This window comes from Pituophis catenifer, unplaced genomic scaffold (assembly GCF_029215685.1).
Source record: "Pituophis catenifer annectens isolate HBS135680 unplaced genomic scaffold, rPitCat1.0.hap2 SCAF_5, whole genome shotgun sequence".
Lineage (NCBI taxonomy): Eukaryota > Metazoa > Chordata > Lepidosauria > Squamata > Colubridae > Pituophis > Pituophis catenifer.
This window is the reverse complement of record NW_027256885.1, coordinates 90,966,262-91,253,091: the sequence shown is the minus strand read 5'-3', so window position 1 is coordinate 91,253,091 and position 286,830 is coordinate 90,966,262. Positions and strand designations below refer to the sequence as shown.

The window sequence follows — 286,830 nt, the reverse complement described above, 5'->3', positions numbered from 1 at the left end:
GGCACTGTTTTACGGTGGCTCTCCTCCTACCTCTCAGAACATTCGCAGGTGGTGTTGGCTGGGGGACAGAGGTCGGCCCTGAGGCCCCTCACTTGTGGGGTGCCCCAGGGGTCGGTCCTCTCTCCTCTCTTGTTCAACATCTATATGAAGCCGCTGGGTGAGATCATCCAGGGTTTTGGGGTGAGGTATCATCAATATGCTGATGATACCCAGCTTTTTATATCCACCCCAAACCAACCCAGCAATGCCCTCGACGTGATGTCCCGGTGCCTGGAAGCGGTGCAGATCTGGATGGGGAGGAACAGGCTTCGGCTCAACCCTGCTAAGACCGAGTGGCTGTGGGTACCGGCGTCTCGGTCTGCTCAAGAGATTCCATCTTTGGTCATAGGGGATGAGGTGTTGCCCCCTGTAGACAGGGTGCACAACTTGGGTGTCCTCCTGGACTCGCGGCTAAACTTGGAAGATCATGTAACGGCTGTAACCAGGGGGGCATTCGCCCAGGTTCGCTTGGTGCACCAGTTGCGCCCCTATTTGGACCTAGATGCCCTACACACGGTTACTCATCCGCTTGTCACCTCCCGTATTGACTACTGCAATGCCCTCTACATGGGGCTGCCCTTGAAGACCAATCGGAGGCTTCAGCTGGTGCAGAATGCGGCCGCGTGGGTTGTGATGGGAGTATCTCGATACTCCCATGTTACACCTCTCCTACACAACTTGCATTGGTTGCTGGTTGCCCTCCGAGTGAGATTCAAGGTGCTGGTGATTACCTATAAGGCCCTATATTATTTATTTATTTATTTATTAAATTTTTATACCGCCCCCTCTCCCGAAGGACTCGGGGCGGTGAACAGCCAAAATTAAAAACACACAATACAAATATTAAAATACATTAAAACAAAATTAAATTATCTTAGGCTTCTCCAATTTAAAACCCCGTTACCCATAAAATTCACCCAATTAAAAAATTTTTTTAACCCAGCCCGGCTTGCTGAAATAAAAAAGTCTTCAGGGCCCGGCGGAAGGTCCGGAGGTCCGGGATTAGTCGTATCCCTGGGGGCAGCTCATTCCAGAGGGCGGGTGCCCCCACAGAGAAGGCTCTTCCCTGGGGGGTCGCCAGCCGACATTGCCTGACAGACGGCACCCTGAGGAGACCCTCTCTGTGGGAGCGTGTTGGCCGGTGGGAGGTTATCGGAGGCAGAAGGTGGTCTCGTAAATAACTGGGTCCTAAGCCATGGAGCGCTTTGAAGATGAGAACCAACACCTTGAAGTGCACTCGGAAGACCACTGGAAGCCAATGCAGCTCGCGCAGGAGAGGTGTCACGTGGGAGCGCCATGCCGCCCCCATAAGTACCCGCGCGGCCGCATTCTGCACCAGTTGGAGCCTCCGAGTGCTCCTCAAGGGGAGCCCCATGTAGAGAGCATTGCAGAAGTCAAGGCGGGAAGTAACGAGGGCATGAGTGACCGTGCATAGGGAGTCCCGATCCAGAAAGGGGCGCAACTGGCGTATCAGGCGAACCTGATAGAAAGCCCCCCTGGCCACGGCCGTCAAATGCTCTTCTAAGGACAGCCATGCGTCCAGGAGGACACCCAAGTTACGCGCCCTCTCCGTGGGGGCCAATGTCTCGCCCCCAATAGTCAGCGATGGCACCAGCTGACTATATCGGGACGCCGGCAGCCACAGCCACTCAGTCTTGGAGGGATTGAGTCGGAGCCTGTTCCTCCCCATCCAGACCCGCACCGCCTCCAGGCACTGGGACATCACTTCAAGGGCATCGTTGGGGTGGTCTGGGGTGGAGATGTACAGCTGGGTGTCATCAGCGTACAGATGGCACTGCACCCCAAAACCACGGATGATCTCGCCCAGCGGCTTCACATAAATGTTGAACAGGAGAGGCGAGAGGACCGACCCTTGTGGCACCCCACAAACCAAGTGCCTTGAGGTCGACCTCTGCCCTCCAGCCAACACCGACTGCGACCTGTCGGAGAGATAGGAGGAGAACCACCGTAAAACAGTGCCTCCCACTCCCAACCCCTCCAACCGGCGCAGCATGATACCATGGTCGATGGTATCAAAAGCCGCTGAGAGGTCTAATAGGACCAGAACAGAGGAGCAACCTCTGTCCCGAGCCCTCCAGAGATCATCAACCAACGCGACCAATGCCGTTTCCGTGCTGTACCCGGGCCTGAAGCCGGACTGGAACGGATCTAGATAGACGGTTTCCTCCAGGTACTGCGGGAGCTGTCGCGCAACCACACTCTCAACAACCTTCGCCAGGAAGCGAAGGTTGGAAACTGGACGATAGTTTGCTAAAACAGCTGGGTCCAGAGAGGGCTTCTTGAGGAGGGGCCTCACCACCGCCTCTTTCAAGGCGGGAGGCAAGAACCCCTCACTCAAGGAAGCATTTATAATCCTCTGGAGCCAGCCTCGTGTAACCTCCCGGGTAGCCAGCACCAACCAGGAGGGACACGGGTCCAATAAACATGTGGTTGCGTTCAACCTCCCCAGCATCCTGTCCACGTCCTCGGGAGTCACAGGGTCAAACTCATCCCAGATAACCGTCTCAAGACAGACCTCGGACAACCCGCCTGTACCTACCCAGTCGGAGTCCAAGCCTTCCCGAATTTGAGCGACTTTATCGTGCAGATAATGCGCAAAATCCTCAGCACGACCTTGCAAGGGGTCTTCCCGCACTCCCAGATGGAGAAGGGAGCGAGTCACCCTAAACAAGGCAGCTGGGCGATTTTCTGCCGACGCGATAAGAGCGGAAAAGTAATTACACTTCGCCGCCTTTATCGCCACTAAGTAGGTCTTGATATAAGACCTCACTAGTGTACGGTCAGATTCGGAGCGACTGGCCCTCCAACTACTCTCTAGGCGTCTTTTCCGGCGTTTCATCCCCCTCAGCTCCTCGGAGAACCAAGGAGCTGGGCAGATTCGGCGCCGGGTCAGAGGCCGCAAAGGCACGACCCGATCTAAAGCACCAGCGGCCGCCCTATCCCAGGCGGCCACCAGGTCCTCAGTCGAGTCGCATGCCAGAGTCTCAGGAAATGGCCCAAGCTCCATTCGGAACCTATCAGGATCCATCAGGCGCCTGGGGCGGAACCACCTAATTGGTTCCGCCTCCCTGCGGTGGGGCATAGCGGTCAGGAAGTCAAGTCTAAGGAGAGAATGGTCTGACCATGACAAGGGTTCAATAACTATATCCCCTGTATCTAAGCCATTCAACCACTGACCAGAGACGAAAACCAAGTCCAGCGTGTTTCCTCCTATGTGAGTGGGGCCCTGAATTAACTGGGTCAGGTCCATGGCCGTCATGGAAGCCATGAACTCCCGAGCCACCTCAGATGCTTCACCGATGGACGGCAGGTTGAAATCCCCCATGACTAAAAGCCTGGGGGTATCAACCACCACCCCGGCTATAACATTGAGGAGCTCGGGCAGGGTCGCTGCCACGCAGCAAGGAGCCAGGTACGTAACCAGCAGGCCCATCTGCCTCCCATGGCCCCACTTCACAAGGAGAGACTCACAACCGGCTATCTGAGGTACAGTGGCCTCCCTAGGATCAAGACCTTCCTTTACAATAACCGCCACCCCCCCCACCCCTACCCTGGGCCCTTGGCTGATGGAATGCGCGGAAACCCGGTGGGCACATTTCTACGAGGGGGACCCCCCCCTCCAGGCCCAACCAGGTCTCAGTAATACCCGCCAGGTCCGCTCCCCCCTCCTGAACCAGCTCACAGATGAGGGGGGCTTTATTAGCCACGGACCTGGCATTGCACAGCATCAGCCTAAGACCCAGGCTCTGAGACTCCGGACAACCCAGGGAACGAGAAGAGCACTGGGGGCCGGAGCATGTCACCGCTTGGAGACAGCGGATACGTGCCCCCACAACATGATATGGCCCCCTGCTCCCACCATACCTGCCCCTCCCACCTACGGTCCTAATGACATCGCCCTCCTCCCTACCAGCACCAACCCCCTCCGATCCCCGCTCCGCACCTCCCCTAGCGCGACCCTGTGCCGGGCCTGGTCCCCTCCCCAACAAATCACCCTCCCTATCCTTTGCCAAACAACCCTCCCCCCTCCCAAAACCCCTTAAAAGATTGGCAAACGACAATTTTAAAAAACCCCTCAACCCCCTCTTCGCCGCATGCTATATGGCTTAGGCCCAGGATATTTGGGGGGCCATCTGCAGCCAGCAACAGCTGCCCATCGCCCGGTGCGTTCCCATAGAGAGGGCCTTCTCAGGGTGCCGTCGGCCAGACAGTGTCGGCTGGCGACCCCCAGGGGGAGAGCTTTCTCTGTGGGCGCACCTACCCTTTGGAATCAACTGCCCCTGGAGCTCCGGCTGGCCCCCGACCTCTGCTCTTTCCATCGTGACCTGAAAACGTGGCTGTTTCGTTTGGCTGGCCTGGACTGATGGGGTTTTAATTTTTAACTTGTTAGTCTTAATTGCACTTTTAACTGTTAAATTATGAGATTTGGATTTAATTTCTTTTTAACTTTTTCATTAGATTTTTTTACTGTTGTGAGCCGCCCTGAGTCCGGCTGGAGATAGGGCGGCATATAAAACTCATTAATAAATAAATAAATAAAAAATAAATATCCTAGTACCTGAAGAGCCTTGGTAGTACAAGGGTTTAAAGCACCCTGTTATTAAGCTGCTTAAGACCAGCTGCCTGCAATTACTGCAGGGTTCGAATCTCGCCAAGGCTCAAGGTTGACTCAGCCTTCCATCCTTTCTAAGGTAGGTGAAATGAGGACCCAGTTTGTGGGGGCAATAAGCTGACTTTGTATAAATATACAAAAAGGATGAAGGCTATTGCTGAGCACATTGTAAGCCGCCCTGAGTCTTCGGAGAAGGGCGGCATATAAATCAAATTAAAAAAAAAAAAAAAAAAAGATTGGAAAACTACCATCCGCATGTTGCTTACTCCAGCGCAATATGTAGTTTGGGATAGTGAATTTAAACACCAATGTGCCATGCGTGCCCTCCACTCGGGGGGGGGGGTATTCATTCCTGATGAATTGTACGGGTCTGGCCCCTTTGCCCCAGTTGATGCCCAGATTGTTCTACCGGCTGCCACTTTACAAGTTCCTTCTGAATGCGCTTATCGAGCCTTAGGAAAAGTGCCCGTTTCTGGCAAGCCTCATCAAGCCTTCTCTAACATCAGGCAAAAGGCTAATGAACCGTATCCTGATTTTATTAACAGATTACAGGATGCTTTTAGGTGACAGACAGATAATCCCAAAGCTCAAAATGAATTGTTGATGAGGCTGGCAAAAGACAACGCCACTTCTGAATGCCGAAGGGCAATTGTTGGTCTGGGAAAAGATCCTGATTTGGCAGATATGATTAAAGTGTGTCAAGATATAGGAACATCTTCTTATCAAACTAATTTGTTAGCAGTAGCTTTATCACAAGGCGGCAAGCCTCAAGGAAAGTGTTATAATTGTGGAAAAACTGGTCATTTTAAAAGGGAATGTCAAAATCCAGGGGGGGGTATGTCTGCAACATCTCGCCCCCCTTTTCATCAGGGATCAAAAACAAAATGCCCAAAGTGTCAGAAGGGTTATCATTGGGCAAGTGAGTGTCAGTCAGGAAATGGTCGACCGGGCCGGTCTCTGGACCCAGTCCAAACAGAGACAACAAACCAACAATAGAAAATACTCCTGCAGCTACAAAAGGTAGTGCCGGTATTGATTTGATACTGCAGGAGGAAGTGAATTTTAAATTTCCTGGGGAGGTTCAAGTAATTCCATCCCAATTATCAGGCCCCCTACCAAAAAATTATGTAGGGCTTGTCCTTCCACGGTCAAGCATGGGTAAAAAAGGTATTTTTGTCATTCCCGGACTGATAGATTATTTACATTCAATTGTGGACTAATTTGCCCCAAATTTTGCCCATTTATACTAGCCCTGCTCAACCCCTGCATTTGCCTTATTTTGTCCCGGCAGGGGGAGAGCAAAAGGAGAGAGGGGAAGGAGGCTTCAGTTCTACTAACCCGGCCACTTCCATCATAGCTGCCATCACTACCCTGATCACATTCCAACAGCCCTGTCAGATCATTGTGTTGCAGGGTAAGCCCTTTGAGGGGATTTTGAACACTGGAGCGGATGTTTCAGTGATCTCTGCCAAGCAGTGGCCTGCTGCCTGGCCAACTGAGCCCTGCCCAAGTGTGTGGGGGGTCGTCAAAGTGCACGTCAAATTGCGCAATTTCTTTCAGCTCACTTGCCTAATTCAGATTTGATCATTCAGGTCCGCCCCTTTATATTAGATATTCATGTCAACCTTTGGGGGTGCGACCTGTTCGGTAAATTGGGGGCCACCCTCACTTTGGAGGACTGAGACTACTGCCCTCCTGTTGACTTGGATGGTTAAAGAGCCGGTGTGGATTGATCAATGGCCCATGTCACACGACAAATTGATGGCTCTCCACCAGTTGGTAAAAGATCAGCTGCTTGCTGGTCATGTTGTGCCGTCCACTAGTACATGGAATTTCATTATTTCATTGGTTAATTTGCAACAATTGCTGGGCACCATCAATTGGGTCCGCCCATATTTTTCCCTGCCTACACATTTACTTAGTCCATTATTTGACTTATTGACTAAAGGAAAACAGCCTGGAGACCTCATTATAGTTCCGCCTGCAGCACTTGCTACAGTCGAGTAACTTAATGACATCTTGAGTACTCTGTGTGGATAGTATTCCTCATAAAGATTTTCAGTTAGCTCTTTTGATATTCCCTACTAGTAAGCTGCCTACGGGAGTATTGGCTGTTTTAGAAGCGCAAAAAGTATATTGTATTGAATGGCTTTATTTACCCCATACACCATCCCAAAATGTTTTACCATTTATCCAAGCCATTGCTGAAATTATAACCTTGGGGCGCACTCGAGCTTGTCGTAGAAATGGGACCGATTTAATGAATATTGTTCTTCCTATCTCGAAATCTGATTTTCACTTTTATTTTCAGAATAACTTATCTCTTCAGTGTGCTTTAAATGACTATGTGGGTAGTATTGCATATCATTCGTCTGGACTATTGTAACGCTCTCTACATGGGGCTCCCCTTGAGGTGCACTCGGAGGCTCCAACTGGCGCAGAGTGCGGCCGCGTGGGTGGTTATGGGAGCGGCGTGGAGCTCCCATGTAACACCTCTCCTGCGCGAGCTGCACTGGCTCCCGGTGGTCTTCCGGGTGCGCTTCAAGGTTCTGGTTACCACCTTTAAAGCGCTCCATGGCTTAGGACCTGGTTACTTACGGGACCGCCTACTACCATCAATAGCCTCCCACCGACCAGTACGCTCCCACAGAGAGGGGCTCCTCCAGGTGCCGTCGGCCAAACAATGTCAGCTGTCGGCCCCTAGGGGGAGAGCTTTCTCTGTGGGGGCACCGACGATCTGGAACGAGCTCCCCCCAGAGATACGGAGGATTCCGGATCTGCGCACCTTCCGCCGCGAGCTGAAGACTCTTTTATTTCATCAAGCTGGCCTCGCCTAAATCTTCTCCCTTTTAAGTGCAAATTTTAAATTTTAATGTGTTTTAAAATATGGGTATTTTAAATTATGGGTATTAATTCAGCCAAATTTATTTAATTCATTTTATTCGATTTTAAATTTTTATATGTATGTGTTTTATTTCGTGGCTGTTCACCGCCCTGAGTCCTTCGGGAGTAGGGCGGTATAGAAATTTAATAAAATAAATAAATAAATAAATTTGCCTAAAGATCCTCAGCTTACTTGTTTAATGACTTCCTCCTTTCCTGTCCACCCACTGCTTTCTCCCTTTCCTGTTGCACGTGGAAAATACCTAACTATATGTATATACTTAAAGCCATGTAAGGGTTAATCATTAATACATCAATTATCCCACCCACTGACTCCTCCTTACCTTTGACTCCTCCTACGGTGTATATATACTGATGTCCTGGACTGCTTCCTTGCCTTGCCTGATGTTCTCCTGCAATAGAAACAAAGGAATAAATACTGTTTATATTCTCATGACTTGCATCCTGATTATTGGGCCTATATGAAAGAAATAATAGCAACAAGTTGGTAGCAGAGGATGGTTTAAAGGCCCAACCAACCTAAAGATGCAAGAAACTCCAAAGCTGGATGAAGGTAAAAGAAGACCTATTACCAGATCAATCAAAAAAAGAATGGCAGCTCAACTAACTCCTACAGAAACCACACTGAAAGAAAAAGCAGAGAAAGAAGAGAAAATTTCCAATAATGAGATACTGCCAGATATCAAAGAACAACAAACCAAAAATGAAGATACCCTCTCAGTCATCAAAAAGGAGGATGACATGAAAAAGAAAATAATTAAACTGATAGAAGAAATCCCGAACAATCCAAATCTGTTAGCGAAACTCCGCAATCTCATAGAAAATTACGGAGCAGCGACAGATGAGGAGGAAGATGAATCCAGCCAAGATGAAGAAAGCGAGGTAGGAAAACCAAATACTAACTATATAACTGATGATGAAGCCGGCGACGATTTCGCGCCTTTTTCATGGTGGCCATCTTGCATGACTAACTCATTAAAGATGGCCGACCAGCAGCCAATGGGATTTCAAAATTCGAATCCCAAGGCGGGAAGTGGAGCCTACGAAAAAAACACCTACCAAACAACAGAAACAAATGATAAACTATTAAAAGATGATTTACCTAGCCAGCCTTCCACACTAGAAATAAATAATGCCATGTGAGTATTAACATTTGGAGCATTTGGAAAGAAACTAAAATTACCGGACCCACAGCCAGACAAACAGAAAAAATCCACAAAACCTAACTATAACAAACAACAAACTGAATTAAACTACATAAAAGAAGAAGCCGCCACACGCAAAAAGATTTTCAAGCCGCCACCCACCGAAACCAGTTGCCAGGCACACTCGCGAACCTCGCAAGAACCCAGAAATAAAAGATCATACTCACCGATCAGAAGACATCACGCTGAGCAGTCAATGTATTCCGATAGCGATGATCCAGACCAGGCCCAGTTCTGCAGCCGCGCAGAGGAACAGAGCTGCCGGACCCTCCGCGATGACTTCGCTGACCAGCAGAGCAGCAGGAATGCTCCGGCGACTCGAACGACTTCCCAGGCGACCATCGACTACTTGATGCCTCCCAGAGTCGAGGCAGAAGAACATCCTGAAGAATGGAGCCTTCTCCCGAGAGCCACGAGCACAAGATCCTTCATCGGCGACTGCTGGAGAAAAATGAGATCCGAGCATGCGCAGAACGTCTCTGTAAGAAAAAATGTAGAAAACATAGACTCAAGTCAGTACAGATATACCTCTAGCATTCCAACACCATATTGTGAGTTCACTAAAGACCTAAACCATGGACAGCGACAGACTGTAAGTAATTCTTCACACAACCCAGGGGCTTTATAAACAGACTTTATAAAATTAAAGCTAGATGGATCAAACTTATTGGAATGGAGTCAACAGCTCCAAGTTATATATTTAAGAGAAAACATGTTATTTTTTATTAATGATCCACCCAGCAAACCCTGGACTTTTGAACTGGACTGTTTACATCATAAAGCTTATTATATTCTCATTGCCACTATATCACCTAGCATTTACCCTAGCATTGAACACAACTTAACTGTTTCTGAAATATTTCAAAAATTGTTTAACTTGTTTCACAGTAGGAGTGTTGCCACAACAACTAGTATTTCTAGGGAGTTTCACTCTGCCAGACTAAAAAGTGGAACACCTGTGGGAATGCGGTAGCCATAGTATATGTGTAGACCAGTCTAGGTGGTTGGACACGTGTATGGAGCTTGGCACCGAAATAATTTGAGTAGGAAAAAGGAGGGTTCAGATGGATGATAACTGAAGGGCCCTATTTGTTCTCTCTTTGTTCATAACATAGGCTGTGTTTGCAAGGCAGAGACATCTCCTTGTAGAACATTCCTGAGGACTGAGGTAACCTCTGATAACGGGGAGATGGGCCTCTAGGCTGGCAGAGGAAAACGAAGCCAAATATGATAACATAGCCAGAGTTAAATTTTGTTTTTACCTTAAGTATCGCTTTCCTAGAATTCACGTGATTTACTGTAATATTGTAGAATGTGAAACCTATATGGAAAATATATGGATGCTTTTCTTTTTCATGCATGTAATATGAGATGTGTAGCCATAATAACGCCTTCTGATGACACTGTATTTTGATTACTAATAAAAGAGATGGCAGGGTTTTGTTCTTTGCTCTCTCATCCCGAGAAACACCTGTCCTTGTGTATTCTCTAATCTGGACTACTCATGAGGAGCCCGCCAGGATGAATGCAACAAACACCCATGAGTGAACATATTCTAAATTTAATTGCCACCAGAGCTGAGCTCATTCAAAGAGGGGAAAATATTTCAGAAGGAAGTTTAAAGAGTATTATAATCAACTCATTAGATTCTAGCTGGGATAACTATATAACCCTGTTAGACAGTCTCAGTTTAGAGAACCTATCATTGGAAACACTTACTAACAAACTCATATCAGAGGATAATCTGAGAAGGGAACGTTCCATGAGCCACAGGGAAAGTAGAACTACAAAGAAGGTAGAGTTCCAAAGCAGAGGTAGATATACACCAGAATGTCACACATGCAGTTCAAGGAATCATTATATGAGGGACTGTCCAAAACATACAAGAAATAGGGACCAAGCATATCACAGAGAGAGGTCAGATAGAAGAGTTAACTTCACAGACAGACATTCACCTGATTACAGATACAAACATAGAGATTCATCCATCACTAAAGATAGAAAAAGTTACAGAGACAATTATAAGGAGGATAGACATGGATCATTATATGGACTAGGAGATAACAAACCCACACCAACAGAATCAAGTAACACATGGCTTATTGACTCTGGAGCCACTAACCATACCACCAATAATAAGGAACTCCTCAATGATTTCATAGAAAAGAGTTACCATGTTAAAGTGGCTAATCAAGACAAAGTCCTAGTGAAAGGAATAGGCAATACACACATCAAAGGCATAGGAAAAATAGAGGGGGTATTATTTATTCCCGAAATCCCACATAACATATTAGCTACTCTTAAATTAAGTGAAGAAAAGGAGATAGAAATTACATTCAAAAATGGAAAAGTGTATATGACTAAAAACAAAAGGGACATAGGAAATATTGTTACCAAAGAAGGATTGACATACTTTCACCCAAAAAATGATGAAGGAGCACACACAAACATACTGTCAGGAAACAAAAAATGTAAGGCAGGTAATCATGGAGGTATTGAATTTGACATGAAAAATGACCACATTAATGATGATGTTTCTATTGAGAAAATATCCAATGGTAAGCCAATGCATGATGAGTGCGCACATTTACTCCATAGAAAGTTGGGATATGCCAGTTTCCCTGTTATTCAAAAAATGTTAGAATGTTCTGATGATGTAAAAGTAAAAAATTGTAAAAATTATTTAGAATGTTCTGTGTGCAAATCATCAAAACTCAAAAACAAACCTAGGCCAAGAAAAGCCACACACACCACACATTCAATCTTCCAACTGGTACATATGGACCTAGTTGGTCCCATGAAACCATCAATTAAGTATAGAAAAAGATACTTCCTGACCATAGTTGATGATTTCAGTAGATATGGCTTAGTATACACACTCAACCACAAAAACGAAGTGTTTAAAAAATTTAAAGAATTCCACAAAAGAGTAGAGACCCAACATAATATAAAAATCAAGCAAATAATGACAGATAGGGGATCAGAATTTTTGTCAAAAGAATTCTCCAATTGGCTAAGAATGCAGGGAATACTTCATTTCAAAACTTCACCTTTTTCCGCATTCCAGAATGGGGTCGTAGAACGCAAAAATGGTTTATTACAAACCATGGTTAGATGTGTGTTAGATGATGCTGGACTAGGAAAAAAATTTTGGGCCGAAGCACTTACGTATTCAAATTATGCCATAAATAGACTATGGTCTAGCCTAATTGGCAAAACACCTTACGAAGTTATGTATGGCAGAAAACCTAAAATTGGCCATCTACATATATTTGGTGTCACTGCTGATGTCTATGTTCCAAAACAATTAAGACACAAAGGAGAAAAGGTATCAAAAAGATTAAAATTCATGGGATATGAATCAGGGACCAAAGGGTATCAATTTATAGACAAAAACAATAAATTCATAATATCTAGAACAGCTGTATTCCACGAGCACGCAAATTGGTCCAAGATACATCTAAATGAATTATACCCTGAAGTTGAAAACACAATAGACACTCACAGAAAACACATACCATATGCAACCGAATCCAAAACACGACAAATTAGCATACCCAGACACCAGGAGATATCAAATAGAGAATGGAATAAGAATCATCCCAACATACAAGTAGATACACTAACTAAAAAAGAAGCAAGGTATATGCATGATGCTGAGGCACCTCCAAATAGACCCATCAGATCCAACAGAAACACAGTACCAAAAAGATTAGAAGATTACATACTATCTATCAATGCACACAATAAAACACCCAGTACATATGAAGAAATACTAAAATTGCCACAAGAGGAGAAGATCAAGTGGGAACAAGCAATGGAAAGGGAAATGGATATCTTAAAGGAGTTAAATGTATATACACATGCAAAACCACCTGCAGGTAAAACCCCCATAGGGACAAAATGGATATTCAAAATTAAGGAACTAGAAAATAATGAACTCTTATACAAAGCTAGACTTGTGGCTCAAGGGTTCGCGCAACGGTTCCCAGATGATTATGTAGATACGTACTCTCCGACAGTGAGGTCAGAGAGTGTCAAAAGCGCACTAACAATAGCATCCATTCTAAATTTAGATGTGTACCAGTTTGACGTACAAACTGCTTATTTACATGCTGACCTTGACTAAGAAATATATGTGAAGGCGCCCCCTGGAAATAATATACAAAAAGGAGAAACTTGGTTATTAAACAAAAGCTTGTACGGATTAAAGCAATTTGGAAAAAGATGGTATGAGTGTTTGGCAAAGATACTTAGAGAAATGGGTTTTTCAGCCACATCCGCTGACTTATGTTTTTTTATCAAAAAAGGGGAAAATTCCATAGAGTATGTACTCATATATGTTGATGACATTCTATACTTTGGGCAACAAAAACATGAATGTGATGAATTCGCTGAAAAATTGGGCAAACATTTTACATTGAAAACCTTGGGAAAAGTAAATAAATATTTAGGTGTTCAAATTGACAAGACCAAAGGGGGATTCAAATTATCTCAAAAAGAAAAAATATTAGAGCTTTTACAAAAATGCAATATGATTGATTCGAAACCATGTGAATCTCTCATGCAAACTGATTTTATAAAGAACATGAATAACGAAGGTGATTCATTTAAAGACAATACTTTATACAGATCAGTCATTGGTTCGTTACTATATATTTCTAATTGGACTAGGCCTGATATCACTCTTGCTGTTAACCTTCTGTCCAGACACGTAAGCAATCCTAATACATATCATTGGGAAGGGGTAAAAAGAGTCCTTAGATAGCTAAAATTCACCACTGATGTTTGTTTATACTTAGAACCTGTACATTCAGAAAAACCTATTCTGTCATGCTATGCTGATGCGGATTGGGCTGGAGATTCAAAGAGTAGAAAAAGCACATCTGGTTATGTCTTCCTTATAAACAATTGTCCCGTATATTGGTACACTGGTAAACAAAATTTAATCGCAACCTCCACAGCTGAAGCTGAATATATTTGTCTATCAAAAGCGGCCAATAATTTAACGTGGTTTGATGATCTGCTATCTAACATCTGGTCTGAACCCAATTATCCCATAACCATCCATGAAGACAATAAAGCAGCCATAGAAATTTCAACTTCTGAAGCAATAGGTCAAAGGTCGCGCCATATAGATATAAAATATAAACATGTCAGACAGCTATCTAATATAGGATTTATTAAAGCTATTCATTGTGATACGAGTGAACAAGTTGCAGACATTTTAACAAAACCTTTACCAGTTAAACAACATGCTTATCTAACTTCGAAATTGAATATATGTATATAAATTGTAATATTGATAACCGTTAGGTATTTTAGAGGGGGATTTGTTGCACATGGAAAATACCTAACTATATGTATATACTTAAAGCCATGTAAGGGTTAATCATTAATACATCAATTATCCCACCCACTGACTCCTCCTTACCTTTGACTCCTCCTACGGTGTATATATACTGATGTCCTGGACTGCTTCCTTGCCTTGCCTGATGTTCTCCTGCAATAGAAACAAAGAAATAAATACTGTTTATATTCTCATGACTTGCATCCTGATTATTGGGCCTATATGAACGAAATAATAGCAACATTTCCATTGTCACAAGCTCTTACTGTTTTTTCTGATGGAGGGCGAACGAGAGGAGCGATTGCTTACAAGGATCCTCATGATGATATTTGGAAAGTTGTTCTGTCCCCAACCACACGCACACACACCAACAGACGTTCAAGAGTTAAAGACCAAACCAGCCAGCAAAATCCTTTTCCTTATGATAATGGAACTTGGCAACAACCTAGTGGCTGCCTGCCAAGAGTTTATTATTTACAAAGAGGAGAGATAACTTCTCCCCACTCCTGGTACATCAAAAGAAACAGCTCAATAATTACGGAGTCAATCAAGTCCAGAGATAATCCAGCAAAAGTCCGGCAATGCAGAATGGCGTGGAAGCTTTCAGCTTTGTTCGTCACAAGGTTTGACTGGCCACCACGCTCCCTTTTATATCCTGTGGGGTGTGGTCCAGTGACTCAGCCTAATCTCGGGCACACCTTTTCTTCTGTTGCATGCGCTTATCTCTGTGACACTGGTGTGGATCCAGCCAAGACTCATTACCCTCATCACTGTCCATCTGTGGCTGCGTGGACGTGCTTGGCCCCGGCCCTATCTCTTGCCCTTCGGCGGACACCCAAGGCATTGCCAGAGAGGAGGGTCCTGGAGAGGGAGGCCTTGCCAACTCCTCTCCTTCACTCTCGGAGTCCTCTCCTGCCGATGACACAGGCTCAGGTAACGGAGCCACAACAAAAGTGTCCTACACTGCAGTGCAATCCTCACCGCAACGCTCAGAATTGTCTGCTCCTATTTTAGCTTTCCACACTTTTCCACACTTTTTCCCAACAGCCTTTTAATTTGATCTCTGACTCTCAGTATGTGTGTCAACTTACTTTTAATCTTCCAGGTGCTTATATCACGCCCAGGATTGACCCCAATCTTATGGCCCTATTTCTCACTTTGCAGCAACTGCTACAAGACCGGAAACATTTGTACTTTGTCTCTCACATACGCAGTCACTCGTCCCTTCCTGGCCCTCTTTCTGAAGGCAATAGTCACGCTGATGCTGCTGTTCATGTTTTACCCTCTTTGTTCACAGATCCTTTTTTTAGTCATTCTTTTTTCCATCAAAATGCCAGGGGGCTGGCACAACCTTGCCATATTCCACTAGATCAAGCCAAGCAAATTGTTTCATCCTGTCCCCAATGTTCTGGGGCATCCCCCTCGGGGGACACGGGAGTTAATCCCCGTGGTTTCACCTCTAATCAACTATGGCAAATGGATGTTACCCATGTTCCCTCTTTGGCTCCCTGGAAATATATTAATTTATCTATTGATACCTATTCCGGAGCGATTTGGGCTACGCCTCAATGAGGGGAAACAGCTAATCATGTTATTTCTCATCTTTTTTTGGCCATTACAGCTTTGGGCAAGCCCTCTACTTTAAAAACAGATAATGGGCCTGCCTATTCTTTGCAGGCTTTTTTGCAATTTTGTACAACCTGGAATATTGTTCTTACTCATGGTCTCCCCTATAACTCAATGGGTCAAGCCATTGTGGAGCATGCTAATTGGTCCTTTAAGGACTGCCTTCACAAACAAATAAAAAAGGAGGGCTCTCGGGTACCCAATTTGTCATGGGTAACACAACAGGTTACAAAAGTATTATTTACCTTAAACCAATTGAATGTTTCAATTCACAATTCGACTGTTTATCAGAGACACTTTCAACAGAAAACAAGCTTGCCTCCCCCTCTAGTATATTATCGGGCATTACCAGACAAAACATGGTTGGGGCCGGTCCCTCTGATTACTTGGGGACGAGGCTATGCTGCTGTGCTTGCTCCTACAGGACCTTTGTGGATTCCAGCACGTTGTGTTCGCCCAGCCAAGGATGTCGTGGCACCAGCCCCCGAATCCGGTCCCAGAGATGGCAGGGGTGACTCTACAGATGGTGCAGTGACCAATCCAATCCCGTCATGCCAGTCATCCAGTGACATGGGGAGATATGAAGAATTTGACCACCAAAGCTCAGGCAATACTGCAGCAGCAACAAGTAGAACAAACACCCGAGAATTTGTGCACTGCCATTTTTGCGGTTTTAACTGTAAATTCCTTAGCCATAATTTGTTTGTGCTTGATTGTTAATAGCTGTACTTTGACAACAGCAGCTGTCATCCCATCCAAACAAAGGCGGAAGGGGTGTGGCCAAAGCAGTGGCACGACGGACTCTTTAGGAGCTCCTAAAGAGTAGTCAATATCCCTGATGTCCGAGGATCCTTTGTGATCTAAATTGTCCTGTAGAGACAACCAACAAGAGAAGCACATACTGGTCGATCCAGGGGGGCTGCAACCCCCCTAGGAAGACTAGAAGAAGTTCCTCAAATTGAACACGGTGGGAAAGCGACCAGGAAGTCACTAAAAAGCTGTGGAGGCCATACCAGAAGAGAAAGTAAAGAAACAGCCTGTGACATCGAGGTGAGACTGACTTGATTTTATCACTTGAAAGTTTCTCTTAAACTAACTGGATGATCAAAGAGTGGAGAAGAGAGGCTGAGAACAAGGAGTGGGTGCGGGTGTGTGCTCGCAACCACATCTGGAAACTGGGGCGGCAAGGAAATCGTGACTGAGAGCCCATTAATTTTTTCTAGTAAACTTTTACTGAAAAGAAAAAAAAACATTGGAGACTTTAAAAACAATTGGATACTTGGACATTTGGATATTAAAGCTTTGAGTGACTGAACGGATTACCTATTATTTTTTCTTTTTTGAATGGACTGTTACAATGTTGATTGCTTAAAGCGAAAGTGTCGGGAGCGTTGTTTAAGATGGAAAGTTAACTTGCAGTGCCATCTATTGGCAGAAGAAAATAATTAAAAAGACACATATATTTTAAAGAAAGTTTAACAGATACTTGACCTTGACATTTTAACTAAGAAGATAATAGAACAGCTGTGGAAAGCTGTGAGATTAGATTTTAAACGTGTTTTGGAACTTCTTTTTTTTACATTGGCTTTGTGGAATTCTTTATTTTATTTTATTTCACCTTTTTTTTGGGGGGGGGGGGGTTAGTTCTGCTTTGAGAACCAAAAAAAAAGTCTTTAAGTTTGTCTTTTTATCCTTTACTTTTGTCTCTTTTTTTGGTTGGAGATTTTTTTTATGGAATTTAATATAATTGGTTTCCTCTTTTTAAATATTTCCTCTTTGTGGATTGAGAATTGAAGAGTCAGAAGAAACTTTTGTCTTTTTTAATTTTTACTTTTCTTTTTCCTTTTTTTCCTGTACGGACACTTGTTTTTGACTTTGATTTTAAAATTTTACTTTTTTATTCCTTTTCCTTTTAAAACAGTTGGATTAAAAACTTTTGTTATTTTTTTTTCCTCCTTCTCTTTCGGCTTGTTTTCTTTTTTTTTTTTTTCCTTATTTTTTCCTTATATTTTTTGAAGGGAAGGGATGATTTGAGAATTTTTACTTTTTTCTATTCTTCTATTTTCCATTTTTCTTTTTTTAAAAAAAATTTTGGCTAGTAATTCAAATATTGAATTAGACATTTGGATTATAATTAAACCATATGTGGATTATCAATTATTTACATTAAACCTTTGGAGAAGTGGAAATGAAGAAATATACACAGCTAGCACCAAGTCCCTCAGCAGCAGAAATGCAGAAAACTTCCGAGATGATGGAGTTGCGCAAATTCATGCAATCACTCCACGATGATATTAAACAGGAACTGCAAGAAATGAAAGAAATAATGGGGAAGAACGAGGAGAGAATTAAGAAAGTAGAAGAAAAGGTGGAAATGACAGAGAAAAAAGTTGAAAATCTGGCTTCAGTAGACAAAATCCATGAAAGGACAATTATTTTGTTTGAGATAGAATGCTCTGAATTTTACTTAAGATTCCAAAATATAGAAGAAGAAAAAGGAGAAAATCTACCAGAAATAATTGCAGAGATTTTGGCTGAAGCCTTGGAACAACCCAAAGAAAAGATTTTGAATGAGATTGATTAAGCCTTTAGAATCTATACTAGATATGCAGTAAGGAATAAACTACCAAGGGAAGTACATGTAACATTTACAAAGAGAGCGATGAAATCAGAAATACTTCAAGCAGTAAGGACCACAGCATTGAAACACAAGGATAAAGAACTTGTAGTTCTACGACAAATACCTAGAAGAGTTAGAGATTTGAGGAGAGAATACCAATTCTTAACAAGATTTTTAATATCCAAAGGAGTGAGTTTTAGATGGTTAATACCTGAAGGGATTATGGTGACATGGAGAGAACAAAGATACAGACTTGATTCAATTGAGAAAGTGAAGGTATTTTATCAACAACTTTGTCAAGTAATGGAAGAAGACTTGGGAGCTGTAGGCATTGCAAAAGAGAAAGATGAAGAAAAGGATAAGGAGGAAAAAGCGAAGGAAGAGAGGGCCCGGAGAGAGTGGGCAAGAGCCAAAGACCTAATCGAACAAAGAGAGACGAGGGCAATGAAATTAAAACCTAGTAACAAGTAAACATGGAAGAAGAAATAAAAGCAATATCCTTAAATGTAAATGGATTAAATGCAGCGATAAAAAGAAACAGACTATTGACTAAATTAAATACTCTGAAGATGGACATTATATGTTTACAAGAAGTTCATATTAGAAAACAACACATAAAATTACTACAATATCCCAAATTAGGAATTTTGTTTACAGCACTGATACAACAAAGTAAAAGGGGTGTGGCATTATACATAAAAGAAAAATCAGAACCTAAATTAATCTTTGAAGATGAGGAAGGTAGGATTTTGATGGTGGAAATTAAAATGAACTTTAAACAAATACTTTTGATAGCATTTTATGCACCAAATGAAAAGCAGGAAGAATTTTACCGTCGATTGCACAGAAAAATTATAGCATTGAACTATGAAAATATATGTATAATGGGTGGTTTTAATGCAGTTATAGACCCAGACTTGGATTATAAAACTTTGAAGACAAATAAAAAACTAGAAGAACAGTACCAAAATCTTTTTTTACAATGGCAGAAAAATTAAGTATCCAAGATATCTGGAGACAAAAACATTTGAAGTCAATATACTTTTTATTCAAATAGACATTTATCATGGTCAAGGATAGATATGGTATGGATGTCAACTGGATTTATAGAAGAGGTGCAAGAAGTGAATATCGGTTCAAATATTTGGGCTGACCATAGTCCAATGACAATAGTATGGAAAGGGAAAAAGAAAAAGATAAGATTTTTTCCCTGCGCATGCGCAAGATGGCGGACCTCCGAGGGGCTCGCTGTTGAGGTTGATGGGGAAAGGAGAACCTTGGAAACGTTGGAGGCCGTTTTAGTGATCTTGGGCCCCACGTTCAGCTTGCCGATGGTCTGACGGTTCGGATGTGCCATCCCTTATTGGGATTGGCCCGGGGATGGCAGAGCTACAGCGAGGAGATGCAATTGGAGCGCTGCAAGGAGGGCGGCGGTGGCGATGGCGGCCTCCACAATGACTCCACAGCCGCGGAGCCCCGGAGATCGGGCATTTCATCCTACGGACCGACTGCAGGAGGTGAAGGAGTTAAGGTGGTCCGGGGAGTCTAACTGAGCCGGACGGAGAACTGAGGGAGCTGAGGGAATCATCTATAGCGACCCAAGCCTCCCTTTCGATCTGACGGCGGCCGGAAAAAGCTGGGCTGCCGGGGGGGGTGCGGGAAGTGGAGGGCGATGGACCTGGCACCCGGAGGCTCGGAGGCCAGTAGGCCGCTTCAAACAATTATTTAGCCCAGATTTGAGGCTTGGGGTGTATGGTCCAGCAGCTAGCTGCGCCTGAAAACCCCCCATATGGACCGAGACCTGGGAAGATTGTGGCAGAATTTGCTCGGAGAAGACGGGCAGGACTATTGGGGGTGATTTGGCCCGGAACATCGAAGGGAGTTGGGGAGTGATAGAGGGGGATTGCCAATTACCATCTGGTTTCCCCCCTTGGATTCGCTCCCCCCCCCCATGAAAATGGCCTCCCCCCGTTGCTGCCTGGACTCTCTATTAGGTCGGCCCATTTTTCCATCATTACTGACTCTGGGACTTTAATATCACCCTCCTGGATTTTTATGTTTGATCTCTATCTCCTTCTGCTGCTGGCTAGTTTATTCCTGCCGCCCGATTACCACCTTTAGGCCTTGGCTTGGGGGAGAAGAGATTGCAGGCTGGAGGGAGAAGCTGAGAGTCCAGGTCAAGGACTGCTGTTCCATCTGCAGGGAGAGAGTGACTATTGTTGGCCTTGACATCCAGCCGCGGTGAGAGAACGGCTGTGGCCATCCACCTGCACTGCAACCATCTGATCTGGTCGCCCCATCACTGTGAGAGAGTGAGGGGGCCCCAGCTTCATCCTGGCCAGCCTCTTTTGCCATCTCTCACCTCAATGACTATCTTTAAATTTCGCTGACATCCAAGGTTCCCCTTTTCCATCTTATTATACTTGTATGGCTTATACCTCGGCAGATTTGCTCGCGCTGCGAGATGCCCCCCTCTCGTGGCGATGGCCTTCCACTCTATCGAAGGCCTACCTTAAGGACGGGCTTTGGAGCCCCGAGAGGTGGCATGTTTTAAAGCGGGGATTGAGGGGTTTTTTAATTAGGGTTTTTAATAATCTTTTAAGGGGAACTGGGAGGGCGACCAAAGGGGATGGGGGGGGTAATCCACCTAGGTCAGGGCCTAGCCCGGCACAGGGTAACGGCTTGGAGGGCGCAGGACGAGGGATTGGGAATATCATCAGCACGGTGGAGGGGAGGGGTAGATATGGCGGGAGCAGAGGACCTTATCTTGTGCCGGGGGTGCGCACTCGCTACTTGAGAGCGATTGCGCACCCCGGTCCTCAAGGCTCCCCTCGGATACTAGGTGGCTCAGATACTCAGGACCTGGGCCTCTGGCTGATGCTGTGCAATCTTATCCAAAAGGGGGGAGCGGACCTGGTGGGTATCACGGAGACCTGGTTGGGCCCGGAGGGAGGGGTCCCTCTGGTTGAGATGTGCCCACCAGGCTTCAGAGCATTCCATCAGCCGAGGGCCCAGGGGAGGGGCGGGGGGGGTGGCGGTTATTATTAACGAAGGTCTTGGTCCGAGGGAGACCACTGTGCCACAGATTGCCGGATGTGAGTCCCTCTTTGTGAGATGGGGTCATGGGGTTCAGATGGGCTTGCTGCTTACGTACCTGGCTCCCTGCCGCGTGGCAACGGCCCTGCCCGAGCTACTCGATGTGATAGCCACGGTGGCAGTTGATACACCCAGGCTTATGGTCATGGGTGATTTCAACCTGCCGTCCGTTGGTGAAACGTCGGAGATGGCTCGGGAGTTCATGGCTTCCATGACGGCCATGGACCTGACCCAGTTAGTTCATGGCCCCACTCACAGAGGGGGGACACACGCTGGACCTGATTTTTGTCTCTGGCCAGTGGTTGAGTGGTCTTATTATAGGGGATATAGACATGAAACCCTTGTCATGGTCAGATCACTCACTCCTTCGTCTGGACCTTCGAACCGCTACACCCCGCCGCAGGGAGGCGGACCCAATTAGATGGGTCCGCCCCAGGCGCCTGATGGATCCTGATAGGTTCCAGACGGAGCTTGGGCCAATTCCTGAAGATCTGGCACATGACTCAGCCGAGGACTTGGTAGCTGCCTGGGATCGGGCGGCTGGTGGGGCCTTGGATCGAGTCGTGCCTTTGCGGCCTCTGACCCGGTGTCGATCCCTCGCGGCTCCTTGGTTCACCGAGGAGCTGAGGGAGATGAAACGCCGGAAAAGACGCCTTGAGAGCGGTTGGAGGGCCAGTCTCGCTGAATCTGACCGAACACTGGTAAGGTCGCATATTAAGACCTACCTAGTGGCGATAAAGACGGCAAAGTTTAATTACTTTTCCGCCTCTATTGCGTCATCAGGAAATCGTCCGGCCACCCTATTCAGGGTAACCCGCTCCCTGCTCCATCCGGGAGCGCAGGAGGATCCCTTGGAAGGCAGGGCGGAGGATTTCGGACAATACCTGTATGACAAAATCGCTCAGATCCGGGGGGATTTGGACTCTGACTGGGTAGATCAGGGCAGGGTGACGAGGAATAGTCTTGAGAATGTTACCTGGGAGGAGTTTGATGCTGTGACTCCGGATGATGTGGACAGGATTTTGGGGAGACTTAGTGCGGCCACATGTTTACTGGACCCGTGTCCCTCCTGGTTGGTACTGGCCTCCCGGGAGGTTACACGAGGCTGGCTCCAGGGTGTTATCAACGCTTCGTTGAGTGAGGGTCACTTCCCCGCCGCCTTGAAAGAGGCGGTGGTGAGGCCTCTCCTCAAGAAGCCGTCCCTGGATCCGGCAATATTGGCCAACTATCGTCCTGTCTCCAACCTTCGCTTCCTGGTGAAGGTTGTTGAGAGTGTGGTCGCGCGACAGTTTCCGCAATTCCTGGAGGAAACATCCTATCTAGATCCGTTCCAGTCGGGTTTCAGGCCTGGGCACAGCACGGAAACGGCATTGGTCGCGTTGGTTGATGATCTCTGGAGGGCTCGGGACAGGGGTTGCTCCTCTGTTCTGGTCCTGTTAGACCTCTCAGCGGCTTTTGATACCATCGACCATGGTATCATGCTGCACCGGTTGGAAGAGTTGGGGATGGGGGGCACCGTATTACGGTGGTTCTCCTCCTTTCTCTCCGACCGGTCGCAGTTCGTGTTGGCAGGGGGCCAGAGGTCGACCTCAAGGCCTCTTATATGTGGAGTGCCTCAGGGGTCGGTCCTCTCGCCCCTCCTGTTCAACATTTATGTGAAGCCGCTGGGCGAGATCATCCGTGGCTTTGGGGTGAGATACCACCAGTACGCTGATGACACCCAGCTGTACATCTCCACCCCAGGCCACCCCAACAATGCCCTTGAAGTGATGTCCCAGTGCCTGGAGGCTGTGCGGATCTGGATGGGGAGGAACAAGCTCAGGCTCAACCCTTCCAAGACTGAGTGGCTGTGGCTCCCAGCATCCCGATATAGTCAGTTGACTCCATCACTGACTATTGGGGGCGAGTCGTTGGCCCCCACGGAGAGGGCTCGCAATCTGGGAGTCCTCCTGGATACGCAGCTGTCCTTGGAGGAACATCTGACGGCTGTAACCAGGGGGACCTTTTGTCAGGTTCGCCTGATTCGCCAGTTGCGGCCCTTTCTTGATCGGGATTCCCTGTGCACAGTCACTCATGCCCTCGTCACCTCTCGCCTTGACTACTGCAACGCTCTCTACATGGGGCTCCCCTTGAAGAGCACCCGGAGGCTCCAACTGGTCCAGAACGCAGCAGCGCGGGTAGTGACGGGAGCAGCATGGCGCTCCCATGTAACACCGCTCCTGCGCGAGCTGCACTGGCTCCCAGTGGTCTTCCGGGTGCGCTTCAAGGTGTTGGTTATCACCTTTAAAGCGCTCCATGGCATAGGGCCTAGCTATCTTCGAGACCGCCTGCTGCCACCGACGACCTCCCATCGACCCGTGCGCTCCCACAGAGAGGGCCTCCTCAGGGTGCCATCAGCCAAACAGTGTAGGCTGGTGACCCCCAGGGGGAGGGCCTTCTCTGTGGGGGCACCTACCCTCTGGAATCAACTGCCTCCAGAGATTAGGAGAATCCAAGACCTCAGTGCCTTCCGCCGTGCCCTTAAAACCTTCCTTTTCCAGCAAGCCGGGCTGGCCTAATTTTTTAAGTGTTTTTAAGTGTTTTGTTTATTGTTTTTAATTAACAGGGCCAAATTTATATATGTATATTTTAACTGTATTTTAATATTTGTATTTGATGTTTTTACTTGGCTGTTCACCGCCCTGAGTCCTCAGGGAGAAGGGCGGTATACAAATTCAAAATAAAATAAAAATAAATAAATAAATAAAAGATGGACTTTGAATACAACAATATTAAATGAAAAAGTATTCCAGGAATTTGTGGGAAAGGAACTGGACATTTAAAAAAAATTAAATAAAAGGGAAGATACATCACTCCAAAATGTATGAGACACAATAAAAGCATATGTTAGAGGTCTGGCAATAACATATTTGGGGGGAAAAAACAAAAAGAAACGGCAGAAACAAGTAAGATTGGGAGAAGAATATAAAAGCCTGGAAAAAAAGTTTCAGAAAGATGTTCAAAATAAAAAAAATTAAGGAATTGATGGAACTGAAGAAGCATGAAATAATCTTAAATGAACAAGAATTATTAGCAAATCAATTGAGAACGTCGAAACAGATTTTTTTTGAAAACGCAAACAAACCAGGAACTCATCTCTTTCAATTAGCCGGTCTCTCTTGATTTTATGATTTTATGGTTGATTTTAAATTTTGATATGAATTTTAAATTGATAAATTTTAAACTATGGGCCAAATTTAATTATTTTAAATCTATTTTTAATCGTACTTTATGTATAAATGTTTTATTTTGGCTGTTCACCGCCCTGAGTCCGAAAGGAAAAGGGCGGTATAGAAATTTGAATAATAAATAAATAAATAAATAAGATGGCTAGCGTATAAACTAAGAAAAGAGAAAGAGAAAAAAGTTATAAAATATCTACAAGATGAAGAAGGGAAATTACAATATAGAACTGAAGAAAAAAAAGAAAGTAATCCAAGAATACTATGAAAAACTCTATTCACAAGAAAAGATCCCCGAGGAGGAGATACAAAACTATCTGGAAAAATCAGATTTAATTAAAATATCAGAACAATTTAAAGGAATGCTAGATGAAAGAATAACAATGATGGAATTAACAGAAGCAATAAAAAGACAAAAGAATGGAAAAGCGCCTGGACCAGATGGCTTACCAGCCGAGTTGTATAAAACATTAGAAGAAGTGATTAGTAATATAATGTTGGACTTACTTAATGAACTGTTATTAGAGGCTAAAATGCCAGATTCATGGAAAGAGGTATACGTGACACTCATACCTAAAGAAGATACAGATTTACAATTGATTAAAAATTATAGACCGATTTCACTATTAAATGTAGATTACAAGATTTTTGCTTCAATAATGGCAAATAGGTTGAAAAAAATGCTAAATGAATATATTCACAGTGATCAAAATGGATTCTTACAAAAAAGGCAAATTAAAGATAATATGAGGATGATTTTGAATACCTTGGAATATTATGAGACTCACCCAGAAAAACAAATGGCATTGATGTTTCTAGATGCACAAAAAGCTTTTGACAATGTGAACTGGCAGTTTATGATAAAGCAATTACAGAGAATGGATTTTGGGGAGAGATTTATAAATACTATAAAAACAATATATGACAGGCAATTTGCCAAGATAATGATGAATGGAAAAGTGACGGGAAAGATTAATATAATGAAGGGCACCAGGCAAGGATGCCCTTTATCACCATTATTGTTTATTTTGACTCTAGAAGTTTTTTTTTTAAATTTATAAACTTTATTAAAACAGATAAAGAAAAAACACATTAGACACAAATGACAAAAACAAAACAAAAAACAAAAATATACATTATACAATAAACAGTTATAAATAGTCAATCATTTGAAGCATCTGTTTTGTAATGGTCTTTCCAGTAATACAGTTTTCTTATTCCCTTAAATCCTAACATAATATTTTCTTATTACTTCTTACTAGAAGTTTTAAACAGAAACATTAGACGGAGTGATGAGATAAAAGGAATGAACGTCAAAAAAGAGGAATATAAATTACAAGCGTTTGCCGATGACTTAGTTTTTATTATAGAGGAACCGCAAATAACAGGTCCTAAATTACTAGAACAGATAGAAGGTTATGGAAAAGTATCTGGTTTGAAAATAAACAAAGATAAAACAAAAATTTTGGTGAAGAATACAACAGAAAAACAAAATGGAGAGATAAAAGAAAATCTAGACATACAAGTGGTGAAAAAAGTGAAATACTTGGGAGTATACTTAACTTCAAAATGTGCAACAATAAAAGAAGAAAACTACTACAAGTTAAAGCAACAAATTGAAAAAGACTTGGAAAAATGGAAGAATCTTCAACTATCACTTATGGGTCGGATCGCATTGATAAAGATGAATATATTACCAAGACTATTATTATTATTCCAAACTGTGCCAATAAAAATTGAAAAGACTTACTTTCAATATCTTAATAAGATTATGAGGAAATTTATATGGCAAAGGAAAAAAGTAAGAATAAGTTTAAGAATGTTGCAAACCACGAGATTACGAGGGGGATTTGGTTTACCAAATTGGGAATTATATTATCAAGCAGCAACATTGACATGGTTGAAAGAATGGATTGAATTAAGAAATACAAGGTTGTTAACACTGGAAGGTCATGATTTACAACTGGGATGGCATGCCTTTTTATGGCATGGTAGAAGTAAGATACACACATACTTTCATAGACATTATATAAGAAATGCATTGTTATTGGTCTGGGAGAAGGTTAGAGATAAATTTTATGTGAAAATACCAACATGGTTATCAATAACGGAAGCTTTGATACATCGAAATGTCTTTAATTCTGGAAATATTGTCAGATATATTGAGTTATTAACAGATAAGGGGGAACTGAAAGAGAAACGAGAATTGGAACAACAGGGAATTGAGATAGATTGGTACATGTATATGCAAATAAGAGCAAGATATGAAAAAGATGCTAAACTATATGGTTTTTATATGGAGAAGACTGAACTGGACAAGATACTAATGGGAACAGAGGAAAACTTAATAATTTTTTTAAAATAATTTTTTGTTGTATATTGAATTGGAGGAGGAGCAAGTAAAAGAAACGATGATAGCCCGGGGTAGAAATTTTGGTTATCCAATTGAAATTGGAAAATTTGCTTTCTACATGTTTAATCCCTGTCTGTACCCCTGCTGCAGTAATTCAAAACTTTACTGGCTTGAGCGGGTTTTTATTACAAGGGAACTTTAACTATAGGACTATAGCTAGTTGGGGGGTGGCTGCATATTATCCACCCCCTAATGCAATTGCTTTGCATACCCCAGTGGTAGCGATCCCTGAAAATATAACATGTGTAAAAGTAGTTATTTGTACTTCTTCAAGCAAAAAAACCTCACTGTCTTCGCATTAGTTCACCTGTCTTAAACTGTACAGCTTTTGAAGAGACCTCCTTTAATTATGCCCATGTTTGGCTACCGCAAGGGTGGTTTTTTACATGTGGCCAAGAAACCTTTAATTATATTCCTGCTAACACCAGCGAAGCGCAGTGTTGTCTTAGCCGGCTGATTCCTGTTTTGCTTTCCAAACAACAACTTCGCTCGAGCCGTCTTCGGTGTGGGGTCACGCTAGATAGCACTTGTGATTCTGAAGCAGCCTTACTTAATAAAGCAGAATATGTAGCACTGGCTGTGTCTATAGTGGATGTGCCGGGACTTGCTGCTCGCGCTCACCTTAACATTAATGCTGTTGCATGTAATTTAGCAAAAACAATTAATGCTAATGTCAGCCTCCGACTTTCTGCTTTGGCTGCCATAAGAAACGGGGGAGGGAAAAGAGGAGGGGGAGGGAAGCAAGCTGGTGGATTGAAGAAACGAAACCTAAGCACCGAAGTGGCTATCGGGTCAACCGTCATTGCGTTCCTGATTGATGACGATGCCAGACGTGTGTCCACCTGACCTCTGGGAGACCTTTGGATTGGGTGATTGATGATGAACAGTGGGAGGGGATGCTTTCTATATGCAACTTTTGCTCCTTTTGCTTCAGTTTCAGCTTTCTTAGATTGCATTCATTTCATTTTCCAGTAAAAGTACATTACTCTATAAAATATGGAGTTTGGCTCATTCTTTCCTGGACTTTGAAGGAAGCAAGCCTGACAGCTACTTCTTCAGCTATCTCAGCAATCAATCATGAGCTACAAGCCTTGAGAAAGGCTATTCTCCAAAATTGCGCTGCTGTTGATTATTTGCTTCTGCGCCAGCATCTGGGTTGTGAAAGTTTTGAAGGAATGTGTTGTTTCAACATTTCGGATGAGTCATGGACCATTCAGCATCAGCTTAATATTTTACACAATTTGGCCTCTGATTTAAAAATTGACACTTTAGGATATTGGTGGGAAAGCCTTTGGTCTTGGCTACCTACAGGCTTATTGGGAAATATCCTACGTTATTCAGTCATCATTTGTGCCATTTTGATTGGTGGATGCTGTTTTGCTCAGTGTCTTCCCTCTTTTTGTAACATATGTATCACTGCATTTCGCCCCAAACCCCCGCCCACACTGCCTCAGGGTCAGGTTTATGCCTTGTATAAGCAACTGCAGGGATATTCGTTTCCTGATTATCACCCTTTTACTAACCCCTCGTATGATGATGCCTTGACAAACAAAACAAAACAGTGAGATGTAAAGATGAGAGGTCATGGAGAGGTCGTGTGCAGCACACTGCCATGCTTCAAATGCCTGCGTGCCTCACATGCCTGCATTATCTCACTCTGGCCTGCATTATCTCACCTTGTCTTCACCACCAGGATGTTGCAGAACACTGCCCCTGGCTGGTATGTTCTTAGGGAGGGCGAGGAGAATCTACCAATAAAAATGCTGTTGCTGTTTTGCCTTTTGCTGCTTGGAAAAACTGTATAAAAGCAATAAACACTGTGCAGGCAGGGAGACATCTTTTCACCCTACAAATGACTGGACATTGATTCCTTCATTCAAAGTTACAACACCACCCCCACAAGTACTTATGACAGTCTCAAAGTTATGAATGTTGCAGCACCACGGCAGTCGTTCACCCTTATGACCAACCAGAGACACTGCAACATTCCCCCAGCCTATTTCACCACCCCCACCCCCACACAGGGACCTAACAGGCACTGGCCTTGCTATGCTAGCCCACCGGCTCCACCCCACTCTGTTACCAATCACTAACTTACCTTTCAAAGATCCAGAGTTCCAGAACAGGCTGACCACTCCTTCTGTCTCAAGTGAGCTGTCTTGTCTCCAGCCTCTCTGCTGCAGGGTTTGTGCAGCCAGCATGGTTTCTTTGCCAGCTTCCGATGCGCCAAAAATGGAATGGTGAGAGCAGAGGCAGAACAGGACAAACGCAGGACACCTGATCCACTTTTGGAGCACTGGGCAATCTCGGTGAGTCTGAAGGAGCACGAGATTGTGCCTCTGAAGGCCTCCATCCCTTTGTAAAAGCTTTTGATGCAGAGGACAGAGGCCTGAAGGAGCACAAATCGAACCCCCAAAGGCTTCTGTTCTCTGTGCCAAAAGCTTATGAAAAGGGCCGGAAGGCTTCGGGGGGCACGATCTCGTGCTCCTTCAGGCCTCCGTCTCTTTGCAAAAGCTTTTGGCGCAGAGAACAGAAGCCTTTGGGGGCATGATCTCGCACTCAAATCAGGCCTCTGTGCTCCGTGCCAAAAACTTTTGCAAAAGGATAGAGGCCTTTAGACGCACAATCTCGTGCTCCTTCAGACTCACCGAGGCTGCCTGGTGCTCCAAAAGCATATCGGGTGTCCTGCGCAGGCAGCCTCAGCGAGTCAGACAAGCTGAGCAGAGCACGCTCGTCCCACTCTGCCTCTGCTCTCACTGCTCTGCTTTTGGAGCGCTGGGAGCAGGCAAAGAAACCATGGCAGAGAGGCTGGAGTGGAGACAGCCCACTTGATCATCAAGATCTTTTTTTATTATTATTAAAAAAACAAACTTTATTAAACATCAAAAGATAAAATACCATATTGAGTATATACAGAATACATTTATATTAATCCGAACGTCATTACTTACTCACAACAAAAATAGAAAAAGAAAACCAAACAAAACAAAAGAGAGAGAGAAAAAAAAAGTAGAAAGTGATTTTGTCACTTTATCACATCCTTTATCTTGTTGAGGGTGCCTGTTTGATATTTTTATTGTCTTACAGAATTTTACCTTTACTCTCCTTTCTTTTGAATTATCCAGTCGTACCATCTATTCCACGCCGTGTAGTATTTTGAGTCTACCTTATCGTTTAACTCAAATGTTAATTTATCCATTTCCACACAATTGTAAATTTTTTGGATTATTAGTTGATCTGTTGGCAATTGATCCTTTTTCCAATATTGAGCTAGTGCCAATCTGGCTGCCGTAATTATATGTAATATTAAATATTTTGTTTCTTTCCTATGGTTTTCTTTGATCATGCCTAATAGAAAAATTTCTGGTTTAAACTCTATTTCCTCTGCTGTTATTTCTGTTAGCCAGGTTTTTATTTTTTCCCAGTATTTCCTAATTTTTGGGCAAAGCCACCAGACATGAAAGAAAGTGCCCTGTGCCTGTTTGCATTTCCAGCAAGTTGGGTTTAAAGTTGGATACATCTTCGCTAATCTTGAAGGGGCCAGATACCATCTATACCACATTTTATACTGATTCTCTTTATAAACTGCTGATTTTTTCATGCTATAATTAGCTTCCCACACTCTTTCCCAGTCCTCTAATTGTATGTTATGTCCAATATTTCTTGCCCATGCTATCATTTGTCCTTTTACTAATTCTTCTGCTAAGTCGAATTCCAATAAGTATTTATAAATTTTTGAAATTAATTTTTCTTCCTTGGCTTCTAAAAGTTTATCTAATCGGTTCGGTTTTAGTTCAATTCCTCCTTCCTCTTGATCCTTTTTGTATCTTGTTTTTATCTGTAAGTAGGGCCACCAGTTTATCTGTATTCATTGTTCTCTAAGTTGTTCCTGTGTTTTTAGTATTCCCTGGGAGTCCAATACTGGACTCCCAGTATTGGACTCAATCCTGAGAGTGTGGTCGCACGACAGTTTCCACAATACCTGGAGGAAACGTCTTATCTGGATCCATTCCAGTCGGGTTTCAGGCCCGGGTACAGCATGGAAACGGCATTGGTCGCATTGGTAGATGATCTCTGGAGGGCTCGGGACAGGGGTTGCTCCTCTGTTCTGGTCCTGTTAGACCTCTCAGCGGCTTTTGATACCATCGACCATGGTATCATGCTGCGCCGGTTGGAAGAGTTGGGGATGGGGGGCACTGTGTTACGGTACCACCAGTATGACACCCAGCTGTACATCTCCACCCCGGGCCACCCCAATGATGCCCTTGAAGTGATGTCCCGGTGCCTGGAGGCCGTGCGGATCTGGATGGGGAGGAACAGGCTCAGGCTCAACCCATCCAAGACTGAGTGGCTGTGGTTTCCGGCATCCCGATATAGTCAGTTGACACCATCCCTGACTATTGGGGCGAGTCTTTGGCCCCCACGGAGAGGGCTCGCAATTTGGGCGTCCTCCTGGATACGCAGCTGTCCTTGGAGGAACATCTGACGGCTGTGGCCAGGGGGACTTTTTATCAGGTTCGCCTGATCCGCCAGTTGTGGCCCTTCCTAGATCGGGATTCCTTGTGCACAATCACTCATGCCCTCGTCACCTCTCGCCTGGACTACGGCAATGCTCTCTACATGGGGCTCCCCTTGAAGAGCACCCGGAGGCTCCAACTGGTCCAGAATGCGGCCGCGCGGGTAGTTATGGGAGCTGCATGGTGCTCCCACATAACACCTCTCCTGCGTGAGCTGCACTGGCTCCCAGTGGTCTTCTGGGTGCGCTTCAAGGTGTTGGTTATCACCTTTAAAGCGCTCCATGGCATAGGACCTGGATATCTTCGAGACCGCCTGCTGCTACCAATGGCCTCCCACCGACCTGTGCGCTCCCACGGAGAGGGCCTCCTCAGGGTGCCATCAGCCAAGCAATGTAGACTGGTGGCCCCCAGGGGGAGGGCCTTTTCTGTGGGGGCACCTGCCCTCTGGAATCAGCTGCCCCCAGAGCTACGAAGAATCCAAGACCTCGGTGCCTTCCGCCGTGCCCTTAAGACCTTTCTTTTTCAGCAAGCCGGGCTGGCTTAACACTTTTTAAAATGTTTTTAATAGGTTTGTTATTGTTTTTTAACTATGGGGCCAAACGCATATATATCTTTTTAACTGTATTTTAATGTTTGTATTTATGTTTTTACTTAGGCTGTGCACCGCCCTGAGTCCTTCGGGAGAAGGGCGGTATATAAATCTGATAATAAATAAATAAATAAATAAATAAATAAATAAATAAATAAATAAATAAATATCTTATCATTTTTTGTATTGCTAGTGTGTTGGGCTGTATTGTCGCCTCCATTGTGGATAACCATCCAGGAACTTTCATGTAATGTTTGTTTTTGATTTCTCGACATGTACAAATTAATGAGTTTCTTAGTATATGATTACTAAAATATTTATATGTTTGGTTCCCGGTATTCCATAAGAAGGCGTGCCACCCCATCAGCAAATCATGTCCTTCTAATTTTAATAGTCTTTGATTTTTCAAGCTCACCCATTCTCTAATCCATGTCAGACTTGTTGCTTTGTAGTATGTTTCCCATGCTGGCAATCCAAATCCACCTCTGGTTCTATCGTCTTGCAAAATACTTAATTTGATTCTTGGTTTTTTCTCTTCCCACACAAATTTTGTAGTTATTTTATTCAAATTATTGAAAAAAAAATTATCCAATTTTACCGGGATTGTTTGAAATAAATAAAGGAGTCTCAGCAGTACATTCATCTTTATTGCTGCTATCCTCCCTAATAGTGATAATTTCAATTTCCCCCATTTTTCTAAATCTTCTTTTATTTGTTGGACTAAGGTTCCATAATTGTTCTCCTTTATGGTTGCACATTTAGCTGTCAAATTTATACCTAAGAATTTCACCTTTTTCACTACCTGTAATCCTAATTCGTTAACTAATTCTTCTATTTGTTTTGCTGTTATATTTTTCGTTAACATTTTAGTCTTATCTTTATTAATTTTTAAACCTGCTACTTTTCCTTTTTTTTTTTTTCTTCTTAAACCTGCTACTTTTCCAAATTCCTCTATCTCTTTTATTGACATTGGTCCTGTTTTTAATGGTTCTTCTAAGAAGAATACAAGGTCATCCGCGAATGCTTGGACCTTGTATTCTTCTCGTTTTACATTTAGTCCTTTTATTTTTTTATTTGATCTAATTCTTATAAGTAAATTTTCCAATGTTAAAATAAAAAGTAAAGGTGAAAGTGGACATCCCTGCCGTACTCCTTTATTTATTTCAAAGAATTTAGTAGAGTCTCCATTTACTAGTATACTTGCTTTTTGTTTCGTATATATAGAGGCTATCATTTTTTCAAATCTCTCCCTGAATTTCTTGTTTTTTATTTGCTGAATCATAAATTGCCAATTGACCTGATTGAAAGCTTTTTGTGCATCCCATAACCTACTACTAGATAAAGTAGAAAAATGTGGGTTAGACAGCATCACCACCAGATGGATTCGTAACATGCTGACCAACCGCACTCAACGTGTAGTCCTCTACATGGAGGGAAGTATGCAGTGGAGTACCCCAGGGCTCTGTTTTAGGCCCAGGGCTCTTCAACGTCTTCATCAATGACTTGGATGATGGGCTAGATGGGGAACTCATCAAATTTGCAGATGACACCAAGCTGGCAGGAATAGCCAACACTCCAGAAGATAGGCTCAAGATACAGAAGGATCTTGACAGACTTGAACATTGGGTGCTATCTAACAAAATGAAATTCAACAGTGAAAAAAGCAAGGTTCTACATTTAGGGAAGAAAAACAAAATGCACAGGTACCGTATCAGTGGTGGGTTCCTCCCGGTTCCGCCCGGTTCCGCCGAGCCGGTAGCGGTGATGATATGACAACACCAAACCGGTTCTGCCCCCCCCGTGTTATTCTTACCTTTTATTTGGCCCCGCCCCCAATCTATTGCTGCCTCCTGAGTCCCAGCTGATTGGCTAGAAGGAAAAAAAACTGTTTAAACTCTTGCTACGGGGCTTCAAAGGGCCACCCTACAGCTGATCAGTGTTAAAAGGCAGTGTGGTGGTAGACTGGTGCCTCCAAAAACAAATGAGTAGACCGGTGCCTGCAAAAATAAATGGGTAGACCAGTGCCTCCAAAAACAAATGGGTAGACTGGTACAGCTCTGCAAGCAGTTAAAAGCCTGGTAGACCAGTACCTCTGCTAAATCTTAAAGAATTGTCACATGACCATCAAGCCACACCCACAAAATAAGCCACGCCCACAGAACCAGTAGTAAAAAAATTTAGAACCCACCCCTGTACCGTATATGTGGTACCTTGCTCAATAGTACCAACTGTGAGTGGGATCTTGGAGTCCTAGTGAACAACCATTTAGACATGAGCCAGCAGTGTGCAGCAGCTGCCAAAAAAGCCAACACAGTTCTGGGCTGCATAAACAGAGGGATAGAATCAAGATCATGTGAAGTGTTAATACCACTTTATAATGCCTTGGTAAAGCCACACTTGGAATATTGCATTCAGTTTTGGTCGCCACGATGTAAAAAAGATGTGAAGACTCTAGAAAGAGTGCAGAGAAGAACAACAAAGATGATTAGGGGACTGGAGGCTAAAACGTATAAAGAACAGTTGGTGGAACTGGGTATGTCTAGTTTAATGAAAAGAAGGACTGGGGAGACATGATAGCAGTGTTCCAATTTCTCAGGGGCTGCCACAAAGAAGAGGGAGTCAAACTATTCTCCAAAGCACCTGAGGGTAGAACAAGAAGCAATGGGTGGAAACTAATCAAGGAGAGAAGCAATTTAGAACTAAGGAGAAATTTCCTGACAGTTAGAACAATTAATAAGTCGAACAACTTGCCTGCAGAAGTTGTGAATGCTCCAACACTGGAAGTTTTTAAGAAGATGCTGGATAACCATTTGTCTGCAGTGGTGTAGGGTTTCCTGCCTAAGCAGGGGGTTGGACTAGAAGACCTCCAAGGTCCCTTCCAACTCTGTTATTGTATTGTATTGTATTGTATTGTATTGTATTGTATTGTATTGTATTGTATTGTATTGTATTGTATTGTATTGTATTGTATTGTATTGTATTCTATTCTATTCTATTCTATTCTATTCTATTCTATTCTATTCTATTTCTGCACATTCTAAAATTTTCTTTATGATTTCTCCTTCCAACGGGATTTTATCTGCTTTCCAATTTTCTGCAAATACAATTCTAGCCGCTGTTATTATATGAATAATCAAATATGTATCTTCTTTACTATAAAACTCTGGTAAAATTCCAAACAAGAATATCTCTGGTTTTAACTCTATATTTTGCTGCAACATTCCCTCTAACCATGCCTGTATTTTCACCCAGTAATGTTTTGCTTCTTTACACAACCACCATATGATAATATGATCCCGGCAATTGGTGACATTTCCAACATTTGGCTGATTTATCTTTAAACATTTTAGCTAATTTTTCTGGTGGCATATGCCATCTCTAAAACATCTTATACAAATTTTCTTTGTAAGCTGTTGCAATTGTTAATTTATAGTTTCTTTCCCAAAGTTGTTGCCATTTCTCCAATTCTATAGTATATCCAAAATTCTTTGCCCATGCTATCATTGTTTCTTTTACTTCTTCATCTTCTAGTCTAATCCGCAATAGATAATTATATAATTTCTTAATCATTTTTTCATCTGTTCCTGTCAATATTTCATCCAGTTCTGATTTCCCCAAGTTAAAACCATATTGTCTACGATCTGCTTCATATCTTGATTGTATTTGCAATCTTGTATACCAATCTACCTCAATCCCTTGACTCTCTAGTTCTTCTTTTTGTTTCAGTTCTCCCCGATCTGTCAAGATGTCCTTATACCTTACAATATTCCCCATATTTACAATGTTTGGATATGTCACCACTTCTATTGTAGAAAGCCACTGTCAGCCTCCGCTTTCACTGCTTTGGCTGCCATAAGAACCGGGAGAGGGGAGAGCTAGGGGGCCTATGGTGGGGAAGCGTGCTGGAGGAAGGACAAACTTTGGAAGAAACGAAACTGAATCTTTGAAGTTGCTATCGGGTCAACCGTCGTGGCATTCCTGATTGATGACGCTGCCAGACGTGCTTCCACCTGACCCTGGGAGACCTTTGGATTGGATGATTTACGATGGACAGTGGGAGGGGATGCTTTCTATATGCACTTTTCGCACCTATTGCTTTAATTTCAGCTTTCCTTCCGTTGCGTTCACTTCATCTTCTAGTAAAAGTACCTTTCTCTATAAATCATAGAGTTTGGGTCATTCTTTCCTGGACTTTGAAGGAAGCACACCTGACAGCCACATTGGTATGTTCAGATAATGTTTTTCTTTTACTCTCTCCCACACTGATAACAAGCCATTTCTTACATAGCGTCTCTGGAAATATCCATGTATCCAGGGGTGGGTTCTACTTACGTTTACCACCGGTTCGCAACGGGAACACGCGATGTCAGCACCTCAGCGCTGACATAGGAAGGGAGATAAGCCCTGAACTTTTGCCTGCTAAATCCCTTTGAAGCCCAGTCTCCGTGGAAATGAAGAGGGGGGGAACATTCCTGTGAAATGACGAGACAAGAAGTCAGGAGAGTGACTTGGAAGATAGCCAATGAGAAGCAGATAATTGGGGATCGGAAAGGGAGGGATTGGGGGGCAAAAGGTCAGTCTTGTCCGCATCAAGTCATGATCCGGTTGCTGTGCTCGAATAAAGAGAAGATTTCCTTAAAGATTGGCAGTTTGGAAATTCATTTATTTTGAGATAGCATCGAAGTCTGACAGATGGACAAGACTCACAACTTTCCAAGCCAAACTGGCAAACCTCCAGCCCTCCAGCTCCCTGCCAAATGTTTGGACGGAGTGGAGGCAAGGTTCTGAAGCCATGGCAGAAAGCCAGCTCTCTACTGAAAGTCTACTCCAAAAGGCTGTGAACCAGCCACCCCTCCCTACTCCAGCCAGCTTGGATGCAACGGGGCCACCCCCTCCCCCAGCAAAGCTGCAACCCCCCCTTCCCCCCCCCCCACTGCCACAGAATTACCAAGGACAGACGATCGTGCTCCAGCCCAAGAGAAGAAAAAGTGATGAACCTTGGTGGACTTTGCCAAAATCTGCAGAAGCTGAATTCCCCTTTCCAGACGCTAAAGGTAAGGGGAAGCCCCTGAGTGAATTGGGAAGGGCGGACTGGTTATGGGATTGGCAGCAGGCCAGACAGCAGAAAATTTCAACCCTGCCACTCGAAAGCCCCATGGAGGAGTTAAAGCAAGATTTTGAACGTGCCATCAGCCTGGAAGACGCTCCATCCTGCAGGCCCAAAGATAGAAGGAGGCCAGCTGACCCTGTTGAACTAAGTCACCATAGACGGGGGCCCAGCCCTTCCCCCTCCCACACCAGAAGGAAAGAAAGTCCCAGTTTGCATCCATGGGTTCCTCCTCTGCCCAGCAAGCATACCAGCCTACGCAAGGCATCACCCCCCCGCCCCCGAATGAGAGATGAGGAAGAAACCCAACGACACCCTAGACAGGCACACAGAGCCCCACTATGGGAGGAGGGGCCACCGAGGGCAGAGCCACCCCGGTTCAGAGGGAAGTTTGATGGGGATCCAGACCACGTAGCGCAGTTCCTCGATGCAGCTGAGGTCTATATCGAGCGCTATGGGCACCTTTACCCATTCCCCAGAGCCCTAGTCAATGCCATTTCAGAAGGGCTGGAGGGAGAAGCAAAGACTTGGTCATCAGCCCTCTACAAGAATAGAGCCCCCCAACTGCAAGACGCAGATGATTTCTTGCAACTACTGCGGGCGAGGTTCGAGGAAGCAGGGGAGGACCCATATGTGGAAGACAAACTCAGAAGCCTAATGCAGAGAGGGAAGCCCATCAAGGAGCACATTTGTGAGTTCCGAAGAGTCGTGGGCACCTTGCCTCCCCTACCAGAGCGACTGCTAGTGTATTTCTTCAGAACGAGCCTAGATAAGCGGATCGCTCAAGTGACCGCTTATCGGGACATCCCAAACCGACTCTCCGAATGGTTCCACGTGGCGATGCAAGTTGAAAGGGGACTGCGCGCCAATGACATGCTAAAGCAACCAGAGGCCAGAGAGAGATACCAATCGGACCCGAGGCCACATACCAGACGAGGAACCATGGCACTACGGCCTACCCAAAGGCCTTTCGTCCCGCGGAGCCCAATGAGATGCTACAGATGTGGAGGAATGGGCCATCTAGCAGCAGCATGTGGAACCCCGGGCCCGAGGCCAAACCCTCAGCCAAAGGCACGACGAGAACGGGGCCCCAAGCGAGCCACCGATGCGCCACGAAGTCTCCCCCCAGGCACAGAGGTCTTCGCCCACCTGACCGAGACAAGGGGAGTCCCGGATGATGGAGCCCAATCCCCCGACTCGTATGACAGCGAGGACGAGGGTGAAGATGACCCAATGGTGAGTGGACCCATCCACCCTTTCCTTTTCCCCATACGCCTAACAGCCCCAAAAACAGGTACCCAAGAGACTTTCCAAGCCCTGATAGATTCAGGCTGCACTAGGTGCCTGATTAATCTACCCACAGTCCTAAAATTGGGGATCCAAGCTAAGAAGCTCAAACACCCAATTCGATTTGAGCAAGTTGATGGGACCCTAGTAGGCGGAGCTTACGCCACACACCTGACCGAGCCAGTGAAGCTAGAACTAGGGGATCACTGGGAGACGATACGGTTCATAATAGCCCCCAAGATGGCCGATCCAGTCATACTGGGACTTTCCTGGCTAGACAAGTGGGGTCCAATCATCTGGTGGCAAGAGGGGACCTGCAGACTGAGGATAGCCAAAGGGCCCCAACCTCTGCCGTTCCAACCAGAACAAACACCCCCCACAATCGAGCCCCAACGTCTCCCGCCTGAACAAAAGAAGATGGCACCGACACAAGGGCCCCTCCCGAAGGGCACCGCGAAGCAGCTGGGGCCCACATCCAACAGCACCCATGAAACAGAGCAGATCCCAAAAGACTACCAAGACCTAGCAGAGGTATTTAGCGAGACCGAGTGTGACGTCCTACTTCCCCACCGCGATGCCGACTGCACCATCGAAATCATCCCTGGGGCGAAACTACCTAAACCTAAATTGTATGCCATGACGCCCCGTGAAATGCAAGAAATGCAAAACTACATAGACAAGAACGTACGAAGGGGTTTCATTGAGCCAGTCAAACTGCGGGTCGCGGCACTGGTCCTTTTCAAAGAGAAGAAAGACGGCTCTATGCATCTGGTAGTTGACTTTCGGGGATCAATGCGGTCTGCGTACACAACTTATACACCCTCCCCCTCATGAAAGACATGCTAGCCCACCTGGCCAAGGGGAAGATCTTCACCAAACTAGACCTCCACGAAGCCTACTACCGAGTACGCATCAGAGAAGGAGACGAGTGGAAGACAGCATTCAACTGCCCCCTGGGAAGTTACCAATTCAAGGTGATGCCATTTGGGCTACAGGGAGCCCCAGCTGTGTTCATGCAATTGATAAACGAAGTTCTACATGACCACCTGTACGAAGGGGTCCTCGTCTACCTAGATGACATTCTCATTTACACGGAGACCATAGACGAACACATACCCCTCGTACGCAAAGTGCTGGAAAAACTGCTGAAAGCGAACCTCTATGTCAAACTGTCAAAATGCGAGTTCCACCAATTGCGTCTAGACTATTTAGGTTACCGAGTGTCAAACGAGTGGATAGAGATGGACCCGGCTAAAGTACAATCAGTCCTAGACTGGCAACCCCCTCGCACCCGCAGGCAACTACAAAGCTTCCTGGGGTTCGCGAATTTCTACAGGCAATTCATCCCTTCCTTTGCAAGAATTGCCAAACCTCTGACGGACCTCTTAAAGACAGGGAGTCCGACAACGAAGCCCCGCCCGGGACAACCTCTACAGTGGGACCCGGCCTGCCAACAGGCATTTGAGACACTAAAACAAATGTTTGCAAAAGAACCGGTCTTGAAGCATCCTGACCCCGAACAACCCTTTGTCATCCAAGCAGATGCCAGCGATGTGGCAGTAGGGGCAGTTCTACTCCAAAAGAACAGCCAGGGGGACCTGCAACCTTGTGCCTACACATCCCACAAACTCACCAACAGAGAGACGATGGGCAGCGTGGGAAAAAGAAGCGTTTGCGGTGAGATGGGCGCTGTTAACCTGGCGACATGTGCTAGAAGGAGGCCAGACCCCGTTCGAGGTTTGCACTGACCACAAAAACCTGGAGGCCCTCAAGACCCCATGGAATTTATCGCCCAGACAAGTCCGGTGGGCCCAATACTTAAATCGTTTCAACTTCGAGCTGAAGCACATCCCAGGGGGGAAGAACTTTCTGGCCGACGCCCTCTCCCGAATGCCTCAATACAACAGTGAACGTGAGCAGATAGTGAATCCCATCATCCCTTCTGCCCAAGGAGTGGGCCAAGTAACCACCAGACGGCAGCATCGAGACCAGCAGGGGCAACCTGCGAGTGACCTAACGACAAGGCTCAGGGCAGAAACGTTGGCGGACCCCTGGTTCCAAGACAATCAACATCTCTTGACAAAGAGAGATGGCCTAGCATGGAGAGGGACAAAACTTTATGTCCCAGAGGCCTTACGCACCTTGGTCCTCAAGAGAAGTCATGATGTCAAACCAGTGGGACATTTTGGCTTCCTAAAGACTCTGCACTTAGCATGGAGACAGTTTTGGTGGCCCCACATGAGAAAAGACGTAGACAGCTATGTAAAAAGCTGTACCATCTGTGCCACGATGAAAACCCAACCAGGAAGGCCCCCGGGGCTGCTGCAGCCAGTAGCTGAACCGTCAAGGCCATGGGAGGAGATTGCTATGGACTTCATAGTCGAACTGCCGAGGAGCAGCGGAAGCACAGTGATCTGGACTGTAATAGACTTATTCTCCATACAGGCACATTTCATACCCTGCAGCGGACTACCCTCAGCCCGCCAATTGGCCAAACTGTTCGTAAAACACATCTACCACCTGCACGGAGTACCCAGAAGAATCATCTCTGATCGAGGTGTCCAGTTTACAGCGAAGTTCTGGGGGGAATTCCTTCGATCCATAGGATCAACCCAAAGCCTCAGCTCAGCGTTTCACCCGAGCACCAGTGGGGGGGCGGAGAGGTTGAATGCCATGATAGAGCAGTACCTGAGGTGCTACGTTGACTACCAACAATCGAACTGGGCAGACCTCTTATCGTTTGCGGAGGTCGCATATAACAATGCTGTCCACAGTAGTACAGGACTAACCCCATTTAAGATAGTGAGCGGCATCGATTTCGTCCCCATGCCAGAATACCCAAGGGAGCCTCCTTCCTCAGTTACCTTGACCGAATGGATGGCAATGCTGAGAGAAACCTGGGAGAATGTCAAGAGGGCATTAGACAAGGCAGCACGGTCTTATAAGAAACAAGCAGATAAGCACCAAGCCCCCCAGAGGCTGTTCCAAGTAGGGGAGAAGGTCTACCTCTCCACCAAGTATTTAAGACTCAGACTCCCGACCAGAAAACTGGGGCCGAAATTCATAGGACCATTTCCAATAGTAAAAATAATCAACCCGGTCACAGTACAATTGCAGTTGCCCCGGTTACTAGGGAGGATACACCCCGTTTTTCACAGTAGCCTCCTGAAGCCTGTAGTTGGGTCAACTTTAAGGCCGGTGCCACGTGATCCCCCAGGGCCCTTGATTGTTGGAGGCCAGACCCACTATGAAGTACAGTGAGTTCTCGATTCGAGGTGGCACAGAGGGCGCCTCCAGTACTTAATTAAGTGGAAGGGTTACCCCTTGTCAGAAGCTTCCTGGGTGAAGAGCACAAACATCCAAGCTGACCGCCTCATAGCTAAATTCCATGCAGATCACCCGGACAAGCCGGGAGGGGGTGGGGTACACCCTCGGACAGGGTAAGGTACTAAACTTGTTGTTTATCTCACGCAGGCCTCACTGGGAGAGTGAAGGGAGAGGGGCCGGATGTCAGCGCCTCAGCGCTGGCATAGAGAGGAGAGATAAGCTCTGAACTTTTGCCTGCTAAATCCCTTTGAAGCTCGGTCGTCGTGGAAATGAGGAGGGGGGAGACATTCCTGTGAAATGACGAGACAAGAAGTCAGCAGAGGGACTTGGAAGATAGCCAATGAGAAGCAGAGAATTGGGGATCGGAAAGGGAGGGATTGGGGGGCAAAAGGTCAGTCTTGTCCGCATCGAGTCATGATCCAGTTGCTGTGCTCGAATAAAGAAAAGATTTCCTTAAAGATTGGCAGTTTGGAAATTCATTTATTTTGAGATAGCATCGAAGTCTGACACTACCTCTCTTTTACTTTGACTAGCAAGTGTTGTATATAATGTTCCCAGTTTCGTTTGCTCCAATAGATATTTATGCTTTTTCTTAATATGAACTTCTTGTAAACATATAATGAATATAAATGGACTAAATTCAGTAATAAAAAGAAGAATATTTAATAAATTAGAAAAATTAAACCAAGGAAAACTTATATAAGATGTTTTACAGATGGCGCTTAGCACCCAAAAGACTGGCAAAAATGTTTAAAGATAAATCAACTAAATGCTGGAAATGCCAACAGACACCAGGGTCATATTATCGTATGTGGTGGACATGTGGGGAAGCAAAAAGATACTGGGCAAAAATTTGTATGTGGCTGGGGAAGACGACGCAACAACATATTGATTTAAAACCAAAATTGTTCCTGTTATTATTATTATTATTATTATTTGTTAGATTTTTATACCGCCCCCTCTCCCGAAGGACTCGGGGCGGTGAACAGCCAAAATTAAAAAACATACAATATAAACATTAAAATACGTTTAAAACAGAATTAAATCCAAAATGGCTCCCCAATTTAAAACGCCTTACCCATGCCCCTATAAATAAGATGAATTTAAAATTTAAAATTTCCACATTTAAAAAGGGGGAAGATTTAGGCCAGGCCAGCTTGATAAAATAGAAAAGTCTTAAGCGCGCGGCGGAAGGTGCGCAGATCCGGGATCCTACATATCTCCGGGGTGAGCTCGTTCCAAATCGTAGGTGCCCCCACAGAGAAGGCTCTCCCCCTAGGGGCCGACAGCCGACATTGTTTGGCCGACGGCACCCGGAGGAGCCCCTCTCTATGGGAGCGTACTGGCCGGTGGGAGGCTATTGGTGGTAGCAGGCGGTCCCGTAAATAACCAGGTCCTAAGCCATGGAGCGCTTTAAAGGTGATAACCAGAACCTTGAAGCGCACTCGGAAGACCACCGGGAGCCAGTGCAGCTCGCGCAGGAGAGGTGTTACATGGGAACTCCATGTCGCTCCCATCACCACCCGCGCGGCCGCACTCTGTGCCAGTTGGAGCCTCCGAGTGCACCTCAAGGGGAGCCCGATGTAGAGAGCGTTGCAGTAGTCCAGACGAGAAGTAACGAGGGCATGAGTGACTGTGTGTAGGGAGTCCCGATCTAGATAGGGACGCAACTGGCGGATCAGGCGAACCTGATGAAAAATCCTCCCGGACACGGCCGTCACATGCTCTTCTAATGACAGCTGTGAATCCAGGAGGACACCCAGATTGCGAGCCCTATCCGTGGGGGCCAATGATTCGCCCCCAATAGTCAGCGATGGCACTAGCTGACTATATCGGGACGTCGGAAACCACAGCCACTCGGTCTTGGATGGGTTGAGCCTTAGCCTGTTCCTCCCCATCCAGATCCGTACGGCCTCCAGGCACTGGGACATCACTTCAAGGGCATCGTTGGGGTGGTCCGGGGTGGAGATGTACAGCTGGGTGTCATCCGCGTACTGATGGTACTTCACCCCAAAACCACGGATGATCTCGCCCAGCGGCTTTACATAAATGTTGAACAAAAGGGGCGAGAGGACCGATCCCTGCGGCACCCCACATATGAGGGGCCTCGGGGTCGACCTCTGCCCCCCTGTCAACACAGACTGCGACCGGTCAGAGAGAAAGGAGGAGAACCACCTTAGTACGGTGCCTCCCACCCCCAACTCTTCCAACCGGTGCAGCATGATACCATGGTCGATGGTATCAAAAGCCGCTGAGAGATCTAACAGGACCAGGACAGAGGAGCAGCCCCTGTCCCGAGCCCTCCAGAGATCATCAACCAACGCGACCAATGCCGTTTCCGTGCTGTACCCAGGCCTGAAACCCAACTGGAACGGATCCAGATACGACGCTTCATCCAGGTACTGGGGAAGCTGTCCCGCAACCACACTCTCAACAACCTTCGCCACAAAATGAAGGTTGGAGACTGGACGATAATTAGCCAATATTGCCGGGTCCAGGGAAGGCTTCTTGAGGAGGGGCCTCACCACCGCCTCCTTAAGGGCGGCGGGGAAGACACCCTCACCCAATGAAGCATTTATAATCCCCTGGAGCCAGCCTCGCGTCACCTCCCGGGAAGCCAGCACTAACCAGGAGGGACACGGGTCCAACAAACATGTGGTCGCGTTCAATCTACCCAGAATCCTGTCCACGTCATCTGGGGTCACAGGATCAAACTCATCCCAGATAACAGTCTCAAGACCTGCCTCCGTCACTCTCGCTGGATCTACCCAGTCAGAGTCCAGACCTTCCCGAATCTGAGTGATTTTGTCATACAGATACTGAACAAAGTCCTCGGCTCTTCCCTCCAAGGGGTCCTCCCGCGCTTCCTGGTGGAGCAGGGAGCGGGTCACCCTAAACAGGGCGGCCGGGCGATTATCTGATGACGCAATAAGAGCAGCAAAATGCGTACATTTTGCTGCTTTTATCGCCACTAGGTAAGTCCTAATACGGGATCTTACCAGTGTCCGGTCCGATTCAGAAAGACTAGCTCTCCAACTACTCTCTAGGCGTCTTTTCTGGCGTTTCATCTCCCTCAGCTCCTCGGTAAACCAAGGAGCCAGGCGAGATCCGCACCGGGTCAGAGGCCGCAAAGGCACGACTCGATCCAGGGCCCCAGCGGCCGCCCTATCCCAGGCGGCCACTAGGTCTCCAGTCGAGGCGTGAGCCAGAACCTCAGGAATTGGCCCAAGCTCCATCTGGAACCTATCGGGTTCCATCAGGCGCCTGGGGCGGTACCATCTTATCGGTTCCGCCTCCCTGCAGCGGGGTGCCGCGGTACGAAGGTCAAGGCGAAGGAGAGAGTGATCCGACCATGACAAGGGCTCAATGACTACATCCCCTATCTCAAGATCACTCAACCACTGTCCAGAGGCAAAAACCAAGTCCAGTGTGTTTCCCCCCATGTGCGTAGGGTCATGAATTAGCTGGGTCAGGTCCATGGCCGTCATGGAAGCCATGAACTCCCGAGCCACCTCAGATGTCTCACCCACGGACAGCAGGTTGAAATCCCCCATGACCATAAGTCTGGGGGTATCAACCGCCACCGCGGCGATAACGTTGAGTAGCTCAGGCAGGGTTGCTGCCACGTGGCAGGGAGCCAGGTACGTGATCAGCAAGCCCATCTCAACCCCATGGCCCCACTTCACAAGGAGGGACTCACAACCAGCTGTCTGAGGTACAGTGGTCTCCCTAGGCCTAAGGCCTTCTCTAATAATAACCGCTACTCCCCCCGCCCCTTCCCTGTGACCTCGGCTGATGGAATGCGTGGAAGCCTGGTGGGCACATTTCTACCAGAGGGACCCCTCCCTCCGGGCCCAACCAGGTCTCCGTAATACCCGCCAGGTCCGCTCCCCCCTCCTGAACAAGATCACAGATGAGGGGGGCTTTATTTACTATGGACCTGGCGTTGCACAACATCAGACGGAGGCCCGGGCCGTGAGGATCTGTGCAACCTGGCGAACGGGTGGAGCCTTGGGGGCCGGAGCACCCTACCGCTTGGAGACAGCGGGTGCATGCTCCCTTAACATGATATGGCCCCCTGCTCCCGCCATATCTACCCCTCCCACTCACAGTACTGATGGTAAAAACACAGTCCGAACAAGCTCGACCCCTTCCATTGCCCCCGGGTCCCCCACCCACCCCGCCGCGCGTCGTGGCCGGGCCCGACCCTCCCCTTGGTGGGTTATCCCCCAAACCCACGACCCTGATTCCAATACCACCCCCCTCCCCCCTCCCCAAACCCCTTAAAAGATTAGACATAGACAATTTTAAAAAAAACCCGCAACCCCCTCTTTACGACATGCCACCTCTCGGGGTTCCAAAGCCCATCATCGAGGTAGGCCCTCGATAGAGTGGAGGGCCAAGCCTGCGAGAGGGGGGAGTCTCGCAGACCAAGAAGCTCCGCTGCTTATGTTGTGTAAATGTCTAATTTGTGTTTTAATAAAATTTATAAATGTTTAATAATAATAAAAAAGAAATGAATACCGTGAAACAAGAACCAATTCTCTCAACGTTGTTTTCCAGCAAAGAGGCCAAGAGCCGTTGCTGGTCTTTTAAGCCTTATGGGAGGGGCCAGTCATCTCTCGGCCCTACTCCCGAGTCGTCCTCTCTGCTTTATCTGCTCCTGCCTTCTGGCAGCTCTTCTCATACGTGCACTAGGAACAGGCTCTTCCTGTTCCTCTGCCTCTCTACTGTCAGCCTCTGGAGGCTTCGAAGTCCGTGCATCACTCCCCGATGGCCCTGGCCTCATCTCTGCCTCCGACACAGACCCCTCATCTGGGCCTTCCCCAGCCTCTAGGACTGGCCCATGTTCTTCCTCAGCCTCATCGCTGTCCTACTCTGCTGCCAGGTCCGCAGGCTGCTGGCGGACCACAACAAAGGGTTCCAAGTAGAGGACAGTGTTTTCCTATCTACAAAATACTTACAGACCACCCAGAAATCAAAGAAACTGGGACCCAAGTATGTAGGCCCTTTCCCTATTGTTAGGATAGTTGTTAGATCGGCGCAGGGAAAGGAAGACGCGACCAGCGTTGGTCCATTCAGTACCTTTATTTCAGCTCTGAAGGAAGGCGGATGGCTGTGCTGCCGGAGCTCTTTTATACGCTTCGGCAGACTCAGCTGTCCAATGACAGTTGTTTGAATTTCCCGCCAGTGGATTAGCCAATCCCCGGCGGATGTCCTTATAAGGACATAACACCCCTCCTCTCCTAGTTCGAAATCTGTCTATCAACACTAATGAATGTCATGTAGTCATGCAGGTAGGCGGGATGCTTGATGGTCCTGGCTGACCTGCGCAGTTCCATTTGAGTTTCGCCGCCAGCCGGAGCAGGGGAAGCTCCTGTCCCCTCCGGCTCCCAACCTGGGATGGTCCGGAGTTCGGCCGTCGAGCGTGCGGGCCCTGTCCCAGCACCTCCAGCCGCATCATCTGGATTTACCCGCTGGTGGCACTGGTCCTTTCCCTGACCGGGATCCCTGGAACCTTGCGGCTGGGCATCGCTGTCGACCCGGGGGTGACGACTGATGTCCAGTAAGTCCACTTTAGTTTCCCTTGACTTTTGCGGCTTCTGCTGGTGTCTCTGTTGTTGCGGTTGTTGTTGTTGTTGTTGTTGCTGTTTCCCTTGCGTGTTGGCTTGTCGTGGCAGGTGGCCGACCCCACCGGGGGGTCGCCCGTCTACCGTGTCGGGCTGGTGCAGGTCAACCTCGCTGGGGTGGTGCTGGTCGACCTTGTCGGCGTGGTGGTGGTGGTCTCCCTCACCGGGGTGTCGCTGGCTGGCTCTGCTGGGGCGTTGTGGGCCTCCCTCCCTGGGTTGTCCCCGGTCTACTACCTTGCATCGTTGGAGGTCTCTCTCGCTGGGGTGTGGTAGGTCGCCCTCGCCGGGGGGTTGCGGGCCTCCCTCCGTGTGTTGTCCCCGATCTACTTCATCGTGGAGGTGGAGGTCTCTCATGCTGGGGTGGTGAATGGCCCCCTCGCTGGCGCGGTGCTGGCTCCCCTTGGGCTGCGGGTACCAGTCTACTCCCCTGGATCGGCGATGGCTCGACTCGCTGTGGCGGTGTGGGTCTACCTCGCCGGGATGGGGCAGGTCTACCTCACCGGGGTGTTGCAGGCCTACCTCATCGGGGTGTTGTAGGCCTACCTCGTCGGGGTGTTGCAGGCCTACCTCATCAGGGTGTTGTAGGCCTACCTCGACGAGGTGTTGTAGGCCTACCGCGTCGGGGTATTGTAGGCCTACCTCGTCAGGTTGGTTTATTCCCACTTCCCTCCACCTTTTCCGGAGCTGGTCGATGTGACGTCTACAGACCTGTCCATCTTCCAGCTCCACTCTATAAGACTTCGGGCCGGTTGTGCTCTCAATTCTTCCTTTAAGCCATTTCAGAAACCCGTGGAAATTGAGCGCGAAGACCGGGTCTCCTATGGCAAAGGCGCGGGGCAGGCGTCTGGCGTCTGATGGCACCTCCGGGTTGTACAGGGGGTGCAGCCGGTCCAGATGTGACCTCAGTCTTCTGCCCATCAGCAGTTCGGCCGGGCTCTTGTGCGTCGTTGAGTGCGGCGTGATGTGTTGGGTGAGGAGGAACTGGTCGATCCTCTCTTGCCAGTCGCCGGTGCCCATCTTGGTGAGAGCTTCCTTCGTGAGCCTCACCATCCTTTCAACTTGCCCATTTCCGGCCGGTCTGTAGGGGGCAATCAGGGCATGGCGGATGCCCAGTCCTGCCAGGAACATTTCCATGGGCTTGGATGTGAGCTGTGGCCCATTGTCGGAAACGAGGACATCCGGTAGCCCGTGCGTGGTGAATAGTCTCCGGAGCGCCTTGGTGGTGGCCTCTGTTGTTGTGGATGCCATGGGCACGACCTCCAGCCACTTCGAGAAGGCATCCACTACGATGAGGAGGTATCTTCCGCTCATAGGACCCGCGAAGTCTATGTGGATTCTCGACCATGGGCTGCTGGGGGCATCCCACTCCATAGACTGGGCGTGGGGCGGCGCTGGGCAGACTTCCTGGCACGGGTCACATCTGGCGACCCAGGTTTCTATATCCTTGTCCAGGATTGGCCACCACACGTAGCTTTGTGCCAACCCCTTCATTCGAACGATGCCTGGATGCCCCCTATGAAGAGTCTCTAGTGTCTTCTGTTGGAATGATCTGGGAATCACGACCCTGTCGCCCCACAGGAGGCAGCCTTTCATGGTGGCTAGCTCTTGCTGCTTCCTGACAAATGGGGTGAATTCTTCTGCCATCTTCCCCGTGGGCCACCCTCGCAGAACCCAAGACAGTACCTGTTTGAGTGTTTGGTCCTTCTGGGTCTGCGATGCCACATCTGCGGAGGTGACTGGGTAAGCGAGGTCGTTGTCAATGTGGAATAGTCCGAGTGTGGGGGCTGGGTCTTCCACCAGCTCCTGGGATGGACATCTGCTCAGGGCATCAGCGTTTCCGATGGTCTTACCGGGTCTGTGGGTTAGGGTATATGAGTACCCAGCAAGGAAGATTGCCCAGCGTGTCATCCTGGGTGACATGTAGCTTGGTGTGGGTTTGTCGCCCGCGAACAGTCCCAACAGTGGCTTATGGTCCATGATAACTGTAAAGTTCCTGCCATACAGGTACTCATGGAAGCGCTTGATGCCCGCAACGATGGCCAAGGCTTCCTTATCCAGCTGACTGTAGTTCCTTTCAGTGCTGGACATCATTTTGGAGAAATATGCGATGGGCGCCTCTGTGCCATTTGGGAGTTGGTGACTGAGGACTGCTCCAATCCCGTATGGTGACACGTCGCAGGTCAGCAGTAGGGGTAGCGTCTCGTGGTATTGCATGAGGACGCTGTCTGAAGAGAGCAGTCCCTTGATGTTTTTGAAGGCTGTTTCCTCCTCTGTCCCCCATTTCCATGGTACCACTTTCCCCAAAAGGCGATGGAGTGGTTCAGCAGCTGTGGCTTTCTGTTTTAAAAAGACACTGTAAAAATTCAGTAGTCCCAAGAAAGCCTGAAGCTCCGCTTTGTTTTTGGGGGCTGGAGCTTCGTGAATAGCCTTAACTTTAGATTTGGTGGGGTGGATGCCAGTTCCATCAATGAGATAGCCCAGGAACTCGACCTCCTGGACTCCAATGATGCACTTATCTCTCCTGACTCTCAAACCCTTCTCCTTAAAGTGCTGCAGAACTAACTTCAGTCGCTCAAGTAATTGGGTTTTAGAGTGGCCGGAGATTAAGACATCATCGAAGTACGGCACCACCCCTGGAATGCCTTGAAGAAGGCGTTCCATCATAGATTGAAAAATTCCTGGGGCTGCTCTGACTCCGAATTGGAGGTGGTTACATTTAAATGTGCCCCTGTGGGTGACAATTGTTTGCACCTCCACTGTTTTTTCGTCTACTGGCAGTTGCTGGTAAGCCTGGGCCAGGTCCAGTTTGGCAAATATTGACCCACTCCCGAGTGAATACAGCAGATGTTGCACCACTGGAACTGGGTATGCGCTCTGTTGCAAAGCCTTGTTGATTGAACAGGGGAGGGGTGGGGGAGTGGTGGTGATTATTAGGGAAAGTCTTTGTCCGAGGGAGACCACTGTTCCTCAGATAGACGGATGTGAGTCCCTTTTTGTGAAGTGGGGCCGTGGGGTACAGATGGGTTTGCTGACTACGTACCTGGCTCCCTGCCACGTGGCAGCGACCCTGCCCGAGCTACTTGACATCATTGCCGGGGTGGCGGTTGATACCCCCAGACTTATTGTCATGGGGGATTTCAACCTTCCATCCGCGGGTGAGGCATCAGAGGTGGCTCGGGAGTTCATGGCTTCCATGACGGCCATGGACCTGACCCAGTTAGTTCAAGGCCCAACTCACATAGGGGGACACACTCTGGACTTGATTTTTGTCTCTGGTCAGTGGTTGAATGATCTTGGTAGAGGGGACCTAGATATTAAACCCTTGTCATGGACAGATCATTCGCTCCTTCACTTGGACTTTCCTACTGCTTTCCCCCGCCGCAGGGAGACGGAACCGACCAGATGGTTCCGTCCCAGGCGCCTGATGGATCCCGAAAGGTTCCTGACGGAGCTTGGGCCATTTCCTGAGACTCTGACACACGACTTGACTGAAGAGCTGGTGGCCGCCTGGGAGAGTGCGGCCGCCGGAGTTTTGGATCGTGTCGTGCCTTTGCGGCCTCTGACCCGATGCCGATTTCAATTGGCTCCTTGGTTCTCTGAGGAGCTGAGAGAGATGAAGCATCAGAAAAGACGCCTAGAGAGCATTTGGAGGACTAGTCAATCCAATTCCGACCGGACACAGGTGAGGTCTTATATCGAGACCTACCTAGTGGCGATAAAAGCGGCAAAATCTAACCATTTTTCCGCTCTTATCGCATCTGCAGAGAACCGCCCAGCCGCCCTGTTTAGGGTGACCCACTCCCTTCTTCGGGGGGGAGTGCGGGAAGATCCCTTGCAGGGTCGTGCTGAGGATTTTGTGCAATTCCTGCATGATAAAGTGGCTCGGATTCAGGATGGCTTGGACTTCGATTGGATGAGTCCAGGGGAGGAGACGAGGGTAGGTCTTGAGAATATTATCTGGGAGGAGTTTGATCCTGTGGCTCCCGAGGATGTGGACAGGGTTCTGGGTAAGATTAGTGCCGCCACGTGCTTATTGGACCCGTGTCCCTCCTGGTTGGTACTGGCCTCCCGGGAGGTTACATGAGGCTGGCTCCAGGGGATTATAACTGCTTCTCTGAGTGAGGGTGCCTTTCCTGCCTCCTTGAAAGAGGCGGTAGTGAGGCCCCTCCACAAGAAGCCTTCCCTGGACCCGGCTGAATTAGCCAACTACCGTCCGGTCTCCAACCTTCGTTTTGTGGCGAAGGTTGTTGAGAGCGTGGTGGCACGACAGCTTCCCTGACACCTGGATGAAGCTATCTATCTGGACCCATGCCAGTCGGGCTTCAGGCAGGGGTACAGCACAGAAATGGCATTGGTCGCGTTGGTGGATGATCTCTGGAGGGCTCGGGACAGGGGTTGCTCCTCTGTCCTAGTCCTATTAGATCTCTCAGTGGCTTTTGAGACCATCGACCATGGTATCATGCTGCAGCGGTTGAGGGGGTTAGGAATAGGGGGCACCGTTTTGCGGTGGTTCTCCTCCTTCCTCTCTGACCGCTCGCAGTTTGTGTTGGCAGGGGGGCAGAGGTCGACCTCGAGGCACCTCGCATGGGGAGTGCCGCAAGGGTCGGTCCTCTCGCCCCTTCTGTTCAACATTTATGTGAAGCCGCTGGGTGAGATCATCCGTGGTTTTGGGGTGAAGTGTCATCTGTACGCTGATGATACTCAGCTGTACATCTCCACCCCAGACCACCCCAACGATGCCCTTGATGTGATGTCTTGCTGCCTGGAGGCCGTGCAGGTCTGGATGGGGAGGAACAGGCTCAGACTCAAGCCCTAAAAGACTGAGTGGCTGTGGCTTCTTGCGTCCTGATATAGTCAGCAGGTGCCATCGCTGACTATTGGGGGTGAATCTTTGCCCCCCACGGAGAGGGCTCGCAATCTGGGTGTCCTCCTGGATGCACGGCTGTCTTTAGAAGAGCATATGACGGCCGTGGCCAGGGGGGCCTTTTATCAGGTTCACCTGATTCGCCAGTTGCAGCCCTTTCTGGATCGGGACGCCTTGCGCACGGTCACTCACGCCCTTGTCACCTCCCGGCTGGACTATTGTAATGCTCTCTACATGGGTCTCCCCTTGAAGAGCACTCGGAGGCTCCAACTGGTCCAGAATGCGGCCGCGCAGGTGGTTATGGGCGCAACTCGTTGTGCCCATGTGACACCCCTCCTGCGCGAGCTGCACTGGCTTCCCAATGGTCTTACCACCTTTAAAGCGCTCCATGGCATAGGACCCGGGTACCTTCGAGACCGACTTCTGCCACCAATAGCCTCCCACCGGCCAGTTCGCTCCCACAGAGAGGGTCTCCTCAGGGTGCCATTGGCCAAGTTATGTCGGCTGGCGACACCCAGGGGGAGGGCCTTCTCTGTGGGAGCCCCAGCCCTGTGGAATGAACTGCCCCCAGAAATACGTAAGATCCCCGACCTCCGGGTATTTCGCTGTGCACTGAAGACCCTGTTGTTCTGCCAGGCCGGGCTATCGACATGATAATTTTAAATTGGGGTATTTTAAATTTCTGGAGTTTAAATGGAGCCAAATTTATTTAATAATTTTAAATTTTAAATTGATGTTTGTCTTGTGTTTTTAAATAGGCTGTACACCACCCTGAGTCCTTCAGGAGAAGGGCGGTATAGAAATAAAATTATTATTATTATTATTATTATTATTATTATTATTATTATTATTATTATTATTATTATTATTATTATTATTATTATAGTCGGCACAGATGCGCACAGATCCATCATGCTTCATGGGGGTCACAATGGGGGTCTCCCATGCCGCATGATCGATTGGCTCCAAGACGCCTTGGGCAATCAGCTTATTTAGCTGAGCATCTACCTTGGGCCTCAAGGCAAACGGAACCCTGCGGGGCTTAAGCCTAATTGGTGTAATTGACTTATCTAAATTGAAGGAAATGGGCTTTCCCACAAATTTCCCCAGATTACCATTGAAGACTTCCTTGAACTCTTCGAGGAGGGTGTCGAGTTCATCCTGCCGGATTTGGTGAACCCCTCTGATCTCGAGCCCTAGTGGCTTGAACCATTCCATGCCTAATAGGTTCGGGCGGCTGTTCTGAACAATGGTGATGGGGAGGTCGCCCTGGAAGTTGTGGTAGGAAATCAGGAGTGACGTTCTTCCCAGGACTCCGATCGGGTTTCCTCCAAAGTCAACCAGTCTTGACCGTAAGGGCTTCAAGTCTCTCTTGCAGACTCCAGGCTTGAGACGCTTCAGCTGCTGCCAGTCCATGATGGAGTAGATCGATCCCGAGTCTACTTCCATGGAACATGGTGTCCCTTCCACGTGCACCGTCACGTGACACTTGGTGGTGCTGTCGTCGTCTGAGTGGTCTATGGTCGTCTGATGGACTGCTTTCCTCTGGGCGCTGTCACTTTCTCCCCGTCTGGGCTGGTAGGAGGACCGTCTGGATGATCTCGCATAGTCGTCGCGATTTTCGCGCAGCCGGTGGCTGGACGGTTCTGGGGCTGGATCCTCGGCTTTGCAGGCTTCAGCGATGTGACCCCTCTTGTTGCAGCGTCTGCAGGTCGCATCTCTCCACCTGCACTTGGCCCTGGCATGGTCTCCTCTGCAGCTGGCACAACGCTCCCCCCGGTCACCATTTTGAGTGGTTTCCCGCCTTGGGGGTCTGGAGACCTTGTGAACGGCCGTTTCCTCCTCCGAGTCTGATCCGGCAGCTGACTCTTCCATAGATGATTGGGGTGCTCTATGGATCTTGTGGATCCCCTTGGCTCTTAGCATTTCGGCAGCTGTGGCTTCTTCCACGACATCTTTGAGCACCAACTTCTTTCTGCTCAAGAATTTTTTCTGGAGGGCCCTGTCCCTCATGCCAAACACAATGCGGTCGCTGATGGCATTTTCCACATTGTCAAACTCGCAGTTGGCAGTGATTTGGCGCAGGGCGGCCACAAATTCTTTGATTGATTCCCCTTCCTGTTGGTCTCTCTGGTGAAAGGTGAATCAGTTGGCAACCGGAATTCCCGTTGGTGCGTAGTGGTCTTGTAGCACTTGCTGCAGGTCAGTCCACGACATCTCCTCGATGTTCCTCGGTGCCACGAGGTCAACGGCCATCTCTAGGACTTCGGTGCCTCAGTGGGCCAGGAACAGGGCTCTTCTGCGGTCGTCGTCCAGGTCTCGAATATTGTTGCCCCTCAGGAACTGGCGAAACCGAATCATGTAAGACTGGCATTTCTCCTTCCCTGGTTGGAAAGGGGCTAGCATCAGCAATGCGGTTTCTGGTGCTGCCATGCTTCAGGTGGCTTCTAATCAGTGACTTCAGCTTAGTGACTGCTCTTTTGAGTTGTTGGCAGAGTGCCACGAGGTTCGTTGCTGTGGTCCTAGGTACCTTCGTCACCAGTGTTAGATCGGCGCAGGGAAAGGAAGACGCGACCAGCGTTGATCCATTCAGTACCTTTATTTCAGCTCTGAAGGAAGGCGGATGGCTGTGCTGCCGGAGCTCTTTTATACGCTTCGGCAGACTCAGCCGTCCAATGACAGTTGTTTGAATTTCCTGCCGGTGGATTAGACAATCCCCGGCGGATGTCCTTATAAGGACATAACAATAGTAAATCGGGTCACGGTACAATTAGAGCTACCCAAAACCCTTTGACGGATCCACCCTGTATTTCATGTTAGCTTGTTGAAACCTGAGCATGTATCTCCTCTTCGACCAGGCCAACCTGCCCCTCCAATTCCCCTCCTCATCGAAGGTGAACAACACTTCGAGGTCAAAGAGATCCTGGATTCCAGGAAGCATAGGGGGAAAGTACAGTATTTTGTGGCTTGGAAACATTTCCCTCCCTCACAGTCTGAATAGGTGAATGCTCGGGATGTCGGGGCCCCTAAATTCCTACAACTGTTTCACACTAAATACCCTGAGAAGCTTTAATGTTATTTTACTCCCCTGTATAGTAGATTGTCTATTTTGTCTTATGTTTTTTCTTTAGGGCTAATGCCTCTACTGCAGGAGGGCCGAATGTCAGCCAGATCTCCAGCATGGGTTTTACCTTTGATGCTTGCTTGCTATTGGCTGCCATAGTAACGGGGAGGGTGGGCATGGCATTGGGGTTGGGGAAGTGAGCTGGTTTGAAGATGGCCCATGTGAATAAAAAGGGAGGTTTGCTCTCACGAGTTACTGCGCAGCTGAATGGAATTGTTTATATCTAGTCAAGGCCAACCGTCTTGGAACTCCAGATGGACTAAAACACCTGACGATGTGCCCCACATAACACTATGTGGGACGGGGATTGGACATTCAGCCTGGGTCCTTGGGGGGAGGGATTTGGAGAAACTTTCAATATGTAACTTTCGCGCCTTTTGGTTCAGATCTTGCTTTTCTTTCGCTGTTATCATTTCAAACTCAGTAAAAGTACCTCTTCTCTACTTCAATGGAGTCGGGGGTTTTCTTTCTTGGGATTTGAACGGAGGCAGACCTGACATGAACTGAGCACCACATATACCTTGTGTGCCTCAGTAAACGTCATTCCTCTTTCCTCTAACTCCAGGAATGTCTTTCTCATAGCCTGCAGATGTGTGGACATGCTCTCCCCCAGCTTCAGTTGTGCATTATACAGTCTCCTTGTCAGCAACACTTTATTGCCCACAGTCTCTCTAACATACACACTGCGCAACACCTCCCAGCACTCTTTTGCAGACTAGAGACCACTCACATGTATTAGCTGACTGTCCTCTAAATGCAGGATTATGCTGGCTAATGCCTTCTCATTTCTTCTCCGGTCCCCATCATCCAGGACTGCTGGTGGATTAGTAACTATTGTCCAGAACTCCTCCCTTCGCAGGCACATTTCCGTCTTTACACATTAGGAGAGGTAGTTTGTCTCATTCAGCCCAGACACCGCAAAACCTTCTCCCATTACGCTGACAGAAGCCATGTTGCTTTTTTCCATTACAAGCACTAACCACTAACAAACCACGATGCACAACCCCTCTGACTTTGGTGCAAGCTCTCACTGGGTTTCTCTTCTCTCTGGTTTCTCTAGTCATTCTAGCCTTCTCTTTGGACTGGGCCCATAACCTGTCAGAGTGCACACAGTGTGACTATGTGAGACAACCCAGGAGCAAATACAGTAAACAGGAGTTTGTATTTAAATAGTGGTTTTATCTACAAAGAATACATATATACACGTATTTTAGTCAGACCTCAAACAAACAGCAATCAGCAATTACAGCATGGAAGAACACACGGAGAGAGAGATATGCCTCAACAGGGCCTCTTCTTATTAAAGGCTCTTAAAGTGATATCAGCCAGTGGTGGGTTGCTCCTGGTTCGCACCAGTTCTCAAGAACCGGTAGTAAAAAAAATTAGTAGTTTGGAGAACCGGTAATAAGATTGGCTGGCCACGCCCTCAAACCAGTTCCCGGCCCGGTCGCCACTCACTTACCCCACCCACCGTCATTGCCCACATGCAGCCCCGGGACTCCGCCCTTTGCCAGCCAGGAGCGCTGCCGCCAGTCACTCCCGTGCACCCGGCTGCCTGCCTGCCTCGTCACCGCCACCATGAGAAAAGGCCCTGAAGTTGCGCTGCCTGGGATCCACGTGGGCTGCTGCAGGGAGAAGCCAGGTTGTCAGCGTCACAGCGCTGACATAGAAAAGGGAGGATGAAGTTTGAACTTTTGCCTGCTAAATCCCTTTGAAGTTTCGATCTCCTTGGAGATGAAGAGGGGAGGGGGAACATTCCTGTGAACTGACAGGAAAAGAAATCAGGAGAGTGACTTGGAAGATAGCCAATGAGAAGCAGAGAATTGGGGATCAGAAAGGGAGGGATTGGGGGGCAAAGGTCAGTACTGACCGCGCAGAGTCATGATCCGGTTGCCGTACTCGAATAAAGAGAAAATTTCCTTAAAGATTGGCAGTTTGGAAGGTCATTTATTCTCAGATAGCATCGAAGCTTGACAGACGGTCAGTACTCACAACTTTCCAAGCCAAACTGGCAAACCTCCAGCCCTCCAGCTCCCTGCCAAATGTTTGGACGGAGTGGCGCCAAGGTTCCGAAGCCGTGGCAGAAAGCCAGCTCTCTACTGAAAGTTTACTTCAAGTAGCTGTGAACCAGCCCCCACTCCCTACTCCAGCCAGCTTGGATGCAAGGGGGCCACCCCCTCCCCCAGCAAAGCTGTAACTCCTCCTTCCCCCCCACTGCCACAGAATTACCAAGGACAGACGATCGTGCTCCAGCCCAAGAGAAGAAAAAATGATGAACCTTGGTGGATTTTGCCAAAATCTGCAGAAGCTGTGTTCCCCTTTCCAGACGCTAAAGGTAAGGGGAAGCCTCTGAGTGAATTGGGAAGGGTGGATTGGTTATGGGAGTGGCAGCAAGCCAGACAGCAGAAAACTTCAAAGCTGCCACTCGAAAGCCCCATGGAGGAATTAAAGCAAGATTTTGAACGTGCCGTCAGACTGGAAGAGGGTCCATCCTGCAGGCCCAAAGATAGAGGGAGGCCAGCTGACCCTGTTGAACTAAGTCACCATAGACGGGAGCGCAGCCCCCCCTCCCACACCAGAAGGAAAGAAAATCCCAGCGTACATCCATGGGTTCCTCCTCTGCCCAGCAAGCATACCAGCCTAAGCAGGGCTTCGCCCCCCCGCCCCCGAATGAGAGATGAGGAAGAAGCCCAATGACACCCTAGACAGGCACACAGAGCCCCACTATGGGAAGAGAGGCCACCGAGGGCAGAGCCACCCCGGTTCAGAGGGAAGTTCGATGGGGATCCAGACCAGGTAGTGCAGTTCCTTGACGTGGCTGAGATCTATATCGAGCGCTATGGGCACCTTTATCCATTCCCCAGAGCCCTAGTCAATGCCATTTCAGAAGGGCTGGAGGGAGAAGCAAAGACTTGGTCATCAGCCCTCTACAAGAATAGCCCGGGTTTATAACTATAAAAGGTTATATTGGCACAGACTTGATGTCAAATCTGTCACCGCTTATTTGGGCTCAGACGAAGCCAGACACCTAGCAAGGGAAATCTCCCAATCTAAGCCCGGAGACAACACCCCAATGCCAGCTTATATAGAGCTAACTTCTACTCTTAGGAACTTAATGATCCAGAATGAAAGAAAAGTAGATGGGATCTCTAGAAAGTGGTTTGATGATGATTGCCATAACTTGAGGTCAAATCTAAGAGCCGCAGTTAAGAAAGTTAACCGATCCAGACAGGATGGTGATTATTCAAATATGGTTCAACTCAGGAGAGCATACAAATCCCTACTGAAAAACAAGAAAAGTAGCTATAACACCAGGATGTGGAAAGAGGTAGAAATGGCAGCGAAATCCCAATTCCCTATGATCTTTTGGCATAAGATAGCCGGTATATTAAAACAACGTTCCCCATTTATGGACACTGATATATCAGCAGTAAAATGGGAGAAGCACTATCTTGCTTTATTTGATGGTAACAATACAACAAATGTCTTGCAATTGGATATCCTCCAGCAAGAATTAAGGAAATGTCCGGAATGGACACCAGTTACCCCTACCAAAGTTAAGCATATAATTCAATCCTTAAAGGCCGGGAAGGCCCCTGGAGAGGACTTGTTGCCTCCTGAACTCTTTAGGTCCAACATTGACTTTTGGGTACCGGTGCTGGTAGCACTGTTTACTTATATCGATAAAGTAGGGATAATCCCTGAAGGGTGGAGGTTAGCTATAGTTTTTCCAATTTTTAAGAAAGGTGACAGAGCTGCCCCATCCAACTACCGACCCATCAGTCTCCTTAATATAATTTCAAAAATGTATATGAAACATCTCCTAAATAAAATAGAGGACTGGTGCTTGGATAAGGAAATTCTGGCAAATGAGCAGGCAGGTTTTAGATCAGGTAGGTCTACCATAGACAATTGTTTTGTCCTTTCCCACTTAATTAATAAATACAAGACCCAGGGGAAAAAGTTGTATACCGCCTTTATTGACCTTACTGCTGCTTTTGATTCTATAGATAGGAACCACTTGTGGAGGAAACTACAAGTTATGGGGCTGGACCCCAGACTTATTTTGTTGATCAGGATTCTCTATACTAATACGGCAATTAGAGTCAGATATGCAGCAAATGGGGCCTCAACAAACAGCATACCGACAACTAGAGGAGTGAGGCAGGGCTGCCTGCTGGGCCCTACTCTTTTTAACCTTTATATAAATGATATCCCAGCACAGCTGGATGATCTTCTGACGCACAGCCCCCAAATAGGCTTTAGATTTATTAACGTATTAATGTATGCCGATGACTTAGTGTTGTTTTCTAGAACCCAAATAGGAATGAGGAGACTTCTTGACAAGCTCACACGTTACTGTACTGCAAACCACTTGACTATAAATGTAGCTAAATCAAAAGTTTTAGTCTTTGGCAATAAGAATAAAAAGCACAATTGGCAGATTAATGACACAAAAATTGAGCAAGTTACCCAATATACTTATCTTGGAATTGTTTTTTCCAGTGCAGGAGGTTGGACTCCGCACCATCAATACCTTTCTCAAAAGGTCAGAGCAGGAGCAAGCCTTGTATCCAAATTAAGTAAACGAATCCAACCAACCTCCATTTTACCTCTTTGTAAAGTCTTTCAGGCTAAACTTGTTCCGATCATGCTCTATGGTGCTGAAATTTGGGGTCTTACAGAGGCCCCCATATTAGAGAGAACTCAAAATAATTTGTTAAGGAGGATGCTTGGGGTAAACAATTCCACTTCAGCTGCAGCCGTCAGAGCTGAATTGGGACATTTCTCACTGTACACCTATACAATCACTAGGGCGGTAGCCTACTGGCTAAAAATGACCCAGATGGATGCCAGCAGACTCCCTAAAATATGTCTAGAGGAACAGCAGATTTCAAATCCTCAAAGGTATTCCTGGCTAACCCGGCTGTCAGAAATATTGAACCGATATGGCGTAGGGTTCCCATTGTGTGACACACTGAACCAAGTTAAACAACGGATTAAAGATATACATGGGCAAATGGACATGGCAACCCTTTCAACTAATCATTCCCTTAAACTGTTGACAGCAGTTAAAACAACTTTCACTCTGGAAAAGTATTTACATTTAGAAATGCCATCAGTGGAGAGACAGTTATTTGTTAAGTTTAGATTCGAACTTCTAGATACCAACGTTAGATTCGGCCGTTATCGGAAAATCCCGTATGACAAAAGAATATGCATATGTGGGGTAAACGTCATGGAGGACACGGCGCATATAATATTCGAATGTAGTCTCTATCAAGAAGTAAGAAAACGACTTCCGGTTTGCTTTTCGTAGCCGCCAGACGGTCCCTTGGGACCGCCAGCCCCTTCGCCTGTAAAGAGCCGCCTTTACAATGGAAAGGCGGCTCGAAAAACTCCATTTCCAGGAGGAAATGTGAGATAGAGCAGGTGAGTGTAGGTAGAGCTCTCCGCGTAGTCCCCAGTTTTTTTTTTACTCTTGGGGGCGAGCAGATGCGGCTCCCTATAGCACTCGCCGTTTGCTCCGGGCGTTGGGAGACCTCTGCTTTTTTGCAGAGCAAGGCTACGAAAATGAGCCTTTCAAGATAACTAACAGATTAACTAAAGAGGATGAGATCTGGATCTGGACCTGTGACCCTAAATTGCAAGTATTTATACTTCTTTTGCAAAGGAAAGTAAAAAAGAGCTTTTAAAATGGCGACTGCCGAAATTTGAGCAGGGAAGCTGAAAAGGGAAAGTCCTTCGGTTTCTTATTAAGCCACAAAGGAGCGGAATAAATGCTCTTGGCTACAATTGAAGAAAAAGCTCCACTTTTGTGTTTTCTCTTTTCTGGAGATTTGATTTGATATTGATCTCGTTGGAAAGAAGCTTTGCTTTTTAAAAAGTTTGCCTGTGTGGAAATATGGCGTTTAGGCTTCCAAAGCTGGATAAACAAGCAGGGGGGGGGATTCCCCCATCCACAAACTAAAGAAAAGATTATAAAAATGGCTAATGGTTTCTCAGAATTTTTGATCAGGTTGGATACAAATATTAATCTATTAGAGTCTAAAATGGAGGAAATTGAGGACAATTTGGAAAATAAAATAGAAAAAATTGAAAATGATTTGATAAACATCCAAGACAATAGTTTAGAAGAAAAACCTAAAATGGAAGCTGATTGTAATGTAGAAAATATACAACAACGTATTGAAAAGGAAGTTTTAATGATGCAATATAATTTTACTGAATATGCGATCAGACTGAGAGGATTACAGGAAAATAACAGAGATGACTTAAGGAAAATATCTTCTGAAGTTCTGGCTGGGATTTTAAAGGTTCATCCTGAGGAGGTATTTTGTAGGATCGATAGAGTTTATAGAATAAACTCCTGGATTGCAAAGCAGAGGCAATTGCCTAGAGATGTGGTGATTTATTTTACAGATAAAGAAATAAGAAATAATATTGTGCAGAAATCTTTTAAGTCTACTTTGCAATTGTTTGGAAGAAAGATTTGGATTTATAAAGAACTCCCACCTAAGATGTTATTGGAAAGAAAGAAATTTGGTTTTCTGGTGGCTGAGCTTAAAAAAAGAAAGATTTTATTCAGATGGAATGCTCCAGTTGGTATAATATTGAGATATCAAGGAGAAAGATATCAATTAGATACTGTTGAAAAAGCGGAAGAATTTTATCAAAAATTTTTAAAAATGAACTTAACATCTTTATGCACAACACAAGACAAGCAGAAGGAGTTAGAAATAAAGGAAAAATATCGAGTTACAGAGGCCTTGGTAGATGAATTGCCTTTGGATTCTTCAGACACCTCAGCTGGATTATTTATAAATAAGAGAGAAGTGGTATCGGATTCTAACGTGACGACTCACCAAGCTACAGACAACCATGGAAATCAATTAATTGATACACAACTTACAGAAAAGAAATATGAGTCACAAAAGCAAATCCAACAAGATCAAGTTATAAAGCAGAATGAAAACCAATCAGTTGACACACAACTTGCAGAAAGTAAATTAGGATGGAGATCAAACCCACAAAAAGAAAGGAAAAAAAGAAATAGGTCTCACAAAAATAAAAATTTCTAAATTAAGCAACAGCGAAGCCAGTTATTTTTTTAAAAAAAAATATATGACTGAATATATGAAAAGATGGTTGAGGCGAAGTATTGGTTAATATCATCCTGAGGAGAGTGACAGACCTCTGCAATGCCGTAATTTTGGGATGTGAAAAGGGCCTTAAATTGTTGGATTGGAATTATCTATTTTTGGGTTTTCTTTTTTTTTCATTGGTCAACGTATTATACTTATGCTGAGCTATAAGGCAAGAGAGTTACGCTGGGGCATGCAGAAGATCTGGCTGTTACCCCATTATGAGAATGGGAATTAATAATCCTGAAGAAAGCCACTATTACAGATATTTCATGGATTACAATTATAAAGTCACTCGGGTGGTTGTTTTGTTTTTTCTTATATATATACGAAGATATTCATTATTGATGGGGGCAGATGATAATTGAGGATTTTGAATATTTTGTTGCAACTGGGATGTTATGTTACCCTAATTCGGATGATGGAGTCAGCAATCCAGTGGAAAGATATTAAAGAAGATATTGTATGGATTATAAGTTTAAAGTCATTGATTTTGTTTATATAAGGGAATATTTTTTAGTAGGATGGGCAGAAGAACAAAGATATTAAGAATTGTTGTGTATGGTAATTTTGTAGGAAAGTGGGTGGAGATAGGTTAGTGATTTGATTATACAGATTAAGAAAAGGGATTCTTAAGAGATATATTTATGGGAGTGGAGGAAATGGATAGTGTAGAACAAATGTAAAACCAGAATATATGGGGAAGGCTGCGTTGAAATGTCATATTAATATACACAAAAGATTAAATGTTAAAGTAGGATTTATTATATAGTTTTAAAGTGGAAGGTTATTTTGAAATGTTATATTAATATACAGACATAAGTATGGGGGAGGAGAAAAAAAAAGGGCAGATTATCGATAAATTGGGAGTTATAATAATATTACTGTGTTAAATTAGAAGTTATTACATAGTGTTATAATGGAATGTTATTTTGAAGTGTATGGTAAGAGGGGGAAGTAATAATATTAATAATATCACTAGGAGTAAGGGTCAGTATTTGGAGGAGGGAGTAAGGGGATGGTAAAATATTATATAATCTGTTATGTATTAGGTTTTTATTTTGAAGAAGTCATAGGGGGGAGGGGGGATGGGGTGGTGAGGTGGGGTTAGGGAGGAGGGGGGGAAAAAGGGGGGAAAAATTTGTAATTGAAAACTTTTTCAAAAAAAAAAAGGAAGTAAGAAAACAATATCTGTCCCCAATTATAAATAAATTTCCCCACTGGAATATAAGCCAAAAATTAGCATTTCTGTTGAGGGCTGACTCTCCTCCCCTGGTAAGAACGATCACTCGATACCTTAAAAGAATGACGGCAATACGAGCCAGTTATATCAAAAAAAAATTTTATCGATTGTAAGGAAGATGAGCTCAGTTAGAGAGGAGCTATCCTATTTGGGTTATCTAGTCTTGGCAACTTAGCTATTGAAATTTGATATTGTAAAATTTTAATATCATCTATCATATATTTTTAGATTGCTATTTTTGTAACTGTTTTATCTTTTTCCCGTTTTCTTTTCTGTTTTGTTTGAAAAGGCCTTCGGGCTATTCAATAAACTATACTATACTACAAGAATAGAACCCCCCAACTGCAAGACGCAGATGGTTTCTTGCAACTACTACGGGCGAGGTTCGAGGAAGTAGGGGAGGACTCTTATGTGGAAGACGAACTCAGAAACCTAATGCAGAGAGGGAAGCCCATCAAGGAGCACATTCGTGAGTTCCGAAGAGTCGTAGGCACCTTGCCTCCCCTACCAGAGCGACTACTAGTGTATTTCTTCAGAACAAGCCTAGATAAGCAGATCGCCCAAGTGACCGCTTATCGGGACATCCCAAACCGACTCTCCGAATGGTTCCACATGGCGATGCAAGTTGAAAGGGGGCTGCGTGCCAACGACATGCTAAAGCAACCAGAGACCAGGGAAAGATACCAATCGGACCCGAGACCACATACCAGACGAGGAACCACGGCACTACGACCTACCCAAAGGCCTTTCGTCCCGCGGAGCCCAATGAGATGCTACAGATGTGGGGGAATGGGCCATCTAGCAGCAGCGTGTGGAACCCCGGGCCCGAGGCCAAACCCTCAGCCAAAGGCATGACGGGAACGGGGCCCCAAGCGAGCCACCGATGCGCCACGAAATCTCCCCCCAGGCACAGAGGTCTTCGCCCACCTGACCGAAACAAGGGGAGTCCCGGATGATGGAGACCAATCCCCCGACTCATATGACAGCGAGGACGATGGTGAAGACGACCCAATGGTGAGTGGTCCCATCCACCCTTTCCTTTTTCCCATACGCCTAACAGCCCCAAAAACAGGAACCCAAGAGACTTTCCAAGCCCTGATAGATTCGGGCTGCACTAGGTGCCTGATTAATCTACCCACAGTCCTAAAATTGGGGATCCGAGCTAAGAAACTCAAACACCCAATTCGATTTGAGCAAGTTGATGGGACCCTAGTAGGGGGAGCTTACGCCACACATCTGACCGAGCCAGTGAAACTAGAACTAGGGGATCACTGGGAGACGATACAGTTCATAATAGCCCCCAAGATGGCCGATCCAGTCATACTGGGACTTTCCTGGCTAGACAAGTGGGGTCCAATCATCTGGTGGCAAGAGGGGACCCGCAGACTGAGGATAGCAAAAGGGCCCCAACCTCTGCCGCTCCAACCAGGCCAGACACCCCCCACACTTGAGCCCCAACTTCTCCCGCCTGAACAAAAGAAGATGGCACCGACACAAGGGCCCCTCCCGAAGGGCACTGCGAAGCAGCTGGGGCCCACATCCAACAGCACCCATGAAGCAGAGCAGATCCCAAAAGACTACCAAGACCTAGCAGAGGTATTTAGCGAGGCCGAGTGTGACGTCCTACCTCCCCACCGTGATGCCGACTGCGCCATCGAAATCATCCCTGGGGCGAAACTACCTAAACCTAAATTGTATGCCATGACGCCCCGTGAAATGCAAGAAATGCAAAACTACATAGACAAGAACCTACGAAGGGGCTTCATTGAGCCAGTCAAACCGCGGGTCGCGGCACCGGTCCTCTTCAAAGAGAAGAAAGACGGCTCTATGCGTCTGGTAGTTGACTTTTGGGGATCAATACGGTCTGCGTACACAACTTATACCCCCTCCCCCTCATGAAAGTCATGCTAGCCCACCTGGCCAAGGGGAAGATCTTCACCAAACTAGACCTCCACGAAGCCTACTACCGAGTACGCATCAGAGAAGGAGACGAGTGGAAGACAGCATTCAACTGCCCCCTGGGAAGTTACCAATTTAAGGTGATGCCATTTGGGCTACAGGGAGCCCCAGCCGTGTTCATGCAATTGATAAACGAAGTTCTACATGACCACCTGTACGAAGGGGTCCTCGTCTACCTAGATGACATTCTCATTTACACGGAGACCATAGACAAACACATACCCCTCGTACGCAAAGTGCTGGAAAAACTGCTGAAAGCGAACCTCTATGTCAAACTGTCAAAATGCGAGTTCCACCAATTGAGGCTAGACTATTTAGGGTACCAAGTGTCAAACGAGGGGATAGAGATGGACCCAGCTAAAGTACAATCAGTCCTAGACTGGCAACCCCCTCGCACCCGCAAACAACTACAAAGCTTCCTGGGGTTCGCAAATTTCTACAGGCAATTCATCCCCTCCTTTGCAAGAATTGCCAAACCTCTGACGGACCTCTTAAAGACAGGGAGTCCGACAACGAAGCCCCGCCCGGGACAACCTCTACAGTGGGACCCGGCCTGCCAACAGGCATTCGAGACACTAAAGCAAATGTTTGCAAAAGAACCGGTCTTGAAGCATCCTGACCCCGAACAACCCTTCATCATCCAAGCAGATGCCAGCGATGTGGCAGTAGGGCAGTTCTACTCCAAAAGAACAGCCAGGGGGACCTGCAACCTTGTACCTACACATCCCGCAAACTCACCGACGCAGAGAGACGATGGGCAGCGTGGGAAAAAGAAGCGTTTGCGGTGAGGTGGGTGCTGTTAACCTGGTGACACCTGCTAGAAGGAGGCCAGACACCGTTCGAGGTTTGGACTGACCATAAAAACCTGGAGGCCCTCAAGACCCCACAGAAGTTATCGGCCAGACAAGACCGGTGGGCCCAATACTTCAATCATTTCAACTTCGAGCTGAAGCACATCCCAGGGGGGAAGAACTTTCTGGCCGATGCCCTCTCCCGAATGCCTCAATACAACAGTGAACGTGAGCAGATAGTGAATGCCATCATCCCCTCTGCCCAAGGAGTGGGCCAAGTAACCACCAGATGGCAGCATCGAGAGCAGCAGGGGCAACCAGCAAATGACCTAACGACAAGGCTCAAGGCAGAAACGTTGGCGGACCCCTGGTTCTGAGACAATCAACATCTCCTGACCAAGAGAGATGACCTAGCATGGAGAGGGACGAAACTTTATGTCCCAGAGACCTTACGCACCTTGGTCCTCAAGAGGAGTCACGACGTCAAACCAGCGGGACATTTTGGTTTCCTAAAGACTCTGCATTTAGCACGGAGACAGTTTTGGTGGCCCCACATGAGAAAAGACGTAGACAGCTATGTAAAAAGTTGTACCATCTGTGCCACGATGAAAACCCGACCAGGAAGGCCCCCGGGGCTGCTACAGCCAGTAGCTGAACCGTCAAGGCCATGGGAGGAGATTGCTATGGACTTCATAGTCGAACTGCCGAGGAGCAGTGGAAACACACTGATCTGGACTGTAATAGACTTATTCTCTATACAGGCACATTTCATACCCTGCAGCGGACTACCCTCAGCCCGCCAGTTGGCCAAACTGTTCGTAAAACACATCTACCGCCTGCACGGAGTACCCAGAACAATCATCTCCGATCGAGGTGTCCAGTTTACAGCGAAGTTCTGGAGGGAATTCCTTTGATCCATAGGATCATCCCAAGGCCTCAGCTCGGCATTTCACCTGAGCACCAATGGGGGGGCGGAGAGGTTGAATGCCATGATAGAGCAATACCTGAGGTGCTATGTGGACTACCAACAATCGAACTGGGCGGACCTCTTATCGTTTGCGGAGTTCGCATATAACAATGCTGTCCACAGTAGTACAGGACTAACCCCATTTAAGATAGTGAGCGGCATGGATTTCGTCCCCATGCCAGAGTACCCAAGGGAGCCTCCTTCCTCAGTTAGCTTGACCGAATGGATGGCAATGCTGAAAGAAACCTGGGAGAATGTCAAGAAGGCATTAGACAAGGCGGCACGGTCTTATAAGAAACAAGCAGATAAGCACCGAGCCCCCCAGAGGCCATTCCAAGTAGGGGAGAAGGTCTACCTCTCCACCAAGTATTTAAGACTCAGACTCCCGACCAGAAAACTGGGGCCGAAATTCATAGGACCATTTCCAATAGTAAAAATAATCAACCCGGTCACAGTACAATTGCAGTTGCCCCGGTTACTAGGGAGGATACACCCCGTTTTTCACAGTAGCCTCCTGAAGCCTGTGGTAGGGTCAACTTTAAGGCCGGTGCCACGTGATCCCCCAGGGCCCTTGATTGTTGGAGGCCAGACCCACTATGAAGTACAGCGAGTTCTCGATTCGAGGTGGCACAGAGGGCGCCTCCAGTACTTAATTAAGTGGAAGGGTTACCCCTTGTCAGAAGCTTCCTGGGTGAAGAGCACAAACATCCAAGCTGACCGCCTCATAGCTAAATTCCATGCAGATCACCCGGACAAGCCGGGAGGGGGTGGGGTACACCCTCGGACAGGGTAAGGTACTAAACTTGTTGTTTATTTCACGCAGGCCTCACTGGGAGAGTGAAGGGAGAGGGGCCGGATGTCAGCGCCTCAGCGCTGGCATAGAGAGGAGAGATAAGCTCTGAACTTTTGCCTGCTAAATCCCTTTGAAGCTCGGTCGTCGTGGAAATGAGGAGGGGGGAGACATTCCTGTGAAATGACGAGACAAGGAGTCAGCAGAGGGACTTGGAAGATAGCCAATGAGAAGCAGAGAATTGGGGATCGGAAAGGGAGGGATTGGGGGGCAAAGGTCAGTACTGACCGCGCAGAGTCATGATCCGGTTGCCGTACTCGAATAAAGAGAAAATTTCCTTAAAGATTGGCAGTTTGGAAGGTCATTTATTCTCAGATAGCATCGAAGCTTGACACAGGTATGGCTGGCTGGACGCTGCCCGGAGCTGGCAGGAGGAGGAACATTGCCTCTTAGCCGGCTCGAACTGTCTGCTGCCGAAGCCTGCCACCATCCCCTCTCCCCTACCAGCTGCTCCTGCCACTGCCAGGGAAGCGGCTGTGTGAGAACCACTGCCGCCAAGGGCGAGGGGGCGGTGATGGCAAGGATGGGCTGTCCGGGGCTTGTCTCCCCACCTGAGCAGACTTCTGGCATAGCCCCAGGCCTCTGGAGGGAGGGAGGGAATCCCTGGCCTGCTGCTCCTGCCGCCACCACCCCCTTGCCCTCAGCAAGAGCGGTTCTCGTGCTGCCGCTTCTCCGGCAGCACCAGGAGCAACTGCCGGGGCAGAGAGGGCGGGGCAGGCTGTGGTGGCAGGCCGTTCTCGCCGGGTAACAGACAGGCTGCTCCTGGAGCAGGCAGGAGAAGGAGAAGCCACCAGCGGGGAGGGGAACTGCCCCAGGAGGACTGGAGGAGAGCGCAGCTCCTCACTCATGGAGATCCACCAGCGCAAAAGTGGTTGCGGAAAGCGGTAAGAAATGCGCAAGCCAGGAAGCGGTCATGCTCCCTGGCCAGAGAGGGTTGCATGTTCACTCCAGCAAAGGTTTGTGCAACCCTCTCCGGCCAGGGAGCATGACCGCTTCCTGGCCAGCACACCTCTTACCGCGCCCACCTCCCCACTGGTAGATCTCCATGAGTGAGAAGCTGCGCTCTCCTCCGGTCCTTCTGAGGCGGCTCGCCTCCCCGCTGGCAGCTTCTCCTTCTCCTGGCTGCTCCAGGAGCAGCCTGTCTGTTACCCGGTGAGAACGGTCTTCCACCACACTCTGCCAACAGAAGGCAGAGAGGAAAAGGCAGTTGCTTTGCTGAGCGTTTCTCCGCGTTTCCAGTGAGGGCGGCTGACTTGGGATGGAAATGCAGAGAAATGCTCAGCAAAGCAACTGCCTTTTCCTCTCTGACTTCTGTTGGCAGAGAGAAGGAAGAGGCAGAGGTGGCAGAGGCAGCGGAAGGCAAGGGGCCGATCGCATGGCTCACTTCAAACACAAACACAAACACAAACACACCTTCGAAGCCTTCGAGAGGCTTCAGAGGCCAAGGCTTTTTTTTCTTTTCCCCCTCCTGCAGCCACCTCAAGGGCTTTGTGGCGTGGAGGACGCCGCCTCCCAAGGTTTGGGGAGGGAAGCGGGATGCGTTAAAGAAAGGTAAAAGGGAAGCGGGGTGGGGTGGGATTTTGTCCCCCCTCACGATCCTCTTCCAAGTGCAGATGGTTCCTCCTTTAATACCTGGTCCTGTACTTGACCTGGCCGGATAGCGCCCCCCCAGCGCCCTCCCACCTGTCCTTCCTTCTCCTGACAGGCTGCGGAGACCGAAGGTCCGGGGGGGGGAGCTTTGTTGCTCAGGCCGAGAGAGAGAGACAGCTTTGCTGGCTGAGGAACTCTGGGAGTTGAAGTCCACAAGACTAAAACTTGCCAAGGTTGGTGACCCCTGCCCTAGACCACTTTAGGAGCAAAGTGGTGAGTTTTGCTGGCATTTCAGGAGGAAGGGGAGGGAGGGAGGGAGGGAGGGAGGGAGGGAGAGAGAGAGAGAGAGAGAGAGAGAGAGAGAGAGAGAGAGAGAGAGAAGTAGAAAAAGAGGCAAAGAAAGAAAGAGTAAGAAGGAAAGAGGGAGAGAGTGTTAAAGGTGTTCAAGGATCGAGCCCAATAACTCCATTACACAGGTACTCTTTGAATCAATGGTCTTTATTCACAAGTATCTCATTCTTGCAGGTACATCTCTGGAACTGGCTCTGGACCGCATGGCTGGACCTTAAGTGTTAGATCGGCGCAGGGAAAGCAAGACGCGACCAGCTCTGGTCCAATTCAGTACTTTATTCAAGCACAGGAAAAAGACGAGCGGCTGGGCTGCCGGAGCTCTTTTATACGCTCCGGCAGGCTCAGCCGCCCAATGACAGCTCTTTGAATTTCCCGCCGGAGGATTAGCCAATCCCCGGCGGGTGCCCATATAAGGACATAACACTCCTCCCCCCTTAGTCTGAAAAATGTCCATCACAGTTAATGTACGTGACGAAGTCACGCAAGTAGGCGGGGCGCCTGCTTGCCCGAGATGACCTGCGCAGTTCAGTCTGAGCTTCGCCGCCGGCCTGTGCAGGCGAAGCTCCTGTCCCTCCCGGCTCCCCGGTGGGGGTGGCCGGGGCTCCGGCCGTCGAGTGTGCGGGATCCGTCCCAGCACCTCCGGCCGCAACATCTGGAAGTTCGTACTGGAGTCGCTGGTCCTTCCCTCGCCCGGAATGTCTGGAACCTCGCGGCTGGACGTCGCTGCTGTCCGGAGGGTGCCATCTGAAACCCGGTAAGTCCATTGGTGTTTTGTTGGGCTTCCGTGGCTCCCATCGCTGTCGCTGTCCGGTGTGGTCCACCTCGCCGGGGTGGTGTTCATCTCCGCGGCTGGGTTGGTGCTGGTTGGCTTCGCAGGGTTGGTGCTGGCCGACCTGGTCTGGGTGGTGTGCGCCTCCCTTGCTGGAGTGGTGTTGGTCGACCCTACAGGGTTGGTGTTGGTCGACCCGGTCTGGATGCTGGTTGGGGTCTCCCTCGCCGGTCGGTTGCTGGCCAGCTCGGGTTGCGTGTTGTGCGCCTCCCCCGTGTGGTTGTCCCCGGTTTACTTGCCTGGAGCGTCGGTCTCCCTGGCAGGGCTGTTGTTGGTACTCGTCGCTGGAGGGGTGCGATTCTCCCTCCCTGGGTGGGTCCCGGTCTACCCCTTGACTGTTGTGGCGGTCCCTCTCCATGGAGTGGCGGATGCCCACCTCGCCGGGTTGGTGATGCCATCCCTCTTGCGGCAGGTCCCGGTCTACTGCTCTGGATCGCCGATGGGTGAGTGCATGGTAATGTGCTTGGCCGGCCTCGTCGGGGTGTCGGTGGTCTGCCTCGCCTGGGTGTTGTAGGCCTGCCTCGTCGGGGTGTTGCAGGCCTACCTCGCCGGGGTGTTGTAGGCCTGCCTTGCCGGGGTGTTGCAGGCCTACCTCGTCGGGGTGTTGTAGGCCTGCCTTGCCGGGGTGTTGCAGGCCTACCTCGTCGGGGTGTTGTAGGCCTGCCTCGTCGGGGTGTGGTAGGCCTACCTCGTCAGGCTGGTTTCCTTCCGATCCCCTCCACCTTTTCCGGAGCTGGTCGATGTGACATCTACAGACCTGTCCATCTTCCAGCTTGACTCGGTAGGACTTCGGGCCGGTTGTGCTCTCTATTCTCCCCTTTAGCCATTTCGGAGAGCCGTTGAAGTTAAGCGCAAACACCGGGTCTCCTATGGCGAAGGCGCGGAGCGGCCGGCTGGCCGTTGCTGTCACTTCGGGGTTGTACTGGGGGTGCAGCCGGTCCAGGGGTGACCTCAGGCGTCTGCCCATCAGTAGCTCAGCTGGGCTCTTCTTGGTGGTGGCATGCGGGGTGATGTGCTGTGTAAGGAGGAAGTTGTCGATCCTCTCTTGCCAGTCGCCGGACCCATCTTGGTGAGCGTCTCCTTGGTGAGTCTCACCATGCGTTCCGCTTGACCGTTTCCGGCTGGCCTGTAAAATGCGGTGAGGGCGTGGCGGATGCCCTGTCCCGCCAGGAACTCTTCCATGGCCTTGGACGTTAACTGTGGGCCATTGTCTGAGACTAGGACATCTGGCAGCCCGTGTGTTGCGAATAGGCGCCTGAGTGCCCTGATGGTGGCTTCGGAAGTGGTAGATGACATGGGGATGACCTCTAGCCACTTGGAGAAAGCGTCCACAACAATTAAGAGGTAGTGCCCCTGCATTGGACCCGCGAAGTCAATATGGATCTGTGCCCATGGGCTGCTGGGCGTCTCCCACTCTGACACTGGGGCTTGGGTGGGGGCGGGATGTACCTCTTGGCACGGGTCACATCTGGCGACCCACTCTTCAATGTCCTTGTCCAGGGATGGCCACCAGACATAACTCCGTGCCAGTCCTTTCATCCTTACGATGCCAGGGTGTCCGTTGTGGAGCGTCTCGAGCGTCTTCTTCTGTAAAGCGCTGGGAATCAGCACCCGGTCTCCCCATAGGATACAGCCTTTCATGGTGGACAGCTCCTGTTGCTTCCGTGCGAAAGGGCTCAACTTTTCTGCCGGTTTCTCTGCTGGCCAGCCTCGCAGGACCCAGGATCTCACTTGCCTGAGTATGGGGTCCCTCTGGGTATGGGTGGCCACATCTGCTGACGTCACTGGGCAGTCTCTGTCGGCGTCGATGTGGAGGAGGCTTATGGTGGGTGCGGGGTCTTCTACTGGCTCTTTGGATGGGCACCTACTCAGGGCATCTGCGTTCCCGATGGTTTTGCCGGGCTTGTGAATGAGTCTGTATGAATACCCGGCAAGGAATATGGCCCAGCGTGTCATCCTGGGCGACATGTAGCCGGGTGTGGGTTTGTCACCCGCTAATAGTCCCAAAAGTGGCTTGTGGTCAGTGATGACCGTGAAGTTCCGGCCATATAGGTACTCATGGAAGCGCTTGACTCCAGCCACAATGGCCAAGGCTTCCTTGTCCAGCTGGCTGTAATTCCTCTCAGTGCTGGACATCGTTTTAGAGAAGTAGGCGATGGGTGCCTCTGATCCGTTGGGGAGCTGGTGGCTGAGGACTGCGCCAATCCCATATGGTGAAGCGTCGCAGGTCAGCAGCAGAGGAAGTGTCTCGTGGTACTGGATCAGCACGCTGTCGGAGGATAGGAGCCCCTTGATGGTCTTGAAGGCGTTTTCTTCCTCTGTCCCCCATCTCCACGGAACCGCTTTCCCCAGCAATCGATGGAGTGGCTCAGCGGCTGTTGCCTTCTGTTTAAGGAACACCACATAAAAATTTAGCAATCCCAAAAATGCTTGAAGCTCGGCTTTGTTTTTGGGGGCTGGAGCTTCATGGATTGCCCTGACTTTAGCTTTGGTGGGGTGGATGCCGGTGCCATCTATGAGATAGCCCAGGAACTCGACCTCCTGGACCCCAATGATGCATTTGTCCCTCCTCACTCTCAAACCCTTCTCCTTGAAGCGCTGCAAAACTTGTTTAAGTCGCTCAAGCAGCTGGGTTTTAGAGTGCCCGGAGATCAACACATCATCAAAGTACGGCACCACCCCTGGAATGCCTTGGAGAAGGCGTTCCATCATTGATTGAAAAATGCCTGGGGCTGCGCTGACTCCAAATTGGAGGCGGTTGCACTTAAATGCGCCCCTATGGGTGACAATCGTTTGCGCCTCCGCAGTTTTTTCATCCACTGGCAATTGCTGGTAAGCCTGGGCCAGGTCCAGTTTTGCAAATATTGTCCCACTCCCAAGTGAATGCAGCAGATGTTGCACCACTGGAACTGGGTATGCGCTCTGCGAAAGGGCCTTATTAATCGAACATTTATAGTCGGCGCAGATGCGCACAGATCCATCATGCTTCATGGGGGTCACAATGGGTGTCTCCCATGCTGCATGATCGATCGGTTCCAACACGCCCTGGGCTATCAGCTTATCTAGCTGGGCATCTACTTTGGGCCTCAGGGCAAACGGAACTCTGCGGGGCTTAAGCCTAATGGGGGTAATTGTCTTATCAAGATTAAAGGAAATGGGCTTCCCCACAAATTTCCCCAGTTTACCGTCGAAGACTTCCTTGAACTCTTCGAGGAGGGTGTCGAGTTCGTCCTGACGAATTTGGTTAACCCCTACTATCCCGAGCCCTAGTGGCTTGAACCACTCCATGCCTAGCAGGGTTGGGCGGTCGTGCTCGATGATGGTGATGGGGAGGTTGCCTTGGAATTCTTGGTAAGACACGTGGAGCGAGGCTCTTCCCAGGACTCCGATGTGGTTTCCTCCGAAGTCCACCAGCCTGGAGCGCAGGGGTCTCAGGTCCCTCTTGCGGACGTCTGGCTTGATGCGTTTTAAGTTTTTCCAATCCATGATTGAGTAGATGGAGCCAGAGTCTACTTCCATGGAGCATGGGGTCCCTTCGAGCAGCACGGTCGCGTGGCACTTGGTGGCGGTGTCGTCGTCGTCGGAGAGGTGTATTGTGGTTTGGTGTACCGCTCTCCTCCGGTTCCCATCGCTCTCGCCCCGTCTGGATTGGTAGGAGGACCGTTTGGATGCCCTCGCGTTGTCCTCCCGGTTTTCGCGAGGGCGGTGGCTGGAGGGCTCTGGGGCTGGTTCCTCAGCTCTGCATGCCTCTGCAATGTGCCCTCTCCTGTTGCAACGCCGGCAGGTTGCGTCTCTCCATTTGCAGCTGGCTCTGGCGTGGTCCCCTCTGCAGCTGGCACAGCGCTCCCCCTTGTAACTTTTTTGGGCGGTTTCCCGCCTTGGGGGTCTGGATACCTTGTGTACGGTAGATTCCTCCTCCAACTCTGATCCAGCTGTGGAATCCTCAGTTGATGATTGCGTTGTGGAGAGAATCTTGTGGATTCCCTTTGCTCTGCTTACTGCGGCAGCCGCTTTCTCCGAGATTTCGGATGCGGTGGCTTCCTCCACCACATCCTTGAGCACGAGTTTCTTCCTGCTCAGGAATTTCTTTTGCAGGCCTCTGTCCCTCATGCCAAAAACCACGCGGTCAGCGATGGCGTTGTCCACGTGGTCGAACTCACAGCTGGCTGCGATTTGGCGCAGGGCGGCCACGAATTCTTTGATGGTCTCACCTTCCTTTTGATCCCTCTGATGGAAGGTGAAACGGTTCGCCACTGGTGTTCCAGTTGGGGCATAGTGCTCTTCCAGGATCTGCAGCAGGTCTGTCCATGGCACTTCTTCGATGTCTCGTGGTGCTACGAGATCGATTGCCATATCGAGGACTTCGGAGCCGCAGTTGGCCAAGAAGATGCCCTTTTTTCGGTCATCATCGGCATCCCTGATGTTGTTTCCTCTCAGGTATTACTGAAATTTGACCACGTAGGATTTCCACTTGTCCTTCCCTGGGCGGAATGGAGCAAGGGCTGGCAAAGTGACTTCAGCTGATGCCATGCCTCTGGAAATCCCTACGAAGTGACTCGTTGCTCAGTGACTTAGCTCTCTGAGGTTGGCTTCGCGCCACGAGGTTCGTCGCTTGGTTCTAGTCCTTCGTCGCCAGTGTTAGATCGGCGCAGGGAAAGCAAGACGCGACCAGCTCTGGTCCAATTCAGTACTTTATTCAAGCACAGGAAAAAGACGAGCGGCTGGGCTGCCGGAGCTCTTTTATACGCTCCGGCAGGCTCAGCCGCCCAATGACAGCTCTTTGAATTTCCCGCCGGAGGATTAGCCAATCCCCGGCGGGTGCCCATATAAGGACATAACATTAAGTATCCCCTGGGCGTGGTCAAGGTAAGGAGGGGTCAATGGGTTAGGGTGGACCCTGGGAGTCGGCCTGCCCAGCCCCCCTGCATCCAGCCCTGGATCTGAGGTCAGGCATTTATCTGTGACAGAGAGAAAGAAAAGAGAGAGACAAAGGGACAAAGAGAGAGAAAGAGAAAGAAAGTGTTAGGTGTTTTGTGCCAGCCATGGCAGTCTCTTCAAAGGCCACCAGATGGGGGCAAAGAGACACCTTTGATCCCACTGGTGGGTCAAGGGGCTCCGGCCCCTGCAGCCCCATTGGGGAAAGTTAATGGCCCTCCGGCCCCCTCACACACCTTGTAAGGGAGGGGCCAGGGGCCCCTATAAGAACCCCTGCACAGGGGCTGCTCCCCCCCTTTTTTTGCCCCTTTTTACCCTTTCCCTTTTGCCTGCTCTTGTTCTAGTCTCCTATGGGACTGACCCATGGGCTCAATCCAGGCATGGATGCCTCCATGCCTGGGACCTTATTTTACTCCACTTTTACTTCTAAATAAAGACTTAATTTGATTGCATCCTTGCGTGCTGACCTTTTCTTGGAAGCGCCCTCAATGAACCATCATTCTTCGTGAGATCCCTCACAGAAAGGAAGAAAGGAAGGAAGGAAGGAAGGGAGAGAGAGAGAGAAAAGAGAGAGAAAGAAAAAGACAAAGAAAGAGGAAGGGAGAGAGAGAAAAGAAAGAAAGAAAGAAGAAAGAGGAAGGAAGGTGGGGAGAGAGAGAGAGAGAGAGAGAAGAGGAAGGAAGGACCACAAACCCTGTCACTAGACGTGGCTTCAGAAGACACATTGAAACAGGACAGCAATCAAGGGCTGGAAGGGACTTTAGAGACCATCTAATCCAACCCCTGCCCCAGCAGGAAACCTTACATCGACTGGATTATTTTGGTGCCTCTAACAGAGAGGAAAATTTCCAGAAAGGAGAAGGAGTTTACTAGAACAAGGCTGCCATGCAGAGGAAGACAGAGATAGTCCTGGATTTATGACCAGAATTGAGTCCAAAATTTTGGTTGCTAAGCAAGAGCGTTGTTAAGTGAGTTTCACCACATTTTACTCAATCCATGATCTCTCCTGGCTCTAACAGTCATGTGCAGGCTAGGAAAGTAAATCTGAAGGCGTGTGTAATGTTCTAATGTACAGAAGTTATAGTTAAATGTGTGACAGAAAGTGGACTCTGGGTGTGTTTTTCCAAATGCAGTAAGTGAGGTTGAATGTGTATAGTTTTAGAAGAGGTGTGTGTGTGTACATACACATACAGTATATATAGTAGATAATGTATCTTTTTGTGTGCCTATACACACTATACTATGTAATGTATATGTACACATATTTTGGATGTTCAGTAGTAGTAAAAATTGTACAACTGGGAAATTGTATTTTGTTGAGACCTTTGAGGCGAGGAGAGGCCAGGCACCCGAACCCTAACCTTTGACGTGAGTGACATCAAGTTGGCCACACCCACCCAGTCACATGACCACCAAGCCACGCCCACCAAACAAGCCACACCTACAGAACCGGTAGTAAAAAAAATTAGAACCCACCCCTGATATCAGCCCAAAAACCTTGCTGAGTCATTCCTAGCATTACATCATCATAGCAGCTGGTCAGCTTTTAAATCATTACCCTGACAGAAGAAAATAATTATTTGCAGATTGTATAAGTAATATTACATTGTAAATTGGCTGCTTGCTTCTGTGGTGCTTTTAGATGGAGACTGGGCAAATGAGGGTAACTGGTGAGCATGAAAGGCCTTCCTAGGGGCTTCTTTTAAAATATAGCAAAAAAAAAAAAAAAAAGTTAACATGGCAGCATGGTGGTGTGTCCGAAACTCCCATCTATTTTTTTAATGTGCCTTGTACACTTTGACCACATCCCATAGACACCCCTGGCTGCTACGCCAAGATCTTTGAACAGAGGTGGGCATCACATACTTTAACAACCGGTTCGCCAGAACTGAAAATGTGAGTGTACGTGGGGCATTGAAAAACCGGGAATTATATAGGACAGTGATGGTGAAAACGTCACGATGCGTGGAATGATCCACGATGATGCGTTTCCACGATGATGTGTGGAAACGTCACACGCGTGCTTGTCAGGGGCGCACTCTGGAAAAGCCGAACTTCCAGGTTCTAGCACGCATGCACGCCCGATGATAAGCTGGCTGGTGCACATGCGCACACCAGTTTTTGGCACTGCTGCGCATGCGAAGGACAGCTGATTGTCACGTGCGCATGCATGCCAGAAACCTGGAAGACAAACAGGCAAGGTCGTGCGTTCTGGGCGACATGGCTTTGCGTGCCACTTTGGGCACACGTGCCATAGGTTCGCCATCACAGATATAGGACTGATAGCACCAGGGCAGGTGGGTGGGCCCAGCTGCTGGTTGGAACTACTGATTCGCTTGAACCGTCCGAACCGGCAGCAGCCCACCACTGTCTTTGAGCCACTGCCACAGAAGAGCAAAAGCTGGCTTTACTCCGTGCTGTTTACCTTTTGGAAATCTTGCAGCTTGGACCCCGATTCGAGGATTAATTGGAGAGCTGTGATTTTCTGCTGTCCAGGAGGGGAAGGCTGCTGCTAAATCCTCCCCTTTATCCTGAAGTGACAGGCAGAGCACAACCATGCACACTCAAGGTCAGCACGCCATGCCTGACATTCAGATTCCCAAGACTTACAGGCACCAATTGGACCTGTTGTTCTGCAATATTATGATGTAAGATACAGCAGTTTCAAACATTGGTATTTTTCTCAAGGGCCCAACGGAACAGAAAGTCAGGACTTTGGCCATGTCCAGATGCTTGGCTGTAAAGGGAGGAGTGAGAATCTGCCTTTGGGAAATGTGTGAAGTCACCTATCTTGGATGTAGACAGAAGCCCTCTTGCCCAAAAAGAAACTATCACCCCTTTCCTGCTTAGGTGCCACAGTGTGGGAGGTGGAATGAAACCAAGCTGTGTCTCCTGTTGCTTGCCAAACTGCCGGGATGCTGTTACCGTGGGAATCCTTCCAGAATCCAGTTGCTAGGTGACGGAATTGTTGTGGCCCACTGGCAGCCAGCAGAGCTGGCAGTAGAGTCAGACAGTGAGGAGGTTGGCAAGGAACATGGGCCAGTCCTGGGGGTTGGGGAAAGCTTGGACGAGGGCTCTGTGTCAGAGGCAGAGAGGGAGATAGCAGTGAAGCAGAGGAACAGTTGGAGCCTGTTCCCAGTGTGTACATGTGCAGAGCTGCCAGTAGACAAGGAACAACTCAGAAAGCAGGGTCGATTTGGGAGTAAAGCCACACCTTGGAGATGATTGGCCCCTCCCATAGGAAACAAAAGAGCGAACGGGGAGGGGGCTTTTGCAGGAAACAATTCGTTTGTTCGGTAGTTTCAAGAGTGAAAAGTTCTGTTCGTGATTCTAAGAGACACTGTGCCAAGTTTTGCCTTGCACTGCATTTGGAAACAAGTTACATGGCAGCTTGCCAAGCGAGATAAGGTGTGTGGAGAAATATTCCTTTGAAAAACTGTTTGGACAAACTTTGCTGACTGTGAATGAAAGTAATTTACAGTCGTGTAAATAAAAGAGGTTTTGCCGGGACCAATTCCTGCTTTCTGCTTTTTAAGGGAGCCTAGGTCAGAACAGGAATTCCTTATAAAGCAAGAGGACCGAACTTTTGCAAACTGCCACACAGGACAGATCTGCAGAGATGCAGCAGTTCCAGGATGCTGTGAGTCAGAAAACGTACTTTAGAAAGGAAACAAGCTCATGCTTTCAAGCTAGGACAGAAACCTTTTAGGGCTGAGAGCTGTACAAGGAAGGGCAGTTGAAATGTGCTGCTGTTAGATTTCTGAGTACCAATAGTAGAGTATATTTGTAGTTCAGGGTTGAACTGTGGGTTCCTTGGAGCTCTCCAAGTTTGGGTCTTTTCTTGCAGACGTTTCATCACCTAACTAGGTAACATTATCAGTGCTAGAAGGGTTTGAGAGCAAACCCCACTCCCTTCTAGCATTCATGATGTTATCTAGTTGGGTGATTGTTGGGTCTGCAAGAAAACAGCCAAGCTCAGAGAGCACCAAGCAACCCACAGATATCTGAGTTTTAGCATCTTGTGATGAAGAAACTTGCTTTAACCCTGGAGTTCTTCACCCCTCCCCAAGAAAAAAGACAAGACACTCTTATTTTAAATATTCAACATTTTTATTAAAAGATTTATCACCCTGCCCAAAGCCTCTCCCATTGGTAGCCTTCTAGAGAGCAACCAATTCCACCTTTGTGTTCTCCTTCCACGTTTGCTCTCCTGTGTAAGATTCAAGCTTCCCCACCCCTCCCCGTTCTTTTTTTTTTAAAAAAGTGTTTTATTTTCTAATACATTCCATAGGACACATATGTCTAAGTTTTCCTGCAACATTTTTCTTCATACATATAAAAAGACATACATACACATACATTAGTTTTTAATCACCCACACAGAGGGAGACAGGAAAAGAAAAGGGGATGGGCGGGGCAGCACAAACAAACAAAAACAGGAAGAGGAAAACTGTACATGGGGAAAGTTATGGCACCAAAAACAGAAAAAAAATTTTTTTTAAAGAAACATAAGTTCTATAATAATACAGCAAGCCCCTCCAGCTGTATCCCTTCCTGTAACCCCATTTCTCAGTCCCAGGCAGACAGGAGAAAGAAATCACTAAATGAACATCTTGAAGTCATCAAAGATCCCCTCCTTTTCCTTCCCACCCTCCCCTCTTAAACAAAGGGGGCCTGATTCAAGTAGAAAATGGACTTGCCAAATCTGGGAGAGGGTACTGGGAAAAATCTACCACACAAGTTGACAGTGGAGGCAAACTTTGGGCCCAAGAATTGTGTTGGGGGAAGGAGCACTGTGGAGATTTGGAAAAAGAAAAAGGGTGGGGGATTTGAGAATTGTTACATTTGGTTAGAGGGGGAGAGGGGAGATGTGCTTCAGCTGCCTTGCACTGCGGGGCGGGGGTAATTTCAGTTTCTTGTGCAAGAACAGCAAAACCTCATGAGTGTGAATGTTTTTAACAGGAGGAAGAGATGGACTGTTTGGCTCTTCCAAGAATCTTCTATTCTGCCGTCACAGATTTGGGCTCTTCTCGTTTTGCACATGGGATACCTTGCAATACCCTCCAACTGCTCTGAATGGTTTTTAGAAGCCCATGTTTGAATGAGACAAACATCCTCCCTGTTTATTAGGACAAGTGTCCCTTTCTAGGGTGCCAGCGTTATTTCTCTTCCACTCCCATTTCAAAAGGTTGAGAAACTTGTCTGAAAAAGAAATGGTTTTCTGTGAAGTGGGCAGTTTTTCTCCTCCTGCACCTAGCTAATCTGAGCCTTATTTACATAAATAGCAGATGGGAGCTGGTGAAATCCTCACTTCTGCTCACTTTAATAACTGGTCAGAGTCAACCTAGTTTAGATGCCCCCCTCCCAACAGGGAAAATAATTGTAAAGCATACAAAACTAGTGTCTCAGAAGTTCTATCTCAGAGGCCATCTGACATCTAGTTTTCCAATGGGCATTTTAATTTCCTCAGAATTCTCCCACTTGCAATTTAAAAGAGGAGAGTTCGCCACCAGCTTTCCCATCACGTCTGCTGTCACCGGATAGGACCCTGGCATTCCTTTCTGATGGATTAACTGCTAGAAGAGAAGGACTTTCTCCTGGGGCAGACACCAGTATCACCCACTGTACACTATTGTTTAAAATTTGAACACTTCAGTGTTGTGAATGAACATGACCCCCACGCTTCATTTTGCAAGAACTGCAAAAATCTTCTTCCTACAACAGTCTTGCCAATCCTGATGTCCTCTAGAGAGGTTGAGCTACAATTCTTTTTAGCGGTCCTGGCTGGGGGTGATGGAAGTTGCAGTCCAACTTATCTGGGGAACATCAGGTTGGTGAAGACTGTTACGGTTTCTAGATTTTAGTGGGGAAGGGGACAGGAAGAGAGAATCCCAAGTGACCCTCATTGCCAGATTAATTTGCTCTCATGAAAAGAAACTGGGTTTTAGTTCTCTAATTCCTGTCAAATGCACACCCTTTCACAATACTGATTTCAGACTTTCTTTTGGATGGAGCACCAAGGAAGTTCAGGTAAATCCACAAAATAAGAAAGATACACGATTTTGGAAACCTTTCGATCGGCTGATGGGACCACTTCAGTCTCAACCTGATTGTTCTTAGGTTAATTAATCTGCCTTTCAGCGGAAAGGGAGGCCCTGTTTTTTAAGCCCAGAGTAGAGATAGCTGGCCTTCAACATCACTTATTAAGTCAAGTGGTTCCTGATCTCAAACCCTGGATAGACAGCCTTGAGGTTTGATCATACTGGGTTATTCTGTAATTTACAGAATGGATGTATGGCTTGAGAAGGAGAATGTGTAGGAACACAAGAAGAAATGAGATGACAATGGCACTGTGTACAATCTGAGCCAACCAAGTAAAGTACTCAATTCAGCTGGCTCCCTGAACTCTGCAACCAAATCTCTTACATGCAAATATGAACCCAGGTCTGCAGAGCTGCAGATTGGAAGAGGCTAACATGAGCAACGGAAGGTGCCAAGACTGTGACAAATGTGGAAAAGACAAAAAGGCTTGAAAATTATAAGGTGGGCAAACTGCATCTAAAGCAACTCAGAGGAGGTAATTTCATATAAAGGTTAGTTGCATAAGCACTAAGCTAAATCTCTTCCAGAGATCTAGATTGTGATCAGGAAACTAAATGTGCTATATGTGCGTGTTTGGGGAGAGCTCCAGTCCAAAGCCCCTTGTTACAAGAATTGTTGGAGAGAGGAGAGTGAGGGAAGAAAGGCAATGTTTATAAGCTTAAGGGTTGACTGTTAACAGATGATCCCCGGACTAGGGTGGGCTTAGGGCCACATCTCAAAACAGACATTGGGGTTGTGGATGGAGGGCACTGATTAATATCTACGTTCGGATCATGATCGGGATAAAAAGAGTTGAAAACCCATTTATTCTCCCCATCATGTGGGACCAGCATGATGCCAAGAGAGTCTCTAGAGCTGGAGTAGGCTCCTGATTGAGAAAGAGAAGGCAATGCAGATTTTAGAGCCCAGAGTAGCCTGTCCTATACATTTCCCTCTCCCGTCCTTGGGCTAAAGTTAAGGAAGGTACACAGAAAGCAGATTAAATTCTGTCATCTCCTCCTGTCTGTGAATTTGGGCAGGAACAAAAGCCAGTGTCTATGCCCAGGATGCAAAGTTCTTCACTGTCACTCTGAAAATTTCTAAGCATGCAGATTAGCCCCACCATCAATGCAAATCCAGGATTCTCTCCAGTTCAAAGGCCTGTCCATTCCTCTCACTAGCCAAGCTGACTTCAAGGAACCCCTGGCCTTGGAGAGGAAGAAGCAGGGTTTCTAGCTGCAGCAGCTCCAATTACACCCACAAACAAGCCACAGTGCACAATTAAAAATTCGGATTTGTTGTATTGTGGAAGTGTTTTTCTTTTCTTTTTTCCCCCTCTCTTCTCAAGAGAAGAGATTATTCAGCCACACCCTGAAGAGATCACACTGCCGGGACACTATTCTTGGTCTGTCTTCATCTACAGATTGTGGCGACGCTGGGGGAGCAACTGGCAGCCGTCAGGGACAGAAGAATAGACTGCCAACATCATGTTCACAGCTTCGATGTCTCTATCCATTTGGTGGGGGATAGGAAACCACACTCTGAGGAGGCACCAGCTATGCTCCAGAGGACAAGAATTCAACCTTCCATCTCACAGTCCAACCTTGTCCTGGTGATTGACAACTCAAAGGCTACTGATGATGACCAAGAGCCTTCCACTGTGGTCCAGTTTCACAGTGTCTTCCATTTTTGTTTTTTTTAACTTATCGACCCCCGGATAACATGCCCCGCCTCCCTCCCTTTTTCACCAGCCAATCCACCATTTGCCTCCAGCCAAGTCTCCCTGTTCTCTACCAATCGCTTCACGAGTAGGAAAAATGTGACCCATTGAGGATGTGAGAAGTGATGCTTGCTGAACGGCTGATGCCCTGGTCCGACTGGCCGCCAGAAGCTGTGCGCCGCAGTGGTTGGGGGCTGTTTCTCAGCATGACCACATTGGAGCGGCCGCCAGGAGCCAAGGAGGAGGAGGAAGAGGAGGAGGGAGATGAGGAAGGGGGATGAAGCCAGGCTGAAGGAGGCGGGGCAAGCATGGGAGGCTGCCTCCATGCGTGAGGAGCACCAGCTGTATTCTGAACCCCGTGGCTCCAATGGGAGCCACTGCGGGGAACCGGGCGAGAGGGCCAGGGCTGAGGAGGGGCCGTGTAGCCTTGGTTGAAGGCTTCAGCTGGAATGCCTGTGAGCGCCATATTGCTGAATCCCAGACGCATACTTTCAGAGTCGAAGGCTTCTATCTCCCGGGCCTGGCGCTCCAAGAGGCTGCGGATGCGATCGGAGCGTTCATTCTGCAAGGCCAACATCTCCTCTTCGATCTGGACAAGGAAAGGGGAAAAAAATGCACCGTGACTTCAAGTGCAAGAATCCACAAACACACTTGCTTGGATATCAGAGCAGTGGTGAGAAGCAGCCCTTTTGTCTCACTTGGTAGCCAACAAGGATACGCTGCAGATAGTCTTCAATTTACCACCATTTGTTTAGTGACCATTACAGCGGATCTGAAAAAAGTGACCTGAGTGGTTTTCACACTTAATGACTGTTGCAGCATGCCCATGGTAATGTGATCAAAATTTGGGCATTTGGCAACTGGCTTGTATTTATGACAGTTGCACCATCCTGGGGTCATATACTGTAATCACCATTTGTAACCTTCCCAACTGGCTTCTGACAAAGTCATTGGGAGAAGCTGGGTTCACTTAATGACTGCATTAGTCACTTGACTGCAATGATTCACTTAACAACTGGGGAAAAAGGTCATAAAATGGGGCAAAACTCACTTTCCTTAGCAAGAAAAATTTTGGGCTCGGTTGTTGTAAGTCGAGAACTACCTGTGCCATTATTACAAATTGGATTCAGTAACAACCCTCTTTAAGATATACATTAAGTTGGGTGAATTGCTTAAATGAGAAACCGAGACCTAGTACTCAACACATCTGCCCTAAATTAGAGATAACAGAGATTCCTTGTCCCCAAAAGAGGCACATGGGATAGGACATATTTCATCATCTGTACTCAGATCCTCACTGTTTCAATCAGATGCCTGCAACTTCATAGCTGAACCTAAAGAACCACGAAAGATAAAGGAGATAGGTGCCAGAGTTTAGGCAGCGTGACTAGTATTATGAGATAAACCCAGGAGCAAAACACAGTACAGAGCCTTTAGATAATTAACAGTGGTTTTATCTACAGCTAAATATATACAAACTTATACGTGGTAAATACCTTATCATACAGCTACTGACACAAGGAGAGCAATGAGATACACAATGAGAGAGAACATGAGAAGGGAGATGCCCTCTAATGGCTTCCCTTATATAGACAGCTTCTTACCCAGCTTCTTAAAGTGGCAGTGACCCTGCTGCCTCATTCCCATTGCATCAGCTTACAGTTGCCTCAGTTTACAACCTTCTATCAGTTTACAGCTATTAAATATACATACCCTGACAATAGGACTTTTAGCTCAGATTAATTAAAAAAAACCCCTAAATATAAAAACCCCCCTTTAGAACAAAGCAACCCCATTTGTAATAGATTTTGCAAGTTTCTTAGGAATGCAAATTCCCCAGGAATTAAGGAATTAAAAGTGAAATAAATGCTTTTGTCATGCTAGAGTCTCAGGTGCATCACAGTCTGATCCCATGAGGGTACTTTTACAAAGACAGGAAGAGCATGTAATTGGAGCGCTCGGAATAATGCTTATTTCCAACTATTTTTCTATGTTAAAAAAAGGAATTCAGTGCTTTATGAAAGCACAGTTCAGTATTGTTTTGCTGCCACAGCTGAAATCAGCTTGCCTAGTAGGGAACAGGAGGTGTATGTCTCCTGTTATTCAGAACCACACAAAAACTGAACCATGAATGTCTCTGATTCATTTAAGTTCTAAATCCAGAATAGAAAAATTGAAAATGGTTGGAAGCAGAAGGAGAGAAGCAACTTCATTTAAATAGCTGTAGAAGTACACAGCTACAACTGAAGAACAGAAAATAAAAGAAGAAAACCCTAAAATTCCACAGAGTTTTTCTTACTCAAAGCAGTGATACAGGTAGTGCTCGACTTGCAACCATTTGTTTGGAGAGTCATTCCATGTCAAGTGGAATGACAGCCGTGACCGGGAGGATTTTTCATCAGGTTGGCCTGATCCGCCAGTTGCGTCCCTTTCTAGATCGGGACTCTCTACACACAGTCACTCACGCCCTCGTCACCTCTCGTCTGGACTATTGTAACGCTCTCTACATGGGGCTCCCCTTGAGGTGCACTCGGAGGCTCCAACTGGCGCAGAGTGCGGCCGCGCGGGTGGTTATGGGAGCAACGTGGAGTTCCCATGTAACACCTCTCCTGCGCGAGCTGCACTGGCTCCCGGTGGTCTTCCGAGTGAGCTTCAAGGTTCTGGTTATCACCTTTAAAGCGCTCCATGGCTTAGGACCTGGTTATCTACGGGACCGCCTGCTACCACCAATAGCCTCCCACCGGCCAGTACGCTCCCATAGAGAGGGGCTCCTCCAGGTGCCGTCAGCCAAACAATGTCGACTGGCGGCCCCTAGGGGGAAATCCTTCTCTGTGGGGGCACCTACGATCTGGAACGAGCTCCCCCCGGAGATACGGAGGATCCCGGATCTGTGCACCTTCCGTTGCGCGCTTAAGACTTTCCTATTCCATCAAACTGGCCTGGCCTAAATCTTCTCCCCTTTTTAAATGTAAATTTTTTAAATTTTTTAAATGTAAATTTTAATTTGTTTTAAATTATGGGGTATTTTAAATTCAGCCAAATTATTTAATTCGTTTTTAATTCATTTTAAATTTTTTGTATTTATGTGTTTTATCTCGTGGCTGTTCACCGCCCTGAGTCCTTCGGGAGAAGGGCGGTATAGAAATTTAATAAAATAAATAAAATAAAATAAAATAAAGTGGTCTGGGGCTCCCTACTCAACCATCACAGATTTCAATGAAATTTGGTGTGAATATGTACACACGTCCCCAATGAACATTGGTAAAGTGTTACGTGTGCTGATGCAATACTTGCGGAGATATAGTCATTTGTGTGACCCCATACCGCAGCCTTCTACAGTATGACTCTGAGGTTTCAGCAAATTTGAGACATATCTCCGGCAATATTTTGTTGAGAGAAACAAAACTTTGCCATCCTGTACAACTTGTTGTGCTCTATTAAACAAAATAATAAAAACATTCTCATGAGCAATCTCCATTTAGATAATTGGGAGCAAAGTTGGCCAAAAATTACTGTGGCTTGAAAAAAGGGTAAAGTTTGGCTTTTTATATCTCTGGAAGGAAAGGTATGAGAAACGCGAAACTTTGTGCATAATAACTTAGGAACACAAGGTTTTGGAATATAAAATTTCTCTTCCAAGAATCTTCTATTCTGCCGTCACAGATTTGGGCTCTTCTCGTTTTGCACATGGGATACCTTGCAATACCCTCCAACTGCTCTGAATGGTTTTTAGAAGCCCACGTTTGAATGAGACAAACATCCTCCCTGTTTATTAGGACAAGTGTCCCTTTCTAGAGTGCCAGCGTTATTTCTCTTCCACTCTCATTTCAAAAGGTTGAGAAACTTGTCCGAAAAAGAAATGGTTTTCTGTGAAGTGGGCAGTTTTTCTCCTCCTGCACCTAGCTAATCTGAGCCTTATTTACATACATTTATAAAATTTCATTGGGACCCTTATCTCTTTTGCTCCCTCTGGACTAATGAGTTAAAGAGCAACCTCCAGACATTCATTTTAATATATTTTTAGAAACCTGCAGTTGAAAGTTCTTCATGTCTCCTTATCCTGAAGACCCAATTTCATTTGGCATTTAATCCCAAAATGATTGCCCTTTTAGCATTTCTCTTGACACTTCTCCAAAATGCACCCCCAAGAAGCCACATCTCTCTCTCTCACACTCACACTCACACACACACTCAATTTAAGCAAATTCACTTGTCTTGGAGCCTTTAGAATCATAGGCTAGAAGAAGGTACCTTGGAGGTCTTACAGTTCAAACTTTTGCTCAAGGCAAAAGACCTCACACATACTTGCAGGTTTGTAGACATCCCGGCTCTGGCTGCAAGAACTGCAGGCAGCCTTCCCCGCCACACACCTCCTCCTCCCGCCGCTCCTTCTGAGGCGGGAGGCTCGAAAGAAAGTGCCTGGTCCAGACACACAGCCCACCATTGACCCCTATTCTGGGGAAGACTTGGAGGGTGGGTATGTACAGACGGTACCCTTATCTCTGGGTACCTGCAGGGCTCTAGAAAGTCCCCAGTGAAACACCCAATGTCCTGAAACACCAAGAACCACACAATGTCCTTAAATAACCTCCATCTGTGCTAACAACATCTTGATACCTTATCTAATGTTTGCCAGCCTTTCTGGGTGATTCCTGTATCTCTTGTATGCCAGCTCAGCTGGCTGGAGTGTAAGAAAAGTATAAATATGAGAATATCTGTGTATTCAGGGCTTCCTCTCTTTTAGAGGGGCCCGTCTTTGTTCACCTGAATAAATGTGTAATCTAAAAGGGAATCTCTGGTCCTCCGTGTCTTTTTGTCAGCCATACCTCAAATCTGGCACAACACCTCCACGACAGAGCCCTTCCCGGGGAGCAAAGCCTTGGACGACCTGATCCGTCCCGAAGGCCTCGAGGGGCTCCAGAGTTTCCATGCACCTCCGATGGCCCGAGCGCCCTGCCCTTCAGATCCCAATGGGGCCAGTGCCTGGCGGTGGTGCTCCTAGCGGGTCTCCCTTCCCCACCGCCAGCCTTACCTTCCAGCCAGTGGGGCTCACACTGCTGTGCTCACCGCATCTGCCCGCAAAGGTAAGGCCGACAGCAGGGGAGGCCGCATCGAGGGGGAAACGGCAAGGCTTGGCCGCCTTTCGGGCCTGGCTCTTGGCTTCCGCAGGCCTCCAGATGGCTGCCGCCTGCTTGCCCAACCCTCTGCCTCGGGTCCCGCATCCAGCCCGTGATGGGGGGACGCACCGCTTCTGGGCCAGCCCACCTGGTGGGTGGGCAAGTGACCCTTGGGGGAGAGCACCACGCTGCGGCGGAGGGTGCTGCTCCGCTGCAGTGAGGTGTGTGCAGCCCGGGACATCCGCCCACCCGCCAGCAGTGCTGCTGCCGGGTGCTGACCCTGTTGGAATCTGAAGGGCAGGGTGCTCGGGTCGGTGGAGGCACATGGAAACTCTGGAGCCCCTCGAGGCCTTTGGGACGGATCATGTCATCCAAGGCTTTGCTCCCTGGGAAGGGCTCCATCGTGGAGGTCTGTGTGCCCGGACCAGGTGCTTTCTCTTGGGCCTCCTCCCCGGAGGCCCCGTGGAAGCCAAGAGCCGGGCCCGAAAGGTGTCCGAGCCTCACCATGTCCCCCCGAGGCAGCCCTTCGCCTGAGCGTGGCAGACCCAAAGCAGATCTCCCTCCGCTGTCAGCCTTACCTTCTCAGGCCAGGCGAGGAGTGGCTGGGAGGGGATGGCATGGCGAGCCACGCTATTCAGTCGATTCGCTGAACTGCACGTTAGCTACCAGTTCAGCTGAACCAGTGCGAACCGGCTGAATCCCACCACTTATGACCATTGCAGCATCCCCATGGTCACGTGATCTACATTTGGCTGTTTGACAACTGACTCACATTTATGACTGTTGTAGTGTCCCGGGTTCATGTGATCCCCTTTTTGCCACCTTCTGACAAGCAGAGTCAATGAGGAAACCGGATTCATTTAACAACCATGTTACTCATTTAACAACTGCAGTGATTCATTTAACAAATGTGGTGAGAAAAATCATAAAATGGGGCAAAACCCAACTAACAAATTTCTCACTTAGCAACATAAATTTGGGGCTCAATTGTGGTTGTAAGTTGAAGACTACCTATACTGCAGCATCCCCACGGTCATGTGATCAAAATTTGGGCGCTTAACAACCAGCATGTATTTATGATGTTTGCAGCATCCCAAAATCACATGATCACCATTTGCAACCTTCCCAGCTGGCTTCCAACAAGCAAAGTCAAGGGGGGGGGAGCCGGATTTTCTTAACTGTGTGATATACTTAACAACTGCAATGATTTGTTTCACAACCCTGGCAAAAAAAAGTTATAAAGATCACACGTGACATACTTAATAACTGCCTTGCTTAGCAATGGAAATTCTGGTCTTGATTGGGCTCAATTGTGGTCATAAATTGAGGACTACCTGTATACTATTGTTATTCCCTCTCTACTTTCCATGGAAAACAAAGACGAGGAAGGACAAATGTTATCGAGTGACTTCACAGGCAAGAAGAGGCACTTTATGGCTCAAAGCATAACAGATCTGCTAAGTCAGATTAAAAATCCAGGAGAATCAGAATCCTCAAGACCACCAGCCCCGCCGTCCGTAAAGAGCCGCCTCTACAGCTGAGAGGTGGCTTGAAAAACTCCGTGTTCCTGAGGAAACGTGAGGAGAGCCGGCGAGACCAGGTAGAGCCCCCTGCGAAGCCCCCAGATTGTCTTATTTGCTTCTGGGGAGGAAGCAGGGTGAGGCTCCCTATCCAGCTCGCCGAGGCTCCGGACTCCGGGGACAACTCTGCATCCAGCAGAGCCAGACGATGCGACCAACATAACCAGCGAAAGCCAAGAGAATTATTAAAAATAAACAGGGTAGAATCTGGACTTGAAACTCAAAACTGCAAGTATTTGTATTAGCCCTGTGATTGAATTTAAGAATGGAGAAAAAGTGAAAGTTTGCTAAAATGGTGTCCGGCTTCAGCGAGGAAAAAAGCTGAAAGTGAAAGTGGATTTGCCTGAGAGTTTTAATACGTTACAAAGTATCTAAAGCAACAGCGCTGGCTAGAAGAAAAGGGAAAAGTTCTTTTTAAAGTGATTCTGATCTGTTCCTTCTCCCTTAGAGATTTGATTAAAGCTGGGGAAATTTTTGAGAGGACTCTGTGGTGAAAAGGGAGGGAAGACTTCCTTCTTAGAAAGAGTTAGATTGCATGGCAGAATGGCTTCAAAGCAGACAAAGCCAGCCACTAAAACTGCAGGGGGGGGGGTTTTCCCCACTCACAAGTCACAAGAGCAGCTATTAAGTTTGCAGACTCAGAGCCAAGCACAGGAGACTGGTTTTAAAGATTTGAAGGAATTTATTGCTGCGGCTCTGATGAATCAAAATGAAGTTTTGGACCAGAAATTTGAAAAATCTCAACAGGAAATTAAGGAGGTGGTTCAAGAAAAGTATGACAAGATGAAGCGTGACATACTGACAGTTGTGACTGGCTTGTCAGAAGTAGTTGTCCAGATTGATAAAAAAGTGGGAGAACTTAGTTCAGAAGTAGAATCTAAAATGAAGGAAGCTGATTATAAAATCTCTAATGTTGACAATAAAACGCAAAGGATTGAAAATGAAGTGACAATGATGCAATTTAGATTCATGGAGTTTGCTGTAAGACTGAGAGGAATAAAAGAAAACAACAGAGAGGACTTGAGAAGGGTTTGTGCTGATGCCCTGGCTGTGATGCTAAAGGTTAATTCTGAGGAGATTTTGTGCAAGATGGACAAGGTCTATAGAGTGAATTCTTGGGTGGCAAGGGAAAGGCAATTGCCTAGAGATGTGGTGATCTACTTTACAGATAGAAGAATAAGAAATGATATCTTGCAAAAGTCTTTTGTTTCTACTATTCAAGTGGATGGAAAGGAGATTGGGATTTACAAAGAGTTGCCGCCTAAGATGCTAAGAGATAGAAAGGATTTTGGATTTTTGGTAACTGAATTGAAGAAACAACAAATTCCATTCAGATGGGATGCTCCAGTTGGCATAATATTGAAGTATCAAGGAGAGAGATATCGATTAAATACTGTTGAAAAAGCGGAAGAATTTTACTTCAATGTTTTTAAAACTGGCGCAACATTTCCACGCACATCCTCAGTGTTAGGTATAGAGGAGGGTGATAAAGAGAAGCAATTTGAACAAGAGCTTGAAGAGCAGCGGAAACAGATGGAGGTGGAGGCAATGGAAACTCAAGGAGCAACAGGGGGTTTTCTGGATGAACTGTTGCTGGATCTTCCTTTTAGAGGTTATAGGTGGACCACCCAAAAATACAAGAGAAGTGGCAGTGGATCTCGAGTTGATGTCGTATAAAGCTAAAGACCAGCGTATAACTCGAGCAGCTTATAAACAAATTTTAGAGAAACAACAACAGCAGAGGTCTAAGCCACCACAAGATAAGAAGGGAGTCAATGGTAAAACACAAAAATCCGAAGCTATGGGAGGAGCTAAGCTGAAGACTACCAGTCTGGAACAGAAACTTCAGCAAATGCTCTTAACGCTTCAGGAGACTACAAATGACAATTAAGTTTTTATCCTGGAATGTGAATGGATTGAACTCACCACAGAAAAGAAGGAAAATATTTCATTATCTGAGACAATTTAATAATGATGTTATTTGTCTACAAGAAACTCATATTAGAATACAAGATCAAAAATATTTGATAAATTCTAGATTAGGAGCACAGTTCATAGCCTCAAATTCGGAGAAAAAGAATGGTGTAGTGATTTATATAAATAAAAGATTGCCAGCTAAAACTATAGAAGCAGATGACTGTGGAAGATATATAGCAATTGAACTTTATACATATAATGGTCCAATTTTGGTGATTGGAATTTATGCTCCTAATCAGCAACAAGAAAATTTCTATAAAATATTGTATTCTAAAATATTACAATGGGACTATAGATCTATTTTACTTATGAGAGATTGGAATGGAGTAATAGATCTTAAAAAAGATAAAAAGAGTTTGGCAAAGTCATGTGTTAAATTACCACAGATCTTTTTTGATATGAAAGAAGATTTGGAATTGAAAGATATATGGAGAGTGCATAACCCAAAAGAATTGGACTTTACTTTTTTCTCAGACAGACATAGATCCTTCTCTAGGATTGATTTTATCCTACTTACGGCTGATTTACTTTTAAAAACAAAGAAAACAAAGATATTTCCGAGGACTTTAACTGACCATAGCCCGGTATGGATAGAAATAGAAATGGGAAAGAATGAGAGAAGATCGTGGAGAGTAAATGAAAACTTGTTTAGATATGAAAAGAATGTAAATGAACTCAAAAAACAAATGAAGGAATTTTTTTGAAATGAATTTGAATAAGGGTACCCCTATTGAAATTGTTTGGGATGCGAGCAAGGCATATATGCGGGGGGTACTGATCTATATGAATTCTAAACATAAATCAAATCGACAAAGAAAAAGATTAGAATTGGAAGGAGAGATAAAGAAAAAAGAACAGTTACTCATAAAAAATCCAACAGATGAAAAATTACAAGGAATTATAAAACTTTTGAAAGATCAATTTCAAATGCTCACAGCGGAACAAGCAAATTTACAATTTGCGAAACATAATACATTTTGCAACGCTAATAAACTGGGCAGGTGGTTGGCTTACACACTGAGGAAACAACAGAGTACTCGGACTATTGGCAGTATTGAGTATGGAGGGAAGGAAGTTTTTCAACAAAGACTAATCAAAGAAGCCTTCTTAGATTATTATACTAAACTATATGCCAAAGATGATATACAGAATGAATTTATAAATAAATATCTAGAAGAAAGGACAGTTATGAAAATTTCTAGTGATCAAAAGAAAAGAACGAGTCTACCAATAACAGCTGAGGAGATTATTGTTGCTATTAAACAACTGAAAACAGCTAAAGCTCCAGGAACGGATGGTTTAACTGCGGTGTATTATAAAACTTTACAAGCAGAAATGATTGAACATCTTAAAGACTTATTTTGTAGCATACAACAAGGGGGAAAAATACCCCCCTCATGGAAAGCAGCTTTTGTTTCATTGATACCAAAAGAGGAAGCAGGTTCTACAAAACCGGAAAATTTTAGACCAATATCTCTCCTGAATACGGATTACAAAATTTTTGCAAAAGGATTAGCCAACAGATTAATGCCAGTTATTTAAGAGGTGATTCAACATGATCAAGCAGGATTTATAGAAGGCAGATACATGAAGGATAATGTGAGGCAAATTATAGACTTATTGGAATATCTTGAGAAGAATAAACAGATCTCTGCAGTGCTGGTGTTTTTGGATGCGGAGAAGGCCTTTGATAGAGTGAACTGGAACTTTCTGTTAAAGACTTTAAGAAAGATGGACTTTGGGGATCAGTTTGTGCAGGCGGTTTCAGCAATTTATCAAGAGCAAACAGCACAAATTATTATTAATGGAAGCTTAACTACAAACTTCAGTATAGAAAAAGGCACAAGACAAGGTTGTCCGTTATCCCCGTTGTTGTTTATCTTAACTCTAGAAGTCTTGTTGAACACAATACGGGACTCGAGTACTTTGAATGGAATAGTTATAAGGCAAGAGGATTACAGAACAAGGGCATTTGCAGACGATCTGGTTGTTACCCTAACACGGCCGATGGAATCAATAATTCAGATGAAAGACATTATAGAAGAATATGGTATGGTATCAGGATTTAGACTGAATCAGAAAAAAACCAAGATGATAGTTAAAAATATGACCGAAGATCAAAAGAAGGAACTTGAAAGGAAGGCAGGCTTTGAAATAGTACCAAAGGTGAGATATCTAGGAGTCCAAGTTGCAGATTCAAATATAAAACTGTTCCAAAATAACTATGAGGTGTTGTGGCGAAAGGTACAAAAGGATATGGAAACCTGGAAAAAACTGCAGCTGTCCTTACTTGGAAGAATAGCAGCAGTGAAAATGAATGTCCTACCTAGATTTTTATTTTTGTTTCAAATGATTCTGGTGCTTAAAAGTGATAAACAGCTGACAGAATGGCAAAAAGGAGTGAATAAGTTTGTTTGGAATGAGAAAAAGCCAAGAGTTAAATTGAAAATTATGCAAGATGTTCGTGAAAGGGGTGGCCTTAAACTTCCAAACCTACGACTGTACTATGAAGCAGCAGCGTTGACACAAGCAAGTGATTGGTTTGGAAGGACAAAGACTGGAATATTGAATATAGAGTTATGATCTTGAACTTGGTTGGCATGCATATTTATTCTATGAAAATAAAGTGGATAAAGTATTCAATAGCCATATACTTAGAAACTCCTTGATGAGAGTATGGAAGAAGCATCGGTTCAAATGGGATTATAAAATACCGTTGTGGTTGGATCTTAGTCATATACAGAATACAAACATAAAGTCACTCAGGGGGTTTTTATACAAAGAAGTTCTTTTTATGGATGGGGGCAGATGGCAACTAAAGACATTAAATACACTGTTGGAAGAAGGGATTAATATAACTTGGTTACAGTATAATCAACTTCAACTGAGATGGAGAGAAGATCAAAAAACTGGTTTAATGTTGCATGAAGAAGAATTGGTAAGACAGATAAAAGAGAAAGGCCCAATGCATATCAAGAGGGTTTATAACGTTTTGTTAGAAAGAGACTCAGAAAATGAATTGGTTAAAGATTGTATGATAAAATGGGCGCAAAACTTTGCAGAACCAGTTATGATGGAAACGTGGGAAAAAATATGGGTTCAGAATGTTAAATTTATGCAGTCACAGAATTTGAGGGAAAATTTTTATAAAATGTTTTATAAGTGGCATCTAGATCCTAAGAAATTGTCATGCATGTATCCTAATGTTCAACCAAAATGTTGGAGATGTGATTGTTTAGATGCTACATATTATCATATATGGTGGACTTGCAAGAAAGTGAAGGCTTTCTGGATAAAAATTTGGTGGGTTATGCAAAATGTTTTGAAGAAAAAACTCCAATTTTCTCCTCAACTGTTTTTATTGGGCATAGTTAAGGACTTTTCAATGGGTGAAACAAAATTGATATTGTATATGGTGACAGCAGCTAGATTACTGATTGGTCAATATTGGAAAAGGGATGTTATGCCTACTATTGAAGAATGGACTTTGAAGGTGGCCAGTTTTGCAGAAATGGCAAAGATATCAACATACTTAAAAGACTGGACTCAAGAGACTTATGTATGGGAATGGAAGAAATGGATAGATTATGTGCAGAATAAATATCAAACTAGGACGTACCAGATAGCTTTTAGTTGAAGGTTGTGTAGAAATGTATAGTATATAGGGGGTAGAATAGTTCAATGTCATGTAGAAATGTATAGTACACAGGGGGCAGAATAGATGGGCGGTAAAGTATGATATAATATGATTTGGATTTGGATTTGACCTTGGGGAAGTCATGGGAGGAGGGGAGGGCTAGGGAGGGTTAGGGAGGGAAAGGGGGGGAATGGGAAAATTTGTATTTGTAAAACTTTTTCAATAAAAAAAAAAAAATCCAGGAGAATCCAGTAGCCTTTCTCAAGTGACCAAACAGATCCCTCCAGGAAGCCAATTAACAAAGCATTACTGATATGATGCCATCAGAATGTTGTTAAACCTTCTTCTCCTTCATGAATTCCCACTGAAGAAACCATCCTCACACCCAACAGGAGCAAACTTCATAAAACACTTTTTTCCCTATATTAGTCTTCAACACCCTGATAGTTGGCCACTGCCAGAAACCTGGAGCTACCATCCTATGCAGTCTTTCTCCTGAATAAATAGAATGTTTTCTACTTAGTTTATTAAATTTAGAAGCTGCCCAACTCCAAATGACTATGAATAGCCAACACCTTAAAAAGCAAAGAATAAAGAGAGATTGTGGACTTCCAGAAAAAAAGTGGTTTTCGTTCTTTATTTTTGCACATACTTTAGAGAAAACTGATCAAGCCCACACTTCCCAACTTTTCAAAAGGAATTACCTGTACACTACGATAAATGTAAACACCATTCAACCATTGTGATTTTTCTGTTCTGGAATGTAGTTCAAGGAGAACATCGTTCACAAAGCCCAGAACAGCTCACCCCAAACTACAGCCTGGAAAGTGAAATTATTTACACTACAAGTAATTAAGAGTGCTGATTCATGCAGGGCCTCTGAAGTGATTATGGATTAGCAATGGATAACTTCTTGCAGGAGACAGAGTCTGATGTCAGAGCTCAAGGAAGAAGGTTCTGTTTTCAGCTGCCAGGTGGGGACAGCGACATCAAAAGGCCAAAAAAAGAAATCAGGAATGTCAGTGTGAGGTCAAAAAGGGATATCAGAAAGTCCTTTGTGGTTCAGGCCTTGCCTAAAACTGTCACAGTTTGTTGCAGCACACACAATCAGACAATTCAGCAGAATTCAAAACTACAAAATGCTGCTCCACAGAATCATGTGGTTCAAGCCGGGCTCTGTATAATTTTCTTGATAATTGCACAATATTGCATGCTGACACACTCACATGCACACTTCTCAACTTCAGCCAGACTTCCTCTGCTGTTGTTAAATTAGCCACATTGATAAATTGTTCATCTTCTAAACTCAAGATGATGTAGGCCAGTGCCTTATCATGCTGCCTCTGATCTGCAGCTGCTAATGGCCCCTGGGGTGGATTAACAACAATATCTCAGAGGTCCTTAGCCTTCAGGAAACACTCCATCTTTGCAGCCCAAATAATATAATTTTTCTGTCCCAATCGAGGCAGAGAGCTCTTCTTGAATTCAACAACAGCCATCCTGCAAGCCTTCTCTGTCTTGTGTTTCTCTATTAACACAGGCAGTCCCTTAGCTTAATTATAGTTCAGTCTTTCTTTGTGCTCTGGGCCCATAACCTGTCAGTTTGTTGCAGCACACACAATCAGACAATTCAGCAGGATTCAAAACTTCTTTATATATATAATAACACATAAGGCAAATATACAATACCCATGCTGGTTTTTCCAGAGAGAAGAGATTGTAAGTAGGTACAAACACAGGCAGAGACAAGACTTCTCCTATATACAGAACAGTTGAGCTAAGCCACGCCCAGACTCCTAGCTGTCTGAACCACCAAACAGCCCCCATTGGCTGACCTTGTTGCTATGCCTATTCCAACTCATGAACTCTTATACACTGACACTCCTCCCTTCATGACTGGAATAGACATAAAACCAAACAACTTAATATTCTTCCCATGGTGCACTCCACCCAATGGCTTGGTCATTATGTCTGCCAGATTGTCCTCTGAAGAACAGTGAAGCAAGCTAATTAATTTACATTTGATGGCTTATCTTACATTACAATAATTAATGGCCACATGCTTGCTTCTATTTTTTACTCTGTCACATGTTGCCATTTTAATGCAGGCAGCATTATCCTCATACACCCTTACAGCTTCATTTACATTTAAATCCTGTAACAGCTGTACGTACCAAGTTACTTTTGAACAAAGTTCAGACAAAGTAATAAATTCTGCCTCCGCAGTAGAAATGGCTACAGTTGTTTGCTTTCTGGACTTCCAACCAATTAAAGCCCCTCCAAACAATACCACAATCCCAGAATTGGACTTTGTTTTTTATATAATTGGCATAATCACTGTCAACATAACATTTCAATTTTAATTCTTCAGAGACCTGTATTTGAAGACCCAAATTCACAGTTCCCTTCAAATACCTGAGAATCCTTTTTACACCCATCCAATGCAATTGCGTTGGTGCAGCAGTAAAGCAACTTTATTTTCTTCCTCTAATTCTGCATTGAGGAATGCAGTGGTTATGTCAAAATGCCAAATTTTATGGCCACGTGCCGCTGCCAACGCTAGTGCCAGCCTTATGCTTTCATTCTTTACTGTAGGCATGAATACCTCATCATAGTGCACATTTTTCATCTGTGAAAAACCTTGTGCCACTAACCTTGCTTTATATTGGACCTCATTATTGGGTAGTACTTTTTGTATACCCATTTACATCCTATGGCTTTGCAACCCTGTGGCAAAGTCATAGATGTGAACACTTTATGGTCATCCATGGATTTCATTTCCTTGTCCATGGCTTCTTTCCACTTTACTTGTTCAATTTTAGGTAATGCCAAAACTTCCTTATAGTTCCTTGGCTCATGCCACACATTACACACCTTTACTTTACTAGCAGAATACCTATCAGGTGGAATCCCCTTGTTCCATCGCTCGGACCTGCGTGGCATTGACTGCTGCTGTGTTTCAACCCTCTCTTGTTTCATATCTTTCAGCCTCTCCTCCCTGAACACTGACACCGTCACTAAGTGAGTTACCATCACTAAGTGAGTTACTGTCACTAAGTGGATCACCATCACTAAGTGTATCATTCCAAAAATTTGCATCAATTCTGTTCCAATTTTGCTCTGCAAAACTAGCAGACTTGGAAATCACTATTCTTTTGCTCCCATCGCTAAAGCGATAGCTCTTTGAGCCAGGCTCATAGCCTGTAAACCTGAGCTTTCTCGCCTTTGGTTGACCTTTTCTTCTAATTGCTTTTGGAATATGCACCCGTGCATCGCATCCAAACACCCTTAAATGTGCCAGAGATGGCTTTCTCCCATATAACACTGCATATGGAGTTATCATTAATAGATGAACTCCACAGCCTATTAATTAAATAATTAGCAGTCAACATGGCTTCACTCCAATATGACCTGCTCATACCAGAATCCTCCAGCAGTGAGTCCTTCATTGTTTGTAAGACTCCTGTGAAGTTTCCGAAAGATTGCCTAATTAATTCATGAGCCATGAGCCAAACTTCAAAAGAAATACAGTCATTTATTAGGAGCACCATTTCGGCAATATTCAGATGCAGTTAGAACTAATCCCACGTAGATTTACGTTCCCCTATGACCCTGTCTCTCCCCTCCTCCCTGGCCATGTCACAAATCACATTCTCCAACTAACCACCTTGGCCGGCTGTGAAATCCAACACCCTTGACTTCCGGGTGGCTCCGCAGGACTTCGCTGATGTCCCTCCGTGGGCATCCGATCCCCGGTCTCATAAAAGGCCCAGCACAGCCAAAAAACAGCTGTCTGGGGCTTGAAAACCCTCTCCCCGGGCAAAGGGGAGAGAGAAGAGCCGGCAGGCAGAGGTAGAGCCCCCCAAGTGCCTTAGGAGAAATCCTGGGGCGCGAAGGGCGAGGGCTCCCTAGAAGCCTGCCAATCTGCTCCGGACCTGGGAAGACTCCGCTAATTAGCGGGCTAGAAGCCGCGACCATTTCTGCTGACAACAAATGAGGGATTTTTAACATCTTTAATTGCTGCAGGCAGAACAAGCCAGGAGAAGTCAGACTGCAAGTATTCACACTTAACTCCAAAGTTTATTGCCTCCTTCGGAAGTAACAAGTTAGCAATTTGCATCAAAATGGCGATTGAAACCTGAAAGGGAGGGGCGGAGAAAGGGAAAGTTACAGAAAGTTTCGTTTCCCTGGCAGCCTCTTGCCTGGAAAGAATTGCTGTGCTTAGAGGAGGAGGATTTTAAACGTTAATTTACGATTGGGAAAATTTTTGGACTTTGATGAACTTTTCTTTTTGGCTTCTGAATAAAATATAACGATTAATTTAAACTGAAAATGGCCTCAAAATCTGTAAAGATTGTTCCTATTAAAGGAACTGGGAGTGCTGGAAGCTCCCCAGCTCATACCCCTAGATTGCAAGCCTCTGCCCCTCTAACAGACCCACAGACTTTAACGTTTGAGATGATACAAGAAGCCCTACAAGCTACACAAAATAAAATTGCTACTGTGATTAATGAAAAAATTAATGAAACCAATGAAAAAATTAATGAAACTAATCAAAAAATACAGGCTGTTTCAGATGAGATTTTAATTCGGAACCAGCAGATTAGAGATGATATTCTATTGGCATTTAAATGTTTGGCAGGTGACATTGAAATGGTGGATGATAAAGTTGAAGAAATTAAGCAATCTACAGAAATTTTGGACAAAAAATTAGGAGAGACTCACAGCAAACTTGAGAGAGCTGAAGATGATGTAACGATGTTACAATACCGAGATATGGAATTTGCTTTAAGATTTAGAGGGGTGAAGGAGAATAAACAAGAGAACTTGAAAGAAATGATGTCAGAGGCATTGGCACAGTTGCTGGGGGAGACGAAAACTGAGCTGGGCTGGCAGATTGACAAGGTATATCGTGTCAATTCTTGGGTGGCTAGACAGAAACGCTTACCAAGAGACATTGTAATATATTTTACTACAAGGAGAGTACGCAATGAAATTTTACAGGCTACTTTTAAAAACAAGCTTCAGGTTGAAGGCCAGGAGGTGATGACAATGAAAGAAATCCCCCCCAAGATGCTGAGAGCGAGAAGGGAGTATGCTTTTCTGGTGGATGAGCTGAAAAAACGTCAATTACAGTACAGATGGGAGGTCCCAGCCGGTTTAGTGGTGACGTATTTTGGAGAGAGATATCGGCTTAATACAATATGGAAAGCAAGAGATTTTTATATCAACGTATTAAAGGCTGGGACACCCAAATCACCAGAAGGAAAAAGAAAGAAGGAAGTACTGGAAGGAGAGAGAGAAGAGCTACTGACAGTGGTTCAGGGGGGAGTTTTGACTGGCCAAGAAGAACCACTACAAATTCAGATGGCTGTTCAAGATGTGGAGTTAATTGATATTTTTGAAGAACCGAAGGATCAAAGACAGACCAGAGCAGCAACAGCTAAGCGTAAAGAAGAATTAAGACAGCAACAACAACAACAACTACTGCAGATAGCAACCCAAGAAACTACCAGAACAGAAGCTGTGGGGGGAGCAAGACCTAAAGGTCAAATGAGGCAAGACCATCAAAAATTGCTCCAGACGCTTCAGAGGCCCAGAGATGGGAACTAGATTTTTGACTTGGAATGTCAACCGTTTGAATTCTCCACAGAAGAGAAGGAAAATATTTCACTATCTTAAACAATTTAAGAATGATGTAATTTGTTTACAAGAGACTCATATTAGGATACAAGATCAAAAATATTTGACAAATGCAAGATTAGGTATACATTATGTTGCAGCAGCATCAGAGAAGAAAAATGGTATAGTTATATATGTGAAAAGAGACTTAATTGCAAAATTAGTTGAAGCGGATGATCAAGGAAGATTCTTAGCGATTGAACTTTTAATAAAAGGAGAAAAAACGCTTGTAATTGGAGTATATGCCCCGAACCAACAACAAGAACATTTTTATAATTTACTACACTCAAAGTTGACACAATGGAGATATAAAACTTGTATCCTATTGGGAGATTGGAATGGTGTTTTGGACATAAAAAAAGATAAGAAGGGACCTAAACAAAATGTTTTAACAAGAGCAAAATTGCCCAAATTGTTCTGGGAGATGATGGACGACTGGGAGTTGAGGGACATTTGGCGCGAAAGAAACCCAGAAGAAAAAGATTTTACTTTTTTTTCGGATAGACATCAATCTTTTTCAAGGATTGATTTTATATTAATTACTAATGATTTATTATCTAGGGTGAAGAACACGAAGATCTGTTCAAGAACATTGACAGACCATAGTCCAGTCTGGATGGAATTGGAGTATGGGAAAGGGCCTAGGAGGTCCTGGAGGTTAAATGATAATCTGTTTAGATACGAAGAAAATGTAAAAGAGTGTAAAAAATTTATGAAAGAGTTTTTTGTTATGAATATGCAAAAGGGTACATCTATGGAAATGGTATGGGACGCAAGTAAAGCCTACATGCGAGGAATTTTGATATATTTGAATAATAAACATAGAAAGAAACGGGGCAAAAAGAAAAGAATTAGAAGAGGAGATTAATAAACAGGAACGGGCTTTAATAGCCAACCCAACAGATAAGAAAATTAAAGAGGCAATTAATTTACTGAAGGGTCAGTTTAATATGTTAATAGCAGATCAAGTGGCAACCAACTTACAATATGCAAAACATAATACTTTTTGTAATGCCAATAAACCAGGTAGGTGGTTGGCATATTTGTTAAGGAAAAAGCAGAAAGTAAGGACAATAGAGAAAATAAAATACAAGGGTAAGGAGGTTTATGAGCAAGAATTGATTAAAAAAGCCTTTTTAAGAGTTTTATTCAAGGCTGTATACTGGTGATAAAATTCAAGATATAGATATAGATAGATATCTGCAAAAAGAGAATATTTGTATAACTTCAAAAGAGCAGAGGGATAGCTTAAATCAACTGATAACTTCCGAGGAAATTATGTTTGCAATTAAGCAGTTGAAAGTGGGTAAAGCTCCTGGAACGGATGGTTTGACAGCTATTTATTATAAGTTTACAGGAGGAAATGGTGGAACCACTGAAGGAATTATTCAATAATATACAACAGGGAGGAGAGGTACCTCCAACTTGGAAGACAGCATTTATATCGCTGATCCCAAAAGATGGGCAAGACTATACAGACCCTAAAAACTATAGGCCGATTTCACTTTTAAATATAGACTATAAGATTTTTGCTAAAATTTTAGCAAACAGATTAATGACAGTTATGCAGCAAATGATTCATCATGATCAAACTGGTTTTATAAATGGAAGACAAATGAAAAGTAATGTAAGGCAAATTGTTAACTTATTAGAGTATTTGGGAAGGAACAACCAGGTCCCCGCAGTGCTAGTTTTTCTGGATGCTGAAAAAGCTTTTGACAGATTGAACTGCAATTCTTATTAAAACTAATAGAAAGGATGCAATTTGGAGAACATTTTATACAATCTATTAAGGCAATATATCGAAAACAAACAGCGCAAATAATAATCAATGGTGGTTTAACAGATAATTTTAATATAGAAAAAGGAACAAGGCAAGGCTGTCCCTTGTCTCCATTATTGTTTATTTTGACGCTGGAAATTTTATTAAATAAAATATGTGGGACTGATATAATAAAGGGAATCAGAATTAGACGGCATGAATATAAGTTACGAGCATTTGCGGATGACCTGGTGGTTACCTTAGCCCAACCGGTACAATCGATTACAGCCTTGATGGATATAATCTGCTCATATGGACAAGTATCTGGTTTTAAAATAAATACAGCTAAAACAAAGATAATAGCTAAAAACATGGACAGAAGCCAGAAAGAAGAGATAGAAAGGTTAACAGGATTTGAAATAGTTAAGAAGGTTAAATATTTAGGGGTTTATATGATGACTGCAAATATGAAATTATATCAACATAATTATGAACCGTTATGGCAAAAAATACAGAAAGAGATGGAAAATTGGAAGAAATTGCAACTGTCTTTGCTGGGTAGGATAGCCGCTGTAAAAATGAATATCTTACCAAGATTCTTATTTCTTTTTCAAATGATACCTATACTTAAAAAAGATGAAAATTTGAAGGAATGGCAGAAGGGCATAAACAAGTTTGTGTGGGCAGGGAAGAAACCACGAGTTAATCAAAAGATAATGCAAGACACCTGAGAAAGAGGTGGTCTTAAAATGCCCAATCTAAGACTGTATTATGAAGCTGCTACCCTCTCAGCAATTACAGATTGGATAAATTTAACGGAGGAAGAGATACTGAATATTGAAGGATACGGTCTGGTCTACGGCTGGCATGCTTACCTATTGTATGACAAGAAAGTAGATAAGACTTTTAAAAGTCATATATTAAGAAATGCTCTACTGCGTGTCTGGAAAAAGTATAAATATAAACTAAAGGATATGTTACCAATATGGACAGTACCCAGACACGCGATAGAGAATATAAATTTGGAGCAAAAGCAAGATAAGTTTACATACAGTCAGGTCCAGAAATATTGGGACATCGACACAATTCTAACATCTTTGGCTCTATACACCACCACAATGGAGTTGGAATGAAACAAACACAATGTGTGTTAACTGCAGACTGTCAGCTTTTATTTGAGGGTATGTACATCCAACTCAGGTGAACGGTGTAGGACTTACAGCAGTTTGTATATGTGCCTCCCACTTGTTAAGGGACCAAAAGTAATGGGACAATTGGCTTCTCAGCTGTTCCATGGCCAGGTGTGTGATATTCCCTCATTACCCCAATTACAATGTGCAGATAAAAGGCCCAGAGTTCATTTCAAGTGTGCTATTTGCATTTGGAATCTGTTGCTGTCAACTCTCAAGATGAGATCCAAAGAGCTGTCACTATCAGTGAAGCAAGCCATCATTAGGCTGAAGAAACAAAACAAACCCATCAGAGAGATAGCAAGAACATTAGGTGTGGCCAAAACAACTGTTTGAAACATTCTCAAAAAGAAGGAATGCACCACGGAAAACAAGTGTGGTGGATGACCGAAGAATTCTTTCCCTGGTGAAGAAAACACCCTTCACAACAGTTGGCCAGATCAAGAACACTCTCCAGGAGGTAGGTGTATGTGTGTCAAAGTCAACAATCAAGAGAAGACTTCATCAGAGTGAATACAGAGGGTTCACCACAAGATGTAAACCATTGGTGAGCCTCAAAAACAGGAAGGCCAGATTAGAGTTTGCCAAACAACATCTAACAAAGCCTTCACAGTTCTGGAACAAGATCTTATGGACAGATGAGACCAAGATCAACTTGTACCAGAGTGATGGGAAGAGAAGAGTATGGAGAAGGAAAGGAACTGCTCATGATCCTAAGCATACCACCTCATCAGGGAAGCATGGTGGTGGTAGTGTCATGGCGTGGGCATGTATGGCTGCCAATGGAACTGGTTCTCTTGTATTTATTGATGATGTGACTGCTGACAAAAGCAGCAGGATGAATTCTGAAGTGTTTCGGGCAATATTATCTGCTCACATTCAGCCAAATGCTGCAGAACTCATTGGACAACGCTTCACAGTGCAGATGGACAATGACCCAAAGCATACTGCAAAAGCAACCAAAGAGTTTTTGAACGGACAGAAGTGGAATGTTATGCAATGGCCAAGTCAATCACCTGACCTGAATCCCATTGAGCATGCATTTCACTTGCTGAAGACAAAACTGAAGGGAAAATGCCCCAAGAACAAGCAGGAACTGAAGACAGTTGAGTAGAGGCCTGGCAGAGCATCACCAGGGATGAAACCCAGCGTCTGGTGATGTCTATGCGTTCCAGACTTCAGGCTGTGATTGACTGCAAAGGATTTGCAACCAAGTATTAAGAAGGGAAAGTTTGATTTATGATTATTATTCTGTCCCATTACTTTTGGTCCCTTAACAAGTGGGAGGCACATATACAAACTGCTGTAAGTCCTACACCGTTCACCTGAGTTGGATGTACATACCCTTAAATTAAAGCTGACAGTCTGCAGTTAAAGCACATTGTGTTTGTTTCATTCCAACTCCATTGTGGTGGTGTATAGAGCCAAAGATGTTAGAATTGTGTCGATGTCCCAATATTTCTGGACCTGACTGTATAAGGAACTCCTTTATAAGGAAGGAGTTAGATTACAATTAAAATCTATGGAGCAATTAAGAGAAGAAGGAATTATTAAGACTTGGTTTCAATATGGTCAGCTGCAGGCCAGATGGAGAGAGGATCAAAAAACTGGTATTATGCAGCAGGATGAGAATTTGATAAAGCAAATAAGAGATAAAGGTCAAATGCATATTAAAAGGTTGTATAATGTATTAGTGGAAATAGATTCGGAAACAGAGCTAGTCAAGGATTGTATGATAAAATGGGCACAAAACATAGGTGAACCAATAATGTTGGATACATGGGAAAAGATATGGGTTAGAAATGTAAGATTCACACAAGCTCAAAACTTAAGAGAAAACTTTTACAAAATGTTTTATAGATGGCATTTAGACCCAAAAAAACTAGCTTGCATGTATCCAAATTTACAACCCAAGTGTTGGCGATGTGAGTGTGAAGATGCTACATATTTTCATATATGGTGGACATGTAAAAAAATTAAGGCCTTTTGGATTAAAATATGGTGGATTATTCAAAATATTTTAAGGAAAAAAATTAAATTTACACCAGTTTTTTTTGTTGGGAATAGTCACAGATTGTACTGTAATAGAGACTAAGTTGGTTTTGAATTTAATAACAGCCGCCAGGTTTATTTATTTATTTATTTTATTTTATTTAAATTTGTATACCGCCCTTCTCCTGGTGGACTCAGGGTGGTGCACAGCCAAGTAAAAAACATCCAATACAAAATTTAAAAATTTAAAAGAATTATACCCTTTGGCCGAAAATTAAGAACCTTACGACTAAAACCCATTAAACAATTAAAAATCTAATATCTCAAAAACGAGGGGGGGGGGGTTCACGCCAGCCCTGCTTGATGGAAAAGTTTTTAGGGCGCGGCGAAAAGCCCGGAGATCTGATATCCTCCGTATCTCTGGGGGCAAATCGTTCCAGAGGGCAGGTGCTGCCACAGAGAAGGCCCTCCCCCTGGGGGTCGCCAGCCGACACTGCCTAGCTGACGGCACCCTGAGGAATCCCTCTCTGTGGGAGCGTACTGGCCGGTGGGAGGCTATTGGCGGCAGAAGGCGGTCCCGCAAATGTTACTGGTGGCACAGTACTGGAAGAAGGAAGATCCACCTACCATTGAGGAATGGACATTAAAAGTTGTGCATCTGGCTGAGATGGCAAAAATTTCATCATATCTTAAAGATCATTCAAATGAAAGATACATATCAGAATGGAGAAGATGGATTGACTATATGCAAAAAAAGTACCTGACCAAGAAGATTCATATAGCTTATGAATGAAATATTTTTAAGTAGTTTATGTTTATAGTTTTTGAGCTATAAGGAGTTAAAGACCTAGGGAGAATATGAATGCAATAATTTCTTAGCATATTTTAGCTTTATGTTTGTGAATGCTATACCCTGTGCCTGTTCTGGGAAGTCTAGGGAGGATGAAAGGCTAAGTCCCTGGGATGACCCAATGGACCGTAGGAACTCCCTCCAGAACGTAGCCGTGAACTGGACCCCCCTGTCAGAGATAATTCTTCTTGGTACTCCATGGAGGCGGTAGATGTGTTTCAGGAACAGTTTGGCCAACTGGTGGGCTGAGGGTAGTCCGCTGCAGGGTATGAAGTGTGCCTGTTTGGAAAATAAATCTATTACAGTCCAGATCACCATGTTTCCCCCACTTTTCAGCAACTCCACTATAAAGTCCATTGCAATCTCCTCCCATGGTCTTGTAGTTGGGGGGCTCTCCTCTTGTGGAGGGCTGCTAGCCATTCCCTTGCTTCCCCCTCTAGCCCCTCTGCGATGGTATTCACCATGGCTCTGGGGGATGGGTAGAGGTGTCCATAACATTCTAGGTGGATCTCAGCTGAGTCAAGGAATAGAGCTAGCTGGTCTGAGTCCCCATCAAACTTTCCTCTGAACTGGGGCAGTTCATTCAGCACTGCTCCTCTCTCCCCCTGTTGGCCTCTGTATGCTTGCATTTGATGTAGCTGGCCCTCTTCCTTAGCTCTAGTTTGGAGGGAGAGATGGGTTTGTCTGCCCTGGGCAGCCTGCCTGCTGCGTGGAAAAGACATTGGTTGCAGCTTCCTTCTGATGGGTGGAGAAGGGGGGCTGTGTTCCTGTCTGCTTCTCCTCACTTCAAAGGGATCCACTGCTCCTCACCTCTCCTTTGGCCTGCATGACGGCCCCTCATCGGGAAGGGTGGTCTGGTCAAATTCCTCCCTCGGCTGCTCTCTGGAACTCCCCAGGGGCTTTGGGAGCCTGGCTTGTTTCCAGTCCAACCTCCACTCCACTTTTCCCAGCTCACTCAGGGGCTTCCCCTTTTTCCGGGCATTGGAGTGGGAGAGCTCAACCTCAGCTGCTTTAGGGATTAATTCCTACCAATACTCATCTTTTTTTGCTTCCGCTGCTGGAGCAGGCATCTCAGCTTTGATGTCCGAGGGAGGCTGCACTCTGGCTGCAATTAGGCTCTCTTCAGATAGCCCGTCTTCGGCCATGGTTGCCTGATTTTCCCTCCCAGCACCCCAAACATCGGGGAGCGATTGGAGAGACCAGGATTCAGGAAACCTGGTAATCTTGATAGATTTTAAAAGTAGTTCTAACTGTCTGTGAAGTTTCCGAAAGATGCCCTGATTAATTCATGAGCCATGAGCCAAACTTCAAAAGAAATACAGTAATTTATTAGGAGCACCATTTCGGCAATATTCGGATGCAGTTAGAACTAATCCCACGTAGATTTACGTTCCCCTATGACCCTGTCTCTCCCCTCCTCCCTGGCCATGTCACAAATCACATTCTCCAACTAACCACCTTGGCCGGCTGTGAAATCCAACACTCTCCTTCTGATTGTGGTTAGGAAGCATGTATGGAATGTAACTTCAGTTAGGGAAATCAATCAGCTCTATCACTTCTCCCTCCCTCCTGCTCATGGCAACTTGAAAGCTTTGCAAGTTGACAACTCCATTCCGTCTCTCAACTACACCATTCTCAGCTGCTGTGTACGGATTAGTGCGTCTGTTTTTTATTCCAAACTGTCCCAACCGTTGTTAAAAACTTGCTGACATGAATTCTGAACCTTTGTCAGTTTGTATCTGGCATGTTGTTAGTTGCGAAGTCGTGTCCCCATGGACAACGTTCCATCATGACCCCATGGACAACATTCCGCCAGGCTTTCCTGTCCTCTACCATCCTCTGCAGTCCATTTAAGCTCACGCCTACTGCTTCAGTGACTCCATCCAGCCACCTCGTTCTCTGTCGTCCCCTTCTTCTTTTGCCCTCAATCTTTCCCAGCATTTAGGCACTTCTCCAGTGAGTCCTTTCGTCTCATTAGGTGGCCAAAGTATTTGAATTTCATTTTCAGGACCTGGCCTTCTAAAAAGCAGTCAGGGTTGATCTCCTCTAGGACTGACCTGTTTGATTGCTTTGCAGTCCAAGGGACTCGCAGGAGTCTTCTCCAGCACCAGAGTTCAAAGGCCTCAATTCTTTGGCCACCTCAGCCTTTTTTATGGTTCAACTTTCACAGCCATACATTGCAACTGGGAAAACCATAGCCTTGACTATATGCACTTTTGTTGGCAGGGTGATATCTCTGCTTTTTAGTATACTGTCTAGATTTGCCATAGCTTTCCTCCCCAGGAGCAAGCATCATTCATTCATTCATTCATTCATTCATTTTTTATTTGTTTGTTTGTTTGTTTGTTTCTCAGATTTATATGCCGCCCTTCTCCCGTAGGACTCGGGGCGGCTAACAACAATAAAACAACCCGACAATAGATAAAGATTAAATAATATTAAAAACCAATTTATTTTTTTTTATTTTTTTTTATAGAAACTTTATTGAGGTTTTTTTACAAAACGAAAAAAAAAATAAAAAATAGAAAAAAGAAAAAAAAGGAAAAACAAACATTCAAACAGAAACATAAAACATAAAACACATAAGTATGATAACATTTTCAATTAGTATCGGATGTGCAGTGTTTTAACTATTTACATAAATAGTACTTGGTGACATTTCAACTCACTTTTAACCAATATTTAACACACCTTTAGATCTTTCTTTCATTTTGTCATGCAACCACTTGTACCACCTTTCCCATACCATATAGTAAACTGACTTCTCATCATTTAATTCATAAGTTAATTTAGTCATCTCTGCGCACTCGAGTATTTTCTTAATTGTAAGCTCTTCTGGTGGTTGAGTTTTCTCTTTCCAGTACTGTGCGTATGCCAATCTAGCGGCTGTAATTATGTGGATCATTAAATGTGTCATTTCCTTTCTATATGGCTTCTTTATTATTCCCAGGAGGAAAATCTCTGGTGTTAGTTCAATATCTTCGTCAATTATTTCTTGTAACCACCTCCTAATTTTATTCCAGTATCCTTTCGCTTCCGGGCATGTCCACCACATGTGAAAGAAGGTGCCTTGACCATGGCCACATTTCCAACAGTTGGGATGTATATTGGGATATATCTTTGCTAGTCTGGCCGGGGCTAGGTACCATCTATGCAACATTTTGTAATGGTTTTCCTTATATGCCACCGCTCTAGTCAATTTAAGATTTCTGTTCCATGCCTCCTCCCATTCCCCAAAATTTATATCGCGCCCTATATTTTTCTCCCATGCAATTATTTGGTTCTTTGTGACATCTTCGAACTTACCCTCGCCTAATAAATAATTGTATAGTTTTGCCAGAATCTTTTTATTTGTTCCCATCAGGACTTTATCCAATCCATTTGGTCCAAGTTCTAAACCGTATTGTTCTTTGTCTCTCTGATATCTGGATTTTACTTGTGAGTAGGTCCACCAATCTAAGATTATTCCTTGCTCTCGTAAGGTGTCATTTGGTTTAAGCCTCCCTCCTTCGTCCAAAATATCTTTGTATCTGCCCATTTTCTCCCTCTCCCACCTATTTGGGTGGGTCAGGGCCTCCATTGTTGAGAGCCAATTTGGAATTTTTTTGTAATATTTCTGCCTAATCTGAGTCCATGTTTGTATCAAGGAGTCTCTAATTTTATGTCTATGGAAATGTGTCTTCCTTTTCTTCTCCGTGTCCCAAATGTGGGCGTGCCAGCCTTTTTGCAAGTCATGGCCTTCTAAAGTGAGAATCCTCTCATTTTCCAGGGTGATCCAGTCTCTTAACCAAACTAGCTTAGCTGCCCTATAGTATGTTTCCCAATCCAGGAGTCCAAATCCGCCTATATCTCTTTTGCCCCTTAAAATTTTAATGGAAAATCTCGGTTTTTTTCCCTCCCATATAAATTTTCTGATGATTTGGTCTAATTCTAAAAAAAAAAAAATATTTAAATTTATCGGTATATTTTGGAATAAGAATAATATTCTGGGGAGGATGTTCATCTTAATTGTGGCTATCTTGCCCAAAAGTGATAGTCTTATTTTTTTCCAGCTATCTAGGTCTTGTTTCATTTTTCTAATTAGGGGAATATAATTATCGTCTTTCAGGGTCGAACATCTTGATGTAATCCAAATTCCTAGGTATTTAATTTTTTTGGCAACCTGTAATCCTAATACTTCTTCTATCTCGTTCTTCTGGCTCTCAGTTGTGTTCTCGATCAATACTTTGGTTTTAGTTTTGTTCAGTATAAAGCCTGCCACCTCTCCATATTTACTTAATTCCTCTAATACTTTAGGTCCCGATTCTATGGGGTCTTCAAGGATTAAAGCTACGTCGTCCGCAAATGCTTGCGTCTTGTAGGTCTCCTTCCTGATCTTCAAACCTTTTATTTCCTCGTTAGATCTAATTTTCCGGAGAAGAACTTCTAGGGCCAAAATAAACAATAAGGGGGATAGGGGACAACCTTGCCTTACTCCCTTACTAATTTGGAATGTTTTGGTCCTATCCCCATTCACCAGGATGCTCGCCTTTTGGTTATTATAAATAGATTTAATCATCATTTCAAAATTTGTTCCAAATTTCATAATCTCAATTTGTTTAATCATAAATTTCCAATTTAGATTGTCAAATGCTTTTTGAGCATCAACAAAGATCAGAGCCATCTGTTTTCCGGGGTGTTCTTCATAATACTCTAGTGTGTCTAGCACGATTCTCAAATTATCCCTAATTTGTCTCCCCGGTAAAAATCCGTTCTGGTCTTTGTATATCCAATTATTTAAAATCTTTTTCATTCTTTCTGCCATTATATCCATGAATAATTTGTAGTCAGTATTTAGGAGCGAAATTGGTCTGTAATTTTGAATTTGTTTTAGGTCGGCACCTTCTTTCGGCACAAGTGTAACATGCGCCTCTTTCCATGACTCTGGAATTTTTTGGTCTAACAATACATCATTAAAAATTTCTACTAATTTCGGTTGGAGTGTTTCTTCTAATTTTTTATATATTTCCCCTGGGAATCCGTCAGGTCCTGGCGCTTTATTATTTTTCAATTTGGAGAGGGCTGTTTTTAATTCTTCAATTGTAATCTTTCTGTTGAGCATTTCTTTCTCATCATCAGTTATTTGTGGGAGCTCTGCTTTTATCAAATATTGTTCTATTTTGTCATCCGGTATCTCCTCTTCTTTGTATAGGGATTCGTAGTATTCTCTCACCCTATCCCGTTTTCCTTCCTTGTTAGTCAATAATTCGCCCTTAGAGTCTTCTAAGGTATGAATTATTCCCCTTTCATTTTCCTTTTTTAATTTATAGGCCAGCCACCTGCCCGATTTGTTAGTATTCTCAAAAAGATATTGTTTCGTTCTTTTCATTCTTTGTGCCAGCTCTTCTTGCTCCATGATATTTACTTTATGCTTCCACATCATCCAATTTTCTTTGGCAGCTTCATCTTCTGGGTTATCTTGGAGTTTTCTTTCTGATTCTCCTATATGATTTAAATAATCTTCCAGGATCTTCCTTTCTTCTTTATTTTTATGTGCAGTATATGAAATCGCGACTCCTCTCAGATAGGCCTTCATTGTATCCCATACTATTGCACGGGATGTGCCTTTGTTTTCATTTTCCTTAAAAAAGAGGTTTATTTCTTCTTTGAATTTTTGTATACAGTCTTTGTCGCCCAATAATTTAGCATTTAACCTCCACCTCCGTTGATATTTTCTCTGAACAAGCTTCCATCTAATTTCTAGTGGATTATGATCTGCCCAATCATTTGGGTTAATTACAGCTGTTCTGATTCCTAACCCCAAATTCCTACTAACCCATGCCATGTCAATTCTGGACCACGACTTTTGTGCATTTGAAAAGAAGGTATATTGCCTATCGTTTGGATGCAAGGTACGCCAAATGTCAATTAAATCTAATTCATCGACTAACTCGAAAAAAGCTCTCGGTAAATTTGTCCTTTTATTTTTTTTTCTTTATTGCTCTTGTGGTCCTTCTCCGGGTCTACAATGCCATTGAAATCCCCTATCATACAGATTCCGTTATATGCCATTTTCACTAATTGTTCATGGAGTTTCTTAAAAAATTCTCCCTGTTTTTTATTTGGGGCATAAATGCCCACTAATAATACCTTGGAATTCCCTCTCTTAATTTCAATCATGAGGATTCTACCTTTTGTATCTTTGAATTTCAATTCTGCTTCAATTCCTTTTTTTACGTAAATTACCACCCCCCTCTTCTTTTTCTCTGCCAGCGAATCGAATGTTTGACCGAATTTTTTATATTCTAAACATTTACTCTCTTCTTTTTTTATGTGTACCTCTTGTAAACACATTATATCAACATTTTGTTTACCTAATTTTGTTAAAATTCTTTTCCTCTTTTTGTAATCATTTAGTCCATTGACATTTACGGATATTAGCTTCAAGTCATTCATCTCTATACCTCTATCTGATTATTGGTTCTTGTTTGTTTCTTACGGCCCTTACTGGTCTTGTTTTCTTCTCTTTGGCTTCTTCTTCTTCTTCTGTCTTCTCCTCTGCAGTTGCTTCGTTCGTATTCTGTTGGTGTAGGGCTTCCTCCTCCACTACTGCTGTTTCTAGTTCTTCCTTGCTACCCTGCTCTTCTTCCACACCTCTCAACTGGTCAAGGAAATCTTGTGCTGTACTCAGGCTTTCTATTTTGATTTTTCTTCCTTGCCAGGTTATTAGCATCCCTTCTGGGAGAAGCCACCTGAATAGTATCTTTCTTTTGTTCAACTGTATGGCCAAAAATCTGTATCCCTTCCTCATCTCCCGGACTCTTCTTGGTATCTGTTTTAGGATTATTATTTCTTTTCCTCGATATGTTATCTGTTCGTCTCTTGCCATGTTATATAGAATATCTTTAACTTTTTTCCGTGCGAAGCGGATATGTACTTCCCTAGGAAGCTTGTTCCTTCTTGCGTAGTTAGTCTGGACCCTGTATACGTCGTCCAGCTCCCTAATTATCGCCTGTTTGTCTTGGTGAAGTGCATCAGCTATCAGCTCCGCCATCTTTTCACCTAGGTCTTCCTCTTTGTCCTCGACAACATTCTGAAATCGCAAGTAGAAGGAAGCCTGGTCCATCTCCAATTGGATTATTGAGTCTTCTAACTCTTTATTTTGACTTGTTAATGTTTGATCCACAATATCTAATTTCTTTTCAGTTTGGTCAATTCTTGTTTCAGCTTTTTGAATTCGTTGTTCATTATTAACTATTGATGTTTGGATTTCATTCATTTTCTGGTCCAATGCATGTATGTCTGATTTTAATTCGACATGGTTATTTAACAGTTTTTCCTGCATTGCCATCATCGTTTCTTGGATCAGGGTTAATGATGCTTGCAGAGTTTGCATTGCCAGGCTTTCTGTTGATTTTTGTGTCGCCGGAGAGGTTGTCATTATAGTGGGATTAGAGGGAGTCTTTTTTCCTGTTTTCCCCGCTGTGAATGACATGCTTGTCATTTCTTTCAAAATTTTCTTTTGCTCTCTAATTATCCTATCGATGTTACTCCAAATTCTCATTCGCCAGTTAGCGCCTCTATTATCTTTTTTTTTAATATATATATATATATATATATATATATATATATATATATATATATTCCTATACCTAATTTTTCCTTCTAAATTTATAAACAAATATAACTAGCTTAGTAGATATGAGTTAGACAATTCAATACTATACTATATAATCAATATATCAGTTAATCAACAAGTCACAATCAATGTATCAATATAGCAATTAATTTGGCTAAATATTGTACTTTTAAATGCTTAAAGTACTATAAATGCTGTAAATGGAAATTTTTGAATACTTGATTTTAAATACAATTACAGTTTTAAATACTATAAAAATACTAATAAATACTATAAATGCTAAGCAGCGGAATATATATAGAAGATTTAAAATATCATAGCTTGAGAGTATATTATATATATCTAAACCAAGAAAATACTGTAATTCTTATATTACTAAATATTAATAAGTTGATATATAAAATATGCAGAGTTACTATAGATAGAAGTGAGTATACTTAGATAATTAATTAAATGAGTGCAGATCAAATAACACTGTATAATAGTATATCTTGTAAGCAAGTAAAGTCAAGTAAAGATTAAATAATATTAAAAACCAATTTAAAATCCCCAAATCCAAGTTAAAATCCATGGCAGATCAGGGAAGTTGCTGAAAGAGCCATGTCTTTAGGTCGGCGCGGAAGGTGCGGAGGTCGGGGGCCGTCCGGAGCCCGGTGGGCAATCCATTCTAGAGGGTCGGTGCAACCACAGACAATGCCCTCATCCTGGGGACCGCCAGCCGACACTGTCTGGCCGAGGGGACCCGGAGGAGGGCAGCCCTATTTGAGCGCACTGGGCAGTGGGAGGCCGGTAGGAGGTGATCCTGCAAATACCCCGGGCCCATGCCATGAAGGGCTTTATAGGTGAGTACCAGCACCTTGAAGCGGATCCGGAGGACCACCGGCAACCAGTGCAGCTCGCGCAATAGTGGTGTTATATGGGAGTAGCGGGACGCACCTGTAACTACTCGCGCGGCTGCATTCTGGACCAGTTGGAGCCTCCGGGTGCACCCCAAGGGCAGCCCCATGTAGAGGGCATTGTAGTAATCCAACCGAGAGATAATGAGAGCATGAATGACCGTACGGAGGGTGTCCCTGTCTAGAAAAGGGCGTAACTGGCGCACCAGGCGAACCTGTGCAAATGCCCCTCTTGTCACGGCCGTTAGATGGTCCACTAAAGACAGCCGTGAATTAAGGAGGAAGCCAAGATTACGAACCCTTTCCGAGGGAGCAAGACACTCCCCTCCCATCAACAGTGATGGGGGAGCTAGATCATGGGACACCGGTATCCACAGCCACTCTGTCTTGGAGGGGTTGAGCCTGAGCCTGTTCCTACCCATCCAGACACGTACCGCCTCCAGGCACTTAGACATCACGGAAAGGGCATCACTGGGTTGGTCTGGGGTGGAGATGTAAAGTTGGGTATCATCAGCGTACTGATACCGCACCCCGAAACCACGAATGATCTCACCCAGCGGCTCCATATAGATCAGTGGTTCTCAACCTGTGGGTCGGGACCCCTTTGGGGGTCAAACGACCCTTTCACAGGGGTCGCCTAAGACCATCGGAAAACACATATTTTCAATGGTCTTAGGAATAATTTTATGGTTGGGGGTCACCACAACATGAGGAACTGTATTAAAGGGTCGCAGAATTAGGAAGGTTGAGAACCACTGATATAGATGTTAAAGAGCAGGGGGGAGAGAACCGACCCCTGTGGCACTCCACAAGTGAGGGGCCTTGGGGAGGATCTCTGACCCCCCCGCCCAAACAAACTGCGTACGGCCCGAGAGGTAAGAGGAGAACCACTGTAAAACAGTGCCCCCCACCCCCAACTCAAGACGTCACAGTAAGAAACCATGGTCGATGGTATCAAAAGCTGCCGAGAGGTCAAGTAGCACCTGGATGGAGGAATAACCCCCATCCCGGGTCCACCAGAGATCATTCACCAGGACGACCAATGCCGTTTCCGTGCTGTGTCCGTGCCTAAAGCCTGATTGGTATGGGTCTAGATAATCAGTCTCCTCCAGGAATTGCGGAGGCTGGTACGCCACCACAGACTCAACAACCTTCGCTATAAAGCGAAGGTTGGAGACAGGATGAAAGTTGTTCAGGGAGGCCGGATCCAGGGCAGGCTTCTTGAGGAGGGGACGAACCACCGCCTCCTTGAGTAAGGCAGGGAAGACCCCATCTCTCAATGAAGCGTTGATAATCACCCGGATCCAGTCTCCAGTCACCTCCCTGGTTGCCGCAACAAGCCAGGAGGGACAAGGGTCCAGTAAACATGTGGAGGCGCCCAGTCTACCCACAATAAGGTCCACTTCCTCAATAGAAACAGGATCAAAGTCAACCCAGCTGTTACCTCCAAGTTCTGCTCCCATCCCCTTGTCGGATCCTGCCCAGTCAGAGTCTAACCCCGTCCGAATCTGAGCGATTTTGTCTTGCAGAAAATGCGCAAAATCCTCAGCACTGCCTTGCAAGGGGTCCTCCCTCGCTCCCTGATGGAGAAGGGAGCGGGTCACTTGGAACAAGGCTGCTGAGCGATTTTCTGCAGACGCAATGAGAGCAGTGAAATAGTCACGTTTCGCCGCTTCCATCGCCACAAGATAAGACCTAATATGGGTTCTTAACTTTTAATTTCTTGTCTGCAGTCCCCATCTGCCGTGATCTTGGAGCCCAGGAAAATAAAATCTGTCACTACCTCCATTTCTTCCCCATCTATTTGCCAGGAATTGAGAGGGCCGGATGCCATGATCTCTGTTTTCTTAATGTTGAGTTTCAAGCCAACATTTGCACGTTCCTTTTTCACCTGCATCAAGAGGCTCTTTAGTTCCTCTTCACTTTCTGCCATTAAAGTGGTATCATCTGCATATCTGAAGTTGTTGAGATTTCTCCCGGCAATCTTTTTTTTTTTATTGAAAAGTTTTTATTTTATAAACAAGCATACATACAATATATAATCAATCAATCAGTGTATCATCTGAATACATCTTTTTTCCTCTTACTCCTCCAATATTTATCATATCTTGATATTATCATTTCATTTGTTGTAACATTTTCCCCACATTTACTTTTATATTTGTACCTTTATCTATTCAACAATTTTATCCCAACCCAACCCTCCCCCCCCTCCCCACCCCTCCGACTTCCCAGAGCAAAAACAGGGTATAACATTTAACAAGCTAAAATATACTAACCTACTACAAAGTTTAAAACTCCCTCACACTCTTTAACTCCTGTTTTGCAAATTCATCAACCTCCCTTTTGTAGATTCTCAAAATCAATTGGGTTAAATTCTTTCTTCCTGAATATAAAAACCTTTTTCTTGGTATGTAATCCAATAACTTTAACAATATTACAAGCATTAACAAACACTGATAAGTTTCATTTTCATCCCTCAAACACCTTTCTTTTTCAACATTGCTCCCTAATAAGATTTTAAATTAAACATCTATACTCTTTATTCCTTCATAAACCAATTATCCATTTCTAACTATTCAGCATTAAAAATTCTAAATTAAACATTTTAAAACTTTAAACATTTTATCACCTATACCTTTTAAAATAGTATAATCTTATATTAAACATTTTAAAAACCTCTTAATGCATCAATAAGACCTTCTTAATTCATTTCTCAAAATATAAATTTCAAAACCTTCAGGAAACTATCCCTTAAATTTTTAATTAACCATTTTTATATTTTTTCCAGTCCTTCTTCCTCAATCAACATTGCTCCCTAATAAAGTTCTAAATTAGACATTTATCCTCTTTAATCCTTCATAAAATTAAACATTTTAAAACTTTAAACATTTTATCTCATATACCTTCTTAAAATACTATAATCTTATATTAAACATTTTAAAAATCTCTTAATACATCAATAAGACATTAAGTCATTTCTCAAAATATAAATTTCAAGCCCTTCAGAAAGGTATCCCTCAAATTTTTAATTAGCCATTTTAATACCTCGATAACTCTTAAAAAGCTATCATTTTTACCTCGATAACTCTTAAAAAGCTATCATTTTTATGTCCAAAACCAATTGTAATAACACACTTCCTTTATATTATTATCTTAGAATAAACTTTAAAAATACAAATTTAATTAAGCGTCTCAACCTATTGCCAAAATCCTCCCCAAAAAAGATTAATCTTCAGTTCTTCCCTTCTTTCTGTATTTTTTCCAGTCCTTTTTCTTTGATAATTTTCTTCTTCAGCATTGCTCCTCCTCCTGCTTTTATTTTCGAAAATTTTAAAATTTGGATTTGAGGTTGATGTCTCTTTGAAAGTTTTGTCTTCTTAAAGTTATTTCATTTAATTTGAAACCCCCATAAATCTCTCTCAAGTCCTGCTGATTAAACTCTTCCAGATTCCTTTGCTTTCCCCTCTTGGTCTGGAAAGCTTCCTTTTTATCCAAAATCACATTAAACTGGATTTCTGCCCCATCTTCTTCCAACAGCTCACTACTGTCTAACAAGCCTTGAAATGATACTATATTCTCCTTTGTCTCCATGTTTTGAGTCAAAACAGTTTCCTCTTCCTGAGACCTTTCATCAAAAAAACCTTTAAGACTTTCCAGTAAAGCAGTGGTTTGTGACTCAAAAATTTCATGTATTATAACTCTTATTTGTGTATTTGCTGGTGTGTGTAATAATAGTCCTTCAGCACTTTCAAAGGTACCAGCCATTTTCTTTTTTTCAAAGTCCAATTATTCACACACATTAAAAATGTAAATTAGTTGAAATCAATTCCATAGTCTTTTGCTTTCCGCTTCTACTTTAAATCTTTTTCTTAATGTGTAATCCGGTAGTTGTTAACAATGTTGCAAACGTTAAAGCACTTTCACTGGTAAGTTTCGTTTCCACGCGCTCAAGCGCCATTTTCCCTTTTTTTTAAACGGAGTTAAAGCTCAATACTTGCTTTTTGTCGTTCTCCTGATTTTGCTCTGCCAGCATCCAAAGTCACGATGTCTTGTAAAACTTAAAATTGCATTGCTGGTGTGGTCGCTATGCCTCGGTCTGCAAAAGGCAGACTCACCCCGGATCCGGAGCTAACGAAGGGCTTTCAGGGAGCTCTCACCCTGCAAACCCCAAGCTTAAAAAGAAAAAAAACCTGGGGGTCTAGGGGAGCTCTACCCAGACCCTTCTGCTCTTCTCTCCCCCTTTTTCCCAGGGGGAGATTTTTTAGCCGCTAGACAGCTGGTTTTCGCTGTTCTAGCGGCTATACAGATCGCGGGGCTGGAGCTCCTACAGGAGCGTCCGTTCGGCGTTTGCGGAGCCACCGGAAGTCCTCCCAGCAATCTTAATTCCAATTTTTGATTCATCTAGCCCCGCCTTCTTCATGATGTGCTCTGCATATAAGTTAAATAGGCAGGGTGAAAGTATACAGCCTTGCCAGACTCCCAATTTTGAACCAATCAGTGGTTCCGTGTCCAGTTATCACTATTGCTTCTTGACCCGCATATAGGTTTCTCAAGAGACAAATAAGATGGTCTGGTACTCCCATCTCTTTAAGAACTTTAAAGAACCAAGAGCCTTGGTAGTACAGGGGTTTAAGGCACCCTGTTATTAAGCTGGTTATTAAGACCAGCTGCCTGCAATTACTGCAGGGTTCGAATCTCGCCAAGGCTCAAGGTTGACTCAGCCTTCCATCCTTTCTAAGGTAGGTGAAATGAGGACCCAGTTTGTGGGGGCAATAAGCTGACTTTGTATAAATATACAAAAGGATGAAGGCTATTGCTGAGCACATTGTAAGCCGCCCTGAGTCTTCGGAGAAGGGCGGCATATAAATCAAATTAAAAAAAAAAAAAAACTTGCCACAATTTGTTGTGATCCACACAATCAAAGGCTTTAGCATAGTCAATGAAGCAGAAGTAGATGTTTTTCTGGAACTCCCTAGCTTTCTCCATGATCCAGCGTATGTTGGCAATTTGATCTCTAGTTCCTCTGCCTCTTTGAAATCCTGCCTGTACTTCTGGTAGTTCTCGATCCACATACTGCTGGAGCCTAGCTTGTGTTCTGTCCCCAACCCCACGCACAAACACCAACAGACGTTCAGGAGTTAAAGACCAAACCAGCCGGTAAAATCCTTTTCCTTATGATAACGGAACTTGGCAACAACCTAGTGGCTGCCTGCCAAAAGTTTATTATTTACAAAGAGGAGAGATAACTTCTCCCCACTTCTAATACATCAAAGGAAAGCAGTTCAATAATTACGGAATTAAATCAAGTCCAGAGATAGTTCCAGCAAAGTCTTAAAGCAAAAATCCGGCAATGCAGAATGGCGTGGAAGCTTTCAGCTTTGTTCGTCACAAGGTTTGACTGGCCACCACGCTCCCTTTTATATCCTGTGGTGTGTGGTCCAGTGACTCAGCCTAATCTTGGGCACGCCCTTTCTTCTGTTGCGTGCACTTATCTCTGCGGCACTGGCATGGGTCCAGCCAAGACTTATTACCCTCATCACTGTCCATCTGTGGCTGCGTGGACGTGCTTGGCCCCGGCCCTATCTCTTGCTCTTCGGCGGACACCGAAGGCATTGCCAGAGAGGAGGGTCCTGGAGAGGGAGGCCTTGCCAACTCCTCTCCTTCACTCTCGGAGTCCTCTCCTGCCGATGACACAGGCTCAGGTAACGGAGCCACAACAGCTTGTAGGATTTTAAGCATAACCTTACTAGCATGTGAAATGAGTGCAATGGTGTGATAGTTTGAACATTCTTTGGCATTGTCTTTCTTTGGAATTGGAATGTAAACTGACCTTTTCCAATCCTGTGGCCACTGTTGAGTTTTCCAAATTTGCTGGCAAATTGAGTGTAGCACTTTTACTGCATCGTCTTTTAAGATTTTGAATAGCTCAGCTGGAATACTGTCACCTCCACTAGCTTTGTTGTTGCTCAGATTTCCTAAAGGCCCATTTGACTTCACATTCTAGGATGTCTGGCTCGAGGTCAGTGACCACCCCATTGTGGTTATCAGGGATGTTAAGCTTGTTCTTGTATAGTTCTTCTGTGTAATTTTGCCACCTCTTCTTAATCTCTTCTGCCTCTGTTAGGTCCCTGCCATTTTGGTCCTTTATCATGACCATCTTTGCATGAAACGTTCCCTTCATATCTCCAATTTTCTTGAAGAGATCTCTGGTCCTTCCTATTCCATTGTTTTCTTCTATTTCTTTGCACTGTTCATTTAAGAAGGCATTCTTATCTCTTCTAGCTATTCTCTGGAATTCTGCATTCAATTGGGTGTATCTTTCTCTTTCTCCCTTGCCTTTCGCTTCCCTTCTTTCCTCAGCTCTTTGCAAAGCTTCCTCAGACAGCCATTTTGCTTTCTTGCATTTCTTTTTCTTTGGGATGGTTTTAGTTGCTACCTCTTGTACAATGTTGCGAACCTCCATCCATAGTTCTTCAGGCACTCTGTCTATCAGATCTAATTCCTTAATCTATTTGTCACCTCTACTGTATATTCATCAGGGATATGATTTAGTTCATACCTGAGCGGCCTAGAGCTTTTCCCTACTTTCTTCAATTTAAGCCTAAATTTTGCAATGAGAAGCTCATGATCCGAGCCACAGTCAGCTCCTGGTCTTGTTTTTACTGACTGTATAGAGATTCTCCATCTTTGGCTGCAGAGCACATAGTCAATCTGATTTCTGTGTTGACCGTCTGGTGATGTCCATGTGTAGAGTCATCTCTTGGGTTGTTGGAAAAGAGTGTTTGCTATGACCATCGTATTCCCTTGACAAAATTCTATCAGCCTGTGCCCTGCTTCATTTTGTACTCCAAGGCCAAACTTGCCTGTTATTCCAGTTAACTTTTGGCTTCCTACTTTAGCATTCCAATCCCCCATGATGATAAGGACATCATTTTTTGGTGTTAATTCTATAAGGTGCTGTAGGGCTTCATAGAACCGGTCAATTTCATCCTCTTCAGCACCAGTGGTTGGGGCATAGACTTGGACTACTGTGATATTGAATGGTTTGCCTTGGATTTGAACTGAGATCATTCTGTCATTTTGGGGATTGTATCCCAGTATTGCAAGGAGCCCCGGTAGTGTTCATGCAGTTAATAAATGAAGTCTTACATGAACACCTTTACAAAGGGGTCCTCGTCTACCTGGACGATATTCTTATCTACACGTTCCAAATTAGGCTCTCTTCCAGCGCTGACATAACAAGATGAAGCAGGAGCTTGATTTATTGCTGAGATGAACTTTTACCTAGTTTTGTGTGTGTACAGATAGGGTTTCCTGGGAGACGAGGAGGGGGGGCTACATTCCTGTGAAAAGAACGTGCCGGGATGTAGAGATGGATATGCATGTTGGCCAATGGGACATTGGGGTTGGAGAGCGGAAGAGGAGGGGGTTGGAAGGAGGGGCCAGTTTGGCTGCAATTAGAATCAGGAATGTCGGCTTATTTCTGTTCTTAATAAAAAATGATTCATTAGAGACTGCGCTTGAAAATGAAACTTATTTTAAGATAGAACCGAAACCTGACAGACAGCCAAACTCTCCTCCAAATCCAGGCTGGCTGAGTTTAAATCATCCCGTTCCCTCCCAGACATCTGGTCGGACGGACTATGGCTGAAGCCAAGCCCTCGGAGGAAAGCCTGCTTCAAGAAACGGGAGGAGCAGAAGCGGTCGTGATTCCAGCCAACTTGGAAAATACAAAGGTAAAAGATAAAGAAAAACCCCTAAGTGAATTGGGAAGGGCGAGCTGGGGATGGGAATGGCAGCGAAGCCCAGACAAGGCAGCACCTCCCCACCCCAGGATGAGAGACGAGGCAAAGGACTACCAACTCCAAGGCTGGCCCTCCAGAGCTCAGCACAGAGAGGAGAGGGCAGAGAGGGAGGAGCCACCCCAGTTCAGAGGGAAGTTCGATGGTGACCCAGACAACCTCGTCCAATTCCTCGATTCAGCTGAGATATACATAGAGCGGTTCGGACACCTCTACCCTTTCCCCAGAGCCCTAGTGAATGCTATCTCGGAAGGGCTGGAGGGAGAAGCAAAGAGGTGGTCAGCATCACTCTACAAATACAGGGCCCCCCAGCTACAAGATGCGGATGGGTTCTTGCAACTATTGAGAGCCCATTATGAGGAGGAGGAGGAGGACCCCTATGTGGAAGACGAGCTCAGAAACCTAATGCAGAGGGGGAAGCCTATCAGAGAGCATATCCGTGAATTCAGGAGAGTCATTGGGACACTGCCTCCCCTACCAGAGCGATTGCTGGTGTATTTTTTTAGAACAAGCCTAGATAAAAGAATTTCCCAAGTGACTGCCTATCGTGACATCCCAAACCGACTCGCTGAATGGTTCCGGGTAGCGATAAAAGTCGACAGAGGGCTGCGGGCGAGTGACACGTCAAAACCACCAGAGGGAAAGGAGAGAGGCCGACCAGACCAGGGGCCACTCAATAGACGAGAAACCCCAACATCACAGCCCTCCTACAGACCAACTGCCCCACGGAGCCCACTGAAATGCTACAGATGTGGGGGAAGCGGCCACATAGCAGCAAGATGTGGAACGCCTAGACCGGGACCCGATCCACCACCCAAAGCACGGCCGGAACGAGGGCCCAAGCGCGTCACCCACGTACCGCAGGAAGCTCCCCAAATCCCTGAGTTCTTCGCTCATCTGACCGAAACCAGAGGAATCCCAGATGAGAGAGATCAGTTCCCCGAACCCTATGACACGGAAGACGAAGGCGAGGATGACCCGATGGTGAGTGGACCCGTCCACCCTTTTCTTTTCCCCATACGCCTAACAGCCCCCAAAACAGGGGCCCAAGAGACTTTCCAAGCCCTAATAGACTCGGGTAGCACACGGTGCCTAATCAACCTACCCACAGTTCTAAAATTGGGAATCCGAGCTAAACAGCTCAAACAACCAATTCGCTTCGAGCAAGTTGATGGGTCCCTAGTGGGAGGAACATATGCCACACATTTGACTGAACCCGTGAGACTAGAACTCGCAGATCACTGGGAGACGATCCGCTTCATAATAGCCCCCAAGATGACAGAACCAGTCATATTGGGACTCTCATGGCTCGACAAATGGGGCCCAATCATTTGGTGGCAAGAGGGAACCCGCAGGCTGAGAATAGCAAAGGGGCCCCAACCCCTGCCGCCCCGACCAGAAGAATTCCCTCCCACGCTGAAACCCCAAAGCAGCCCTCCACTACAGAAGAAAACACCACCAACACAAGGGCCCCTCCCAGAAGGTGCAGCAAAACAATTGGCAGCCGCACCCACCACCGCTTGTAACGCAAACCAGATCCCAAGGGAGTACCAAGACCTTGCAGGGGTATTCAGCAAGGCCGAGTGTGACATTCTGCCCCCCCAACGCGAGACCGATTGTGCCATCGAGATTATCCCAGGAGCGAAACTACCCAAACCTAAAATGTATGCTATGACGCCCCGAGAAATGCAGGAAATGCGGGACTACATAGACAAAAACTTACAAAGGGGATTTATTGAGCCAGTGAAACCAAGGGTAGCGGCGCCGGTCATGTTTAAAGAGAAAAAGGACGGCTCCATGAGACTGGTGGTCGACTTTCGAAGTATCAATGCTGTTTGCGTACACAACTTGTACCCCCTCCCCCTCATGAAAGACATGTTAGCCCACCTAGCTAAAGGGAAGGTTTTCACCAAACTAGACCTTCGAGAAGCTTATTACCGAGTACGCATAAGGGCAGGAGATGAATGGAAAACAGCATTCAACTGCCCCCTGGGTAGTTTCCAGTTTAAAGTAATGCCTTTTGGATTGCAAGGAGCCCCGGCAGTGTTCATACAGTTAATAAACGAAGTCTTACATGAACACCTTTACAAAGGGGTCCTCGTCTACCTGGACGATATTCTTATCTACACGGAGACCATAGCCGAACATATACCCCTCGTCCGCCAAGTACTGGAAAAACTGCTACGGGCAAACCTATATGTCAAACTGCCAAAATGCGATTTCCACCAATCACGGCTAGACTACCTGGGCTACCAAGTATCAAATGAGGGGATAGAGATGGACCCAGCCAAGGTCCAATCAGTTCTACAATGGCAGCCCCCTCGCACCCGCAGACAACTGCAAAGTTTTCTAGGTTTTGCGAATTTCTACAGACAATTCATCCCCTCGTTTGCGAAGATTGCCAAACCTTTGACGGACCTCCTAAAGACAGGAAGCCCAGCAATGAAACCTCGCCCGGGACAACCCCTACAGTGGGACCTGACCTGCCAACAGGCATTTGAGACGCTAAAAGGACTGTTCGCGAAAGAACCTGTCTTAAAACACCCGGATCCAGAACAGCCTTTTGTCATCCAAGCAGACGCAAGTGATGTGGCAGTAGGAGCCGTGTTACTCCAAAAGAACAACCAAGGGGATCTACAACCCTGCGCCTACACCTCCCGCAAACTCACCGATACGGAGAGGCGATGGGCGGCGTGGGAGAAGGAAGCGTTTGCAGTAAGGTGGGCCTTGTTGACCTGGCGGCACCTTCTAGAGGGAGGCCAGAAACCATTTGAAGTCTGGACTGATCATAAAAACCTAGAGGCCCTAAAAACCCCACGAAAACTGTCGCCCAGGCAAGTGCGGTGGGCACAATACTTCAATCGTTTCAATTTCGAGCTTAAGCACATCCCAGGAGGGAGAAATTTCCTGGCTGATGCCCTCTCCCGGATGCCCCAATACAACAGTGAGCGGGAGCAGGTAGTGAATGCCATCATCCCCTCCACCCAAGCTGCGGCCCAAGTGATCACCAGACGGCAACGACGTGACCAGCAAGGCCAACTTGCAAGTGACTTAACTGCAAAATTAAAAAATGAAACGCTGACAGACCCCTGGTATCGGGACAATCAACATCTCTTGACAAAAAGAGATGAACTAGCATGGAGGGGGACAAAGCTCTATGTCCCACAGAGTTTACGCATCCTGATTCTCAAGAGGAGCCACGATGTTAAACCAGCAGGACACTTCGGGTTCCTAAAGACTCTGCACCTAGTACGGAGGCAGTTCTGGTGGCCACATATGAGAAAGGACATAGACAGTTATGTAAAAAGCTGCACCATTTGTGCCACGATGAAGACAAGGCCAGGGTGCCCGCCTGGATTGTTGCAACCAGTAGCTGAGCCAACAAGACCATGGGAGGAGATTGCAATGGACTTTATAGTAGACCTACCGAGGAGTAGTGGAAATACAGTGATCTGGACTGTAATAGACTTATTCTCCAAACAGGCACACTTCATTCCTTGTAGTGGACTGCCTTCAGCCCGTCAGTTGTCCAAACTGTTCCTGAAACACATCATTTCCGACAGAGGGGTCCAGTTCACAGCAAAGTTCTGGAGGGAGTTTCTACGATCCATAGGTTCATCCCAAGGGCTCAGCTCAGCATTTCACCCGAGTACCAATGGGGGGGGCAGAAAGACTGAACACTATGATAGAACAGTATTTAAGATGCTACGTCGACTACCAGCAGTCCAATTGGGCAGACCTCCTATCTTTTGCGGAGGTTGCATATAATAATGCTGTCCACAGCAGCACGGGGCTAACCCCGTTCAAAATAGTGAGTGGCATGGATTTTGTTCCCATGCCAGAATACCCGAGGGAGCCCCCTTCCTCAGTCAGTTTGACCGACTGGATGGCAATGTTGAGACAAACTTGGGAAAATGTTAAGAGGGCGCTGGCAAAGGCGGCTCAATCTTATAAGGACCAAGCAGACAAGCACCGAACTCCCCAAAGACCATTTCAGCTGGGAGAGAAAGTTTACCTCTCCACCAAGTACTTGAGACTTAGACTCCCGAGCAGGAAATTGGGCCCAAAATTTATAGGACCATTTCCTATAATAAAAATAATCAACCCCGTTACAGTGCAATTGCAGTTGCCACGGCTTTTGGGGAAAATTCACCCCGTTTTTCACAGTAGCCTTCTAAAACCTGTAGTGGGGTCTACTTTAAGGCCAACGCCACGTGAACCCCCTGGGCCCCTGGTTGTTGGGGGCCAAACGCACTACGAAGTGCAGCGGATTCTTGATTCAAGATGGCACAGGGGGCGCCTTCAGTACTTAATTAAATGGAAGGGTTACCCATTGTCAGAGGCTTCCTGGGTGAAGAGCGCAAACATCCAAGCTGATCGCCTTATAGCAAGATTCCATGCAGACCACCCGGGAAAGCCGGGAGGGGGGGTGCACAGTCAGGGAGGGACTGATGAGACTAATCTTAATGTGTTTTCCCTATGGGATAGGTGAGGTCGCAGAAGTGAAGGGAGAGGGGCCGGATGTCAGCGTTCCAAATTAGGCTCTCTTCCAGCGCTGACATAACAAGATGAAGCAGGAGCTTGATTTATTGCTGAGATGAACTTTTACCTAGTTTTGTGTGTGTACAGATAGGGTTTCCTGGGAGACGAGGAGGGGGGGCTACATTCCTGTGAAAAGAACGTGCCGGGATGTAGAGATGGATATGCATGTTGGCCAATGGGACATTGGGGTTGGAGAGCGGAAGAGGAGGGGGTTGGAAGGAGGGGCCAGTTTGGCTGCAATTAGAATCAGGAATGTCGGCTTATTTCTGTTCTTAATAAAAAATGATTCATTAGAGACTGCGCTTGAAAATGAAACTTATTTTAAGATAGAACCGAAACCTGACATATTGACTATGAAGGCTACTCCATTTCTTCTGAGGGATTCTTGCCCACAGTAGTATACCTGATGGTCATCTGAATTAAATTCACCCATTCCTGTCCATTTTAGTTTGCTGATTCCTAAGATGTCGATGTTCAGTCTTGTCATCTCTTGTTTGACCATGTCCAGCTTGCCTTGATTCATGGATCTTACTGTACATTCCAGGTTCCTATGGAGAATAGATCTTTACAGCATCAGACTTTCCTTTCACCACCAGATGCATCCACAGCTGAGCGTCCTTTCGGCTTTGGCCCAGTTGCTGCACTCTTTCTGGCACTACTAGTACTAGCCCTCTGCTCTTCCCCAGTAGCATACTGTACGCCTTCCAACCTGAGGGGCTCATCTTCCAGTGTCATATCTTTTTGGCTTTTGGTACTGTCCATGGGGTTTTCATGGCAAAGATACTGGAGTGGGTTGCCATTTCCTTCTCCAGTGGATCACGTTTTGTCAGAGCTTTCTGCTATGACCTGTCCGTCTTGGGTGACCCTGCATGGCATAGCTCATAGCTTCATTGAGCTATGCAAGCCCCTTCGCCACAACAAGGCAGTAATCCATGAAGGAGGTATCTGGCATACCTGTTGTTTATATCTTCTTTCTACGAAACTTACCCACTGCTTAAATTTTTGCAGCACCTCTATTTTACTCTTTAGTAAATAGCAGAAACCAATCCTGCTGTAGTCATCTACAATGACCAGCGCATACTTTGCTCCTCCCAAACTGGCTTGCATTGGCCCAACCAAATCTGCATGTACCAGGTGTAGAGCTCTTGTTGTCTGCCTTGTGCTACTCTTGCTCACTCGAAATGCTTTGGACTTTGATGATTTGCATATCGCACAATCCAACTATTCCTTACATCCCTTTAAATTTAATCCTTCTCCAAACTGTTGCATCTTTTGCAACACTCTGAAGCTGGCATGGCCATGTTTTCTGTGCAATAGATGAACACATGAAGTGTGTTGTGCCACATTTCCAAATGTTTGAGCACACTGAACCTTTTGTCCCTGCAACACATAAAGATTATCCTCTTTTATACTCTGTGCACATACAATCCAATTTCTCTTTATGAGACACCTCCCATTTACAAATGTGGTCTCAAATCCTTGCTTGTCTAAACTAGAGACACTCAGCAAATTATGCTCCATTTCAGGCACACATAATATGCCTTTTCCAGTGATTTTAGCTTTCTGGCCATTTGCCTTGGCTACTGCTTCTCCACCAGCTGGATCCATTCTGAAAAACAATTTAGAATTATTAACAATTGTTTGACTAGCCCCACTGTCTATTAACCATTTGTCTCTGCTATTGCAATAGCTAACTTTTGCCACAGCAACTTGTCCATCAGTTGATTTTCTTCCTTGCAAACAGTTTCTGTCTTGCAAATAGTTTCTTCCTTGCAAATAGTTTTTCCTTTGCAAACAGTTTTTCTTCAAATGTGTATTTTCACCACAGATGAAACACCGCTGTTGTTCCTGGTCTTTCTGCTTAGAAAATCTTTGCTGGGCTGTATTCTGGTCTCTTCTACTACTTTTCTCTTTGCAGACATTTTGTCTGTTGCTCTGGTCTCTGCAGACAGCCAGTCTGTTGCATTTCTCTCTCTGCTCCTTGGGCCCGCACCTCAGGAATTTCTCCTCCTGGCTTTTTCTAAAATGGCATTTCTGTTCTTCAGAAATAAAACAGGCTTTTAGGGCCTCCATACGCAACTCCTGCTCTGGTTTGCACTCAAATACGGCCGAAACTATGTCCCACGTTTCATCCAGACTATTTAACACCAACAGCACTTTCTGAGATTCAGGAATCTGCATTCCACGCTGTTCTAACTCAACAAATAGAATCTGCATGTGTACAAAATGCTGCTCCACTGAATCATGTGGTTCAAGCCTGGCTCTGTATAATTTTCTTTTTTTTTTTTTATTGCAAAAGTTTTACAATTACATTTTCACCCCTTTTTCCCCCCCCACCCCCCCAAACTTCCCAACCTCCCTAACCCTCCCTAACCCTCCCCTCCCCCCAGACTTCCCTATAATATACTCATACTCATAAAGAACCCTAATATAACACTTATATATAAACTTGAACCCCTCCCTCCCCTGTATAATTTTTCTCTTTATCTCATTACGTTAAAAAATTTCTAGTACATTATTTTCAAATAAAAGCTATTTGATACTTTCTAGTTTGATATTTGTTTTGAACATATTCTATCCACCTTTTCCATTCCCACTCATAAGTCTCTTGTGAACAGTCTTTTAAATATGCTGAAATCTTCGCCATCTCTGCAAAACTGGCCATCTTCAAAGTCCATTCCTCAATAGTGGGCAAAACTTCATTCTTCCAATATTTACCTATCAACAATCTTGCTGCTGTTATCATATACAATATCAATTTTGTTTCACCCAATGTAAAACCCTTAACTATACCCAATAAAAACAGTTGTGGAGAAAATTGAATTTTTTTCTTCAAAACATTCTGCATGACCCACCAAATTTTTATCCAAAAAGCCTTAACTTTCCTACAGGTCCACCAAACATGATAATACGTAGCATCCAAACATTCACATCTCCAACATTTTGGCTGAACATTAGGGTACATACATGACAACTTTTTGGGATCTAAATGCCATCTATAAAACATTTTGTAGAAATTTTCCCTCAGGTTCTGCGACTGTGTAAATTTAACATTCTGAACCCAAATTTTTTCCCATGTTTCCAGCATCACTGGTTCTTCAAAATTCTGTGCCCACTTAATCATACAGTCTTTAACTAATTCAGTTTCTGAATCTCTTTCTAGCAAAACATTATAAAGCCTTTTGATATGCATTGGACCTTTCTCTCTTATATGTCTAACCAATTCTTCCTCATGCAACATAATACCAGTTTTTTGGTCCTCTTTCCATCTCAGTTGTAATTGATTATATTGTAACCAAGTTAAATTAATCCCTTCATCCAACAGTGTCTGCAATGTCTTCAGCTGCCATCTGCCCGCATCTGTAAAAAGAACCTCTTTATATAAAAACCCCCCGAGTGACATTATATTTGTATTCCACAAAGTATGACCAAGATCCAGCCATAGCGGTATTTTATAATCCCATTTGAGTCGGTGCTTCTTCCAAACTCTCATCAAAGAATCTCTAAGTATATGACTTTTAAATACTTTATCCACTTTGTTTTCATAAAATAAGTAAACGTGCCAACCAAATTCAAGATCAAAGCTTTCTATATTCAATATTCCAGTCTTTTTCCTTCCAAACCAGTCACTTGTTAAAGTTAAAGCTGCTGCATCATAATATAGCTGTAGGTTTGGAAGTTTAAGACCTCCTCTTTCTGGAACATCTTGCATAATTTTCAATTTCACTCTCGGCTTCTTCTCGTTCCAGACAAACTTATTCACTCCAGATTGCCAAACTTTCAATTGTTTATCACTTTTAAGCACCGGAATCATTTGAAACAAAAAAAGAAATCTTGGCAAAATGTTCATCTTAACTGCTGCTATTCTTCCAAGTAAAGACAGCTGCAGTTTTTTCCAAGTCTCCATATCTTTCTGCACCTCTCGCCACAACACCTCATAGTTATTTTGAAACAATTTCATATTTGATTCTGCAACCTGAACTCCTAGATATTTTACCTTAGGTACAGTCTCAAAACCTGCCCTCCTTTCAAGCTCATGTTTACGATCTTGTGTCATGTTTTTAACTATCATTTTAGTCTTTTTTGGATTCAGTCTAAAACCTGAAACTCTACCATAGTCTTGTATAATGTCCTTCATCAGGATTATTGATTCCATTGGTTGTGATAGGGTAACAACCAGATCATCTGCAAATGCCTTTATTCTGTAATCCTCTTGCCTAATCTTTATACCTTTCAAGATATTAGAGTCCCTTATTGTATTTAACAAGACTTCTAGTGTTAAAATAAATAAAAGTGGGGACAACGGACATCCCTGTCTTGTTCCTTTTTCAATTTTAAACTCTGTTGTCAAGCTTCCATTAATAATGATCTGTGCCTTTTGCTCTTGATAAATTGCTGAAATCGCCTGTATAAATTGATCCCCAAAGTCCATCTTTTTTAAAGTCTTTAGTAGAAAATTCCAATCCACTCTATCAAAGGCCTTCTCTGCATCCAAAAAGACCAGCACTGCAGGAATCTGTTTATTCTTCTCAAGATATTCCAATAAATCTATTACTTGCCTTACATTGTCCTTCATGTGTCTGCCCTCGATGAATCCCGCTTGATCCTCATGAATCACCTTTTGGATTACTGGCATCAACCTGTTGGCTAATACTTTCGCATAGATTTTATAATCTGTATTCAAAAGAGATATTGGTCTATAATTCTCTGGTTTTTTAGGACCGACTTGTTCTTTTGGTATCAAGGATATGTAAGCTGTTGTCCATGATGGGGGTATTTTACCCCCTTGTTGAATATTGCAAAATAAATCTCTAAGTTGTTCCACCATTTCAGCTTGCAAAGTTTTGTAATACACTGCGGTCAAACCATCGGTACCAGGAGCTTTGGCTGTTTTTAACTGTTTAATTGCTATTATTATCTCCTCCTCTGTTATAGGATAATTCATTCTTTCCTTTTGTTGATCAGTAATTTTTGTAACTCTTTTATCGTTTAAATATTTTTCTATAAGTCCATTCTGCACCTCCTCTTTGGCGTATAGTTTGGTATAATAGTCCACAAAAGCTTCTTTAATTAATTTTTGTTGAAAAATTTCTTTCCCTCCAATATCAATACAATCTATAGTCTGTATACTTTGTTTTTTCCTCAATGTGTAAGCCAACCATCTGCCCGGTTTATTAGCGTTACAAAATGTATTATGCTTCGCATATTGTAAGTTTGTTGCAGCTTGTTCCGCCATAAGCATTTGAAATTGGTCTTTCAAAAGTTTTATAGCACCGCATATTCTTTCATCTGTTGGATTTTTAATAAGTAACTGTTCTTTATTCTTTATTTCTATTTCCAATTCAGATCTTTTCTTTTGTCGAAACAGTCTATGTTTAGAGTTCATGTAGATAAGTACCCCTCTCATATAAGCTTTACTTGCGTCCCAGACAATTTCAATTGGGGTACCTTTATTCGAATTTATTTCAAAAAATTCTTTCAAATGCTTTTTAAGTTCTGTTGTATTTTTTTCATATCTAAACAAGTTCTCATTTAATCTCCAAGAACGTCTCTCAACCTTATCCATCTCAATTTCTATCCATACTGGGCTATGGTCAGTCAAAGTTCTTGGAAAAATCTTTGTTCTTTTTGTCTTGACAAGTAAATCATCTGACAACAAGATAAAATCAATCCTAGAAAAGGATCTGTGTCTATCAGAAAAGAAAGTGTAGTCCAGTTCTTTTGGATTATGTATTCTCCAAACATCTTTTAGTTCCATATCTTCTTTCATATCAAAAAAAGTCTGTGGTAGTCTGATTCTAGCCTTTGCCAAACTCTTTTTATCTAATTTAGAATCAATTACTCCATTCCAGTCTCCCATAATTAAAATAGATCTGTAATCCCATTGCAGTATTTTAGTATGTAACATCTTATAGAAATAGTCCTGTTGTTGATTGGGAGCATAAATTCCAATCAAAAGAATTTGGCCATTTGCTGTAAGCAATTCAATTGCTACAAACCTACCATCTTCATCTGCTTCTATAACTTTAGCTGTTAACTTTTTATTTACATAAATAACCACACCGTTCTTTTTTTGCGAAGTTGAAGATATAAAATGTGTTCCTAGTTTGGAGTTTATCAGATATTTTTGATCTTGAATTGTGATATGCGTTTCTTGTAAACAAATTATATCATTATTAAATTGTTTCAAATATGTAAATAATTTCTTCCTTTTCTGTGCTGAATTCAACCCATTAACATTCCAAGATAAACACTTAAAGGCCATCAGCCTCTTTCTGGAGCACAGAGCAAAATACTTGAAGGTCATCCGAAAGCTTCGATCTCGCTCCTCCCATAGCTCCAATCTCTTGTGCAGTACTCTTAACTGCCTCCTTGTCTTGTCTTTCCTGTTGTTGTTGTTGCTTTTGTTTAAGTAACTTAGATTGAGCTCTAGTTATACGTTGATCCTTAATTTCAATCATCCGAACCGAGTCCAAAATTGGAGAAGATTCCAGCAAGGGCTCCTCCAGAAAACCTCCTTCTGCACCTTGCACTTCTTTTAATTCCTGCTTGGACTGTTCTTGCAATTCTCGTTGAGGTTGCTTCTCTTCACTCTCTTTAATCTCCAAAACTGTAGATGTACGTGGAGATGGTGTTCTTTCCTTAAGAATAGTAGTATAAAAATGTTGTGCCTTCTCCACGGTATTCAAACGGCATCTTTCTCCCTTATATCTGAAAATTATCCCAGCTGGTGCGTCCCACCGGAAGGGTATCTGTAAATTTTGCAATTCCTTGACAAGAAAGCCAAATTCTTTTCTAGCTTTCAGCATTTTAGGAGGCAATTCTTTGTAAATTCCAATTCGTGAGCCCCCCACTTGTACAGAAGTGTAAAAGGATTTTTGCAGGATATCATTTCTTATTTCTCTATCTGTAAAATATATGACCACATCTCTAGGTAATTGTCTTTGTCTGGCCACCCAAGAGTTCACTCTGTAAATTTTGTCTATTTTATGAAAAACCACATCAGGATTAACTTGTAGAATCTTGGCCAAGGCCTCAGAACAAACTTGTCTCAAATCCTGTCTTTCCTCCTCTCGAATTCCCCGAAGCCGTATAGCGAACTCCATTGCCCTGAATTGTATCATAACAATCTCGTCTTCAACTCTCTGCATTTTATTATCAACATCAGTAATTTTATAATCATTGTCTTTCATCTTAACATTAACTTCTGATTTAAGTTCTTCAACTTTAAAATCAACTTTCCCAATAAATTCTGCCAGGCCAGATGCCACTTCTGATATTTTTTTGGTCACCTTATTTTGATTCTGTTTCACCATATCTTTGACTTCATTAATTTCCTGCATAAATTCCTGGTGTGATTTTTGAAGTTTATCATCTATCCCCTGATGTGATTTTTGAAGTTTATCATCTATCTCCTGTTGAGATTTTTGAAATTTATCATCCAAAGTTTTAGAAATAAATTCTTTTAAATCTCCCACATCAAATTCTTTTTTCTGAGTCTGTAACTGTTGAGCAGGGGGAAGTTGCATTTCATGTTTATGTGTGGGGGATCCCCCCCCTGTTGCCTTCCCTTCCTGCTTCTTTGAAGCCATCCTGCCACGTGATCTAGTTTTTCTAAAGAGGGAAGTTCCTTTTCCTTTCCCTCCTGCACAAAGACTTCTAAAAAAGTCCCCCAGATTTAATCAAATAAAGGTTGAAGTAAAGCAAAGTCAAAGTCAAATATTGAAAGGGAGAAATTTTCCAATTGTTTCTCTTATAACAAGCAAGGCAACTTTGTAGCAACTTGGAAACTTTGTAACAAAGCGAAATAACTTCACCAATCCACACTCGCTGGCTCGTTAACTCTGAAGCTAAGCGCCATGTTTTTTCAAAGCACTTTCACTCATTCACGTTTTCTCAGATTGAAAAGTCAACAAAGCGCTAATACTTGCGTTTCCAAGATTCAAGATTCAGGTAGTTTCGCTGTTGATTAAAGCTGGTTCTTTCGCTTTACGTTTCCTGCAGCCGGCTTGTTCTGCAAAGGCAGAATCGTCCCACGTCGCCCGGAGTTTCAGCAGGTTGGAAGGGAGCCACGCCTGTTCTCTCCCCAGAAACTTCCCTGGGGGGGTTACAGGGGCTCGACCTGTGCCCTGCGATCTCTCCTTCTTCAATCCTGTGGATTCAGAAGTTTTCGAGCCACTTCTTCGTCTCGAAGCGGCTCTACAGGCGGCGGGGCTGGCGGAGCTTCAAAAGGCACCGCCGTCGCCGAAGACAAGGAAACCGGAAGTCTATAATTTTCTTGATAATTGCACAATATTGCATGCTGACACACTCACATGCACACTTCTCAACTTCAGCCAGACTTCCGCTGCTGTTGTTAAATTAGCCACATTGATAAATTGTTCATCTTCTAAACTCAAGATGATGTAGGCCAGTGCCTTATCATGCTGCCTCTGATCTGCAGCTGCTAATGGCCCCTGGGGTGGATTAACAACAATATCTCAGAGGTCCTTAGCCTTCAGGAAACACTCCATCTTTGCAGCCCAAATAATATAATTTTTCTGTCCCAATCGAGGCAGAGAGCTCTTCTTGAATTCAACAACAGCCATCCTGCAAGCCTTCTCTGTCTTGTGTTTCTCTATTAACACAGGCAGTCCCTTAGCTTAATTATAGTTCAGTCTTTCTTTGTGCTCTGGGCCCATAACCTGTCAGTTTGTTGCAGCACACACAATCAGACAATTCAGCAGGATTCAAAACTTCTTTATATATATAATAACACATAAGGCAAATATACAATACCCATGCTGGTTTTTCCAGAGAGAAGAGATTGTAAGTAGGTACAAACACAGGCAGAGACAAGACTTCTCCTATATACAGAACAGTTGAGCTAAGCCACGCCCAGACTCCTAGCTGTCTGAACCACCAAACAGCCCCCATTGGCTGACCTTGTTGCTATGCCTATTCCAACTCATGAACTCTTATACACTGACAAAAAAAACCTGAAGCCCCACCCATTTTTGATGTATGGTCTCCAATAGATTTTTCTAGGGACTGCAGCACTCAACAAAAAAAGCTTGTTCATCTTTAGTTTAGTACTAAGAGAATAAATAGCTCAGATTTGCATGGAGGAGAACAATTCACATTTGGGGCCTCTGAGTAGGATTGAAGATGGGGCCACGGATCTGGGTGGGTGCTGTAATATCTTTGGACCCCCAAGCTCCATAGATTGTCCAGGGAGAGCAGGAAATACTTACTCTTTGCTCTAGGAGGGCCCTGCGGATAGACACCCGCTGCTCCAGCTCCTTGATCTCACGTTCATGCTGGGCCTCGGTGTGGATCTTGATTTTGCTCTGATAAGCGTTCAGCAGCTCGAGCTCCTGCTGCAGCTGCATCCTTAGGACTTGGTATTCTGCCTCTTGAGTTTCATCCAAACGCAGCTAGGAAGAAAGGAGGAGGAGGAGGAAGACATAAGTCGTACATCACAAAACCCACTCCTTAGGATAGCATGGCTCTTAAAGGGACAGACTAGCTTTGCCTCAAGGTCTTCATAATCCAAGTTTCCCTATGCTTCTGGAATGGGCATTGGCCTCAAACTAAACGCAGAAATCTGTAAGATTACTCCATTTAGTCTGTCTGCTTTGCAAAGCTGTTGCTGGAGGATTCGCTACCTCAAGAGGATTATATAGTGAAAATTCCCGTTTGTGGTAGGGTTTCCTAGCTGACAATGGCTAGGAACTCAACTAGCTGAGCATCTCCCATCTCAATGAAGGACAATGGGTACCTCTTGGATTTCTGTCTATTCTGTTTAGAAAGCACCTCATACCTGCCCCAATAAAGGGCAGGGGCAGGTGGAAGAGTCTGTTTTAAGACCAAGCAAATGCTGTCATGTTCACGCTGCTGATGGAGTCAGGCGATCAAAGCTGATATTTGTTAATAAGTTATGGCAAAGGGAACTCTATCAGCCCCAGAACTTTAAAACTAGTCACCCATCTCAGAAGGGGTTTCTTTGGGAGTGAAGAAGATGCTACAGAGAAAAGCATGCTTCGGAGCCCTGTGAACAAGGGCCCCATTGCACAATGGACATTGTGGTTTGGCAGCCAGCCTTTCTCCAAGGAAGCCTTGGGGACTACAGTTTTGAGAGCAAGCAATTATGGCTCTCTAAAATGTGTTACTCTCAGCATCTTCTCTTCCATTGTTCTTTTGGGAAAAAGCAAGACAATTAAACTGGTATAAGACCAAAGCCCTGTTTTAAGGATAAATCAATCTCTCGGGCTTTATTCAAGGTAGATAAATTCTACCTCAAGTAGTCAGCCTATATCCAATGGGATTGGTCATTTTATGTCAAACTTTTGTTGGCCAAAGCTGGGGGAAGAGGGATAAGGATGGAAAGAAAAACTAAAAAAAGAAATCGGTTGAGGCCTGGGATTCAAAGCATAGTTGCAAAATGCTCTTCTCCGGAAGGACCGATTCCTCCCTCTCTCCCACCCAAGGGGAGGGCAGCGCAGGGTACCTACGGCCTGGGTGGAGAGCATTTCATTGATGCTGTGGTCGTACTGCTCGGCTAAGATGGCCAGCTTGCGGGTCTGTTCATCCTTCAGACGCTTGAGAATCCCCTTGTGCTCGCTCTTTGGGGTGGTCTCCAAGAGATGGTTGCGAAGGGCCTTGTATTGCCGCGTCTGGATTTTACAGGTGTCCTGAAACTGCTTTTTAATTTGCAGTTCTTTGGACTAGGGGAGCAAGATGAGGAAGAGGAGAAAAAGGGGGGAAACAAGAAAACAAAAACAGAACAATGCCAGTGACCAGAGGAGGGAGAAGGAGAATGGCAAATAAAGAACAAATGTGAAAGGAAGAGAAGGGGAGGGAGAGAGAGAGAGAGAGAAAGAGAGAGAGAAAAATTTCATGAAAAATAACATAACAGAATAACAGAGTTGGTAGGGACCTTGGACGTCTTCTAAATCCAATCCCACCCCCCAGCTCAGGCAGGAAACCGTATACCATTTCAGATAAATGGTTGTCCCATCTCTTCTTAAAAACCTCCAGTGTTGGAGCATTCACAACTTCTGGAGGCAAGCTGTTCCACTGATGAATTGCTCTGACTGTCAGGAAATTTCTGCTTAGTTCTAGGTTGCTTCTCTCCTTGATTAGTTTCCATCCATTGCTTCTTGTCCTGCCTTCAGGGGTTTTGGAGAATAGGTTGACCCCCTCTTCTTTGGGGCAGCCCCTCAAATACTGGTACGCTGCTATCATGTCACCCCAGTCCTTCTTTTCACTAGACTAGACATACCCCATTAAATTAGAAATACCCAAAAATGGGATTTGGCTGCATGGAAAAAACCAATGGAACGAGTCAATGAAGAAGCTTCATATATTCCATTATGGGAGGATGGCTGCCTGTGGAATAACTAGGACAATGGGAACGGGAAGTGAGACCCGCTAGAAATTCCCTACAGGTAGTCCTCGACTTACAACCATTTGTTTAATGATCATTCGAAATTACAACAGCTCTGAAAAAAGTGACTTGCAACCAACCCCTCACACTTACGACCATCACAGCATTCCCATGATCAAAATTCAAGCGCTTGGCAAAGCAGCATTTATTTACAATGGTGGCAATGTCCTGGGGTGATATGATTGCCATTTGTGACCTTCCCCTGTGGGCTTCCGACAAGCAAAGTCCATAGGGGAAGTAGGATTCATTTAATGAGCATACGATCCACATAACTACAGTGATTTGTTTTACAACCACGGCAAAAAAAGGTTGTAAAATCGGGTATGGCTTACTTAACTGCTTTGCTTAGCAGTGAAAATTTTGGCCTCAATTGTGGTTGTAAGTCAAGGACTACCTGTATTATGAACTGAGAAGCAGCTGAACGGTTCTAGGTAGTTCTCCCCATTGATTCTATTTCCTAGTTATCTGTGTTTGGCTGGTGACCAGGTGACAGCCAAAGGTGCTTCAGGAGAGAAATTTATGAGGGGTCTGCTTGCTCAAGAGGCTTAAATCTTGGGACAAACATTCAGTAAATATTTGCTTGTTTGTTTCTTCCTGAGTTATCAGTGATCATTCCTGAATAAAAAAGGTACAAATGAATGATATGCCAGATTCTGAACTATATCAGAAACTTTACACGCACACCTTGGGAGTGTGCTAAACAACTGCACGTTGGATGTATGTGGAGATTCTCAGTCATCCAGATCACAGTTGTCTCAAATGTGCTTTTTCAAAAGGCAACTTGACTGTTTTTTTTTTCCTTGAGAAGTAAAAAACATTTCGTTTCTCATCCAAGAAACGTCATCAATTCTGATGGGGGCGGGCGGGCGGAAGGATAGGTACTGACAGTTGAGACTGGAGGGTGGGGTATGGAAGGATAGGTTCTGACCAGATGGCGGGACTGCAAGGATTGCATTGCTTTGCAGTCATCTGGTCATTAATACTTTCCCTGAGAGCTCTTGAGGCCATTTGGGGGGTTTATCTTTGTCCTCAGCGTCACCTGAATCAGAGTGCAATTGGTTGTGCATCACCTACCTCCAGTTTACAATGCAGCTCTTGAAGCACTTCCAAGAAGATTTCACAATTGCACCCTGATTCAGGTGACCCCGAGAGCAAAGATAAACCCCCCAAATGGCCTCAAGAGCTCTCAGGGAGAGTATTAATGACCAGATGACTGCAAAGAAATACAATCCTTCTGTGTGTGTGTCCCCCCCACACCAGTCAGAACCTATCCTTCCACTACCACCACCCCCAACATTCAGTCTCAACTGTCAGTGCCTGTCCTTCCATCTCCCCCCCCCCCAAAAAAAAAAAATCATAACAGATGAAGTTTCTTGGGTGAGAAACGAAATGTTTTGTTCTTCTTCCTCAAGGAAAAAACAGTCCGGTTGCCTTTGGAAAAAGCATCTTTGAGACAACTGCATGTTGGTTTTTCTAAAAATGCTAAAGTGGAAAAAACAATTCAGTACAAATTACCATAATCTGCATTAAAAATGACATCACTGCAGCTCCACATCATGGCCTAAATATAGATTGTAGGTGATATTCTCAACACCCATTCCCTAATAAGCTGATGATGGCTCTTCATCCTCTATCCTGCTCTGCAACAGAAAATATTCTTCATTCTCATGTTCAGGGTCGGAAAGTTTCCACAGGGTATCTTTTGAAGACTTAGCTCTGTTGGGGGTAACTCCCAATCCACCTGCACTCATTTTAAAAATGTCCTTTTAGGCCTTGTCATCTTATCTAAACACTATTTAGGTTCCTTTCAAAATACATGTTGGAGAAGTGGAAGGAAGGATGGGAGAGCAGGTTTCAGCATTAAGATGTCAAATGGAAATTGTCATCCCATTTTGCCTAGCAAAATCCAAAAGATTATTTTTCAGTCATCAATAGAACAAACTCAGCTGATTTTGAGAGACAAGAGTCTGCAAGAGTGGTGAATATCTGTTGTCTCTCATTGTACAAAATGTTATGACAGACACAAACTTCATACATTTAACAAAATTGGACCTGCAGTTACCAAGGACAAACATCATACATGATTTTTAAATCTTGGAAAAATTCAGTTCTTTGGCTAGGCCTTTTAGCAATTTATTGTTCTGTCAGCCAGGATAAAAAACAGTCACACCAAACAATTCAGTACAGAATTCAAACCGCCTACTAGTTTAAAATAATTTGTGAAGAATGCTAACACCAGCTTTCCCAATTTGGTGCACCCCCGTTATGTGAACTACAGCCCCCATGATCCATGCTAAATTGGCCACATGGAAAATACAAAGGCAGGCAAGGCTTTGAGCAAAAATTGATGTATCAGGCAGGAATCCACGTGACTATCACAAAACATGATGCAAGGGGTGGGGTTAGTCCAGGGTGGATAAAAATCGATGATTTAAAAATAAAATAAAATTTAAAAAATCAGATTTTTAAAAAAATGCTTTTGGAGTAAAAATCTATCTAAAGATAGTTTTCTATTTAAGATACATTAATAATTTAGTTTATTCAGCTTGAAATGGAGCTTAGTTATGTAGCATGAGGCTGTATATTCTGCAATATTGGGACTGTCAGTGAGTCAACAGGAGGTCAGGAGGAGCTGCTGCAGGACAGAGATGACAGTTGCTCTTTAAAAATTATGATTTAAATCGAGTTGATTTAAATCAAGCCTTTTTACTAGTGATTTAAATCATATCCACCCTAGGTTACTCCAAATTACATGTCTTGTTTTTCATTTACAAGCTATGTTTCCAATTATGGTGTGAGTTTTGGATATGCAGAAGTGAACTTTTGAGCTGCCAAGGAAATGCTATTCTCTTTTTATTTAAACTGAGTCTAATTCACCCCAAAGCTCATATTGATGAGCAAAATGTTTATTTCTTTGCATTTCTGAGGACATCCCACCTATCAAAACCCACTCAATTATCTGTAATTTATGCTATGCTTCAAGAGTAATTTTTTCATGGCTACAATCTTTCATCACTTTTTAGACAACACCTAAAATGACCCCAAACCACAAATGGTGTGAAAAAATCTGTCTAGATCACACATTTTTCACCTGTGTATGTTATTTTAATTCATTTCATAAACACCTCATACATTTGAGAGGTCATAGAGAGAAATGAGGTACTAGGAATTAAGGTAACAGTGGAATGTGGAAGAACAGACCTCCACTTATACCCTCCAAATAATTTTACTTTTGGAAATCTAAAAGTACATCACTTGAGGATGTTTTGTGGCACAGAGTGCATGAAAATAGACATTTTTAAGCTTAAGTGCCCTATTTTCTTAAAAATCAAATCACATCAAACTCAAAACTCACAATACAGAGGTGGTAAATTGTGGTGCAGAATTTTTATTTCTTTTTCCTTCAAAATTTCACATGCATCCACAACAGGAAAGGGAGAAATAAATAAACCACAGAAGAATGTCCCCCCACATGAAATGGGAGAAATAAATTAAAAATATTTAACATCATTTTTTAAAAATGTGAAGATAGAGGGGAAAAAACATAGTTTAAACACACAAAAAATGGGAATACAAAACACATTATTAAAATGGACAAAATAGAATCTAGATTAATGAAAACAAGCTTGGCCAAAAAAACGGTTAAGAGGAATGCTAAAAAATACACAAATCCATGGATGTTGCAAAACTGGAATAAATTTAAAAAATCACAGGTGAACCAAAAAAGGGAGAAATACAAGGTATGTGCTTTATGCAAACATGGGACCAAAAGCCAAAATCAATGAACATGTAATTATATATAATTTAGGATAATCTGAAATGTATTGATGGATGGGGTTGCAAATTGGGAGGAGGGAACTGGACTAACTACATGAATGGATATAAGAAACTGAAAAAAATACATAGAAATGCACAGAAGTAACCATTTTAAAAATATGCTACCAAAATAAATAGGAATGAAGACTGTTTAAAACTGATTTAACTCTATAAAACATGGTTATTGCCTGCAGTTGATGAAGAACTCAGAAAGACAAAAATCTTAGCCACTGCAAAGTCGATTTTCTTAATTAACTGCTACTGAAACAGGATTTATTCTCAAAGTCGGTGAATTCAGGATCACTCTGTTTGTTGTCAGTCACATAAACATCCTGAGTGGATTAAAAAATATTGATTCTGTGATGATATATGTTTAAATAGAATTAACTGGACTTTTGGTTTTCTTCCCTACCAAATAAATAAAACCTTTGAAAGCTAGTTAGCCAACAAAATAATTAATGCAAACTGAACTGGGATTTTATACAGCAGCTTCCCCTTTATTCTTTGACAAAGTCATCCCAATGCAGAGGATTTCAGTATGTCAGAATTAAAATGGATCAAGATACTGGAGTTAAAAAGTAGGGTAGGCTGTGATATGAGTTTAGTGCTTACCTACTCAAAGTTAAAAAAGGAAAAACAGTTGGAGCCATACAGGGAAGCAGCACAAGCATTTGGGTTTTCCAGACCTGGCTATTAATTGGATGAAAAAAATAGGCCTCTCCTCCCAGTGTTATAGGGTCACTTGAGGAGCAAGCAACAGGTGACTGGGGACAAGCATGTCATACTAGCCACTGAGACGTCTATTAACACCTTCACCCTAAAGCTTAAGGAAATGGTTCCTGGAAATGATACGTTAGCAGAGTTTAAAAGAAGTATAAAAAGTGAAGGAAAGAGGGGCCTGTGATGTTATGAGGCAGTTCCCCCAAATGGGGAACCCCATTCCTTGGCAGATAAGGCATAGCTGGACCCTGGGAAAGATAAGAAAAAAAGAGCATCACAGTTCTGAGATCCATCCTTGCACTTTAGAGATGGTCTAGGGCAGGGGTGTCAAACTTGCGTTGTCACAGCATCGTCATGTGATGTATTGGGACTTTTGCCCCTTCGCTAAACCAGGCGTGGGGGTGGCCAGTGCATGACGCATCCAGCCCATGGGCCAAGAGTTTGACAGCCCTGGTTTAGGGTTTCCAGTTTTGTAAAAAAAATGAAAAGGCTGCTCTCCTACCTATAAGGCCTCAAACCACACCAGGGGAAGCATTAAAAGGCAAAACAACTTTGGTTTTTATTTAACTTAAAGAGGTTACCTATGCCCTGGCTGAAGGAGACATTCATACAGAAACATAAAATGTCATATTTGGTAATTTTTCTTCTCTTTGATTAAAATGCAACTGCCTACACTAAAGCAAATCACCGCAATGCCAAGCCATTCATTTCAAATGCCAGCATGTGGTTTTTCATTGAAAAAAAGAAGAAAAAAAAGCTACTGGATGGCCCATTATTATTTTAAGTGGAAAAATCTACAACAATAAGCTGTCGTTTTATGAATTTCTCCCATTTTCAGTCAAATTGTATTGTTTAAAAATTCTATTAGTGCCCCTTTCCTCCCTCCACAATAAATTATATAAAATTTACCAACCTACCGACAAACAAATACAAATATGTACATTCAACTTCAAACTTTTAAAAAGGGGGATTGTTACAAATATGGTGAAAAATGATAAATATATGTATGTGTGTGTAAACATGCACACACACACATACGAATGGTGGAAGTATATATGAACGGCGAAAGAATCACTTAAACTAGGCAAACACTCAGGAGCTGAAGGACTTGGTTTTTAAAAACATGTTTAATTTCTCAAGTTTTCATAAGGGGGTTCTTTCTCTGTGGCAGATGAAGAACTTGTGTATTTTAGCAGGAATTAGAACGCAAAGCTTTTCAGAAGTTAAAAATGGCTTGAAATGAAGACACATATGTATTTCCTCACTGTGCAACAGATGCTGAAGATGGAAAAAGCAGCCATTACTGGACTTTTAAATAGGGGTTACCGGAAAGTATTTGTAAGAATGGAACTTTGTTTGTTTGTTTGTTTGTTTGTTTGTTTGTTTGTCTGTCTGTCTGTCAGTCAGTCAGTCAAACCTGGAGCTCAACGCCTTATCCCAGATGATGAAAAGGAACATTGGACCTACCTGAAGGTTCTTTCTCCTTGTGCTGCGTGAGAGTCCATTGAATGGGTTAATCCTCGTCTGATAGGCCAGAGACTGAGTAAGAAATTTGACTAAACACCCGTCCTCTTCCTGTTTAGCCCCAGTTCCTTACTCAGTCCAGCCTTTTGAGACTTGTATACCTTTAGCTCCCTTCACTGGACTCTCTAAACTTGACAATATTTCTACAAATTTTTCCCTTTTTGGCTAAATAAGTGCCTTTGTAGCTACAGACATCTTTAGGAGGTTGTATTTGGTCCTCCCAAATAGCTGACACAAAAGGGCCTCAGGTGATTCTTTCCTCGTTGACACAATGAACACAAGACAAAACCTCCTGTCCACACTCAATATGTAAACAATCAGAGCTTGCACAAACATTTAGTTCTCCACTCTGCCCATATTAAAGCTTCTTTTACCAAACACATCCTGCCCAGAGCCTCCTGATAAGAAGACAGTAAAACATCAACAAACCTTGGAGGGAGAAAAAAATGGCTTTGAGAGTAAATACTGAAAAAGTGTGTCAGAGTTATTAAATCTACCTACCCTGACAAAGTGCTTCTGTCTGATTCCTCAGAATTCCAGAAGCTGGCCCATTGCACGGAACATTGCCATGTAAGGCAGTTCAACTGGAATGGCTTGTTTCACAATGTTAGACAAGGTGTAGAAACCCAAGATACTGAGGGGCTGTTACCTCCAGGGCTTCCTGACAGGTGGGGACACATGCACACGACCACTGCTTCTATTCAACCGTCTCACTGGCCCGCTGGAACAGCCTTTGGGCCTTGCTGCATGTGCCACCAAGCAAGGGATACGGCTGGGCCTTTCCTCCCTCAAAACATACAAGCCCTTGAGACAGTGGAGCACAGAAGGGGGCAGCTGAGCGCAGATCACCTTGGTGAGGATCCTGTTGAGGGTACGGATCGGTTTGGCAAGGAAAGCGAGGATCCAGTGGTGCCAGGGGAGGGGTGGCTGCCGCTGGCAGGATAATACTGGGATACGACTCCGGAAGCTGCCTTTGTTTGTTTTGGGGAAGAGGCGGAAGAGCCCCTGTTCGCTAACCAGCCCCAGGTGTTGCAGGATGCGGAAAACCGGGCATGGGAGATGCAGGAGAGCCAAGAGCAAAAACCGACGGGCGTGGCGGGGAAATCCCTTTAGGCTGTGCCTTGCCAGGGCCCCCAGGAGATAAAGGGGCAGGAAAACCCAGGGAGACGCTAAGAGGTAGGAGGCCAAAAGAATGACTGGAACATACAGGCGACCCCTGTTGGCACTCAACCACACCACCCCTACTGTCCCCCCCAAGTTGATAAGAAGAAGAAAGGAGGACCCAGAGAGAAGAAAAACAGAGTGCAACAGGGTATATGTAACTGCCAGACCCACTAGGAATCCTTCAAGGGCCAGGAGTATATCTTGAAAACTCCCACCCTGGGCCCAGAGAACAGCAAGCAAAAGCAGGAGAGTGGGGGCACAAGGATACGCAGAGACCAACAAGGCCAAAGCCACACAGAGAACATGAGGCAAAACGGCTGCCACCAGAGGGCCCCCCGAATGGGATTTGCCAGCCCCCTGTTGACTGTAGGGATCATCGCCAGCCAGGCAGCCATCGCCTGAACCTCTCAAGGACCCCTCCTCTAGAATAGTAGGGAGAGACTGAGTGTACAAATCCTCTTTGCATAGAAATGGTTCTAGCTCATCATCGGCTTCTTGGCCATCAGGCTCCAGAACACCTGGTCGCCCCCAGATTGGCAGCAGAGCCTCAGAAGCAACTCTGCAGCGATCCAGCTCTCCAAAAAACTCCTGGCTTAGACATACATCGGTAACTCCCTTGCCATACAGTTCTTGCTGTTTTAGGCTTGCTATAGAATAGTCTAAAATCCAGCCTTTGCTGCTTGAACCTAAGACATTGTGACCCTCCCTGTCAAGCCCCAGACACTCCTGTCTTTCCTCCAAATTTTCTGCTTCCTGCCCATCTGGAATTATATCTGCCATGCAGGGCCAATCTGGCTTCACCTCTCCACAATCTCTCATTTTTAACATCAAAGTCTCTACGCCCTGATCCCTCAAGCCTAGAACGCCCTTTTGTGACCATTCTTGGACATGAGACTCAATATGCACTGGGTCCAGCTTTGGAGTTTCCTCCCTTTGGTTGCATTCCTGGGCCATCTGTTCATGACTGTCTAGCTCAGAATTTAAAATGTTCTTTCTATGTGTATATGTCTCTAAAAGGTCTGGGTATTTTATTCCCAAATTTACTATCTCAGCTTCAACCCGAGTTGACTGGAAAACCTCTCCAACATGTGTAACATCACCTGGATCATCACAAACACAATCCGACTCCAGGACATCCAACTGACATCCTTTTGGATCTAGATTCTCAGTGTAGACATATTCCAAATCTGCCAGATGCTCCTGATCCCCCACCACACTATCACAAGGACCATGCCCACCCAAAAGATCCTGTCCAGAGTCTAGACTTCCTGCCTCATATCTGTCCATTTCTGTCACCTCTGGGTGCCCCTGCCCCGACTCCAGAATTCCCACAACTTGCCCTTCCGGGCACAACTGGCAGCAAGGTGGCGTGTAGGTAGCACCTACTTTGAGGCTTTTAGGCTGCTGCCGGACCTCCATGGCATGCTTCTGGCGCAGTTCCTGTTCACGGCGTTTATTGTATTCCAGCTGGTTTGACAGCTCAGTTTGGTGTTGCAGACGGGTAAGCTCCGTGCGGGTACGCTGGACAGTATGAAGGTGACGAAATTCCAACTCCTGGGTGGACTCATGCTGGCGCAGCAACATGGCACACTCTAGATCCTTCTGTGTTTGTTTCTTGTTCAGTTCCTAGAGGTTGGGGGTGGGAAAGAGAGCAGAGTCAGAATGTCATGTTCCATAAAGAGTTATCTATGGTTCCAATATATATGAAATACTCAGCACTTTTCTTTCTTTTGTCCAATGAGTACCCTCTTCTTTAATGGCCCGACAACAGCAACTTTTTATCAATGCCCTTTGACCTAGTATCCTATCTGTGTAAGTGAACAATATGAGAGTTGATACTATCAACCACGATATCCTTCTGGACCATCTAGGTATTGGGAGTGGTCCTCCTCCTTTCTCTGTAGTTGGGTTTAGTTGGTGTTGGCAGGGAGATCAGGCCTGAGACTTTTGACACACAGGATGGATTAGATCTCAATGCGCCTCACACAATATGCCCCACATGTACTCCTATGTAGTGTCTAAATGGGACTGCATCGATTTGGAGTCAGATATCATGATTATGGTCTCCAACTATATGTCTTGACTCTGGTCTGATCAGATGATTATCACAAGGTCTTGTTCCAGTCCTTGAGGCTGTGTGGATCTGGATGGGTAGTAACACCCAACCCTGAGAAGACTGAGTGGGTTTGAGTATGTGGACTACATAGATCTGGAGATATTCCATCTTTACTCCATACACTCTCACACACTCTCTCACTCTCTCTCAACCTGGTTTAATATTATACCCTGTCAAATGTTGCTATGGAATTGGGTGGCCTAACTTCATTTAATTAGTGTACATTTAATTAATAAATAAGCTACAAAGAGCTTGCAAAGGCAGGCATTCAAGTAACCATTCATTATGCCAACTCTTTCCAAAGGAAAGAGAGTGGAAAAAGGGGCACGCAATTTACCCTGCCCAACACACCCACCCCTCAGAGTACATCTCCTGCAGTTTTGCTTTTCAAGCACAGACACCCCCTTCCTGCTCCCATCAGGCACCCATTACTGGTCCCCACCTCCCGCAGTAAGTCTTGGTCCAAGTTATGGCGTGCCAGCAGCATCTTGCGTTTGTACTGGCGGCATTGCAGCTCAAAGTACTGCCGCTGCCGCCGCAAAAGGTTGGCCTCTTCCTCGGCCTGATAATGTTGCATGTTCTCTTTTTGTCTCAGCAACCATTCCTGCTTTTCCCGCTTGGGTGTGCTCTGATTCTCCTGGAGCTCCTGCAAAAGGAATAACACGAAAAAGTTAACACTCCTTTGTTGACACATAGGGCTAAGCTTTGGCTGTTGAAGGGCAGCATGTTCACAAACTGCAATGACCAAGTTCATCTGACACTCTAACACGCAATTCAGTATACCATTGAATTATGGTTTATGTGACATGCAAATTTAGATGTGGGGAAGTACAGTCATTGCCCCTCCAACATTTGGGTACAAGACTGGAAAAAACTGTGGGTAGATTCCTCCAAATGGGGTCAGCCCAGGGGTTTTGGAATACAGGTCTCATTATCTCTAGCTCACATACCAAGACATATATTGAGGAAAGTTATCTTGGCAAACGGTTCATGGCTGGAGATTAACAGGTTCAGAATTCCAAAAGAATGCGTATAAATTATACCTCTGGGCAAATTTTCATTTCCTTTTTAATATACCTTTTTGTTTTTATCCCGGAGCAACAACAAACATGGGGGATATAAAACCCTCACTTTCAACGACGTCTCCCCATGTTTGCCACAGTTATGTGTTTGCTCAGTGAATAAAAATCCTTATCGTGTCACTCTCAGGGAAACAACTCTTATATTTCTATCTTTCTCTTCAAAGATACAGTTGTTGTGGTCCACCAGCAGCATGCGGAGGTGGCAGCAGAGTCAGACAGTGAGGAGGCTGGGGAGGACAATGGGCCAGTCCTGGAGTCAGGGGAAGGCCCAGACGAGGGCTCTGCATCGGAGGCAGAGATGAGGCCAGGGCCATCTGGGAGCGATGTGCGGACTCCGGAGCCTCCAGAGGCGGACAGCAGAGAGGCAGAGGAACAGGAGGAGCCTGTTCCTAGTGCACGCATGTGAAGAGCTGCCAGAAGGCAAGAGCAGCTAAAGCAAAAAGGACGACTCAGGAGTAAGGCCAGGAGATGATTGGCCCATCCCATAAGGCTTAAAAGAGCAGCAAGGGCTCTTGGGCTCTTTGTAGGAAAGCAACGTTGCTACATTTGTTTCTTGTCAGAGTCTCTTGTTTCTGAACTTCATGGGGCTTTGCCAAGAAAAGCCTTTGGCAGGGTGCCAAAGAAGACAAAGGTTTGTGATAAGGCCGAAGGACTTTTTCTGAAGGACTTGTTTTGGAATTAATTTGGACTAAGCTGAGAATGAAGTAATTCTCAGCTGTTCTAATAAAATATGTTTGTTTAGGACTGATTGTGTCTGGTAATAACTACTTGGGCCTAGGTCACAACAACAGGCTGCATATCATTATAGGAACTGTCAGCATGACAGCATAAATCTCACTTGGTTATTTCTGGTCTTTTAGGACATGTTATTTTCCACATATTCCTAAAAACCAGTTAAATACAGGTGAAACTCGAAAAATTAGAATATCGTGCAAAAGTTCATTTACTTCAGTAATGCAACTTAAAAGGTGAAACTAATATATGAGATAGACTCATTACATGCAAAGCGAGATAGTTCAAGCCTTGATTTGTCATAGTTTTGATGATTATGGCTTGCAACTCATGAAAACCCCAAATTCACAATCTCAGAAAATTAGAATATTACATGAAATCAATAAAACAAGGATTGTACATAGAACAATATTGGACCTCTGAAAAGTATAAGCATGCATATGTACTCACTACTTGGTTTGGGCCCCTTTTGCATCAATTACTGCCTCACTGCGGCGTGGCATGGATGCTATCAGCCTGTGGCACTGCTGAGGTGTTATGGAAGACCAGGATGCTTCAATAGCGGCCTTCAGCTCTTCTGCATTGTTCGGTCTCATGTCTCTCATCTTTCTCTTGGCAATGCCCCATAGATTCTCTATGGGGTTCAGCTCAGGCGAGTTTGCTGGCCAATCAAGCACAGTAATCCCATGGTCATTGAACCAGGTTTTGGTACTTTTGGCAGTGTGGGCAGGTGCCAAGTCCTGTTGGAAAATGAAGTCAGCATCCCCATAAAGCTCGTCTGAGGAATGAAGCATGAAGTGCTCCAAAATCTCCTGGTAGACGGCTGCGTTGACCCTGGACTTAATGAAGCACAGTGGACCAACACCAGCAGATGACATGGCTCCCCAAATCAACACAGACTGTGGAAACTTCACACTGGACTTCAAGCATCTTGCAGTGTGTGCCTCTCCATTCTTCCTCCAGACTCTGGGTCCTTGGTTTCCAAATGAGATGCAAAAGTTGCTCTCATCAGAAAAGAGGACTTTGGACCACTGAGCAACAGACCAGTTCTTTTTGTCTTTAGCCCAGGTAAAACGCTTCTGACGTTGTTTGTTGTTCAGGAGCGGCTTGAGAAGAGGAATACGACATTTGAAGCCCATGTCCAGGATCCGTCTGTGTGTGGTGGCTCTTGATGCACTGACTCCAGCCTCAGTCCACTCCTTGTGAAAGTCCCCAACACCTTTGAATGGCCTTTTCCTGACAATCCTCTCCAGGCTGCGGTCATCCCTGCTGTTTGTGCACCTTTTTCTTCCACACTTTTCCCTTCCACATAACTTTCTATTAATGTGCTTTGATACAGCACTTTGGGAACATCCAACTTCTTTTGCAATTACCTTTTGAGGCTTTCCCTCCTTATGGAGGGTGTCAATGATGGTTTTCTGCACAACTGTCAGGTCAGCAGTCTTTCCCATGATTGTGATTCCTACTGAACCAGACTGAGAGACCGTTTAAAGGCTCAGAAACCCTTTGCAGGTGTTATGGCTTAATTAGCTGATTAGAGTGGGACCCTTTGAGCCTAGAATATTGAACCTTTTCACAATATTCTAATTTTCTGAAATTGTGAATTTGGGGTTTTCATGAGCTGTAAACCATAATCATCAAAATTATGACAAATCAAGGCTTGAACTATCTCACTTTGCATGTAATGAGTCTCTCTCATATATTAGTTTCACCTTTTAAGTTGCATTACTGAAATAAATGAACTTTTGCACAATATTCTAATTTTTCGAGTTTCACCTGTATTTTATCTGCCCCTAAAGCAGGAATTTACAGCATTATACATGAAATAAAACAAATCAAAATAAGAGAACAAATTGTGGCAAGAATTGCTAGAAGTTGGGTGACATGTAAATTTAACTCATCGTCTTCATCACCAGTGCCATCATCTCTGAAAGGCTTCATAGTCACAGGCACAGGTAGGGCAGCAAAAGGAACTTTGGAAAGTCAGCTGCCAAACTAGTGTGGGATAATGAACTTTCGGCTTCCTGCTGCTACGTTTCGCCACCCTTCAAATCAGGATACCTCTTTCAGCTGCTCCTTCCTTAACTTATATTGGCGCTTCTGTGATTCAAGTAAGTTGCCCAACTCCTTCTTCTGTTGACCCAAGATATGTTGCTGAAATTTCTTCTCTTCGGCCAGAGCAGCTTTTGCCTGCAGAAATGGGAGGAGCAGTCAGGGTCACCAATGATGGGAATGGAACAGAAAGATGGTTTAGCCATGCCTACATGCTGGCAATTTTGTACATAGTCAGAACATCATCCAAGGGTGTGGAGGGGGGGGGAACTAAACATTACTGCACATGTGACTAATAACTTTAAACCATCCTTTAGAGCAGAGGCCCCCAAACACTGGCCCATTGGAAAGCAGGCCACTGAAGTGGGGGGCGAGTCTGCAAAGCTTCATTTGTGCTCGTGCAGGATTTAGATTGCAAAACCATCCCTCCCGAAACTGCCAAAGCCACCGCCACAGGTTCATGGAACCAAAAAGGTTGGTGACCCCTGCTTTAGAAAGAAATGGGATTCCTAGTATAGGAAAGTGTACAATTTGACCTCTGGGAAGAAATGGCAAACTGCAGTGGAATGAAGAGCCGGTGAGTAGATTGTCTCTTTGTAATTCCTCTCTGGACAAGGAGACGACTTAAGATTGCCCACAAGTACACCAGATAGTTTGCTCCTCAGGAGGAGACCGCAACACTGCAATCTCTGGTAGATTTAGAGCTCTGTGAGATGCGTTATCTTGCTCAACCCACAGTTGGGGCTTATTTCTTTTTCTAATCACTTTTCGAAACTGCTTGTTGACTGCCGTTCAGCTATTAGGAACCTTCGGATTGACAAGTTTTACAACACTGGATGAGTTTCCTTCAATCCTTAATGAAAAAAGTTTTAAATACAAGTTTAAGTACTTAAAAAAATTATTTTAGAATAAACAGCAAAAGGTGATTAAAACAGTGATTTTGGAAAGTTGCAAGTCAGTGAGGGGCCAAGATAGATTTAAAATAAAATTTGGGAATTAACTGAAAGAATCCTTCCCATGGGAAAATTATTTTGTTTTGAATTCTCCTACAAAAATCATGATGGGATAAGACTTTGAAGGTTTAACATTAGAGGAAACCAAAAGGAACTAAAAATAACAAAGAGGAATACTTAAATTTGAGTTACTAATATAGGATGAAGCAAAATATTTTAACATGGGATACATTGAAAGCCTGCCTTGAACAATGTCAATTGTACAAGTGTCTGCCTCTAATTAGACTGTTTCAAGGATGTTAGGAAAGAGGAACAGGTTTTACTTGTCAAGATTGAGACTGAGCTGAAAGCAGGTTTAAAAATGACAGCTACAAGAATGATATGGAAAAATATATTCTGGATATACAAAAGAAACTGGCTGATGTCTTAGTAATTAAAAAGGATAATATACTGAGAGTAATTTTCCTGTACTCAATTTACAGAAGAAAGCTTTGAAGAATTTTGTAGAGGGGACAAAGAAAATATGAAAAGAAGTAACGTTCTATGACATTATTTGAATGGGATCAAGATTGTTAAAATCAAAGGGAAGGAATATCAAGTTGGTTCATTTGTTCAAGGTTAAAATAGATATGCTGTTATCTCCAGAAACCTCACAGTGAACTTTTGCTGACCAGGACTGAGATGACAAGAGATGGGAAGCAGGAAGAAGAGATCATGTGCTGTATTTTAAGAGAAGGTAAAAAGTTACTAAAATTGCTTATACTTGTGATGAAGCAGAAGTCATTTCTTTGTTATAGTTCTTTTTTTCTTTATTATATTCTTATTTTTGTATCTTTTCTATTTTTATTTTCTCCCATTTTCTGCACTTTCTATTTTTTTGTATTCTATTATTTTTTAGTTGTATTAGTTTTTAATCTCTGTAATTGTAATCGTTAATAAAAATGTCATACAATAATTGTACAATTTGTACAAGGCATAACATTTCTTGACAACCAGAAGAATTGGTTGTAAACACCTTTGTCTAAATTATTCAATTCTTTGGGGGAGGATGTTTTAATTTTAAAGAATAGATCAGATTCAGGAACATAGGACCTGTTATGATCGAACCTATTTCTGTTTAGGATAATTGATCTCCTTGCTTTGATCTACCAAAGTTACCAGATCATTGCTGATGTGGCCAGAAGGAATGGGAACAATCAGAACAGTATGAGTTAATCAGAGAGGCTCTTCCCAAGCAAACCTGCAATGCTTTATTTAATCTCACAAGAGTTGGGTATAAATGTGTATGAGAAGGAATAATCAAAAGGAAATAGGGGAAATAATTACTTCAATCTGGAGATACTCTTTCACCAAGGATTAAAAATGTGCCACCTACAACAGTTGCCAGTACTTTGGTGACACCCCTCAAGGTGGTGATCAGCTCAATAAGAATGGGTGGTAAAAATACCGAAGTCTCATGAAATTACCATCCATTTGCAAGATTTCAATCTTCTCTCATGAGACTTCGCAGTATTTCCATCAAGAATGCTGAAATGTCTCAAAATTTTGGGATTAGTATTAGCAATTTTAACAATTTTCCCTTCCTTCCTTCCTTCCTTCCTTCCTTCCTTCCTTCCTTCCTTCCTTCCTTCCTTCCTTCCTTCCTCCCTCCCTCCCTCCCTCCCTCCCTTTGAAATAAGCTGTTTTAGTGCCTGCTATACTAAAAGGGGCTTAATTTTTGTGTTACCGGACAACCACTGCAACTTGTGCTGGAGACCAGTTTCCCACCTTCCCGCTCTCATAGGAATTCATTTGTAGTTTCTATCCCTTTGGCCAAGTGATCTTCCATCTCCCTATCTAAGTCTCCCGTCCTCACCTCTTTCTCAAAAATAGCCTGATGCTTCTTGGCCAGTTTTTCAGCCTCAGCCGAGAAGTTGTTGCGGTGGGCCTCAAGCTCTTTGTCGAGGCGCAGCTGGTGCTCATCCAGCTCAGCCCGCAGTTTGTTCTCCAAAGCCAGCAACTGTTTCTGATGTTGACGCCGCATCCGTTTGTAGCCGCTCATCTGATCCCGCAGTGCTGAGTCTTGCTCATGCTCCTGGATTTGGCGAGTCACCTGAAAGGAAGGAACGGAAGAGAGGAAGAAGAGAGAAACAGGAAAATTTAATTTAATCCAAAATTGTGATATGTAGACAACACCATTCATGAGTTTATTACGGAACTAATCCTGCCGTGGGGTAAGAGGAACAATACACTGAAGTGTGCACATTCAGATCTGAAGCAGGCAAGGATCTTCTGATCCGGTATTAGCATCTTCTCACTCCCTCTTGGCTGATCCTTCAAGAATCTTACCTTTTCCTGGATTTGCATGGTGCCTGAAGGGGCTCAGGAAAAATTACCTGCCAGTTAAGGAGAGGTTAGGGCAATGGGAGACAGGGCAGCAGTGGGCAGTTTCCCACTACCACTTGCGTTGTGCCAGCCCAAGAAAAGGCACAGCTTGTTGAAGGAGCTTCCAAAAAGTAGAAAAAGAGCGCGCACACTGGATCCTATGTATGTACCCTTGTTTAGTTTAGTTTAGTTTAGTTTAGTTTATTTGATTTGTATACCGCCCTACTCCCGATGAACAGCCAAACAATAAAATACATAAATACAAAAAAATTAAAAACCAGATAAAATCAAATTAAATCATTTTGGCCCGGACAAATTAAAACACCCCAATAATTTAAAAACAGATTAAAATTTACATATTAAAAGAGGGAGGAGATTAGGCCAAGCCCGCTTGATGGAATAAAAAGGTCTTCACAGCGCGGCGGAAGGTGCGCAGATCCGGGATCCTCCGTATCTCTGGGGGGAGCTCATTCCAGACGGTAGGTGCCCCCACAGAGAAGGCTCTCCCCCTAGGGGTCGCCAGCCGACACTGTTTGGCTGACGGCACCCGGAGGAGTCCCTCTCTATGAGAGCGTACTGGCCGGTGGGAGGCTATTGGTGGTAGTAGGCGGTCCCGTAGATAACCAGGTCCTAAGCCACTTGTGCACTTTGGATCCAACTATAGCACACCTTTAGTGCACATAACTTCCCTTGATGCAGGGGTGGGTTCTACTTACCTTTACTACCGGTTTGCAATGGGAGCGTGTACGCTTCTGCGCATGTGCAGATCGTCCATTATGAAGTCCAGGCGGGTGGGTGGAGCCTCCCGCCGCTTTTACTACCGGTTCGCAAGAACCAGACAGAACCGGGAGCAACCCACCACTGCCTTGATGGTAAAGAAACTTAACAGGTTTTCATTCAAGATGACTCAGCTTAGATCAACAAATGGAGTAAAACATGACATATTCAGAAGAGTAACATGATTCTTATTTTGGCATAATGATTATTGAAATTGGGAATGCTGGTTTTGCACTTTTGATATAGATACCATGTGAAAACTGAATTCAGCTCTGAAAGGATTCAACACAGATAAAAAACAGGAAAAACATTGAATCTCCCAAACGTGCCTTTGTTAAATCCCATCTTTGTCCACCTGGTATGGTTCTACTCATTTTACATCCTTGCCCTTCCTTCTGTAATCCTTACCTCTATCATCATCCAAATATTAAATATCATATCTAGCTTCTGAAAGTTTGCCACCCCCACACCCGTTGCCTTCTAAATTGAATAACTGAAACAGTCAAATCATTAATGATTCAGAATTTCTTTAATTGCATGGGATTTAATGAAGCAGCTGTCTTTAAGAAACAGAAGCATTCACATTTTAAATAAATATTGCTAACCTCTCTTAGAAAATTGTTGAAAAAAATGTTCTCAATACAAAAGGTGCAATTTCTGGCACTTATCCACTGTTCTGGTCTTACCAAAGGAAATGTTAAACTATTTTGCTTGATCAGCTCCTAAATAACGCTAAAAATAATAACACTTCCCAAAGCCATCTTGTTCACCATGAATATACTTTTTTCTTTAAACAGGCAGAACAACTGCATTTCAGGTAGTTCACAGATTTCTTTCTGTCCTAATTTTCTCTGCTTCTTGCTTAACAACTGCACTGCAGCAAATTCCTACAGAGGGCTCCAGATGCCACAAACATTGAAACTTCACTGACTAATACATTAAGAGAAAGGAAGAAGAAGGTTTAGTAGGCAATTTATGAAGCTACCAACAAAGGAAGGAGACTGGCAAAACAAAAGGGACTGAATCCAACTGAGATCAAGTTTGGCGTAGGGATGAAGGTGCTGGACCAGAAACCAGGAAACTGTTGAGTTCTAGTCCTCCTTTAGGCATGAAAAGCAGCTAGTGACTTTGGCCACACTCTTAATCAGTCAATCCATCTCACAGGGTGGTTGTTGAGGGAAAAATAGAAGGCGAGACCATTCTATGCACTGCTTTGAGTTGTACAAAATATGAAGGCAGGATTATCAATGTAATAATGCAATAAAATATAAGCAAGTTTCTCCCCTCACCAGAGAAGCCGTACGAATGGTGGCAAAGTGATCTCGGTTACGGCAGTAGGCACGACGTCGGGCAACTGACGATGAGCTCTGGGGCTCCAATTCCGGCTGGTAGGGATCATCATACAGATTGTCATGGCCCTGAAAAGCATTAAAATGCACATAAGAAGCTATGCCTTAGCTTCTAACATTGACTCTGCAAGTTTTCCTTTAAAAGGCACAAACAGAATGTAGAGTCGGCAGATCAAACAGCACTTCTATGAGTAATTTAGGTTTAGCCAGTTTTAGGAAGTGGAAGTGTGAAAATATAGTGGAGCAGGACCACAAGCTGTTATATAGTGTACTATAGAAGGAATTCCAAGATTTCAGAAATTTAAAGTAATATAGTCCCTAAGGCAATCTTCCAAACTTGACGCCATCCAGATGTGTTGTGGCAGTAATTCCTAGAATTCTAAGCAACTGGAGGGTGTATCAGATGAACATCTGTGCCATGTTGAGGAAACCTGGGTTGAGGCTTCAACTTCAGTCATGTTTCCAGTCTTAAGCACAAAGCAAGATCACATGGACAGACCAGATTAACCATGAACAGACTAGGCATTTGTCTGTAGTCATCTCAGTCATCCAGGTCATGTTTGTCCCAAATGTGTTTTTTCAGGAAAGTCCAGTTGCCTCCTGAAAAAGTACCTTTGGGACAAGATTAGGCATTTGTAATCTAGTTGGGTTTCCTCCAACTGCTGTTTCCAAAGTATGTAGAAACGTAGCTGCAATCCCAAGAAATGTAGACAGCTAGGGAAGACTAGTCTAGAAAAGAACTGATTTTTCCCCCAAAAGCAAGGGGGGATGGGAAAGTGTACCCACCCACATCCAACATAAGGAAGCAAGTAGGATGTAATGATCCACTGGAATCCAATTCCGTGATCAGCAGCATGCTTCTCTCTCTCCTTTCCCATCCCCCCCCCGACTTCCATTTTCTCTACCAAGAAAATGGATTCCCATATCCTTATGGTCAATTTGCAGGCAGGCTTACATTTTCTATCACATGCTAGAAAATATTCCACAAAGTTTCCCAACCTTCGCTTTATTCTGAAATTGACATTTGACTGTTCTTGCAGAAGCACACTGAGTTCTATACCGGCAGACGGTGGATGACAGAGCTATTGGAGGTGACGGTGTGCTCGCCTTCCTGCATCATGGCAATCTCAGCCCCGTCATCATCATCTGAGGCATCGGCCAGGCTGTTCACGCTGCTGCTCTGACTGCTGGCACTAATGGACATACTGGGTACTGAGTGGCTGCTCTCCATGCTATTGATGGTTCCTGTCCGGTGAAGAAACTGCTCTACTTCCTGAAACAGCAAAGAAGGATTAAAGGAGGGAGGGAGGGAGGGAGGGAGGGAGGGAGGGAGGGAGGGAGAGGGAGAGAGAGAGAGAGAGAGAGAGAGAGAGAGAGAGAGAGAGAGAGAGAGAGAGAGAGAGAGAGAGAGAGAATGAGAGAGAGAGAATGAGACAGAGAGAGACTATGTGTGTGTGTATAGGAAATGGTCTTGGAGTAAGGAAGCCTCCTGCACTATTACTCTCATGATGGTGAGAGAATTATGTGAGCTGAGGTCCAAGAAAGCCAGGGAGAACTGTATCAGAGAAAGTGGGAAAACAACAACAAACCTCTTCCTCTTCGGGTGCCTCTGCATTTGGACCATTCTGAGCCTCCTGGAAGAGGATTTTCTTCATCTTGCGGTACTGGAGATTGTCAAGCTCCCTCACTGCATCCTTGGTCCTCTGAATCAGGTCCATGATAACTGTCTGGGGCCGCTCCCTCAAGAGAAAGCAATGCTGTGGAGTCACAGGAAGAACTAGCATGAAACCAAGGAAGTAAGTCTGCAAAAGGTCTCTAAAGTTATCCACCAATCTCTTAGAATTTGTGATCTGAGCAATCCTTTTCTATTATTAAGTACACTCACAGAGTTGGATAACAACCACTGAGATTTCTTAGGACCTAATAACTATATTTCTTTAACAACAATGCATAATTACTCTCAATTTAACTTGAGTAAACCTAGATTTAACATGTAATGGTTACTCAAGTCCATTTAGGAACAGAAAGTGAGAGAAACTCAAATACCTTGGAAGACAGAATAACTCATTGCTTATCAACAACAAGGAAAAAAATCAACCAAAATCAATGCTAGGTGTACACTTTCAACACACAGTTCTATAATTCTATGAATCCAATGTGAAGATTCAGTATTTATCATGGGTCTGTGGGGAATAAATGATGAAGAGTGTTATTTATTAGGGTGTTTCCCTAGAAACATGTGTACCAACATTTTTCATGTATTACTAGTTCCTGATGCTAGCTTTTTCCTTAACACATTCTTCTAATTTAAATATCTAGTGTTCTTATCTTTACTTTAACTTCTTCTTTTTGTCCCAGATGGGATAAAATGAATACAACTTCCACAGCTACAGGCATAGTGTGCCGGGGATGTGGGGTGGGTGGGGGGGAAAGGAATCTTTCAGGAGTGAAAACAGGTGGGAGATACCTTAAGCAGCACATCAGAGGTTGGACGGTCCTGGGGGATCTTCTGCAGGCATGAATCCACAAAATTTCGGAAATATTCAGACCTGAAGAAAACAGGGAAGAAAGTCAGGGATTCATTTGAATCTATAAACCTCTCTTTTTTGTAAGCTTAAAGCGGTTTCTGGAGTTTTCCTTACCAATGACTAGATTGCAGCAGTGGTGAATCATTCTGGGCGATGTGGTATAAGGCACTCATAGCATTCATGTTAAAGAGGGGTGGTTTGCGCTCCGCTAAAGATACAAAGACAGTAATGTTAGCAGCGGTATTTGTGGTTTTGCAGAAAGCCCTCTTCCACATCATTCCCCCAATTAATTCCAACCTATAAGGCTGGATACCATACCAAGTTCAATGCAAGTGATGCCAAGTGACCAGACATCCACCTTGCCATCATACTGCCCCTCATCCATGGCTAGAATCACCTCGGGAGCCATCCTAGAAAGAGAGTGCAAGATAAAGCAATCATGCTGTCAGGCCTGGAAGCCATCTTTTGCATGGGGCCTTCAGGCCTGCCACATTTAGTACTGTAGGAAACTGGGAGGGGGGATTGTATGGAGCAGGGTAGATATATAGTCATAATAACATTCCTTTCTCAGAGAGTCAAGGACATTTTGCCCTGCACCTGGAGGGGTGTGACTGGGAGGCATCTCCAGATGGGACGGTGCTTTGATTGGACCATGTGATGGACATGTGAGTGCTGGGCAGGGACCTGGACTTTCCTTTGGGTGGGGAAAACCTGGAAGCTTTCAGATTCAGGTTTTCCCAGATGTACCAATATGACATCTCTAATAAAATGGAACTTTTGAGGAACTTCAAGCCTCAGAGTTGTCTTTCGTTGGGGGTGTTACTTGGAACCCTAACACATGCATCATGACTTAGCAATGGCTCACATTGTTACATAGAGCCTGGAAGATTGTTCCATCGAAGAGCTGACCCTGGACATAGACCACAAAATACTGCCGAATTGTCAATGTTGCTATTAATCAAAAGGGGGAAATTATTAAACACATGAATGTGTATTATTAATATATATTTAATATATTTCGGAATGTCAAACTCAATTTCATTGAGGGCCACGTCACGGTTGTGTTTGACCTCAGGGGGCCGGTGGTGGTAGTGGCATGGCCAGGGGGTGTAGCCAGCTCGATGTCACTTGAGGCTCCATTTTTGGCCTCAATGGCCTCCTGCAGCTCTCCGCCAGTGAAAATGGAACCTGGGGAAACGTGTGCGGCCTTCCCAATTTAATATATTTCAGGGGTGTCAAACTCAATTTCATTGAGGGCCACATCACGGTTGTGTTTGACCTCAGGGGGCCGGGGGTGGTGGTGGTGTGGCCAGGGGGTGTGGCCAGCTCGATGTCACTCGAGGCTCCGTTTTCGGCCAGAACAGCCAAACTGCAGCCTTCTGCCAGTGAAAACGGAACCCAGGGAGCTGCACGCAGCCCGCCCTGTCTCCATTTTCGCTGGCAGAGGCACCATGGGACGGTCCTTTGCTGTTTCCAGGGCAGCTCCGCAGGCCAGATTCTAAGCACCCCACGGGCTGAATCCGGCCCACGGGCCTTGTGTTTGACACCCAATATATTTCATTTTCTTAGACCCATTACTTCTTGAAATGAGGCTCCAAAGCATGCCCCTCAAAATTCACATATGGTGCCCCCCCAAACTGGAACACTCCTGAATTACACCCTCCAATCTTTGACCTATAAAAAGAGAAGACTTCATATTTTTTTTAGAATCAACTGTTGTCAAAACTACACTGGGACTCTTTGCAAAACCCAGGGAACCTACATTTTTAATTATCACATTTGTTCTTCTTCAAAGAACCAGGGAGTCTCAAATGCATATCTACTCCCTCTCACTGTCTCTCCAGCCACACCTTCACTCTTCCTAAGTGGCTAGGGTATGAGGATATGGTCAATAAAGTTATTCCTGCTGTTTCAGATTACACAAAAATCTCATTCTGCCAGTTTACCAGTATGGGGTGCCAACAAAGGAGTTAGCAGGAGCAATGATAGAAGCTGAGCCAAAGTCCCCCAGCTTCACTTGTCCTGGTTCAGTCAGAAGGATATTCCCAGCTTTCACGTCCCTGAAAAGACAAGCACAGTAATTAAAAACTGAACAGAGAAACAGAGAACACAGTGGACAAATATGGGCAGCCAAGATGAAAAGGAGTGTGAGTGGCAGGAGAAAACAGGAAGAGAACGATTAGAGCAACATTTATATGGACCAGGACGACCAGGAGAAAGAGAGAGGGCTGCATTAACAAACTTCTATATTGGTAATGGCCTCTTGACTCTCAATAGTTTGATAGCAACAAGTGAAAGATTTCTACTCAACTTAAAATTAGGCTGCTGAAATGAGGATTTTTTTTTAGTAGAAAAGTGTATAGCAGGGGTGTCAAACTCGCAACGACACGTTGTCACATGACATATCGCAACTTTCCCCCCCCTTTGCTAAAACGGGGGTGGGGGTGGCCAGCATGTGACGCATCTGGCCCGTGAGTTTGACACCCCTGGAGTATAGCATAGTTCTTGAGTTGAAAACATATAGGTAGTCCTTTTTAGCGGTCATTAAGCAAAGTGGTCACTAAGTGAAACCGTGACTGCATTTAATATCAGACTTCAGCTTTTGTTTGCTTTACCAACTTGTGGAAGTTGTAAATGGTAGTAAAGTTCTTTTTTCATCAATGTTGTAACTTCAAACAGTTGCTAAAACAGGCAGTCACTAAACATGGACTACCTATATTAACTGCAAAATCTGATAAAAAGCAACATGTTTTAACTATAAGTCTTTTCCTTAAGTTGTTTGGGATATTAAGGACAAAGCAGATTTAAGAAATTTGAAGACTGTCCAGTTCTGATAATTGAGCTAGACTGCATAAAGTGCAACATTTGACTGAAGCACGAATTTAACTAAAGTAATTTTGCCATTCTACCTGCAAATCATATAAAGAGAATAAAAAGTAAAATGTAGCAAGAAATGGTTGTGTCAGAGACGCATGGAGCTGATTGAAAAACATAGTAACAGATTCTGGTACAGATTTCACAATGCAGCAACAACTAGATCATACTGTCCTACACTAAATGGGTGTTATAAGCAGCAACATCTCTAAGAGAGTGCAGTAACACAATATAGAGCTCACCTGTGGATCATATTGTGTGAATGCAGGTAGGCAAGTCCCTGCAGAGCACCATGCGTTATGGCTGCAATCTCTACTTCCTGCAGTGGTTTCTTGTGTACTAGGAAAGAAGGGATGGAGGAAAGAACATTATTTAAAGGTCTCAGAAAAGATATGTGGGAAGACTGGTCTCTTCAATTGGTCTTGGACTCACCTTCCAGCAAATCTGAGGCTGAGCCTAGGCAGTATTCCATCACCAGCTAGTGAATTAAGAGGAAATGTTAGCATAGGGCAAATAAATCCTTTGAACTTCAAACATCCTGTCCCAATCAGGGCTCTATGAGCCCAGTATGCCAATTCCATTTTGTACCTGGCATTTCCAATTCACTTAAGAATATAAGAACACTAAATCAAACCAAAAGTCCACCATTCTTGCACCAATGCCACCCACCTCCAAAAAACCCCTGAATATAAATAGAATACCACCCAAAAAAATTTCTTCATAATTTTCAAGAAAGGAGCCACCTCTCTATTGCATTGCAATTCCCTCCCTTAAATTGCATTAAGGTTTCAGGCAGAGAAGCAAGAAACCCAGTCATCATTCAGGCCCTTTTCAAGACTTCCCCTCATCCAAAGCCCAGTTCATCTGCATTTTCACTACATATCTTAAATTCTTTAAAAGGCTTTCTGTAATATATCACACGAATGGCTTAGAATGATCTGTTTCACTCTCATCTTACCCATGCTGTATGTTCCCGTAAGTAGCAGCCCTTGTATTCAATTGTGTTTGGGTGTCGTAGCTTTTGCAAAAATTTCACCTCCTTGATAATGTCCTGCCATTTCTGGAAAGTACAAAAGAGAGCCTGAGCTCCAATATACTTCTACATTTCAAGTAAAGGAGAGAATATTACAAGAAGCCTAGAAAATTTGAAAAGCAGGAGAACTGGATTACCTAGGCCAGGGAGTGGCTAGAAGTTAACGGTCAACACAACTGTGTTAATAGTTTAAAGAGGACCAACCTCATTAGACTGCTTCCCACTGTAGGACATCTTCTTAATAGCCACCACTTCATTGTTGCGTATGTCTCGAGCCTGGGGAAGATAACGAGAGTAAACCAAAGAAGGATGATGAAAATAACTATCAGCATCCACAGTCACGTTCAGAGAGGAACTTGGTTCCTATGCCTGGAAAAAATACAGTTCAAAAGGAGTAAATTTCACATCGCACGGTGAATCACGCTGTTGTGGCCTGTGCAGTTAGTAGCTGATTCCGACAGCGAGGAGGCTGGTGTGGTGCTGCGCCAGCAGCCTATGCAGTTGGCACTCGAGCCGGACAATGAGGAGGCTGGAGAAGATGTGGTGCCAGAGGCGGGGATTCAGCCAGGGCCTTCAGAACCTCCAGAAGCTCCCATAAGCGAAGAGGACGAAGAGGAGGAGCTTCTTCTCAATGCACGGGCGCGCAGAGCTGCCAAAAGGCAGGAGTGGCTCCTCAGGAGGAGGTCTCCTCGAGAGTAAAGCTTGGGGCTAATTGGCCACTCCCCTAGCCTATTTAAGGAAGGACGACGTTTGATTTGGCTCTTGTTTCTCTCTTATCAGTTTTCCTGCAAATTGCTTCTGGGCATTCTGCCAACCACAGTTTTATGGTTATCTGAAATACTGTGCCTCAGAACTGAGTTATTATTCTTTGAATTCTTGTTGGCTGTTAATGAAGTTAAATTAACAGCCCTTGTTCAGAAAAGACTGATTTATTGTACTTGTGTTCGAACAACTACTAAGAAAGCTCATTAGTAGTCTTTAATTAGTAAATTAAGGTTTGTACAGACTTTGTGCGTGCTGCGTTCTTTGGGGTCCGTAGCTGGGGCAGAACACACGTATTCTTACAGCAGAGAGGCCCACGAGGCCAGAGATACATGGGACTGGCGAGTACCCAATAATCCATTTAAAGTTACATCATCACTACTAAATCAGACCAGTTCATCTTCCCATTTTTGACCATGGCCAATCAGATTCTCCCTGAGAAAGCTATCAGCAAGATGTGGAGAAAGTTCCTCCCACTATTGCTCTTCAACATCTAATATTCAGTGATATTAATATTCAGTGATATCCCTCCTGATGGGATGGGACCCAGAAGCAAAACTGGTTCTACTACAAGCAAGGCCGATGGGAAAGAGTTGTGTTAAATGATCTTGGCAAGGCTTGAGCATTAACACTCCTTTGGCACTCACAAAGTAGACAGCTCCAAAACTGCCATGACCAATCTCCCGCAGGTCAACAAAGAGCTTCTCAGGGTCATCCTTGAAGAACAGCTCAGCCACTTCGGGGTCCTTCAAACTGCCAGCCCGGGCATTAGACGGCATGGCGGCCGTGGATGAGGCTGGGCTTCACTGTTGCTGTTCTCCTAAAGTGGGAAACAAATATTAGCAAAGTGGACCAGCTGGGTATAAATAAGGTAATTTATTCTTATTTATAAGAATGTAATTCAATGATAGCTGATGCTGCCATCTTGCTGAAGCAAAGCAAATCCTGAGATCCTTGCTAGAAGAAAGGGTATAAATATATGAAAATTATACTCCCATTTGAAGAAGTGGGTTCAAGGCCACATGTAATCCACATGTAATAATATTCTCACCTACTCAGTTTACCCAATTTGTTATTTGCATTAATTTCTGCGCTATCTTTATTGAAAGGAGAGATGAACAAAATGATATGATTCTCTATTTTTTAAAAAGTACAAGCCTTTGGAGGGCTTGCTACCATGTTTCCCCGAAAATAAGACCCTGTCTTACAGTCATGGCCGTAAATGTTGGCACCCCTGAAATTTTTCCAGAAAATGAAGTATTTCTCACAGAAAAGTATTGCAGTAACACATGTTTTGCTATACACATGTTTATTCCCTTTGTGTGTATTGGAACAAAACCAAAAAAGGGAGGAAAAAAAGCAAATTGGACATAATGTTACACAAAACTCCAAAAATGGGCTGGACAAAATCATTGGCACCCTTTACTTAATATTTGGTTGCACACCCTTTGGAATAAATAACTGAAATCAGTCGCTTCCGATAACCATCAATAAGCTTCTTACACCTCTCACCTGGAATTTTGGACCACTCTTCCTTTGCAAACTGCTCCAGGTCTCTCTTATTGGAAGGGCGCCTCTTCCCAACAGCAATTTTAAGATCTCTCCACAGGTGTTCAATGGGATTGAGATCTGGACTCACTGCTGGCCACTTCAAAACTCTCCAGCGCTTTGTTGCCACCCATTTCTGGGTGCTTTTTGACGTATGTTTGGGGTCATTGTCCTGCTGGAAGACCCAAGTTCTCCGACGCAAACCCAGCTTTCTGACACTGGGCTCTACAGTGCGACCCAAAATCCATTGTTAATCCTCAGATTTCATGATGCCTTGCACACATTCAAGGCACCCAGTGCCAGAGGCAGCAAAACAACCCCAAAACATCAGTGAACCTCCACCATATTTCACTGTAGGTACTGTGTTCTTTTCTTTATAGGCCTCATTCCGTTTGCAGTTAACAGTAGAATGATGTGCTTTACCAAAAAGCTCTATCTTGGTCTCATCTGTCCACAAGACGTTTGCCCAGAAGGATTTTGGCTTACGCAAGTACATGTTGGCGGGGCGGAGCCTGACAGCCTGATGAGCCGGTAAGAGTTTTTCCCGGCTCCGGAATAGTGGGCCGATAAAATTTATCATCTAACTAAAATGGACAGAAAGTTGTGAAGGTCTGTTTATGATTATCTGGGCTAACAGCGGAGGAAAAAAGAGAGTTGTTTGGGACAGTGAATAACCGATAAAGAGTGTTTAAAGCGTGGGGCCTAATCGCTGTTGTTGGAATGCCACAGAAGAATGTTTGGAATTGTTTTTAGACAGCAGCTAGCTTCAAGGAGTGATTAATAACTTTACAACCTCACACGGTTAAGCAGCCTGTTTTATTACAGACAAAAAAGAAAAACAGAATAAAAAAAAAAAAAACACCCGCTGGAAGCAGAAGGTTTATTGGATTGTTGCCCAGGCTGTGAAGATTTATGCCACCAAAACAACAAAAAGGTGTTAGCAAATATAAGTGGCAACGTATCCATCCTTCAAATCACACTGCGGCACGATTAAAAAGACAATCTCTGGGTGAATCGGAGCAAGAGAGTTCAGAAAGTGAAACAATAATGGCGGTGAAAACTGGCTCACAGCCAGCAACAGTCGATGAACTCAGAGAAATGCTGACTAGCACTAAAGAAGCGATTTTCAAAAGAATGGATGAGTATGCAGAAAAAGTGGACAAGCGCATGGACCAATTAGCTATAAATATTAGTCATAATGATAAACAGATTAAGCTTCTTAGAGTGGAAACTGACCAATTAGGGAAACAAATGAGGCAGTTGGAAGAAAAGCACTCTCTAGAGTTTGATGAGCATGAGAAAAGGTTGATTTCTCTGGAAGATCAAAGCAGAAGATCATCAATACGAATTCGAAATTTACCAGAGATGACAGGAGAGGACTTGAGGAAATTGATCCCACGATGGTTTAAAGAAATAATCCCTAATTTGGCCACGGGAGAAGAGGACATTGAGCGTGTCCACAGAGTGGGCGCTTTCAGAGCTGGATTTCACACCAGAGACATTTCGGTAAAATTTTCTAATTATTACAAAAAAGAGCAGCTGATGATGAAACTGAGGTCGTTAGCTGTGCTGAAGTTTCAAGGACCTACAGTTCAAGTTTATAACGATCTTTGTTACCAAACAATTAAGTGGAGGCGCAGCGTTAAATCAATCACCGAAGAGCTCAAGAGAAGGGAGATAAAGTACGCATGGGGATACCCAGTATTTATGAGGTTTATGTATGATGGGAAACAATATAGGATTACCTCTTTGGAGCAAGGTATTGAGCTACTTAAAAGTCTGGGGCTGGAATTGCAGGACGATGCTGTTCCTAAAAGTGCCAATGGTGGAGGAAGAGGAGCCACGGCAAGTGGGGAGTGAAATCGACAAGACTGAGATGATAAATCTGTAAAATATTAATATTAGAAGGCTTGCTGGTTCTGGACTGTGGGCTTCATCCCCCCCCCCCCTTAAGGGAATGGCTGGAGCATTAGGCTACTGGGGATTTAGTGGGGGGAAAAGAGTTTGGGGAGATCTGGGGGTGGGGGGTGGGGAAAGGGGGTAGGTTATGAGGGTTATTTAGTTGAGGTCGTTTTGTGTTTTCTTATATGTCGGTTTAAGTTAAAGTGCACAAGGGATCGTAAAGAATTTGTATGTGCTGAATATGGATAAAACTATAAGAATTATAACACTCAATGTCAAAGGTTTGAGGGCAGTAGTGAAAAGGAGGAGAATCGAACAATTGTTAAACAAGGAAAGATCTGACATCATTTTCTTGCAGGAAACTCACCAGGATAAGGAGGGAGTAACTGAAGTGCGTTTGAAGTGGTCACTCCATTATGAAAAGTCACTGGGGACTTCAAAAAAAAAATGGGGTGGCCATACTCATTTCTAAAAGAACTGGATTTATTATGGAGAGTATAAAAAAAGATGGGCATGGTAGATTTATTATGATTAAAGGTCAAATTGAAAGTACAAAATATACATTGGTTAATGTTTATGCCCCAAATGTGGGACATAGAGAATTTTTTTTAGAATTGTTTAAAGTAATAGAAGAATTTAAAGAAGGACATGTCATTTTAGGTGGAGATTTTAATATGGTTATGAATAATAGATTGGATAGGACCAATCCCACAAGTGCTGAAAGGAGGAATAATATCACCATTTTAAATAAATTAATAAAAGAAAAAGATTATGTGGATGGGTGGCATTTTCTTAAAGGTGGGGAGCCCGGTTTCACATATTATTCCCCAACCTATAAATCCTATTCTAGAATTGATTATGTTTTCGTTTCTAGGGATATGGCAACTAAGTTGTGTAGAATGGAAGTGGGAGTAATTAAAGTAACAGATCATGCGGTGGTTAGTTTAGACTTTATGGTAAAAAAAGACTATAGAGAAGCAGTTAGATGGAAGGTGACTACAAGGATTCTTAAAAATGAGAAAGTGGTTGAGAAAATGCAAAAGGAGATATCAGAATTGTGGAAAATTAATGAAAAAGGAGAAATAGCAACGAGAATGGTGTGGGATACCATGAAGGCGGTGACACGGGGAATATGTATTGGGGAAGCCTGTAGTGTTAAAAGGCAAGAAACTGCATTACGGGAAAAATTAGAGGAACAGATTAAGAAATTGGAAAAAGAGTACTGGCACACAAGAAATAAACAGAAATTAATAGAATTACAAGCTAAAAAAAAGAATTAGAGAATAAAAATTTAGACGAAGTTCAGAATAATTTAATATACATGAAAAGAGAATTTTTTGAAAATAGCAATAAAAATTCTAAGATGCTTGCCAGGCTCACACAAAAGGAGAAAGCTAAAAATTCAATAGGTATAGTGAAAGATAAATTGGGGAATTATTGTAGTACAATGAAAGGAAAGTTAAAAATATTCCAGGAATTTTATCAAGAGTTGTACAAGGGTAAGGAGGTTAAGAAGGATAGAATGGAAGCTTATATTGGGAAATTTATAAAAAGGGGTGTGGAAACGGAGCATAAAGAATTAATGGAAAGGAGTATATCGCAAAGGGAAATTGCAGAAGTAATTGAAAGTTTAAAGGTGGGTAAATCACCTGGGGTAGACGGATTAGGAACAGAATTCTATAAAACATTTAAAACATTATTAGTACCGAAATTATTAAAGCTGTATAATGCAATATTAGAAGGGGAAAAGATTCCAGAATCATGGGAGCAGTCGTTAATAATATTAATACTTAAACCAGATAAGGATCCGACGCTCCCTGACTTGTACAGACCAATATCATTAATAAATCAAGATGCAAAAAATTTTTCAACTATTTTAGCAAGAAGAATGAATCATTTTATAGGTAATTATATAAGGGAAGATCAATGTGGATTTGTAATGGGCCGTCAAATGCATAATTTGGTTGGAAGAGTGCTAAATGTAATTCACGAGATCAAAAATCTAAAGCTTAAAGCGGGGATATTAGCGTTAGATATCTTTAAGGCCTTCGATTGTGTGAGCTGGCAAGCATTAAAGATGGTAATAGACAGAATGGGGTTTGGAAATAAATTCAAAGGTGTAATAGATCAACTGTATTCTCGGAACTCTGCCTTAGTGGTAGTGAATGATGGAGTTACAGACAAGATACAACTCGCCAGAGGAACAAGGCAAGGGTGCCCACTCTCACCTGTCCTATTTGTATTGGTTATGGAACTTTTGGCCAATGCATTAAGAGATGACGGGGAGATAGAAGGGATAGGTAAAATAAAACTAAATATGTTTGCTGATGATACATTGTTAACAGTTAAGAATATAGTGAATATAGTGAATATAAAAGAATTTGAAGAAATAACTGGATTAAGAATAAATTGGTCAAAATCTGAGTTGATGCTGTTTAATTACACTAATAGGGAAGAGAAGGATTGGGAAGGGAGGCAAAGCGAAATGAGAATTAAAGATCATATTAAATACCTGGGAGTTAGAATTACAAAAAAATTGGAGAAGTTAGAAAAGGAAAATCTAGGCAGCTTAAAGAAAGAGATTTTGGAAAGTCTGAATAAATATAAAAGGTTGAATTTATCATGGTTTGGCAGAATTGCCTTAGTAAAAATAAAGATTTTAGCAAAGATCAATTTTGCTTTTAGGATGCTACCAATAAAAATATCAGAATTAGAGTTAAAGAGTTGGCAGAATATACTGAACAACTATTGTAACGGGAATAAGAAAGCGAGGATAAATAAAAATAAGTGGTATCTAAGCCAAAAAAAAGGGGGGTTTAGGACTCCCAAATATTAAATTATATTATGTCGCTAACAGGCTTAGACATGTTATAGAGGCAATTTTAGGAATAGGGGAATTGGAATGGTTGGAAGATAAATCTAAAATTAAAACCAAATTAGAATGGAAGTTGGAAAATATATTTTTTATGGAAGGTGGAAAGAAATGGGCTGAGAGCATAAGCAATCCTCTCCTGAAGTTTCATTGGGAAATTTGGAGTAAATATAAAGGGAGGTTGCTTCCGAAGAACTCTCCATTATCACCGGTAGTAATTTTGGAAAAGTTCCCAGGGAATTTGAAGAATAAAGTGAATGAAATTTTAAAAGAGAAAAATAAAATGAAATTAAGGGAATGGTTAGGAGGAATGAGGACACGTGGGGAATTGGAAGAGGTTCTAGGAGGAAAACGGTTGTCTTGGTTAAATTATAGCCAAGTGGAACAATGCAGTGGTCCCCAACCTTTTTATCGCCGCGGACCAATCAGCCTTTGATAATTTTACCGTGGCCCGCTGAGCGCGCGCAGGGGTAGGGGCTTTGGGCCACACGTGCGTACCTGCGCGGGGCTCTCTTCCCTGGAGCTTTTGCGCACGGCCCAGGAGCCTTTGCGCTGCAGCGTTCATGTCCCCCGGCCGCTGCGCGGCCCGGTGCCAGGTACTCCACGGCCCGGCACCGGTCTGCGGACCGGGGGTTGGGGACCACTGGAACAATGGACTAAAAATTGGATAAGAGAAAATGGAGAGTGTAGAGAGTTAACGAGGTTTGAGGAATTAATTGAAAAAATCAAACTGTAAAGGAAGAAAATAAAGGGATAAAAGGCTTAATGAGCGGAATCTATAAAATATTGTTGGAGGAAGAGGAGAGGGGAAATTTAGGAAAGATGGTATGGGAAACTGATTTGAAGATACAAATAGGGCAACAGAGTTGGGACAGAATTTGGCAACAAAGAGTGTTGAGAAATATGTCACTAAGAATAAAAGAGAATTACTACAAAATGGTATGGAGGTGGTACTTAACTCCGGTTAGATTAAGCAATATGAATCAGCACTATTCAGATAACTGTTGGAGAGGTTGTGGGGGAAAAGGAACATATTTACATATGTGGTGGGATTGTAAATATGTGCAAAAATTGTGGAAGATGGTGTTTAAGGAGATAGAAGAAATTGTAGGAATAAAGGTAGAAGAGGCACCAAAGGTAGCATTACTCTCACTATTGGAAGATATAAAATGTAAAAAAGAGACTAAAGAATTGATAATAAATTTGTTGACCGCAGCAAGGCTAATGATTTCTAGGAATTGGAAGATACAAGGTGTTTATAATTTGGAAGAATGGTATAAGGAGATATGGGATATTGCCATAAATGATAAATTGACCTGCAATATTAAAGTAAGGAGGGGCATAATGAAGGTAAACAATTTCAATGGAATCTGGAAACAGTTCCTAATATATGTGTTTTCTGGAGGAAGAGGGATATCACCACCAGAAGAAACTTTAAGATTCTGGAAGCAGGAATGATCCCGAGGGGTGGGGGAGCACTTGTTATTTTATTTATTTTATTTATTTATTAAATTTTTATACCGCCCCCTCTCCCGAAGGACTCAGGGCGGTGAATAGCCAAAATTAAAAACACACAATACAAATATTAAAATACATTAAAACGAAATTAAATTATCTTAGGCTTCTCCAATTTAAAACCCCTTGCCCATAAAATTCCCCAATTAAAAGATTTTTAACCCAGCCTGGCTTGCTGAAATAAAAAAGTCTTCAGGGCCCGGCGGAAGGTCCGGAGGTCCGGGATCAGTCGTATCCCTGGGGGTAGCTCATTCCAGAGGGCAGGTGCCCCCACAGAGAAGGCTCTTCCCCGGGAGGGTTGCCAGCCGACATTGCCTGACAGACGGCACCCTGAGGAGGCCCTCTCTGTGGGAGTGTGTTGGCCAGTGGGAGGTTATCGGAGGCAGAAGGTGGTCTCGTAAGTATTTATTTATTTATTTTATTCGGCTTATATGCCGCCCTATCTCACAATGGACTCAGGGTGGCTCACAACAATAAAACACAAGCCACAATAAAAATAAAGACTAAAATCTAAAAAATTTAAAATTAACCCATTAAAACACTTAAAACCCCATCATCAGACCAGGTCAAGGGATTTGAAAAGCCAAGTTTTTAATTCCCGACGGAAGGTGCGAAGGTCAGGCACTAGTCGGAGCTCCAAGGGGAGTTGATTGCAGAGGGTGGGCGCCCCAACCGAGAAGGCTCTACCCCTGGGGGCCGTCAGCCGCCACTGTCTAGCCGACGGCACCCTGAGTAGGCCCTCTCTATCGGCGCGAACCGGGCGATGGGATGTTGTTGCTGGCTGTAGGTGGTCCGCCAAATATCCTGGTCCTAAGCCATGTAGGGCTTTATAGGTCAACACCAGCACCTTGAATCTCACCCGGAGGGCAACCGGTAGCCAATGCAAACCACGCAGGAGGGGTGTAACATGGGAGTATCGGGATTCTCCCATCACAACCCGCGCGGCTGCATTCTGCACCAACTGAAGCCTCCGAGTGGTCCTCAAGGGCAGCCCCATGTAGAGAGCATTGCAGTAGTCAATCCGTGAGGTGACCAGCGCATGAGTAACTGTGCGTAGGGCATCTCGGTCCAAGTAGGGACACAACTGGCGCACCAGACGTATCTGGGCGAATGCCCCCCTGGTCACGGTCGTTATCTGGTCTTCTAAGCTCAACCGTGAATCCAGAAGGACGCCCAAGTTGCGCACCCTGTCTACAGGGGGCAAAACTTCACCCCCTATAGTCAGCGATGGCACCTCTCCCCTGAACCGAGATGCCGGTACCCACAGCCACTCGGTCTTGGCCGGGTTGAGTTGCAATTTGTTTCTACCCATCCAGACCCGTACTGCTTCCAGGCACTGGCCCATCACATCGAGGGCATCACTGGGTTGGTTCGGGGTGGAAATATAAAGCTGAGTATCATCAGCGTACTGATGATACCTCACCCCAAATCCACGGATGATCTCCCCTAGCGGTTTCATATAGATGTTGAACAGGAGAGGCGAGAGAACCGACCCCTGAGGCACCCCACAGGTGAGGGGCCTCAAGGTCGATCTCTGCCCCCCCGCCAACACTGCTTGCGTTCGACCCAAGAGGTAGGAGGAGAACCACCGTAAAACAGTGCCTCCCACTCCCAACCCCTCGAGGCGACGCAGCAAAATACCGTGGTCGACGGTATCAAATGCCGCCGAAAGATCCAGAAGGACCAGAACAGAGGAATGACCTCTGTCCCGGGCCCTCCAGAGATCATCCACCAGTGCGACCAATGCCGTCTCCGTGCAGTACCCGGGCCTGAAACCCGATTGGTACGGGTCATGGTAATCCGCTTCATCCAGGACCAGAGGGAGCTGACGAGGGTATGAGTGACCATGCATAAGGAGTCCCGATCCAGAAAGGGGCGCAACTGGCGTATCAGGCAAACCTGATAGAAAGCCCCCCTGGCCACGGCTGTCATATGCTCTTCTAACGACAGCCGTGCGTCCAGGACACCCAAGTTACGCGCCCTCTCCGTGGGGGCCAATGTCTCGCCCCCAATAGTCAGCGATGGCACCAGCTGACTATATCGGGACTCCGGCAGCCACAGCCACTCGGTCTTGGAGGGGTTGAGTCGGAGCCTGTTCATCCCCATCCAGACCCGCACGGCCTCCAGGCACCGGGGCATCACTTCAAGGGCATCATTGGGGTGGTCTGGGGTGGAGATGTACAGCTGGGTGGCTTTGGGGTGGAGTTCCATCAGTACGCTGACGACACTCAGCTGTACATCTCCACCCCAGGCCACCCCAACGATGCCCTTGAAGTGATGTCCCAGTGCCTGGAGGCCGTGCGGGCCTGGATGGGGAGAAACAGGCTCCGACTCAACCCTTCCAAGACCGAGTGGCTGTGGCTTCCGGCGTCCCGATATAGCCAGCTGGTGCCATTGCTGGCTATTGGGGGCGAATCATTGGCCCCCACGGAGAGGGCTCGCAACTTAGGTGTCCTCCTGGATGCACAGCTGTCTTTAGAAGAGCATATGATGGCCGTGGCCAGGGGGGCTTTCTATCAGGTTCTCCTGATACGCCAGTTGCGTCCCTTTCTGGATCGGGACTCCCTACGCACGGTCACTCAAGCACTCGTCACTTTCCGCCTGGACTACTCCAACGCTCTCTATATGGGGCTCCCCTTGGGGTGCACCCGGAGGCTGCAGTTGGTCCAGAATGCAGCCGCGCGGGGGATTATGGGAGCGACGGGGCGCTCCCACGTGACACCTCTCCTGCGCGAGCTGCACTGGCTTCCTGTGGTCTTCCGGGTGCGCTTCAAGGTGTTGGTGATCACCTTTAAAGCGCTCCATGGCTTAGGACCGGGGTATTTGCGAGACCACCTTCTGCCGCCAATAGCCTCCCACCGGCCGGTTCGCTCGCACAGAGAGGGCCTCCTCAGGGTGCCGTCGGCCAGACAGTGCCGGCTGGCGACCCCCAGGGGGAGAGCCTTCTCTGTGGCGGCACCAGCCCTCTGGAACGACCAGCCAACACCGACTGCGACTGGTCGGAGAGATAGGAGGAGAACCACCGTAAGACAGTGCCTCCCACTCCCAACCCTTCCAACCGGCGCAGCATGATACCATGGTTGATGGTATCAAAAGCCGCTGAGAGGTCTAATAGGACCAGAACAGAGGAGCAACCTCTGTCCCGAGCCCTCCAGAGATCATCAACCAACGCGACCAATGCCGTTTCCGTGCTGTACCCAGGCCTGAAGCCGGACTGGAACAGATCTAGATAGACGGTTTCATCCAGGTACTGCGGGAGCTGTCGCGCAACCACACTCTCAACAACCTTCGCCAAGAAGCGAAGGTTGGAAACTTGACGATAGTTTGCCAAAACAGCTGGATCCAGAGAGGGCTTCTTGAGGAGGGGCCTCACCATCGCCTCTTTCAAGGCGGGAGGCAAGAAACCCTCACTCAAGGAAGCGTTTATAATCCTCTGGAGCCAGCCTCGTGTAACCTCCCGGGTAGCCAGCACCAACCAGGAGGGACACGGGTCCAATAAACATGTGGTTGCGTTCAACCTCCCCAGCATCCTGTCCACGTCCTCGGGGGTCACAGGGTCAAACTCATCCCAGATAACAGTCTCAAGACACACCTCGGACAACCCGCCTGTACCTACCCAGTCAGAGTCCAAGCCTTCCTGAATTTGAGCGACTTTATCGTGCAGATAATGCGCAAAATCCTCAGCACGACCTTGCAAGGGGTTTTCCCGCGCTCCCAGATGGAGAAGGGAGCGGGTCACCCTAAACAAGGCAGCTGGGCGATTTTCTGCCGACGCGATAAGAGCGGAAAAGTAATTACACTTCGCCGCCTTTATCGCCACTAAGTAGGTCTTGATATAAGACCTCACTATTGTACGGTCAGATTCGGAGCGACTGGCCCTCCAACTACTCTCTAGACGTCTTTTCCGGCGTTTCATCCCCCTCAGCTCCTCGGAGAACCAAGGAGCTGGGCAGATTCGGTGCCGGGTCAGATGCCGCAAAGGCACGACCCGATCTAAAGCACCAGCGGCCGCCCTATCCCAGGCGGCCACCAGGTCTTCCGTCGAGTCACGAGCCAGAGTCTCAGGAAATGGCCCAAGCTCCAATCGGAACCTATCAGGATCCATCAGGCGCCTGGGGCGGAACCACCTGGTCGGTTCCGCCTCCCTGCGGTGGGGCGTAGCGGTCAGGAAGTCAAGTCTGAGGAGAGAATGGTCTGACCATGACAAGGGTTCAATAACTATATCCCCTGTATCTAAGCCATTCAACCACTGACCAGAGACAAAAACCAGGTCCAGCGTGTTTCCTCCTGTGTGAGTGGGGCCCTGAATTAACTGGGTCAGGTCCATGGCCGTCATGGAAGCCATGAACTCCCAAGCCACGTCAGATGCTTCACCGATGGACGGCAGGTTGAAATCCCCCATGACTAAAAGCTTGGGGGTATCAACCGCCACCCCGGCTATAACATTGAGGAGCTCGGGCAGGGTCGCTGCCACACAGCAAGGAGCCAGGTACGCAACCAGCAGGCCCATCTGCCTCCCATGGCCCCACTTCACAAGGAGAGACTCACAGCCGGCTATCTGAGGTACAGTGGCCTCCCTAGGATCAAGACCTTCCTTTACAATAACCGCCACCCCCCCCACCCCTACCCTGGGCCCTCGGCTGATGAAATGCGCGGAAACCCGGTGGGCACATTTCTACGAGGGGGACCCCCCTCCAGGCCCAACCAGGTCTCTGTAATACCCGCCAGGTCCGCTCCCCCCTCCTGAATCAGCTCACAAATGAGGGGGGCTTTATTAACCATGGACCTGGCGTTGCACAACATCAGCCTAAGACCCAGGCTCTGAGACTCTGGACAACCCAGGGAACGAGAAGAGCATTGGGAGCCGGAGCACGTCACCGCTTGGAAACAGCAGGTGCATGCCCCCACAACATGATATGGCCCCCTGCTCCCACCATACCTGCCCCTCCCACCCATGGTCCTGATGACATCACCCTCTTCCCTACCAACACCAACCCCCTCCGATCCCTGCTCCGCACCTCCCCTAACGCGACCCTGTGCCGGGCCTGGCCCCCTCCCCAACAAATCACCCTCCCTATCCTTTGCCAAACAACCCTCCCCCCTCCCAAAACCCCTTAAAAGATTGGCAAATGACAATTTTAAAAAACCCCTCAACCCCCTCTTCGCCGCATGCCACCTCTCGGGATTCCAGAATCTGTCATCGAGGTAGGCCCTCGATAAAGTGGAGGGCCAATCCTGCGAGAGGGGGGAGTCTCGCAGAACAAGAAGCTCAGCTGCCGAATACATCTTGCCACAGAGGATAAGTGACCATGTCCCAAGGGTCCAGATGGAAAATAAGAGGTCCAGTGGAGAGCAAATAAGATGGGGGCATCCAAAATCCGAGGTCCAAAGTCCACTGTCCCCTCACCACAGTGGGTAGGATCTCTTGCCGAGTCAACACAGTTCAAGGGGGATACAATCCAACCACCCTCTCACAGTGATTGGTCTGATGGTCAGTCCCCTCTACTGGTGAGATGGAAGTAGTGAACCTTTGCAATATCAGCACAGCACAAGGGGTTAAAGTCCATAGCCACCCTCTCACAGTGGCTGGTCTAATAGTCCACAACCACCCTCTCATGGTGGTTGGTCTGATAGTCAGTCCCCTCTGCTGGTGAAATGCAAGTAATACCATACCGACTCCACCCGAGGGGCACAAAAAAACCAAGACCACCCTCTCACGGTGGCTGGTATGATGGTCAGTCCCCTCTGCTGGTGGGATGGAAGAAGTACACCGGCTCCCATAATCTCCCAACACAATTTACAGTCCCCCTCCACGGCAGGGGGAAGGGCTCCGATGAATATGAGCCAGATTTCAGTGCTAGTGAGTCCATAAACGGCAACCAGTCCGAGATAGGCATAATGCCAAGGGGAACGATGGAAAATAGGGGGGAGAAATCTCCCAGCCCCCAAAATTCAGCGGAGGCCTCCTAACGACGTGAGGAACTAACCCATCAACTGGGCAGCCCTCCCGCCGGTCATTGCCAGTCCCGGATGGTCGATGTTGTAGTTTGCCGTTGAGCCCATCGAGCACCTCAGCAGGGTTGACGGCCGACGCTCTCAGCAGTCAGCAGTGGGGTCCTCCTGGGTCTCCTGCCATAGCGTTTCATTTCATTTAAATGTCGACGGATAGTTCGCGCTGACACTGATGCTCCCTGAGCCTGCAGGACAGCTTGAATTGCTTTGGAACTTGTTTGGGGCTGCTTATCCACCATCTGGACTATCCTGCGTTGGCACCTTTCATCAATTTTTCTCTTCCATCCACACCCAAGGAGATTATCTACAGTGCCATGGGTTGCAAACTTCTTGATAATGTTGCACACTGTGGACAAAGGCAAATCTAGATCTCTGGAGATGGACTTGTAACCTTGAGATTGGTGATATTTTTCCACAATTTTGGTTCTCAAGTCCTCAGACAGTTCTCTTCTCCTCTTTCTGTTGTCCATGCTTAGTGTGGCACACACACACACACAATGCAAAGACTAAGTGAACTTCTCTCCTTTTTATCTGCTTTCAGGTGTGAGTTTTATATTGCCCACACCTGTTACTTGCCCCAGGTGAGTTTAAAGGAGCATCACATGCTTGAAACAATCTTATTTATCCACAATTTTGAAAGGGTGCCAATGATTTTGTCCAGCCCATTTTTGGAGTTTTGTGTGACATTATGTCCAATTTGCTTTTTTTCCTCCCTTTTTTGGTTTTGTTCCAATACACACAAAGGGAATAAACATGTGTATAGCAAAACATGTGTTACTGCAATACTTTTCTGTGAGAAATACTTCATTTTCTGGAAAAATTTCAGGGGTGCCAACATTTACGGCCATGACTGTATATTTTTTTGAACCCTGAAATAAGTGCTTGGCCTTATTGCCATGCGCTCAAAAGCCCGACTGGGTTTATTATCAGGGGATGTCTTATTTTGGGGGAAACAGGGTAAATATTTTCAGTTTTATTTTTAACTGAATGTTATGTTAACTGAGTCCAGCTCAATACTACCATGTCTTTTTGTCTACTATAACTACTCTGCTGCTCTTACGCAACTCCTCCTTGTGTAAAATGAAGAAGTTGACTATAAGGGATTAAAAGGAATTAGAGGAACACAGATCAAGGGATGTCTAGATCCTTGAACAAAATTTTACTGGGCTTGGTATTTGTTAGCTGGGAAGCAGACAATTTAGTCCTTTACAAAGAATGCAGTGAGTATGGAAGTTGGTTATTTGTGTATAACCAGCATACAGGTACATCAATCTCTTCATTATTGCACAATGTCACCGAAGAATATTGCATGCATGCACATGAAATATTACCTACTATTAAGCAGATACCAAGAATGTAATGAGTCAGAGAAAAAAGTGTGTAACTCACGAATGAAGGCAAATATACATGTCCCAGGATAATGTTGCAGGATCCATTCTGGGTTGGTCACCGGGACCAGAGGTTTAGTCTTCCGAGCTTTTGGACTCATGCTGGAGACCATCCTCAGAGAACTCTCTAATGGAATGTCTAACATTCTAACAGAATGTTCCCTGAGGATGGGCTCCAGCAAGAGTCCGAAAGCTCAGAAGACTAAACCTCTGGTCCCGATGACTGACCCAAATTGGATTCTGCAAGTGTGTAACTGTTTCTGGAACATGTGGGAACAGCTGTATCAGATGACATCCCCCCATACAAAAAAATTGCTCATTCTCTGTAAATGTTCTTTTGAAAAGGGTAATTTTTCTGTACTCTTTTCCCATCTTCCAGTCTGCTATATCTACAGCAAATTTCTCCAACATGGTTCCCTCCGGGTGCACTGGACTACAATTTCCATCCAACATCGCCAATAACTTGTTGGGAAATCTAGAAATTTATAGATTAATCCCTTTGGTAGGCACATTCTGGCTAAAAGCTATTTACACAACATTTCTAAAGTGAGCTCTTTAAAGGTTAAAGATATACATTTAAAAACTGGTATTTCGAGCCTCTGAAATAAGATGGAATAAATGTTAAATATAAAAGAATATTTAGTCCAATCACAAAGTAACCATGTGGGTAGAAAATGAGCCTCACTCCAAAAAGCAAGAGGAAAATGTGTGTCCTACCAAACAGACTATTCCTTTTGTTCTCAGTCCAATGGTGAAGAACTTAAGATTCCCAAAATGTCCAACAAAAGAAGCCTGGCAGAGATTCATGAGCAAGAAAACTTGCTTGCCAGCAGCTGACATTAATAACAAGGATTGCAGTTACAGCCTTGAATGTTACAGAATCGGTATCTTTCATGTCTGGCTCATTCAAAATATCTTCATGAGTACCTTTGACTGCATTTTCCCATTAAGGAAGGTCCAATCACAATTCAGAATCCAATATCTTAATCTTAATCCATGAATAAATTCTGGAAAATATCAGCTTCTCTCTAGTTAATTACACTTCAGAAATCCAGCATTTTCCTTATTTGCTCCTCAGAAAAATCCATAGAAGTTAATCTGCAGCACAAGTTATCAGGATCCAAAGTTTCCCAGAAACCAGCCTGTTGCACCCTTCACTGTACAGTGCAGCATCAGAACAGGAATACCCAATAAACTTTACTGGTAACAAAGGTCTCTTTTCATTACCAGAATAAACTGTCTACAGCAGGGGTGTCAAACTCAAGGCCTGGGGGCCAGATGTGGCCCACAGGGTGCTTAGATCTGGTCCGTGGGGCCACCCTGGAAACAACAAAGGACTGGCCCGCGTTGCTTCTGCCAGCAAAAACGGAGCTCAGGAGCCCGTTTTCGCTGGCAGAGTACTTGGGCCATTACAGGTGTCCCCGACATGTGTGACGTTGAGCTGGCCACACCCACCCCGCCCCGCCCCGTCCACCCCGGTCCCCCGAGGTCAAACAAAACCCTGATGCAGCCCTCAATGAAATCGGGTTTGACACCCCTGGTCTACAGGCTGCCTATCCCCACACTGCTGCTATGACTGTCAAATGCATGAAGCACCAGGGTTTCAACGCCGATAAAATGCTTGTCAGATCTGGCCTGTAGAAATAGATTTAATGTGCTGGAAAGCACAGCCACCTAGATAGAAGGTTTCTCACACCAAGCCTTCCCCTTGACTGGGTTGCAACTGAGGTGAGCTGAAAAATAAGACCCACAGCCTTGCTGCAACTTTAAACTTTGAAACAACTACACAGAGTCCCTCCTGTTCACTCTATGGGATGGGCAGTGGTTGCTGGACTGACTCCAGAGGGCTGAAATGAAAAATAAGGAAATCAATAGTTTGTAGGCGGGTTATGTTGGTCAGAGGAAATCATTGCATTGTTCAGTTGCTTCCCTGGGAACAATCTAAAGAAAAAAAAGGCAAAGCGTAAGGCAAGAAAGCATCTGGAAGGATTCCTGTTGCGGTGGTTGCTGCCTGGCTGTTGTGGCCCCGCCCTCAGAGCCTATCTCATCGGAGGAAGAAGGCTCCGAACATGAAGAAGGGGAGTCGGCCAGGCCTCCCTCTCCAGGCCCCTCCCCTCTGGCACTGTCTCAGGTGCCGGCCGAGGAAGAGGAGATTAGCCAGGAGCCAGGTGTCTCCGATGAGAGCGAGGGAGGTGATCTGTCGTTCCTGGATCCACGCCAACGAAGGCGTGATAAACGGTTGCAGCAGTTAAGGAGGCGTGCTAGGGATTAGAACTGAGTCACTGGACCACACCCCAGAGACTATATAAGAGAGGGTGGTGGCCATTTAAGACTCTGTGACGGACAAAAACTAACTCTGGCTAGTCACTTGAACAATGCTTAAAGCTGCCGAAGGTTTCTTGTTTGGAACTGGACTATTTGCAATTTGTATGTATTTTCTGTTTATCTGATGAAGTAAAGCCCTTGGCAGTCAATGCTCGTATAGCTGCCAAGTTTTAGATAACAACCTGTGTGCGTGCCAAGTGCTTTCTTAACCCTCGGCTGGCTGTGTTTGTGTGTGTGTGGAGACGGGGACAGAACATCGGCTGCACCAAAGTGGCCGAAATTTAAGGCAGGCCCTGGAGTTTAAGTTTCAAATTAGGGATAGCAAAGTAGGGAGGCCTGTAATAGGGAATCATCTGGAGTTCACCTTAGAACAGCAACTTCACAAACAGTATGTGTCCTACCAAAGGAGCACACAAACTGATTAATCTCTTAAACATGAACTTGCTTTTTGGCAAGCGACAAAAGCAGAGAACATTTCACCCATTCTGTCAAGGAAATACTTTTAAGAGACAAACCTGTTTACTGTATTTTGCTCCTGGGTTGTCTCAAAATAGTCACACTGTGCGCACTCTGACAGGTTATGGGTCCAGTCGAGAGAAAAAGCTAGAGTGACTAGAGAAACCAGAGAGAAGAGAAACCCAGTGAGAGCTTGCTCCAGAGTCAGAGGAGTTGTGCATCGTGGTTTGTTTGTGGTTGGTGATTGTAAAGAAAGCAGGCAACATGGCTTCTGTCGGCGTAATGAGAGGTGGTTTCTTGGTGTCTCGGTTAAATGAGACAAACTACCTCTTCTGGAGTGTAAAGATGGAGATGTACCTGCGAAGGGAGGAGTTGTGGACGATAGTTACTAATCCACCAGCAGTCCTGGATGATGGGGACTGGAGAAGAAATGAAAAGGCATTAACCAGCATAATTCTGGCTTTAGAGAACAGTCAGATGATACATGTGAGGGGTCTCCAGTCTGCGAAAGAGTGCTGGGAGGCTTTGTGCAGTGTGTCTGTTAGAGAGACTGCGGGCAATAAAGTGTTGCTGACAAGGAGACTGTATAAAGCACAACTGAAGCCGGGGGAGAGCATGTCCACACATCTGCAGGCTATGAGAAAGACATTCCTAGAATTAGAGGAAAGAGGAATAACGTTTACTGAGGCACACAAGGTATATGTGGTGCTCAGTTCGTTGGACGTTTCATGGGACGTTCTTGTAACTAGCCTAGAGTCCATGCAAGAGAGGGACTTAACCATGACGTATTTGACTGGCTGATTGTTGGAGAGAGAACAGAAACGGCTGGAGAGGCGACCAGGAAAGGGAGGAGATAATGCTCAGCACAAGCCAACATCTGCAACATACCAGGATGCCGGCAGAACCGGTTGTTAAAAAAATTGAATCCCACCACTGGGTTAAGCAGGATGGTCTGTACATCCTAGGAAGGCAGGAGAATGGTTGTGCACAAACACTTATGAACACTCCCACACATGACAATTGTGTACGTTTATTGCATAGGAGATTGGGGCATGCAAGTTTTAGAGTGCTGCAGAAGATGCCAGACCTAGCTGAGGGATTTAGGATAAAGAAATGCGATGTGTATTTAGATTGTGCTGTTTGTAAGGAGTCAAAGTCCAGGGTGTATCCTGTGAGTAGGAAAAACTCAAGGCAAACAGAGTTATACGTAGGAGATCTGAAAGGTGTAATAAAGGTATACCTCCTGAGCGGTTCACTGCAAGTGGGGTTAGAGTAAGTAGTATTCATAATGAACCCCGTAAGTACCAAGAGATATAGTCATGGTCATTGCCTAAGGAAAAACATGATAAATGGAGGAAGTTAAAGAGAATGTCAGGCAGACAGAAACTAGACTGAGCTGGATAGAGAAAGTGAAGGTATTCAACCAAGAGATGGTAAGCAGGATGTAATGGAAAATAATGAGACAGAGTGTACAGAGTCATTAGAAAATGAAATTAGGAGCAGTTCCAGCAGCAGTAGTAGTAATGGTACTAGTAGTGTTTGTAGCAGTGAGAGTAGAAACTGAAGCAGGAGGCTAGGACATAATAGAAATATAAAGCAGCATGAATATGTTAAAGAATTCAGCTGTTCAGCTTTAAAGGGGAGGAGTGTCAGGGAAATACTTTCAAGAGCTGACCAGTTGCTACAATGATATAAGGCAGGGAATGAGTCAGCAAGGTTTTTGGGCTGATACGACTTTAAGAGGCTGTATATATAAGAGAGGCCTTGTGAGGGCGTCGTCTTGCTCGTGTGTGCTTCCGTGCTGTAGTTGATGATTGATTGCCTGACTTTGCCTAGTGCATGTATGTATATATTCCTTGTAGATAAACCACTATTTGAAAGACAAACCTGTTTACTGTACTTTGCTCCTGGGTTGTCTCAAAATAGTCACACTGTGCGCACTCTGACACATTCATTTTAAATGGAGACTCATAAGGTAGTTTGTATGTAAGTCATGAATCCTAAAAATTTGTTGTTTTTTTAAAAAACACACCACTTTGAACTGAATTGAATCATTTTATCAGCTGTGTTGAAATACTATATTTCCAAGAATTCAGTGTGATGGAATAATTGAGTATACTTAACTTGAAAACAATTTAAAAGCATAATATGCACTGTAACTAAACTTTTAAAAAACTTCTGAATGGAACCCCCCCCTCCTCAGGAGAGTCTACTTTATTTTTATTTCACATATACTGCAGAGTGGAACTAAAAGCCACATCGACAAGAGGAAGAACCTTCTCTTTAGACGAAGTTACTGATAAAGCCACACATGCTGTTTTTAAAGCATATTATTTTGGCTCACGTGTTTGGTGAACTAGGCACCCATAATCAGAAAGATATGGGTTCTTCAACATCTGCATGAAGCTGCTGCAGGAGCTCATCTGATGATTCAGAGTCTGATATCAACAATATTTTGATGATACCCAACTATAAATTGCGACCCCAGGCAGTCTTGTCCCAATGTCTTGGAGGTTTTAATGCTCTAGATGGGACAGAACAGGCTTAAATTGAACTCTAGCAATACAGAGCTACTGTTTGTATGTTGGGATTTATTTATTTCCATTTATTAAATTTATATGCTGCCCACCTCACTATCCGCATCCCTCTATGCCCCTTGTTTTGTCTCTGGATGAGTTTGGCCTTCCTCTGAAGGAGCAGGTTTGTGACCTGGGGGCCCTCCTGGACTTGTGACTACTGCTGGATCAGCAGTCAGAAGTTGTGCTGAGGGGGCCTTTCCCCAGCTTTGGCTTCTATGCCAATTGAAACCTTACTAGGGACGGGACGACCTGACTAGAGTGGCTCATTCTGTTACCATCATCTGGTTAGATCACTGCAAGGTACGCCACATTTCAGGTACAATTTAAAGTGCTGGTTTTAATATATAAATCCCTCCATGGCTTTCTGCCAGGTTACCTACAGGACCACCTCTCCCCACCAGGTCACTTTGTGCCAGGAGAAACATTTGGTTGTCCCCATTTAAAAAATAAATAAATCCTGGAGGGCGTGGCTGACGTCATGGCAAGATGTGTCCCTGGGGACTCCAGGGACAGCGCTGAAATCCAAGCCGCCGGGAGGTCCGTTTGGACCTGAAATCACCTCAAAGGGGCGATGAATGAAGAGAGCACACTGCTGATCTCAGGGAGACCGCAAACTCCCTGATTGATCCAGAGAAGGCTCTCAAATCTGACGGAGTGGAAAAGATGGCCATTGCGTGCTGGATTAAAGCTGGGACAGCCACAATAAGGAAGCATTGAAGATTGACTGTCAGTGTGATCGAGCTGGGTGAGTTTTTCCATGTTTGAACTTTTAATATTAAGGGAGAGAGGAGACCCCCTGGAGAATAGCAGGTGAAAGTGGGACCTAAAAGAGGAGGTGGAATTGTTTTTTTCTCTACCTCCCCTGGGAAGCGGCAAGGAGAGCTTTAGAGCCATCTTGGAACAGGAAGTTAAGCTGAAGAACATTTTAGAAACTTCCTAGAGAATATTTTGTAGTTAAAAGCTGGAATGGGCACCTCAAATATACTATTGGACAGTACAGAAGCCTTGAAGACTACAATATTCGGATAGACAGATTCGTTTTATTGTTTTTGTTATTATTTTATTTTTATGGAATTTAAAACGGAATATACGTATAAGAGAGAGTAGCAGAGCCACAGTGCCATCTAGTGGCAGAAGAGGAAAGTGGAAGCTGGGAGCTGTGAATGTACAAAGTATATAACCTTGAGAGATTGTGTAACAGAAGATAAGGAATGACTGTCAGAAAATCAACTTTGGTGCAATAAGCTGGTCAGACTGAATAACTGAGATAGAGAGAGTAATAATGAGACTTGTTATTTCTAAACAGTTTAGCTCTTGAAACTCAAAGGGAAATATAAACAGCAAAAGGCTTCATTTTCTTATTCATTCCTTTTTCTTTTGCTCTGTGAACTCTCCACTAGTAAATATAAAACAATTGGGGTTTGGCGGGCCAATGTGATTACAACTTATCAATATATTATCCCTTTTTGTTGGATAATAAAGGATTAGGGTCTGAAGAACCCGAAGAAAGCATTAAGAAGGATGGGATTAAAAGATTGATAATTTTTGGATTATAAACCATTTTTGTTTTTGTTTTTGCTCTTTGTTCTTTCTCTGTTTTTTTTTTCCTTTTTACCCTCAGATTATAACGGATAATTACACTTTCCTCTCGTGGATTACAAATACTAAAACAATCCAAAATGAGGAAAACACCATCGGCATCGTCTTCAGTGTCATCATCGGCAGCTTCAAGCCCATCTGGGCAGAGGACCTTGGATGCTTTGTTACAACAAGAGAAGGCCAATGCTGTCACTGCGTTTTTTAATTTACCAGCTGAGCTCTCATTTCTGGACTATCAGACTTTCCATAGCTTGCCAAGAATCCTTATCAGTAAGCTAAACTGCGCATGTACTCCACCCACATTCCTTCACACACTTTCCTTTGTTCTCTTGCCAGAAGTCTGACTGCTGAGAAGCAGCCGGCACGAACTTTTATTCAAAATGTAACTAATTAGATTAGTGAGATGTTTTATTTTCTTCTTTACAATAAATATGAGTTTAATTAGATGATGTATTCGGGTTTCATTTTTCAAAAGTATACACAAGGAAAATGCCACGATCCAGGCAATTACCCCAGGAAGGTAACGGGGCTGATTGCCTCTGACAATAGTAGCAGAGGATGGTTGATTTATGGTTTTTTTCCTTGCTTGTTACTTTTGATGATAAGCGCATAGGCAATCAGTTTTTAGCTACTGAGGTACGCTAATTATTTTTTGCAAAAATGCCAAGAAAGAAGAAAAAGGGCAAAATGAAGGAAAAGGGCAAAATGAAGCCCAGAGCTTTATCCTCTTCGGATGAAGAGCAGGCGATAGAAAGACCCTCAAGATTTCAGCCCCTGGAAAAATCTTTTAAACTGCTACGAAGTTGCTTCGCTTGTAACAAGAGAAATAAGAGAGAAATTTCTCCTTCTTCAATACTGGACTTTGCTTTGCTTTGGTTCTTATTTGATTAAATCTGGGGGACTTTTTTAGAAGTCTTTGTGGAGGTGGGAGAGGAAGAAGAACTTCCCTTTTTAGTAAAACTAACCTACGTGGCAGGATGGCTTCAAAGAAGCAGGAAGTGAAGGCAACAGGAGGTGGATCTCCCACACATAAAGCACAGCCTCCCCCTGTACAACAGATACAGACTCAGAAAAAAGATTTTGATGTGGGAGATTTAAAAGAATTTATTTCTAACACTTTGGATGATAAATTTCAAAAATCTCAACAGGAGATAGATGATAAACTCCAAAAATCACATCAGGAATTTATGCAGGAAATTAATGAAGTTAAAGATATGGTGAAACAAAATCAAAACAAGGTGACTAAAAAAATATCAGAAGTGGCGTCTGGCCTGGCAGAATTTATTATGAAAGTTGATTCTAAAGTTGAAGAACTTAAATCAGAAGTTAATGTTAAGATGAAAGATAATGATTATAAAATTGCTGATGTTGACAATAAAATGCAAAGAGTTGAAAATGAGATTGTGATGATACAATTCAGGGCAATGGTGTTTGCCATACGGCTTCGAGGAATTCGAGAAGAGGAAAGACAGGATTTGAGACAGGTTTGTTCTGAGGCCCTGGCTAAGATTCTACAAGTTAATCCTGATGTGGTTTTTCACAAAATAGATAAAATTTACAGAGTTAATTCTTGGGTGGCCAGACAAAGACAACTGCCTAGAGATGTGGTCATATATTTTACAGATAGAGAAATAAGAAATGATATCCTGCAAAAATCCTTCTACACCTCTGTTCAAGTGGGGGGCTCACAAATTGGAATTTATAAAGAATTACCTCCTAAAATGCTGAAAACCAGAAAAGAATTTGGCTTTCTTGTTAAGGAGCTGCAAAATTTACAGATACCATTTTGGTGGGACGCCCCAGCTGGTATAATTTTCAGATACAAGGGAGAAAGATATCGTTTGAATACTGTGGAGAAGGCACAGCATTTTTATACTACTATTCTTAAGGAAAGAACACCATCCCCACGTACATCTACAGTTTTGGAGATTAAGGAGAGTGATGAGAAGCAACCTCAACGAGAACTGCAAGAACAGTCTAAGCAGGAACCAGAGGAAATGCAAGGCGCAGAAGGAGGTTTTCTGGATGAGCCTTTGCTGGAATCTTCTCCAATCTTGGATTCGCTTCAGATGATCGAAGTTAAGGATCAACGTATAACTCGAGCTCAATCTAAGTTACTTAAACAAAAGCAACAACAACAACAGGAAAGACAAGACAAGAAGGCAGTTAAGAGTACTGCACAAGAGACTGGAGCCATGGGGGGAGCAGGATCGAAGCTTTCGGATGACATTCGATTATTCTGCTCTTTGTTCCAGAAAGAGGAAGATGATGCTTAAGTGTTTATCTTGGAATGTGAATGGGTTGAATTCAGCACAGAAAAGGAAGAAATTATTTACATATTTGAAACAATTTAATAATGATATAATTTGTTTACAAGAAACGCATATCACAACTCAAGATCAAAAATACTTGATAAACTCCAAACTAGGAATACATTTTATATCTTCAACCTCGCAAAAAAAGAATGGTGTGGTTATTTATGTAAATAAAAAGTTAACAGCTAAAGTTATAGAAGCAGACGAAGATGGTAGGTTTGTAGCAATTGAATTGCTTACAGCAATTGGCCAAATTCTTCTGATTGGAATTTATGCTCCCAATCAACAACAGGACTATTTTTATAAGATGTTACATACAAAAATATTGCAATGGGACTATAGATCTATTTTAATTATGGGAGACTGGAATGGAGTAATTGATTCTAAATTAGATAAAAAGAGCTTGGCAAAGTCTAGGATCAGATTACCACAGACTTTTTTTGATATGAAAGAAGATATGGAACTAAAAGATGTTTGGAGAATACATAATCCAAAAGATTTGGACTATACTTTTTTTTCTGACAGACACAGATCCTTCTCTAGGATTGACTTTATTTTGTTGTCAGATGATTTACTTGTTAAGACAAAAAGAACAAAGATTTTTCCAAGAACTTTGACTGACCATAGCCCAGTATGGATAGAAATTGAGATGGATAAGGTTGAGAGACGTTCTTGGAGAGTAAATGAGAACTTGTTTAGATATGAAAAAAATATAACAGAACTTAAAAAGCATTTGAAAGAATTTTTTGAAATAAATTTGAATAAAGGTACCCCAATTGAAATTGTATGGGACGCAAGTAAAGCTTATATGAGAGGGGTACTTATTTACATGAACTCTAAACATAGATTGTTTCGACAAAAGAAAAGATCTGAATTGGAAATAGAAATAAAGAATAAAGAACAGTTACTTATTAAAAATCCAACAGATGAAAGAATATGCGGTGCTATAAAACTTTTGAAAGACCAATTTCAAATGCTTATGGCGGAACAAGCTGCAACAAACTTACAATATGCGAAGCATAATACATTTTGTAACGCTAATAAACCGGGCAGATGGTTGGCTTACACATTGAGGAAAAAACAAAGTATACGGACTATTGATAGTATTGATATTGGAGGGAAAGAAATTTCTCAACAAAAATTAATTAAAGAAGCTTTTGTGGACTATTATACTAAACTATATGCCAAAGAGGAGGTGCAGAATGGACTCATAGAAAAATATTTAAACGATAAAAGAGTTACAAAAATTACTGATCAACAAAAGGAAAGAATGAATTATCCTATAACAGAGGAGGAGATAATAGTAGCAATTAAACAGCTAAAAACAGCCAAAGCTCCTGGCACGGATGGTTTGACCGCAGTGTATTACAAAACTTTGCAAGCTGAGATGGTGGAACAACTCAGAGACTTATTTTGCAATATTCAACAAGGGGGTAAAATACCCCCATCATGGACAACAGCTTACATATCTTTGATACCAAAAGAACAAGTCGGTCCTAAAAAACCAGAGAACTATAGACCAATATCTCTTTTGAATACAGATTATAAAATTTATGCGAAAGTATTAGCCAACAGGTTGATGCCAGTAATTCAAAAGGTGATTCATGATGATCAAGCGGGATTTATCGAGGGCAGACACATGAAGGATAATGTAAGGCAAGTAATAGATTTATTGGAATATCTTGAGAAGAATAAACAGATTCCTGCAGTGCTGGTCTTTCTGGATGCAGAGAAGGCCTTTGATAGAGTGGATTGGAATTTTCTACTAAAGACTTTAAAAAAGATGGATTTTGGGGATCAATTTATACAGGCGATTTCAGCAATTTACCAAGAGCAAAAGGCACAGATTATTATTAATGGAAGCTTGACAACAGAGTTTAAAATTGAAAAAGGAACAAGACAGGGATGTCCGTTGTCCCCACTTTTATTTATCCTAACACTAGAAGTCTTGCTAAATACAATACGGGACTCTAATACCTTGAAAGGCATAATGATTAGGCAAGAGGATTACAGAATAAAGGCATTTGCAGATGATCTGGTTGTTACCCTATCACAACCAATGGAATCAATAATCCTGATGAAGGACATTATACAAGACTATGGTAAAGTTTCAGGTTTTAGACTGAATCCAAAAAAGACTAAAATGATAGTTAAAAATATGACACAAGATCGTAAACATGAGCTTGAAAGGAGGGCAGGTTTTGAGACTGTACCTAAGGTAAAATATCTAGGAGTTCAGGTTGCAGAATCAAACATGAAATTGTTTCAAAATAACTATGAGGTGTTGTGGCGAGAGGTGCAGAAAGATATGGAGACTTGGAAAAAACTGCAGCTGTCACTACTTGGAAGAATAGCAGCAGTTAAGATGAACATTTTGCCAAGATTTCTTTTTTTGTTTCAAATGATTCCAGTGCTTAAAAGTGATAAACAATTGAAAGTTTGGCAAACTGGACTTAATAAGTTTGTCTGGAACGAGAAAAAGCCGAGAGTGAAACTGAAAATTATGCAAGATGTTCCAGAAAGAGGAGGTCTCAAACTTCCAAACCTACAGTTATATTACGATGCAGCAGCTTTAACTTTAACAAGTGATTGGTTTGGAAGTAAAAAGGCTGGAATATTGAATGCAGAAAGTTTTGATCTTGAATTTGGATGGCATGCTTACTTATTTTATGATGACAAAGTTGATAAAGTATTTAAAAGTCATATACTTAGAGACTCTTTGATGAGAGTTTGGAAGAAGCACCGACTCAAATGGGATTATAAAATACCGCTATGGCTGGATCTTGGTCATACTTTATGGAATACAAATATAATGTCACTCGGGGGGTTTTCTTATAAAGAGGTTCTTTTTACAGATGCGGGCCGATGGCAGCTGAAGACATTGCAGACACTGTTGGACGAAGGGATTAATTTAACTTGGTTACAATATAATCAATTACAATTGAGATGGAAAGAGGACCAAAAAACTGGTATTATGTTGCATGAGGAAGAATTGGTTAGACATATAAAAGAGAAAGGTCCAATGCATATCAAAAGGCTTTATAATGTTTTGTTAGAAAGGGACTCAGAAACTGAATTAGTTAAAGATTGTATGATTAAGTGGGCACAAAATTTTGAAGAACCAGTGATGTTGGAAACATGGGAAAAAATTTGGGTTCAGAATGTTAAATTTACACAGTCGCAGAACCTGAGGGAAAATTTCTATAAAATGTTTTATAGATGGCATTTAGATCCCAAAAAGTTGTCATGTATGTACCCTAATGTTCAGCCAAAATGTTGGAGATGTGAATGTTTGGATGCTACGTATTATCATGTTTGGTGGACCTGTAGGAAAGTTAAGGCTTTTTGGATAAAAATTTGGTGGGTCACGCAGAATGTTTTGAAGAAAAAAATTCAATTCTCTCCACAACTGTTTTTATTGGGTATAGTTAAGGGTTTTACATCGGGTGAAACAAAACTGATATTGTATATGATAACAGCAGCAAGATTGTTGATAGGTAAATATTGGAAAAATGAAGCTTTGCCCACTATTGAGGAATGGACTTTGAAGATGGCCAGTTTTGCAGAGATGGCGAAGATTTCAGCATACTTAAAAGATTGTTCACAAGAGACTTATGTATGGGAATGGAAAAGGTGGATAGAATATGTTCAGAACAAATATCAAACTAGAAAGTATCAAATAGCTTTTATTTGAAAATAATGTATTAGAAATACTTTAAGGTAATGAGGGTAAAAAGAAAAATTATACAGGGGAGGGAGGGGTTCAAGTTTTTACATAAGTGTTATATTAAGGGTTTTTTTTTTTTTTGTGTTCTTCTTTACCAGTTATGAGTATATTATAGGGAAGTCTGGGGGGAGGGGAGGGTTAGGGAGGATTAGGGAGGTTGGGAAGTTTGGGGGGGGGGTGGGGGGGGGGGGAAAAAGGGCTGAAAATGTAATTGTAAAACTTTTGCAATAAAAAAAATAAGATTTCAGCCCCTGGCATCAGCCACTCGGCTAGAAGCAGAAGAAACAGACAGAAAGCTTCAGGAGGAAGATAAGATAAAAGCTGCTTTTGAAGGCGAAGTACTACAACTGAGGTCAGTAGTGCCCCCTTCTAATTATGCGTGCTCTCAAACTGTCTTCCTAGAACCTTCTGATTTTGAAACGCTTGGGGCAAAGCCAAAATTTCCACAAATGGCAAAGCCTTTTTCCTCCCACGCAGAGAGAGAAACAATTTATTATCCCTCTCAAACCTTCAGGGTCACTCCTAAAGAGCAAGCTATAAGAAACTATCGTAACCAGATAGAAATTTTTGAATGTGAGCTATCTCAGGCAAAAATGGTTTTATCTAGGCTTGAGCCAGATAAGAGAGAGTCTAGCGCCTTTGAAATCCCTAAAAACGCCATTTTGCCTTCTTCTTCCTCCGAGCCAAAGACACACCCCCTGGTGGATATTGTGTCAGGCAAATCAGAACAGGGAGCTGTGCACATGTCACATTTACCACATGATCATTTCTATTCTCAAATTACATACAATGCCACGCAGGCAGAAAGATTATCTGAGCTGCCTAGAACTAAAGTTGCAGCACCATCTGCTGGCGAAAGTAATTTACTAGAGAAAGCTGAAATGCATCACGATTTGAGAGAGCGATTACAGGCATTGCAACAGACTTTGTTAGATATGTCTTTAACTCACTCAGATATTCAGGCTGCAATGCCACAAGTGTCTCCACAGGCTCAATCTCCAGCACCCCCTGGTGGTGCTGGTGTCCTTTTAGATGGAACACAACAAAGCTTAATGCAGCAAAGGCAAATGACTGCGTCTCCAGCAGGTCATGCTAATATTGCAGCTCAAGCACAAATGGCAGCTGGAACACAGCAGATTCCAGTGCAACAGCCTCAACCACAAATGCATACACACGTGCCTCCAGCTGTACAACCAAGGCCAGCTCCTGGTCCACCTCCAGCGCAACAAGTGCCTTTACTTCTACAGCCAGCACCTCAAATGCACATTCCTCACCAGGCATTTTCTGTTGCTCCACTAGCTGGTGAGTCAAAATTAAAGATGTCAGGACAGAATTATAAGGCCTGGGTCAGTGAGATTGGATTGCTACTTCGTAGAGAAGGCACTCACTGTATGATTTTTAATCCGCCTGCTCAGCCATGGTCCCCTGCAATAAGAGACTTAGAAATTAAAGGCACAGTGGACAATGTATGCAGACTTTTAATTGAAGAAGCACTCATGTTAGCCATGCCACACTTGAGAGGACCACCCGCATCAAGAGCTCCAGCTAGGCGCCCCTTCCGAGGAAGGACCTATGCTCCAAGGATGCCAAGCTACATCTGTGATCATGTGGGACATGCCACCCGGGATTGTCCCCAACGAGTTCCAGCTCCCGTCTCGTACCAGCCCAGAGGAACAGATTCCAGAGGAGGCAGAGGCAGAGGCGGAAGACAAGGTCGTCGTGGTCCCCGGCGTGATCCACAAGCTCCACTCGCCACATTGGCTTTAACCAATGATCCACAACCTCAACCAGAGTACGACAGACAACTCCTGTGGACTTTGGACAGTGGTGCAGCATTGCATGTTACCTACAGAAAGGAACTTTTCACAGAGATGCACGAGCCTGAACCTGAACTACGTGAACTTTATTCTTTTTCAAATCATCCTTGTCAGGTCAAAGGAAAAGGAACTGTTTATGTTGAAGAGCTCGATGAATTCATTCCTGATGTTTATTACATACCAACAGCAACCAGTAATTTGCTTAGTCAGAGTCACTTGTCTAGAATGTTAAAGTTCCAGGTTCACCACCTTGAAAATGCAAGTTACATAGTTAAAGATGGAGATATTGTTGCTGGAACCATATTAAGTGGTGGTGTTTATTACTTAAAGCCAAAGCCTAAACCGCAAACACAGGCAAGTATACAAACTCCAAAAAGGGAGAGCACAGGCCCAGAGAGAGATGCTCCAGAGAGAGATCCTGTTGCTGCTCCAAAGGCTCCTAAAGCCAACAAAAAGAAAATTGGGAAACAGGTTGCTCAGAGCAAGCCTGAGGTTCCTCATAAAACTGTTAATGTTGAGAATTCACTAACTGGTAAACCTTTGCATTCCAGGTGTATCCATAAATGGCATAGAAGTTTGGGGCATGCCAGTTTCCGTGTTCTTAGGAAGATGCCGGAGTTCACAAAAGGTTTGGATCTAAAGGGGTGTAAGGTGTTTTTGGATTGTGCTGTCTGCAAAAAGGCCAAATCCAATGCAGCAGCCATTCCCAAACACGCTACACGCCTGTCAACACGCATTTTTGATTTGGTTCACACTGACATAGTTGGTCCTTTTCCGCCATCATTTGGTGGTAGAAAATATTTTCTAACAATTGTTGATAATTACTCTAGATATGGATATGGATATCCTATGAAAGAAAAATCTGAGACTTTTCAGATCTTTAAAGACTTTGCAGCCCTTGTTTTTACCCAACACCAAGTTCGCATCGCCAGAATCCAGTGTGATTGTGGTGCTGAATTCATGTCTCAGCGTTTCCAGGACTGGATGCGTAAGAATGGAATTCTTCATCAGACTTCGGCCCCTTACACACCGGCTCACAACGGAGGGGTCCTGCAAACCATGATGCGTTGTCTCCTAGAAGACGCCAATCTTGATATGATATACTGGGGTGAAGCTATAAAATATGCAAATTACATTGTCAACCGTACTTGGAGCAGTGTAATGAATCAGACTCCTTTCTTCATGTTGTATGGCTATAAGCCCGATATTAAAAATATCCACATTTTTGGTTCATACGCTATGGTGAACATTCCCTTAGCTCAAAGAAGAAAAGGAGGTCCAGTAGCAAAAAGACTGAGATTTATGGGTATTGATGATAATTCAAAATGGAGCAAATTTATTGACTCAAAACATGTAATTGTGATTTCCCAATCTGCTAATTTTGAGGAAGATGTTGACTGGTCCAGGATTCATTCCAGTGATCCTGGAGTTTATTTTCCTAGAGATGATGCTGCTGATGCTACGCACATTGATGATCAAGATTCCACTGGTTCTTCTCAACCCGATGTTCCGTCTTCGCAAGCCGCGGATGCTGACGCTAGCGACGAATGTGAGGACGAGGACGAAGCAGAAGAAAACTGGACTGTTGTTCCGAGACGTTCCAAGAGGGCCACAAAAGGAATCCCTCCACAACGATATTCTTGGCAACTGACGAAAGCACCCTTGCCTTTGATTTGCAATGTTACACTTCCACCTGATAATTTCACACAAATTAAGCAGCTTCCTGATTCAGAGCAAGACAAATGGTATGATGCAATGCAGGTTGAAATGGACAGTCTAAAGAAACTTAAAGTGTTTACACCTGCAAAACCTCCAGCAAACAAAAAGATCATTGGCACTCGATGGGTCTACAGAATCAAAAAGAAGCCAAATGGTGAGTCATTGTACAAGGCCAGACTTGTAGCTCAGGGTTTCGCTCAACGTTATCCTGAGGACTACACAAATACCTATTCACCGACAGTCCGAACTGAAAGTGTAAAAATTGCTTTAGCAACTGCAACTATCCTTGGTTTAGAAGTTTTCCAGTTCGACACAGCTTATCTACATGCAGACCTAGATGAAGAGATCTACGTGAGAGGTCCTCCAGGGTTCCGACAGCAAGAAGGGGATACCTGGTTTCTAAACAAAAGTCTTTATGGTCTGAAACAGTCTGGTTTAATGTGGTACTTATGTCTTACTGACAAACTAAATTCAATGGGCTTTATTAAGTCCGAAACTGATGAGTGCGTGTTCACAAAAAGATCTAACAATGCATATGAGATAGTTCTTGTTTATGTTGATGATATTGTTTATATTGGTCCAAATAAGCAAATGAGTGAGATTTTTGCCAAAGCTTTGCAGAGATACTTCACATTGAAATCATTAGGTCACATTAGCACTTATTTCGGTGTTCAGATTGAAAAAACACAGAAGGGGTTTAGTCTTTCACAAGAAGATAAAATTGAACAAATTTTGCATCATTGCAACATGAAAGATGCTAACACAACAAAGACACCAATGCAAACAGATTTTCATAACTTGACACAAGAAGCAAGTCCTGAGTTCGAGGATCAAACACTTTATCGTTCAGTTATTGGGTCACTGTTGTACATTAGTAGTTGGACCAGACCCGACATTGCACTTAGTGTTAATCTCTTGTCTTGACACGTAGGTAAGGCAAAACAGTTTCATTGGACATGTATTAAGAAATTATTGAGATACCTAAAATACACTAAACACATGAAGTTATTGTTAGAACCAACACATACTGATTATGCAGAATTATGTTGTTATGCAGATTCTGATTGGGCAAGTGATAAGAAATCACGTAAAAGTACTTCAGGTTATATGATGTTCTTAAATGGATGTCCTGTTTATCGGCAAGTACGCAAACAGAATTTTGTTTCTTGTTCATCTACTGAAGCTGAATATGCTTGTGTTTCAGATGCATGTAATTCTCTAACTTGGTTTGATGCTTTAGTCACAGATATCTGGACACACCCGATCAGACCGATCACCGTGATGGAAGACAATGAATCGGTGGTTTATATTTCTGAATCACATTTCACAGGTTCTAGGTCCAGACACATTGACATCCGTTATCAAAACATAAAACATTTAGTGAAAAAAGGTTTTGTTAAAATGCAGTATGTATCTACACATGATCAAATTGCTGATATGCTCAACAAACCACTTCCAGCAGCTCAACACGAGTATCTGCGTAAGAAGATGTGCCTTATTTGATGATGTACCTGATATTCGCTCAACTGGCAAAAGAAGGGGATTGTCACTGCGTTTTTTTATTTACCAGCTGAGCTCTCATTTCTGGACTATCAGACTTTCCGTAGCTTGCCAAGAATCCTTATCAGTAAGCTAAACTGCGCATGTACTCCACCCACATTCCTTCACACACTTTCCTTTGTCCTCTTGCCAGAAGTCCGACTGCTGAGAAGCAGCCGGCACGAACTTTTATTCAAAATGTAACTAATTAGATTAGTGAGATGTTTTATTTTCTTCTTTACAATAAATATGAGTTTAATTAGAAGATGTATTCCAGTTTTATTTTTCAAAAGTATACACAAGGAAAATGCCACGATCCAGGCAATTACCCCAGGAAGGTAACGGGGCTGATTGCCTCTGACAAATGCGATGCAGTTAGAATTAAAAGGGTTGATCCAAGCACTGCACAATGACTTCAAAGAAAAAATAGGGAAAGTAGAAGACAAATAAGAGAAAGTAGAGGATAAATTAGAGAATGTTCAACAAATGATGGCAAGTAATGAACAACGTATGCAGAAAGTAGAAGAAAAAGTGGAATAAACAGAGAAAAAAGTGGATGAAGTTGATAATAGACTTACACTAGCAGACAAAAATAAAGGAAGAATAATAATATCACTGGAAATGGATAGGGCTGATTATTATCTGCGGTTCCAGAACATGGAGGAAGAAAAAGGAGAAAATCTAGCAGAGATAATGGCAGAGTTGCTGTCCTTAGAGGTGGACAAAGAAAAATTTTTGGCAGATATTGACGAGATATTCAGAGTTAACACTAGATATGTGGCGAGACAAAGACTTCCTAGAGAGGTCCATGTGAGATTTACAAAAAAAGCAATAAAGGCAGATTCTAAAAAGAGCGAGAGATGAGCCTATAAAATATAAAGGGAAGGAAATATTAGTACTAAAACAGATTCCGAGGAGAGTAAGAGAAATAAAGAATACCAATTCCTGACAAGGCAACTAATGAAGAATGGAGTAAACTTTAGATGGCTGATTCCAGAGGAAATATTGGTGACTTGGATGGAGCAAAGACATAGATTGGATTCTAGAGAAAAAGCAGAACAATTTTATGAACAATATTTTGGACCACAAGAGGAAATGAGAATAAGTGGAAAAGAAGAGGCCAAACGATGAGAAGAAGTTACAGAAGAGAGGACTATGCAGCAAAAAGATGAAATGTTTCGTGAGGAAATAGCAATAAGAGAGGGGGCAAACACAAAAGAACCAAGATAAGAATAACTAGAACGACAAAACCCATCTACAAGTAACTATGGAAGAAGAAATTAAATTAATGTTAATTAATATAAATGGACTGAATTCGGTAATAAAAAGGAAAAGGACTTTTAATAAATTGGAAAAACTAAAATTAGACATAATTTGTTTGTAAGAAGTTCACATTAAAAAACAACATATGAAGGTATTGGAATATCCTAAAATTGGGAAGCTATATAGTTCTCTACCACAACAAAAGAAGAGGGGAACAGCCCTTTATGTAAAAGAAGCAATAAATGCCAAACAATTTTTTATGGACGAGGAAGGAAGAATTTTGATGGTGGAGATAATGATGAACAATAAACAGATACTTTTGGTAGCAATATATGCACCAAACACTAATCAAGAAGACTTTTATGGAAAACTTCATAAAAAAATAGCAGAACTGGAGTATGAAAATATATGTATTTTGGGAGACTTTTATGCAATTGTGGATGTGGAAATGGACTATAAAACTAGAAGGACAAATAAAAAAAAAAGGAAGACATTTCCTAAGACCTTTTTTAAAATGGCGGAAGAACTAGTCATTCAAGATGCATGGCAAGAGATATATCCCAAGGAAAATCAATATTCATTTTATTCAAATAGACACATGTCTTGGTCAAGAATAGATATGATATGGATGACAGCAGAACTAAAAGCCAACATATAAGAAATAAGTATAGAAACGAGTAATTGGGCGGACCGTAATCTGATAAAAGTTGTATGGAAGGGACAGAAAGGAAAATCAAGATGGACGATGAACCAAGAAATATTAAAAGAAAAGGAATTTATTCAATTCATGGAAAGAGAACTAGACTTCTTTAAAAAAAAACAGAAAAGAAGAAACATCATTACAAAATGTATGGGATACAGCTAAGGCATATATTAGAGGATTAACTATAACATACAGAGGAAAACAGAACAAAAAAAAAGAAACAAAATCAACGGATATTAGAAAAAGAATACAAGACACTAGACAGAGTTACAAAAAGACCCACAAAAAAGAATATAAAGAACCAAATGGACTTAAAAAAGCATAAGTTGAACCTAATAGATCAAGAAGAACTAGCATGGAAAATTAAAAGTGTCAAAACTTCTTTGACAATGCAAATAAACCAGGAAGATGGCTGGCGCACAAATTGAAAAAAGAAAAAGAAAAGAAATTGATATATAAATTTGCGGACAATGAAGGAAATATTCACCATCAAAATGAGGATAAAAAGAAAATGATTCAAAACTATTATAAGAATTTATATGACCAAGAGTTAATTGCAGAAGAAAAAATAATACCTAGAAAAAGCAGAACTACCTAAAATACCTGAAACAGTGTAAGCAATATTAGACGAACGTGTATCAAAGATGGAACTAACAGAAGCAATCAAGAGACAAAAGAATGGGAAGACACCAGGTCCAGATGGACTACCAGTAGAATTATACAGAGATTTGCAAGATACTTTAAGTATTCCAATGTTGGAAGTATTTAATGAACTTTTGTTAGAGGCAAAGGTACCAAATTCATGGATGGAAGCATACATTACCCTTTTACCGAAAGAACATGCAGATCTACAACAGATAAAAAACTATAGACCGATATCTTTGCTGAATGCAGATTACAAAATATTTGCTTCAATAATTGCAGAAAGACTAAAACGATTCTTAAATCAATTTATACATTCAGACCAAAATGGTTTTTTACCCGAGACAAATTAAAGATAATATGAGAACAATCTTAAATACATTGGAGTATTACAAAGCACATCCAGAGAAACAAATGGTGTTGATCTTCCTAGATGCACAGAAAGCATTCGACAACATGAACTGGCAATTTATGCTAGCAGAGCTAAAAGAGGTGGATTTTGGGGAGAGATTTGTCAATATGTTTAAGGCGATATTTCACAAACAAACTGTAAAAGTGATGGTAAATGGAGACATGACTGAGGTTAGCATTAAGAAAGGCACAAGACAAGGATGTCCCTTGTCACCTCTATTTATTTATATTGACGTTGGAAGTATTAAATAGACATATTAGACAAGATAGAGATAAAAGGCATGGAAATTAAAAAGGAACAGTATAAATTAGAGGTGTTTGCACATGAGTTAGTTTTTATTTCGGAAGACCCACAAGAAACAGGGCCTAAACTAATAAAAAAAATGAAGAATATGGAGAAGTGGCAGGTCTGAAAATACATAAAGAGAAAACTAAGAACCTAGTTAAAAATCTTACAAGCAGAAAAAAGAGTTAATGAATAGATATTCAGATTGTAAAGAAAGTAAAATATCTAGGGATTCAGTTGACAGCAAGATGTATAATGATTATTTATTTATTATTTATTTATTAATTTTATTTCTATACCACCCTTCCCACTGGCGAGGTTGGCAAAGATGTTTAAAGATAAGTCAGCTAAATGTTGGAAGTCCCACCAGATACCTGGATCTTACTGTCATATGTAGTAGACATGGTGCAGAAGCCAGAAAATATTGGACAAAATTAAAGACATGGTTGGAAAAGATGATAAAACAACGAATTGAGCCATAAATATTTTTGCACAGCTGTGATCGTCCAAGCCTTTTTTTTTACTACCTATTTGCCTGAACCGGTAGTAAAAAAATGCTTTAAAAAGTAAAAAAAAAAAGTTCCAATGATCAGCTGAGCAACGCGCGATCATTGGAACTTTTTTTTTACTTTTTAAAGCATTTTTAACTATCGGTTCAGGCAAATAGGTAGTAAAAAAAGGCTTTAAAAAAGGTTAAAAAAGGATCCCAAGATCACAGCTGTGCCGCATGATCGTCGGAACCTTTTTTTAAAAAAAAATTTTTAAAGCATTTTTTTACTACCAGTTCGGGCAAATAGGTAGTTAAAAAATGCTTTAAAAAAGTTTTTAAAAAGGTTCCCAAGATTGCACAGCTGATTCCACCCCCCCTTGCTGTTCTACTTACCTTCCCAAGCCTCCTTTTGGCACATACTGTGCATGTGCACGCAGCACACATTTGGTGCAAACTGTGCATGTGTGCGCTTGGTGCGCATGCGCGGCCAACAAACCGGTAGGAAACCGGTTCAGATTTCACCACTGGATTCAGACCTGTTTTAGAACCAGGATGGGTGCTGCATCAAATGCTTGAGATTCTGCCTTGGGACAGAAAAATCCAATGAGGCATGTGTTAGATGTTACTACTGTTTCTGTCTTCTGCTCCCCCTACAACATTATTCTCTACATAATTATTCAAATGTGATTCCCAAGAGGTTCAGTAGCAGACACAAGATTGTACCTTAGATGTCCCCTTCCCCCAATTACCCTGTACTGTTTTTTTTTCCTGTCAAAGGTTCAAAGATGCCCCGCCCCCCACTTCACTTACAGTATATTATTAAGACTTTCTGAATTGGAAGAAGAAAGTGCTTACTGAGGCACCTGTGGGTAACTCAGGAGCAACCCCTAGGGGTTGTATTCTACTACAACAGCATGTGATAAAAATAATGCTTTGGGAACACACTGCTGTCATTTTCAGAGATTTTGCTGCACTTGTAAGAAAACTACAGTATATTAAGAAAGGTGAGATCCTTCCAATTCTAATAAATGCCCTAACTAATGTTTTATTTCACTAGCAAGGAAACTAGCTTTTTGCATAAACTGCTCCATTTCTTAAATGTAGCACTGTGAGAAACTGGAAAGGGAAAATCTTCTGCAGTCATGAGACGGATATAATATAGAACCTCACCAAAACAGGAATTAAAAGTGTAAAAAATAAAGAGAAGCATTGGATATTCTGGAAAGCAATTCCACTTTTCACTTATATCTGAAAAAAAATTATAATAAAGGAGGAAAGATCTAAAAGTTCTGTCAATGGGTGAAGTTTCCATTGTTTTTTTCAGACATTACAAAGCATATAATTTATTTATTCTGGTGTCAAGTGATTCTAAAATTTGCAATGTCTAAATAAAGAAATCCAGCTTATTAAAGATGTTTTGTATTTGTCAGCTTACAGCGCACCATGGAAACTGTGCAAAACTGAGGTGAACCCAGTGACAATACACCAAGCAATTCTTCTCTTTGAAATTTCAATTTCAACTTCTGTTACCCAGAAGGGTACATGAACTCAGGCACAAGACTATCATTTGGCTCAAAAATAAGAATTTTCTACATTTGTTTTTCTTAATGTGAAAATCCAGAGGAAATTCTCTGCCACACAGTATCATCTTTACAAAAAAAAATAAGACTTTACAACCTAAATATTTTTATGAAATAGTATCCCATTCATAGAGAAATTAGAATTACGAGCTAGTTTACCAGAACTCTGATAGTATATGAGCTCTTTGTTTGGATTTGCCTACCAGGAGTAGAGATAAACAAACCAGGAAACCATATTAGTAGTTAGTCTACTCTTTCCTTGGATCAAAAATCCCTGGTTTGAAATTCTTTCAAAAAGCAAGAATCTTAAGACAACAATAAATCTTCACTTAAAATTTTAGCTTGTCAAGAGATCAATAATCTAGAAATTCTGATTGAGACAAAACACTAATTAAAACATGGCCATTTCCTGTTATTTAGCAATTAATATTAGCATGGTGAACTAATCATTCGCACTTGGGCATAAATGTACCAACATGCTTATTCGATCCCAATATGCCAAAATTCTGTCTAACGGAATATGTGATAAGAAATATCTCCAGGGAAACAATGGTTGTGGGCTGCTGATAAAACAAAAATTACATTAAAAAAACAAAGGTAAGTCAGTAACTTTGAGGAATTTATTTTCAAAGGTACACAAAACTCACAACAACAAAATAGCTAACCATAGTTAGACTTTAGAGCACCGGTTCTCAACCTGGGGGTCGAACGGCCATTTCACAGGGGTCGCCAAAGCCCTCTCTCACTCCCCCCCACACCTTCACTCACCCTCACCCTCTGCCTCTGTTGGATCGCCCGGTCGCCGTTTGCTTACCCCGCCCACTCCCAATCTATTGCTGCCTCCGGAGTCCCAGCTGATGGCTAGAGGGAAAAAAACTGTTTAAATTCTTGCCGCGGGGCTTCAAAGGGCCGCCCTATAGCCAGTGGTGGGATTCTGCCGGTTCTAGGGGGTTCGGCCGAGCCGTTTGTTAAATTGCTGGCTCGCCCCGCCCCTTGCCCCGCCCCTCCGCACCACTATTTATTGCCAATAAATAGTGGTGGGCGAGGGGCGGGCGAGCCAGCAATTTAACAAATGGTTCGGTGTTTTTTTGTAATTTTATTGGCCCGCGGAGCTTCAGCATAGGCTAATTAGCCCTTGATTAGATCGGCTCCCGACTCTCAGCTGATTTGCTCTCAGCTGTTTTGCTCAGGGTTCTGCTGCTTCCTTGCAAAGGGTCCTGGAGCAGATTTTTTTCCCCCTAGCTATGCTGAAAAACGAAACTGAAAGTAAAGCAGGCTGTTGGCTTTGCTGTTGCTGCAACGTTGGAAAATTAGGCAGGCAGATTTCTTTTCTTTTTCCTCACCAAAAAAGGTAGGTGCAAACAATGGGAAATTTAGGGAAAAAGAGGAGAGTTCAGGATTTTAAAACACAAAAGAAAAAAAGCTCTATTTAACTAGGGAATTGTAATAATTGAGATACTATTAATTGTATATTGTGTTGAAAGCAGAAATGGTTAAGTTGTGGTTTGGAGGAATATATGGGGGAAATTATTTGGTTTATTATTATTGGTAAATATAATTAATTGATTTGTAAGAAATTGGATTGCATGGAAATAATTGGAATATTCATGTTCATATTGATTAATATACAAAAAAGGTAGTAATATAACTAATTGATTTATATTAAAATGTTGAATTTATATTAAACTACTGTAATTAACCAATGTGAGGATGGATATAAAAATAGATGACAATGGGAAGGGGTATAATATAGAATAGAAGGGAAAAATTGAATTTGATTAAGATTAGAGATGAGGATGAAGGGTAATATTGGTTTTTTACAAAAATAGATGAATAAATATGGCAAAAAGGAAATATAGAAATTGTAAATTTAATTGAAATGACTAAACACTGTTTAAATTTGTGAACCGGCCAAATACTCTGTTCAAAGAAAATACATTGTATGTTTGTATGTGTGTTTCTAATTATTGTTATTTATTCATATTTGTTCTCTTTTATTCTTTAAAGTTTAACAATTCATTCTTTATCTTAATATCTTTATATTTGTTTGGGGTTGGCTTTCTTCCCTTTCATCTTTTTTATTGTACAGCAATCTTTCTCCTCAAATCTACCACCTCTCTCTTTTCTTTCCTTCTTACTTTCTCTTCCTCCCCCTCTTCTTCTCCTCCCTACTTCCTCTTCCTTTCTCCTTCTCAACTCGGCCCAACTCACATAGGGGGACACACTCTGGATCTGATTTTCGTCTCTGGTCAGTGGTTGAATGATCTTGGTAGAAGGGACCTAGACATCAAACCCTTGTCATGAACATATCATTCACTCCTTCACTTAGACTTTCCTACCGCTTTCCCCCGCCGCAGGGAGACAGAACCGATCAAATGGTTCCGTCCCAGGCGTCTGATGGACCCCGAAAGGTTCCTGACGGAGCTTGGGCCGATTCCTGAGACCCTGGCACACGACTCGACTGAAGAGCTGGTGGCCGCCTGGGAGAGTGCGGCCGCCGGAGCTTTGGACCGCGTCGTGCCTTTGCGGCCTCTGACCCGATGCCGATCTCAATTGGCTCCTTGGTTCTCTGAGGAGCTGAGAGAGATGAAGCGTCGGAAAAGACGCCTAGAGAGCATTTGGAGGACTAGTCAATCCGATTCCAACCGGACACAGGTGAGGTCTTATATCAAGACCTACCTAGTGGCGATAAAAGCGGCGAAATCTAACCATTTTTCCACTCTTATCGCATCTGCAGAGAACCGCCCAGCCGCCCTGTTTAGGGTGACCCACTCCCTTCTTCGGGGGAGTGCGGGAAGATCCCTTGCAGGGCCGCGCTGAGGATTTTGTGCAATTCCTGCATGATAAAGTCGCTCGGATTCGGGATGGCTTGGACTCCGATTGGATGAGTCCAGGGGAGGAGACAAGGGCAGGTCTTGAGAATATTATCTGGGAGGAGTTTGATCCTGTGGCTCCCGAGGATGTGGACAGGGTTCTGGGTAGGATTAGTGCCGCCACATGTTTATTGGACCCGTGTCCCTCCTGGTTGGTACTGGCCTCCCGGGAGGTTACGGGAGGCTGGCTCCAGGGGATTATAACTGCTTCTCTGAGTGAGGGTGCCTTTCCCGCCGCCTTGAAAGAGGCGGTGGTGAGACCCCTCCTCAAGAAGCCTTCCCTGGACCCGGCTGAATTAGCTAACTACCGTCCGGTCTCCAACCTTCGTTTTGTGGCGAAGGTTGTTGAGAGTGTGGTGGCACGACAACTGCCCGGGCACCTGGATGAAGCTATCTATCTAGACCCGTGCGGTGGTTCTCCTCCTTCCTCTCCGACCGCTCGCAGTTCGTGTTGGCAGGGGGGCAGAGGTCGACCTCGAGGCGTCTCGCATGGGGAGTGCCACAAGGGTCGGTCCTCTCGCCCCTTCTGTTCAACATTTATGTAAAGCCGCTGGGTGAGATCATCCGTGGCTTCGGGGTGGAGTTCCATCAGTACGCTGATGACACCCAGCTGTACATCTCCACCCCAGACCACCCCAACGATGCCCTTGATGTGATGTCTCGCTGCCTGGAGGCCGTGCGGGTCTGGATGGGGAGGAACAGGCTCAGACTCAACCCGTCCAAGACCGAGTGGCTGTGGCTGCCGGCGTCCCGATATAATCAGCAGGTGCCATCGCTGACTATTGGGGGTGAATCTTTGCCCCCCACAGAGAGGGCTCGCAATCTGGGTGTCCTCCTGGACGCACGGCTGTCTTTAGAAGAGCATATGACGGCCGTGGCCAGGGGGGCCTTTTATCAGGTTCGCCTGATCCGCCAGTTGCAGCCCTTTCTGGACTGGGACGCCTTGCGCCCGGTCACTCATGCCCTTGTCACCTCCCGGCTGGACTATTGTAATGCTCTCTACATGGGGCTCCCCTTGAAGAGCACTCAGAGGCTCCAACTGGTCCAGAATGCGGCCACGCGGGTGGTTAGCGGCGCAACTCGTTGTGCCCGTGTGACACCCCTCCTGCGCGAGCTGCACTGGCTCCCAGTGGTCTTCCCGGTGCGATTCAAGGTGCTGGTTACCACCTTTAAAGAGCTCCATGGCATAGGACCCGGGTACCTTCGAGACCGACTTCTGCCACCAGTAGCCTCCCACCGGCCAGTCCGCTCCCACAGAGAGGGTCTCCTCAGGGTGCCATCGGCCAAGTTATGTCGGCTGGCGACACCCAGGGGGAGGGCCTTCTCTGTGGGAGCCCCAGCCCTGTGGAATGAACTGCCCCCGGAAATACGTAAGATCTCCGACCTCCGGGTGTTTCCTTGCGCATTGAAGACCCTGTTGTTCTGCCAGGCTGGGCTATCAACATAATGATTTTAAATTGGGGTATTTTAAATTTTTGGGGTTTTAAACCGGCCAAATCTATTTAATTATTTTAAATTTTAATCATTGTTGTGTCTTGTGTTTTTAAATTGGCTGTACACCGCCCTGAGTCCTTCGGGAGAAGGGCGGTATAGAAATAAAATTATTATTATTATTATTATTATTATTATTATTATTATTATTTATTATTATTATTCTCCTCCTCCTCTCTTCCTCCCTCTCTTACCCTCACTCCTACTCTAATTTCCCTTCCCTTCCTTCATCCCTCTCTATTGCTGTATCCTTTTATACATATGGACTACTCAGAGGGCTGAAAAGGTTATTTCTGACTGGTCCTCGCACTTTTGACCAGTCCTCGAACTTACGACTGTCCTCACATTTTACGTTTTTGCCCTATCTTGTCACCATGGTGAAGAGAAGCAGTTGTGAAATGAGTGACATGGTTGTTAAGAATGCTACAATGGGCATAAATGATGACCAGTCATAAGTGCGAAGACCGGTCAAAAGTGCGAGGACCTGTCAGAAATCACTTTTTTCAGCCCTCTGGGTAGTCCTTTTGTGCATATGGACTACTCAGAGGGCTGAAAAAGTTATTTTTGACTGGTCCTCGCACTTTTGACCGGTCCTCGAACTTACGACTGTCCTCACATTTTACGTTTTTGCCCTATCTTGTCACCATGGTGAAGAGAAGCAGTTGTGAAATGAGTGACACGGTTGTTAAGAATGCTACAATGGGCATAAATGATGACCAGTCATAAGTGCGAAGACCGGTCAAAAGTGCGAGGACCTGTCAGAAATGACTTTTTTCAGCCCTCTGGGTAGTCCTTTTGTGCACAGGGACTACTCAGAGGGCTGAAAAAGTTATTTTTGACTGGTCCTCGCACTTTTGACCAGATCTCGAATTTACGACTATCCTCACATTTTACATTTTTTGCCCTATCTTATCACCATGGTGAAAAGAAGCAGTTGTGAAATGAGTGACATGGTTGTTAAGAATGCTGCACGGGCATAAATGTGAGGATGGTCATAAGTGTGAGGACCAGTCAAAAGTGCGAGGACCTGTCAGAAATGACTTTTTTCAGCCCTCTGAGTAGTCCCTATACACATAGCCATGGCCACCCGGTCACATGACCAGCTAGCCACGCCCACCCAGTCACATGACCTCCAAGCCACGCCCACAAAGTAAGCCACGCCCACAGAACCGGTAGTAAAAAAAATTAGAACCCACGCCTGGTTGGGGGTCACCACAACATGAGGAACTGTATTAAAGGGTCACAGCATTAGGAAGGTTGAGAACCACTGCTTTAGAGGCTAGTGGACAAGAAATCTGAAGAGACTCCAGCAGCCAGCAGACTTATAAATTGTATGTTTCTTTCTAGACAACAAAACAATGCTGTCATTAAAATAGATGTAAGCAACACTGGCACAAGCCTTACATAGCTTGCAAAAAGTTACTCATTTTGACAAGAACATGATACACAAAATCATCCCTAAAATAAGTCATTTAAAACGAATTTTTACTGGGTGTATCTCAGGAGACAAAACTGTTATACCTGGCTTTCTTTCCAATCTTTAATGTGAGCACCATGTCCCAACACCATGCAACTCTCTTGAGCAAAAAACTCTAGATCTCTCCAGGGTCAAGGAATATAATCCATAAAGAAGGAAGCCTTAAAACCTAATGCTTTTCAACAATGGTTCTTGATAAAATAGTGGCTAGTTATCTTAGAATATGTGCACATATACAAAGCCTAGATAACTGAAGAAGTCCTATTTCAGTTAGTATAAGATACAAGCACTCATCTTACTAGGACAGTGGAAAAGAGACCATCCATTTCCATTTTGGAAAAAGTAACTGCTTTTTCATATCCTGTTACACACAAATACTATTTCTAAACAGCATTTTATTGCTCTAATGCTTCATATATGGAAGTCAGAATTAAACATTAAAAAAATTTTAAACATTAAAATGAAAACCAACAAAAGCTAAGTATCTAAATAATAACTATATGAATGAATGTGAAGTTGAATTTCTTTGCCCACGGACCTGGCTTTCTTTTACAAATATACTAAACTTCTATTTATAGTATAGTATTTCTATTACTATACTTCCTCCAATCAAGGAAGTACTATTAGTAATAGTACTTCTATTTATAGTATACTAGTATAGTATACAAATATACTATACTTCTATCTGCTAAATAATTTGGAACTGGGAAATTTATACATTAAGCCCAACTTTTCTTCATAATTAAGCTAGCTTCTTTAAATAGCAGTATGAATATGACAATCATCATTCAGAAAGAACAAAATTTAATGGTTTTTAAGGGACCCAAGAGGGTCCTCCCCATTCTTACATACCTCACTGATGCTAACTTCCCAAAATCTGTCATTATAGGAATATCTAAGGGCATATAATAGCTCTGATACATTAAAACCAGTACAGGAGTTAAGGCCTCTGACTAATCCAAGGAGGAAAAAAGTCTAAGAGACTAGACAGATTATTTCCTAGGTTCCCTGATCCTGAGGTTCCAAAGGAAAGAAAATCTGAGAGTGTGAGGAACTCTAGTGGAATTTTAAGGGAGGACCTGGGATGAAAAACTCATCCTTTTTCCCCCTGCAGGAAGATGTTAGACCCAGAGCTCTGGAAAACAGAACTCTCCCTATTGCCTAGCAAAGCCTTCAAAGAGGGGGAAAAACAAAGAGGAAACAGAATATGTTTCCCAACTGAGACAATACTATTTCTGACTTATTTGGAAGGACAATTATAGGAGAAAGAAGATAAGAGCAGAAAGAAAATCAGATTTTATTTATTTATTAGAATTTGTCAAACAAAAACGAGATTGTTTTCCTTAACTGGTGCAATACAACCACTTTTGTTCTCTAAACATTTCCTTCTCTCCCCATTGGCCGGCCTTCCCATCCCACAAAAATACCCTTCTCTCCCCTTATCTGCGTGCTTGGGTCTCACCTGTAAGTCTCAGCAGCTGCCTAGATATTCTTCCCCTTGCGGCTCCGGCTCCAAGATATTGGGGGTGGGGAGAGTACCCCCTACTCCCTCCAATCAAGGAAGAGGGTTTAGAGGGAACTGTCAGTGGTTCCCCTGGAAAAGGAAGGCCTCTGGGTGGGAAGCATAGGGTATCTACAACAGCCCCCCTCCGAGCCTCTCCTTCCCTCCCTCTTGTTTGGGTAGGAAAAATTGTCCTGCAGAAGTGAAGACATGCAAGTGGCTGGGTAACCGGGAACGCGATGGACGTAGCCCTGTAAAAGGATGCAACGAGAGTCTAAGGCCCTTCTGCAATGGCTGTAATTCAGGGGTAGGGAGATGGAGAGAAAAATCCCAAATTAGAAGGAAGGGGGTGGGGGTCGGGGTGGGGGAAGAAGACAATCGCTATCAACCCAGTAGCTCGCTTTGCAAGAGACCAAGGGATGGGCTTCATAGGATGCTGCAGTCCCTTCCAGCTGTTGGCGGCTGCCTACAGATGAGGTATAAGGGACCTACAGATAACGGGCGAGGAGGAGAATCTTGAAGGGAAACCGGCGGGGCGGGGGAACAAAAAGGAATGAGAGGTCAGGTGGGCAGGGGTGGAGTGGTTCCTGTAAAAGGCAAAGAGATCCTTTCAGATCCAGGGAATTGGGGGGTGGGGCTGGAAGAATGGGAAAAGGGAGGGAGTCTCTATAGGGGAGGGTGCTGTGGGGGGGGGCTGACTCTATCCGGGCCCCCCTCCCCTCTCTCTTGCCTCTTCGGGTTCCTCCGTCTGCTCCTTCCCTCTCACTCACTCCAGTTGTCCCCAAATCCAAGATGGCGCCCAAGGCAGGAGCAAGACCGGAACCAAGGCAGAGAAAACGTCAGGCGCATGCGTACAGGGAAGGGGGCGCCGAAGAAGCGCACACATGCGCAATGCGTCAGGGGCGTGAGCCCGTGAAAATTCGCATGCGCCACAGTTGGGAATAAGCGACGAACATTGTGCCGAACCTAAACCAGCCTGGTGCGTAAAACGTTTTGGTTGGGGCACTGTGCGCATGCGTCCCTCTCGGGTCATTCTTGAGAAAAAGTTGAGTAGCGCGAACTGAGCGTGCCGTGAGCAATTGTAGGACGGCATTACTGAATGGAACGCAACGCACACGCAGTAAAAGGGGGAAGGCACAAGGCCCGGCTTCATTGGATTGTCTTAGCGTTAGTGGGCGGGGACACGTTTACACTGACAACACTGTGGGATCTTGAAATTTGCCCTAAGAATGGGATTGAACGAGAAACACCAGGAAGGGCAAGTGCAAATAAGATCGACATCTTGGTTGGCTTGGGGGGGGGGGAGGAATAACGGCCCTTCAATGAAAGAAGTCAGATTGGGACGCCCGCGTGCCCTCGGGTGTGCTTTGATTGGGACAATATGGGAGGGCGTGGGATTTGATTGGTAGGCCGAGGTTGTTAAGGGCAGAGCTTCCATCGCTCAGCTGTTACTGGGGCAAGATTTAGAAAGATGGACTTTCTGAGGGACCGGCCACAAACAGTGAGGGTTGGGTCTGTCATATCCACCTCCCTGAAGCTTAGTACTGGCTCCCCACAGGGCTGTGTGCTTAGTCCCTACCTGTATTCACTGTACACACATGATTGTGTATCATCTGACCCATCCACTGTGATCATTAAGTTCGCAGATGACACTATACTGGGTCTTATTACAGGTGGGAGACGTAACAGCGTACAGGGGGGAGATTCAAAAACTATCTACATGGTGCGTAAACAACCTGCACCTGAACATCAGCAAGACCAAGATGGTATTGGACTTCAGGAGGAAGAGAGAGGAAGGAACCTGCCCCACTTTACATCGAGGGGGTCTGTGTAGAGAGTTTCCTCCTTTAAATTCCTGGTAGTCCATCTCAGTGAAGACCTCACCTGGAAAAACGTGATCCAGGTGGCCAGGAAGGCCCAACAGAGACTCCATTTCCTTAGGGTCTTGCATAAAAACAGGGTGGAACAACTGATGACCTCCTTTTACCGGTCCACAATAGAAAGCATCCTCACTTATTGCATCACGGTATGGCATGCCGGTTTGACAGCCGCAGATAGAAAAACATTACAGAGGGTGGTGAGCGCACAGCACAAAACATACCACTAGATGAGATCGCTAGGGCTCGTTGCCTTAGAAGAGTGAGGAAAATCCTCAGGGATGACTCACACCCTGGTCATCACTTCTTTATCCTCCTACCATTGGGAAGGAGATACAGAAGCATAGCCAGCCGCTAAAGAACAGTTTTTATCCGTGGGCTGTCAGACTCCTGAATGTGAAATATCATAACTACGTAATACAATGGACTTGCAGGGCTGGCGCAATGTATAATATGTTCACACTGGTGCAATAGGACTGGGTGGTTGTTAATATGATTTGTTGGGTTAGGGATTTTCTGTCTTCACTGTGAGTTGTGTTGGAGGGGTGCACTGAGGGAGATCAATCTCGTACATACGTTGTGCACTGACAAGATTTGAATTTGGTTGGCACACGCGCAGAGAAGTGGGGACGAATGCCGGTGTGTGTGTGTCGAGCAATGGCAGCTGTTCAAAGAGGGGAAATAAAGGGTACGCTGGGCGACAGTTAAACTGTTACTGCAGGGGGCTTGGGTGTATGTGCACCCTGGAGCTCGCGCCTCCCCGTCACAGGAGTTACAATTTCTTCTAGTCTTCTCAGTGCCTTTATTTCCCTCACCTCAAGTGCAGTTTTAACCCCGGCGTGATTCAGGCCCATGCTGGACGGGCCTCTTCCTTTCTTGTCAACACAAGGGAGGTGAAGTTAGGCCACTCGCTCTTCTTGAGGCGTAAATATCAAATTCCAAGCAGCTGACGGAAAGGCGGTAGAGAACGCTATCATACATTGGGTTAGATGACGGAAAGCCACCAGTTTTGAAAGAGATGTGTCACCCTTCCTTTCCCCCCCACTCCGAATCACATGAATTGGCCTAGCTAACTCCGCCGAGGCCGGACTGCAGCAGCCGACCTGGGATTGTTTATCCTGATGACGTCGTTGACCCGGATTGGCTGGGCTACTGCAAGGGTTTCACGTCCAGCCCGCCTTCCGTGAGGAAAAGGGAGTTCTTTGGTTAGGTTGAACTTGGGGCATGTCGAAGGAGTGCCTGAGACCTACATGTGGCCTTTGGAGGGAAAGAGGCGAAGGAACAAGGGAGTCCAGATTTTACAATTTTTCTTGCCACATTTGTTAAGTGAATCACTGCAGTTGTTAAGTTAGTAACATGGTTGTTAAGCGAATCTGGCTTCCCCATTGACTCTGCTTGTCAGAAGGTTGTAAAAGGTGATCACATGACCCCAAGACACTGCAACTGTCATAAATATGAACCAGTTGCCAAGCATCCAAATGTAAATCACATGACCTTGGAAATGCAATCGTTGTGTGAAATTTGTCATCAGTCACTTTTTTCAGTGCTGTTGTAACTTCAAACTGTCACTAAATGAACTGTTGTAAGTCAAGGACTACCTGTAGTCAGTTTTTTTGCTGCAAGTTCTTAATTCTGCCAAACACATCATGGTTTATGTATAAGCAGCACTGAGTTACTCAGACATAAAAGATGATCCATGTACAGGTGGCCCTTAATGACCACAATTGGGACTATCATAACTTTGGTTGTTAAATGAATGGTCATAAATTGAGGACTACCTGTAATAAATTAGTATACAAGTATTGGACCTGTTGTTCTCGCTGAAAGCAAGAAGTTACTCAGGTATGTCAAATATTTACACTGGATGATTCTACCTATACTTTGAAGATGCACTAAAACTGGAAATCTATGTCCTTTTTGGGAAAACTGTATTGATAGATGGAAAGGGTAGCATAGAAATATTTACATTTTATTTGTATGTTAGAGTCTGCTTTAGGTACTGCTCTTGGATAAGGTAAATTGGTAGTAGTTGAGATACAGATAGTTCTTGAATTATGGTGGCAATTGGGACAGGAATTTCCATTGCTAAGCAATGCAGTTGTTAGGTGAAACGTGACTGCATCACTTAGTGATGGCAAATCTCACTTGTCATTAGGTGAAGACCCTTCCAAGTCAAATCCCACCTGTCATTAGGTGAAGACTCTTCCCCAATCCAAGCCTTTCCTGGCTTGGTCTCTCCCAACCCTGAACCTTGGTAAAGTAAGGGACTGCCTCTTCTTAAACTCTAGCCACTCACCCCCTTCTGCCCTTTTGACTGACCTGCACAACAGCATTCCTCAGTGGCTGTGCTAGTTGCACTGGGGCTGAAGTAGATGTCTGGGGTCTTAAGCAGAGCTGGCTGTCGCCACACCTGGACCCCAAGCATGTGAGGCAGCTGTTGGCTGTGTCAGGCCATCTTCCCAAGGAAAGCTTCTGAGGTCTTGTAAGAACTGTGTGCCTGCCATTTTCCAAATAGTGCACCTTCTTCTCCAGTGCTTTAGAAAGCCTTTGGAAAACTGCTGAAGCCTTCTGAAGCATCACAGGAACAGAGCACACTTAATTGAATGGCATGAGGGCCTTGGTGTGACTAGTAGTTGCCTAGTATAAGACCAGGCCTTGTTAGCAGCTGGAGGAAGACGGTTAAGGTCAGCTAGGGTAAGGCCTGTGGAGTATAGGATGGTGAAGGCTTTGTGCTGTGGTGGCTGGTTGCAGCACGGCTTGAGCTGTCCCTCTCAACAGCACTGGGGCTGAAGTAGAGGCCCCAACTTCTACTTCAGCTCTGCTGCTAAGGAGTGCTGCTACACAGGGCAGCCAAAAATACAGAGATGGGGGAGATAGGCAGGTGGTGGGGAATTGAAGTACTCCTGCTGTTGTATGTGTGAATCAGCTACCAAGCTCCCAAATTTTGATCAGGTACTGCAACTGCAACTGTAACGGGATCAGGTGTGCCAGCTGTGCCGTAATTTTGAACAGTTGCTGAATGAATGTAAATTAATCCAAGGCCTGTAGACCTTTCTTGGTTCAGTACCATAGCAGGTGTTTCCTCCTTGTGGAAAATCTACCAGACTAATTTCCACTTCAAAAAAAGATGCTGAAAAAGTTTAAAGTTTCCAGTTATTGTTCTGATTTTCATTTTTATACTCATTGCTGGCTTATATATTATTTATTACACATATTAATATTGGTACCAGATGCTATGTTTTATGTTAAAACTGGAATATACGCAATGTGAATACTATTTAAATAAATGAAAGTACAGGTTTGCAGTCCTATCCTTTCTCCATTTTAATTGAGGCTTTCTTCTAGATGTTAAACTACCATATAGTTACTGAAAACAAGCAAAGGGAATATGAGGATTTCTTGTTTGCACATTGCTTGATGCTATTTATATTTAATCATGAAATCCAGTATTATGTAGATAATTATTCCTAATAGTGGAAGTTTTTAGTGACAATGATCATTAATTTAGGTTAACTACACTATTCAATGATAAGTCCTGTAATATATAATAAATATATTAGGCAATTTGCATTGGTTGAATAGCCACTTAAAATACAAAGAAATTACAATTTTTTGTATTTAATAAGTTTATCATATCTTTTGTGAACCAAAATAGCAGCACACCAACCAAAAATAATGAATTTTACATGGTATAGCTGTTTAGAGAAAGGAGGACACCTGAGTACTGTATTCTGGAATGTAGAATGAATAGCACTGGCTTGATCCACTTAGATTTGGCCCCATTTGTCTTTGGGGAGGTGATAATATAGGCCAGCTGCACAACAAAGCATGGCACACAGGCAGAGAAGGAAAGCGCTAATCATGAGGCGCTGGCTGCAAAGGGTAAGGTCTGCCTGAGAATAGAATAAATGATAGTGAATCATTGTCAACTTGCAAAGCTTTCAAGTTGCCATGAGCAGGAGGGAGGGAGAACTGATGGAGCTGATTTATTTCCCTAACTGAAGCTACATTCTACAGATGCTTTCTTACCGCAATCAGGAGTGTTGGGTTTCACAGCCAGCCAAAGTGGTTAATTGGAGAATGTGATTTATGACATGGCCAGGGAGGAGGGGAGAGACAGGGTCATAGGGGAACGTAAATCTACGTGGGATTAGTTCTAACTGCATCCGAATATTGCCGAAATGGTGCTCCTAATAAATGACTGTATTTCTTTTGAAGTTTGGCTCATGGCTCATGAATTAATTAGGGCATCCTTCAGAAACTTCACAATCATCTTCCCTCCATATATTGTGGAGCAAACCAGTTTTAGCATTCAGATATTGCCCACAATACCACTGCCCATATCTATCTACCTACCTACCTACCTGATCTAGCATGCTGGATAGGGCAGGGTTAGTTTGATAATGTGATTGATAGCAAATCCCTGGCATTTCCAAAGTCTTGCTTTGTTTCCCTATTACACATTTTGGTGGCTTTCTGGGAACAAAATGGAATATTACATTAATGGGTAAAGAAACATTGTTTGTAACAATGCCCCTTTCTGTTAGCTCACCTGGTCTTGGGGAGAAGGGATGAAGATGCAGGGATCCTAAGGCAATTCTCATGGGATAATGAATTTGTGATAACAGCTAAGAGATGAATTGATTTCTGGGCATCTGGACCTGTGGATGGAGTTAATGGAAGGAAATGTCAAGAGAGGTGAGCAAGGAGTCAGAATTCTTGAGAAAATACTGAAATAGATTTGGTGGTCACTCACCTCTGAAACCCAATTTTGTCCCACTGATGGTCAGACCTAAATGTGTATCATTGGGAAGATCTGTGACATTGTGAAGATCAAAGGTCAAGCCAATCATGTACAGTTGTAGGAGGTTCAGCAGTTGAAGGAAGTGATATGACATTTCCCTGAGTTTTATTTGTGATACAGAACATTAAATGTGCAAGAGATTTCAGCAGAGAGTCTCAATCCTTAGATATAAGGGGAAAAGGAACGAGTGTTGCTTCTATTCTCATTTTTTTGCTTTTTCCCTTAAAATATTTATCCAACTCCATATAACCTCACCTTTAAAATCCTTTATTTTTTTTTGAAAAGTTTTTTTTTATTTTTTTAAAGCATGAAACATAAAATACATCTTTTTAGAGCAAGGATTTGATCAGGTATAAAGTAAATACAATTACTCACATTCCCTCAACCAATTTTGTTCCAAGTTTTATCCATTTACCTCTTTAAAAAAAAAGAAAAAAAAAGAAAAATCTTATTCTAAACATTTAGATTTTAAACATTCTACTATGTCACCCTAAATTCTAAACAATTATTTCCAAATAGACATCATTCCAAATCTTTGTCATTTTAACAATCAATATTTCATATATATTCCTCATTTCTAAGACCCATTACATCGAGTCTATATTGTACCTCTTTTAAATAGCAACTAGTATCCATAATCTTGACAAAGAATATTTTCCTCCTCTCTTAATTGTTTCTAAATCAATCAACATTTCCATCTAAAATTTGACACTCCCAAAATACTTTATTTTAAAGTCTAATATTTAACTGATTCATAATTTAAATAGCTATTTCCCAACAGTGTTTTCCGCCACTTCTATCTCTATTTATTTAACTGGTTCACAGTTTGGCTTAACTATTCTCCAGTATTGTCTCCTCCACTTCCTCCTGAGTTTATTTTTTGGCTGGCTCGCAACCTAATCAGTTGCTTTCCAGCGATGCTTTCCTCCACTCCTAACCTTACTTATTTGAGCTGGTTCACAGTATAATTTTAACTGCATACCAACGTTATCTCCTTCAATCCTCCTAAATCTATTATGAAACTGGTTCGCAACTCAAATAGTTGCTTCCCAGCAATGCTTTCCTCTGCTCCAACCTCTATTTTTAGCTGGTTCACAACTGTCTTTCAGTTGCTCTCCAGGTATATTTTCCTCCACTCCTAACTTTTTATTTTTTGGCTGATTCACAGTTTTGCTTTAACTGTTACCTAGCGTATGCTTCCCTTCACTCCTAACTCTAATGGCTGGTTCACAGCTTTACTTTGGCTGTTTTCCAGCCCGTGCTTTCCTCCACTCCTAACTCTTATTTTTATTTTTAACTGGTTCCCAGTTTTGCCTTAACTGTTCTCCAGTATGATGCTTTCCTCCACTCCTACCTTATTTGTAAGACTAGATCACAGCTTTACTTTCACTGTTCTCCAGAATCATGCTTCCCTCCACTCCTAACTTCATTTGTTTAACTAATTCATAACATTTTATTTTAATTATTGTCCAGCTTTATGTTTTCCTCCATTTCTACATCTCTTATTCAATTATTTAACTTTAAATTAATTCACAATATATTACTCATATTCATTTTTAAATCCATTCTCCTCCATGTCTTTAACTGATTAAAAATAAAAAAGTATATCGACAAATATCTTAACTCCTATTCTCTCCTAGGCTTTCTCCCGTGCCATATTTATTTCCAGTGAATATCAACAGTTTAAATCACTTTAAAATCAATTTTCTATAATTATTAAGTCTGTAATTAATTCTTCTTAATATCCAGCACCTTAGAGAACATTTTCTTCTAAATTATTAGGTCTGTAAATAGACCTTAAAAATTCCAAGTTTAAAAAAGTATTAAAACATCCAAATATCATAATTTTCAATCATTTATACTCATTTTTTCCAAGTCAAATTGTTGCATATTCATAAAATCAACTTAGATAAAAATAATTGTGAAAAAAGAGAGAGAATAGTAACAATATTAATAATAGTTAAAATAAAAACAAAAGAAAAAAACAAGAATAAAAATAGGAAAGAAAATAGAAATATAACAAAAGAAATTGAAAAGAGACCATATAGTAAACTGACTTCTCATCATTTATATGGTATGGGAAAGGTGGTACAAATGGTTGCATGACAAAATGAAAGAAAGATCTAAAGGTGTGTTAAATACTGGTTAAAAGTGAGTTGAAATGTCACCAAATACTATTTATGTAAATAGTTAAAACACTGCACATCCGATACTAATTGAAAATGTTATCATATTTATGTATTTTATGTTTTATGTTTCTGTTTGAATGTTTGTTTTTCCTCTTTTCTTTTTTCTATTTTTTATATTTTTTTTTGTTTTTTGTTCTGTAAAAAACCTCAATAAAGTTTGTTTAAAAAAAAAAAAAAAGAAATTGAAAAGAGAATTAGAAAAAATAGAGAGGGGGAAAGGGACAAAAGAAAAAAAGAAAAAGGAAAGAAAAAAAAATAGAATTGAGAGAGCCCAGAGAAGAAGGAAGGTATCTCCTAAAATTATTCAAAGATCAAACTCCCAGACACCATTACATCCATTTAATTCAAACTATGGTATTTTGTTATCTTGTTACTTTATATTCCATTTTTTCCCTTCTCCAATCTATCTGAGTATATTTATTTTCCATTTCAATGTCCTCAAAATTATAAGTTCTATAAAGTTAATTCTGAATTGACTATTCCATATATGGTATCATCATATTCTTGTTTTGTTGCCACGCCCTTTTTCTCTTGTTGCCACGCTTAATAAATCAGTTTTCATTATTCCATTTAGTTTCTTCTTTCTGGTCTTCAATATCCTCCAATACACAGATTATATGTCCAAAGTCAAGCCTCTTGAAATTTTTCTCAAAATAATCCACTTTAAGTAACAAGCAACAAAGTTTCTCTTTCAAGTAACAAGCAGTCTGGAATTTACACTTTCATTTTTCAGCTAGCAGCCATCTTTTCCATCTCCGCTTGTCTTTTATCTTTACTTTTAAAAGCATATTTATTTCCTCTTCTCCTTCCTCTCTCTCAAATGTAATCCAATCTCGTTTAGCCACAAAAAATAGCCATAAAAATAAAAAAAGAAAACCAAATCTGTAATAAAATCATTTCCAAAAAGTCTATAATTAACGCTATCTGTCAACAGGTCTTTTCTCCACCATTCATTTGAGTCTTTTTGCCCCGATGTTTCTCAGCCGCTGTTAAGGCTGGGGCATGCTTATTTATAATCCAGCATTTATGGGCAGTTCTTGCCTGGGCAGAAGTCAACTCACCCGGCTTTCAAACTCCCTGCTCCACTCTCCGCTTCTCCTCCTCTCCTCCAGCACAATCTTTGTTCCCGGTTGCCGCGGTTTCGGGACAGCCGCCATGGCTGTCGTTCCACTGCCGCTGGCATGAAGGGAAAGCCTCCGGCCCCGAGGAACCTGCCCGTTTCTCTCGGCCGCCCAAGGGGTCCCTTCTTGTCCCCTTGTCCCTTCAAGACAGGGGAGGTCCGAACACCTATCGGCGGCAGTTTGACAGACGGGGTTTTGGCAGAGCTCCGCGGAGCTCGTCATTTCCCCGTCTGTATCCCCGCAGCGCCAACCGGAAGTCCCCCTAAAATCCTTTGTTTGTTGTTATTCAGAATACAGGTACATAATACAATGAGGGAGTTTCTGGACTTCTGAATTGTAGATAGCAATAGCTAAACTTGAATTTAAAATTTTGCATTTTTGATTTTTTTTACTTTCTTTGCTCCAAGTGGTAGGTAGAACAAAATATCTGAATTTTAAAGGTCCCTTTCTTTTGGAGAAAAAAAATCTATTTTTAAAAATTGTAATTTATCTATAAACTGGAAGACAATGATAGAGAAATAGAACTGTAGCCAGTCAGGCTGAAAGTACAACTTTCAACAACCCTTCATTAGAGAGAATCAACCTATACCTGGAAAACATCAAGGGAAAAATAGTGTCTCCATTACTGTTTTTCCTTTATCCTTCCTAAGTTGTTTTCTGCTGTCTTCTCTTAACAATTGAAATCCAATTTCATCCCATGTTCTGGCCTAAGTTTTTACTTAAATTTCTAATCCCTAGCTCACCTCTTTGACATCAGGATTATGAATATTGTGTGACTGGATGTAGAAACTAACAAAGGCAACAGCCAATGAAAGGAGGCAGAAGAAGAAGGAGGCCAAAGGTGGATGTCATTCCAGGCAGATATGCAGGGAGGCCAGTAGGGAGCAGATGACCATGGTAAACCCTAGAGGTGAGGGTAAGAAGGATGTAGTATCATCCTAGCTCTGAAGAAACTAAAACATTTCTGGGAGAGATTACTAGAACAGCCAGAAAAAATAGAAAAAGGACTGATAACATGAATTTTTCATTTATGTATGGTACTGTATTTCAGCTTTTCTAATTTCAAAATGTGAATGTAAATAAATCTATTGATTTAATTTCATTATTGCTTAGATAATTTAAACTGGTGAAAATCTTTCATGGGACTATACACTCAAAACTGCTTGTTTAAGATTACACTTCCATTGTGATTGCCATGAAATGGGAAGCTGATTTTTTTTTCTGTTCATATTCAGATATGGGAATATTTAAAGAAAGATTCCTAATTTGCATTCTGCAGTTACATAATCAAAGAAAAAGGTTGCATATTTCTGCCCACTGATTTTCAAAATGTCTAATTCTCTCTATTTGAAGACATGTCTACTAAAGTTAAAAATAGCTAGTTTCTTCACCATGCCAACTGGATGAATCTGCTTGTAAGAGAATTTGTAATTTAACCTGACATAATTTTGTGATACTTTCATATTCAAGACAGCGTCTGATTATCTTATATTGTATTTGAAGTTACCAGATTCCAATTGGGAAAAATTTGGAAAATTCAGGAAAAAACAGCTAGAATTATGGAGGTAAAGAACTGGATATTCTAGCTGATACTATAATTTCATCAAAATCATGTTCTGTCTTAGAACATAAAGATACAAAACTTCATATCTGAAAATTCACTACAAAAGATATTCTATCAAACTGGTAGTAGCACAAGTATAGGAAATTAAACATAATCTCAGCCATCTATCATACGGTTAACAGTAAACAGACAGGAAAGCAGAATACTTAAGATTTTTTTTCTACCTAGAAAGCAGAATACTTAAGATTTTTTGTCCCAATTTGGAGGAATGGTTGGTAAGGTTGACAGATTTTGCTGAAATGGATAAATTAACGATTAGAGAAAAGACATTATCTACATTGATTGCTGACTAGAAGGTCTTATAGACGTTTTGCACAAAAATAAACTTGTGACTTATAGTTTTGATTATTAGACAGGATAGATTATAGAAAGAAGAGTAATACATAATTTTCCAGTGCGCTGCTCCCACAATCCATAGATAGATGGGTGATGTTCCTCTTGTCCTGACAGCCACTGAGTGAAAAAAAACTCTTAACTTCCTTCCTTTGTGCTCTGGCCACGCCCATCTTCCCCATGGTCCTTCAGTCTTTTTTTCACTCAGTCGCTGACAGGACTGTAGTGTTCCTTCGTGCTCAACTTTATTGCGTGTACTTAGCTACCGTTTAGGATTTTGAGTTATTTTTGATTACTTAGAGATCGGTCAAAGAGCTGAAGACTAAGTATCGCTGCTGCAGCGCGTGTGACGGTCCTGGGGCTCCAGGCCGCCCCGCGCCTTGCCAGATCCATCGGAGCGCAGCGCTCGGTTTTTGACCCCTCAGGGCAGAACCGCGTGGGTTAATTTAGCCGCCGGTGCCGAGGGAGAGCAGCTGGTGAGCCGGCTTGTCATCCCGCACTGCTATTTGGCTCTCCTTAGTTGGCGGCTCCAGAGCCTCTACACGGACGCCGTGCACGCTCTGAGGTACTTTGCTTCACTAGCGACAGGAGCCTCATTGTGAGGGGACTGTTCCCGCCGTTGCGACCGCCATTTTACATCGGGCGGTTGCGGCCGCCATTTTGGAATCGCGGCGGCCGCCATTTTGGAACTCATTGCTGCCGCCATTTTGGACGCCTCGGCTCATTCACACCAGCTGGGAGGCGGTGGTAAGCGAAGCGGCGCGTATTGGCTTGTGGCAGGCCAGCGCCAGTGGCCCTGTAGGGGCTTGTTGGGCCATATTACCCCTGAGCAGACAGCAATATAGCTGGCTGGCATTCACTCCATAGCACAACATCGTTGAGTGGAGTGGTGTAACTGAGGGGGCAAGGGCCGCTGGGGCAGTTCATCCGCCCTTTTCCCCAGGTTGCTTCTGGGGCTGCCTATTGGGTCACAGTTTTGTGACCATGGCTGATTCACCTCTCTCTCCCGACCTTGAGCAAGAGGCCAGTCCGCCCAGGCCTCCTAAAGCCCACACCCCACTGCCAAGTAAGCGGTCTACATCTGCTAGCCGCAAAGCCTCGTCTTCCAAGTCACATGCTGCCCAGGATCGAGACGCATTGCGCCGCCACAAGGCGCTTGAAAGGCAGTATGACAAAGCCAAACAGGCTTTGTAAGCTTTCCTGGATTTAGGGGATCACTCTCTCCACCAAGTAACCCCCATACGAGGCCAATCTGTGCAGGACTAGTTGTCCACATTTGCCCAGCCTTCATCGTCATTACGGGGCAACCTAGCCGCACTCGGACAGTCTCAGGGCCTTTCCAGGGGTGTGTCACTTTCTCTTCCAGATGTCTCCTCAGTAGGGGTTGCAACGCCCTCTCCACGACTGCGCCGGCAGCCTGAGGCCACATTTACTCCAACGGCGGCGGGGCTCCATCCGCCCGAAGAGGGCACACCTGGCACCCAGATGGACCTTCAGGCCCTTTTATCTACGGCCTTGTCGTCATTGTTGGCAGCTGGCATGCAGCAAGCGACTGCCCCACCTCAGTGCCCGGTGCCTTGCCAACCGCTGACCCAGCTTACCCCGGTGGCGAGGTCGCACTCTTCCCCGCGGAGGGAGTCAATCTCTTCCGCTGCCTCCGACCAGGGTGAGGAGTGCCCTGAGGACGTAGAGCTATCCGAGGATGAGGACTTGGTTCCGGATGCCCCAGCCTTTACGGGACTGTTTAGGCCCTCACTGTTCAAGTCTCTCCTGCACAAGGCCCATTTGACAACGAACCTCGGAGTAGGGACCACAGGTATTTCTGACACACAGGCACCGTCAGGTCCTCACGATTCGCTGTTTCGCTTGTCTAAACCAGACAAAGACTTTATACCTTGCCCCCAACTGTTCTCTGAAGTGATTCGCGCTCCATGGGTTCAGCCAGGAGCACTTACGGCACCCAGCGACCAAGACAAGAAATTGTTCTGCACAGTGCCTGAATTAGAGGAACTCCTCGCATTACCAACTGTGGATGCCCCCATCGCGAGTCTCTCGTCGTCATCTAATATCTCTACGGATCCCCTGGACGGACTCAAGTCGGAGGAGCGTAAAGCTGAACTGTCTTTCCGTAAAGCGCACCAGGCGGCCGCCTGGGCAATCAGGACGGCAACAGCGACATCTTTCTTTAACAGGGCGGCATTAATATGGCTGAGGCAACTTCAGGAGCGTCTTCCCCCTGAAGAAACCAGGTGGCACCAGGATATCAACAAGATTGTGGCTGCCACCAAGTATTCGGCAGATGCTTCGTTAAATTCTGCTAAATTCGCCTCGAGATCCCTGGCTTCCGCCGTAACATCTAGATGCCTTTTCTGGCTCCGTACCTGGAAAGCGGAGGCCAAGGCCAAGTATAAGTTGGTGGCTGCCCCGTATGAGGGTACCAAACTTTTCGGGTCTGCCTTGGATCCTCTACTAGTAGAGGATAAGGACAAACGGAAAATACTCCCATTGTCGTACCGCAGACCAGAGAGACGCTATACCCCGTATTCACAACGGCAGCCCTTTCGGGCATTCTCGGGCCCAGGAGGGTCCTTCTCTCAGCGCTCTGCCGGCCCCGGTGGAGATCGTTTCCCGGATAGACAGCAGTTCCGAGACCGTGGCAGATCTCAGTACTCGGCCAGGAGACCTTCCAGGGGTTCAGGATACAAGCCCTTTCGTAGAGGAAAGTGACGCCCGGCCTCCGGGCTCCATCGGCGGCCGACTCCAGTTCTTTTGCAGCCGATGGCAGCAGTCGACAACGGACTCTTGGATTCTCACCACTGTCTCGGAGGGGCTTCGGATCGAATTCATCGGCCATCCACCTCACAGGTTCGTTCGTTGTCCGGTACCGACTTCGCCAGACCGAAGGGCTCTGATGGACGGGGAGATTTGTCACCTGCTGGCCATCAGGGCGATAGAACCGGTCCCTCAAGATCAATGGGGAACCGGTTTCTATTCAGTTCTGTTTTTGGTGCCCAAACACTCGGGGGGCTGGAGGGGGATCCTCAACCTAAAAACACTCAACCTGTCGGTTTGTTATCGCAGATTCAAGATGCACTCCCTTCGGTCGATACTGGGGGGTGTCCGGAGGGGAGATCTCTTGCAGTCTGTAGACCTTTGGGAGGCGTATCTTCACGTCCCAGTGCATCCTTCCCATCGACGTTATCTGCGGTTCGAGTATGCGGGCTGTCGCTACCAATATTGTGCAATGCCCTTCAGATTATCCTCTGCCCCCAGAACTTTCACCAAATTGGTGGCAGTAGTGGCGGCTACGCTTCGGGCCATTCCAGTCCGGGTATTATGCTATCTGGACGACATCCTGGTCCTGTCCTCTTCGACTGCACAAGCCAGCATGGACATGGCTCAGGTAATGTCCATCTTCCAGCAGCATGGCTTTACGATCAATATCGACAAGAGCCAGTTGGTCCCGTCGACCCGCCTCCTCCATCTTGGGGCAGTTATAGACTCGGCTGTGGGGCAGGTGTTCTTGTCCCCGGACAGAATCCAGAGCATCTCGGAGTTGGTCTCCCAGGTGCTTGGCCACCGGTCTGTTGCTCTCCTGCTCCTATCGCAGCTGTTAGGGAAGATGGTGTCCTGTTTTGCCATCGTTCCCTGAGCGCGCCGGCACTCACGCCCTTTACAATGGTTCCTCCTGCCATTCCAACGGACAGGTCGCAGCACATCAACCCGCAAGGTGGCTCTAACTCCTCAGCTTCGCCTCTCACTGCGCTGGTGGATCTTGCCGGCGATTCATCGGGGATGCCTGTTCCTAGAGCCGGACCGGCTGATCCTGACCTCGGATGCCAGCCTCAGGGGTTGGGGCGCCCATCTTCTACACCTGGTAGCGCAAGGCCAATGGTCCCCATCCGAGAGACGGAACAGCATAAACCTTCTGGAGCTGAGGGCAATCCGATTGGCGCTCCAGAGATTTCAGCCCACGCTGGAAGGATGCCACGTCTTGGTCCTGGCGGACATCTCTGCCAAGGTGCACGTCAACCGGTAGGGGGGCACGAGGTCAAGGCAACTGATGTTAGAGGCAGAGAGGTTATTCACTTGGGCGGAACGCCACGTCCTCTCCATCACAGCGGACCACATTTCCGGGGTCGCAAATGTCCGTGCAGATTTGCTCAGCAGGGAGTGCCTCGATCCTGCAGAGTGGCAGCTTCACCCACGTCTGTTCCAGGAGCTCACACTTCGCTTCGGAATGCCGATCATCGACCTGTTTGCTAGTCACTTGAACGCGCAGCTTCCCCGCTTTGTGTCACGGTATCCACACCCGAGAGCGGAGGACTGCAATGCCCTCAGATGCCCGTGGCTGTCGGGACTGCTATATGCGTTCCCACCAATTCCCCTCATCCTGAAAGTCATCCGAAAGCCGATTGCAGAAAATGCCGATCTTCTTCTGGTGGCTCCCGATTGGCCAAGAAGGCTGTGGTACGCCGACCTCGTGGCTCTCTCAGCGTCTCGCCCATGGGTGATTCCTCCGCAGCAACTCTCTCTGCGCCAGGGGGTCATCAGTCATCCGGACCCTCAATGGCTCCGGTTGACCGTCTGGCACTTGAGAGGGTTATCATGCGGAGGGACCACCTGTCAGACGAGGTGATTGGAACGATCCAAGCCTCCAGGAGACCATTGACTTCCTGGATCTACGAGGCGTCGTGGAAGGCGTTCTGTGCATGGTGTTCGGCACACCGGGTGGAACCGACTTTGGCGGGGGTTCCCGACGTCCTCGAATTTCTCCAAGCCGGTTTGAGGAAGGGTCTCACTCCTTCAACCTTACGACGACAAACTGCAGCATTGTCAACTGTCATCTCCTGCACCCCCTATCCGTCGTTGTCTCACCACCCACGGATTAAAGGCTTTTTGCACGGGGCAACGAACTTACATCCGCCCACCGTGCATCGGTATCCCTCCTGGGATCTTCCGTTTGTTTTGCAAGCGCTCATCGACCCACCATTTGAGCCACTGGGATCAGTCCCTCTAAAATTTCTATCATTCAAGGTGGCATTTCTCCTCGCCATCACTTCAGCCAAGAGAGTGTCCGAACTGTCGGCGTTATCCATCAGGAAGGATCTCTGCATCTTTCATGCCAATACTGTCGTCTTACGACTGGACCCCGCCTTCACACCCAAAGTGAACTCCCTTTTCCACCATGCCCAGGAGCTGGTTTTGCCGGATCTTTGTCTGTCACCTCGACACCGCCTGGAACATCGTTGGCATAAATTGGACGTATGTAGAGCGTTAAAGCATTACATTCGTCGCACGGCGTCCTTTCGATGGACAGAATCGCTCCTGGTGTCCTTTCATCCAGCGTCCATGGGCCTAAAAGTTTCTGCATCTTCCGTGTGCAGGTGGATCAAGGCCTGTATCTCCATGGCCTATGAGTTAAAGGCCAAGCCACTACCTGGCCGGATTCTTCCCCACTCTACGCGTAGCACGGCTACCTCCGCTGCTTGGGCTACGCAGGCTTCTGTTTTAGATATCTGTAGAGCCGCTACATGGGTGTCGATTTCCCCCTTTATCCGTCATTATAAAATAGATTCTTACGCATCAGCTGAAGCTTCATTTGGACGGAGGGTATTACAGAGCGTTCATGTGGATGTGGGGTCTGGCAGCAGTCAGCCTCCCGCCCAGGGACCTTAAGCTTGGGTATATCCCATCTATGGATTGTGGGAGCAGCGCACTGGAAAACGGACGTTGGCTTACCTGAACGTCTCTTTTCTGGGCGCTGCGACCACAATCCATTCCCTCCCTATTGGCTTCCTGCGCCTGAACTGTGGGGACTGGATTTTACTGATTTGTCTATGCAGTTTTCTTTCATCTGTCAGGTGGCCGCGCCTTCGTGACAAAAAGACTGAAGGACCATGGGGAAGATGGGAGTGGCCAGAGCACGAAGGAAGGAAGTTAAGAGTTTTTTTTCCCTCAGTGGCTGTCAGGACAAGAGGAACATCACCCATCTATCTATGGATTGTGGTTGCAGCGCCCAGAAAAGGGACGTTCAGGTAAGCCAACGTCCGTTTTACAACAAGGTGAAGAATATTAGAAGCTACTTCTTTATACTTTTTTCTTTTAATATTTTTATTAAAATTATTTTAATATACATATATGAGAGAGACTTCTTGTCCCAAGGAGGAAACTCCTCCTCTCAGTCTTTAGCTCTGCCTATTACCGATAGAAGAAGCTGTGTTCTTTCTCTTGGTTCCATCTTATGGGCTGTCAACAAGCAAGTAAAATGATCAGTGTATAGAAAACCATTATAGCCTATAATGGAGAGACTACTTACTTGATAGCTCAGAATTGGAGACCATCAGCCTCCTCAAGTAGAAATGGGGAATAATAGCTTCCAGAAGATTGGATCAGAGAAAAGGACGCAAGTAGCAGGGCTGGCACTGAGCCTTCTATAATGCAGCCGAAGCTTTTCTTGGTGCCCCTCTGGCAGCCTCTCTGTCCTGACGGACTAGGCTCCAAGTGATGTCAGCTGCAATTACCTTCCAGTGGCCTGAACAAACACCAGGTGACACCAATAGCAGTGCCACTCCAGAAGCTAGACCAGGACTAGACAGTACCAACAATGGCAATTTTCTAATGACCAATACTGTTACAGAAGCTAAAGAAGTCTTGGAGATTCCCCCTTCTCTCTATTGTTAGAATGTTAATAGAACTGGCATCACTACTCTAGACTGTGGGGAAATTCTTTGAGCATGGAAATCAAAATGGATACTTTCAAAATATTGCAGAAAAACAAATGAACATTTTATAGTATGAAATATGCAATTAGCATCCTCTTCATTAAACCAAGTCTCAGGAAAAAAAATGGCAATAGGAAGGCTCCACTACAACATACTCAATAATAAATAAAGATCAAGTTATACATATCTACTTTCTTAGATGCTGTAACTTAATTTCCTTTTCTTTATAATAAAGCTGCATACTTTAATTTTTGTGAGAATCTCATTTTTTTTTTGCTATGAACTGCTCTAAGGGACTTAACCTGTATATATTGAGGGGTAGAGCTATGAGCTAGCCTAGGCAGGCCTAACAAATGGTGGCTCAAGACCCTGAGAAAAAATAGGCTCCTGCTGATTCTAGTCCACCCATATAGAACATGGAAGCTCAAGCCCTGCTGAACCTTAATTGGAAGTCCCCAGAGCTGAAATATAGGAAATACTGGATCAGCTCAGGGGCAAAGAGACCATTCCAGAGGAAGAGGGAAGAGAGAAGAACCAGTTATTCTTACTTCCAGAAACTCATCTAGGAAATCCTACTCTTCTCTGACTTTTGCTTACTCAGAATTGTTTTTGTGCCTGTGTAAAAAATGAAGAAACACCTTAAAAGCCATGGACAAAAGAGATGCAGAAAGAAAATGAACATAGGGTATATGTCAGAGACAAAGACAGACTAAAGTGCTTTACCTTTGGGCTTTTCAGTGTTGAGCAATATTAGGTTTTACGATGTTTATTGCACTTAAAATAGAGAAAACAAAATACTATTAGCAATCATCTCCTGCAAGGAAGTATGTGAGATGCCTGAGGCCTGATTTGATGTAATCCATTTTCACATTAGAGGTTGAGTAATACTGACTTATTTTCAGGGATACTTAACAGGTCAGCTAAGATGCTCAGTCTGGAGTTAGACTCCGCATCAGTGGCTCTAAGGCAGGGCTGTCAAACTCCCGGCCTGCGGGCCAGATGTGTCACGGGCTGGCCACACCCATGCCTGGTTTAGCAAAGGGAAAAAAAGTCCCTATACGTCACGTGATGCCATGAGTTTGACACCCCTGCTCTAAGGAATCACAAGATCCTGCTAAGGTTACAGTATTACCTTCAGGTCCCCACTCAGATTTTAGAATGCCATTTCTTATGAACAGCCAAGTCTGTTCCATCCTTCCACACTGCAAGGAGGTTGTTCCTCCCTGCCTGGGATATTTTGGAGTAGCTAACTACATTTTGTATTGATGAGCCAGTAGTGCAGATCCAACAGATTGTAGAAGAGACACAATATTGCAATGAGTATAGAAAGTAGCTGTACTGGAAATTGAGGCTGCAGCTGTCTGTTCCATCATCACCTGGTTTTGATAATATGGGCACATTGACTTCCTCCCATGAGGGCTAAGAGAAGTCATAATCTCTAGGATAAGGCATGAACAAATTATCCAGGACAGCAGAACTTATAAAAGGAGTTTGCAGCCTGATCCATGGTTTATGGAGTGCTGGCACAGAAGTACTTGTGGTTCAAAAACTGAGAAATGGACTACCCATTAAAAGCCTACCTGGCAGTTAAAGGGTTTGGGGGAAGCATGCTGACTCAATCCTTGTAGAAAACAAGGATAAAATGAAAAGGGCATTGGTCTTACCTGACATGCTCCTTCTCAGTGTGCTGAGAGAGAATCCAAGGAATGGGTCAACTCTGCTTCCTCTGCTTTGAGTCTGAGTCAATCAGGTCTTTGGTCCCGCCTCCTCTGCCTGAGCATGCCCAGTTTTGATGAAGGCGTAGTAATTGACTTGAAGTTGTTCTCGGTGCTGAATCTGATCACTCATGGACTTAGGACCAGATGGTCGCCAGGGTTGGGTTGGATTCTCTCTCAGCACACCGAGAAGGAGCGTGTCAGGTAAAACCAACGCCCTTTCTCCGGTGTGCTGAGTTGAGAATCCAAGGAATGGGACATACCAAAGCCGGCTGTCCTAAGGGTGGGTAGCAGTTTGGTCCTGAGTCCCCAATTCTATATGTACTTTTTGAAGTACTCGTCTGCCGAAGGCCACTTCAGCTGAGGTGAAGACATCCAACTTGTAGTGTCATATGAACGGGGATGGGAAAGACCATGTCGCTGCCCTACAGATGTCCTTGATAGAGGCCTGTGTATTCCATGCAGTCGTCGTGGCTGCGCTTCTAGTTGAATGGGCTGTCACTCGCCTGGGCAACGGGAGCGCCTGGATCTCATAAGTCTTGGCGATGCATGCCCATATCCACCAGCCTATGGTCGATGGTGTGACCTTGCTGCCCAATGTGCTAGGTCGGACTGACACAAACAGTGATTCTGTCTTTCTAATAGAGGCTGTCCTCTTTAGATAGATACGTATAGCCATCCTAACGTCCAAGGAGTGCCACTTTTTCTCTAGGTTGTGGTTTGGGTTTGGACAGAAATCTGGTAAGACTATTTCCTATGCCCTGTGGAATGAGGAGTTCACTTTGGGAAGGAAGCAGTGGTGGGTTGCTCCCGGTTCGCACCGGTTCGCAAGAACCAGTAGTAAAAAAAATTAGTAGTTCGGAGAACCGGTAATAAGATTGGCTGGCCACACCCTCGAACCGGTTCCCAGCCCGGTCGCCGCTCGCTTACCCCGCCCACCGTCATTGCCCGCATGCAGCCCCAGGACTCCGCCCTTTGCCAGCCAGGAGCACTGCCGCCAGTCGCTCCCGTGCACCCGGCTGCCTGCCTGCCTCATCACCGCCACCATGAGAAAAGGCCCTGAAGTTGCGCTCCCTGGGATCCACGTGGGCTGCCGCAGGGAGAAGCCAGGTATGGCTGGCTGGACGCTGCCCGGAGCTGAGCTCGAGGCTGGCAGGAGGAACATTGCCTCTTAGCCGGCTTGAACTGTCTGCTGCCGAAGCCTGCCGCCATCCCATCTCCCCTGCCAGCTGCTCCTGCCACTGCCAGGGTAGTGGCTGTGCGAGAACCGCTGCCGCCAAGGGCGAGGGGGCGGTGATGGCAAAGATGGGCCATCTGGGGCTTCCTTGTCTCCCCGCCTGAGCAGACTTCTGGCATAGCCCCAGGCCTCTGGAGGGAGGGAGGGAGGGAATCCCTGGCCTGCTGCTCCTGCCGCTGCCACCCCCTTGCCCTTGCCCCTTCTCCGGCAGCACCAAGAGCAACTGCCGGGGCAGAGAGGGCAGGGCAGGCTGTGGTGGCAGGCCGTTCTTGCTGGGTAACAGACAGGCTGCTCCTGGAGCAGGCAGGCAGGAGAAGCCACCAGCGGGGAGGCGAGCTGCCCCAGGAGGACTGGAGGAGAGCACAGCTCCTCACTCATGGAGAGCCACCAGCGCAAAAGTGGTCTCGGAAAGCGGTAAGAAATGCGCAAGCCAGGAAGCGGTCATGCTCCCTGGCCGGAGAGGGTTGCATGTTCACTCCAGCAAAGGTTTGTGCAACCCTCTCCGGCCAGGGAGCATGACCACTTCCTGGCCAGCGCACCTCTTACCGCGCCCACTTCCCCACCGGTAGATCTCCATGAGTGAGAAGCTGTGCTCTCCTCCGGTCCTTCTGGGGCGGCTCGCCTCCCCGCTGGCAGCTTCTCCTTCTCCTGGCTGCTCCAGGAGCAGCCTGTCTGTTACCCGGTGAGAACGGTCTGCCACCACACTCTGCCAACAGAAGTTGGAGAGGAAAAGGCAGTTGCTTTGCTGAGCGTTTCTCCGCGTTTCCAGTGAGGGCGGCTGACTTGGGATGGAAATGCAGAGAAACGCTCAGCAAAGCAACTGCCTTTTCCTCTCCGACTTATGCTGGCAGAGAGAAGGAAGAGGCAGAGGTGGCAGAGGCAGCGGAAGGCAAGGGGCCGATCGCATGGCTCACTTCAGCGCCGCCAAACACACACACACCTTCAAAGCCTTCGAGAGGCTTCAGAGGCCAAGGCTTTTTTTTTCTTTTCCCCCTCCTGCAGCCACCTCAAGGGCTTTGTGGCGCAGAGGACGCCGCCTCCCAAGGTTTGGGGAGGGAAGCGGGACGCGTTAAAGAAAGGTAAAAGGGAAGCGGGGTGGGGTGGGATTTGGTCCCCCCCTCATGATCCTCTTCCAAGTGCAGATGGTTCCTCCTTTAATACCTGGTCCTGCACTTGACCTGGCTGGACAGCGCCCCCCCCAGTGCCCTCCCGCCTGTCCTTCCTTCTCCTGACAGGCTGTGGAGACCAAAGGTCCGGAGGGGGGGGAGACTTTGTTGCTCAGGCCGAGAAGCCGAGAGAGAGAGCCAGCTTTGCTGGCTGAGGAACTCTGGGAGTTGAAGTCCACAAGATTAAAAGTTGCCAAGGTTGGTGACCCCTGCCCTAGACCACTTTAGGAGCAAAGTGGTGGGTTTTGCTGGCATTTCAGGAGGAAGGGGAGGGAGGGAGGGAAAGAGAGAGAGAGAGAGAGAGAAATAGAAAAAGAGGCAAAGAAAGAAAGAAAGAAGGAAAGGGAGAGAGAAAGAAAAGAGAGAGACAAAGAGAGAAAGTAAGAGAAAGAAAAAGAAAAAGGAAGGAAGGAAGGAAGAAAAGAAAGAAAGAAAGAAAGAAAGAAAGAAAGAAAGAAAGAAAGAGAAAGAAAGAAAAAAAGAGAAAGAAAGAAAGAAAAAGAAAGAAAGAGAAAGAAGGAAAGGGAGAGAGAAAGAAGAGAGACAGAAAGAAAGGAAGAAAGAAAGGAAGGAAGAAAGGAAGGAAGGGAGAGAGAGACGAAAGAGAGAGAAAAAGAAAGAAAGAGACAAAGAGAGAAAGTAAGAGAAAGAAAAAGGAAGGAAGAAAGGAAGAAAGAGAAAGAAAGAGAAAGGAAAGCGGGAGAGAGAAAGAAAAGAGAGAGACAAAGAGAGAAAGAAAGAAAAAGGAAGGAAGGAAGGGAGAGAGAGACGAAAGAAAGAGAAAGAAAGAAAGAAAAAAAGAAAGAAAGAAAAGAGAGACAAAGAGAGAAAGAAAGAAAAGAAAGAAAGGAAGGAAGGGAGAGAGAGAGAGAAAAGAGAGAAAGAAAAAGACAAAGAAAGAGGAAGGGAGAGAGAGAAAAGAAAGAGAAAGAAAGAAGAAAGAGGAAGGAAGGACCACAAACCCTGGCACTAGACGTGGCTTCAGAAGACGCTTTGAAACAGCACAGCAATCTAGGGCTTGAAGGTATCTCGGAGGTCATCTAGTCCAACCCCCTGCTCCAGCAGGAAACCTTACATCGACTGGATTATTTTGGTGCCTCTAACAGAGAGGAAAATTGCCAGCAAGGAGAAGGAGTTTACTAGGACAAGGCTGCCATGCAGAGGAAGACAGAGATAGTCCTGGACTTATGACCAGAATTGAGTCCAAAATTTTGGTTGCTAAGCAAGAGCGTTGTTAAGTGAGTTTCACCACATTTTACTCAATCCATGATCTCTCCTGGCTCTAACAGTCATGTGCAGGCTAGGAAAGTAAATCTGAAGGCGTGTGTAATGTTCTAATGTACAGAAGTTATAGTTAAATGTGTGACAGAAAGTGGACTCTGGGTGTGTTTTTTCCAAATGTAGTAAGTGAGGTTGAATGTGTATAGTTTTAGAAGAGGTGTTTGTGTGTGTGTACATACACATACAGTATATATAGTAGATAATGTATCCTTTTATGTGCATTATACTATGTAATATATATGTACACATATTTTGGATGTTCAGTAGTAGTAAAAATTGTACAATTGTGAAATTGTATTTTGTTGAGACCTTTGAGGCGAGGAGAGGCCAGGCACCCTAACCCTAACCTTTGACGTGAGTGACATCAAGTTGGCCACACCCACCCAGTCACATGACCACCAAGCCACACCCACCAAACAAGCCACGCCCACAGAACCAGTAGTAAAAAAAAATTAGAACCCACCCCTGGAAGGAAGGTGGGGTCTAGTCGTAGAACCACCCTATTTTGGTGAAATGTACAAAGGTCCTCTCTTATGGAGAGGGCTGCCAGCTTGGATATCCGCCTGGCTGAAGTGATAGCTACGAGGAAGGCCACCTTGAAGGTGAGGAAATGTAGGCTGGTTGATCGTAATGGCTCAAAAGGCTCTGACATGAGCACCCTCAGAACTTTAGGCAGGTCCCAGGTGGGGTACCTGTGTAACACTGGAGGCTCTAGATTGGTTGCGCCTCTAATGAAGCTGCGCACCAACGGATGTAGGGCAAGAGACTCCAAGTTCCCGCAGCCCAATACTGAGGTCAGAGCCGCTACTTGCCTACGTATGGTATTGGGAGACAGGCCTTTATCCAGTCCCTCCTGGAGAAATTCCAGGATTTGTGTCACCGATACCTTGGTAGGTTCAATGTGGCCTTTGGAGCACCAACCACAGAAGGTTCTCCACGTGGCATCGTAAATTCTGTTGGTCAAGGGCCTCCTAGAGGCCTGGATTGTCTGTATGACTTTGCTGGAACAATTAAGGTGACTCAGAGCTGTCCACTCAAATGCCAAATGGTCAGCTGCAGTTATTGTGGTTCTGGGTGAAGCAGGGCTCCCTGATTGAGGGAGATTCTGTCTCGAGGGATCCTCCATGGCCTGGATATTGACAGGCTGACCAGGTCTGTGTACCACGGACGCCTGGGCCAGTGGGGGGCTATGAGTAGTATCTCCGCCTTCTCCACTATCACTTTCTTGATTACTCTCGGAATTAGTGGAAGTGGAGGAAAGGTATATAACAGACCCAAGTTGCAGAGAACATTGGCTCTTTCCACCCCTGGTATTGGGAACCTGGAATAGAACCTTGGCAACTGAGTGTTTGCTGGGGAAGCAAAGAGATCCAGAATTGGGTTTCCGAATCTTCTCGACTAGTGGTGGGTTTCAAAAATGTTTACTACCGGTTCTGTGGGTGTGGCTTGGTGGGCGTGCCTTGGTGGGCATGGCAGGGGAAGGATACTGTAAAATCTCCATTCCCTCCCCACTCCAGGGGAAGGATACTGTAAAATCTCCATTCCCTCCCCAATCCAGGAGAAGGTTACTGCAAAATCCCCATTTCCTCCTGATCAGCTGGGACTTGGGAGGCAGAGAATAGATGGGGGCGGGGCCAGTCAGAATTTTTACTACCAGTTCTCCGAACTACTCAAAATTTCCGCTACCCGTTCTCCAGAACTGGTCAGAACCTGCTGAAACCCACCTCTGTTCTCGACAACTCCCTGAACAGGTCTTTTTGTAGGCGCCACTCTGAGTGGTCGACTTTGGTTCTGATGTGCCAGTCCGTCTGCACATTTGCTGTCCCTGAGATCTGTTCCGCTCTGATGGAGAGAAGGTGTTTCTCAGCCCAGATCCCTAATAATCTTGCCTCCTGCATGAGTGCTCTGGAATGGCTCCCCCCTTGATGGTTGATATGGGCCATCGTGGCTACATTGTCTGTCAGAATGAGTACTGTATGTGGTGTCCCACTATAATCTCCTGGAACCTTCTGAGGGCTAGATGAGTTGCCCTGAGTTCCAGCCAGTTGATGTTGTTCCTGAGGTCCACCTGGGACCACTGTCCTTGTGCTATCTGGGACTGGCAGTGGGCACCCCAGCCAAATAGGCTGGCATCTGTGGTAATGGTCAGGCGGTTGGGTTCCTTGAAGGAATATCCCCTGGTTATGGCCTGCGACTTCCACCATTGAAGGGATTGCAGTACCCTTGGTGGGACCTGAACCTTGACCTTCGTGTTGCTCCTGCCTGATCTTTGGTAGGGCAGGAGGAACCACTGCAAGGTTCTCGTGGGAAGGCGTGCCCAAGGCACGATCGATATACAGGACACCATTTTGCCCAGGAGCTGTGAAAGAAGATCCAGAGTAACTCTTCGGGTTGTCAGAACTTGGCCCGCCAAAGCTTTTATGCTGACTTGGCACTCTTGCAACAGGTAGACCTCACATGCCCTGGTATCTATGACTGCTCCCAGGTGCAGCAGTTGATTGGTAGGAGTCAGACGACTCTTGTCAAAAATTCACCCGTGATCCTGTAAGGTCCGGATTGTGATTCATAAGTCCTCCGTTGCCCTGGGAGGTGAAGGGGACTGTATCAATATGTCCTCCAGATAACATTAGACGTGCACTGGGATCATTCTGCAATGTGCTGCTATTGCCGCCAGTACTTTGGTGAAAGTCCTGGGCGCTGAGGATAGTCCAAATGGTAGGGCTCTGTATTGATAATGTCGCCCGGCATAATGAAATCGTAGAAATTTTTTATGAGATGGAAGAATAGGTATGTGTAGGTACGCCTCCGTGAGGTCTATTGATGTTAAGAAGTCGCCCTCTCAGATACTCCTCAGTATTGACTGGTTGACTGGAGGGACTGCATTTTGAACCTTTTGTAAATTATGTGTCTATTTAATCTTTTCAGGTCCAGGATTGCTCTCCACCACCACCACCACCCCCAGGTCTTTGGGACTACAAACAGGATAGAGTAGAACCCCTTTCCTTGTTCGTCCCGTGGGACAGGTTGAATAGCTTGGATGTCCAGTAGATGTTGAACTGCTGCCTCCATGAGGCTTCTTTTTGCCCTGTCCCTTGAGACCGGGCAATTTATGAAGAAGCTCGGGGGTGTGGAGAGGAATTTGAGGGTAAGACCTAGTTTCACTGTGTTCAGGACCCAGGTGTCTGTGGTGGTTGTCTCCCATCAGTCGGTGAATAGGCTCAACTGTCCGCCGATGGGCGGGTTGGACCTGTCGTCACTTGGTGCGGTGGTAGGGACAGTTGGCTGTGCCCCGAAATGGACGGTTTCCCTGAAAGCGTTGTCCATTCCTGTCCCTAAATCCGTATCTCTCTGGTTGTCGATCCTGCCCATGGGCGTATGCTCTCTGAGGTTGATGGGAACCAAACCCCGTGTCTGTGGGCCGAAAGGATGGTCTGAGGAAATAAGGCGGGGGACAATGGTCAACTTGCCTATATATATAAGGCAGGACCTTTCTCTTGTCTTTAGTCTCCACTAAAATGGACTCTATTAAAGTAGAAAAATGTCAAAAAGGCACAATAGGAATAAAAAGACCCGGGTGACTGCACCCACCTGGGTTGACAATGTGACACAAAATTGATCACCTTATCCGCTTCCCAGGCAGAAACAAAGAAACTGGTATGTTATATTCTTATATGGTAATCGTGCATAGCTAATGGATATCCTACTTGTATATCCTGGTTGAAAAAGTATAAAACCTGTGTCTAGCAGCCCTTCGGGGTTCAGACTTTGCTTCAGTTATCGCTGCTGAACCTTGCGCAATAAACCTTTCCCTTCGACAAAGAGCTGGTGTGGTCTCTTTTCTGCAACATTTTCTGGCACCCCAGATGGGACACCCAGGCGATTTTTCGCTCAGGACGACCAGGACCCCGTGCCGGCGGAGGGATCCAAGCCCCGGGTACCTCAGGCGCCACGAGGCTATTTGCTTCGGAGGAACGGGGACGGGAAGCCGTCTGCCGACAAGGGGCACACCCAGTCAGTCCAAGGACCCTTTGTGAGAAAAGGGAAAGGAAAGAGTCTGAACGAACCTTGGCCAGGACAAGTGGAGAAGACCTGCCGGCAGGCGAGGATATGGTAAAAATAGTGTGTACCTATCCCAATTGAGGATAGAAGAGGGTGCCTGATCACCGCCCTGGACTCGGGACGACATTCCTAAAGAAGTCCGTGTTAGGTTGTGTGGGAGGTTAAGCCATTGCAGTTCCTACTGGCGACCATTGGAATGTCCGGCACCGTAGGTCAGTGGCAGTGTGTTAGGAATGGGAGGAAAAAGTAGCGTCCCTACAACACCACTTCAATATATGTTAAACAATTTTCAGAAGGCTTTTAGCGGAGATTATGGGGACCCGAGGGCTGATAAGAACTCCTTGCGGAAGTTCTGTGAAAGTGAATGGCCTACCTTCGGCGTAGGGTGGCCCCCTACGGGAACCTTAGATCTCCAGATTATTAGCCTGATGCATCAGGTAGTTACTGACCCTGATCATGGGCATCTGGATCAATATCCATATATAGACCAGTGGCAAATAGCCGTACAGGAAAGTCCGGATTGGTTAAGAAAGTGTAGGGCAGAATGGATGCGGATCTGTGTAAGCCGCACGTTGGAAAGTAATCGGAAGAAGCCCCCAGGTTGAGTGTCGGAAAAAAACAAAGCTCATACTGACCAAAGGGACAGAGGAGGATACCCGGCCCCCTCCATATGTGCCACAATACCCCCCTCTTCCTCATCCGGTTCGAGTAGAGACAGTGGCAGTCCAGCCAGAAAACCGGTCAGTACGCCCCAAAGTGAGAAGCAATACTAAATTAGAGGAAGAATTGGCAACAGATTTAGACCTAGATACCGGGACCCCTGTGGCTCAAAGAACCAGAAGTAGTGACAAAAAGGCCACTTTGGTAGCCCCCCTGAGACAGATTCACCAGCAAGTTGTCGACGGGCAAGGCCAGCCACAAACTGTCTCCATGTTTCAATATACCCCTTTTACCACCGATTTACTAAATTGGAGACAGCATTATGGACCATTTAGTCAAAAGCCAAGGGAGGTTGTGGATTTGGTCCAGACGATCATGCAAACCCATCTCCCTACGTGGAATGACATCCATCAGTTTTTATGGACCCTCCTAAGCCCAGAAGATAGAGAAAAATGGAGGGCGGCCAGAGACAAAATCCTGAAAGAAAGATTCCCTGAAAACAATCAAGAAAATGAAAGAAGAATTAGGGCAGCGGAAGAAGACCCACAATGGGACCCCAACAATGCCCATCACAGAACCCTGATGGTGGAGTTCCGCGCTTTAACCATTGATGCCCTACGCCGGGCAGTGAAACCCCCAGTGAACTTCTCAAAGCCGGCAACCATACTTCAAAAGCCCAATGAGAGTCCAGAAAGCTATCTGGAACGATTGATTGAGGCATATTATTTATTTATTTATTTATTTATTCATTTATTTATTTATTTATTTAATTTTTACACTGCCCCCTCTCCCGAAGGACTCCGGGCGGTGAACAGCCAAAATTAAAAACACACAATACAAATATTAAAATACATTAAAACGAAATTAAATTATCTTTGGCTTCTCCAATTTAAAACCCCTTGCCCATAAAATTCCCCAATTAAAAGATTTTTAACCCAGCCCGGCTTGCTGAAATAAAAAAGTCTTCAGGGCCCGGCAGAAGGTCCGGAGGTCCAGGATCAGTCGTATCCCTGGGGGTAGCTCATTCCAGAGGGCGGGTGCCCCCACAGAGAAGGCTCTTCCCCGGGGGGGTCGCCAGCCGACATTGCCTGACAGACGGCACCCTGAGGAGGCCCTCTCTGTGGGAGCGTGTTGGCCGGTGGGAGGTTATCGGAGGCAGAAGGTGGTCTCGTAAGTATTTATTTATTTATTTTATTCGGCTTATATGCCGCCCTATCTCACAATGGACTCAGGGCGGCTCACAACAATAAAACACAAGCCACAATAAAAATAAAGACTAAAATCTAAAAAATTTAAAATTAACCCATTAAAACCCTTAAAACCCCATCATCAGACCAGGTCAAGGGATTTGAAAAGCCAAGTTTTTAATTCCCGGCGGAAGGTGCGAAGGTCAGGCGCTAGTCGGAGCTGCAAGGGGAGTTGATTGCAGAGGGTGGGCGCCCCAACCGAGAAGGCTCTACCCCTGGGGGCCGCCAGCCGCCACTGTCTAGCCGACGGCACCCTGAGTAGGCCCTCTCTATGGGCGCGAACCGGGCGATGGGATGTTGTTGCTGGCTGTAGGTGGTCCGCCAAATATCCTGGTCCTAAGCCATGTAGGGCTTTATAGGTCAACACCAGCACCTTGAATCTCACCCGGAGGGCAACCGGTAGCCAATGCAAACCACGCAGGAGGGGTGTAACATGGGAGTATCGGGATTCTCCCATCACAACCCGCGCGGCTGCATTCTGCACCAGCTGAAGCCTCCGAGTGGTCCTCAAGGGCAGCCCCATGTAGAGAGCATTGCAGTAGTCAATCCGTGAGGTGACCAGCGCATGAGTAACTGTGCGTAGGACATCTCGGTCCAAGTAGAGACGCAACTGGCGCACCAGACGTATCTGGGCGAATGCCCCCCTGGTCACGGTCGTTATCTGGTCTTCTAAGCTCAACCGTGAATCCAGAAGGACGCCCAAGTTGCGCACCCTGTCTACAGGGGGCAAAACTTCACCCCCTATAGTCAGCGATGGCACCTCTCCCCTGAACCGAGATGCCGGCAGCCACAGCCACTCAGTCTTGGAGGGGTTGAGTCGGAGCCTGTTCCTCCCCATCCAGACCCGCACGGCCTCCAGGCACCGGGACATCACTTCAAGGGCATCGTTTGTCAGGGCATTGATTAATCCCATGTTTGGCTCTGGGACAATCACCCTGGTTAGAGGATGGATCGTGGCTTATTCCTTGTTGCAATATTCTGAAAAGAAATCCCGAAGAAAAGTTCTCTAATAAAACTCATTTATTTGTTATAAAGAAAATAAAACACCTCACTAACTAAGAAAAGTAATTGCTACATTTTGAAATAGTTCTTGCCGGCTATTTCTCAGACGGACCTTTCTGGCAAGAGAACAAAGGAAGGAGTGTGTGAAGGAATGTGAAGGAATGTGGGTGGATGCACATGCATAGTAGCTTTTGATAACAATTCTTGGCAAGGTACGGAAAGTCAGATAGTCCAGAAATGATGAGCTCAGCTGGTAAATAAAATAACGCAGTGACATTCCCCTTCTTTGCCAGTTGAGCGAATATCAGTTCATCATCAAATAAGGCACATCTTCTTACGCAGATACTCGTGTTGAGCTGCTGGAAGTGGTTTGTTGAGCATATCAGCAATTTGATCATATGTAGATACATATTGCATTTTGACAAAACCTTTTTTCACTAAATGTTTTATGTTTTGATAACGGATGTCAGTGTGTCTGGACCTAGAACCTGTGAAATGTGATTCAGAAATATAAACCACCGATTCATTGTCTTCCATCACGGTGATCGGTCGGATCGGGTGTGTCCAGATATCTGTGACTAAAGCATCAAACCAAGTTAGAGAATTACATGCATCTGAAACACAAGTATATTCAGCTTCAGTAGATGAACAAGAAACAAAATTCTGTTTACGTACTTGCCAATAAACAGGACATCCATTTAAGAACATCATATAACCTGAAGTACTTCTGCGTGATTTCTTATCACTTGCCCAATCAGAATCTGCATAACAACATAATTCTGCATAATCAGTATGTGTTGGTTCTAACAATAATTTCATGTGTTTAGTGTATTTTAGGTATCTCAATAATTTCTTAATACATGTCCAATGAAACTGTTTTGCCTTACCTACGTGTCGAGATAAAAGATTAACACTAAGTGCAATGTCGGGTCTGGTCCAACTACTAATTTATAATAGTGACCCAATGACTGAACGATAAAGTGTTTGATCCTCGAACTCAGGACTTGCTTCTTGTGTCAAGTTGTGAAAATCTGTTTGCATGGGTGTCTTTGTTGTGTTAGCATCTTTCATGTTGCAATGATGCAAAATTTGTTCAATTTTATCTTCTTGTGAAACACTAAACCCCTTCTGTGTTTTTTCAATCTGAACACCTAAATAAGTGCTAATGTGACCTAATGATTTCAATGTGAAGTATCTCTGCAAAGCTTTGGCAAAAATCTCACTCATTTGCTTATTTGGACCAATATAAACAATATCATCAACATAAACAAGAACTATCTCATATGCATTGTTAGATCTTTTTGTGAACACGCACTCATCAGTTTCGGACTTAATAAAGCCCATTGAATTTAGTTTGTCAGTAAGACATAAGTACCACATTAAACCAGATTGTTTCAGACCATAATGACTTTTGTTTAGGAAACAGGTATCTGTTGTGGCCCCGCCCTCTGAGCCTGTCCCATCGGAGGAAGAAAGCTCCGAGCATGAGGAAGAGGAGTCAGCCAGGCCTCCCTCTCCAGGCCCCTCCCCTCTGGCATTGTTTCAAGTGCCGGCTGAGGGAGAGGAAACAGCTGATTCGAGTCAAAGTGATAATGAAACATCATTCCTGGACGCACGCCTCCGAAGGCGTGATAAACGTTTGCAGCAGCTTGGGAGGCGTGCTAGGGATTAGAACTGAGTCACTGGACCACACCCCAGAGACTATATAATAGAGGGTAGTGGTCAAAGGATCCTTGTGACGAACAAAGCAAAACCTTGGAGTCACTAAAGCCTCGTCCGGAACTGCTGGGAGGAATATTATTTCTGTTTGGACTTTCTTGAACGTTCGTATCTTATCTGTCTGTTTGTGAAAATAAAGACCCTTGGCAGACGGTGTGTCTATCGCTGCCAAGTCGGAGATAAGACCTGGGTGCGTTCCAAAGTGTTTCCTTAACCCTCGACTGGCTGTGTGGGTGTGTGTGTGGGTACGGGGACAGATCAGTATCCCCTTCTTGTTGTCGGAATCCTGGAGGACTTTTCACGTAGATCTCTTCATCTAGGTCTGCATGTAGATAAGCCGTGTCAACATCAAACTGGAAAACTTCTAAACCAAGGATAGTTGCAGTTGCTAAAGCAATTTTTACACTCTCAGTTCTGACTGTCGGTGAGTAAGTATTTGTGTAGTCCTCAGGATAACGTTGAGCGAAACCCTGAGCTACAAGTCTGGCCTTGTACAATGACTCACCATTTGGTTTCTTTTTGATTCTGTAGACCCATCGAGTGCCAATGACCTTTTTGTTTGCTGGAGGTTTTGCAGGTGTAAACACTTTAAGTTTCTTTAGACTGTCCATTTCAACCTGCATTGCTTCATACCATTTATCTTGCTCTGAATCAGGGAGCTGCTTGATTTGTGTGAAATTATCAGGTGGAAGTGTAACATTGCAAATCAAAGGCAAGGGTGCTTTTGTCAGTTGCCAAGAATATCGTTGTGGAGGGATTCCTTTTGTGGCCCTCTTGGAACGTCTCGGAACAACTGTCCAGTCTTCTTCTGCTTCGTCCTCGTCCTCACTTTCGTCGCTAGCGTCAGCATCCGCGGCTTGCGAAGACGGAACATCGGGTTGAGAAGAATCAGTGGAATCTTGATCATCAATCTGCGTGGCATCAGCAGTATCATCTCTAGGAAAATAAACTCCAGGATCATTGGAATGAATCCTGGACCAGTCAATATCTTCCTCAAAATTAGCAGATTGGGAAATCACAATTGCATGTTTAGAGTCAATAAATCTGCTCCATTTTGAGTTATCATCAATACCCATAAATCTCAGTCTTTTTGCTGCTGGACTTCCTTTTCTTCTTTGAGCTAAGGGAATGTTCACCATAGCGTATGAACCAAAAATGTGGATATTTTTAATATCGGGCTTGTAGCCATACAACATGAAGAAAGGAGTCTGATTCATTACACTGCTCCAAGTACGGTTGACAATGTAATTTGCATATTTTATAGCTTCACCCCAGTATATCATATCAAGGTTGGCGTCTTCTAGGAGACAACGCATCATGGTTTGCAGTAACCCTTGTCTTCGTTCTACGACTCCATTATGAGCCGGTGTGTAAGGGGCCAAAGTCTGATGAATAATTCCATTCTTACGCATCCAGTCCTGGAAACGCTGAGACATGAATTTGGCACCACGATCACTCTGGATTCTGGCGATGCGAACTTGGTGTTGGGTAGAAACAAGGGATGCAAAGTCTTTAAAGATCTGAAAGGTCTCTGATTTTTCTTTCATAGGATATACATATCCATATCTAGAGTAATTATCAACAATTGTTAGAAAATATTTTCTACCACCAAATGATGGCGGGAAAGGACCAACTATGTCAGTGTGAACCAAATCAAAAATGCGTGTTGACAGGCGTGTAGCGTGTTTGGGAATGGCTGCTGCTTTGGATTTGGCCTTTTTGCAGACAGCACAATCCAAAAACACCTTACACCCCTTTAGATCCAAACCTTTTGCGAACTCCGGCATCTTCCTAAGAACACGGAAACTGGCATGCCCCAATCTTCTATGCCATTTATGGATACACCTGGAATGCAAAGGTTTACCTGTTAGTGAATTCTCAACATTAACATTTTTATGCGGAACCTCAGGCTTGCTCTGAGCAACCTGTTTACCAATTCTCTTTTTGTTGGCTTTAGGAGCCTTTGGAATAGCAACAGGATCTCTCACTGGAGCATCTCTCTCTGGGCCTGTGCTCTCCCTTTTTGGAGTTTGCATACTTGCCTGTGTTTGTGTTTTAGGCTTTGGCTTTAAGTAATAAACACCACCAATTAATATGGTTCCAGCAACAATATCTCCATCTTTAACTACGTAACTTGCATTTTCAAGGTGGTGAACCTGGAATTTTAACATTCTAGACAAGTGACTCTGACTAAGCAAGTTACTGGTTGCTGTTGGTATGTAATAAACATCAGGAATGAATGCATCGAGCTCTTCAACATAAACAGTTCCTTTTCCTTTGACCTGACAAGGATGATTAGAAAAAGAATAAAGTTCACATAGCTCTGGTTCAGGCTCGTGCATCTCTGTGAAAAGTTCCTTTCTGTAGGTAACATGCAATGCTGCACCACTGTCCAAAGTCCACAGGAGTCGTCTGTCGTACTCTGGTTGAGGTTGTGGATCATTGGTTAAAGCCAATGTGGCGAGTGGAGTTTGTGGATCACGCCGGGGACGACGACCTTGTCTTCTGCCTCTGCCTCTGCCTCTGGAATCTGTTCCTCTGGGCTGGTACGTGACGGGAGCTGGAACTCGTTGGGGACAATCCTGGGTGGCATGTCCCACACGATTGCAGGTGTAGCATCTTGGCATCCTTGGAGTGTAGGTCCTTCCTCGGAAGGGGCGCCTAGCTGGAGCTCTTGATGCGGGTGGTCCTCTCAAATGTGGCGTGGCCAACATGAATGCCTCTTCTTCAATTAAAAGTCTACAGACATTATCCACTGTGCGTTGAGCAATTGGGACTAATTTTTGTAACAGCATCTTTCCATTCATAATTCAAAGAGTTAATGATGATGCTGATCATTTGAATATCTTCAATGTTATGGCCTCTTTCTCTCAATTCTGTTCTCAGACCTTTCAGTTTGGTCAAATGTCCTCCAATTTGTTCACCGGGTTTCAATCTCGAACTGTGGAGTTCAGACATGAGTGAACATGAAGATTCAATTGAGACAGGCCTGTAGCAATTTTCCAATTCAGCCCAAATTTGTCGGGCTGTTGTATTTGGTGGAAAAATGACCTGCAGTTCAGTATCCATGGACATCAATAATGTTGTGCGAGCCCTTATCTCTAAATCTCTTATTGCAAAATCCCATGGTTGTGCAGGAGGATTAAAAACCATGCAGTGAGTGCCTTCTCTAAGAAGCAATAGTGTAATCTCACTGACCCAGGCTTTGTAATTATGTCCTGACATTTTTAGTTTTGACTCACCAGTTAGTGGAGAGACAGAAAATGCCTGGTAAGGAGCCTGCATTTGATATGCTGGCTGTGCTGGCAGAAATGCCTGTGGTATTTGCTGTGCCTGTTGTGGACCTAAAAATGGTCTTGGTTGTGCCATTGGAGGTGGGCCAGGAGCTGGCCCTATTTGCATTTGTGGCTGGGGCACATATGCAGGCATTTGTTGCTGCTGTGGCTGATGCACTGGAATCTGCTGTATTCCAGTTGCCATTTGTGCTTGATCTGCAATATTGGCATGACCTGCTGGGGATGCAGTCATTTGCCTTTGCTGCACTAAGCGTGGCTGTGTTCCATCTAAAAAGACACCAACACCACCAGGGGGTGTTTGAGTTTGTGCCTGTGGAAACACTTGTGGCATTTCAGCTTCCTGTAGTAAATTACTTTTGCCAGCAGATGGTGCTGCACCTTTAGCTTCGGGCAGCTTTGCAGTTAATGGCTGCGTGGCAGGTTTATATGTAACTTGATCAGGGAGACTTTCATGTGACGTATGCAGTGCTCTTTGCCTTAATTGGCCTGACACAAAATCCACCAGGGGGAGTGTCTTTGGCTCCGGAGAAGAAGGCAATATGGCGCTTTTTGAAAATCTTAAGTCACGAGATTCTCCCTTACCTTGCTCAAGCATAGATATAGCCATTTTTGCCTGGGATAGCTCCTGTTCATAGAATTTTATACGGTCACGATAGGCTTTCATAGCCAGCTCATCCAGGGTGAGCTTAGAGCTTCGAGGAGAATAATGAATTGTTTCTCTCTCTGCGTGGGAGTAATTTTGCTCGGCAGTTTGCTTTGGCCTTGCACCGAGCGTTACAAATTCAGAAGGTTCTGGGAGGACTTTTTGAGAGCGTGCATATTCAGAAGACGTCACTGACCTCAGTTCCAGTACGTTATCTTCAAAAGCAATTTCTTTGTTATCTCCCTTCGTTCCTTCTCCCACGGCTTCTTCTTGTTCCAGGCGTGTGGCTTTAGCAAGGGGCTGGAAATCTGAAAACCACCTTTCTGCCACCTTCTCAGCAAAATACATTTTGTATTGGTTTTTCTTCTGTTTCGGCATCTTAGCAAAATAATTAGTGTACCTCAGTAGCTAAAAACTAATTGCCTATGCACTCTTATCAGAAATAACAAAACAAGGAAAAACGCCATAAATCAACCATCCGAGCTACCAGATGTCAGGGCACTGATTAATCCCATGTTTGGCTCTGGGACAATCACCCTGGTTAGAGGATGGATCATGGCTTATTCCTTGTTGCAATATTCTGAAAAGAAATCCCGAAGAAAAGTTCTCTAATAAAACTCATTTATTTGTTATAAAGAAAATAAAACACCTCACTAACTAAGAAAAGTAATTGCTACATTTTGAAATAGTTCTTGCCGGCTATTTCTCAGACGGACCTTTCTGGCAAGAGAACAAAGGAAGGAGTGTGTGAAGGAATGTGAAGGAATGTGGGTGGATGCACATGCATAGTAGCTTTTGATAACAATTCTTGGCAAGGTACGGAAAGTCTGATAGTCCAGAAATGATGAGCTCAGCTGGTAAATAAAATAACGCAGTGACATCGTTGGGGTGGTCTGGGGTGGAGAAGTACAGCTGGGTGTCATCAGCGTACAGATGGCACTGCACCCCAAAACCACGGATGATCTCGCCCAGCGGCTTCACATAAATGTTGAACAGGAGAGGCGAGAGGACCGACCCTTGTGGCACCCCACAAACCAAGTGCCTTGAGGTCGACCTCTGCCCTCCAGCCAACACCGACTGCGACCGGTCAGAGAAATAGGAGGAGAACCACCGTAAGACAGTGCCTCCCACTCCCAACCCTTCCAACCGGCGCAGCATGATACCATGGTCGATGGTATCAAAAGCCGCTGAGAGGTCTAATAGGACCAGAACAGAGGAGCAACCTCTGTCCCGAGCCCTCCAGAGATCATCAACCAACACAACCAATGCCGTTTCCGTGCTGTACCCGGGCCTGAAGCCGGACTGGAACGGATCTAGATAGACGGTTTCATCCAGGTACTGTGGGAGCTGTCGCGCAAACACACTCTCAACAACCTTCGCCAAGAAGCGAAGGTTGGAAATTGGACGATAGTTTGCCAAAACAGCTGGGTCCAGAGAGGGCTTCTTGAGGAGGGGCCTCACCACTGCCTCTTTCAAGGCGGGAGGCAAGAAACCCTCACTCAAGGAAGCATTTATAATCCTCTGGAGCCAGCCTCGTGTAACCTCCCGGGTAGCCAGCACCAACCAGGAGGGACATGGGTCCAATAAACATGTGGTTGCGTTCAACCTCCCCAGCATCCTGTCCACGTCCTCGGGGGTCACAGGGTCAAACTCATCCCAGATAACAGTCTCAAGACACACCTCGGACAACCCGCCTGTACCTACCCAGTCAGAGTCCAAGCCTTCCCGAATTTGAGCGACTTTATCGTGTAGATAATGCGCAAAATCCTCAGCACGACCTTGCAAGGGGTCTTCCCGCGCTCCCAGATGGAGAAGGGAGCGGGTCACCCTAAGCAAGGCAGCTGGGCGATTTTCTGCCGACGCGATAAGAGCGGAAAAGTAATTACACTTCGCCGCCTTTATCGCCACTGTGGGAATGCAGTGGCCATAGTACATGTATAGACCAGTTTAACTGGTTGGACACTTGTATGGAGCTTAGCATCGAAATAATCAAACTATGAAAAGCGGGTTCATATGGATACTCTCTGAAGGGCCCTATTCATTCTCTCTTTGTTCTTAACATAGACTGTATTAGCAAAGCCAGAGATATCCCTTCCTGCTACATTCCTGAGGGTTGAGGTAATCTCTGATAGCGGGGAGACGAAGAGATGGGCCTCTCGCCTGGTAGCAACTGGTACCAAATAGCCAGAGTTGAGTTTCGCTTTTGCATCTTTAGTATCGCTTTCCTATCTCTTGTATGTAATATGAGATGTGTAGCCATAATAACGCCTTCTGATGACGCTGTATTTGGATAACTAATAAAAGAGATTGTAGCCTTTTGTTTGCTGCTCTCTCATCCCGAGAAAACGCTTGTCCTGTGTTTTCCTAAACTGGATCCCTCATGAGAAGCCCATCAGAATGAATGCAACACGCCACTAAGTAGGTCTTGATATAAGACCTCACTAGTGTACGGTCAGATTCGGAGCGACTGGCCCTCCAACTACTCTCTAGGCATCTTTTCCGGCGTTTCATCCCCCTCAGCTCCTCGGAGAACCAAGGAGCTGGGCAGATTCGGTGCCGGGTCAGAGACCACAAAGGCACGACCCGATCTAAAGCACCAGCGGCCGCCCTATCCCAGGCGGCCACCAGGTCTTCCATCGAGTCGTGAGCCAGAGTCTCAGGAAATGGCCCAAGCTCCATTCGGAACCTATCAGGATCCATCAGGCACCTGGGGCGGAACCACCTGGTCGGTTCCGCCTCCCTGCGGTGGGGTGTAGCGGTTAGAAAGTCAAGTCTAAGGAGGGAATGGTCTGACCATGACAAGGGTTCAATGACTATATCCCCTGTATCTAGGCCATTCAACCACTGACCAGAGACAAAAACCAAGTCCAGCGTGTTTCCTCCTATGTGAGTGGGGCCCTGAATTAACTGGGTCAGGTCCATGGCCGTCATGGAAGCCATGAACTCCCGAGCCACCTCAGACGCTTCACCGATGGACGACAGGTTGAAATCCCCCATGACTAAAAGCCTGGGGGTATCAACCGCCACCCCGGCTATAACGTTGAGGAGCTCAGGCAGGGCCGCTGCCATGCAGCAAGGAGCCAGGTACGCAACCAGCAAGCCCATCTGCCTCCCATGGCCCCACTTCACCAGGAGAGATTCACAGACGGCTATCTGAGGTACAGTGGCCTCCCTAGGATCAAGACCTTCTTTTACAATAACCGCCACCCCCCAACCCGTACCCTGGGCCCTCGGCTGATGAAATGCGCGGAAACCTGGTGGGCACATTTCTACGAGGGGGACCCCCCCTCCTGGCCCAACCAGGTCTCTGTAATACCCGCCAGGTCCGCTCCCCCCTCCTGAATCAACTCACAAATGAGGGGGGCTTTATTAATCACGGACCTGGCGTTGCACAACATCAGCCTAAGACCCAGGCTCTGAGGCTCTGAACAGTACGCTCAAATTGACATACAGGATCCCCAAAATTTGGCCATGTTAAATGAGAAATTTATTGCTCAAAGTGCAGAGGACATTAGGAGAAAGTTACAAAAGCAAGAAGGGGGCCTTGGGAATGAATACTAGTCAGTTGGTAGAGATCGCTAGGAAGGTGTTTGTGAAGAGGGATAAGGTAGAGAAGAAGGAAAGAGAGGGAAGAATGCAGAGGAAGGCGGCGTTATTAGCTGCCACATTAGGGGGAGTGTCACTCAGACCCAACCAGTGTGCCCTATGTAAGGAAGAGGGGCACTGGCAGTGGTCTTTGCCCCAACAAACATCCCTGCCCAGTGGGATCATTTCCTCGTACTGCCTGGCTCCACCCTGCTGCCCTTGTGCCCAGCCCTTGTACTCCCCAGATGTTACTGTATTCATTTTCCTGCCTGCCCACCACCAGGCTGTCTTTATTCACTCTTGCATTATTTATTATTACTGTTATTTTCTTGACTGGGACCAGAGGTGGGTTTCAGCAGGTTCTGACCAGTTCTGGAGAACCGGTAGCGGAAATTTTGAGTAGTTTGGAGAACCAGTAAATACCACTTCTGACTGGCCCCGCCCCCATCTATTCTCTGCCTCCCAAGTCCCAGCTGATCGGGAGGAAATGGGGATTTTGCAGTATCCTTCCCCTGCCATGCCCACCAAGCCACACCCACAGAACCGGTAGTAAAAAAATTTTAAACCCACCACTGACTGGGACCTTGGGGTGTGCCTACATGTGAGAAAAACAGAATATTAATACATATTGGAAGTAAGTGAAAGCTTCGGCTATGGACAAGTCCATTTTCCAAGTCTAACTCCTATTTAAATCCTCCGAGCGCCAGGATCTCCCTTTCTCCAACCTTTTCCCCTGCATTGGCCCCACGACAGCTTGCCTCTCCTATGGAGGCTTCCTTTCCACTCAGGGCGAGAAATCTTGGGTGCAATTCCCGGGCCATCCCTAGATGGCAGCAAATAATTGAGGTTCTTTATGCTCCTTTGCTGCCATCTAGTGGTAGGTCTGGTTTCTGCAGCCCAGATCCGGCATCCTTTTCCTGCCGCACTCCGACCTCGCCCACTCCATCCCCATCGAGGAAGAGGAAGGGGTAGGGCCTTTTCCAGCCTCAAGACGACGAGGATTTAGAGGATTTAGAGCGGATTTAGAGTGTCACTCATTTCACAACTGCTTCTCTTCACCATGGTGACAAGATAGGGCAAAAACGTAAAATGTGAGGACAGTCGTAAGTTCGAGGGCTGGTCAAAAGTGCGAGGACCAGTCAAAAATAACTTTTTCAGCCCTCTGAGTAGTCCATATGCACAAAAGGACTACCCAGAGGGCTGAAAAAAGTGATTTCTGACAGGTCCTTGCACTTTTGACCGGTCTTCGCACTTATGACTGGTCATCATTTATGCCCATTGTAGCATTCTTAACAACCATGTCACTCATTTCACAACTGCTTCTCTTCACCATGGTGACAAGATAGGGCAAAAACATAAAATGTGAGGACAGTTGTAAGTTCGAGGACTGGTCAAAAGTGCGAGGACCAGTCAGAAATAACCTTTTCAGCCCTCTGAGTAGTCCATATGTATAAAAGGATACAGCAATAGAGAGGGATGAAGGAAGGGAAGGGAAATTAGAGTAGGAGTGAGGGTAAGAGAGGGAGGAAGAGAGGAGGTGAAGGAGAAAGGAAGAGGAAGTAGGGAGGAAAAGAAGAGGGGGAGAAAGAGAAAGTAAGAAGGAAAGAAAAGAAAGAGGTGGTAGGTCTGAGGAGAAAGATTGCTGTACAATAAAAAAGATGAAAGGGAAGAATGAATTGTTAAACTTTAAAGAACAAATATGAATAAATAACAATAATTAGAAACACACATACAAACATACAATGTATTTTCTTTGAACAGAGTATTTGGACGGTTCACAAATTTAAACAGTGTTTAGTCATTTCAATTAAATTTACAATTTCTATATTTCCTTTTTGCCATATTTATTCCTCATCTATTTTTGTAAAAAACCAATATTACCCTTCATCCTCATCTCTAATCTTAATCAAATTCAATTTTCCCCTTCTATTCTATATTATACCCCTTCCCATTGTCATCTATTTTTATATCCATCCTCACATTGGTTAATTATGTAATATTACAGTTGTTTAATATAAATTCAACATTTTAATATAAATCAATTAGTTATATTACTACCTTTTTTGTATATTAATCAATATGAACATGAATATTCCAATTATTTCCATGCAATCCAATTTCTTACAAATCAATTAATTATATTTACCAATAATAATAAACCAAATAATTTCTCCCATATATTCCTCCAAACCACAACTTAACCATTTCTGCTTTCAACACAATATACAATTAATAGTATCTCAATTATTACAATTCCCTAGTTAAATAGAGCTTTTTTTCTTTTGTGTTTTAAAATCTTGAACTCTCCTCTTTTTCCCTAAATTTCCCATTGTTTGCACCTACCTTTTTTGGTGAGGAAAAAGAAAAGAAATCTGCCTGCCTAATTTTCCAACGTTGCAGCAACAGCAAAGCCAACAGCCTGCTTTACTTTCAGTTTCGTTTTTCAGCATAGCTGGGGGAAAAAAATCTGCTCCAGGACTCTTTGCAAGGAAGCAGCAGAGCCCTGAGCAAAACAGCTGAGAGCAAATCTCAGAGAGTCGGGAGCCGATCTAATCAAGGGCTAATTAGCCTATGCTGAAGCTCCGCGGGCCAATAAAATTACAAAAAAACACCAAACCATTTGTTAAATTGCTGGCTCGCCCGCCCCTCGCCCACCACTATTTATTGGCAATAAATAGTGGTGCGGAGGGGCAGGGCAAGGGGCGGGGCGAGCCAGCAATTTAACAAACGGCTCGGCCGAACCCCCTAGAACCGGCAGAATCCCACCACTGGCTATAGGGCGGCCCTTTGAAGCCCCGCAGCAAGAATTTAAACAGTTTTTTTTCTTCTAGCCATCAGCTGGGACTCAGGAGGCAGCAATAGATTGGGAGTGGGCGGGGTAAACGAACGGCCGGCGATCCAACAGAGCAGAGAGTGAGGGTGAGTGAAGGCGTGGGGGGGGGGGCGAGAGAGGGCTTTGGCGACCCCTGTGAAATGGCCGTTCGACCCCCAGGTTGAGAACCGCTGATTTAGAGGAAGAGGGACGGAAAGTTATGGGTCAAGAGGACGGGGAACGTGTCATCCTGATACGGGGGAATTGATCGGGTTGGCCGAAATGGACTGGACCGACTGACGGGGACCGGGCTTAGAGGACCCATCACCTTTCCCCGTTCGAGATGATGTATGGCAGACCACCCACAGTTTTGCGTAAGGATGCAGTGGGCTGGCCAGACTTGTCTCATAAGGGGGGAATAGGAAACAGGGAATTAAGCAATTATAAGGGCTAAATACATGTATAGAGGCCATAAGGACATATGTAGGAGAACAAACGCCACCCTTGCTAAGCACTAAGTGCCATCCCTTTAAACCAGGGGGTAGAGTATGGGTAAAGCATTGGAAAAATGAACCTCTTAAGGCTCAATGGAAAGGGCCGTATACCGTAGTTATGTGTTCTCCCCTTGCAGTAAAAACCTTGGGATCTAAATCGTGGATCCATTGGACCAAACTAAAAGGAGCTGCTCAGAGTGATCTAGTCCAGTGGGAAACGCAATCCACGGACAAACCCTTGGTGCTTCGGCTCAAACGCAAATGAGTTGGAACCACATATACTTTTCGATCACAATTATGACGTTAGTAGTAGCTTTGCTCATTTGCTTCCTTTGCATTAATAAAAGGACACTCTGCTGAACCTTACCGGCAATAGGTTCCCTGCGCACGGTGTTGAAGAGCTTTGCTGGATCACCCCAGAAGCTGATCCTCTACGCACAGCAGAAGAATGGAGCCGGAACTTATAATAATGATTATGGTAGTTGGATGTGGAATACAAGTGGAGGGTGGTGTGGTGTGTGTTGAGAATTTAGGCAAATGGGGCCCCAAATGGAGCATTGTTTTCAGCAATCCGATAGGAAGGACAAATTGTGAGGCCAACCGTGTGTTCAGACTAGACCCAGCCTACTGGGAAGATAGATGGCCCCAACCCTGTGACCCCACAGGATTCGATTTACACGTCTCAATAATGTGTATGGAAAATGGGCCCAGAAACTCAGAAGTATACCAACACATAGGGAGATTGTTAAGAGTTGGGATGCGTGGCCATCCTTTGACACCCACTGGATTGCCCCCGTTGGCATTGGACTGCGGGCCACCCCCCTTCTTTGTAATCGGGCGAACGATAAGCCCTTATCAGTTGAAAAGGAGTTGGACAGGGTTGTGTAAGGTCCAGAAATATCCGTCCTTAAGGGCCCTTGCTCTGTATCAAAACCCTCAGAGGACCCGGAGGCGACGCAAGATCACAATCTCAGATGGAAATAGTGGGAGAACGGAGATGTGTGTTACTAACTATGGCCAGTGGAGTAGTGCTGGTGACCAAGAGCCTGCCTTAATATATAGGTACAGTGTAGGAACTCCTCCCGATTGCAGAAAAAGGGATATAGCTATTCATTCAGGGACGTGGATGTCAGACCCTTCGGGGCCGCATCCCTGTGAGACCCCCCCGGGCATTCGACAGGGCTAGAACCCAGGAGTGCATAGGAAAATTGGTAACAGGGGACAAAATTTGTGTGTGTGAATACGTGGGAGTGGTCCTAAGACGAGGGATGTGTGGGGGAACGTCAGGAAACCCCCTATCCTTCTGAGACAGGAGTTTGAATCAAAATATTCAATTGAATTGTGGCCCGCCCATTCTTCAAGAATGGAAGGCTGCTGACTTGAACACTCTTCGACTGGGATGGGCAGGAACCTGTCGGGTATCCCTTAGAAGAGACATATTAAAGAAGAATGACTTTAGAGGAAAGAGGACTGTTTCCGGATGTGAAAAGTGTATGAAGGGATCAGCATTTATATATATAATCCCATATCACCCAGAGTGTGCCAGGAGGAGAGTAAATGCCTTCATGATTCCCAAGTATATAAGACATGCTTGGAGGATGGAAGGACATTGTTACAAAGGGACCCCTTGTCAACAGCAGGCAGCTTTGGGTGAGGAGCAATGTCACCAATGCATACATACCACTATAACGGGAGCAACAGTTGGCAAAACTCTTGTATATCACACGCATAAGCCTCCCTCCTGTAACCAATTTGATTTAACATCATGTAAGGCAAATGGAACCTCCTATAAGAGATGTAATGGAACAAAGGGGGTACAATGTTATGATCCAACCTTAAATCCAACGAGTTGGGCTTTACAGATTAAATCCCATAAATCTGACGGAACTGGGCGGGACCAGATAATATTAGGAACGTCCGCTTGGAAATCGACACTAAATACGGGTTTTTGTGTAAGATTTGATGTGTGCCAGGCTGCCAACCATTGGGCGGCGATAGACAGTTGTGGAGGAATTGGTTGGATTCAGACCTACGCATCTGATCATAAATATTTATGTCCCCCAGATGAATGTACCATATCAACGGTACGCTGCAAGTGGTGGTCCTGTGTAAAATGGAATACTGAAGCCCCGAATGAGTACTCAAAGATTAGAATTGAAAAGATACCCACAGATTTATTTATTGTATTTATTTATTGGTTCAATTTATATGCTGCCCTTTTCCGGAGACTCAGGGCATCTTACAATGCGTTAAGCAATAGCCTTCCTACTTTTGTATATACCTGCTTAGTAGGGCTTTCGGGGCCCCCCAAGCGGTGTTCTTTTTTATACAAAGTCAGCTTATTGCCCCCACAAACCGGGTCCTCATTTTACCTACCTCGGAAGGATGGAAGGCTGAGTCAACATTGAGCCTGGTGAGATTTGAACTTGCAGTAATTGCAGGCAGCTGGTGTTACTTAACAGTGCTTTAGTCTGCTGCGCCACCAAGGCTCTTGCTTGACTCTCCCAAGTAACCAAGAGAAGTCCCTGAATAAAAAGTAACTATCGTGGTCAGTCCGAGCGCCTTCTGGTGACTGGGCCTGAACGGGTGGTTCATGGCTGGCTGAATTCAGCCCGTATCGCTTCGGCAGATATAGACGAGCCCACCAAACAGCTGTAGCCCAGTAATCTATGCTCTTGCATCAGGGATTTTTAAATCATTAATCCCAGTAATCAGTAATGGCAGCCGTGGCTATTTCAGAAGCCCACCGGTCAGCTGTGGGGCTAATTAAGTCAGGTGGCTCCCCAGAGGACTGGGAGAGCTTGCCTAGCCGTTTGCAAGTTGTGAAGGCTATTTGCTATGTCGGGGGCTTACTGATCTGAAGAATCCAAGGAACTCTGCTCTTCTTTACCAGCACCGCTTCTGTACATCTCGTCTGCTCGAAGCCCGAGTCAAAACTGGGCATGCTCAGGCAGAGGAGGCGGGACCAAAGACCTGATTGACTCAGACTCAAAGCAGAGGAAGCAGAGCCAACCCATTCCTTGGATTCTTGACTCAGCACACTGGAGAACTCTTGTGTTACTTCCAGGGAAGGAGGTGAGAAGGTATAGAAAAAAATAATATTAATCCATTTGGTCTAGAGACTCTACTACAGGTAGTTCTTGACTTATGACCACAATTGAGCCCAAAATTTCTGATGTTAAGTGAAACATTTGTTAAGTGAGTTTTGCCCCATTTTACGACCTTTCTTGCCACAGTTAAGTGAATCACTGCAGTTGATAAGTTAGTAACCTGGTTAAGTGAATCTGGCTTCCCCATTGACTTTGTTTGTCAGAAGGTCACAAAAGAGGATTGCATGACTGGGACACAGCAATGATCATAAATATGAACTGTCAAGCGTCTGAATTTTGATCACATGATTTTGGGGATGCTGCAGAGGTTGTAACTGTGAAAAATTGTCATAAGTCATATTTTTCAGTGCCATTGTAACTTTGAACGGTCACTAAATGAACTGTAGTAAGTCAAGGAGTACCTGTAAAATCTTTTGTGAGGCAGGAAGCAGATTGGAAAATACATATTAAGAGTTCTCAGGCCTGCCAACACAGACAACTAGCAAGCAAAGCAGAGAGGCTTTTGAATAAGTGGAAAAAAAGATAATTGTGGTACCAGCATCAAGGGATCTACAACTATTGGGATTCTTTTCGGTGGGCCTGGATAGAGTTCTAGCAACTAACAGATTACAAAGACAGCAGTTTGGGACCCAGTCCTTCTAGGTAGATGAGGGACATCTTTATCTGACCATTCTCAGGTGTGCTGCTTCCTCAAAGTCACAGGCTCATCTCACCCCAATCCATGTGACTTGGCACTGAATCTTCAAGCTGTAATGCCTGATAACTTTGAATCCATAAGGCCAGCGATCCCCAGCCTTTCTGGTTCTGCTTCGGGCTGCAAACCCCTGCATTAGGAAATTCCTTCTTAACATATTGTGCCTCTTTAATAGACTAGCTTGGATAGAAGGGTCATGAACGAAAGGTCTTTTTAATTTTAAACCTCTGTATGACATAATGATGCTAAAACCATATCCTGCTTAATGCTCAGGATCACTCCAAATTCTACCAAGCACAAAATCGTGCTACCACAAATAATCTGGCCCTATGCTGTGCAGAACTTTAAAGGGGATAACCAGCACTTTGAATTGCACCTAGAAACGTATTAGAAGCTTCACTGCAATGGTATTACACAAGGAAATTTTAGAGCATCAAAATTGTGTGTGATGCTACAATCTATACCAGTTGAAGCTTCCCAGTGTTGTTCAAGGGCAGCTCCTTGTAGAGCATGTTTTAATTATTCAACTGGGAAGTGACAAAGGAATGAGTGACAGTGGAGCAGATATCTTATACAGTATAATAACGCAATAGATTATTCATACTCATATTTTTTTATTTTGATGTAAAAATTCAGCTATTCTGTAGTAGACATCGGTGTAACAATATTATCATTATATAACTAGGCCATTCACACATTGAAATTACTTGGGCAAAAGTGTCTGTTCTAGAGAGGGTTCTTTTCAAAATAGGAACAATATGCAGCCCTGATCTGGCAAGCTCTCTTTGTAAGTCCAGCTTCTGACAGTGGCACCCTTGGCCTGGCTGAAGCATTCTGGGTATCAGCAGCTGTAGGACTCTCTAATGGTTCTAGCAGCTCATTCCCTTTGATCTCACAAATATTGTGTAAGATGCAGCATGTAGCTATGACCACAGGAATGAGCTTCTCTCTCACATCCAGTCTCATTTGCAAACATCTCCAGCGAGCTCTCAAGACCCCAAAAGCTCTCTCCACACATACTCGGCATTTGGCAAGCCTATCGTTGAACTTTTCTTGGGCCTCAGTTTTTGGTGCTGGATATGGTTTCATTAGCCAGGGGCGAAGTGGGTAGGCATGATCTGCAATGACAACATGAGTCATTGAAACCCCTTCTAGTACTGTTGGAGTTTGTGGGCCAAATGTGCCTTCATCCATGCTGTTGAAAAAAGGAGTGTTATGCAAGATGCAGGAATCATGGGATCTCTCTGGAAACCCAACATAAATATCAGTGAAACGAGATTTACTATCTACTAGAGCCTGTAACACCATTGAATAGAAACCTTTGCAATTAATGTAGGAGTCAGCAGAGAAGGGAGGGCAGAGGATGGAGATATGGATTGCATCAATTGCACCAAGGCAGTTGGGAAAGCCCATATCCTTGAAGCCTTTCATAATATCTTGTGGATCACCCAAGAAAATTGTTTGGGCCAGGAGCCTACTATTTATTTCCTCACAAACTTCTTCAAAGGTTGAGCAGGCTGATGAAATTCCCACTCCAAAGAGCTCCGAGACAGTCTTGTAACTGTCATGATGCGCAAGTTTCCAAATGGTCATGGCCACCCTTTTCTCCACAGGAATGTGTGACCTCATGCCAGTGTCTCGACGCTGTAAGGCAGGACGCAACTCCTCAGCAATATACATCAGTGTGGAGCGTGACATTCTGAATAAAGAAATCCAACACTTGTCATCCTGTTCCGAAGAAATCATTCGCTCCCACCATTCACTACATCTGGGGAGCATCCAGTGTGATCGCTCAGACAGGGCCATCAGCTCATGCTCATAATGCAGTGCAGGTGAAGATGAGTACACCATAGTGACCACAGAGACTATAGCATTGCGATGAAGCCGTAGCAAGGCTCTCTTACGACGGACTCTAGCTGAGAGGATGCACCTCAGCACTGTAGCCGACCGGCGAAAGCACCTCTGCTGAAGAATCCTTGCTATGGCGAATATCACAGTACGCCTGTTCAGCATCCATTGTTGCACTAGTAATTGAGAAGTTTGAACACAAGTAGCAAGAAGAGCCAAGCACTCTTGCTCCATTTATCCAGCCGGTTTTAACAGTAACAGCAGGTCCAGGAGGAGATGATGCTGTGACAGAAAACCTTTCCCCCCTGGTCAAGGCAGAGATGACATCACCAATCAGGGATCACTCATAAGCAGTCAAATGCACTTCATTTGGATAGGCACTGTTGAATTTAAGGGTAACACATTGTAATTGGCTCTAGTTCACTAAGTATCATATTTATAATCCAACTGTGAAGGTCTTTTTAAAAAATACAAAGTAGAAAACAGTTTCACAAAGTTCAGCCATTATACATTCTCCATTTAAAAATATTTTAAACTTTCAGTGTCACATACAGCTTTTCCATAAATATTTCTCTTTTTACAAATATTTCAGCTGGCCAACTCTCTGTCAAACATACTATATTCTCCACACTAAGCCATGAGTGAGCTAGCATGGCTGAATCCATGACATCTAACAAACAACTGCAATAATACAGCCTCTCTAAAAGTTCTAGGCCTGCCAAACCCAATAATAAGGGGAAAACACTCTACACAGGCGCAGACACTCATTATATATATTATGGATACATGATGGCACTTGATAGTGCACCCCATTTGAACTGAGCAATATAAAATACTATATACTAGAATGGAAGGATAGAAATCACGGGGACAGATCAAGCAGTTTAAATCAAGAATACTGTACAGGTAGTCCTTGACTTACAACCACAATTGGGACCAGAATTTCTGCTGTTAAGCAAAATACCTGTTAAGTGACTCATGCCTGATTTTATGAAGTTCTTAAGCAAATTACTGATGTTAGATGAATCAGGTGGTTGTAAACAAATCTGGCTTTCCCCATTGACTTTGCTTGCCGGAAGCTGGCTGGGAAGGTTGCAAATGGTGATCGCATGACCCCCAGACTCTACAACTGTTATAAACACATGCCGGACACTAAGCACCTGAATTTTGATAATGGGAATGTAGGGATGCTGGTCATAAGTGCAAGTGGTTGTAAGTCACTTTTTTCAGTACCTTTGAACTGTCACTAAAAAATGGCTGTAAGTTGAGGACCACCTGTAAGCAATTTATCATTGTAATACTACATGCAATATCATCTTCAAAGATCTCCTAAAACAGGGGTGTCAAACTGGCAGCCCACGGGCCGGATGCATCACATGTAGGCCATGTCCACCCCAGCTCCGGAAGGAAAAAACGTAACGATACATCATGTGACGCAGATAGTTTGACACCTGTGTCCTAAAACATAACTATTCCCAGCCCACCTGGCAGGGTAGAAAAGGGATGCCCCACTACCGCTAAATGGCAGCCCTTATGGAAATGCAGCAAATGGGACAAATGCAGCTTTGAACAGAAAAGGTTGTACAGCTAATCCCCGGGCTATGAGCATTCATTTAGTGCCTGTTCGAAGTTACGAGATAAGCGCCCCCTAGTATTTACAAGCAAGTCCCAAAATTACAAATGTTGCAGCACCATGTCCCTTACAAACGACTGCAGAGGTCTGCAACATTCACCCTATCCCCCCCCATCCCCCCCCCCGCTCCCCACAACTGCTTCCCCCTCCCATCCTGCAGCACCGGAATCACTTACCTTAGAAGATCTGTCTCCTCTCTGCCACGGTTGCTTTGCTTCTGAGAGAGAGGAGAGTTGATGGAAGCTCCGCGAGTTCAGGCACCCATCCTGTTTTGCAGAGACTGGGTGCCTGAACCCTCATGAGATCATGGACCCCAAAAACTTTCATTCTCGGCACGAAAAGTGTTTGCAGTACCTGTCTCCTATTCCCCCCCCCAAAAAACTCCTTTCCACCACCACCAGGACACTTTTCACCAAGATGGAGACCTGACTGACACTGGAAGCTTCATGGAGGGATTTGCTCCATTTTGAAATGCCCCATAGATGCCTATGAGGCCTTTCAAAAGGGAGTAAATCCCTCCATTTTCAAAGCCCTCATAGGCATCTATGGGGCATTTCAAAACGAAGCAAATCCCTCTGGTTTCAAAGGCCCCATTTGCACGCAGATGAAGCAACCAGTCTGTCAGGTCTCTGTCTGGGCGAAAAGTGTCCCGGTGGTGGTGGAAAGGAGTTGGGGGAGTGAGGGAGGAGTAGGAGACAGGCGCAGCAAACACTTTTCATGCCCAGGAGCTTCCATTGACTCTTCTAGCCCTCAAAGTGAAAGAAAACAGAGGAGACACATCTTTGCAAGGTGAAGCATGAGGTATCTTAGTGGGTTGGGGAGGCCTTGGGGGCCTGTTCCAACACTAGCCCCCCCATGGCCTTCCCCTCCCCGAGGTATGCATTTGAAAGCAGGGAGTGATCTCATTCAAGGTATGAGATTCACTCCCACAAATCCTCGAGGTACAAATGGAATGGGCAGGCTCCATTACATTCATAACTCGAGGACTATCTGTAGTCTTGATTTAAATATGAAGGGCAAACTAGGTATTGTTCAATACCTGGGACAGCTCAGTTTCTAATTAATCTGAGTCCCCCTCAGTACAATCAATACAGATTCCCTCTTTTTAGCTTTTCAAATGCCTAATTTAGTTATGTGACTTGTTAGCACATTCCTACTTTTGCTGCATATACATGCCCATCATAGACGCTATAACATCCAAGTTGCATAAACTGAGCAGCACATACCTGTTTGTATGCCTGAGAGGACTATACAAGAAGCACTGATGATGTTACCTAGTTTGGGTAAGGAAACGTCTGCAAGAAAACAAGCAAGCTCAGAGAAGGACCAAAGACCCTTCAAAGAGCATGTCTAAAAATTAAGGGAAAATGAAATAAAAGTTCTTTTTCATGACTCATGAAACTACATGGGATGCAACCATAGTATGGATGTGGAAAAAGCTTGGGTTACAAGTTTGTATTGTTATTTGGTTCTTATATGCGAAGCTGGCTACATGTGTGATCATTTTTTTAATGCATAGGTTTTCCTCATTGGGGCCCAGTGAAGGCATGCCACTCTTGTTATTTTTCGCATAAGCCTCCGAGGAAGACCTACGGAGAAATAAATGCCCGACCTCCAGTAAATTCATGGGGAATCTGCCTTCCCAGCCCTCTCGCCTAACCGTATGGCGTGATTTAGGCACGAGCGGTGAAGTCCTGACGTTGGAGTCCGTTCTGTCTCAAAGCCTGTCCCGATACTACCCCGCTCCAATGCCTCTGCCGGCCAAAGCACACAAACCCTTTAGCGCAGTCCACTCAACAACGGGCTGTCTCGGTCTACGGCAGCTAAACCAAAATCCTAAAGAACTTGTAGTTGTTCGTGGTTAGCAACCGACAACTCTGAACGAAAGTCCTGCTTTCGAAAAAAAACGCTGGCGGGAGTGGCAAGAGCAGGAAAGGCCTACTACAGCATCAAAGTAACGGCCTCGTCTTACCTCCCGTCCCCTTTTCCTTCTCTCCAAAACCACAGCTTCACGAAGGCCGTCGGCGTCGGAGGACGGTACTGTCCCTTTAAGAGGAAGCTGCGCCGCCGATTCCTTTCCCTTTGGCGGGGCGACCCTATTCGATACTTTCGAGCACGGGAGAAGATGACACCTTCCCGCGCGTCACCATCCGACTGAAGGTCGCTTTAGTGACGCAGCCGCAGGTAGTACGCACGCGCGCGCTTACGGTTTTTTTTTTCTTGGAAACGCTGCTCCCTTTCCCAGATACGTGGATGCTCACCCACCCCCCCGAACAGGTTGTTGGGAGGTCGTATCTTCCGAGAAGCGGAGCTCTCTTCCCCCCTCCCCCTCCCCCCCCCCCCCCGTGGAGCACTGTATTTTCAAAGAGCCATTTTGACTGAGGGTTACCGCGCGCATTTGAGGAAGTTCAGTTAGTTTGAGGTAACCGTTAGAAGTCGTTCATTTTACCCGTCCATCCTCCGCCGTGTTATTTTTCTCAAACAAGCAGCCCTTTCCTCTTAGGCTGGGAAACCAAGGAGTTACTTTTTATTCAGGGACTTCTCTTGGTTACTTGGGAGAGTCAAGCAAGAGCCTTGGTGGAGCAGCGGACTAAAGTGCTGTTAAGTAGCACTTAGCTGCCAGCTGCCTGCAATTACTGCGAGTTCAAATCTCCCCAGGCTCCAGGTTGACTCAGCCTTCCATCCTTCCGAGGTAGGTAAAATGAGGACCCGGATTGTGGGGGAAATAAACTGACTTTGTATAAAAAAGAACACCGCTTGGGGGGGGGGGGCAAAAGCCCTACTAAGCAGGTATATACAAAAGTATGAAAGCTATTGCTTAACGCGTTGTAAGACGCCCTGAGTCTCCGGAGAAGGGTGGCATATAAATTGAACCAATAAATAAATAAATATTCTCATTAAGTTGAGAGCAAGATTCTTATAGAGTAGTAACACTTAAAAAAAAACAAGGCTCCAGTTTACATTTAAGATGTTCCAGATCACTAGCTAATTAGATTAAATTGTATTACCTCATACAATAGGGTAAAATGGTTGACTTTCAGTGACGAATGCTCTGCTGCACTGCTCTGCTGCACTAGAAGGCTACTTTATTCTGGTAATTCAAATAAATGAAGGCCAGCAACAAAGAATTCCTTTCATATATTGCTGAGATGCAATCTTATAGCTTCCCCTCTTAGAACTAGATTCTTTGGTGCTCAGTAAGTACAGTTTACTAAACATGTTAGAATCCTAAGGGAAAAGGGCTGGGATTTGCTTAAATTTCATGCCAGTTAAGTTGTATTTGTACTGTACCAAATTACACTCACATTATTTCTTAGCTGAGCATATCTCATAAAACTCCCAAGATACTATGTGAGGTTGCAAGAACTCATGGAAAGTTTTCATTTCTTTCAAAATATCCCGTTTGTGTCCCTTTTAGCACAGCCACTGCTATTCTGCCATTTCCTTGTCCTGGTGGCAGGACACGAAAGTTCTGTGTTAAGTAAGACACTGCTATGGTAAGAGAAATGAATTTAAATAAATTCTTTTTTTGCCTTTATTTTCAGGGGAATCCAGAGAAATTAAAAACCATGTGAAGAAATTAAAAACCAGAGCATTGAATCAGAGATAGAGAGAGATGGTGGGGAATGGGCGAGGCATGAGCCTCACCCAGGACAATTTAGGCTAAAACAGCAAGGGAAGCGAGGGAGGCATGTGGCATAGCTTCCCCTTTCAAGATGCCTGGACTCTCCAATCTTCAAGAGGGTTGGGTGGGTTACCTTGCCTCTCCCCATACACACACACACACACACACACACACACACACACACACACAATATCTTAGCAGTGCTTCCCCTGGATATTCGTGGAATTAACCCTTCCCATCCAAGGTTTCCGAGTAGACCATCACTCTGCTAGGAGCTAGAAGAAAATATAAAAATGGAAAGTGTGGTGAAAAGTGTATCTTTAAACAGAGATCCTACATGGATGCTGTATAAATGGATGCTTAAAAGATGCCCTCTCTATACAATTATCCCATAAAAATAGAATCTTGGGTGTAAAATTAGAACAGCATTACTCTGCTGTTGCTCCCACCTGATTGTGAGATCCTGTTTTGCTCGTTTCTTTCTGTGCTTGTACAAATTTATCTACCATTGGTCAGAAACTTTTTGGACTCCCAAGGCTGTTTTTGATAAAAAAATATTCCCACAAACTGTGGAACAGCGCATCCTTTTCCTATGATTCCTCCACCCTCCTCCAATTTACTTTCCACTTGCAAACCTTTACTTCATGTACTGTATTTTTCAGTGTATAAGATGCACCCCCCCACACACCAAAAAAGTGGGTGGAAATGTCTGTGCGTCTTATACGCCTAATGTTGCCAAAGCCCCACCCACCCACCCCCACCCTTCAGCCTCTGCCTCCCACCTCCTTGCAGCAAAGAGCCTGGTCAGCTTCAGCACAGCCTGATTTAGCACAAGGAGCTGATTGGCAGTTGGATTGGCCTCCCAGAATACCGCTTATCAGCTGTTCCAAGCTGCAGGGATCGCCACCGCCCATCGCTGCTGCCGCCTATCGCCACCTCCGCATGCCCCATTTTCGGCCTCCGCGCATCCCGTTTTTGGCCCATTCCAGGTGGGGATAGGCGGCAGCAGAGATGGGCAATGGCAATCCCTGCAGTCTGGAACAGCTGATAGGCGGTATTCCGGGAGCCCAATCCAACCTCCAATCAGCTGCTTGTGCTGAATCAGGCTGTGCTGAAGCTGACCAGGCTCTTTGCTGCAAGGAGGTAAATTGCTGGGAGGCAAAGGCAGATTCCTCCCCCCCCCCCCATTTTCCTCCCCAAAAGCTAGGTGCATCTTATATTTTGGAGCGTCTTATAATCCGAAAAATACAGTAATTGTACCCTCCTGCAAACCTCAAACCACTAGAGGGACTAGTCCCTAAATACAATCCTTAACTTCAACCAGCTTTAGGAGTATGAAAACACAGCACAGGTCCCATATAATCCCCATTCAAGCTAAAAATAGCTGCCTATGCAATTAGAGTAGGCATTACTAGTTTAGCTGCACCACCATTTACATCTCATAATGTAAATTCATCTAAGAATTCTAAAAGAAAGTTCTTCCATTGCTTACCTTGACTATGTAGCTCCCGTATATGGCTCCACTCTGTATCAGGAGAGAAGAAAAAAGATTAGAAGCCAAGCATTACTGTATTTTATTCCTAAAGAATACCTACTGTAAGTCTCTCTGTGTTTATTATCCAACAGGAAGTTTCTAAATTTTAATTACATTGAGAAAAGCTGGTCCAGATGTGCAGCAACCACATGCCCATCTCCCTGCATTATTTAACAAAACTCAGAACCCTCAGTTAAAATTAAATGGTAAAACTTACAGTAATACTCAAATAATTAGAAGTAAAATGTGAACAGTCCTTAATGAAACACAAAGGCTTCTTGCTGACTCCACTGAAATTTAATGAAGACACTTTTTTTCCTTAGCCTTTTAAAGAGTTACAGAGAATGATAGACTGCTTTTGAAACTGTTAATTCAAAACTGATTCAAAGGGTCAATGTACCCTTTACCAGATGAACATGAAAGATGAAGTTTAGGGAATACTGCAAGTTGATTTTTACTTATTACTCTTCTGTTTTTTTGTGGACAAACAATATTATCCATGCCCCCCCTTCCACTAATTGCAATAGCTGGTTTCTATGCACCTGAAATGTGACTTGCAATTTAAAGTTGTTCAAAGCCTCAAAACATGCAGACATTCCCTTCCCTGTGCAGTTCTGAACTCTTAAGGCTCTTACCTTCGAAGTGATAATTTCTTGCAGCCTGCCAGTCATTGGCTTCCATGTTTTCCCAACATGCTTCAGCATCTGCATTTTCTGTCTCCTTGACTGGTGCCGCTCCACCACCCCCTCCATGCCCGGCTCCTGGCTCATTGATAAAGGAGAGGCCCCACTCATTTTGGAAGATGGCTCCCAGGTGCTGCCGCCGCCTGCTATCGGTTGGCGGGGGACTGCTGGGGGATGGCGCCAAGACACAGTTGGGGAGGCTATTAGTGGTACGGACAGCCGAGGCTGGAACATGGCAGGCTTTGCCTGGTTGATCCAAATTCTCTTTCAGCTTGCTGGCATAAGAGATCTTGGGAATGATCCTGGCACTGCTGCTATCAACTGGGAAGGCAGGAAGAGGCCGAAAGAGTGACCATGTTTCCTTCTCGGATTCCTCAGTGGTTACACTGGAGGCATTAGATGTAACAGCGGGCTTCTCACTGGCTTTGATAGTGCTGACTCGTTCCAATTCGGGGGAAGACAATGGGGAGGGTGAGTCAGAATAGCCACGGCGTCGATGCTGCCATCGCCCATTGGAAAGACCCTCTGGAGCACAGTGGTGGCCATTAGTGCTAGGTCCCCATTCCTTGCGGTCTGAGGGGTTGCCTCGATATGTTTTGCGGTAGGCAGGACGGAAGGGCCGGCCATGATGGAAATTAGGAGGATAACGGCGGGTATGCTGGGGAGGGTCTCGCTCAGAGAGCTGGAGATTGTGGATGTTAAGGCTGTTAGAAGGACTCAGGGGAACACTGGGCTCATCAACTATCTCAGAACTTGCAGTATATCCATTTGACTCCCATGATCCTGAAGGAAAGCAAATTTGAGATCTAGTCACTAACTGCAGAATACAAATAGGTTTTCCCCCTTTAAAATATTTCACTGAAGGTCTTTTGAGAAAAAGACCTTTTCTACTTTCCCCCTGTAGCCGCTTTCCCTATAGACTGCTGCATTAGCATTAGAAGGTTCAATAATAGAAGGTGCTAAGTCATTTCAGGCTAGCATCCATGTATTTGTATAGGGCATTTTGTTCCTAGACCGTGCAACACCTCTTCAGTTTTATGAATAAACAGGATGCTGAAATTTAACTTCCTATTGCCATTATAGTTATTTCTCAAGGTGGAATGGGAGAATGCCCAATGGCTAGAGCTCTCATTCATTAAAAAGCTGCCCTTGAAGCTGCTAAATCTCCCAAGTAATATTACAGTTTGCAAGAAAAATAATGGTGTTGTCATTGCAAAATAAAGAGAATCAAAGAATTTCTGTGCTATGATGTGGGGTTCAACAAATGTTTAAATCTAAAACAGATTTTACTCAGCACCTTTTTATTTTCCTTGTTATTTAGCTCTCCATGATAAGAAGCTTCTAACCTAGACAACTTTTTTGGATTAACAGAATGCAAATAGGCCAATGAGCTATTTTCAAATTCTGGTCAGAAAAGCATCCTAACTCTCAGCCCAAACAAAGACTCAGGATACAATTCTGGAGGAAGTTTGATAAAACCATCCAACAGGTTGGTAGGGAAGGAACTGTTTTTTTCTTCCTTCACACATGGCACAGAAGCAAAGACAGAAAAATGGCAGAAATGGAGTGATTCCTCTATCACAGGGCTGTCAAACTCACAGCCCGTGGGCCAGATGCATCACGCACTGGCCACACCCATGCCCAGTTTAGTGAAGGGGGGAAAAAATTGTGATACGTCACGTGACACCACCATGACGAGAGTTTGACAACCCTGCTCTATCAGTTCTCACTTAATGCTTTTCCTAATCAGTAATGGCAACTGATCAAAGTTGCTAAACACAAGGCTTTCATGTCAAAGCTCATGACATAAACTCAAACATTTCAATCCCCTTCAAGAGATAACAATGATCACGATCCTGAACCCTCCTCCAGCAAATTGAGAAATCACAAAATAAAACCAAGTGTCCAAAGGATTCTACACAAACCACTTTTTCCAATTAGTATTTTGGAAGAGATTTAAATGTTTTATATGCCAAATCAGTACATAAGCTAAAGTAGCAGACAACTGCACCTTTTTCAATAGACAAGAAAGGATGTATCTAATACACACTGGATTTTTTTGAAGTATTTTCATGGCCACTGCAGTAAAGCCATCTCCAGTCAAAAGATAGAGAGGTATAAAAAAGGAAAAGGGGGAACAACCTTGTTCAGTACAAAAGAATAGAGCGTGATCTTCCTGCTAAATGAGAGGAAGGTGGCTTTGCTTTTTCTGGCATCAAAGATAAGAAACCTTTACAGTCAGGTTTTAAGGCAATGACTCAAACAGAAGACACAACTATTAAGAAATTGTGGGAGAAGGGGAGACTTCCAGTTTGGCATCATGGCGAGACGGTCAAGGATAGCAGGGCTCCGCGAATCCCAGCCAATCCTTCTTCGTGAGGAGGCCCCAAGGGGCTAAAGTCACCCTGGAGGGGTGACGAAGAAAGGAAGGATGCGGCGGCTCTCCCGCTGGATCTGAGGCATCCTTCTAACCAACAAAGAGGAGAGACGGCCATTACGGCCAGACCGAAGCTGGGGCAACCGAAGAAGAGGCACTAAATGAGATGTTCGGGAATAGAATATTGGAACTGGGTGAGACGATTTTCAACTTCTACTTTAGAGACCTATCCCCAAATAAAAGAATTTTTGAAAGAAAGATTCTCCAAAACACAGAGAAAGTGGTGAATTAATACGCGGAGACAAACTACAGACCCAAAAGAGAAATGAAACTTTAATGGGAGACTATTAAGCTTTAAAATATAGAAGGACCAGGCTGGAATTTATAGTATTGTGAAAAGTGATTTAAATTAATTTTCTTTGACTATTGGAAGAAATTCCACAAAGAAAAATGAACTTTTTGACTATTTGACAATCAGCTGTTACATCTTTCCCTTTGCTTCAATTGGGAAGTTAGAACTGGGATGACATCTACTGGTGAAAAAAGGTATTATACTACTACATAACTAGAAAAGACCTTGAAAGGAGGCTAGGATTGATAAGGAGAAGAGAAACAAAGTGAAGAAAGGCAAATAACATCTGGGACAAAGGAGTATTTTAAATAGAATTCTGTACAAGCGGAAAGAGAAAGAATAAGGAAGACATCTACTGGCAGAAAGGGGGGGGGAAGGCAGCCATAAGATTTGCTTCCTGTTTGGGAGTAAATGGTGAGCCTTTTGAAGACTTTCAAAGTAGTGTGGATTGTAAACAATATGGTCCTTTTTGAAACTGCCTTGAATTGCCCTTGAGACTGAGCAACTGACACTGGTGGATTATCGAGATATCAGGGAATTTGATGGGCCATTCTGGACTATAAATACTGTTTGATAGAATATTCCACAAAGCGAAAGAAGAAAAGTTAAACAAGACTTACAAACTTGGACAATTTTGAGGAAGTAAATTGGTAAACTCTGAGGACTATAAATATAGTCGATTTTGAGGAATGGTTCTGGCATTGAGCAAATTCTTCTCTTATTGGCTCTTTGGTGTTTTGGACAACTGGGACACTGGGGTCTTGGTGGATTGAGTAATTTTCAGCCCATTAAATCCAATTAAGATGTCACAACAGGGAAAAACAAATATATTTCAAAAAGAAATACAATTGATGTTTCAATATATCCAGGAAGCTATGATAAAGAATCATAGAGAGATGAAGAAACAGATGCATGACATAGATGTGAGATTAGGAAACCCTCAGCAAATGACAACAAAAAATGAACAACAAATCCAGAAAATAGAGGTGGAATTAGAAGGAGCGGAGGAAAGAATAGAGGAGATAAATCAACAATTGATACAAGTGTATAAAGATTTGGAAAAGAAAGGAATAACTCTTGAAAAGGAGAGGGCAGTTTATTTTTTAAGATGTCAAAATATAGAGGAGAAAGAGGAAGATTCGCCAGAAGAGATGAATGAATTATTGGTGGGTGCCTTTGAGACCAGAAAATGAGAGGCAGATGTGGAGGCAGATGAAATACTTAAATATGAGTGATGTAAGGAGACGTAAGGTCCCAGGGGAGGAGTATGTGAAATTTGTTAAAAAGTCAATAAGACCTGAAATATTAAAAAGGGCAAGAGATGATGGATAGATAACAGAATACCCTGTTTCCCCAAAAATAAGCCCTCCCAAAAAATATTTAAACGCAGAGCTGGAAATCAGGTAAGACGGCAAGAGCCCCATCTTGTCCACGCACCCCAAAATAATGCCTCCCTGAAATTAAGCCCAAGCACTTATTTCGGGGTTCAAAACAATATAAGACAGGGTCTTATTTTCAGGGAAACACGGTACTTCTTAATATGGGATGTTTTATTAATGGTTAGAAAATAGAAATAGAAATTAGAAATTGGGAAAATATGTATACTGCTACATAATACATTACTATGTATACGTAAATATTAGAAGTTGAAATATTACTACGTATGCGTAAATAATATTAATATAAATTGACCCATACACACACTGTTCACCAAGCACCTATGGATGTTAAAGAAAAAAGTATAAATAAAAATAAATTGTGGGAGAAGGGATGACTTCTTAGGAAGTTCATAATTACTCAGCAATGAGAGAAGCCCATGGTTCTGTGGAGAGTTAGGGCAATTGAGTCTTAAGAACAGCAATGCAAGGTAGCTAGCTTGGAGGGATTCCTCTTTTAAAGTAGTATTGTTAAGGCAACAGCAACAACTGAAATAAGAACACTCTCTTATGCTGGGGAAAGCCATTGATCAGAGTAACTCCTTGGGCTTACAGGTTAGAGGATTTATGCAAAAATTTGGTGATGGGTAGTGAAGCTAAAAGAAAAAGCTCCTTTGGGAGGACAACTGAAAAACCTTTCAACGGTTTTAATGCCCAAACCAAATTGCAAAGACCTGGATGCCTAGGCACCTGAATTTTTCCAAGCCCTGTAACAGATTCAAACAATTTAGAACATAAAATATTGGCCAGTGGCTAAATTACCTGTTCGGATACGGTTGCTGAGATTATGGCATTTCTCCTTCTTTCCTCCCAGGAGACGCAGTTCTTCCTCTGGGTTGTGATTCTCATCCATGCCCAGTTCTTTCTGCATGGCCTCTACCTGGGCTTGGATATAGGTCGAGGCGGCGAAAGATATTGAGCACCAGGGACCTGTCTGAAGTCCAGCTCCAACACCACCACCACGTCCCCTTTTTAAAGAAAATATAAGCTTCCTGGTGATGACTCTTCCTACACTGTTAAACAATTCTCAAACTAACAAGATTGGGAACTATGCCACTTGTTGGGAACTACAAAAAGCCACTCAAACTGTAGAAACTTCTCCAGCGAAATCCCCCGATTTCCTGCCCTGTTCCTCCAAATTTGCGATGCTTCCAGAGAGCGAAATGGGTTATCTAGTATCGGTACCCACGCTCGTTATTTTTCACCGTGCGTTTTGCTTCAACACCCTAAACTTTCTCCCCTCTAGTAAACGACCTCATACAAACTCTTGTACAAAGCTTACAAAACACACATACGGAGCGGATTCCCTAGTCTGGAGCTCAGCGGCCTCAAAAAACTCAATTCTCCCTTCCGGCGTTACTCAGCACCAAGGCCGCGATCCCTCTCCCGGAATCTACCTCTCCGCAACCGTAACAAAAGCAGCAGCGGGGCGCCTGAAAAACGCCTCTTCCCTCTCCGGGGTTTTTCCTCGCGCCCCACACCCAATGCGACTTCCACCCTTCCTTTGGCCGTAGCTCTGCTGCCCTCTAGAGCGGCTCCCAAAAGCCCGATCCAAGCCACCTCCCCGCTTTTTCAGAGGGCTGGCGGATTTCCGTTACGGTCCGCCCGCTCCAATTCGTCCGCGGGAGACCCAGCTAAACTCCCCCCCCCCTCAAAAAAAGCCCAACCTCAGGCTCCCCCGAAAAAGGCTGCCAGGAAGCTCGACCTAAAAACCGGAAAAGTTTTCCCCGAGGAAAGCCCCAAAGCGAAGCAGCTCCTGCTGCCCCGCCCCGACCTTCACCGGACCCCGCTGCGCTCTAGGCTCTCTGCTCCCGCCCGTCGCTTTCCTCAGGCCCAGGCTATTCCCCACAAGCCCGCCCGGCACATTCAGCCAGCCCCCGCCACGTGACCGGTTTCCCCCTTTGGCCTCCTCGGATCATGTGACCTCCAGCGCAGGGTGGCTTCCGGGGTGGGCTCTCCAAGCACGTGGGCCGGCCTTGTCCCGTGATTCTCCTGGTATCACGTGGCCGTGGGAGGGCGAGGATCTGTGGGCCGAGTCGGTGCGCTTTCTTTCAAACTTGTTAATGTTTCCCATAGGAAGGTTGTGCGCCTAAAACCACATTCACACGATGTTAGATTCCTGCTCAGCCTTTTGTACAGGAGCTTTGTCCATAGTTGCTCCCCTCTGTGGTCTGTGAAGTAGAATGGGCTGGCCCAAAGTCGCCGTGTGAGATTCCATGGCCGGGGCGGGATTAGAACTTGGGTCTGCCTACTATTACATGAACACCTGAGTTCCTACGCCACCTGGCTCCGAATAGTTTCCACCCATAGTGGCTCAATCCTACCAGGTGGACCAGATCCAAAAATCAACTGCTCTGGAGGACTGGATCTATAGTTATTGGTAGACTACAATAACGGAATCTTGCAAGTCTGACTGCTTTTTCTCTTGTTTTATCCTCCAGTGAGTCAGGGAGAGTCTGACCTGGGTCTGTTCTTAATACTGTTCTCAGAACTTAAAAATGCTGCTATCTGTTTTTGCTTACATAACAATATTTGCTCCATTGGAGCAGAACCTAGAAGGATGTTTCTTCCAACAGCCACCTTTTTGGCGCTGTACACATTGATTTCAGTGGGTTGGCTGTTTCATGTACCTGCAGGTGTGTTTATTTAGGAAAAACATTCCGAGGATTTACGTTTGAGTAAATAGAACAGGTTGTTTGGTTGATTCAACTCCTGACTGCATGGACTGATTCTTGCTATCCTGATTTTTCTACTGTAGGAAGTTAGCACCCACCCCTCCTAGAAGACTGAAATATTTTAGGAAATATTAAAAAGGCAGAATATTATATTTCCCCTAAAAGAGAAATAGAAACCTTTGAATCTGTTTTTAAATTATTGGGGTGTTTTAATCTGTCCGGGCCAAAATGATTTAATTTGATTTTATCTGGTTTTTAAATTTTTTGTATTTATGTATTTTATTGTTTGGCTGTTCACCGCCCTGAGTCCTTCGGGAGTAGGGCGGTATACAAATCAAATAAACTAAACTAAACTAAACTAAACTAAGGGAGATAGAAACTCAGAACCACAGTTCCCTGCCCCCAAGCATATACTAAGCTGAGGCCAGCTTTTAGAAATGCAGATTTGGTAATCCATTCAAGACAGGATATTTTGAACAAAGGTAGAATGGTAGGATCAGCCCTCACTCAAGATCCAAACCAGGAAAACCATTAAGACACAATAGGAATGGCCCAACACCCTTTCAGGACACAAGCCTCCTCATTACATCATCTCAAGAGAGTCCAGGCTTCAATCCGACTTAACTCAGACAACCTAAAAGGTTAGCTATGACCCCTACAGCAACCAATAGAATACGTGCTCTTACCACAGGTATAGGAAGCTCAAGTTCAAAGCCCAGAGAGGGTGTCAGCCTCCGCTTTTACTGCTTTGGCTGCCATAGAAACCGGGGAGGGGGAGAGCTAGGGGGCCTGGGGGGGGAAGCGTGCTGGAGGAAGAAACGAAACTGAATCCTTGAAGTTGCTATCGGATCAACGTCGTGGCATTCCTGATTGATGAAGCATCCAGTGGGAGGGGATGCTTTCTATATGCACTTTTCGCGCCTATTGCTTTAATTTCAGCTTTCCTTTGGTTGTGTTCACTTCATCTTCTTTTTGAGAATATTTTGAATAATCCACCATATTTTTATCCAAAATGCCTTAATTTTTTTATATGTCCACCATATATGATAATACGTAGCATCATCACATTCACATCTCCAACACTTAGGTTGCACACTTGGATACATACAGGCTAGCTTTTTAGGATCCAGATGCCATCTATAAAACATTTTATAAAAATTCTCTCTTAAATTTTGGGCTTGCGTGAACTTCACATTTCTAACCCATATTTTTTCCCATGTTTCCATCATTATTGGTTCTTCAATATTTTGTGCCCACTTTATCATACAGTCCTTAACTAACTCCGTTTCTGAATCTATTTCTACCAATGCATTGTACAACCTTTTAATGTGCATTTGACTTTGATCTCTAATCTGTTTTACCAAGTTCTCCTCATTTTGCAGAAAACCAATTTTCTGATCTTCTCTCCATCTAGCTTGCAACTGTACATACTGAAACCGTGTTCGAATTATCCTTTCTTCTCTTAGTTGATTCAAAGATTTTAATTGTAGCATACCTCTTTCCTTGTTAAGAAGCTCTTTATATGTAATCACATCCTGCCTTTGCTCTACACTTATATTCTCTATCGCGTGTCTGGGTATTGCCCACAATGGTAACTTCTCGTTTAGTTTATACTTGTACTTTTTCCAGACACGCAATAGAGCATTCCTTAAAAGTCTTGTCCACTTTCTTATCATATAATAAATAAGCATGCCACCCGTAAACCAAATCATATCCCTCGATATTCAATATTCTTTCTTCTGTTAAATTCATCCAGTCACTAATTGCTGACAGAGCAGCTGCCTCATAATATAGTCTTAAGTTGGGCATTTTGAGACCACCTCTTTCACGTATATCCTGCATTATTTTTTGTTTTATTCTCAGTCTCTTCCCTGCCCAGACAAAATTATTAATACCCTTCTGCCATATCTTCAGATTTTCATCTTTTTTAAGTATTGGTATCATTTGAAAAAGAAACAAAAACTTAGGCAAAACATTCATTTTTACTGCTGCTATTCTTCCTAACAAGGATAATTGTAATTTTTTCCAGTTTTCCATCTCTCTGTATTTTTTGCCACAACGGATCATAATTATACTTAAATAATTTCTCATTTGATGTCATAATATAGACCCCTAAATAATTAACTTTTTTTACAATTTCAAATCCTGTTAGTCTTTCTAATTCTTCTTTTTGATTTATAGTCATATTTTTAGCTATTATCTTCATTTTCCCTGCATTTATTTTAAATCCAGATACTTGTCCATATTGATTAATTATATCCATTAGACCTACAACCGGCTGTAATGGTTGGGTTAAAGTAACAACCAAGTCATCTGCGAATGCTCGTAATCTATAGTCATACTGCCTAATCTTAATTCCACTTATTTTATCCGACCCACGTATCTTACTTAACAAAAATTCCAAAGTCAAAATAAACAATAATGGAGACAAAGGGCATCCTTGTCTTGTTCCTTTTTCTATATTAAAAGTATCTGTTAAACTACCATTAATTATTATTTGCGCTGTTTGTTTCTCATATATTGCCTTAATAGATTTTGTGAAATGTTCCCCAAACTGCATCTTTTCTATTATTTTCAATAAAAATTGCCAATTCAATTGATCAAATGCTTTCTCTGCATCAAGAAATATCAGCACCGCAGGGATTTGGTTGTTCTTCCCCAAATACTCCAATAGGTTAACAACTTGCCTTACATTACTCTTCATTTGTCTCCCATTTATAAAACCAGTTTGATCATTATGAATCATTTGTTGCATGACTGTCATTAACCTATTTGCTAATATTTTAGCAAAAGTCTTGTAATCTGTATTTAAGAGTGATATGGGCCTATAATTTTTTGGCTGGATGTGGTCTTGCTCCTCCTTTGGAATCAAAGAAATATAAGCCTTCCTCCAAGATGGGGGTACATCTCCTCCAGATTGTATATTAGTAAATAATTCTTTAAGTGGTCCCACCATTTCTAACTGCAAATGTTTATAATAAGCAGCTGTCAAGCCATCCGTCCCAGGAGCTTTACCCACTTTCAACTGCTTAATTGCAAACATAATCTCCTCAGTGGTTATTGGTTGATTTAAACCCTCCCTTTGCTCTTTTGTAATTGTAGGAATATTCTCTTTCTGTATATATCTATCTATATCTGTACCTTGAATTTTATCACCAGCATACAACCTCGTATAAAATTCTAAAAATGCTTTTTTAATCATATTTTGCTGATAAACCTCTTTACCTTTATATTCTATTTTCTCTATGGTCCGTGACTTTTGTTTTTTCCTTAACAAATATGCTAACCACCTCCCTGGTTTATTAGCATTACAAAAAAATATTATGTTTAGCATATTGCAAATTAGTTGCAACCTGATCTGCCATTAACATATTAAATTGCCCTCGCAATAAATTAATTGCCTCTTTTATTTTCTTACCTGCTGGATTCAATATCAAAGCTTGCTCTTTTTTTCTGATTTCCTCTTCTAAATCCTTCCTTTTTTTTCCTGTTTGCATCTATATTTATTATTCAAATATATCAAAATGCCTCTCATATATGCTTTGCTTGCATCCCAAACCATTTCCATAGATGTACCCTTATGTACATTTATAATAAAAAATTCTTTCATAAATTTTTTACATTCTTTTATATTTTCCTCATATCTAAACAGATTTTCATTTAACCTCCAAGACCTCTTAGATCCCCTTCCATACTCTAATTCCATCCAGACTGGACTATGATCCGTTAAAACTCTTGGACAAATCTTCATCTTCTTAACTCTGGAAAAGAAATCATTTGGTTTTTTTTTTTGTTTTTGTTTTTTAAAATAGTTTTTATTGAATATAAATATTAAAAAAGACATACGTAACATATACACAACGAACATTTATACAACATATACACAAAAAGAATATAATTTCTTCTTAAGCATTTTTTCAGAGTGACGTTCTACAATTCTACTTATAATATATTCCTTCACCTTTCTGTAATCTAATAATATTTTTATTACATATATATGTATCAATCGGTAATATATCCCCTATATTTTTTGTATATTTCTAATTTTTAACCAATTATACCACCTATTCCATATTTTATAATAGTCTGATTCTTCTTTTTCTTGTAATTCTTTGGTTAACCTATCCATTTCAGCGCATTCTAAAATTTTCCCTATTACTTCTGTTTCACTTGGTATTTTTTCTTGTTTCCAATTTCTTGCGTAGGTTATTCTTGCAGCAGTTAATATGTGAATTGTAAGATATTTAATATCCTTAGGGTATGATTTGTTAAATATTCCTAATAAAAATGTTTCTGGTTCTTTTTCAATCTGTGTTTTTGTTATTTGTTCCAACCATTTTTTGATGTTAGACCAAAATTTCTTTGCTGCCGGGCATGTCCACCATAAATGATAGAAAGTCCCTTGTGCCTTTTTGCACTTCCAACAAATTGGGCTATTTTTAGGTTGTATTTTTGCCAATCTGGTTGGAGACATATGCCACCGATAAAACATTTTCAGTTGGTTTTCCTTGTACGCCGTTGCTTTCATTAACTTTAGGTTTTCCTGCCAGAACTTTTCCCATTTTTCCAAAGGTATTGTGTGTTTGATATTTTGAGCCCACTTAATCATCGTTTCTTTGACTGTCTCTTCTTCCAATTTATAGCGTAGGAGAAATTTATAAATTCTACTAATTAATTTATTTTCTGAATCTAATATAATTTTATCTATTTCTTGTTTTTGATTGTAAATTTCATATGTTTTTATATGCTCTCTATATTTGGATTGTATTTGAGTGTAAGTCCACCAGTCTATTCCTCTGTGTAAATCTGTCTCCAATTGTTGTTTTGTCTTTAGTTTGCCTTGATAGTCAATTATATCTTTATATCTAATTATTTTTGTCTTATCTGTTAAATTTGGATGTCTAATTGATTCCGCCGGTGCTAGCCAATTTGGTATCTTCATATAATGTTGTTTTTTAATTTTAAGCCAAATTTGTAATAGTGAGTTCCTTATTGTATGTGTTTTAAAATATGAATGTGTTTTGTATTTCTCATCCCACATAAAGGAGTGCCAGCCAGTTTGAAGTTCGTGTCCCTCAATTGTTAAAGTTCTAGAGTCCTTTAATTCTATCCAATCTTTGACCCACGATAGTACTGCTGCTTGGTAGTATATCTCCCAGTCAGGGAGTGCAGCTCCTCCTCTATCTTTTGTATCCTGAAGCAGTTTAAATTTTATTCGTGGCCTTTTCCCTTGCCAAATAAATTTAGATGTTATTTTATTCAGCTTTTCAAAAAACGGTTTATCTATTTTAATTGGGGTGACCTGAAACAAATATAGAAATTTAGGTAATATAATCATTTTGATAGCCGAAATTCTTCCTAGGAATGAAATGTGTAAATTTTCCCATTTTTCTAAATCTTTCTTTGTTTGTTCTAGTAATTTATCATAATTGTTTTCTTTAATTGCTGATGTTCTTGTGGATAAGCAGATTCCTAGATATTTTATTTTTTTTGTTGTTTGAATTTGTATATTATCTATCAAATCTTTTGTTTGGATTTCCGTAAGGTTTTTAACAATTAGCTTCGATTTATTTTTATTAATTTTTAGTCCAGCCACTTCTCCAAATTCTTCTATTTTTTGAAACAAATTAGGTATAGATTCCATAGGATTTTCTGTCAAAAACACTAAGTCATCAGCAAAGGCTTGAACTTTGTATTCTTCTCTATTAATCCTTAAACCTTCAATTCCTTGATCTTCTCTAATTTTTTTCAACAGGGTTTCCAATGATAGAATATATAGTAAGGGGGAAAGTGGACAGCCTTGTCTAACTCCTTTTGTTATATTAAATTTGTCTGTTATATCATCATTCATAATTATCCTTGCTGATTGCTTGGTATAGATTTCTGCTATAATTTTCCCAAATTTTTCCCCAATTTGCATATTTTGTAGTTGTTCAATCATAAATTTCCAATTTTGGTTATCGAAGGCCTTTTGGGCGTCAAGAAAAACCAACACTGCCTGCTTCTCCGGGTGTGATTCATAGTATTCTAAAGCATTAAGTATTATTCTCATGTTGTTCTTTATTTGGCGTCCTGGCAGAAATCCATTTTGGTCTGGGTGTATATATGTATTTAATACTAATTTAATTCTTTCTGCCAAGATTGCTGCAAATATTTTGTAATCGGCATTCAATAATGAAATAGGTCTATAGTTTTGTATTAACTGGAGATCTGTGTCTTCTTTTGGAATGATTGTTATTATGGCTTCTGTCCATGAATTTGGTATCTTGGCTTTCTCCATAGCTTCATTATATAATCGCAACATATTCTCTCCCAATACTTCTTGCATTGTTTTATATATTTCTACCGGTAGCCCGTCAGGACCCGGTGTTTTATTGTTTTTTTGCTTTTTCAGTACTTCATCTAGTTCTAATTTGGTTATTGGCCTATTGAGAGTAATTCTTTGTTCTTCTGTAATTTTTGGCATTCCTGATTTCTCTATGTACTGTTTTATTTTATCTTCCTCTATTTTCCCCTGATTATATAGATTCGCATAAAATTTCTTAATAATATCTTTTTTGGCCTCTTTACTATGTTGAATTTCTCCTTTATCATCTTTCAATTGGTATATCATTCTTTTTTTCTGTTCTTTTTTCAGTTTATAGGCTAGCCATCTGCCCGTTTTATTTGCGTGCTCAAAATAGTTTTGTTTCGCCATTTTTATTTTTTGGGCTAGTTCTATTTGGTTTATCAAATTCAATTTATGCTTAATCATTTCCCATTCTTCTCTTATTGTTTTGTTCTGGGGCTTTTCCTGGAGTTTTTGTTCTATTTGTTTTAGGTCTTTCTCTAATTTATCTAATTGTTTTTTCTTCTCTTTATTCTTTTTCCTCGTATATGCTATTACTAGGCCCCTTATATATGCTTTTAAAGTATCCCATGTGTTTTGTAAAGAGGTTTCCTCTATTTTATTTATCTGAAAGAATATTTTTACTTCCTTTTCTAACATCAAATTAAATTCTTTTTCTTTACATAATCTTTGGTTCATTGTCCATCTCTTACGTCTTCTTTCCCCTTTCCAGTTTATGAATAGTGGATTGTGGTCTGCCCATTGGTTTGTGCCTATCTCAATTTTTTCTACTTCTGTTTTAATACTTGGGGTCATCCATGCCATGTCCAGTCTTGACCAGGAGTTATGCGGATGGGAGTAAAAGGTATATTGGGCCTCTTCTTCATGTGTTTCCCTCCATACGTCTGCCAAGTTTAGTTCTTCAGCCATAGTAAAGAATTCTTTTGGAAGTATTTCTTTTTTCTTTTGTTTTTTTTCCCAGTTTTGTAGTCTTTCTTTGCATTTACTATTGCATTATAATCCCCTATTACACAAATATCATCATATTCTAATTCTGCTAATTTTATATGTAGGTCTTTAAAAAAAACCTGTAGTTTTTGGTTAGGTGCATAAATCCCTACAATTAACATTTTCCTTTTTCCTATTTCTAATTCAACCATCACCACTCTACCTTGCTCATCGGTATAAACTAGTTTAGATTGTATTTTTTCTTTTACGTAAATCACTACTCCTTTTTTCTTTTTTGGGGCCAGAGATAAATATAATTTTCCTAATTTGGGGTTTTCTAGGATTTTTTGATAATCTTTTTGAATGTGTACTTCTTGCAGACATATCACATCTGCTTCTAATTTTCGTAATTTTGTGAAAATTTGATTCCTTTTCTTTGGGGCATTTAAGCCATTAATGTTTACCGAAAAAAGTTTGATCTGTTCATCCATTGCCTATTATATCTGTTTTTTGGTGTTTCTTGTTTCCATCCGTTCTCTAGGTTTTGCACCTTCTCTCTGTTCTCTCTCTCTTTCTTGCCTCTGTCTTATTTCTTTTTCTTCCTTTGTTTCTGTTGGTTCTTCTTCTTGACTTTTACTATCTGTTTCCTCCTTACTTTCCTGTTCTACTTCTAGTCTAAAATGTGTGTTATGAAATTCTCTTGCCTTTTCTAGAGTATCTATTTTATATCTTTTGTCTTCCCACGTAATTAAGATCCCCTCTATTGGCAACCATCTATACATTATCTTGTATTTGATTAGTAGTTGTGTTAAAAACTGATATTGTTGTCGTAGATTTCTTACTCTTCGGGGTATCTGTTTTAAAATTATAATTTCTTTTCCATTATAGATCACCGTTTCTTCTCTAGATTTCTTATAGGCTTCATCTCGGATTGATTTTTTTAAAAATTTAACATGGACTTCTCTCGCCAATCTGTGTCTTCTTATATAATTTGTTTGTACACGATAAGTTTCTTCCAATTGTCCTTTTATTTCTTCTGGCTCTTTTTGTATCATTCCTGCAATAATCTCCACCATCTTTCCTTCTAGGTCCTCATTTTTTTCTTCTGGGACATTTTGAAAACGCAAGAAGTATGAGGCCTTTTCCATTTCGAGCATGGCCAAGGAATCTGACATTTCTTTGTTTAGTTGTAGGGTTTTTTGTTCCATTGCTTCTACTTTTAATTCCACGTGATCTATTTTTGTTTCCGTTTTCCTAATTCTCTGTTCATTTTCTGCTATAGAATTTTGAATGCCCCCAATTTTATCTTTCATGGTCTTAATATCTTCCTTAACTTCTCCTAATTCATTTCTGATCTCTGCATGGAACGTTCTCATTTCTTCCTGATTTTCAGCTATTTTTTCTTGTGTTTGAAGCAATGTTTCCTGGATCTTTTGAAACATATCTTGTATTACATTAGGTGCCATTTCCAGTTTTTCTTTTTCTTTTTCTTTCCCCATCATGCTATCTATTGTTTTTTGTTGTGAGGGGGAAGGAGTCATTACTAACGTACTAGTTGTAGGTTTTTTCCCTGTCTTTGTTATGGTGGATGTTGTAGACATTTTTAATATTCGTGTAAAGCTTTCCAACCTTAACATCAATTATTAAGTTATTCCTTAATATCTCTTTTCCCCTCCAAATACTACTTATACACTACACAACTTATATATAGTTATATTATATTATATTGCCAGTTATCCCAATTAAGCAATTAATTCTTGTTCACAGTATAAATCTATTTACTTATCAATCAAGATTTTAATTTAATTTTCTTAATTTTCTAATTAGCAATCTTTTCAGTTACCCCCTTTTTCAATCAGTCTATCTCAGAGATATATAAAAATCAGTCTTTCGCTTTAACAATAATTCCTTGTCTAACTAGAATTCCACAATACAATTTATAGCTATAAAAATATTGTCAACTTATATATTTCTTTCAAATATTAAACTTATTAACTAATTAAACAGTTCAAAATTAATAATTCACTTAATTTTTATTTTCTTTAGTCCTTATTGTCTTCTTGCTTTACCTCTCTCAGTCTGTTCTTTCACAATCATGAAAAACGCAATCTGTGTCGTCTCAGTCTTTTTTTTTTTTAATTTCTTCTCCCAGTCATCGGATCTCTGCATTCAATTTTCAAATCTTTTTTTTAAACTTGAGTTCTTATTATCCAAAGTTATTTGTAAATCCAGAGTTCGAAATCCCGACAGATCTTCTGTATCCGTGAAATTCACCACTTAGTCCGGTATTTCAGTCTCTGTATTCGGTTTCCAATGTTTGGGGTTTGAATCAGTTATAGTTCCCAAGATCAAACAATTTGTCTCTATATCCACAAAGTCCACAGGCTGCTCCCTTTGATCAGCTGTAAAGGTCCGCAGTCAGACCGCTTCGAGCGCTATTTCTCCTTTTCTTATATTTGCTTAGTCATTCTATGGGATTCTCTCTTCCGCGCTGTAATTATTCCCCCTTTTTTCCTTCTCCTCTTGTATCGCCGCTGTTGTAACTCACTTGTCTTTCTCTGATTCGCTCGCGCGTCCCATTTGCCGTCTCTGTTGTAGGTGATCTATCTGACAGTCACTCGGATTTGCTTCCACTTTTTGCTTCGATCTAGGCGGGCGCCATCACTCCTGTCCGCCAATAAGGCCGACTTCTTCTCCACCAATTTAAGAGGTTAATCGCTCGACCTCCCTGATGACAGCGCAACACCAGGGGGCTTCGCGAATTCCTCTTTCGTTTCCCGATCCCTCCAAGTTCGGGAATGCCCCTAAAGAGCAATTAATGAGGAAATTTGGGTTTCAGAGACGGAGCCTCCGTTTCCTCACCCGTTCGTGATGACGTCACCGCCGGAAGTCCTCTGAAATCATTTGTAATTAATATAAAATCAATCCTTGAGAAAGATTGGTGTCTATCAGAAAAAAAGGTAAAGTCTTTTTCTTCGGGGTTTCTCTCTCGCCAGATATCTCTCAGTTCCATATCCTCCATCATTTCAAAAAATGATTTTGGCAATCTGGCACGCGTTGAAATGTTCTGCAAGAGCCCCTTCTTATCTTTTTTTAGTGTCCAAAACTCCATTCCAATCACACAATAAAATACATGATTTATAGTCCCATTGTAATAACTTGGAACGTAAAAGCTTATAAAATTTTTCCTGTTGTTGGTTCGGTGCGTAGACTCCAATTAAAAGTATTTTTTCTCCTTTTATTAAAAGTTCAATTGCTATAAATCTTCCTTGATCATCTGCTTCAATTAATTTGGCAATTAAGTCTTTTTTTAGGTATATAACTATACCATTCTTCTTCTCAGGAGCAGATGCAACAAAATGTATACCTAACCTTGCATTTATTAAGTATTTTTGATCTTTACTTCTAATATGAGTCTCTTGTAAACAAATTACATCATTTTTAAACTGTTTCAAATAATGAAACATTTTTCTCCTCTTTTGTGGTGAATTTAGGCCATTAACATTCCAGGTCAAAAATCTAGTTGCCATTCTTGGCCCCCTGAAGCACTAGCAAAACATATTTTTGTAGCCCAGCAGATTTGCAAATTATTATAAATTTATGAAAGATCGTATGTAGCGGTGCTGAGCAGTCAACCTGCAAAGCTTCAGATTAATTACAACACTAAGCACCAACTAAACTACTTTGGGTAGAAATGACTTTTCCAACCTACTTCATTCATTTTAGTTCCTTAGTACAAATTTGTCTAGTCTATCACCACTTGTTAGGAAAAATGTGTAATTGCAGCTACTTAAATTTGGACTAGCAATTAAATGAGGTAGATATATAAGCAGGGGGAAAAACGTTTATCCTTGTGCAACAACAAAATCGGGTGGAATAAAATTATCAGTTCCAGTAAAGGAGAACATTTGTAGCTCAGGGTTGAAATAAGGAGCCCTTGATGCTCTCTTCAGTTTGGTGGTTGACTGGTGATGTTACCTAATTTGGGTAGTAAAATGTCTACAAGAAAACAAGCAAGTTCAGAGAATCAAGG

General features: G+C 44.2%; 4 protein-coding genes across 5 annotated transcripts; all 4 read right to left on the bottom strand.

Annotated features, from left to right (window-relative positions):
- Positions 1-80,320: 80,320 nt before the first annotated feature.
- On the bottom strand, positions 80,321-212,301 carry TAOK2 (TAO kinase 2). 2 transcript variants are annotated; one of them, XM_070944577.1, is made up of 20 exons: positions 211,927-212,301; positions 166,583-166,755; positions 165,378-165,449; positions 165,099-165,200; positions 164,573-164,618; positions 164,383-164,479; positions 163,213-163,326; positions 161,585-161,676; positions 161,381-161,474; positions 161,206-161,287; positions 160,328-160,495; positions 159,799-160,011; positions 158,679-158,807; positions 156,104-156,340; positions 153,305-153,433; positions 149,872-150,075; positions 148,700-148,939; positions 139,155-139,367; positions 137,895-138,077; positions 80,321-84,602 (listed from the first exon to the last, which is right to left on the bottom strand). In XM_070944577.1, the coding sequence occupies exons 2-20, from the start codon at positions 166,712-166,714 to the stop codon at positions 84,096-84,098; spliced, it is 3,054 nt and encodes a 1,017-aa protein (XP_070800678.1). In that variant the 5' UTR covers positions 166,715-166,755; positions 211,927-212,301; the 3' UTR covers positions 80,321-84,095. The 2 variants fall into 2 exon arrangements, with proteins under 2 accessions (XP_070800678.1, XP_070800677.1); XM_070944576.1 differs by lacking the exons at positions 80,321-84,602; positions 137,895-138,077; positions 139,155-139,367 and having other exon boundaries at positions 146,795-148,939.
- Positions 212,302-217,574: 5,273 nt separating this feature from the next.
- TMEM219 (transmembrane protein 219) lies at positions 217,575-222,893 on the bottom strand. Its single transcript, XM_070944565.1, is given in 6 exon segments — positions 217,575-217,735; positions 218,207-218,318; positions 218,395-218,503; positions 218,599-218,696; positions 218,698-218,807; positions 222,700-222,893. Coding segments are annotated over 6 exon segments (708 nt in total). The 5' UTR covers positions 222,853-222,893; the 3' UTR covers positions 217,575-217,609.
- A 37,130-nt stretch (positions 222,894-260,023) lies between these two features.
- Positions 260,024-264,880, bottom strand: LOC139317436 (uncharacterized). Its single transcript, XM_070944496.1, has 2 exons — positions 264,812-264,880; positions 260,024-261,586 (listed from the first exon to the last, which is right to left on the bottom strand). Exon 2 carries the CDS (start codon positions 261,438-261,440, stop codon positions 260,085-260,087), a length of 1,356 nt encoding a protein of 451 aa, XP_070800597.1. The 5' UTR covers positions 261,441-261,586; positions 264,812-264,880; the 3' UTR covers positions 260,024-260,084.
- Positions 264,881-266,360: 1,480 nt separating this feature from the next.
- Positions 266,361-274,510, bottom strand: NUFIP2 (nuclear FMR1 interacting protein 2). The gene is made up of 4 exons (XM_070944530.1): positions 273,609-274,510; positions 268,634-269,464; positions 267,957-267,989; positions 266,361-266,739 (listed from the first exon to the last, which is right to left on the bottom strand). Exons 1-4 carry the CDS (start codon positions 273,715-273,717, stop codon positions 266,690-266,692), a joined length of 1,023 nt encoding a protein of 340 aa, XP_070800631.1. The 5' UTR covers positions 273,718-274,510; the 3' UTR covers positions 266,361-266,689.
- Between the last annotated feature and the right edge of the window lie 12,320 nt (positions 274,511-286,830).

What these genes read in the sequence shown, in the direction of transcription:
- NUFIP2 (XM_070944530.1), bottom strand. Translation starts at nt 273,717, where the DNA reads ATGCAGAAAGAACTGGGCATGGATGAGAATCACAACCCAGAGGAAGAA. An exon ending in AAGAAATTATCACTTCGAAG is followed by an intron (nt 267,990 to 268,633) that starts GTAAGAGCCTTA and finishes CTCCTGATACAG; the next exon opens with AGTGGAGCCATATACGGGAG. An exon ending in ACGGGAGCTACATAGTCAAG is followed by an intron (nt 266,740 to 267,956) that starts GTAAGCAATGGA and finishes ATTTTCTTCTAG; the next exon opens with CTCCTAGCAGAGTGATGGTC.
- TAOK2 (XM_070944576.1), bottom strand. Translation starts at nt 166,714, where the DNA reads ATGCCGTCTAATGCCCGGGCTGGCAGTTTGAAGGACCCCGAAGTGGCT. An exon ending in CCATTCGTACGGCTTCTCTG is followed by an intron (nt 156,341 to 158,678) that starts GTGAGGGGAGAA and finishes CCTTCCTTTCAG; the next exon opens with GTGACTCGCCAAATCCAGGA. An exon ending in GGAAGGAGCAGCTGAAAGAG is followed by an intron (nt 150,076 to 153,304) that starts GTATCCTGATTT and finishes TTCCTTTTGCAG; the next exon opens with GAGCTCCAGGAGAATCAGAG.
- LOC139317436 (XM_070944496.1), bottom strand. Translation starts at nt 261,440, where the DNA reads ATGGAGCAAGAGTGCTTGGCTCTTCTTGCTACTTGTGTTCAAACTTCT.